Source organism: Phyllobates terribilis, unplaced genomic scaffold (genome assembly GCF_046119375.1).
Source record: "Phyllobates terribilis strain yellow unplaced genomic scaffold, ASM4611937v1 Scaffold_9__5_contigs__length_417890890, whole genome shotgun sequence".
Classification (NCBI taxonomy): Eukaryota; Metazoa; Chordata; class Amphibia; order Anura; family Dendrobatidae; genus Phyllobates; species Phyllobates terribilis.
The window spans coordinates 174,404,619-174,692,976 of NW_027362769.1; the positions used below are offsets into that span (position 1 = coordinate 174,404,619).

At 42.8% G+C, this 288,358-nt stretch overlaps 1 protein-coding gene across 1 annotated transcript; it reads right to left on the reverse strand.

Moving 5' to 3' along the window:
• Window positions 1-29,102: 29,102 nt before the first annotated feature.
• On the reverse strand, window positions 29,103-221,041 carry SLC11A1 (solute carrier family 11 member 1). Its single transcript, XM_073647412.1, has 15 exons — window positions 220,849-221,041; window positions 197,952-198,052; window positions 187,608-187,730; window positions 187,378-187,497; window positions 173,544-173,650; window positions 82,139-82,209; window positions 81,991-82,058; window positions 81,659-81,814; window positions 71,890-72,048; window positions 70,315-70,401; window positions 46,998-47,117; window positions 46,440-46,589; window positions 46,027-46,100; window positions 32,592-32,745; window positions 29,103-32,158 (listed from the first exon to the last, which is right to left on the reverse strand). The coding sequence occupies exons 1-15, from the start codon at window positions 220,868-220,870 to the stop codon at window positions 32,054-32,056; spliced, it is 1,617 nt and encodes a 538-aa protein (XP_073503513.1). The 5' UTR covers window positions 220,871-221,041; the 3' UTR covers window positions 29,103-32,053.
• Between the last annotated feature and the right edge of the window lie 67,317 nt (window positions 221,042-288,358).

The following is a 288,358-nucleotide window of genomic DNA, read 5'->3' on the forward strand; positions in this document are numbered from 1 at the left end:
TTTTGAGTTTGACGTCTGCTTTCTTCCCGCTCATCTGTTTTTTTCCTCTGTTCACCATTGTTGGGTTTTATATTCCAGATGTTTTCGTCCGATTCATTATTTGCAACTTACATTTGTTTTAATGTTGACTTTTTTTGCTCTAAATTATTCAAAATGTCGCGCTTAGGGTCTTCGAATCTTGTGCAACATCGAAGCTTCTTGTCCCCGATTCATCACGACCGGTCGCAGATTTCGGGGGTCGTTTGTATATGATTGCTGGTTGTTAAGAGATTTTACGTTTTTGTAGTTTTTGCAGAATTCCGCACCTCCTGTGTCTTTAATTTCCGAACTATTTCTGCAGCTTCCATGTTCCCCATCACCATTGCCCCATTTACAACCTCTGATGCCAACCAGTCGGTGGGCACAGCTGGCACCACAAGTTACAGGCTCGTACCCTGCACATGGGCAGCTCAGGAACGTGGGAGGGACAAGAGGGGCCCAGCACTCAGCGTCGCCCCTTTAAGACTTCTGACATTCTTCAGAAAAACAAGTTGTTTGATGGTGAAGTGCTGGATTCCTCTGGGCCTCCTGCATCAGGGGGAGTCCTGCTCTGCCTCCAGCCTCCCTGACAGGGGCCCTCTTGGGGAGACCATGACAAGACCCCGGGGCCCCTGCAGGCTGCAGAGAAGGTTTTATTTTTTTACATATATACTTTGCTCCAGGAGGAGGTTGGCTGAGGGGGAGCCTGAAAACCGACCAGGGAGCGTCTGCAAAGCTCAAACCTCAAAGAGAGGCGCAGGGCGGGAGAAGAGCAGAAGCAACAAGCAGCGAGCAGGCACCGTCTGCAAAGCACTGCTGCGCCTGCACTGACTGGGTGCAACATAGACATGCAAGCTCAGTGACTGGAGTAATGCTGCTGCCCCTGGTTATCTATAGGCTGATGCATGCTCAGTGACTGTCACTGGAGTAATGCTGCTGCCTCTGGTAATATATAGACTGATGCAAGCTCAGTGACTGGAGTAATGCTGCTGCCCCTGGTTATCTATAGGCTGATGCATGCTCAGTGACTGTCACTGGAGTAATGCTGCTGCCTCTGGTAATATATAGACTGATGCAAGCTCAGTGACTGGAGTAATGCTGCTGCCCCTGCTTATCTATAGACTGATGCAAGCTCAGTGACTGTCACTGGAGTAATGCTGCTGCCTCTGGTAATATATAGACTGATGCAAGCTCAGTGACTGGAATAATGCTGCTGCCCCTGGTAATATATAGACTGATAGACGCTCAGTGACTGGAGTAATGCTGCTGCCCCTGATAATATATACACTGATGCACGCTCAGTGACTGGAGTAATGCTGCTGCCCCTGGTTATCTATAGGCTGATTCACGCTCAGACACTGGAGTAATGCTGCTGCCCCTGGTAATATATAGACTGATGCACGCTCAGTGACTGGAGTAATGCTGCTGCCCCTAGTAATGTATAGATTGATGCAAGCTCAGTGACTGGAGTAATGCTGCTGCCCCTGGTAATATATACACTGATGAACGCTCAGTGACTGGAGTAATGCTGCTGCCCCTGGTTATCTATAGGCTGATGCAAGCTCAGTCACTGGAGTAATGCTGCTGCCCCTAGTAATATATAGACTGATGCAAGCTCAGTGACTGGAGTAATGCTGCTGCCCCTGGTTATCTGTAAGCTGATGCATGCTTAGTGACTGTCACTGGAGTAATGCTGCTGCCTCTGGTAATATATAGACTGATGCAAGCTCATTGACTGGAGTAATACTGCTGCCCCTGGTAATATATAGACTGATGCAAGCTCAGTGACTGGAGTAATGCTGCTGCCCCTGGTAATATATAAACTGATGCAAGCTCAGTGACTGGAGTAATGCTGCTGCCCCTGGTAATATATAAACTGATGCAAGCTCAGTGACTGGAGTAATGCTTCTGCCCCTGATTATATTTAGACTAATGCGCACTCAGTGACTGGAGTAATGCTGCCGCCCCTGACTGATGCACGCTCAGTGACTGGAGTAATGCTACTGCCCTCGGTAATATATACTGTAGACTGATGCATGCTCAGTGACTGGACTCAGTAATACTGCTGCCCCTGGTTATATATAGACTTATGCGTGCTCAGTGACTGGAGTAATACTTCTGCCCCTGGTTATACACTGCTCAAAAAAATAAAGGGAACACTCAAATACCCCATCCTAGATCTGAATGAATGAAATCTTCTCATTGAATACTTTGTTCTGTACAAAGTTGAATGTGCTGACAATAACATCACACAAAAATCATCAATGGAAATCACATTTATTAACCAATGGAGGCCTGGATTTGGAGTCACCCCCAAAATTAAAGTGGAAAAACGCACTACAGGCTGATCCAACTGTGATGTAATGTCCTTAAAACAAATCAAAATGAGTCTCAGTATTGTGTGTGGCCTCCACGTGCCTGTATGACCTCCCTACAACACCTGGGCATGCTCCTGATAAGGCTCAGTATTGTGTGTGACCTCCACGTGCCTGTATGACCTCCCTACAACGCCTGGGCATGCTCCTGATGAGGCTCAGTATTGTGTGTGGCCTCCACGTGCCTGTATGACCTCCCTACAACGCCTGGGCATGCTCCTGATGAGGCTCAGTATTGTGTGTGGCCTCCACGTGCCTGTATGACCTCCCTACAACGCCTGGGCATGCTCCTGATGAGGCTGAGTATTGTGTGTGGCCTCCACGTGTCTGTATGACCTCCCTACAACGCCTGGGCATGCTCCTGATGAGGCTGAGTATTGTGTGTGGCCTCCACGTGCCTGTATGACCTCCCTACAACGCCTGGGCATGCTCCTGATGAGGCTGAGTATTGTGTGTGGCCTCCACGTGCCTGTATGACCTCCCTACAACGCCTGGGCATGCTCCTGATGAGGCTGAGTATTGTGTGTGGCCTCCACGTGCCTGTATGACCTCCCTACAACGCCTGGGCGTGCTCCTGATGAGGCTGAGTATTGTGTGTGGCCTCCACGTGCCTGTATGACCTCCCTACAACGCCTGGGCATGCTCCTGATGAGGCTGAGTATTGTGTGTGGCCTCCACGTACCTGTATGACCTCCCTACAACGCCTGGGCATGCTCCTGATGAGGCTGAGTATTGTGTGTGGCCTCCACGTGCCTGTATGACCTCCCTACAACGCCTGGGCATGCTCCTGATGAGGCTGAGTATTGTGTGTGGCCTCCACGTGCCTGTATGACCTCCCTACAACGCCTGGGCATGCTCCTGATGAGGCTGAGTATTGTGTGTGACCTCCACGTGCCTGTATGACCTCCCTACAACGCCTGGGCATGCTCCTGATGAGGCTGAGTATTGTGTGTGGCCTCCACGTGCCTGTATGACCTCCCTACAACGCCTGGGCATGCTCCTGATGAGGCTGAGTATTGTGTATGGCATCCATGTGCCTGTATGACCTCCCTACAACGCCTGGGCATGCTCCTGATGAGGCTGAGTATTGTGTGTGGCCTCCACGTGCCTGTATGACCTCCCTACAACGCCTGGGCATGCTCCTGATGAGGCTGAGTATTGTGTGTGGCCTTCACGTGCCTGTATGACCTCCCTACAATGCCTGGGCATGCTCCTGATGAGGCTCAGTATTGTGTGTGGCCTCCACGTACCTGTATGACCTCCCTACAACGCCTGGGCATGCTCCTGATGAGGCTGAGTATTGTGTGTGGCCTCCACGTGCCTGTATGACCTCCCTACAACGTCTGGGCATGCTCCTGATGAGGCTGAGTATTGTGTGTGGCCTCCACGTACCTGTATGACCTCCCTACAACGCCTGGGCATGCTCCTGATGAGGCTGAGTATTGTGTGTGGCCTCCACGTGCCTGTATGACCTCCCTACAACGCCTGGGCATGCTCCTGATGAGGCTGAGTATTGTGTGTGGCCTCCACGTGCCTGTATGACCTCCCTACAACGCCTGGGCATGCTCCTGATGAGGCTGAGTATTGTGTGTGGCCTCCACGTGCCTGTATGACCTCCCTACAACGCCTGGGCATGCTCCTGATGAGGCTGAGTATTGTGTGTGACCTCCACGTGCCTGTATGACCTCCCTACAACGCCTGGGCATGCTCCTGATGAGGCTGAGTATTGTGTGTGGCCTCCACGTGCCTGTATGACCTCCCTACAACGCCTGGGCATGCTCCTGATGAGGCTGAGTATTGTGTATGACCTCCACGTGCCTGTATGACCTCCCTACAACGCCTGGGCATGCTCCTGATGAGGCTCAGTATTGTGTGTGGCCTTCACGTGCCTGTATGACCTCCCTACAATGCCTGGGCATGCTCCTGATGAGTATCAGTATTGTGTGTGGCCTCCACGTGCCTGTATGATCTCCCTACAGCGCCTGGGCATGCTCCTGATGAGGCTGAGTATTGTGTGTGGCCTCCACGTGCCTGTATGACCTCCCTACAACGCCTGGGCATGCTCCAGATGAGGCTGAGTATTGTGTGTGGCCTCCACGTGCCTGTATGACCCCCCTACAACGCCTGGGCATGCTCCTGATGAGGCTGAGTATTGTGTGTGGCCTCCACGTGCCAGTATGACCTCCCTACAACGCCTGGGCATGCTCCTGATGAGGCTGAGTATTGTGTGTTGCCTCCACGTGCCTGTATGACCTCCCTACAACGCCTGGGCATGCTCCTGATGAGGTTGCGGATGGTCTCCTGTGGGATCTCCTCCCAGACCTGGACTAAAGCATCCGCCAACTCCTGGACAGTCTGTGGTGCAACGTGACGTTGGTGGATGGAGCGAGACATGATGTCCCAGATGTGCTCAATCGGATTCAGGTCTGGGGAACGGGCGGCCAGTCCATAGCTTCAATGCCTTCATCTTGCAGGAACTGCTGACACACTCCAGCCACATGAGGTCTGGCATTGTCCTGCATTAGGAGGAACCCAGGGCCAACCGCACCAGCATATGGTCTCACAAGGGGTCTGAGGATCTCATCTCGGTACCTAATGGCAGTCAGGCTACCTCTGGCGATCACATGGAGGGCTGTGCGGCCCACCAAAGAAATGCCACCCCACACCATTACTGACCCACTGCCAAACCGGTCATGCTGAAGGATGTTGCAGGCAGCAGATTGCTCTCCACGGCGTCTCCTGACTTTGTCACGTCTGTCACATGTGCTCAGTGTGAACCTGCTTTCATCTGTGAAGAGCACAGGGCGCCAGTGGCGACTTTGCCAATCCTGGTGTTCTGTGGCAAATGCCAAGCGTCCTGCACGGTGTTGGGCTGTGAGCACAACCCCCATCTGTGGACGTCGGGCCCTCATACCACCCTCATGGAGTCAGTTTCTAACCGTTTGTGCAGACACATGCACATTTGTGGCCTGCTGGAGGTCATTTTACAGGGCTCTGGCAGTGCTCCTCCTGTTCCTCCTTGCACAAAGGCGGAGGTAGTGGTCCTGCTGCTGGGTTGTTGCCCTCCTACGGCCCCCTCCACGTCTCCTGGTGTACAGGCCTGTCTCCTGGTAGCGCCTCCAGCCTCTGGACACTACGCTGACAGACACAGCAAACCTTCTTGCCATAGCTCGCATTGATGTGCCATCCTGGAGGAGATCCCGCAGGAGACCATCCGCATCCTCATCAGGAGCATGCCCAGGCGTTGTAGGGAGGTCATACAGGCACGTGGAGGCCACACACACAATACTCAGCCTCATCAGGAGCATGCCCAGGCGTTGTAGGGAGGTCATACAGGCACGTGGAGGCCACACACACAATACTCAGCCTCATCAGGAGCATGCCCAGACGTTGTAGGGAGGTCATACAGGCACGTGGAGGCTACACACAATACTCAACCTCATCAGGAGCATGCCCAAGCGTTGTAGGGAGGTCATACAGGCACGTGGAGGCCACACACAATACTCAGCCTCATCAGGAGCATGCCCAGGCGTTGTAGGGAGGTCATACAGGCACGTGGAGGCCACACACAATACTGAGCCTCATCAGAAGCATGCCCAGGCGTTGTTGGGAGGTCATACAGGCACGTGGGGGCCACACACAATACTGAGCCTCATCAGGAGCATGCCCAGGCGTTGTAGGGAGGTCATACAGGCACGTGGAGGCCACACACAATACTCAGCCTCATCAGGAGAATGCCCAGGCATTGTAGGGAGGTCATACAGACACGTGGAGGCCACACACAATACTGAGCCTTATCAGGAGCATGCCCAGGCGTTGTAGGGAGGTCATACAGGCATGTGGAGGCCACACACAATACTCAGCCTCATCAGGAGCATGCCCAGGCGTTGTAGGGAGGTCATACAGGCACGTGGAGGCCACACAATACTGAGCCTCATCAGGAGCATGCCCAGGTGTTGTAGGGAGGTCATACAGGCACGTGGAGGCCACACACAATACTGAGCCTTATCAGGAGCATACCCAAGCGTTGTAGGGAGGTCATACAGGCACGTGGAGGCCACACACAATACTCAGCCTCATCAGGAGCATGCCCAGGCGTTGTAGGGAGGTCATACAGGCACGTGGAGGCCACACACAATACTGAGCCTCATCAGAAGCATGCCCAGGCGTTGTTGGGAGGTCATACAGGCACGTGGGGGCCACACACAATACTGAGCCTCATCAGGAGCATGCCCAGGCGTTGTAAGGAGGTCATACAGGCACGTGAAGGCCACACACAATTCTCAGCCTCATCAGGAGCATGCCCAGGCATTGTAGGGAGGTCATACAGACACGTGGAGGCCACACACAATACTGAGCCTTATCAGGAGCATGCCCAGGCGTTGTAGGGAGGTCATACAGGCACGTGGAGGCCACACACAATACTGAGCCTTATCAGGAGCATGCCCAGGTGTTGTAGGGAGGTCATACAGGCACGTGGAGGCCACACACAATACTCAGCCTCATCAGGAGCATGCCCAGGCGTTGTAGGGAGGTCATACAGGCACGTGGAGGCCACACACAATACTGAGCCTCATCAGGAGCATGCCCAGGTGTTGTAGGGAGGTCATACAGGCACGTGGAGGCCACACACAATACTCAGCCTCATTGTGACTTGTTTTAAGGACATTACATCAAAGTTGGATCAGCCTGTAGTGTGTTTTTCCACTTTAATTTTGGGGGTGACTCCAAATCCAGGCCTCCATTGGTTAATAAATGTGATTTTCATTGATGATTTTTGTGTGATTTTGTTGTCAGCACATTCAACTTTGTACAGAACAAAGTATTCAATGAGAATATTTCATTCATTCAGATCTAGGATGTGTTGTTTCAGTGTTCCCTTTATTTTTTTGAGCAGTGTATATATACTGATGCATGCTCAGTGACTGGAGTAATGCTGCTGCCCCTGGATATATATAGACTGATGCATGCTCAGTGACTGGAATAATGCTACTTCTCCTGGTAATATATAGACTGATAGACGCTCAGTGACTGGAGGAGGAATGCTGCTGCCCCTAGTAATATATAGACTGATGCACGCTGAGTGACTGGTGTAATGCTACTACCCCGGGCAGAGACGCCATCAGGACATTACTGCCCTTACTGCTGTATGAGGCCCGTTGAACAGAGGTAAAGAGCGGGGGCCTGGGCCCGATCAGGGGGCCCCCATCTTGTGATTCTGCTCACCGGGGAATCGTGTGTCAGAACGCGGCCACCGGTGACGTATATCTCGGCGCCGGGAGCCTTGGAGCTCTCACAGCCGTCCATACCGAAAGGCCATGCAGCGCCAAGGGAGTCCCTCCGCCTCGTCTGTGACGCGCTGGTGTTGGCGTGTACTCTCCGGCATCGAGCGCCAGGATGCCAGCCCGGAAGTGGAGCTTTCACCTGCGGGGAACGTATGAGATGTAAGTATGAAAAACTTTTTTTAATACAATTAATTAAATGTTTTTTGGGGGGGGGGTGGGGAGAGAACATGATGAGCTAGGAGGTGAGGCGAGCTAATGATGAACGGGGAGTGAGGGGTGGAAGAGCAAATGATGAACTGGGGGATGGGTAGAGCAAATGATGAACTGGGAGTGGGGGATGGGGAGAGTTAATGATGAACTGGGGGTGGGAAGAATGAATGATGAATGGGGGGTGGGGAGACCTAATGATGAATGGGGGGTGGGGAGAGCCAATGATGAATGGGGGGTGGGGAGAGCCAATAATGAATTGAAGGTGGAGGGGGAGAGCAAATGATGATGAATTGCGGGTGGGGGAGAGTAAATGATGATGAAGTGGGTATGGGAGAGAGAAAGGACATGACAAAATGAATTGGGGCGGAGGGGGGCATGTAAAAATAATGAATCAGGAGAGTGGGGGGCGTTGAGGGTGACGGAGTGTGGTTGGTAATGAATTGGGGTTAAGAGTACAGGTGCTAATGTGGTGGCGCATTGGTGCCACAGAACCCAGAAGGGTGCATGGATGGACTTCTCCACAAGAGGCCCTCACACATTCACACACCTCCACCCTACCACCTCAGACCACCAGAGGGAGCCCTGATAGGGATATATATAGGGAGGGTGGAGCCAGGCAGCTCAGTTTTTCAGTTTCGTGTTAAGCAGAGAGCGTGCTGACGCTCAGAGAGCAGCAAAGAGGCAGCACGCTGGCTGCTGTGCTTAGGCGAGCCAAGGCCTACAGCACGAGTGAGGGCCCTGAGTGTGGCCGAAGGCGAAAGGAGAAAGAAGAAGTAATGAGGGGGCAGAGGAGCATACCAGGCTCACCCCGAGATATATATCGGACACCGGGTCCGCGCCTACGGGGTCCCTTATACCCAGTAGGGACCACCGGAACCCCTGGAGGACTACAGGTCCCAGGTTTACCAAACGCTGACTACAGTACCAGGGCTAGGAATCACGGATGCCCCAGCAACCAGGGAGAGTGATCTCCAGGAGAAAGCCCTACCACCAGGTCAGCAGGTGCAAGAGAGAGACAGTAACCAAGCTAGGCCTAGCTCCAGGCAGGTCAGAAGCTTAGCGAGTAAAGCCACGGATCAGGAGGCCCTATACCCCCTCACTGGGGGGAGTCCAAAAGTGCGCCCTTCGTCCGGAGTACCCTGCACCGTGCCTGCATCATCACCAGTAAAGGTACTGTAGCTTACCCCCGTGTGAGTGTCCGTCTTTCCTTCGGGACCGTCCTGCCGTCTCTCACCCGCATCCACCATTCACCCCTACACTGCCCTGGAGCAAGCTCTACCTGTGGAGAGCCACACGATCCCTGCTGCCGTAACACCAGCTCCAGAGGACTGCTCTGCAGCGGCGGCACCCTTTAGCCGCAATCCACAGGTGGCGTCACAAACACTTTCCAAATCCCCTATAAATAATATTCTCCTTTTACTGACCGCCCTGGGTCATGGACCGGGCCAGCCACCGTGATATCCCCCACCGGCATCCACAGAGGCCCGGCTGACGAGTACCCCACGACCCAGGGGGCGTGTCAGCCTTGGCGTCACGAACAGGATTTCGTGCCCATTGCCACCGGGTACTGTGCGCCTTAAAAGACTGCAGTACTCACTGTGGTGAAGGTTTCCCACCATTCCCGAGATTTCCCGACATTGTCCGCCATCTTCCTGTCGCCGCGCGGGAAGAAGAGGGGTGTAACCGTGGGAATCGGAGAGGCGCAACCCCTTGGAAGTCCGCGAAGCCCAGGACACGCCCCGCCACTGACGTCGAACCAGGAAGCGTCAGGTCCTGGAAGTAGTCCAGAGGACGCTCTGACGTCACACGTGAGCGACGCAAGGTCCTGGAAGAAGACCATCGCCCGCGGGGCTGCGGCCTACCTGATAAGAAGTGAAGAAGGTAGGCTCCGGTTCACTAGGGGGGCGCAACCATGGCCGACGACCAGCAAGCCGCCGGAGCACCGGTTAACGCTCCTGATGCCCAACCTGCGCCCGGCGCTGCACAGGCCGGAGCGGCCGCTCGACCCGCAGGGGTCGTGACTCCGTTGATACCCATGGCCCTGCCGGACATCCCTGGAGCAAATGGCTTCCCCAGTATAATGGCAAACCAGACACCTTGTCCGGATTCAGGAGAAAAATATGCGGTGTGCTAGACATGTATTCTATGACTGGTAAGCAGAGAGCTGCTGTTGTGCTGGGACAATTGACTGGTGCCGCAGAGCAGGAAGTTGCAACCTGGCCAGCCGCAGACCAGGAATCAATATCCACTATCTTTAAGAGACTGCAACCGTGTTTGAAAACCGCACTGAGACAGATCTCCGGATGAGGTTCTACCACTGTGCCCAGAAACCTGAGGACAGTATCCGGGACTATGCCTGGCGCTTAGAGGGAGCCCTGCAGTCCCTGAAACATGTTAGTCCAGCCAGCATACAAAATGAAAATAAAATGCTGACGGAACAGTTCATCCGGGGGTTGAGGTCCCAGAAGGAGAGCAGAACTGTACGGTGGTGGGCCTTAGACCATCCAGATGCCACCTTTGACACCCTTAAGGACATGGCTATAAAGGGGCTGCAGCCCCTGGAAACAACAGATACTGCTATCCAGTGTTACCCCCCAGTGCCCGCAGCACCCACTACTCCTTCCTTAACGGCTGAAACAAAGATGCAAACAGTGCCCCCTAGCGAGCTGGACAGCCTATGCTCTGAAGTGCGTCAGCTAAGTAAAACCCTGGCCACTGTCCTGAGCACCCTGCAGCTACAGGAGGAGCCCGAGCCGGAAGGAAGGATACTACTCGCCGACAGCCCTGAGGATGTCTCCTGGATGAGAAGAAGAAGGAGGACAACGCCACCCCGGAGGAGGACAACGCCACCCCGGAGGAGGACAACGCCACCCCGTGGGAGGACCAACGACCAACCAGGAGAATTCATCTGCTACCGCTGCCACAAGGCAGGCCACACAGCACGGTACTGTCCTTTAAACGAGCAAACCCTGGGGCCGAGGGCCGACACCCAGGAGTAAATCAAGCAGGCCCATCAAGCTGGTACCATCAGTTCGTGGGAGGAAGACCTTTCCTGTCCATCGTGCTGGATGCGATAGCAACACCTGCGTTGCTGGACACCAGCTCACAGGTAACCATCATATCTGATGTTCTTTACAAAAGGTATTGGTCCATAGATGAACTACACCCGCCAGCCGCGAACCTCTCTGTGTATGCCACTAACGGCCTTCCTCTTAACCTAGTAGGGGTTAAGGATGTGACAGTGAAGGTGGGGAGAGCGGAACTAAAGGACCAAGGACTGATTGTTGTTAGAACCCTCCTGTTTGTTTTTGCTATCTTGTGTTTTGCGGTCACATGACCAGCTGCCTATATATTCCAGCTCCGCCCTTCTGGCTTTGCTCGACTTCAGTGGTTTTTGCCTGTCTCTCTAGCCAGGTGCTTCGGTGCCTATCTCTGTCTAGTTTGCTTGGTCCTCTGGGACCTCTAGTACTTTTTTTCAGTTTGTCTTTTTGCTCTTCAACAACTTCTGTTAGGAGGTGTCCCATTTTTGTCCCAGTCCTTAGTTCTTTTAGGGACCCCTCCCTTTATTCTATAGGTCTCCGTTCAGACTAGCCGAGGACGAAGGTGGGTCTGTTCACAAGGATCAGGCTGCCCGCTACATCATAGGGATTCAGCTTAGTCTTACTGTAGGGACAGCTTTTCCCATTCTTTCCTTAGTTTATGTTGCAGATCATAACAGTAAGTCCAGCCCAAAAAAAAAAAACTAAAAGGAAAGAAATTCGGGGATCAATATGATTTACATCCAGGAGTTGGCTCAACGCCTGCAGGAATTGTCTCTGGAGGTGGCCGAGCTTCAGCAACACGTGAGTAGCTGTCCTGGAGCGCATTTTGTGGAACCGAAGTTAGGACTGCCTGATATTTTTTATGGTTAACAGCAAGATTTTTTATCCTTTCAAATGCTTGTTTGTTATATTTTCGTTTGAGACCGAGGTCCTCTGGGAATGAATCACAGCGCATTGGTTTTATTATGTCACTTTTGCGCAAAGAACCACAGGGTTGGGCCTTTTCTCTCCAACCTAGTGATCCGTGTTTAAGTTCTGTTGAGGAATTTTTTTCTGCTATGGGGCTATTATATGACGATCCTGATCGAATCTCATCTGCTGAATCAGAACTTAGACGTTTGAATCAGGGGTCAGATGATGTTGAAATTTATAGCACACACTTCAGGAGATGGGCTTCAGAAGTGAAGTGGAATGATTCGGCGCTGAAAAGTTTATTTCTTGCTGGCCTGAGTGAAAGGGTTAAGGATTTGCTAATTGCATTCCCTGCACCTCAGACTCTACAGGAAGCTATGCAGTTAGCTGTTCATGTGGACAGGAGAATAAGGTCCAGGGTCAATGATGTAAAAACTCCTGTAACTTCAGGTCCTAGTTTCCAGAAAATCTGCTCTGACAGCGGAGAACCAATGGAGGTCGGGGCGATGTCACTCCGTTCTCAAGAAAGAGATCGGAGATTCGCCGAAGGTTTGTGTCTTTATTGTGGATGATCATTTGATTAAGTATTGTGAGCGTCGTTTAAGTAAAGGAAAAAAAAAGGTCAGATACGCCCGTATAGCTTGTTTACGCTCTGCAGGAGTGTTCCTTTCTGGGTGTACTACTCTGCAGGGAGATTTGATTGAATTTCAGGTATTTGTGGATTGTGGTTCAACACTTAATGTGATTGATAAAGGGTTTTTGGAAAAACTTAAATTGAAATCCAAACCTTAGTCATCACCTATTTCTGTGGTTGCTATTGATAACACTCCTTTGAAATGTATTACTCACAAGACTGCTGCATTTCCTCTCACTATCAATGGTGCTCACCAAGAAATTTTGGACTTCATTGTTTTGGATAATTTACCCTCTCCAGTTGTTTTAGGTTTGCCTTGGTTAAAACTGCACAATCCTTTATTGGACTGGTCTACCAATGTGATTAAGTCTTGGAGTCCGAAGTGCTATGATAAATGTTGTAATGGTCGCATTGTGGCTGTGGAAAAAGGGGAATTACCTGTACCTGTTCAAGATTTTTGGAGGTTTTTTTCGGAGGAGGAGTCGCAAGTTTTACCTCCTCATAGGGATTATGATTGCACCATTGAGTTTGTTCCGGGTGCTACTCTTCCCAAAAGTCGCTTGTTTAATCTGACTATTCCTGAAAGAAAGGCCTTGGAGGAGTACATACAGACTAGCCTGGCTGCTGGTCACATTAGACCTTCTAAGTCGCCTGTGGCAGTCGGATTCTTCTTTGTTAAAAAAAAGGATGGGGGTTTACGTCCATGTCTGGATTTTCGTGAAATTAATGAGATTACCGTACGCAATTCCTACCCATTGCCGTTAATTCCTGACTTGTTTAACCAGTTAGTGGGGGCCAAGTGGTTCTCTAAAATTGATCTCCGGGGGGCATACAATTTGTTACCAATGAAGGAGGGTGATGAATGGAAAACTGCTTTTAACACTCCGGTAGGTCATTTTGAGAATCTGGTGATGCCTTTTGGTCTTACCAATGCACCTGCATTTTTTCAGAACCTTATTAATGACATCCTGAGACCTTTGATTGGTAAGAATGTGGTTGTGTATTTGGATGACATTTTGATTTATTCACCAGATCTGGAGTCCCATTGGCAGAGTGTATGTGAAGTTTTGCAGTTATTGAGTGATAATTCACTCTTTGCTAAGCTGGAGAAATGTGAGTTCGCTGTGCAGAAAATTTGTTATTTGGGCTACATTGTCTCCAGCGAGGGCTTTGAGATGGACCCGGTGAAGGTTCAGGCGGTGCAGGAATGGCCTAGGCCTATTGGTTTGAAATCGATACAGAGATTTTTGGGTTTTGCCAATTATTACAGGAAATTCATTAAGAATTTTTCTGTAATTGTTAAACCTCTAACCGATCTCACCAGGAAAGGTGTGAATATGGTCCAGTAGACTACTGAGGCCATTGAAGCGTTTGAGTATCTCAAAGAGAGGTTCAGTTCTGCCCCTATCCTTATGCAGCCTGATGAGACCAAGCCTTTTTTGGTCGAGGTCGATGCTTCATCGGTGGGGGTCGGAGCATTTTGTCTCAGGAGAGCAGGGGTGGAGTACATCCTTGTGCCTTCTTTTTGAAAAAAATTTCGGAAACCGAACTGAATTATGATGTTGGAAATCGGGAGTTGCTGACTATTAAACTCGCGTTTGAACACTGGTGTCATTTTTTGGAAGGCGCTAGATATCCTATTCAGGTTTTCACAGATCATAAGAATCTGATCTATCTTGATGCTGCCAAGCGCTTGAATGCCCGTCAAGCTAGGTGGGCACTTTTTTTTTCTCGGTTTCATTTTTCTGTTACCTGTATCCCTGGTACTAAGAATGTTAAAGCCGATGCTTTATCTCGCAGCTTCTCTCCTACGGTCGGTGCCGAGGAGGAGGAGAGCATTTTACAGAAAGGAGTTGTGGTGGCGGCATTGACCTCCACTTTAGAGAATGGGATTCTGAATGCTCAAGATGATGCTCCATCTAACACTCCCCATGGGAGGTTGTTCGTGCCTAGAGCCTTTAGGAGAGATTTGTTTGTGGAGTGTCATGAGTCTCGGTTGGCAGGTCATCCAGGAGTTTCGGAGACTAAGAGACTTATCAGTCGCAGTTTTTGGTGGCCTGGATGGCAGAAGGAAGTCATCAAGTGGGTGCGTCAATGTACTGTGTGTGCTAGGTGAAAGGCTTCACATACCCCTGCTGCGGGGTTGCTTTGCCCTCTGGAGGTTTCTAGTGCTCCTTGGACGCATCTGGCAATGGATTTTATTACTGACCTTCCTGTGTCCGAGGGTTTTACTGTCATCTGGGTGGTCGTGGACCGTTTTAGTAAGATGTGTCATTTGGTTCCATTCATTAAGTTGCCCTGCGCTAAGACACTCGCTAAGGCGTTTGTTAAGGAGATTGTTAAGCTGCATGGCGTTCCCACGGATATTGTTTCTGATAGAGGACCTCAGTTTGTGGCTCGCTTTTGGCGTGCTTTTTGTGACAGGTTGGGAGTCCATTTGTCATTTTCGTCTGGTTATCATCCTGAGTCTAATGGACAGACTGAAAGAAAGAACCAGGATGTTGAACAGTTTTTGCGTTGTTTTGTGGCGGACAATCAAGAGGTGTGGTCGGAGTTTCCGCCTCTCGCAGAATTTGCTCTTAACAATCATACATCCTCCTCTGCTGGGTGTTCTCCTTTTTTTTGTTGTACTGGGAGACATCCGTCTTTTGGTTCGTTCTCCAAATTGGGGTCGGCGGTGCCGGAGGAGGAGAATTTTTCCGGTGATTTGGAGAGAGTTTGGACTAATGTATGTTGTAACCTGCAAGAGGCTAACAAGAAGTCCAAGAAGTATTTTGACAGGAAACGTAAAGAGGTTTTGTTTACTGTGGGTGACATGGTTTGGTTGTCCTCGAAGAACTTGCGGTTGAGGATTCCTTCTAAGCAATTGGGTCCTAAGTTTGTGGGTCCATTTAAAGTGCTTCAGGTTGTTAACCCGTCTGTTGTTAGGTTGGATGTCCCTACTTCCTGGAAGATTACTCCTGTGTTTCATGTTTCCTTGTTGAAAAAGGCTGACGTATCTAATAGGGACGCCACTGTCACAGTTCCCCCTGTGGTGGAAGACGGCGAATATGAAATTTCTCGTATCTTGAATTCTAGATGGCATAGAGGGAGATTACAGTATCTTGTCTCCTGGAAGGGTTTCGGTCCCGAAGACAACTCCTGGGTAAGGATGGATGATGTCTCTGCTCCTAGGTTTGTTAAAGCTTTCCACAGGAAGTTTCCAGATAGGCCCGGGCCTGGAGGATCCGGAGAATCCTCATAGAAGAGGGGGTTCTGTTAGAACCCTCCTGTTTGTTTTTGCTATCTTGTGTTTTGCGGTCACGTGACCATCTGCCTATATATTCCAGCTCCGCCCTTCTGGCTTTGCTGGACTTCAGTGTTTTCTAGACTGTCTCTCTAGCCAGGTGCTTCTGTGCCTATCTCTGTCAGTTCGCTTGGTCCATCTGGGACCTCTAGTACCTTTTTTGTCTGTTTGTCTTTTTGCTCTGCAACAACTTCTCTGTTTAGGAGGTGTCCCATTTTTGTCCCAGTCCTTAGTTCTTTTAGGGACTCCTCCCTTTATTCTATAGGTCTCCATTCAGACTAGCCGAGGACGAAGGTGGGTCTGTTCACAAGGAACAGGCAGCCCGCTACATCGTAGGGATTCAGCTTAGCCTTACTGTAGGGACAGCTTTTCCCATTCTTTCCTTAGTTTATGTTGCAGATCATAACAATTGTAGTGGAGTCTAAACCTGGTGATACAGACTTGTATATGATACTTGGTACAAATATTGTTGGTAACTGTTTGGGAGAAGTGTTGTTTTTGCTCCAACAGATTGTTGACACCGCCAGACCAGGGCAGAGGAGGGTGCTCCAGAAAGAGATCCGAGCCCTCCTGTACCAGCAACAGATAAAGCTATCAGGTGGTGAAATCGGTAATGTACGGGTGACAGACCCGATACCCATTGTGATTCCCCCAATGACTGAAATGTTGATTTGGTGTACGGCAGCCATAGGTCTCAAAGGACAGAACTACCAGGCGGTAGTGGAGCCCATTAGCTCAGAGCACAGACCTACACTCTTGACTGCCAGGTGTTAGAACCTTGCTGTTAGGTTTTTTTCCTTTGCTGGTCACATGACCTTGTTGGCCTATTTAATCCTGCTCCGCCCTTCTGGCTTTGCTGGACTTCATTGTATATCTACTTTCTAGCTAGCCTGTGCTCTGTATCTAGCTCTGTTAGTTTGCTTGGTCTACGGACCTCTATGTTCTATCTATTTTGTTTGTTCGTCTGTCTGCTACTATTTCTGTTAGGAGGTGTCCCATATTCCTCCCAGTCCTTAGTACTTGTAGGGATTCCCTCCCCACATCTATAGGTCTCCGTACAGACTAGATTAGGACTTTAGCAGGTCTGATCGCAGGATCAGGTTCCCTGTTACATCGTAGGGATTCAGCTGAGTCCTATAGTAGGGACAGATCTCCTCTCTTTCCTTAGCTTTGGTAGCAGAACATAACAGTAAGTCCAGCCTGCAAATTCTCTAAGGAAAGATTTTTTTTTTTTTTTGTTCCATCATGGTGTCGGTTCAGGATTTGGCTAAACACCTGCAGGGACTCTCTCTGGAAGTGGCCGAGCTCCGTCAGCACGTGAGTAACTGTCCTGGAGCATATTTCTTGGAGCCTAAGGTATGTTTGCCGGATTTATTTTTTGGTGAACATCGAGAATTTTTTTCATTTAAAAATGCTTGCTTATTGTATTTTCGTTTGAGACCCAAGTCCTCTGGGGATGAATCCCAGCGCGTAGGGTTCATAATGTCACTTTTGCGCAAAGAGCCTCAGGAGTGGGCCTTTTCTTTGCAACCTAGTGATTCATGCTTCAGATCAGTGGATAGTTTTTTTTCTGCTTTGGGACTATTATATGATGATCCTGACCATGTCGCATCAGCTGAGACTGAGTTGAGACGTTTAAAACAAGGATCAGGTAATGTGGAAAAATATTGTACACATTTTCGTCGTTGGTCCACTCAAACAGGGTGGAACGATTCTGCTCTGAAAAGTCTATTTCTTGCTGGGCTCAGTGAAAGGGTTAAAGACCTGCTAATTGCTTATCCTACACCTGAAGATTTGCAACAGGCTATGCAATTAGCTATACGGGTGGATAGAAGACTGCGTGCTAGGGTTAATGAGAGCAAATCCTCTGCTATGTCAGTTTCTGGTTATGATAATGTGTGTACTAACAGTGGTGAACCGATGGAGATTGGATCGGTGGCACCTCGCTCTCAAGAAAAAGACCGTCGTTTTTCGGAAGGCTTGTGTTTCTATTGCGGAAAATCTGGTCATTTGATTAAAGGCTGTGAGCTTCGTATGAAGAAAGAAAAAAAAATGGTCAGTCACGCCCGTATTGCCTGTTTAAATTCCAAGGGTATATTTTTAGCTGCTTCCACGATTGCTCAGGAAAAATTAATGGAATTTCGGGTGTTTGTCGATTGCGGGTCTACACTGAATGTAATTGATGGGGGATTCGTGGAAAAACTCAATTTAAAACCTGAACCTTTATCATCCCCCATTGCTGTGGTTTCTGTGGATGGTTCCCCTTTGAAGAATATTACTCTCAAGGTCAGTGAATTTCCTCTCACTATTAATGGTGTTCACCATGAGAAATTGGATTTGGTAGTGTTGAATAACTTGCCTTCTCCAGTAATATTGGGTTTGCCCTGGTTAAAATTTCACAATCCTGTACTGGATTGGTCTACCAGTGAAATTAAATCCTGGAGCCATAAATGTTATGACAAGTGTTGTAACGGGCGTATTGCAGCTTTGGATAGGGGAGAATTGCCTGTTCCTATTCAGGATTTTTGGAGAGTTTTTTCTGAGAAGGAATCGCAGGTTTTGCCTCCCCATAGAGACTATGATTGTTCTATTGAATTTGTCCCTGGAGCGACTCTTCCTAAGAGTCGTTTATTTAACCTTACTATTCCTGAGAGGAAGGCTTTGGAGGAATACATACAGACAAGCTTGGCCGCCGGTCACATTAGGCCCTCTAAGTCTCCTGTGGCGGTTGGATTTTTTTTTGTAAAAAAAAAAGGACGGCGGTTTACGTCCTTGTCTGGATTTTCGTGAGATTAACAAAATTACGGTACGCAATCCTTACCCACTGCCATTGATTCCTGATCTGTTTAACCAGTTATTGGGGGCCAAGTGGTTCTCTAAAATTGACCTTAAGGGGGCATACAATCTGTTGCGCATGAAGGAGGGTGATGAATGGAAGACTGCTTTTAACACTCCTGTGGGTCATTTTGAGAATCTGGTTATGCCTTTTGGTCTTACTAATGCTCCTGCATTTTTTCAGAATCTGATTAATGACATCCTTAGACCTTTGATCGGTAAAAATGTGGTTGTGTATTTGGATGACATTTTGATTTATTCGCCAGATCTGGAGTCTCATTGGCGGAGCGTGCGTGAGGTATTACAGTTATTAATGGACAATTCGCTTTTTGCTAAGCTGGAGAAATGTGAGTTCGCTGTACAGAGAATTAGTTTTTTGGGTTACATTATCTCCAGCGAGGGCTTTGAGATGGACCCGGTTAAAGTTCAGGCTGTACAGGAATGGCCTAGGCCTATTGGTTTGAAATCGATACAGAGGTTTTTGGGTTTCGCCAATTACTATAGAAAATTCATAAAAAATTTTTCTAGTATTGTCAAACCTCTGACTGATCTCACCAGGAAAGGTGCTGATGCGGTTCAGTGGTCTTCTGAGGCCATTGAAGCTTTTGTGTATCTCAAGGAGAGGTTCACCTCTGCTCCCATCCTTATGCAGCCTGATGTTACTAGGCCGTTTTTGGTTGAGGTTGATGCTTCCTCTGTGGGGGTTGGCGCAGTATTGTCTCAGGATAACGGGGATGGATTACATCCCTGTGCCTTTTTTTCAAAAAAATTTTCGGAGACTGAATTGAATTACGATATTGGTAATCGGGAATTATTGGCTATTAAACTCGCATTTGAACACTGGCGCCACTTCTTGGAAGGTGCGGAATTTCCCGTTCAGGTTCTTACGGATGCCCGTCAGGCTAGGTGGGCACTGTTTTTCTCGCGGTTTAATTTCTCCATTACTTACATCCCTGGTACTAAGAATGTTAAGGCGGATGCCTTGTCTCGCAGTTTTTCTCCCATAGTCGGTGCTGAGAAAGAGGAAAACATTTTACAAGAAGGTGTTGTGATAGCTGCTTTAGACTCCGTTTTGGAAGATGAGATTCTTAAAGCTCAGGAGAATGCCCCATCTAACACTCCTCATGGGAGGTTGTTTGTGCCTGGGACCTTTAGGAGAGATTTGTTTGTTGAGTGTCACGAATCTCGGTTGGCAGGTCATCCCGGAATCTCTGAGACCAAGAGACTGGTGGGTCGCAGTTTTTGGTGGCCTGGATGGCAGAAGGAAGTCATTAAGTGGGTGCGCCAATGTACTATATGTGCTAGATCTAAGTCCTCACATACTCCTGCTGCGGGGTTGCTTTGTCCTTTGGAGGTCCCAGGTGCTCCTTGGACACATTTGGCTATGGACTTTATAACTGACCTTCCCCCCTCTGAGGGTTTTACTGTCATCTGGGTGGTCGTGGACCGTTTTAGCAAGATGTGTCACTTGGTTCCCTTCGTCAAACTGCCCTGCGCTAAAACTCTCGCTAAGGCCTTTGTCAAGGAAATTGTCAGACTTCATGGCGTTCCTACTGACATTGTTTCTGATAGGGGTCCTCAGTTCGTGGCTCGTTTTTGGCGTGCCTTTTGTGACAGGTTGGGAATTCATTTGTCGTTTTCGTCCGGATATCATCCTGAATCTAATGGCCAGACAGAAAGGAAAAACCAGGATGTTGAGCAGTTCTTGCGTTGTTTTGTGGCAGACAATCAAGAGGGGTGGTCTGAGTTTCTGCCACTTGCCGAATTTGCTCTGAACAATCATACATCTTCTTCTGCTGGTTGTTCGCCTTTTTTTTGTTGTTCTGGGAGACATCCGTCGTTTGGGTCGTTCTCCAAGTTGGGATCTGCCGTGCCTGAGGAGGAGAATTTTTCCGGTGATTTGGAAAGAGTTTGGACGGATGTGCGTGGTAATCTTCAGGAGGCCAACAGAAAATCTAAAGACTACTTTGATAGGAAACGACAGGAGGTTTTGTTCGCTGTTGGTGACATGGTTTGGTTGTCCTCTAGGAATCTGCGGTTGAGGATTCCTTCTAAGAAATTGGGTCCCAAGTTTGTAGGGCCCTTTAAGGTGCTTCAGGTTGTCAACCAATCTGCTGTTAGGTTGGAGGTTCCTACCTCCTGGAGAATTAATCCGGTCTTTCATGTCTCTCTGTTAAAAAAAGCTGTTGTGTCGGATGGTGACGCCTCTGCCTCTGTTCCTCCGGTGGTGGAGGACGGGGAATATGAAATTTCTCGCATCCTTGACTCTAGACGGTATAGAGGTAGTTTGCAGTATCTTGTGGCCTGGAAAGGTTTCGGACCCGAGGATAACTCTTGGGTGAGGTCAGATGATGTTTCCGCGTCCAGACTTATCAGAGCGTTTCACAGGAGATTTCCTGATAAGCCTGGTCCTAGGGGATCCGGAGGATCCTCTTAGAAGGGGGGGTACTGTTAGAACCTTGCTGTTAGGTTTTTTTTCCTTTGCTGGTCACATGACCTTGTTGGCCTATTTAATCCTGCTCCGCCCTTCTGGCTTTGCTGGACTTCATTGTATATCTACTTTCTAGCTAGCCTGTGCTCTGTGTCTAGCTCTGTTAGTTTGCTTGGTCTACGGACCTCTATGTTCTATCTATTTTGTTTGTTCGTCTGTCTGCTACTATTTCTGTTAGGAGGTGTCCCATATTCCTCCCAGTCCTTAGTACTTGTAGGGATTCCCTCCCCACATCTATAGGTCTCCGTACAGACTAGATTAGGACTTTAGCAGGTCTGATCGCAGGATCAGGTTCCCTGTTACATCGTAGGGATTCAGCTGAGTCCTATAGTAGGGACAGATCTCCTCTCTTTCCTTAGCTTTGGTAGCAGAACATAACACCAGGGGGGTGGTTGATGTACGCAATGGCAGGGTACCCGTACGTCTCCTAAATTGTGGGGAGGATGAAGTTAAATTACTAAGATACGCCACTGTTGATAGATTGTATACCGTGAATGATGATGCCATACACACAGTGGAATCCTTGACCCCACCAGATACAGTGGAGGACAATGACTCCGAAGCTCAGCTGGAGGATTGGTGTCAACAGCTCCATGTTGGGACTGACGCCACCCCTGTCCATCAAAAACAAGGTGTATACAGGGTGGTCCAGGAATACGAACAGGTATTCAGCAAACACCCACTTGATTTTGGGAGGATTAAAGGGGTACAACACCATATACCCACAGGTGACCATCCAAGAACGTTACAGGCCCATGCCACCAGCACACTACCAGAAAGCGAAGGAAATGTTGCATGACATGAAGAAGGCAGGGGTAATAAGAGATAGCTGTAGCCCCTGGGCAGCTCCCCTGGTCCTGGTCAGGAAAAAGGATGGAAGCATGAGGATGTGTGTAGATTACAGACAGGTAAATCACATAGCACACAAAGATGCATACCCTTTGCCCATATAGAGGAATCCCTGGCTGCACTAAAGTCTGCAAATTAATTCTCCACCCTTGACCTCACTAGCGGGTACTGGCAAGTAACAGTTGCTGAGGAGGACTGGGAGAAGACGGCCTTCACTACTCCGATGGGACTCTGCGAGTTCAACAATATGTCGTTCGGACTCTGCAACGCCCCTGGAACGTTCCAGAGATTGATGGAGTGCTGTTTGGGACACCGTAACTTCGAGACCGTGCTGCTATACCTGGATGACGTGAAAGTGTACTCCAAGACATACGAGGACCATTTGAAGCACCTGGCGGAGGTATTTGAGTAGTTGTCCCGGTAATGGGATGAAATTGAAGCCCTCAAAGTGCCACCTGCTCAAGCGAAAGGTACAGTACCTAGGGCACATCGTCAGTCCAGAAGGAGTAGCACCAGACCCGGAGAAGGTCACTGCCATCCAGAAATGGCCGGAACCGAAGAATCTCAAGGAGGTACGTCAGTTCCTGGGACTGGTCGGGTATTACCGGAGATTTGTGAAGGACTACAACAAGAAGGCAGCGCCTTTGCAAGATCTCCTGGTAGGACAGTCCAACAGAGGCAAAAACACCCCCCTTCCAGTGGGGTAAAGAGCAGGCTGAGTCCTTTGCAGTGATGAAAGAGATCCTGACCGGCGAAGAAATCCTGGCCTACCCTGACTACAGCCAACCTTTCCTGCTGCACACTGATGCCAGCAACGAGGGACTAGGAGCTGTGTTGAGTCAGAAGCAGTATGGCAAAGAGAAGGTGATTGCCTATGCCAGCAGGAAGCTCCGTCCAACCGAGAGGAATCCAGAAAACTAAAGCTCCTTCAAGTTGGAGTTCCTGGCCTTGGTCTGGGCCATCACTGAACGATTCAAGCACTACCTGGCCTCCACTAAGTTCACGGCCTATACTGACAACAACCCCTTGGCACATCTAGAGACAGCCAAGTTGGGAGCCATGGAACAGCGTTGGATGGCCCAACTGTCAAACTATCAGTTCACCATCAAATACCGGGCAGGCCACAAGAACCATATAACGCCGATGTCCTATCCAGAATGCCACACCAGTCGGACACTGAAGAAGAAGTGGATGACCTGGAGGAGATTGAGTTACCTGCCTTCCATAGAAATGGGATGGTCCACGAGCAGCACACCTCCAGGAGGTATCGTGGTAAGACACTAAACCCTTTACCTCACCACAGTTGGAAGGAGACCCAGGACAGCGACCTGGTTGTCAGCCGTATCAAGGAACTGATAACCCAAAAAGGTTATCCACAAGCCAAGCAACTGTGGAATGAGGGAAGCCGGCTGTTCATCTATAGAGAGAAGCTGTGCCAAATGTTAACCCCAGGACCCATGAGATGGTATGGCAGATCGTAGTGCCCAGGACAGACATCCAGATGGTGTTGGAGGCCTACCACGATCAAGCAGGGCACTTTGGCTGGAAAAAGCTGGAAACTCTCCTGAAGAGTCGGTTTTATTGGGTTGGAATGCGGAGCTCCATAGAGAGGTGGTGCCGGGACTGTGGACCCTGTAGCCTCAGAAGAAAAGACTACAGCAGCCAGAAAGCACACTTGCAATCTATCAAGACAACCCAGCCCCTGGAGATCGTCACCCTGGACGACGTCAAGCTATCACCCAGCAGGTCAGGCTACTCGTATGTCCTGACTATGGTGGATCACTACTCCCGGTTCCTGGTGGTAGCCCCCGTCAAGGATCTGACAGCAGAAACTGCAGCAAGGACGTTTCAAGCCTATTTCTGCAGGCCCCATGGATACCCGGATAAGGTGCTGACGGATCAAGGCCCTGCCTTTGAAGCCGAGCTGTTCAAGATTTTTGCCATCTGTACGGGTGTAAGAAGATCCGGACTACACCGTACCACCCCCAAACCAATGGGTTATGTGAAAAGATGAATAACATAGTCATTGACCTGTTGAAGACCTTACCTCTAGAAGAAAGAAACCAGTGGCCAGACAAACTACCTGACCTGGTAGATCTGTACAATCACATACCTGTGAGTTCCACCAATTGTACTCCAGCGTACCTCATGAGAGCAAGACCCAGAAAGTTGCCCATGGACCTGAGCTTGGAGTGGTAGAGCCAGAAGCAGATATGTCCACTGAAGACTGGGATGCGACTCGACAGGAGCAGTACAAGAGAGTACAGGCCTGTGTCGAAGATAGTCTAAGTAGGGTGAGAGATAAGCAGGAAGCACAGTACAACAAGAGTGCACCAGCCGAACCCTTGACACCTGGAGAAGTTGTGCTGAAACGAAAGAGAAGAAGCCGCAAGCTTGACGACCAGTGGGAAAGGGAACCTTACACTGTGTTGAATTCCAGATTCGACAATAGAAAAACCTGTCTAATTAGCAAAGACGGAGGAAGAACAACTGCAACGGTATCGAGAGACCATCTGAAGTTGTGCCCAAGTCCGCTGAAGCCCCAGGAGGAAGTGCCTCTCACGGTACCGGAGGAGCCTAAAGAAGAAGTACTCCATACTGTCTTAGGAGATTTCCCGGCAGATTGGCCTCAACTGGATGGAGCGGTAATAATACCTGTGATACACTTCTACCAACAGCCAGAAGACTCTCCACTGCAAGTAAGACCTGTAAGTGCCCCGGAAGAGCCTGCTCAGGAAGAATCCCCGGAAGAAGGATCACCGGTAGAAGCAGAGCCAGTAGGCCCGGTAACCAGTGTACTTGCCAGTCCCGTAGAAAGGTTAAGGCAGTTTTGCAGTCCACCAACACATAGAGCCGATAGAGCGGAAAATAGCACAAGCACCCACACTACACGCATCCCAGTACTACGTAGGTCATCGCGTAGCACAAAAGGCCAGACCCCTGTCAGGTATAGGGAGTGAATAGAGAAACACTGACAGTGTAAATAGTTACCCCGTAGGGTATGTTCTTGTAATAAGTTCATGTGTTTATTTATTGATTTATTTTGCCTTGCTAATTGACAATTTATGTGACACTGACACTTCTCATTGCATTTAGTTACCCATAAGGGTATATATAAAGGACACGGTGGCTGAGGACTGAGAGCAGCCCAAAAAAAAAAAAAACTGTCATGTACATAGTTGCACTCCCTGGAGTGCCTTTTAAGCGACCTCAGAACAAAAAACTGTTTGGCGTGGCAGAAGTCGTGGTCCGACTCCAGATCGCCTGTGCCCTGCAGCCACGCCCAGGGCCTACGTGGAGGGTTTACGGACAGGTCCCTCAAGCTACCTTTGCACTTTAACCGGTGAGAGGGGATACCCTGTTGGGATCTCTCTGGAACTGATTTGAGAAACTTTGAAGATACTTTATATTATTGTATTATAATGTTACCTGTAACGTTCAAGAAAAGTGCCTCCCATAAAGGGAAGAAATGTTATTGTTTAACCTGTTTTGAGAAAAATCCTTCAGTCCAGGAGTACTGAGTTTTACTAGGGGGGGGGATGTGGCGCCCTGCTGCGCATTGGTGCCACAGAACCCAGAAGGGTGCATGGATGGACTTCTCCACAAGAGGCCCTCACACATTCACACACCTCCACCCTACCACCTCAGACCACCAGAGGGAGCCCTGATAGGGATATATATATATAGGGAGGGTGGAGCCAGGCAGCTCAGTTTTTCAGTTTAGTGTTAAGCAGAGAGCGTGCTGACGCTCAGAGAGCAGCGAAGAGGCAGCACGCTGGCTGCTGTGCTTAGGCGAGCCAAGGCCTACAGCACGAGTGAGGGCCCTGAGTGTGGCCGAAGGCAAGAGGAGAAGGAAGAAGTAACGAGGAGGCAGAGGAGCATACCAGGCTCACCCCAAGATATATATCGGACACCGGGTCCGCGCCTATGGGGTCCCTTATACCCAGTAGGGACCACCGGAACCCCTGGAGGACTACAGGTCCCAGGTTTACCAAACGCTGACTACAGTACCAGGGCTAGTAGTCACGGAGGCCCCAGCGACCAGGAAGAGTGATCTCCATGAGAAAGCCCTACCTCCAGGTCAGCAGGTGCAAGAGAGAGACAGTAACCAAGCTAGGCCTAGCTCCAGGCAGGTCAGAAGCTTAGCAAGTAAAGCCACGGATCAGGATGCCCTATACCCGCTCACTGGGGAGAGTCCAAAAGTGCGCCCTTCGTCCGGAGTACCCTGGACCGTGCCTGCATCATCACCAGTAAAGGTACTGAAGCTTACCCCCGTGTGAGTGTCCGTCTTTCCTCCGGGACCGTCCTGCCGTTTCTCACCCGCATCCACCATTCACCCCTACACTGCCCTGGAGCTAGCTCTACCTGTGGAGAGCCACACTATCCCTGCTGCCGTAACACCAGCTCCAGAGGACTGCTCCGCAGCGGCGGCTCCCTTTAGCTGCAATCCACAGGTGGCGTCATGAACACTTTCCAAATACCCTATAAATAATATTCCCCTTTTACAGACCACCCTGGGTCACGGACTGGGCCAGCCACCGTGATATCCCCCACCGGCATCCACAGAGGCCCGGCTGCCGAGTACCCCACGGCCCAGGGGGCGCGTCACTAATTCATTTATATATTTATTAGGTGGGGATTTATTTACAGTTAGTGGGGGCACAGTGGTGGATTACAATTTATATTTGAAATGGTCCTGTGTATAATGTCACTGGTGATCACTGTATTACCTGTATGCTGACACTATATACAGAGCTCCTTTGCATAATGTCACTGGTGATCACTGTATTACCTGTATACTATACACAGAGCTCCTGTGTATAATGTCACTGTATTACATGTACACTGACACTATATACAGAGCTCCTGTGTATAATGTCACTGTATTACCTGTACACTGACACTATATACAGTGTTCCTGTGTATAATGTCACTGGTGATCACTGTGTTACCTGTACAATGACATTATACACAGTATACTATGTATAGAGCTCCCGTGTATAATGGCACTTATGGTAATATTAGTATTGTGTTTTTTTGTTAATGATCAGTATTGTAGTATTTGGTCACTATATGGTGGCAATATGTGGTCTGGTCACGATGTGGAGGTATTTGTTCCTTGTATGTGGTATTATTTGGTTACTATGTGGTGGTAATATGTGGTCCAGCCATGGTGTGACGCTATTTTTCCCTTGTATATGATATTATTGGTCACTATGTGGTGGTAATATGTGGTCTGGTCACGGTGTGGCGGTATTTGTCCCTTGTTTGTGGCATTATTCAGTCTCTATGTGGTGGTAATATGTGGTCTAGTCATGGTATGTCGGTATTTGTTCCTTGTACGTGGTATTATTCCGTCACTATGTGGTGTTAATATGTGGTCTAGTCATAGTATGTCGGTATTTGTTCCTTGTACGTGGTATTATTGGGTCACTATGTGGTGGTAATATGTGGTCTGGTCACGGTGTGATGGTATTTGTCTCTTGTATGTGATATTATTGGTCATTTTAAAAAATGTACGTGACACATTCCCTTAAAGAAAACTAAATACAAATATACCTAAAAAGAGTACTGGAAATTTTAAGAAATTTTTAATAGGTTAGAGTAGAGTAGGGTCCGGCCAGAAGAGTCTCCTTGTCGTGGTGGCGGCTTAAAAAAATCTTTTGACCAAAACAAAAGCTGCCGGCTATGTATGTGATCTGGTGTTCGATGAGAACTGGTTATTGAGTAACCCTGGTCCGAGCGCTGTGCGTTTATTTTTACGAAAAGACTGAAAGTCCGGTCGTGCGAACGTGGCCTAGTGGTGACTTTTATGTTTGCTCATTATCTATTACTTAATTTGCTCCTTTTTAAGTTTCCTTGACTGGTTTCGTCGGTTTTTCTTTCTATTTGGTATTATGGGTGCGGTTTTACCAATCCCAATGTTTTAGCTTCATTGATTATTTGCGACTTTTTGAAATGTGGCAATTTGTTTTTTTTTGCAATTAAAAATGTGCAAGAAAGTAAAGATGAAGCGTCTCTTGATTCTGCGTAAAACTCACTAACCCTCATCAGCCATTTAGAAGAATTTGACTCAAAACGACCACGAATACCATAAGACAAATAAGAAAAGTCGCTAAGAAAAATGACCTCTTTTTTTTTTTGTGTGATGATCTTTTTAAATGCAGAAATAAAAGTCCACAGATTTTGGGCTCCTCTGGGATAGTGGAGTAGAACTGTGCAAACGTCGAGATTTTTACAAATTATAATTATTAATTATTAAAGTTCCTCCTTGATAATTAGGAATATTAATGATCCCACTAGATCATCAGGGATGATGAGGTTCATATTAAGGACTTTGAGACAATATCATGAGTGATGAGGGACAAAGATTTCTACAGATGTAAATAATGAGATCTGTCGTGGACCTTCATAACTCCCATCATATGAATTTTGTGGTAAAATTGCAAACAGTAGACCATCAGGGACAATGATGCCTTCTCTAGACCATCAGGGACAATGATGCCTACTCTAGACCATCAGGGACAATGATGCCTACTCTAGACCATCAGGGACAATGATGCCTTCTCTAGACCATCAGGGACAATGATGCCTTCTCTAGACCATCAGGGACAATGATGCCTACTCTAGACCATCAGGGACAATGATGCCTTCTCTAGACCATCAGGGACAATGATGCCTTCTCTAGACCATCAGGGACAATGATGCCTTCTCTAGACCATCAGGGACAACGATGCCTTCTATAGACCATCAGGGACAATGATGCCTTCTCTAGACCATCAGGGACAATGATGCCTTCTCTAGACCATCAGGGACAATGATGCCTTCTCTAGACCATGAGGGACAATGATGCCTTCTCTAGACCATCAGGGACAATGATGCCTTCTCTAGACCATCAGGGACAATGAAGCTCCAACCACTAAGGTTCCTTCTGGGAAAGAAGAGCTGTTGCTGGTTCATCAGGAAGAATAACATTGGTGCACAGGATATCCACTAGCCCATCAGGGATGAGGAAGCCCCCCACAAAACTATCTGGGGGAATGTACAGGCATCTACAGTATATAAGTAAAAGACACTAATATTAACTGATGTTAGTTGTACCCCTCTCCTCTGTTTTGGGGCGATGTTTTAATGTGGGTTATTTGTAGAACACAAAGACAAACACATTTTGGTTCATTAGTTGTTTTATTGATTTCATTTGACTTCATCGTATGACACCGGACTCCACAGATCTGACATCACTGTCCCTCATCCTCCTGCACACAACCAACATGCTGTACTCCACACACATCCAGAGCTGCAGTCACAGAAATGATGGCTACCGCCTGGATTCTAGCAGACGCCCCCTGGTGGACAGCACGATGGGAGATTGTTTTATATTATGCCACTTTGGATACATCATTGCTAAACCAGCAGGGGGCAGCAGTGACATCCAGCAATGAACAGGGAACCAATACATTCTACATGCAGATTGAGTGGTGACTGGAGTACAGCAGATAGTAACTAAGGGTGAAAATGGCATCAGGGATCTACACAAAAAAAAAGGTAAACGGACTGTTATATAATACTGATGTGATCACTACCATCGGCTCCTGTCCAATGGGGGAGGGGGGGTCTTTAGCGCCTTCCTAAAGTGTTTTTTTTTGTCTCATCCCCTTTGTCCATGAGCCGTATGGTAATCGTAGTTTTTAATGGCACAATACAGGAGATTATTAATTCGAAAAGGAAAGTATAATTTTTGTGGGGTGGAATTAAACAAAAAACAATGTATTTTGGAGGTGCTTTTGTTTTTAGGGCTTTCACTGTGTAGTAATCAGGACTGAATACCGTATGCTCTCGATTATGGCGATGTCACACTTTTATAGGTTGCATTTTTTACATATTCTGAGAGCAGAACTCGTTTTAATTTTTTGTAGATGATTTTTTTTTATATATATATATATATATATATATATATATATATATATATATACACATTTTTTTTTATGGGGTAAGCTGCTGTTTTTGTTTTTTATAATGGTTCTTTTTATCGTCTTTGCAGTCTTCAGCGTGCAGTATACTGTAGATGTAGCAAATGACTTACACTCTCCGGGACCACTGCCCTAGCTTAGTTGATCGTTCGCAGCGGTGACGTCACATCGACAGCGCTGCAGCCAAGCACAGCTTAGTGGCTTGTGCCATTTACATCTGCAGAACCGCTGAGCTCAGTGATCGGATGCAGCCAAACAGTCACCGAGGCAATGATGGTCACACAGTACTGGACCCAGGGAGGGTGAGTAATGCACAGATTGGTTTTTTTTTTTACATATAATTAAAGCTACGGGCAAAAGTTTATTTAAAGTCGACAACGCTTTTAATTCTCTGAATTTATACAATTATGGCAGTAAAAAAAAAATAATTTATTTTAAGTCTTGTTACATTTGCACACTAAAACCACTTCTTTTCCCTAAATAGTGATTTGTTTTTCTGTCTATAACATTTTATACTTTAAACCACGTCAGGGCTTGTTTTCAGTGGGATAAGTTCAAGCTTTCATTGTGGTAATTTTAAGATAACACAAATCTTTTCCAATTGTTTATTCTGTTTTCTAATGCTCAAAACATTTTTTTTTTTAGGATGTTGATCATGAAGGATACATGTGATGATAACTGTATTGTTTGAGTCACAACAGAACTTTTCCCTATTAGCATTTTGTAAGGGGAAAATATTTTTTTTTTATATTTTTCTAAAAACTTAAAAAAAAAAAAAAAAGTTTAGTAAAGTTTCACTATGGAACACACGATTATATGATTACTTCTATAAAATCCTGCAGTACTTATGTAATGAGTTTAAAACTGAATAATAGAACAGATGACAGATGTTGGTCTCTTCAGTTGTCAATGAAACCTATTGGCACAGCGATCACTTTAAGGAAGCATCTGAAGGGTTAAACAGCGAGACTGGTGCCACTAAACCCCCCCAAACAGCTCCTATCCCCTCCTTTCCCTCAGGCGCCTCACACCCCAGTACGGATGTAATAAAGGCGTGTGCAGCAGAATAAAGCCCCCTACTGAGCATTTTAAAAACCCACCACAAGACCACCTACTCTTTTTTTTAGGCTTTTAGTAACTTACTTACTTTTGGGGCTTTGTGACTCTTACTGTAGTTTTTTTTCTTGTTTTTATTATTATTATTTTTTTTATTTATAGACATAATTTCACTTTCTTTTTTTTTACTATGGGTAAGTTGACAGTTTATAAAAAAAAAAAAAAGTTAAAAAATAATTTCCTTTTTGAATATTAGTTGATGTTTGTGGTAATTATAACCTTTCTGTATTCAGCATTAATTTTCAGTTATTTTATGTGCGTTTGTTTATTTTTACTCCTTTTTTTGTACTTTTTTTTTTGTTTATAGTTGATCCCTTTTAAAAAAGAAAAAAAGTTTATTATTTGACACTCTACTTTTTGCAAACATATATGAGCCCAATTAGACTCTGCAGATCACTCCCGCTTCAGGCGATCCCGGAGATCATATGATCGGTCATGTGACCAATGCAGGCCGCCGCGCTGCTTTTGCCGTCAATCCATAAGTGATTATGAATACAGACAGGACAGAGCGTGAACAAGACTTCTGTCTTTAAGAAGCCGTCAGCCACTGACCATGACATTAAAACCATGAAATGTGAGGTATTTAAAAAAAAGCCGATATCTTCTTTAATTTTTCATCCATTAACTGCATTCTGTCCTGAAAAACAGACAATAAAATTCCTTTTCTCCAGAACTCAATAATCTGGATTTCCCATGGATCCTTCATTACAAAAAGCCCCGGATTCCATTATATCTGTAAACTGATTTGGATTATTTTTCAGAATTTAAAGTGCTAGAAGTGCAACAACGTTTCAATGTTTAAACTCCTCGTTGATGGCGCCCACTGTGGTCTAATTTTGTACATTTTTACTAGTAATGTCCAAATACTGGAGAAGATTGTCCAATTATTCTTATGGATTCTGTTGTGTAATAAGCAGTTTACATATCCACCACAAGATGGCGCCACTGAAGCATCGCTGCATAGACCCCGGGCGTCTTGCGCTGGATCCCCTCTGATCTCAATCCGGACAGTCCAGAGTTCCCAGATCTCCCTACTGTATCGGATTACTGGAGTCCTCTGGTAATCCATAGGAAAACTGAATGTGTCGGCCGAAGGACAGAACTTCAGCTCCGTGAGCGAGACAGCAGGTCCAGAGCTGTAAATAGGAATATACAGGGTTAACTTAGACATGTATACCATCACCACAAATAACTTTATTCCACTAGACAATCCTCTGAGCTAAACAGCCCAGACTGACACATTGTACCAGACATTCATCTGTCCAAGTCAGGAAGGATTGTACAGACTAGATACAATTGTAACAAACCATCATCAGTGAGAAGTACAGACGTCAGGCACAGTAAAGCAGCAAGAATATTCCCATTCACTGACTGCAAGCAGGGATCTTGAAATACAAACCCACCCTGCCTGTGCTCTGCCCCCCTTCAGCAGAGGGTGTCAAGACCGCCGTAAAAACGGCAAACGTCGCTCAAAAATGTTACAACTTTTACGTCAGAAATCTTCCATAAACACTTTGATGAATCGGCCCCAAAGTTTCTGTGTCTAAAGTTCTAGCACCTCTCACTCACCAGGTAAAGTGTGAAGACCCCATAAAAGAAAAGAATTATCCCGACCACCACATACAGCGCGGTGTAATACACAGACGGGATGTAGACCACCACAAAGTACAGGTTAATAACGATGATCAGTGCAGTGAGGAGAATGGCGACTACTTTACTGACTCTGCGGAGACAAAAGGCACAAAGATCAGAAAAGATAGATAGTATTAGAGTGCTGCTGTCTAACATATGTACACAGTGACTGCACCAGCAGAATAGTGAGTGCAGCTCTGTAGTATAATACAGGATGTAACTCATCATCAGTAATGTATGTACACAGTGACTGCACCAGCAGAATAGTGAGTGCAGCTCTGGGGTATAATACAGGATGTTACTCAGGATCAGTAATGTAATGTATGTACACAGTGACTGCACCAGCAGAATAGTGAGTGCAGCTCTGGAGGATAATACAGGATGTAACTCAGGATCAGTAATGTAATGTATGTACACAGTGACTGCACCAGCAGAATAGTGAGTGCAGCTCTGTAGTATAATACAGGATGTAACTCAGGATCAGTAATGTATGTACACAGTGACTGCACCAGCAGAATAGTGAGTGCAGCTCTGGGGTATAATACAGGATGTTACTCAGGATCAGTAATGTAATGTATGTACACAGTGACTGCACCAGCAGAATAGTGAGTGCAGCTCTGGAGGATAATACAGGATGTAACTCAGGATCAGTAATGTAATGTATGTACACAGTGACTGCACCAGCAGAATAGTGAGTGCAGCTCTGGAGTATAATACAGGATGTAACTCAGGATCAGTAATGTAATGTATGTACACAGTGATTGCACCAGCAGAATAGTGAGCGCAGCTCTGGAGTATAATACAGGATGTAACTCAGGATCAGTAATGTAATGTATGTACACAGTGACTCCACCAGCAGAATAGTGAGTGCAGCTCTGGAGTATAATACAGGATGTAACTCAGGATCAGTAATGTAATATATGTACACAGTGACTGCACCAGCAGAATAGTGAGTGCAGCTCTGGAGTATAATACAGGATGTAACTCAGGATCAGTAATGTAATGTATGTACACAGTGACTGCACCAGCAGAATAGTGAGTGCAGCTCTAGAGTATAATACAGGAGGTAACTCAGGATCAGTAATGTAATGTATGTACACAGTGACTGCACCAGCAGAATAGTGAGTGCAGCTCTGGAGTATAATACAGGAGGTAATTCAGGATCAGTAATGTAATGTATGTACACAGTGATTGCACCAGCAGAATAGTGAGCGCAGCTCTGGAGTATAATACAGGATGTAACTCAGGATCAGTAATGTAATGTATGTACACAGTGACTCCACCAGCAGAATAGTGAGCGCAGCTCTAGAGTATAATACAGGAGGTAACTCAGGATCAGTAATGTAATGTATGTGCACAGTGACTCCACCAGCAGCATACTGGGTGCAGCTCTGATCAGCTGCTAGTCAGTGTGGTGATTGCGGGTGTGGTGGCTGCAGATCCTGCTGTGAGCTCCTGATCTCTGAGAAACCAACACCTCTCCACCTGGGGACCTGCTCTCTCTCTTTCCCAGGGAGGGAGCGGGTTTCTGGGATGAGTGATGGAGCCAAGTCCCAGGCTTCTGCTTCCCGAACCAGGCCGGCGGGGGGCAGAAGAAACCAGCAACCGGCCTGCACATCAGAGGACTCGGGGGTGAGACGCTGCACCAGGAGTCGCAGCAATGTGGCTCCTACTCCCCCCGGAATTGTGGAGACCCCCAGAAGCCGCAAGGCTTCCAGCATGGAGGAAAAGCCTGACAGCGGCGTGCAAGATGGCGCTCCTTCCGGAGGAAAGCTGAGTGCTCACGGAGGTGAGGCCGACCTCCCTGAGGGGGAATGGGCGCTGCAGGGACCCCGGGAGTCTGTGTCCACCTATGCCTCCCGGGTCATGATCCGCCTCCGTGAGTATGAAGATGCCAGTAAGCTCATCAGGAGGCTCCGGGAGGAGCTGCGCTGCACAAGCGCCAAAGCTGCGGGGGCCTCCAAACCAAGGAAGGCAAAACTCCAAGCCGAGGTAAAAAGACTGAGCAGTGAAATTCAACGCCTGGAACTTAGGAAAGCCACCATCAGAGAGCAGAGTGGTCCTTTCAAAGAAAAACTTATAAATGAAGACCGCTTTAGAAAAATGGCTGATACCAGAGAGCAAAGGCAGATAGGGCTGCAGCCTGAGAGCCAGGTGGATGATGAGAGTGATGATGACCAGCAGCAAGCCCCACCTGGCAGCCTGCAAAGTCACCCGCAGGCCACGTGCAGCGAGCTCCCTGCAGGACAGGCGACAGTGACATCCGGTCGCAGTTCTGCCGGCTCTGGGGAGGACAGTGACAGCAGCGGCCAGGGAGGGGCGCTAATGGCGGAGATTAAGCTCCTGGAGTCCCCAGTGTGCCTCCAAAACTTCCATCTTGGTGACGATCTACCAGAAGAGGCACCTGGGGGCCACAAAAAGGCAAAGAAGACCAAGCCAAAGCTGCAGGAAGCGGTAAGATACGTATATGCCCCCCTCCCTGTACCCCCTGAGTCGGCGGCAGGCTCAGCTCACTGTATAAGCCCCGTTGCCCAGCCCAGCCCGGGTTCTGCTGTGGATCCGGTGCAAAGGTGCGGGGAGATTACAGAGCGCGGTAGTGAGGCGCAGAGCTCCGTCTCTGCTTGTAGTAGTGGGGACGTAGCAGGAGGTGCATCAGCCGAGAGGCTGGACAGTGAGGGCGGCCCGGCGGCGGGCGTTCCATCAGGCCACGATGCTGTGGTGCGCTCCTCAGTGGGAGGGGGGAGCAGCCCGGTGTCGGGGGCAGCTCCGGTAGCCTCGGCACCTCTGAATGCTGTTGCCGCTGATCACTTAGTTGAGAAGCGGCGGCAGTGTGAGGGGGCAGTTGGGGCTGAGCGTTCCGGTCCTCCCACGAAAGTGCTATTTTGTGTTGGCGTCGCTGGTCCGGAAGATCCTGATGCTAAAGATCAGCGGCGCCTAACTGCAGCTAGAGATCAGCGGCACATTATACCAAATGCCAAACAGCGGAAATTACCGACCGATGATGTGGAGGGCACACATAAGACCGGGGGTGAGGTCGCCTCCAGTTCTATGGAGGTGACTGAGCCCCTTGTGCCTGATGCGGAGGTCAAAAGGTCATCCACCATTGTTACTGGTCCAGCAGGAATGAATGTGGTGGTGGAGGTGAATGAGGATAATTCATTGTCTAGTGGTGTGGTTGCTGGTTTGGTGGAGGGTGAGATGGAGGTGGGTAATGGTGATACTGTTGGGGCTGATGTGGTCACTGGTCCGGTTGCCCCCCCGGGGGTGGCAACACCTGTCCAGAGTTATGCCAGTGTCACCTCCGGGGCAAATAGGGCATCCTCCTCGTCTCCGGGCTTTGGGGACGGCATGTTGCAACGGCGCCTTCTGGAGGCTCTAAAGAAGGGGGAGAGATCACTAATGGTAGAGGGTCGAGAGGTTGATCTATCCTTCTGGATAGAGAGGAATGGCCTCGGGGCCTTCCGAGAGCAAAAAGGGGGAGATACAGTGTGGTCCCTCCCAACAGCCGGGCCAGGCAGTGTGCGTAGGAATGTGGTCCGTCTTCGGTGGAGGGGCAGTGATGCATGTCCGCCAAGGTCTAAAGTTGTGGAGCTCCTGCTGAGGATGGGCTTCAAGGCGATTGACATCTACGCCTTGATACATCCCTATTCCACGCCTGAGTTTGATGTCAGCTTTGTTCGGTCGGAGGGGCTTGAGCTCTTCTGGGCGAATTATGAGTTGGCAAAAAATGAGCCCGGCTGGCGAGACTTTGCCGTTCAGGCAGTGTCTCGCCAAAACCAGATCAAGAAAGTGACAGTGATGACTCGTAACGAGTCGCTTTCTTGCTATGACATCATGACGTGGCTTGGTCGGTATGGAGAGGTGGTGGAGATGCCAAAGAAAAACCGCGACGAGTTTGGTATCTGGTCAGGGGCCTGGACGTTTATGGTAAAACTTAAGCGTTCAGGTGGTACGGTTGTCCACATTCCATCGTCTGCCTTCCTGGGTAGGGATCGTATCTTGGTCTTCTACCAGGGGCAACCGAAGCTCTGTCACAGGTGCGGCGACCCCACACACTTCAGTGCAAACTGCACCGTGCAGAAATGCGCGTTGTGTGGGGGTGTCGGCCATCTTGCCGCCTCTTGTGTGGAGATTAGGTGCCACCTGTGTGGTGAGTTAGGCCACCCATTCAGCCGTTGTCCTCGCTCCTTTGCTAATGCAGTCGAGACCCCGGTGGGAGTAAGCCGTGAGGCCGATTCTGCTGGGGAGGGGACTAGCAGGGGTGGGGGAGCTGAGGGGCCAGGGAAGAAAAGCAATAAAAAGACGCCTGCCCAGCTGAGGCGTCTAGACAAGCGCAGACAGGAGAGGGAGCGAGGCGAGCCCCGGGCTACTGGGGCAGCCCCTGTCCTGGATGCCAGTGTTGCTGCTGAGGCCCCGAGGGATGATGAGTTGGATGAGGAGGTCAGGAGGATCCACAGGGAGGAAACTGCCTCTGCTTCAGAATCCTCCCATTATGAAAGTATGGATGAGGATAATAAGCGGTGGCTAGAGCACAAGCGTAAGCTCGGCACCAAAAAGAAGAGAAAGAAGGGAGATAAAACATTTTCTCCCGCTCTGACCAAGGTACCTAAAGAAGGTAAAACCGACTCCCCTCTAGTTGGTCTTTCTAACCGGTTCCAAGCCCTTGATAACATCTCTTCCTCTGAGGAGGAGGCTGAGGGTGAGGTTCCGGCTTCAGCGGAGCTTACAGGGGGCGCCGAGTCTCCTTCTCCTGGGGATGCAAGGTCCTTGGGGGGAGGGACTGGCCCAGAGTCCGGAGACGAGGACGAAAAAAGAAGGAAAAATGTGGGAATGGACACCTCTGTGTCATTAAAGAGGGGGAAGGATTCCTCCTCTGAGGCAGAGGATAAGGGGAGTGGGAAGAAGAAAGCCATCTAACTCAATCACCAATGATGGCGGTACCCACTCCGTTGACGCTGGCGTCCATTAATGTCGCCAGCATTAAGTCAAACATGGCTAGATTTGCGGCCTTTGATTTTCTCAGCCGGGTTGAAGCTGACATTTTCTTTTTGCAAGAGACCAGGCTGCCAAATATGGCAGAGGTGTTTATAGCTAAGAGGGAGTGGAGACTCGGGCCCTCCTATTGGTCTCTTGCGGCCGAGCCGTATAGCGGAGTGGCGGTCCTTTTTACTGCACCGGTAGAATGCCGACGGGTTATTGAGTTAGAAATGGGGAGGTGCCTGATATTAGATGTCCTCATGAAGGGACAAGAGCTTCGGCTCATTAACATCTATGGTCCCCAATCTAAATGGGACCGGAAGTGTCTCTTTATGAGGATCAAGCCCTACCTTTTTACGAGTCGGCAGGTCGTCTTTGGAGGGGACTTCAACACTGTCACGAGGCCCCGGGATAGAGGAGGTTCCAGAGACAAGCTGACTTATGATAGCGTCGCCCTTAATAGTATAGCTAGTGAGGCTCGCCTGGTGGATGTCCACATCCGGCACACCGCAGGCCACGAGGGGTTCACCTATCATAGAGGTAACTATAGGTCCAGGATAGACAGGTTTTATTTAAAGGAGGAAGCCGTCTCTTCAGCAGTATCTGTTGTTGAGGTGGAGTTCTCCGATCACTGTTTGATTTTGTTTTCCCTGAATGTTACAGAGACCCCCCGGATGGGAAGAGGCTTTTGCAGGCTCAATTCGTCTCTCTTGGAAGAAGCGGAGATAAGACAGTCCTTTGAGGATTTTCTTCAGAGCCAGGTACCCTTACTGGATCTTTGTAGTAGTAAGTCAGAGTGGTGGGAGATGTTTAAGAAAAGGGTGGCGAGATTCTTCCGCCAGCTCTCGAGCCTCAGGAGCCTGGACAGGTACCGCCTGTATCAGGGCCTGAGGAGGAAACTCGAGCATCTTGTCTCAACTGGAGGTAGCCGCGAGGAGATCTCCAGAGTGAAATCTTTGCTAATGAGGTGTCAGTATGATAGACACGCATCTTTGGTTTTTGAGAGGGATTACGGGAAGTACCGCTCGCCCGACCCTTATAGAAACTGCAAGATGTCAGTGAATAGTAAAGTTGTTACAGGACTGGTTGACACTGCGGGATCCCTGAAAAGATCCAGATCAGGGATCCTGGAGGTCGTCAGATCCTTCTACTCGCACCTCTTGGGGAAGAGGGATCTGGATTGGGATGAGATGTCGGCTTTTCTGGCTGAAGCCGTCCCCGAACAAGGGGTAGACCCCTCTCTTGGCGTTTTGACAGAGATGATCAGGGAAGAGGAAGTTAAGTTGGCGATTGAAGGGCTTGCCCTAAAGAAATCTCCTGGTCCAGATGGCTTAACATCTGAATTCTATAAGACCTTTAAGGATGCCTTGGTTCCCCTCTTGACTGAGGTATTCAATGAGTGTCTTTCCTCGGGCACTCTGCCAAAGTCAATGAGGAGGTCTGCCCTGATCATCTTGTCAAAGGGTAAGGACCCATCTTGCATTGAGAATTGGCATCCCATAGCGCTTCTCAATGCAGACAGGAAGGTTTTGGCAAAGGTGCTGTTTAATCGGCTGGTGAAATTTGCACCCCAGCTCCTTTCGGGGGCCCAGCATTGCTCTGTTCCGGGCCGCAGTACAATTAGTGCTGTACTCTGTGTCCGAGAGGCGGTGGAGCAGGGTAGGGCTGGCCACTGGAAGGGGTACATGCTGTCATTGGACCAGGCAAAAGCGTTTGATCGGGTTAATCATGAGTACCTCTGGTCTGTCCTTCTGAGGTATGGCCTGCCGGGGGGGGTTATTGATTGGCTTAAGACCTTGTACTCTGGGGCAGAGAGTTTCCCGCTTGTGAACGGTTGGATTGGCAGCTCTTTTGAGGTTGGGTGTGGTGTTCGCCAGGGTTGTCCCTTGAGCCCGCTACTGTACGTGTTTGCGATTGACCCACTTCTTAGGAGGGTGGAGCGTGGACCGTTGGCTGGGATCGGGATGGACCGGGCAGCACCGGAAGCCACTCTGAGAGTAGTGGCGTATGCCGATGACGTCACCGTTTTTGTTTCCTCTGATGGGGAGGCAGAATGGCTGATGTCAGAGGTAAATCGCTACTCGGAGGCATCCTGGTCTAAGATCAACTGGGATAAGTGTGAGAGTCTCTGGCTGGGAGGAGGAGATCCTGGTTTTGATCTCCCGGACGCCCTTCCAGAACCCAAAGTCTCTGCAAAAGTTCTTGGCATCGAATTTGGCCAGGGGGATTACCCCAAACAAAATTGGAACAGCAGGCTAGAGATCGCCACTCAGAAGGTGAACCAATGGAAGGGTTGGTCTTTGACCCTAAGGGAAAGGGTAAACCTGATCAAAACTTACCTGCTCCCTTTGCTGATCTATCTGGGCAATGTGTGCATCTTGCCAGAGCCTCTCTGGACTCGGGTCTACAGTTTGTTCTTTCAACTGTTATGGAGGAATAGACTGAACCTGGTCAAGAGGGAGGTTACTTACCGTACGAGGAGACTAGGAGGGTTGGGTATGGTCAACCCTGTGGTATTCCTTGTGAATACCTTCATTAAGATCAATATTGCAAACCTCTGGAAAGAGAGGGCTCCTCCGTGGGTATTCTCCTGTAAGGGATGGTTTCAGCCTTTCTTCCAAGAATGGGAGACAGGAGGGCAAGTGAAGGATCTCCGCACACCGCATGGACATCTCCCGGCTTACGCTACCGTGGTTCTGAAGGTAATTCGCCGGTGGGGTCTGGGAATGTGGGAGGTCAGGACTCTGCCAAGGAAGCTCCTTGACAAAGGGTTCTGTTGACCCATTTTCAGAGGCCTCTGGCGCTCAGGGATTGCCCAAGTCGGGATCTTGGGGTGGGTCTGCATCTTTTGAATTCTATCAGGATCCCCTCGAAGGTTTGGGACTTGGCTTGGCGCTGCTTCCATGGGAAACTGTATGTGAGGGACAATCTGAAGTGTAGGAGCTCTGAGGGCAGGAACTGTCCTCGGGAGCATTGTGGTACCATGCTTGAAAGCATGGACCACTTCCTGCTTCGTTGTCCCTTTAACACAGAGGTGTACAACAGGGTGGGCGCCTCCATTGGCTGGCCACGGCTGGCCGGTCTCTCTTATGCGGAATGGGCCTATGGAGCATTCGGGGACCTGGGTGGTCGGGACCGCTGCACCTTATTTCTAGTTAGTGCAGTGGTTAGGTATCACACGTGGAACGCACGGTGCTTAGTATCGACACAGCGGAAAATCCTCCCAGTGGACGATGTGTTTAGGACCATACTCGGTGACCTGGTGAAGGTGCGTTCTCTGGAGTATGAGAGACTGGGTACACGGAGGGCCGCTCTCCTCTGGAGGGGCTTTTCTTTTAGTGTGCCCTAGTCTGGTCATCTCCTCTCCTGGTGGTGGGCTGCTGCTGACACCATAGATTTTTGTTTTATTGATCAGTACACAGTGATGTAGGGCTGCAGGCACCGAACTTGGGCTTTGTCAGTTGTGGTTATTGTATTGTTTGTTTCTGTATATATTGTATATATGGGTTTGGGTGTAGGTGTTAGGTTGGGTGGAGGGAAAAGGGGGGAGGTGGGTTCATCTTGTGGGACACTGGTTATTTGGGTGAAAAACTGGCACTGCCTGATCTGGCCTATGGACGTTGGACATGGACTGAGGCATGAGGCGCAGGACCAGCTCTCAGGTCAGTGCCGGGGAGGGACTGGTGGGCTCGAGTGTGGGGGGTTTTGTTTTGTCTTGTATATATTTGTATAGTTAGTATTTATTTTATTTTATTTATTTAAAAAAAAAAAAAAAAAAAAAAAAAAGAATGTATATATTAGTTTGTATATAATTTGTCGGTTATTGTTTATTATATTGTTATTTTTTGTTTGGTAACCGGACCAGATGTCACAGTGTAAGTAGTTATTATTGTGTATATATGTATAATATGTGTGTGTGAGGAGAGAGGGAGCGGCTGGACCAGTTCATTACATTGTTCATTTTCTGGTTATTAAATTTCTTATGTTTCTGTTATTATTATTGTTATGTTTTTCATTTTTATAATAAAAGATCTACAAGATGTAACTCAGGATCAGTAATGTAATGTATGTACACAGTGACTGCACCAGCAGAATAGTGAGTGCAGCTCTGGAGTATAATACAGGATGTAACTCGGGATCAGTAATGTAATGTATGTACACAGTGACTGCACCAGCAGAATAGTGAGTGCAGCTCTGGGGTATAATACAGGATGTAAATCAGGATCAGTAATGTAATGTATGTACACAGTGACTCCACCAGCGGAATAGTGAGTGCAGCTCTGGAGTATAATACAGGATGTAACTCAGGATCAGTAATGTAATGTATGTACACAGTGACTCCACCAGCAGAATAGTGAGTGCAGCTCTGGAGTATAATACAGGATGTAACTCAGGATCAGTAATGTAATGTATATACACAGTGACTGCACCAGCAGAATAGGGAGTGCAGCTCTGGAGTATAATACAGGATGTAACTCAGGATCAGTACAGGATCAGTAATGTAATGTATGTACACAGTGACTGCACCAGCTGAATAGTGAGTGCAGCTCTGGAGTATAATACAGGATGTAACTCAGGATCAGTAATGTAATGTATGTACACAGTGACTGTACCAGCGGAATAGTGAGTGCAGCTCTGGAGTATAATACAGGATGTAACTCAGGATCAGTAATGTAATGTATGTACACAGTGACTGCACCAGCAGAATAGGGAGTGCAGCTCTGGAGTATAATACAGGATGTAACTCAGGATCAGTACAGGATCAGTAATGTAATGTATGTACACAGTGACTGCACCAGCTGAATAGTGAGTGCAGCTCTGGAGTATAATACAGGATGTAACTCAGGATCAGTACAGGATCAGTAATGTAATGTATGTACACAGTGACTGCACCAGCTGAATAGTGAGTGCAGCTCTGGAGTATAATACAGGATGTAACTCAGGATCAGTAATGTAATGTATGTACACAGTGACTCCACCAGCAGAATAGTGAGTGCAGCTCTGGAGTATAATACAGGATGTAACTCAGGATCAGTAATGTAATGTATATACACAGTGACTGCACCAGCAGAATGGTGAGTGCAGCTCTGGAGTATAATACAGGATGTAAATCAGGATCAGTAATGTAATGTGTGTACACAGTGACTGCACCAGCGGAATAGTGAGTGCAGCTCTGGAGTATAATACAGGATGTAACTCAGGATCAGTAATGTAATGTATGTACACAGTGACTCCACCAGCAGAATAGTGAGTGCAGCTCTGGAGTATAATACAGGATGTAACTCAGGATCAGTAATGTAATGTATATACACAGTGACTGCACCAGCAGAATAGTGAGTGCAGCTCTGGAGTATAATACAGGATGTAAATCAGGATCAGTAATGTAATGTATGTACACAGTGACTGCACCAGCAGAATAGAGAGTGCAGCTGTGGAGTATAATACAGGATGTAACTCAGGATCAGTAATGTAATGTATGTACACAGTGACTGCACCAGCTGAATAGTGAGTGCAGCTCTGGAGTATAATACAGGATGTAACTCAGGATCAGTAATGTAATGTATGTACACAGTGACTCCACCAGCAGAATAGTGAGTGCAGCTCTGGAGTATAATACAGGATGTAACTCGGGATCAGTAATGTAATGTATGTACACAGTGACTGCACCAGCAGAATAGTGAGTGCAGCTCTGGGGTATAATACAGGATGTAAATCAGGATCAGTAATGTAATGTATGTACACAGTGACTGCACCAGCGGAATAGTGAGTGCAGCTCTGGAGTATAATACAGGATGTAACTCAGGATCAGTAATGTAATGTATGTACACAGTGACTCCACCAGCAGAATAGTGAGTGCAGCTCTGGAGTATAATACAGGATGTAACTCAGGATCAGTAATGTAATGTATATACACAGTGATTGCACCAGCAGAATAGGGAGTGCAGCTCTGGAGTATAATACAGGATGTAACTCAGGATCAGTACAGGATCAGTAATGTAATGTATGTACACAGTGACTGTACCAGCGGAATAGTGAGTGCAGCTCTGGAGTATAATACAGGATGTAACTCAGGATCAGTAATGTAATGTATATACACAGTGACTGCACCAGCAGAATAGGGAGTGCAGCTCTGGAGTATAATACAGGATGTAACTCAGGATCAGTACAGGATCAGTAATGTAATGTATGTACACAGTGACTGCACCAGCTGAATAGTGAGTGCAGCTCTGGAGTATAATACAGGATGTAACTCAGGATCAGTACAGGATCAGTAATGTAATGTATGTACACAGTGACTGCACCAGCTGAATAGTGAGTGCAGCTCTGGAGTATAATACAGGATGTAACTCAGGATCAGTAATGTAATGTATGTACACAGTGACTCCACCAGCAGAATAGTGAGTGCAGCTCTGGAGTATAATACAGGATGTAACTCAGGATCAGTAATGTAATGTGTGTACACAGTGACTGCACCAGCGGAATAGTGAGTGCAGCTCTGGAGTATAATACAGGATGTAACTCAGGATCAGTAATGTAATGTATGTACACAGTGACTCCACCAGCAGAATAGTGAGTGCAGCTCTGGAGTATAATACAGGATGTAACTCAGGATCAGTAATGTAATGTATATACACAGTGACTGCACCAGCAGAATAGTGAGTGCAGCTCTGGAGTATAATACAGGATGTAAATCAGGATCAGTAATGTAATGTATGTACACAGTGACTGCACCAGCAGAATAGTGAGTGCAGCTCTGGAGTATAATACAGGATGTAACTCAGGATCAGTAATGTAATGTATGTACACAGTGACTGCACCAGCAGAATAGTGAGTGCAGCTCTGGAGTATAATACAGGATGTAACTCAGGATCAGTAATGTAATGTATGTACACAGTGACTGCACCAGCAGAATAGTGAGTGCAGCTCTGGAGTATAATACAGGATGTAACTCAGGATCAGTAATGTAATGTATATACACAGTGACTGCACCAGCAGAATAGTGAGTGCAGCTCTGGAGTATAATACAGGATGTAACTCAGGATCAGTAATGTAATGTATGTACACAGAGACTGCACCTGCAGAATAGAGAGTGCAGCTCTGGAGTATAATACAGGATGTAACTCAGGATCAGTAATGTAATGTATGTACACAGTGACTGCACCAGCAGAATAGTGAGTGCAGCTCTGGAGTATAATACAGGAGGTAACTCAGGATCAGTAATGTAATGTATGTACACAGTGACTGCACCAGCAGAATAGTGAGTGCAGCTCTGGAGTATAATACAGGATGTAACTCAGGATCAGTAATGTAATGTATGTACACAGTGACTGCACCAGCAGAATAGTGAGTGCAGCTCTGGAGTATAATACAGGATGTAACTCAGGATCAGTAATGTAATGTATGTACACAGAGACTGCACCTGCAGAATAGAGAGTGCAGCTCTGGAGTATAATACAGGATGTAACTCAGGATCAGTAATGTAATGTATGTACACAGAGACTGCACCTGCAGAATAGAGAGTGCAGCTCTGGAGTATAATACAGGATGTAACTCAGGATCAGTAATGTAATGTATGTACACAGTGACTGCACCAGCAGAATAGTGAGTGCAGCTCTGGAGTATAATACAGGAGGTAACTCAGGATCAGTAATGTAATGTATGTACACAGTGACTGCACCAGCAGAATAGTGAGTGCAGCTCTGGAGTATAATACAGGATGTAACTCAGGATCAGTAATGTAATGTATGTACACAGTGACTGCACCAGCAGAATAGTGAGTGCAGCTCTGGAGTATAATACAGGATGTAACTCAGGATCAGTAATGTAATGTATGTACACAGAGACTGCACCTGCAGAATAGTGAGTGCAGCTCTGGAGTATAATACAGGATGTAACTCAGGATCAGTAATGTAATGTATGTACACAGTGACTGCACCAGCAGAATAGTGAGTGCAGCTCTGGAGTATAATACAGGAGGTAACTCAGGATCAGTAATGTAATGTATGTACACAGTGACTGCACCAGCAGAATAGTGAGTGCAGCTCTGGAGTATAATACAGGATGTAACTCAGGATCAGTAATGTAATGTATGTACACAGTGACTGCACCAGCAGAATAGTGAGTGCAGCTCTGGAGTATAATACAGGATGTAACTCAGGATCAGTAATGTAATGTATATACACAGTGACTGCACCAGCAGAATAGTGAGTGCAGCTCTGGAGTATAATACAGGATGTAACTCAGGATCAGTAATGTAATGTATATACACAGTGACTACATTTTTCATGATTTCAAATGTAAATACATTGAATATTGTGTAATCTGAGATTGTAGACTGATTTTCTTATTAGATTGTTGCACATTGATGTTTGTGTTAAATCCACATGAAACTTACATGCCATTGGTGAAATCGTGCATCAGGGGGCGCATGCTGGTGAACGTCAATATCGGGAGCAGAGCAAATGGGAGCTGGAAAACAATAAGTTAAGAAAATGACAGATGTTGTGCAGCAGCTGCGGCTCTGCGGCTCTGGTGCCTGTCTCTGCTCACGTTCCTGCAGCGATGACATCACGTACAGCCACAAAACTGCTGCAGCCAATCACTGGTCTCGAGCTTTACATGCGGGCATCACCGCTGCGGCCAGTGATTGGCTGATGTATCTGACGTCATCGCTGCAGGGAATGTCAGGGATTGCAGCAGAGGCATGATGGAGGATATCACAGGTTATATCTAGGAATGACTGATATTACAGCGGCACCGAGTGCCTCAATATCACGTGATGTCACCAGCTAGAATATTCTGATTTACCAAGATGCTTTGCAGGACGTTAAGCAAATCGTTCATTTTCGACAGGTGCGAGACATCTTGGAACGCGGCCACAAATATGGTGGGTATGATGGCGCAGGACCTGGTGAAAAGGACTCGGTAGAAACGTGACCATTTCAGGTTCAAGAATCCCTGGATGTAATAAAAGATGTAAGTGATAAGTGCGAAGATGGAGGAGGAGCAGTAATGACATCACAGCTGGACCATTATACCCCTATAATCTACTGCGTCTGTGTATATAACGTACAGGGCAAAATCTGCAAGGAGAAGCGGATATTATCGTCACCTGTCTAAGATATTTCTCATTCGGTTTCTTGTTATTGTCAAGATCTCTACTTGCTGTCAGTGAATAGGAACATTCCAGATTGCATCCAGCAAGTAGAGATCTAAACAGATGTAATACTTCACTCTGCCAATCAGTGGTGGTCCCGAGGGTGGGATTGCACTTTATTCTTGAGGATAGTCCATCAGTGTTAAACCTCTTTTAAGTCATAAATATAACATACGTAGGGGACAAGTATAGATGACCTATATATTCACCTCCATCACAAACTGCCCGGCGTACGTCCCAGTCATCGTGGAGCTCTGCCCAGCCGCCAAGATGCCCACTGCCCAGATGTAGAGGGCGGCAGGACCAAAGAAGCAGCCGAGAATAACACCCTGTGCAGAGGGAGAAGGGGCATCAGAGGGCACAATGGAACAGTGAAAATATATATATATATATATATATATATATATATATATATATATATATATATATATATATATATATACATACATAGTGCTAGATAGGTGGACAGCACTCAGAACAATAAGTGGTGCATGAGTAAAGGTTTCACCCTATACCACATGTACTAATGGATACTCGGCGCTCAATAAAAAAAGGAAGAATGTTTGTGATATGTTTCTTTATTTTATTTCATAAAGAAATCCCAAATCAGGTGACGTTTCGGCCTTCTAGATAAAGGCCTTTATCAAACACTATGACAAACAGAAAATTAACATTTACAAAGACATCAAAATATAATGAATAATAAATAAATATAACATAATATATAATTTCTGGACAAAATGTAATTATCATATCATGAAAAAATCTTGATTATTTATTTTTAATTTTTTTATTTTCATCATCTAGAAGCGCTATTTCATCATGTCACACAGATGCGAGAATCAGCTTTGATAAAAAAAAAAAAATTCTTCTTGAGCAATTAATTAAAGCTGATTCTCGCATCTATATGATATGGTGAAAAAGTGCTGTCTATATGATAAAAATGTAAAAATAAATGAAAATTAAAAATAAATAATCAGGATTTTTTCATGATATGATAAGATATCATTTCTGGACAAAATGTAAATTGTTATATTTATTTATTATTCATTATATTTTGGTGTCTTTGTAAATGTTAATTTTCTGTTTATGTCAGTGTTTGATAAAGGCCTTTATCTAGAAGGCCGAAATGTCACCTAATTTGGGATTGCTTTATGAAATAAAATAAAGAAACATATCACGAACATTCTTCCTTTTCTTTGAGTGCCGAGTATCCATTAGTATATACAGTACAGACCAAAAGTTTGGACACACCTTCTCATTTAAAGATTTTTCTGTATTTTCATGACTATGAAAATTGTATATTCACACTGAAGGCATCAAAACTATGAATTAACACATGTGGAATTATATACTTAACAAAAAAGTGTGAAACTACTGAAAATATGTCTTATATTTGTGACACCCCAGGGGTCTGGTTGCCACAGTAATAGAGATATTATGTCTGAGAGCAAGTGGGAGGTTTCTCTGGTCAGGATCCCTAAACATGCAACACGGTTCGCCCAGACCTGGGAGGGGAGCAATCTGCCTTTAAAAACTGGGTCTGGGGCGGGATTAGAGCAGTCAGAGTCTGGAGAGGAAAAGTGAGATCAGGAGCTCTGTAGGAGCAGTAGCAGAAGTCCAGGGGCTGGAGCTGAGCAGAGCTTGCCCTGGATGAAGACACTAAAACCGGACACAGGAGTCCGAGGCTGTGGGGACTGATATAAACCCAGCAGCAGAAACCAGCCGGCAGGGGATTCCAGGTCCTCTGGCCATAGAAGCCCGGAGGCTCAGTCACAAAGAAGGGACCAGCGCCGCCATCCAGGAGCGGAGGCTAACAGAAGGCCCCAAGTCACCAGCCATACGGGTGAGCACCACACGGTATACTCAGGGACGTGGGCTACTTGTAACCGCTGACAGCAAGGTAGCCAGGAAGAGTGCAGATAAACGGGGAGGCCTACAACTCCACCTGGCCAGGGGAACTCCTGCTTGCTCGCAGACTGACCAGGCCCCTTATACTAGCCAGTACTCCCGGGAGGGTCTGCCTTGTACCATCAGTAAAGACCCTGAACTGCACCTCACGTCTCTGATTCCTTGCCGCTCCTGCACCATTAGCACTGGGACCCTCACACCATCACTCCCATCATCTTCCACATTAGCTGCCCTGAGGCAATACTTCTCCCGTGGGGAGTCATCCCATACTCGGCTGCGCAAACAACATCAGCCTCAGCGGTCTGCAGCGCAGCGGCGGTCCCCACTGACCGCAATCCACGGGTGGCGTAGTCGGACACTTATTACAATACAAATAGACTGCCACTGGTTTGACCACCCTGGGCACGGACCGGGTCACCGCCACACGGAGACTACAACCCCCAGCATTCTACAACAGGCCCGGTTCCGGGTTCCCCTGCACAACACAGGCCCAGGGGGCGCGTCAACTTTGGCGTAGTCGGCAGGATTTCGTGCCCGCAACCACCGGGTACTGCGTGCCTGAAAAAGAGACTTTTATCCTTACCTGTGGTGAAGTTTCCCGCCGTCCGGAGTCGTTTCCCGCCATCCGGAGCCGATTCCCGCCATCAGACGCCATCTTGGACCGTTTCCCGCCGTCTTCTGCCTTCTTCCCGCCATCCGCAGCTGCTTCCCGCCTTCGGACGCCATCTTCGGGACGCCGCACGGGAAGAAGAGGGGCGTGGACGCCGAAAGCGCGCGAGATCCGAAGCTCCGCCCCACGCTCCGCCCCACGCTCTGACGCTGCGCAAGGTCCTGGAAGGGAGGAAGAGCGACGCTGACGTCATCGGAGCGTGACGCCAGGTCCTCAACCCCGACGATCGACTGCGGAGCCGCGGCCTACGGAAGAAGAGCATCACAAGGTAGGCCACGGTCCACTAGGGGGGAGGAGGATGCCGGATACCGAGGGGAGCTCCACTGCCACAGTCACCGCCAGCGCAACCGCTGCAACAGTCATGCCATTCACCATGCCCTATATCCCGGGGGCAGCCTGGCTACCCCAGTACTCAGGGGAGTCACATACTCTAAATGACTTTAGAGAAAGACTGGATAGCCTCTTCCAGGTGTACCCCCTCACAGAAGAGCAAAAAGTGAGCATCCTGGTGGCCCAATTAATCGGGGCAGCCCAAAGGGAGGTAAAGTCCTGGCCACCTGGGAGGAAGAGGACTGTCAGAGACATACTAACCCGGCTGAAAGACACATTTGACACCCGCACCTCAGCCGAAATAAAACTAAGATTTTATGGGTGCAAACAACGGGCACATGAGAGTATAAGAGACTATGCTCTAAACCTACAAGAGGCCCTGAGAGCCATTAAGCAGGCAGACCCTGACAGCGTGGGAAATGAAGATAAGCTGTTGACTGAACAATTTATTGAGGGTCTACTGTGCAATGCCCACCGAACCCAGTTGCGGGCAATGGCCTTACAGGACCCTGACCTGGACTTTGCACAGTTCAAGGACAGAGCCATCCGGGTGCTCCGAGAATCGGCACCAGGTGGCGCTGTGACCCACAGGCGCCCTGCTATCACTTACCACCAGGAGACGGCGCCCTTGTCTGCAGGGCCTGTGGGAGCTGATGCGCAGGCTTTAAACAGTGACCCGGCTACAGACCTGCACCATCAGGTCCAAGAGCTGATTAAGAGCGTTGCCGCGCTAACCAGAACTGTGCAGTCTTTACAGGTCTCTTCTCCAGGAAAGATCCAGCTGGCATCCGGACCGGAGGACGTCCCGTGGCGCCGACTGAGGAGGACCCCACCGGCCAGAGGAAGACCCAGCGACCGGTACAACAAGGACGGACGACCCATCTGCCGCCGCTGCAATCAACCCGGACATGTGGCAAGGTACTGTCATTTAAACGGGCACAACCTGGGGTAGAGGGCCAACCCCCAGGCATAAGACCATCAGGCCCATCAAACTGGCGTGACAAATACGTAGGGGGATGTCCGGTCTTGCCTGTGGTACTGGATGGCATTCCTATGAGTGCCCTACTAGACACCGGGTCACAGGTCACCACCATCCCGTACGTGCTCTTCAAGCAGTACTGGAATGACTCGGACATAACCCGCTACCCAGATGACGACCTGAGTATCATCGCCAGCAATGGTCAGCCAGTGCCGCAGGTGGGATTCTAAGAGGTGACCATTAAAATCGGTAAAGTCGAACTGGCGGCACAAGGACTGATTATAGTGGACATAGACCGTCATGAGAGTCACCCTAGAATAACCTTGGGAACTAATGTGATTGAAAATTGTCTTGCAGAGGTGATTCTCATTTTACAGCAGGTTGCCAAGAACGCCAGTTCCGGCCAGCAGCGTGTGCTCCAAAAAGAGATCCGGGCACTGATGAAGCGGCAACAGGTGGAACTATCTGGTGGTGAGATAGGTAGCGTGAGAATGTGTGACCCGTTCCCTATTGCCATGCCCCCAAAAAGTGAGATGATGATTTGGTGCCGGGCAGCTATTGGTCTAAGAGGTAGAGACTATCAAGCAATGGTAGAACCAGTCTACTCAGACAGTAGGCCCACCATTTTGACAGCACGGGGGGTGGTCGATGTACGCCATGGGAGGGTGCCCGTTCGCATCATAAATATCGGGGAGAGAGAAATATACCTGCCCCGGTATGCCACGCTAGCCAAATTGTTCACCATAAACCAGAATTCTGTATAGGCCGTGGAACCCTTGCCTCCATCTCAACCAGAGGAAGGTAACGGCTCTAAGAAACCAATGTAGGACTGGTGTCAGCAACTGCATTTGGGTACTGACTCCACTCCCTCACACCAGAAACAGGGAGTCTATCGGGTGGTTCGAGAGTACGAGAGAGTGTTTAGTAAACACCCGCTAGACTTCGGGCGAGTAAAGGGGGTAGAACACCACATCCCCACGGGAGACCATCCCCCCATAAAGGAGAGATACCGACCCGTACCCCCTGCACACTATCAACACGCCAAGGGGATGTTTAGAGACATGAAGGAGGCTGGGGTAATCAGGGACAGCTGTAGCCCCTGGGCAGCTCCACTGGTCTTAGTGAAAAAGAAAGACAACACTATGAGAATGTGTGTAGACTACAGGAATGTCAACCGTATCACACACAAAGATGCATACCCGTTACCAAGGATAGAAGAGTCCTTAGCTGCATTAAAATCTGCTAACTTCTTCTCTACTTTGGATCTCACTAGCGGGCACTGGCAGGTTCCTGTAGCAGAGGCGGACCGGGAGAAGACCGCATTCACCACCCCGATGGGACACAGCGAATTTAACTGTATGCCGTTCGGGCTCTGCAACGCACCAGGAACCTTCCAACGGTTGATGGAATGCTGTCTGGGACACCGGAACTTCGAGACGGTCCTCTTATACCTGGACGATGTCATCGTCTATTCCAAGACCTACGAGGACCACCTGAAACACCTGGCAAAAGTGTTTGAAGCTCTGGCAAACTACGGCCTAAAGGTGAAACCCTCCAAGTGTCACCTCCTGAAACCAAAGGTGCAGTACCTGGGACACGTGGTGAGTGCTGACGGAGTGGCTCCCGACCCTGATAAGATCACCGTAATTAAGGACTGGCCAAGACCCTCCAGCATAAAGGAAGTGCGGCAGTTCCTCGGGTTGGTAGGCTACTACCGAAGATTCATTCCCGGTTTCACCAAAATGGCAGCCCCTATGCAGGACCTCCTGATAGGTCAATCTCGGAAAGCCAAAAACCAGAAGCCGCCCTTCAGGTGGGAAAAGCTGGAAGAGGAGTCCTTTTGCCAGCTGAAGATGGCCCTCACGGGGGATGAAATCCTGGCATATCCAGACTACAGCCAGCCCTTTATCCTCCACACGGACGCAAGCAACATCGGGCTAGGAGCCGTACTGTCCCAGATCCAGCAAGGAAAGAACGGGTAATCGCTTACGCCAGCCGAAAGCTACGGCCCACGGAGAGGAACCCTGAGAATTATAGCTCATTCAAGCTGGAGTTCCTGGCAGTAGTGTGGGTAGTGACCGAACGTTTCAAGCATTACCTTGCCTCCTCCAAATTCACCGTGTACACGGATAACAACCCGTTGACGCACCTGGACACTGCAAGGCTCAGTGCCCTGGAACAGAGATGGATGGCCCGCCTGTCCAACTTTGAATTCACCATCAAATACCGGGCAGGACGATCAAATGCCAATGCGGATGCCCTGTCTAGAATGCCGAACTTACCGGACGTAGGGGAAGATCCAGAAGATCTTGAAGAAGTTGAGCTCCCTGCGTTCCACCGTCATGGGATTACCCTGTATTCCCACCGTGTGAAGGACAGGCGCTCCGTGACGTTCAATCTCTTGCCCCACTACAACTGGACGGAGACGCAAGACAGTGATCCCGCAGTCCATTTGGTGAAGGAAATGCTGACCCAGGCCGATGCCCGTCTTGACCCAGATGCTCCGGAGGAGACCAAGCAACTGTGGAAGGAGAAAAGTAAGCTGTTCCTCTACAGGGAGAAGCTGTGCCGGAGAATGGTTAACTCTCGAACGCATGAGTTGACCTGGCAGGTAGTGGTCCCAAGACGAGACGCGGCTATGGTTCTGGAGGCATACCACAACGGAGCAGGGCATTTCGGATGGAAGAAGCTGGAGTTCTTGTTGTGTGAACGGTTCTACTGGGTAGGCATGAGAGGAGCCATCGAGAGGTGGTGCAGAGACTGTGGCCCGTGCCACCTGAGAAGAAAGGACCGTGCCAGCCAGAAGACTCCCTTGCAGCCCATCATCACCAGACAGCCACTGGAACTGGTAGCCCTGGACCATGTGAAACTGGCTCCAAGCAGATCTGGGTATGTCTACGCCCTCACAATCGTAGATCATTACTCCCGGTTCCTGGTGGTGGTCCCGGTCAAGGACTTAACGGCTCAAACAGCAGCTAGAGCCTTCCAGCAGCACTTCTGCCGTCCACACGGGTACCCGGACCAAGTGTTGACAGACCAAGGACCAGCCTTCGAAGCGGAGGTCTTCCAGGAGTTCTGCAACCTGTATGGCTGCAAGAAGATAAGAATAACGCCCTATCACCCTCAAACCAATGGACTCTGCGAGAAGATGAACCAGGTGGTGATAGATCTGCTAAAAACATTGCCCCTGGAAGAACGCAGTCTGTGGCCTGAGAAACTGCACGATCTGGTGGACCTGTATAACCACATCCCTGTAGGTTCCACCAACTGTACCCCGGCTTACCTAATGAGAGCAAGACCTGGTAAGCTGCCTATTGACCTGGATATGGGAGTCCTGACGCCTGAGGACACCTCGCCAGAGGCAGACTGGGATACAGAACGGCAGCAGCAGTATCGGAAAGTACAGGAAAGCGTCGAGCGAAGTCTGTCTCAAGCTAGAGAAAGGCAAGAGAAGGCTTATAACCAGTATGCTCCCGCTGTTCCCCTGGTACCTGGAGAGCAGGTCTTGAAGAGGAAGAGGCGGCTCCACAAGTTGGACGACCAGTGGGAGAAGGACCCGTACACCGTACTGCCATCAAGCCATGAGAACCCAAAAATCTGCGTAATCAGTAAGGATGGAGGAGAAACCACAGCCATTGTCTCCAGAGACCACCTGAAGAAGTGTCCCGAGCAGCTGCAAAGCCCTGAAGAAGATCAAGAAAACCCTCAACCCGCAGAGGAAAGGGAAGAAATGATCAGTACCGTACTCGGAGACTTCCCCCGGTCTTGGACACAAGTAAACGGCGCTGTCGTGCTACCCGTCCTCACCTTTCTCCAGCCAGCCCCGCAAGTGCCTACAGAGGAACCAGTAGAGCTGGAAGAGCAGCCGGCCCAGGAGGCAGAAGAATCCACACCAGCAGTCCAGGAGGATCAACCCTCTGCTAGTAGTGAGCCTGCCGTGCCCCTAGTGAGCCAAAGAGTGCGCAGACAGCTGCCCAGCTTACCCATAACACCTCCTACACCCTGTAGTGCAGGACCAGTTAGTGAGCTCCGTAGGTCCACTAGGGTCACTAGAGGTCAGATGCCCGCTCGCTGGAGAATCTAAACCAATGCACTGCAAAATTGACTGTTTATTGAAAAATGTTTATGGTTTATGTGTGTTGCCTGTTACTAATTATGTTTCTCAGTTACCCTGCAGATTTATTTGGACTAACAGGTTATGGACACTGGATAACCGGAACAGTTTTGTAGATAGTTGCACCTTGGTGCCTCTTGCGAAGACGGTCGCAGAAGAGAAAACCTGTCTGGTGTGGCCTACTTGCGGCCCAAAGTAGCTAGCTCTAACCTTGCAGCCACGCCCAAGGACAACGCAAGGGGTTTGCTTTGGACAGGTCCCCTATTCTGTGCCAAGACTTCGCCTTGTTGGGTGACATGGACACCCCATTTGTTTCATAAACTTCACCTTGGGTGATATGGACACCCGGTCACAGAAACGCCATGACCTCTACAGACTAAAGCTTCTTGTAAATATGTTGTATTGTTATTGTTATACCTTGTATTTATGTTTCTTTAAAAATGTGTTTAGTCCCGGAGTACTAAAATTTACTAGGGGGGAATGTGACACCCCAGGGGTCTGGTTGCCACAGTAATAGAGATATTATGTCTGAGCGCAAGTGGGAGGTTTCTCTGGTCAGGATCCCTAAACATGCAACACGGTCCGCCCAGACCTGGGAGGGGAGGAATCTGCCTTTAAAAACTGGGTCTGGGGCAGGATTAGAGCAGTCAGAGTCTGGAGAGGGAAAGTGAGATCAGGAGCTCTGGAGGAGCAGTAGCTGAAGTCCAGGGGCTGGAGCTGAGCAGAGCTTGCCCTGGACGAAGACACTAAAACCGGACACAGGAGTCCGAGGCTGTGGGGACTGATATAAACCCAGCAGCAGAAACCAGCCGGCAGGGGATTCCAGGTCCTCTGGCCATAGAAGCCCGGAGGCTCAGTCACAAAGAAGGGACCAGCGCCGCCATCCAGGAGCGGAGGCTAACAGAAGGCCCCAAGTCACCAGCCATACGGGTGAGCACCACACGGTATACTCAGGGACGTGGGCTACTTGTAACCGCTGACAGCAAGGTAGCCAGGAAGAGTGCAGATAAACGGGGAGGCCTACAACTCCACCTGGCCAGGGGAACTCCTGCTTGCTCTCAGACTGACCAGGCCCCTTATACTAGCCAGTACTCCCGGGAGGGTCTGCCTTGTACCATCAGTAAAGACCCTGAACTGCACCTCACGTCTCTGTGATTCCTTGCCGCTCCTGCACCATTAGCACTGGGACCCTCACACCATCACTCCCATCATCTTCCACATTAGCTGCCCTGAGGCAATACTTCTCCCGTGGGGAGTCATCCCATACTCGGCTGCGCAAACAACATCAGCCTCAGCGGTCTGCAGCGCAGCGGCGGTCCCCACTGACCGCAATCCACGGGTGGCGTAGTCGGACACTTATTACAATACAAATAGACTGCCACTGGTTTGACCACCCTGGGCACGGACCGGGTCACCGCCACACGGAGACTACAACCCCCAGCATTCTACAACAGGCCCGGTTCCGGGTTCCCCTGCACAACACAGGCCCAGGGGGCGCGTCATATTCTAGGTTCTTCAAAGTAGCCACCTTTTGCTTTGATGACTGCTTTGCACACTCTTGGCATTCTCTTGATGAGCTTCAAGAGGTAGTCACCGGAAATGGTTTTCACTTCACAGGTGTGCCCTGTCAGGTTTAATAAGTGGCATTTCTTGCCTTATAAATGGGGCTGGGACCATCAGTTGTGTTGTGCAGAAGTCTGGTGGATACACAGCTGATAGTCCTACTGAATAGACTGTTAGAATTTGTATTATGGCAAGAAAAAAGCAGCTAAGTAAAGAAAAACGAGTGGCCATCATTACTTTAAGAAATGAAGGTCAGTCAGTGCGAAAAATTGGGAAAACTTTGAAAGTGTCCCCAAGTGCAATTGCAAAAACCATCAAGCGCTACAAAGAAACTGGCTCACATGAGGACCGCCCCAGGAAAGGAAGACCAAGAGTCATCTCTGCTTCTGAGGATAAGTTTATCTGAGTCACCAGCCTCAGAAATCACAGGTTAACAGCAGCTCAGATTAGAGACCAGGTCAATGCCACACAGAGTTCTAGCAGCAGACACATCTCTTCAACAACTGTTAAGAGGAGACTTTGTGCAGCAGGCCTTCATGGTAAAATAGCTGCTAGGAAACCACTGCTAAGGACAGGCAACAAGCAGAAGAGACTTGTTTGGGCTAAAGAACACAAGGAATGGACATTAGACCAGTGGAAATCTGTGCTTTGGTCTGATGAGTCCAAATTTGAAATCTTTGGTTCCAACCACCGTGTCTTTGTGCGACGCAGAAAAGGTGAACGGATGGACTGTACATGCCTGGTTCCCACCGTGAAGCATGGAGGAGGAGGTGTGATGGTGTGGGGGTGCTTTGCTGGTGACACTGTTGGGGATTTATTCAAAATTGAAGGCATACTGAGCCAGCATGGCTACCACAGCATCTTGCAGCGGCATGCTATTCCATCCGGTTTGCGTTTAGTTGGACCATCATTTATTTTTCAACAGGACAATGACCCCAAACACACCTCCAGGCTGTGTAAGGGCTATTTGACCAAGAAGGAGAGTGATGGGGTGCTACGCCAGATGACCTGGCCTCCACAGTCACCAGACCTGAACCCAATCGAGATGGTTTGGGGTGAGCTGGACCGCAGAGTGAAGGCAAAAGGGCCAACAAGTGCTAAGCATCTCTGGGAACTCCTTCAAGATTGTTGGAAGACCATTTCCGGTGACTACGTCTTGAAGCTCATCAAGAGAATGCCAAGAGTGTGCAAAGCAGTCATCAAAGCAAAAGGTGGCTACTTTGAAGAACCTAGAATATAAGACATATTTTCAGTTGTTTCACACTTTTTTGTTAAGTATATAATTCCACATGTGGTAATTCATAGTTTTGATACCTTCAGTGTGAATGTACAATTTTCATAGTCATGAAAATACAGAAAAATCTTTAAATGAGAAGGTGTGTCCAAACTTTTGGTCTGTACTGTATATACACAGTGATCAGCATAAATGAGTACACCCCAACTTATCTGTCAAAAAACAATATTTTCATTTCAGAGTCAACATTTTCTGTTGGAAACCAAACTATAAAATACTTCCACAAATGTCGGCCATTGATTGCAGACAAGATTTGATATTTTGCACACCCAAAAAGTAATTTTTCTAACAAATTCATTCAAGACCATTTTGCAGAAATGAGTGCACCCCAATGAAAGTCTTAGGAGCAAAGCTAAAGTTTAGACTACAAGATTATAATCAACAAGAATTCAACCACAGGTAAGTCTAATTATTCATTACACAGATGTCCAGTAGATTGGCGACTGTAAGAGGGCGATACATAAAGAAAACCCCTTCCCTCTTCATGCTGCCAGCAATAGCACCACATGGAAGAGAAATGTCACAAGACCTGAGGAATAAAATCATTTAGTTTCGCAAGAAAGGCGAAGGATACAAGAAGATCAGCAAAGCTTTCCTTACCAGTAGTGTTGAGCGATACCTTCCGATATCAGGAAATATCGTATCGGATTGGATCGGACCGATACCCAAAAAGTATCGGATATCGCCGATTCCAATACCGGAAACCAATGCAAGTCAATGGGACACAAAAATTGGAATGAAAATAAACCCTTTCTTTCCTTGTAGGTTAATTCCACATGAAGTAAAACAACTAAGAATAATGTAGAATGTATTACACAAAAAGCCGGCAATTCATAAGCGGCATACACCGGTACCCGACAATTTAGAACAGAAAGAATAGAGCTTCACACATAGATTAGATAGATAGAAACATGTCAGTCACATATATATGAAGTACAGTGACAGTGTTGCTTACTGTACTTGTGATTTAGTGTAAAGGATTTATTTAAAAATATAATAGTGTTTTCATGCACCGTCTCTTTAAGAAAGCCGGCCGGCAATTCAGCATCTGTACCCCACAATTTAGAATAGAAGGAATAGAGAATCATACATAGATTAGATAGATAGAAACATGTCAGTCACATATATAAGAAGTACAGTGACAGTGTTGGTTACTGTACTTGTCATTTAGTGTTAAAATAAAGGATTTATTTAAAAAAAAATTGGCGTGGGGTTCCCCGTAATTTTAGTCTCTAGCGGAGGTTAAGCAGACGGCTGGGGCAGATGTTTGAAGCCTGGGAAGGGGGTAATACCCACGGAGCTTCCCAGACTACTAATATCAGCCCCCAGCTGAATACCTAGCCTTTACTAGCTATTAAAATGGGGGACCCCCCCAAAAAATGACGTGGGGTCCCCCCTAATTTAATAGCTAGCAAAGGCTAGGCAGACTGCTGGGGGCTGATATTAATAGCTCAGGAAGGGTGCCATGAATATTGGCCCCCTCCCAGGCTAGAAACACCAGTCGTCAGCCGCCCCAGAAATGGCGCATCCATAGGATGCGCCAATTCTGGCACTTAGCCTCGCTCTTCCCACTGCCCTGTAGCGGTGGCAGTGGGGTAATAGGGCTGGGGTTGATGTCAGCTTATAATGCCAGCTGACATCAAGCCCAGGTTAGTAATGGAGAGGCGTCTATAAGACACCCCCATTACTAACCCCATAGTCAAAGTTAAAAGAAAACACAAACACCCAGAATAAAGTCCTTTAATTGAAATAAACACACAATTCTTTATTGTTCTAAATTAAACCATACTTACCATCACGCCCATTCCAGCTGAAGCCAACGATCTCCTGCAATAAAAGAAAAATAATAAAGCAACCTCATCCTTACCTTTCCATGGTTCCCACGACAGCTTCAGCTCTGCTACATCGAGATGACAGGCTGGACCGCAGCAGAACGCTGCCATCCAGCCTGTCATCCCGCAGACACTGAGAAGTGCTGGCATGCTTGCGCTCCTCAGTGTCTCGCTGTGACGGCATAAAGATGAGCCGAGGTCATGTCCAATGAACTCTGCTCACCTCATGCACGTCACTGACAGCGTGGGAGAATTCTCCTGCACTCAGCGCTTCAGCTTGAGAATTCTCCCACGCTGTCAGTGACGTGCATGAGGTGAGCAGAGTTCATTGGACATGACCTCGGCTCATCTTTATGCCGTCACAGCGAGACACTGAGGAGCGCAAGCATGCCAGCACTTCTCAGTGTCTGCGGGATGACAGGCTGGATGGCAGCATTCTGCAGCGGTCCAGCCTGTCATCTCGATGTAGCAGAGCTGGAGCCGTCCTGGGAACCATGGAAAGGTAAGGATGATGTTGCTTTATTATTTTTCTTTTATTGCAGGAGATCGTTGGCTTCAGCAGGAATGGGCGTGATGGTAAGTATGGTTTAATTTAGAACAATAAAGAATTGTGTGTTTATTTCAATTAAAGGACTTTTTTCTGGGTGTTGTGTTTTTTTTAAATACTTTACTAGAAATTCATGGCGGTCATGTCTAATATTGGTGTGACCCCATGAATTTCGGGCTTAGGGCCAGCTGATAATGCCAAGCTGGCCCTAACCCCTTTATTACCCAGTGAGTCACCGCACCAAGGCCCTGGATGAGTTGGGTACAGCGCCAGAAGATGGCGCTTCTATGAACGCGCCATTTTTCGGGTGGCTGCGGACTGCAATTTGCAGCGGGGGTGGCCCAGAAAGCTTGGGCCTCCCAGCGCTGCGGATTCCAGCCCCCAGCTGCCTAGTTGTACCTGGCTGGACACAAAAACAGGGAGAAGCCCCACGTCAATTTTCTTTAAATTATTTCATGAAATAATTAAGAAAAAAAGGGCTTCCCTACATTGTTGTGTCCGGCCAGGTACAAATAGGCAGCTGGGAGTTGGGGGCAGCCCGTTCCTGCCTGCTGTACCTGGCTGGCATACAAAAATATGGCAAAGCCCACGTCAACATTTTTTGGAAAAATTAATTAAAAAATAAATAATAATTTAGGGACTGCATCTTTATTAACTCCTCAAGTGTCATTTAGTGTTAAAATAAAGGATTTATTAAAAATAAAATTGGCGTGGGATCCCCCATAATTTTAGTCTCTAGCGGAGGTTAAGTAGACGGCTGGGGCAGATGTTTGAAGCCTGGGAAGGGGGTAATACCCACGGAGCTTCCCAGGCTGCTAATATCAGCCCCCAGCTGAATACCTAGCCTTTACTAGCTATTAAAATGGGAGACCCCCCCAAAAAATGACGTGGGGTCCCCCCTATTTTAATAGCTAGCAAAGGCTAGGCAGACAGCTGGGGGCTGATATTAATAGCCCAGGAAGCGAGCCATGAATATTGGCCCCCTCCCAGGCTAGAAACACCAGCCGTCAGCCGCCCCAGAAATGGCGCATCCATAGGATGCGCCAATTCTGGCACTTAGCCTCGCTCTTCCACGCTGCCCTGGTGCGGTGGCAGGGGGTAATGGGGCTGGGGTTCATGTCAGCGCCAGCTGCCATGAAGCCCAGGTTAGTAATGATGGGCGTCTATAAGACACCCCCATTACTAACCTACAAAGTGTTAAAAATAAAAAACACACTACACCCAGAAAAAAATAATTTATTTGAAATAAAACACACCATTTTATTTAATTCTTAGTTTACTAAAAAAAAATAGTTACCTGTCCACGTTCCTGCGCTGATCTCCCATGCACAGCTGTCACATCTGGAGATGGTGACAGCTGTGCATGGCTGCTGTAAGCTCACGCTGCCGGGAACACGTCCGCTCCCGGCAGCGGGAGCCACTGACTGAGGTCACCGGAGTGCATTCAGTCAGCGCAGCTCCGGAGACCTCCTTTACGGCACTGCTGTACCGTGGGAATTTCTCACGGTACAGAGGGGCCGTAAAGCAGCTCACCGGAGCAGCGCTGCCTGAACTCCGGCGAACCCGCTTATGCAGTGACGGGGCTGCTTTACGGCCCTGCCATTCTAGCGGCGGCAGCGGTTCAGAGCGGTCACATTCTATGTGGCTGCTCTAAACTGGAGATCATCGTGGGACACTCGTGGACTACTACGGAGGGGTAAGGATAAGGTTGTGGTTTATTATTTTATATTTTATTACAGGAGATCGATGGCTTCGGGGAATTAGGTGTCTAGGTGAGTATAGGTGTAGTTTTTTATTTTTTACTTTATTTTAGGTGGCGATCGGCGGGGACAGGTAATGTATGAACTAATTTATTGTAGGTAACCACTGGCCACCAATGACATGTTTTTAACATTTATTGGGGACACAGTAGGGCAATTTAAATAGCAGGAACAGGCTGATGGGAACTACTGCTCCCATCGTGCTGATCCTGCTGGCACGAGTGGACGGGGACAGACATAGGCCGATGGGAGTAGTAGTGTCACATCGGCCTATGTTTGCCTGCACGCACACACCCGCAGACATCGCACAGACACCGCGCACACCCGCACACACCCGCAGACATCGCACAGACACCGCGCACACCCGCACAGACACCGCGCATACCCGCAGACATCGCACAGACACCGCACACACCCGCAGACATCGCACAGACACCGCGCACGCCCGCACACATCGCACAGACACCCGCACACACTAATCATAACGGGCTGATGGTCTGCGAGGTGAGGCTGACCTGTGCGGCCGTGGGAAAGTTCATGTGAGTTCATGCAGTCAAGCATGAACTCACATGAACCCTCTGAGGGCACCGCGGCGACTTCAAATGAACAGCTGATCAGCATCACCTGATACTGACGCGCCCCCTGGGCCATGTTCAGGGAATACCCGGAGCCGGATCTGTTGGGGTTAGTAGTCCTCGTGGCGGTGACCCGGTCCGTGCTCAGGGTGTCAAACTAAGTGGCAGAATTTAGTAGAAGATGTTATAGTGTTCGACTACGCCACCCGTTGAATGCGGTTATGAAGCCGCCGCTGCAGGGCAGACTGCTGAGGCCGGTGGTACGGTTGTGCAGCGTGGATAGTATAACCCCCAACGGGAGGGGTATGGCCTCAGGGCAGCGGACGTGGATGATGGGGATAGCAGAATTGCACGCAGGCACCAGGAACCACTCAGAGACGGTGCGGTGTAGTTCAGGGTCTTTACTGGTGGTAAAGGTAGACCCTCCCGGGAGTACTGGCTAGCGATCGGGGCCTGGTCAGTCCGTGAGCAGATAGGATCTCCCCCGGCCAGGCGGAGTTGTAGGCCTCCCCAACTAATTGTACTCTCCCTGGCTACCTTGCTAGAAGCGGGTAAAAGTAGCCCACGTCCCTGAGTGTACCGTGTGGTGCTCACCCGTATGGCCGGTGACTCGGGGCCTTCTGGTAGCCTCCGCTCCACGACGGCGGTGCTGGTCCCTTGCGTGTGACCGTGCCTTCGGGTTTCTTGGCCAGAGGACCTGAAATCCCCTGCCGGTCGGTTTCTGCTGCTGGGTATGGATCAGTCCCCACAGCCTCGGACTCCGTGTCCGGTGGGATCTCTTCAGTCAGGACGAGCTCTACAGCTTCCAGTCCCTGACCCCTTTTTATCACTGCTCCCACAGAGCTCCTGATCTTGCTCTCCCTGTATCTGCTCCCCTCCAGACCAGACTGTGTCTCTGTCTGGGACTCCTCTTCTTCTCCTCTAACCCCACCTCAGTCCCAGTTTATATAGGGGAAATTCTTCCCCTCCCAGGACTGGGCAGGAGGTGTTGCATGCTTAGGGTTCCTGACCAGGAGACCTCCCACCTGCTCTCAGACGTAATATTGCTATTACTGTGGTAACCAGACCCCTGGGGTGCCACAATACCTCAGCTGTTCATTTGAAATAACCGGCGGGAAAGCGCAGCACAGAACGGGAAAGCCAGCGGTGAAGTCTTTTCACTGTCGGCTTCTCCGCCCGGGTCCTTCGCTCCCCGCTCCTTGGTGCTGCGCTCCCCGCCCGGTCCTAACTTGCGATCGGGATGGGAGGTGGCGAGGGGAGCAGAGGATCAGGGTGGGAGGCTGCGGGGAAGCAGTATGGGGCTGTGTGATTGTTTAAAAGCCGGCGGCTTTTAAGCAATCAGGAGAATTCTCTCACGCTGGGATGGCATTCTGATGACAGGCTGGATCGCAGCTGAGCGCTGCCATCCAGCTTGTCATCCTTCAGAGACACTGCAGAGCGCAGGCATTATGGGAACTTCCGATTACGGTATTCGATATTGTAAAAGTATCGGAATTAAGTATCGGAATTCCGATACTGCGAATATCGGCCGATACCCGATATTTCAGTATCGGAATGCTCAACACTACTTACCAGTGATACTACTGGAGCAAAAATGATACAAAATGTCACAAAGATATAAAACTGCAGCATGTGACAGAGACATCCAGGCGACCACAGATGTTACCACCTAAACATTAGCAACTACTGATAAGAAGGGTGGAAGAAAATCAGAAGCAGAAGGCCGAGCCGGCGTGTTTCCCGTGACACAATATGGCGTACACTGCAGAGAAATGGTATGTATGGGTGCTGTCGTCCATGAAGAAAGCAGATCCTAAAGCCCAGGCACAAAAAAGCTGCCTACAATCTGTCCCGGTGACAAATATGAAGATAATGTCTGAAGAGAAAAGTTGTCATCACTCTCCATCCAGCATCCAGGCTCTAAAAAAGAGCTGGAAGAAATGAAAAAGATCGATGTTGCAATATGTCACCAACTTGTTCATTCCAGGACTAGACGACTCGGTGCCGTCCTTACAAATCATGACGGTCATACAAAATACTAGATGTAGTGTTTCTTTGTGTGGTGTACTCAATTTTCCATCATCTAATTTGAGTAAAACTGAAGATTTTGTAATGAAAGTTATATTATTCACCTTACTTTCATGTCATGGGTTAAAAAATGTTCTATGGAACTTAGTTTTGTCAAAAGTTTAGAAATTGTTTAGAAAAGTTTAGGAACCTAATGTTTGCCATCAAGTTACTAGATTGGAATACTCCTTAACCCCTTAACAACATCTGACGTACTAATACGCGTCTGTGCCCTGGAACTTAAGAGCCAGACCCGTATTAGTACGTCATCGCGATCGCGCGCGCACACAGGCTGTGGGGGCGCGATCGCCGCCGGGTGTCAGCTGATTGTCACAGCTGACACCCGGTACTATGTGCAGGGAGCGGTCCTGCACCGCTCCCAGCACATTAACCCCTGCGATGCTGCGATCGAAGTCGATCGCGGCATTGCGGGGGCAAGGGGAGGTGATCGCCGATACTCACCTCCTCTTTCGGTTTCCAGCGCAGTCTGCAAAGGCTTCCTGGGTGTTGCCATGACGACCCGATGTCGTCATGACAACATCCGGGTCACCAGACAGCAGGAAGATTGTTTGGACATGCGCAGTGCATCTCCAAACAATCTTCACACTGTGCACCGCTGATAGCCTGCATGGCATAGGGATGGTGCTGCATTCCTGTGCCATGCAGGCGATCAGAGAAAAAAAAGTGAAAGTCCCAGAATGGGACAAAGTAATAAAGTGTATAAACTGTCTGAAAGTGGAAAAAAAAAAAAAAAAAATTGCAAAAATATAAAAAAAATAAATAAAAAAATAATACACCAAAAATAAAAATATAATGTACCTATCAATAAATATTATTATAAAAAAAAAAAAAAAACAATAAAAGTACACATATTTGGCATCGCCGCGTCCGGAACAACCTGACCTATAAAACTGTCCCACTAGTTAACCCCTTCAGTGAACACGGTAAAAAAAAAAAAAAAAAACGAAGCAAAAAACAATGCTTTATCACCATAACGCCAAACAAAAAGTGGAATAACACGCGATCAAAAAGACGCATATAAATAAAAATGGTACCGCTGAAAACGTCATCTCGTCCCGCAAAAAAACAAGCCGCCATACAGCTCTATCATCTGAAAAATAAAAAAGTTATAGCTCTCAGAATAAAGCGATACTAAAAAATATTTTTTTCTATAAAATAGCTTTTATTGTGTATAAGCGCCAAAACATAGAAAAATGATACAAATGTGGTACCGCTGTAAACGTACTGACCCGAAGAATAAAGCTACCTCATCAATTTTACCACACGCGGAACAGAATAAAAAAAAAAAAAAAAAAACAATTCCTGAATTGTTGGTTTTTGTTTATTCTGCCTCCCAAAAATCGGAATAGAAAGCGATCAAAAAATGTCACGTGCCTGAAAATGGCACCAAAAACAACGTCAAGTCATCCCGCAAAAAAACGAGCCGTCACATGACTGTCTGCCAAAATCTGGAAAAATTATAGCTCTCAAAATATGGCGATGCAAAAACTAGATTTTACAAGAAATGCGTCTTTTAGTGTGTGACAGCTGTCAGTCATAAAACCCCATATGATTCTGGTATTGCTGTAATCACACCGACCTGAAGAATAAAGTCGTCTAATCACTTATACCGCACAAGGAACGGCGTCAAAAATAAACTCTTGGGTTAGGATTGGGCTAGGGTTAGGGCTGGGTTTGGGGCTAGGGTTGTGCTGGGGCTAGGGTTGTGCTGGGGCTAGGGTTGTGCTGGGGCTAGGGTTGTGCTGGGGCTAGGGTTGTGCTAGGGCTAGGGTTGTGCTAGGGCTAGGGTTGTGCTAGGGTTAGGGCTGGGGTTGGGATTTTTTTCAAAAGTAAGAAAAAAAGATGACGATATGGCGACTAGTGTTGAGCGCAAGTGCTCGCTACTTGAGTTTGCATCGGGTGCTCTGGTATGCATTGAGTATCGTGGGTATTTGAGTGACATGCTCGAGTCTCTGCCCCATATGCTTCGCGGCCAAAAAAACTTTACGGGGATTGCCTGCCATGCACGAGCGATCCCCGCATGTTTTTTTTTGGGTGTCTAATAACCGTGAAACATGCGGAGCAGGGACTCGAGCATGTCACTGGAGCACACGCTGTACATGGTGCATACCTGAGTACCCGATGCAAACTCAAGTAGCGAGCACTTGCGCTCAAGAATAATGCCAACTTATTCAATATGATGACCTAATGTAAACAAATTCTGTGCCGTACCTCTGGGTTCAAAATGTTCACTATACACCTTAATAAAATCCTTGAGGGGTATAGTTTCCAAAATGGGGACACTTGTGGGGGAGCTCCACTGTTTAGGCACATCACGGGCTCTCCAAACGCGACATCGTGTCCGCTAACGAATTGAATGGAAAATCGGCTCAAATTGTTAGCGGACGCCATGTTGCGTTTGGAGAGCCCCTGTGTGCCCAAACATTGGAGCTCCCCCACAAGTGACCCCATTTTGGAAACTAGACCCTCCAAGGCACCTATCTAGATGCATAGTGAGCACTTGGAACCCACAGGTGCTTCACAAATTGATTCGTAAAAATGAAAAAGTGAAAAAAAAAACACTTTTTCATTTTTATGAATCAATTTGGGAAGCACCTGGGGTTCCAAGTGCTCACTATGAATCTAGATAGGTGCCTTGGGGGGTCTAGTTTCCAAAATGGGGTCACTTGTGGGGGAGCTCCAATGTTTGGGCACACAGGGACTCTCCAAATGCAACATGATATCCGCTAACAAATTGTCGGCTCAAATTGTTAGCGGACACCATGTTGCATTTGGAGAGCCCCTGTGTGCCCAAACTTTGGAGCTCCCCCACAAATGACCCCATTTTGGAAACTAGACCCCCCAAGGCACCTATCTAGATTCATAGTGAGCACTTGGAACCCCAGGTGCTTCACAAATTGATTCATAAAAATGAAAAAGTGTTTTTTTTTCACTTTTTCATTTTTACGAATCAATTTGTGAAGCACCTGGGGGATCCAAGTGCTCACTATGCATCTAGATAGGTGCCTTGGGGGGTCTAGTTTCCAAAATGGGGTCACTTGTGGGGGAGTTCCAAAGTTTGGGCACACAGGGGCTCTCCAAACGCAACATGGTGTCCGCTAACAATTTGAGCCGACATTTTGTTAGCGGATATCATGTTGCATTTGGAGAGTCCCTGTGTGCCCAAACATTGGAGCTCCCCCACAAGTGACCGCATTTTGGAAACTAGACCCCCCAAGGAACCTATCTAGATTCATAGTGAGCACTTGGAACCCCAGGTGCTTCACAAATTGATTCGTAAAAATGAAAAAGTGAAAAAAAAAACACTTTTTCATTTTTATGAATCAATTTGGGAAGCACCTGGGGTTCCAAGTGCTCACTATGAATCTAGATAGGTGCCTTGGGGGGTCTAGTTTCCAAAATGGGGTCACTTGTGGGGGAGCTCCAATGTTTGGGCACACAGGGACTCTCCAAATGCAACATGATATCCGCTAACAAATTGTCGGCTCAAATTGTTAGCGGACACCATGTTGCATTTGGAGAGCCCCTGTGTGCCCAAACTTTGGAGCTCCCCCACAAATGACCCCATTTTGGAAACTAGACCCCCCAAGGCACCTATCTAGATTCATAGTGAGCATTTGGAACCCCAGGTGCTTCACAAATTGATTCATAAAAATGAAAAAGTGTTTTTTTTTCACTTTTTCATTTTTACGAATCAATTTGTGAAGCACCTGGGGGATCCAAGTGCTCACTATGCATCTAGATAGGTGCCTTGGGGGGTCTAGTTTCCAAAATGGGGTCACTTGTGGGGGAGTTCCAAAGTTTGGGCACACAGGGGCTCTCCAAACGCAACATGGTGTCCGCTAACAATTTGAGCCGACATTTTGTTAGCGGATATCATGTTGCATTTGGAGAGTCCCTGTGTGCCCAAACATTGGAGTTCCCCCACAAGTGACCGCATTTTGGAAACTAGACCCCCCAAGGAACCTATCTAGATTCATAGTGAGCACTTGGAACCCCAGGTGCTTCACAAATTGATTCATAAAAATGAAAAAGTGTTTTTTTTTTCACTTTTTCATTTTTACGAATCAATTTGTGAAGCACCTGGGGGTTCCAAGTGCTCACTATGCATCTAGAAAGGTGCCTTGGGGGGTCTAGTTTCCAAAATGGGGTCACTTGTGGGGGAGCTCCAAAGTTTGGGCACAGAGGGGCTCTCCAAACGCAACGTGGTGTCCGCTAACAATTTGAGCCGATTTTCCATTCAATTTGTTAGCGGATACCATGTTGCATTTGGAGAGTCCCTGTGTGCCCAAACATTGGAGCTCCCCCACAAGTGACCCCATTTTGGAAGCTAGACCCCCCAAGGCACCTATCTAGATGCATAGTGAGCACTTGGAACCCCAGGTGCTTCCCAAATTGATTCATAAAAATGAAAAAGTGTTTTTTTTTTCACTTTTTCATTTTTACGAATCAATTTGTGAAGCACCTGGGGGTTCCAAGTGCTCACTATGCATCTAGATAGGTGCCTTGGGGGGTCTAGTTTCCAAAATGGGGTCACTTGTGGGGGAGCTCCAAAGTTTAGGCACAGAGGGGCTTTCCAAACGCAACGTGGTGTCCGCTAACAATTTGAGCCGATTTTCCATTCAATTTGTTAGCGGATACCATGTTGCATTTGGAGAGTCCCTGTGTGCCCAAACATTGGAGCTCCCCCACAAGTGACCCCATTTTGGAAACTAGACCCCCCAAGGCACCTATCTAGATGCATAGTGAGCACTTGGAACCCCCAGGTGCTTCACAAATTGATTCGTAAAAATGAAAAAGTGTTTTTTTTTTCACTTTTTCATTTTTACGAATCAATTTGTGAAGCACCTGGGGGTTCCAAGTGCTCACTATGCATCTAGAAAGGTGCCTTGGGGGGTCTAGTTTCCAAAATGGGGTCACTTGTGGGGGAGCTCCAAAGTTTGGGCACACAGGGGCTCTCCAAACACAACATGGCGTCCGCTAATTATTCAAGCAAATTTTACAATCAAAAAGTCAAATGGCGCTCCTTCCCTTCCGAGCCCTGCCGTGCGCCCAAACAGTGTTTTTTCCCCAAATATTGGGTATCTGCGTGCCCAGGAGAAATTGCACAACAAATTTTGTGGTCCATTTTTTCTTGTTACCCCTGTGAAAATAAAAAAAATTGGGTCTAAAGTAACATTTTTGTGAAAAAAGTTAAATGTTCATTTTTTTCTTCCACATTCAAAAAATTCCTGTGAAGCACCTGAAGGGTTAATAAAGTTCTTGAATGTGGTTTTGAGCACCTTGAGGGGTGCAGTTTTTAGAATGGTGTCACTTTTGGGTATTTTCTGTCATAAAGACCTCTCAAAGTGACTTCAAATGTGATGTGGTCCCTAAAAAAATGTTTTTTGTAAATTTTGTTGGAAAAATGAGAAATCGCTGGTCAACTTTTAACCCTTATAGCTCCCTAACAAAAAAAAATTTTGGTTCCAAAATTGTGCTGATGTAAAGTAGACATGTGGGAAATGTTATTTATTAACTCTTTTGTGTGACATATCTCTCTGATTTCAGGGCTTAAAAATTAAAATTTTGAAAATTGCAAAATTTTCTAAATTTTCGCCAAATTTCCGTTTTTTTCACAAATAAACGCAAGTGATATCGAAGAAATTTTTCCACAATCATGAAGTACAATATGTCACGAAAAAACAATCTCAGAATCAGGGGGATCCGTTGAAGCGTTCCAGAGTAATTACCTCATAAAGTGACAGTGGTCAGAATTGTAAAAATTGGCCTGGTCATTAACGTGCAATCCACCCTCGGGGCTTAAGGGGTTAATGTCTTTGTGCAGATCTGGATGTGAATTGTGCAGTTATTTTCCACTTACCCCTGTGTAAATGTCCACAGTTAAAGTGTCATTATCATTTGGGAACACACCGGCATGTGGGCTGCTGCTATTCAGACAGACTTCATACTGGAAAACAAAGAAGAATACCAGTCACAGACTCAAATAGAGCAAATAAAGATCACCAGTGGTAGGATAAAATTGTATTTATAGTTAATTGTACTTGTGCTCCTTGTATACAGAGATACCTAATATCTATCTGCAGCCTCCACTAGAGGGAGCTCCCTGCATACAGAGATACATGATAAGATCCTGTCTGCAGCCACCACTAGGGGGAGCTCCCTGTATACAGAGATACATGATAAGATCCTGTCTGCAGCCACCACTAGGGGGAGCTCCCTGTATACAGAGATACATGATAAGATTCTGTCTGCAGCCACCACTAGGGGAAGCTCCCTGTATACAGAGATACATGATAAGATTCTGTCTGCAGCCACCACTAGTGGAAGCTCCCTGTATACAGAGATAATGATGAGATTCTGTCTGCAGCCACCACTAGGGGGAGCTCCCTGTATACAGAGATACATGATAAGATTCTGTCTGCAGCCACCACTAGGGGGAGCTCCCTGTATACAGAGATACATGCTAAGATTCTGTCTGCAGCCACCACTAGGGGGAGCTCCCTGTATACAGAGATACATGATACGATTCTGTCTGCAGGGACCACTAGGGGGAGCTCCCTGTATACAGAGATACATGATAAGATTCTGTCTGCAGCCACCACTAGTGGGAGCTCCCTGTATACAGAGATATATGATAGGATTCTGTCTGCAGTCACCACTAGGGGGAGCTCCCTGTATACAGAGATACATGATAAGATCTTGTCTGCAGCCACCACTAGGGGGAGCTCCCTGTATACAGAGATACATGATAAGATCCTATCTGCAGCCACCACTAGGAGGAGCTCCCTGTATACAGAGATACATGATAAGATTCTGTGTGCAGCCACCACTAGGGGAGCTTCCTGTATATAGAGATACATGATAAGATTCTGTCTGCAGCCACCACTAGGGGGAGCTCCCTGTATACAGAGATACATGATAAGATTCTGTCAGCAGTCATCACTAGGGGGAGTTCTCTGATCACAGATTTGAATAATTGCATTAATCTCTATGTGAGGAGCTCCCTCTAGTGGCGGCTGCAGACAGAGTTTTTAATCCAAGCCTATAGCCATGTATCAGCTATGATCTAGTGAACACATATTTAAGATGAAGTAGATGCCGCCAAAACTCTGCCCACTCGCAATCAGCCAGTTAAATTGAAGAGTATATTTTCTCAGGAGTGGGAGATAAATGCAGAATTGGTGACTTGTTTCTATTCTACCTTTCCTCTGATTGTTCCTCACCTGGTTTTGGCTCCAACTCCTGAGAAAAAATACTGACCGAATACTGATAGTGGGGCCGTGGCCTTTTAGTTGCTATTTCTCTGGTTACTGACGGACAATTATAAACATTTCATACGTTTTTACACTTTTATTGACAAAAACATGAAGTTTCTGTGACGCCTTAATATTTCCGCTCTATATTGTGGACCGGTCTGATCACAGAATGGACTCACCGCGTCATGGTTGGTTTTCTTATAAAAAGCTTCTGCAAACACGGACATGACGAAGAGGTTGATGATGAAGGAGATGAGCAGCGCGATGGTGGACTCTATCAGGAAGTACATGTTGGCCTCTCTCACCTCCTGCTTTTTCTTGCGGTCAATGTCCCTCGACTGAGGAAGTGAAAGAGCATCAGTAACAGACCTGACATGGAGGACGGCGCTGTGTGTGTATATACTGTATATATATATATACTGTATACACACACACATATACAGTATGCTTTATGTATATGTAGCAGGTGTGGAACAAATGCTGCAATGGAAGGAGTTTTCACAAACAGTCTTTACATTTTCATAGCTGATAAAAATAAAGTTATCAAAACGATTAACACTTCTATTTTTTTAAAGCGTCGATACATTGCAGCCACAGATACATATATATCTACACAGACCAGACACACTGTATACAGAATAAATATATACAGTTACCATGCCATGATGGAAAATGTAGTGGGTTTATTACACCATAAGAGAGGATTAGATACACAGCTCAGCAGAGTATCACACATGATAGGATTAGATACATGGCTCAGATAGTATCACATAGGATAGGATTAGATACACTGCTCAGCAGACAATATCACACATGATAGGATTAGATACACAGCTGAGCAGAGTATCACACAGGATAGGATTAGATACACGGCTCTGATAGTATCACACAGGAGAGGATTAGATACACGGTGTGATGAACCTGTAGCCGCCATCTTGGTAATGATAAATCATATCCAGGGATGGCCACACTTCAGCAGCCCCCACCCTTGGGACCTTCTGTTAAAACGTCAACTAGATAGTTTCCCCCCATCCAGGCTCCTGTAAGATAAGAAGCCTACTTAACACTTGAATGCTAGGAGCTTCAAAGACTTCGAGAGGAAACACAGCCAGCAGGGGGGGGGGTGCTTCGTCTATCTGTACCTGACCATTTGTCCCATAGGACTAGTTTCTTTGTCTGTCACAAGCATGGAGGCATAAGATATAGAAACATGAATAGTACACGCATGTTGCGTGGGATGGGCCAATAAAAAAATATCACGGCGTCCCGGAGCCATTGCGCACACAAGCCTCCGCGGTAGACGTTTGTACGTGCTCTGGAAGCCAAGATATAGCGCGGAGCCATTCCTGAGGACCGTATGGTATCATAATTGATATCAAAAGGTCGGTTACGGCGGCCCGAATCCATGGGAACCCCTGGGGGTATCATGAGACCATCCCAGAAGAAGTTATTGGGTTCCATAGAATTTGGGCTTCTGATCGAAGTTAGACCTGAGGGTGGAGACTGAGCCAGCTGACCTCACCAGCAGTGGGCGGGACGGGGCAGGTAAGATAGCAGGACAGACAAGAGACAAGTCAGTCTTGACCCAAGAGTGGTGTGCTGAACATCTGAGCACCAGCTGAGGCCACCAAGGGGAGGAGCAGTTTGACCATGCGGTGGTAGGCCTCAGCCTGTAACAAAGAACCGTGCCTGCGACCGCAGAATCCTCTCCCTGCGTCACAAGAAAATCAAGAAACCGGTAACTGATATGCTGTGGTGATTCTGTGTGTTGTATTCCATTGTTGTATAGTTTAGCCTGACCTTATACCTGTGTATATTTAGTTGTATATCGTGTATCTAGTGTATTATTATAATCAATTACCTCAAGTAATTGTGGGCCTGCCTTTTATTCTGCATAACGAACGCACGTCCGTGTGAGCTCGGCTCAAGCCAAAACGCTACCCAGGGTTGGTTCCTGACCCGATATAGGCCCATTCACGGACTGGGCGTATATCTAAAATAGGGACTGGTGGCAGCATACCAACTGGGGATTGGGGAAGGCTGGTAGTGACGGTCGGAGGTTCAGATATATATATTCCTGGCGCGGCCAAGGAAGATATATATACCGCCCTCACTACAGAGGGCCCCGATACCCAGTAGGTTACAGGACAGTCTCCCTGGCGACCGCTTATCCTAGGTGCAGTTCCTTGACTGACCTGAGGCTAAGAGGGCGCTAGCGAGTTGTGCTGTGTAGTGACGTTACGGTTTAGTGACGTTGAAGGGATAACCCACTACCGTGTTCCCTGCGCTGGTTGCAGCTACCTGGCACTACTTTCTCTAGGTGCAGTACCTTGACTGACCTGAGAGGTAAGGGGGCGCCAGAGAGCTGCACCCACCGGCCGGCTTTCATCACATTGGTGGCAGAGCGGTGGGATTGCAGAATAATAGTGTTGTGGGACCCCTACTCCCAGGCACTAAAGACTGCCAGTGGTAACTTCCACTGCTGGAGTCTTAAGGTCAGCCCAACGTTAGACGGTCAGGCTAAAAGTATAACAAGGTGTGTGCAAACTCAGGGTTGCAGCGGTGTCGGTTACCAAGATGGCAGACGGCACCAGGAGCAAGACCCTGCAGGAGGCTAATGCTACGGTCCGTGTGGCAGGAGGGGAGGACATTGTTACTCATGGCGAGGAGGAGTCCAGCCCGGGCACCTCAGGGAGCCAGTCCCCAGTATACGGTCCCGCAGTGGGCTGCCCACCACCTACCCAGCCCAGCCTGTCCAGATCACAAGCCCTTTTACAAGCGGCTATGGCAAGTCTCCAGTCTCATGGCGATGCCGTCTACAAAACCCTCCTGGCAGCATCAGAGAAGGCAGCGGAGGAGGAGCGCGAAGCTGCGGAGCGCCGGGAGGCTGCGGAGCGTGAAGCTGCAGAGCGCCGGGAGGCTGCGGAGCGTGCAGAGCGAGCTGCGGAGCGCCAGCACCAACTGGACCTGGCCCAGCGGGGGCTTCCGCTAGAGCAACCAACCCATCAGGAGACCAAGTCGTCCAAAGTCTGAGCTGAGGACTTCCCTCTACTGGAGAAGGATGGGGACCTGGACTCCTTTCTGGTGGCATTTGAACGGACCTGTCTTCAGCACCATCTGGCCCGGGATCAGTGGGCCAGATACCTGACCCCCCGTTTGAGGGGTAAGTCCCTGGATGCCTTGGGGGACTTACCTGCCAGGGAGGTACAGAACTACGACTGCATCAAGCGGGCCCTGATCCGGCAGTACAACCTCACTCCCGAGTCGTACCGCCAGAAGTTCCGGAGCCTGCTGCGTGGCCCCAAGGACACCTGGACCGATCATATGCGGGCGCTGTTGAGAGCCGCAGAGCACTGGACCTCGGGTCTAGCGCTTACTACCCGCCAGGAGGTCCAGGAACTGTTCGTCACGGAGCAGTTCTTGTGGAACTGCCCAGAGGACCTCCGACAGTTCCTCCGTGACCGAAAACCAACAGGGGCTTCTGCTACAGCCGCCCTGGCAGACGAGTATGCCAATAACAGGGCGCCTGAGCTGAAGAAGTCTGCCAGCAGCACCTGGAGAGGGGGTAAGCCCAGTCATGCCCCTGTTTCCCCGGCCCCTAGAACACAAGGGGTGTATCCCCCTGTTGCCCTCTCCAGGCAAGGACCAGACGTAAGACGTTGTCATCTATGCAACAAACCAGGACACTTTAGGGCTGAGTGTCCCCAGCGCCAAAAGACCCCATCCCATTCCCAGAGAGCGCCCAATGTTTTGTGTGTGGGAGGGGGTGGTGGTAGGTCCCTGGACAACATCCAACCCGTCACCATAGGCCGTTCTGCGGTCATGGGACTGCGGGACACGGGCGCTGAACGAACACTGGTACGGCCTGAGGTGGTGTCCCCCCAGGACTTGGTACCAGGAAAGACTCTTTCCGTCTCCGGGGTTGGAGGCGTGGAGCCGGCACTTCCCGTTGCCATGGTGTATTTGGACTGGGGTGCCGGAAGGGGGATGCGGGAGGTGGGAGTAACGCCAAATATTCCCGCAAATGTTTTATTAGGGACCGACTTGGGGCGTCTAGTATCGCAGTATGTACCCTCTGAACCCCCAAGTTCGGCCCCCCAAGAGTGTATTGATTTGTCTGCTGCTAATGCCAACCATGTTGTATGTAGTGTGTGTCCTGCTGAGGAGGAGGGAGTGAAACCTGAGGGTAACACCTGCACAGACACAACACAAACAGGGTTAGTGAAAGCAGGTGGGGAGTGTGGGGATGCCCGCAGAGGTGCTCAGCCGGCGTGCCGTGACCTCTTGTCCTCCGGTGAGGGAGGGGGCGGGCAGGATTCTGTAGAGGGAAGCTCAGGGATGGAGAGGGGGGCAGCTACCGGCAGTGTAGGGCTCCCAGGGGTATCCAGGCTGCTGAGTATAGGCCCACTGCAGGGGGAGGAACAGGCCATGGGAGGTGGGGGTGTCCCAAGAGAGGAGCCGCCAGGTAAGACCCCAGGGCAGGAGTTCCCCACATCCGAGATGTCCAAAGGCCTAGGAAGCCTGCCTGATCGGGCGGCTTGGTCAGAAACAGAGGGGAAGCAGGCACTACCCACGGTCACAGCGGTCATAGCCGCTGTCACCAGGAGTGGGAGCGCCGGAGCCCAAGGAGCCTTGCAGAGGTCCGACGGCTTCCCCACTTCTGACCAAGTGTCTGCCGGGTCAGACAGCGGCCAGGTGACATGCCCGGAGGGGCTGACGGAGGATGTGGCAGTTTCGTCGATTCTGGCCACATCAAGTCAGGAATTTCAGGCTGCGTTGGAAGCAGACGACAGCCTGAAAGCTCTCAAGGAACAGGCGGCACAGCCTCCCATGGAGTCAGACTGCGAGCGTGTGGTCTGGGACCAGGGACGGCTGTACCGGGTAACGGTCCAGCAGGGTTCACCGGAGGCGTGGCCCAGGGACCGACAGTTAGTGGTACCCTATCCGTTCAGGGCGGAATTGTTGCGGATCGCACACGAGATTCCGATGGCCGGACACCTAGGGATCGCTAAAACCAAGGCCAGGATAGCTCAGCATTTCTACTGGCCTGGGATGGGAGCCGCGGTGGGTGCCTACTGCCGTTCGTGTGACACCTGTCAGAGGGTGGGGAAGGCGGGGCCGCGCCCCAAAGCCCCACTGGTAACTCTGCCAATCATCGAAGAGCCTTTCTCGAGGGTCGCTGTGGATCTTATTGGACCTCTGTCCACTCCCAGCCACTCCGGGAAATGCTTCATACTCACGGTAGTGGACTATGCCACCCGGTACCCGGAAGCGGTAGCTTTGTCGTCCATTCGGGCCGACAAGGTGGCTACCGCCTTACTGGAGATCTTCTCCAGAGTGGGTTTCCCCCAAGAAATGCTCACCGACCGAGGGACCCAGTTCATGTCGCGGCTGATGGAGTCCCTCTGTAAGCAAATGCAGGTGCAACATCTGGTGGCCAGCCCGTATCACCCACAGACTAATGGCCTGTGTGAGCGGTTCAATGGCACCTTAAAGCAGATGCTTAAGATGTTGGTCGACTCCCACGGGAGAGACTGGGAGCGTTACCTCCCACACCTCCTATTTGCTTACCGGGAGGTTCCGCAGGCCTCAACGGGGTTCTCCCCCTTTGAGCTCCTGTACGGGCGACGGGTACGGGGCCCCCTGGCTCTGGTGAAGGAAGCATGGGAAGGGGATTTGGCCACCCCCGAGGTGTCGGTCATCGAGTATGTCGTGCGCCACCGGGACAGGATGATGGCCTTGGCAAAGCTGGTGCAGGACAATATGGCCCAGGCCCAGGCCGACCAGAAGCGGTGGTACGACCAGAATGCTTGTGAGAGGACCTACCAGGTGGGTCAAAAGGTGTGGGTACTGGTCCCCGTACCACAGAACAAGCTTCAGGCAGCCTGGGAAGGTCCCTACTTCGTGCACCAGAAACTCAACGCCGTCACCTATCTGGTCACCCTGGATCACGCCCGTGGAAGGAGGAAGGCCTTCCACGTGAACATGATGAAGGCTCATCATGAGCGGGAAGCGACTGCCCACCCAGTGTGCAACCTTCCCGAGGAAGGAGAGGTAGAAACCCTCCTGGATCTGCTCACCCAAGCCAAGGCGGGTGGGTCCATCGAGGATGTGGGGGTTGGCCACCAGCTCACGGAGGACCAACGGTCCCAGCTGGGGACCACCCTGCACCCCTTCCGGGGGCTGTTCAGCAGCCTGCCCGGAAGGACTGAGATGGCTGTCCACGACGTGGACACTGGCGATCACCCGCCGATCCGGCGTTCAGCATATCGGGTCTCTTTCGAGGTGCAGGGAAACATGCGCCAAGAGATAGACGAGATGCTGAAGCTGGGGGTGATCCAGGCATCCAGCAGCGCGTGGGCCTCGCCTGTAGTCCTCGTACCAAAGAAGGACCGAACTACACGGTTCTGCGTGGACTACCGGGGGCTCAACGCTGTAACGGCCACCGATGCGTTCCCCATACCACGCATCGATGACCTGCTCGATCGGATGGCCGGGGCTAAGTACCTGACCATCATGGATCTGAGCCGGGGGTACTGGCAGATTCCTCTGACCCCCGCGGCAAGGGAACGCTCTGCCTTTATCACCCCTTTTGGACTGTACGAGTCCACAGTGATGCCATTCGGCATGAAGAATGCCCCTGCCACTTTTCAGCGGATGGTCAATACGCTGCTTGAGGGACTTGAAGGGTACGCGGCTGCGTACTTGGACGATATTGCAGTCTTCAGTCCCACTTGGGAGGATCACCTAGAGCACCTGCGGCAGGTGCTCGGTCGGATCCACCGGGCAGGCTTGACCATCAAACCGGAAAAGTGCCAGCTGGGCATGAGTGAGGTCCTCTACCTGGGTCACCGGGTAGGCGGGGGGGTTCTGAAGCCAGAACCGGGGAAAGTGGATGCCATCGCATCCTGGCCCACTCCTAGGACCAAAAAGCAGGTGATGTCCTTCTTGGGGACCGCCGGGTACTATAGGAGGTTCGTCCCACACTATAGCACCCTGGCCAAGCCCCTGACGGACCTCACCAAGAAGAAGCTGCCCGTCGCAGTCGACTGGACAGTCGCCTGCGAGACAGCTTTCGGGGCACTCAAGGCCGCCCTAAGTAGCTCCCCTGTACTGCAAGCTGCCGACTTCGACCGGCCGTTTGTGGTACAGACCGACGCCAGTGACTTTGGCCTCGGTGCTGTGCTAAGTCAGGTCAACACGACAGGCCAGGAACATCCTGTCTTGTACCTGAGCAGGAAGCTACTGCCCCGGGAGGTGGCTTACTCCACGGTGGAAAAAGAATGCCTGGCAATTGTATGGGCCCTGCAGCGTCTGCAGCCCTACTTGTACGGGAGCCATTTCACCGTGGAGACGGACCAAAACCCCCTCAGCTGGTTACACACGGTCTCTGGGTCGAATGGCAGGTTGCTACGCTGGAGCCTCGCTCTCCAGCAGTACCACTTCTCCATTCGCCACAGAAGAGGCCGTGACCACGGTAACGCTGACGGGTTATCCCGGCAAGGGGAGGGTGCAGAAGGACGCACGGGGGAACACAGGAATGTGCTACCCCCTCGCGCCCTCGTATAGGGGGAGGTGTGATGAACCTGTAGCCGCCATCTTGGTAATGATAAATCATATCCAGGGATGGCCACACTTCAGCAGCCCCCACCCTTGGGACCTTCTGTTAAAACGTCAACTAGATAGTTTCCCCCCATCCAGGCTCCTGTAAGATAAGAAGCCTACTTAACACTTGAATGCTAGGAGCTTCAAAGACTTCGAGAGGAAACACAGCCAGCAGGGGGGGGTGCTTCGTCTATCTGTACCTGACCATTTGTCCCATAGGACTAGTTTCTTTGTCTGTCACAAGCATGGAGGCATAAGATATAGAAACATGAATAGTACACGCATGTTGCGTGGGATGGGCCAATAAAAAAATATCACGGCGTCCCGGAGCCATTGCGCACACAAGCCTCCGCGGTAGACGTTTGTACGTGCTCTGGAAGCCAAGATATAGCGCGGAGCCATTCCTGAGGACCGTATGGTATCATAATTGATATCAAAAGGTCGGTTACGGCGGCCCGAATCCATGGGAACCCCTGGGGGTATCATGAGACCATCCCAGAAGAAGTTATTGGGTTCCATAGAATTTGGGCTTCTGATCGAAGTTAGACCTGAGGGTGGAGACTGAGCCAGCTGACCTCACCAGCAGTGGGCGGGACGGGGCAGGTAAGATAGCAGGACAGACAAGAGACAAGTCAGTCTTGACCCAAGAGTGGTGTGCTGAACATCTGAGCACCAGCTGAGGCCACCAAGGGGAGGAGCAGTTTGACCATGCGGTGGTAGGCCTCAGCCTGTAACAAAGAACCGTGCCTGCGACCGCAGAATCCTCTCCCTGCGTCACAAGAAAATCAAGAAACCGGTAACTGATATGCTGTGGTGATTCTGTGTGTTGTATTCCATTGTTGTATAGTTTAGCCTGACCTTATACCTGTGTATATTTAGTTGTATATCGTGTATCTAGTGTATTATTATAATCAATTACCTCAAGTAATTGTGGGCCTGCCTTTTATTCTGCATAACGAACGCACGTCCGTGTGAGCTCGGCTCAAGCCAAAACGCTACCCAGGGTTGGTTCCTGACCCGATATAGGCCCATTCACGGACTGGGCGTATATCTAAAATAGGGACTGGTGGCAGCATACCAACTGGGGATTGGGGAAGGCTGGTAGTGACAGTCGGAGGTTCAGATATATATATTCCTGGCGCGGCCAAGGAAGATATATATACCGCCCTCACTACAGAGGGCCCCGATACCCAGTAGGTTACAGGACAGTCTCCCTGGCGACCGCTTATCCTAGGTGCAGTTCCTTGACTGACCTGAGGCTAAGAGGGCGCTAGCGAGTTGTGCTGTGTAGTGACGTTACGGTTTAGTGACGTTGAAGGGATAACCCACTACCGTGTTCCCTGCGCTGGTTGCAGCTACCTGGCACTACTTTCTCTAGGTGCAGTACCTTGACTGACCTGAGAGGTAAGGGGGCGCCAGAGAGCTGCACCCACCGGCCGGCTTTCATCACACACGGCTCAGCAGATGGTACCACACATTGTAGGATTAGATACACAGCTCAGCAGACAATATCACACATGATAGGATTAGATACACAGCTGAGCAGAGTATCACACATGATAGGATTAGATATACGGCTCAGATAGTATCACATAGGATAGGATTTAGATACACTGCTCAGCAGACAGTATCGCACATGATAGGATTAGATACACGGCTCAGCAGACAGTATCACACAGGATAGGATTAGATACATAGCTCAGCAGACAGTATCACATAGGAGAGGATTAGATACACAGCTGAGCAGACAGTATCACATAGGAGAGGATTAGATACACGGCTCAGCAGACAGTATCACACAGGATAGGATTAGATACACGGCTCAGCAGATGGAACCACACATTGTAGGATTAGATACACAGCTCAGCAGACAGTATCACACATGGTAGGATTAGATACACAACTCAGACAGTATGACATAGGATAGGATTAGATACACTGCTGAGAAGACAGTATCACACATGGTCTAGATAATAATTCCTATAATCCGTCATTTAATAGCCCAATAATTCTGATTGTCCTGCAGACGATGTACAGAACTGTGCTATAATCAGGATTATCACACATAGAGTCGCCTGTGACTGTCTGATAATGCAGAACATTTGATAATCTGGATTTTATCAAACCTCGGTGAAGCCGGATTAAAGGACTTTTAATGTGCACATTTTATTTGCGATACATAACTTCTGTTTTTTGAAAAGAGTCATGAACCTGTAATGTCATGTAATTGTGCCCCCTATTTATAGAATATGAAGCCCCCCAAACGTAAGGTGCCAACTCAGGACCCCAGTGCCGCAGACAGCAGTGCCATCCACCCTGCCACCCAGCATGACATGGCATTACCTTGACAAGTGAGGAGTGCAGGAAGATGTTGTGTGGCATGATGATGGCGCCAATGATGCCAACAGCTTGGAGTAACTCGTCAGATCCACAGCCAGAACAGTAGGGGTAGAACATGCCCTTTATCACCTCTCTCTGGTCCGGACGCACCACCACGTACTGCAGCACAAGGGGGAAAAGTCACTGTGCATGTAGGAGAGCAGGGACCGTGCAGATCTATGGAGCCTGGTGACTGCGTGACAAGGTGACAGCTGCAAACTGTGGCTGCAACATCCTAGGCTGACACAGAACAAAAGGGGGCGACGCGCGTCAGTCCCTGTGATCCCCGTCCTCACCTCATAGCCGAACGTCACCGCCATTATAGTAATGAGTAAGGCGAAGAAAGCTTCCAGCTTCCTGAGACCTGGAGGAAACACAGGACAATGATAGGACGGAAATTATACGGGCGGTCACATAATCCGGATTATATTCCCGTCATCTCACCGTATTTATCCAGGAAGAGGAAGAAGAGCGTGTCAATGATGGTGATAAGAACACCGCCCCAGAGGGGAATCCTGCAAAACAGCAAGAGATACTGAGCTGGGCCTTCAAATATCACAGACCCCCCCATAACATTACCAGTCACAGTGCCCCCATAATAGTACCGGCCATAAGATCCCCCCTAACATTAAACGGCTCCAGCCCCCAACTGAACCAATCCATCTATGTGGCAGTGATGCAGTATATAAGTATAGTCTATATGGCAGTAATGCGGTATATAAGTATAGTCTATATGGCAGTAATGCGGTATATAAGTATAGTCTATATGGCAGTAATGCAGTATATAAGTACAGTCTATATGGCAGTAATGTGGTATATAAGTATAGTCTATATGGCAGTAATGTGGTATATAAGTATAGTCTATATGGCAGTAATGCAGTATATAAGTACAGTCTATATGGCAGTAATGCAGTATATAAGTATAGTCTATATGGCAGTAATGCAGTATATAAGTATAGTCTATATGGCAGTAATGCGGTATATAAGTATAGTCTATATGGCAGTAATGCAGTATATAAGTATAGTCTATATGGCAGTAATGCAGTATATAAGTACAGTCTATATGGCAGTAATGCAGTATATAAGTATAGTCTATATGGCAGTAATGCAGTATATAAGTATAGTCTATATGGCAGTAATGCGGTATATAAGTATAGTCTATATGGCAGTAATGCAGTATATAAGTACAGTCTATATGGCAGTAATGCGGTATATAAGTATAATCTATATGGCAGTAATGCGGTATATAAGTATAGTCTATATGGCAGTAATGCAGTATATAAGTACAGTCTATATGGCAGTAATGCGGTATATAAGTATAGTCTATATGGCAGTAATGTGGTATATAAGTATAGTCTATATGGCAGTAATGCGGTATATAAGTATAGTCTATATGGAAGTAATGCGGTATATAAGTATAGTCTATATGGAAGTAATGTGGTATATAAGTACAGTCTATATGGCAGTAATGCGGTATATAAGTACAGTCTATATGGCAGTAATGCAGTATATGAGTACAGTCTATATGGCAGTAATGCGGTATATAAGTATAGTCTATATGGAAGTAATGCGGTATATAAGTACAGTCTATATGGCAGTAATGCGGTATATAAGTATAGTCTATATGGCAGTAATGCGGTATATAAGTACAGTCTATATGGCAGTAATGCGGTATATAAGTATAGTCTATATGGCAGTAATGCAGTATATAAGTACAGTCTATATGGCAGTAATGCAGTATATAAGTATAGTCTATATGGCAGTAATGCAGTATATAAGTACAGTCTATATGGCAGTAATGCGGTATATAAGTATAGTGTATATGGCAGTAAAGTAGTATATAAGTATAGTCTATATGGCAGTAATGCAGTATATAAGTATAGTCTATATGGCAGTAATGCGGTATATAAGTATAGTGTATATGGCAGTAATGTGGTATATAAGTACAGTCTATATGGCAGTAATGCGGTATATAAGTACAGTCTATATGGCAGTAATGTGGTATATAAGTACAGTCTATATGGCAGTAATGCGGTATATAAGTACAGTCTATATGGCAGTAATGCGGTATATAAGTATAGTCTATATGGCAGTAATGCAGTATATAAGTATAGGCTATATGGCAGTAATGTGGTATATAAGTACAGTCTATATGGCAGTAATGTGGTATATAAGTATAGTCTATATGGCAGTAATGTGGTATATAAGTACAGTCTATATGGCAGTAATGCGGTATATAAGTATAGTCTATATGGCAGTAATGCGGTATATAAGTACAGTCTATATGGCAGTAATGTGGTATATAAGTACAGTCTATATGGCAGTAATGCGGTATATAAGTACAGTCTATATGGCAGTAATGCGGTATATAAGTACAGTCTATATGGCAGTAATGCGGTATATAAGTATAGTCTATATGGCAGTAATGCGGTATATAAGTACAGTCTATATGGCAGTAATGTGGTATATAAGTACAGTCTATATGGCAGTAATGCGGTATATAAGTACAGTCTATATGGCAGTAATGCGGTATATAAGTATAGTCTATATGGCAGTAATGCAGTATATAAGTATAGGCTATATGGCAGTAATGCGGTATATAAGTATAGTCTATATAGCAGTAATGCAGTATATAAGTACAGTCTATATGGCAGTAATGCAGTATATAAGTATAGTCTATATGGCAGTAATGCGGTATATAAGTATAGTCTATATGGCAGTAATGCGGTATATAAGTACAGTCTATATGGCTGTAATGCGGTATATAAGTATAGTCTATATGGCAGTAATGCGGTATATAAGTATAGTCTATATGGGAGTAATGCAGTATATAAGTACAGTCTATATGGCAGTAATGCAGTATATAAGTACAGTCTATATGGCAGTAATGCGGTATATAAGTACAGTCTATATGGCTGTAATGCGGTATATAAGTATAGTCTATATGGCAGTAATGCGGTATATAAGTACAGTCTATATGGCAGTAATGTGGTATATAAGTACAGTCTATATGGCAGTAATGTGGTATATAAGTATAGTCTATATGGCAGTAATGTAGTATATAAGTACAGTCTATATGGCAGTAATGTAGTATATAAGTACAGTCTATATGGCAGTAATGCAGTATATAAGTACAGTCTATATGGCAGTAATGCGGTATATAAGTACAGTCTATATGGCAGTAATGCAGTATATAAGTATAGTCTATATGGCAGTAATGTAGTATATAAGTACAGTCTATATGGCAGTAATACGGTATATAAGTATAGTCTATATGGCAGTAATGCGGTATATAAGTACAGTCTATATGGCAGTAATGCAGTATATAAGTATAGTCTATATGGCAGTAATGCGGTATATAAGTATAGTCTATATGGCAGTAATGTAGTATATAAGTACGGTCTATATGGCAGTAATGCAGTATATAAGTATAGTCTATATGGCAGTAATGCGGTATATAAGTATAGTCTATATGGCAATAATGCGGTATATAAGTACAGTCTATATGGCAGTAATGCGGTATATACGTACAGTCTATATGGCAGTAATGCGGTATATAAGTACAGTCTATATGGCAATAATGCGGTATATAAGTACAGTCTATATGGCAGTAATGCGGTATATAATTACAGTCTATATGGCAGTAATGCGGTATATAATTACAGTCTATATGGCAGTAATGCAGTATATAAGTACAGTCTATATGGCAGTAATGCAGTATATAAGTACAGTCTATATGGCAGTAATGCGGTATAAAAGTACAGTCTATATGGCAGTAATGCAGTATATAAGTATAGTCTATATGGCAGTAATGCAGTATATAAGTATAGTCTATATGGCAGTAATGTGGTATATAAGTACAGTCTATATGGCAGTAATGCGGTATATAAGTACAGTCTATATGGCAGTAATGCAGTATATAAGTATAGTCTATATGGCAGTAATGCAGTATATAAGTACAGTCTATATGGCAGTAATGCAGTATATAAGTACAGTCTATATGGCAGTAATGCGGTATATAAGTACAGTCTATATGGCAGTAATGCAGTATATAAGTACAGTCTATATGGCAGTAATGCGGTATATAAGTATAGTCTATATGGCAGTAATGCAGTATATAAGTACAGTCTATATGGCAGTAATGCAGTATATAAGTACAGTCTATATGGCAGTAATGTGGTATATAAGTACAGTCTATATGGCAGTAATGTGGTATATAAGTACAGTCTATATGGCAGTAATGCAGTATATAAGTACAGTCTATATGGCAGTAATGCAGTATATAAGTATAGTCTATATGGCAGTAATGCAGAATATAAGTACAGTCTATATGGCAGTAATGCAGTATATAAGTACAGTCTATATGGCAGTAATGCGGTATATAAGTACAGTCTATATGGCAGTAATGCAGTATAAAAGTACAGTCTATATGGCAGTAATGCGGTATATAAGTATAGTCTATATGGCAGTAATGCAGTATATAAGTACAGTCTATATGGCAGTAATGCAGTATATAAGTACAGTCTATATGGCAGTAATGCGGTATATAAGTACAGTCTATATGGCAGTAATGCAGTATATAAGTACAGTCTATATGGCAGTAATGCGGTATATAAGTATAGTCTATATGGCAGTAATGCGGTATATAAGTACAGTCTATATGGCAGTAATGCAGTATATAAGTACAGTCTATATGGCAGTAATGCGGTATATAAGTACAGTCGATATGGCAGTAATGCGGTATATAAGTACAGTCTATATGGCAGTAATGCGGTATATAAGTACAGTCTATATGGTAGTAATGCGGTATATAAGTACAGTCTATATGGCAGTAATGTAGTATATAAGTACAGTCTATATGGCAGTAATGCGGTATATAAGTACAGTCTATATGGCAGTAATGCGGTATATAAGTATAGTCTGTATGGCAGTAATGTGGTATCTAAGTACAGTCTATATGGCAGTAATGCAGTATATAAGTACAGTCTATATGGCAGTAATGCGGTATATAAGTATAGTCTATATGGCAGTAATGCGGTATATAAGTACAGTCTATATGGCAGTAATGCAGTATATAAGTATAGTCTATATGGCAGTAATGCGGTATATAAGTACAGTCAATATGGCAGTAATGCAGTATATAAGTATAGTCTATATGGCAGTAATGCAGTATATAAGTATAGTCTATATGGCAGTAATGCAGTATATAAGTACAGTCTATATGGTAGTAATGCGGTATATAAGTACAGTCGATATGGCAGTAATGCGGTATATAAGTACAGTCTATATGGCAGTAATGTGGTATATAAGTAAAGTCTATATGGCAGTAATGTGGTATATAAGTACAGTCTATATGGCAGTAATGCGGTATATAAGTATAGTCTGTATGGCAGTAATGTGGTATATAAGTACAGTCTATATGGCAGTAATGCGGTATATAAGTACAGTCTATATGGCAGTAGTGCAGTATATAAGTATAGTCTATATGGCAGTAATGCAGTATATAAGTATAGTCTATATGGCAGTAATGCAGTATATAATTACAGTCGATATGGCAGTAATGCGGTATATAAGTATAGTCTATATGGTAGTAATGCGGTATATAAGTACAGTCTATATGGCAGTAATGCGGTTTATAAGTACAGTCTATATGGCAGTAATGCAGTATATAAGTACAGTCTATATGGTAGTAATGCGGTATATAAGTACAGTCGATATGGCAGTAATGTGGTATATAAGTACAGTCTATATGGTAGTAATGCGGTATATAAGTATAGTCTGTATGGCAGTAATGTGGTATATAAGTACAGTCTATATGGTAGTAATGTGGTATATAAGTACAGTCTATATGGCAGTAATGCGGTATATAAGTACAGTCGATATGGCAGTAATGCGGTATATAAGTATAGTCTATATGGTAGTAATGCGGTATATAAGTACAGTCGATATGGCAGTAATGTGGTATATAAGTACAGTCTATATGGCAGTAATGCAGTATATAAATATAGTCTGTATGGCAGTAATGCGGTATATAAGTATAGTCTATATGGCAGTAATGCGGTATATAAGTACAGTCTATATGGCAGTAATGCGGTATATAAGTACAGTCTATATGGCAGTAATGCAGTATATAAGTACAGTCTATATGGTAGTAATGCAGTATATAAGTACAGTCGATATGGCAGTAATGTGGTATATAAGTACAGTCTATATGGTAGTAATGCGGTATATAAGTATAGTCTGTATGGCAGTAATGTGGTATATAAGTACAGTCTATATGGTAGTAATGTGGTATATAAGTACAGTCTATATGGTAGTAATGCGGTATATAAGTACAGTCGATATGGCAGTAATGCGGTATATAAGTACAGTCTATATGGTAGTAATGCGGTATATAAGTACAGTCTATATGGCAGTAATGCGGTTTATAAGTACAGTCTATATGGCAGTAATGCAGTATATAAGTACAGTCTATATGGTAGTAATGCGGTATATAAGTATAGTCTGTATGGCAGTAATGTGGTATATAAGTACAGTCTATATGGTAGTAATGCGGTATATAAGTATAGTCTGTATGGCAGTAATGTGGTATATAAGTACAGTCTATATGGTAGTAATGTGGTATATAAGTACAGTCGATATGGCAGTAATGTAGTATATAAGTACAGTCTATATGGTAGTAATGCGGTATATAAGTATAGTCTGTATGGCAGTAATGTGGTATATAAGTACAGTCTATATGGTAGTAATGTGGTATATAAGTACAGTCTATATGGCAGTAATGCGGTATATAAGTATAGTCTGTATGGCAGTAATGCGGTATATAAGTATAGTCTATATGGCAGTAATGCGGTATATAAGTACAGTCTATATGGCAGTAATGCGGTATATAAGTACAGTCTATATGGCAGTAATGCAGTATATAAGTACAGTCTATATGGTAGTAATGCGGTATATAAGTACAGTCGATATGGCAGTAATGTGGTATATAAGTATAGTCTGTATGGCAGTAATGTGGTATATAAGTACAGTCTATATGGTAGTAATGCGGTATATAAGTATAGTCTGTATGGCAGTAATGCGGTATATAAGTATAGTCTATATGGCAGTAATGCGGTATATAAGTACAGTCTATATGGCAGTAATGCGGTATATAAGTACAGTCTATATGGCAGTAATGCAGTATATAAGTACAGTCTATATGGTAGTAATGCGGTATATAAGTACAGTCGATATGGCAGTAATGTGGTATATAAGTACAGTCTATATGGTAGTAATGCGGTATATAAGTATAGTCTGTATGGCAGTAATGCGGTATATAAGTATAGTCTATATGGCAGTAATGCGGTATATAAGTACAGTCTATATGGCAGTAATGCGGTATATAAGTACAGTCTATATGGCAGTAATGCGGTATATAAGTACAGTCTATATGGCAGTAATGCAGTATATAAGTACAGTCTATATGGTAGTAATGCGGTATATAAGTACAGTCTATATGGTAGTAATGCGGTATATAAGTATAGTCTGTATGGCAGTAATGTGGTATATAAGTACAGTCTATATGGCAGTAATGCGGTATATAAGTACAGTCTATATGGTAGTAATGCGGTATATAAGTACAGTCGATATGGCAGTAATGCGGTATATAAGTACAGTCTATATGGTAGTAATGCGGTATATAAGTACAGTCTATATGGCAGTAATGCGGTTTATAAGTACAGTCTATATGGCAGTAATGCAGTATATAAGTACAGTCTATATGGTAGTAATGCGGTATATAAGTATAGTCTGTATGGCAGTAATGTGGTATATAAGTACAGTCTATATGGTAGTAATGCAGTATATAAGTACAGTCTATATGGCAGTAATGTGGTATATAAGTATAGTCTATATGGCAGTAATGCGGTTTATAAGTACAGTCTATATGGCAGTAATGCAGTATATAAGTATAGTCTATATGGCAGTAATGCGGTTTATAAGTACAGTCTATATGGCAGTAATGCAGTATATAAGTACAGTCTATATGGTAGTAATGCGGTATATAAGTATAGTCTGTATGGCAGTAATGTGGTATATAAGTACAGTCTATATGGCAGTAATGCGGTATATAAGTACAGTCTATATGGCAGTAATGCGGTATATAAGTACAGTCGATATGGCAGCAATGCGGTATATAAGTACAGTCGATATGGCAGTAATGCGGTATATAAGTATAGTCTGTACGGCAGTAATGTGGTATATAAGTACAGTCTATATGGTAGTAATGCGGTATATAAGTACAGTCTATATGGTAGTAATGCGGTATATAAGTACAGTCTATATGGCAGTAATGTAGTATATAAGTACAGTCTATATGGCAGTAATGCGGTATATAAGTACACTCGATATGGCAGTAATGCGGTATATAAGTATAGTCTATATGGCAGTAATGTGGTATATAAGTACAGTCTATATGGCAGTAATGCAGTATATAAGTATAGTCTATATGGCAGTAATGTGGTATATAAGTACAGTCTATATGGCAGTAATGTGGTATATAAGTACAGTCTATATGGTAGTAATGCGGTATATAAGTACAGTCTATATGGCAGTAATGTAGTATATAAGTACAGTCTATATGGCAGTAATGCGGTATATAAGTACACTCGATATGGCAGTAATGCGGTATATAAGTATAGTCTATATGGCAGTAATGTGGTATATAAGTACAGTCTATATGGCAGTAATGCGGTATATAAGTACAGTCTATATGGCAGTAATGCGGTATATAAGTACAGTCTATATGGCAGTAATGCGGTATATAAGTACAGTCTATATGGCAGTAATGTGGTATATAAGTACAGTCTATATGGTAGTAATGCGGTATATGAGTATAGTCTATATGGCAGTAATGTGGTATATAAGTACAGTCTATATGGCAGTAATGCGGTATATAAGTACAGTCTATATGGCAGTAATGCGGTATATAAGTACAGTCGATATGGCAGTAATGCGGTATATAAGTATAGTCTATATGGCAGTAATGTGGTATATAAGTACAGTCTATATGGCAGTAATGCGGTATATAAGTACAGTCTATATGGCAGTAATGTGGTATATAAGTACAGTCTATATGGCAGTAATGCAGTATATAAGTATAGTCTATAAGGCAGTAATGCGGTATATAAGTATAGTCTATATGGCAGTAATGCGGTATATAAGTATATTCTATATGGCAGTAATGCAGTATATAAGTACAGTCTATATTGTAGTAATGCGGTATATAAGTACAGTCTATATGGCAGTAATGCAGTATAAAAGTATATTCTATATGGCAGTAATGCGGTATATAAGTATAGTCTATATGACAGTAATGCGGTATATAAGTACAGTCTATATTGCAGTAATGCGGTATATAAGTACAGTCTATATGGCAGTAATGCAGTATATAAATATAGTCTATATGGCAGTAATGCAGTATATAAATATAGTCTATATGGCAGTAATGCAGTATATAAGTACAGTCTATATTGCAGTAATGCGGTATATAAGTATAGTCTATATGGCAGTAATGCAGTATATAAGTACAGTCTATATTGTAGTAATGCAGTATATAAGTATAGTCTATATGGCAGTAATGCAGTATATAAATATAGTCTATATGGCAGTAATGCAGTATATAAATATAGTCTATATGGCAGTAATGCAGTATATAAGTACAGTCTATATTGCAGTAATGCGGTATATAAGTACAGTCTATATGGCAGTAATGCAGTATATAAGTACAGTCTATATGGCAGTAATGCGGTATATAAGTACAGTCTATATTGTAGTAATGCAGTATATAAGTACAGTCTATATGGCAGTAATGCAGTATATAAGTACAGTCTATATGGCAGTAATGCGGTATATAAGTACAGTCTATATGGCAGTAATGCAGTATATAAGCACAGTCTATATGGCAGTAATGCAGTATATAAGTACAGTCTATATGGTAGTAATGTGGTATATAAGTACAATCTATATGGCAGTAATGCGGTATATAAGTATAGTCTATATGGCAGTAATGCGGTATATAAGTACAGTCTATATGGCAGTAATGTGGTATATAAGTACAGTCTATATGGTAGTAATGTGGTATATAAGTATAGTCTATATGGCAGTAATGCAGTATATAAGCACAGTCTATATGGCAGTAATGCAGTATATAAGCACAGTCTATATGGTAGTAATGTGGTATATAAGTATAGTCTATATGGCAGTAATGCAGTATATAAGCACAGTCTATATGGTAGTAATGCAGTATATAAGCACAGTCTATATGGCAGTAATGCAGTATATAAGTACAGTCTATATGGCAGTAATGCGGTATATAAGTATAGTCTATATGGCAGTAATGCAGTATATAAGTACAGTCTATATGGCAGTAATGCGGTATATAAGTACAGTCTATATGGCAGTAATGCGGTATATAAGTATAGTCTATATGGCAGTAATGCAGTATATAAGTACAGTCTATATGGCAGTAATGCAGTATATAAGTACAGTCTATATGGTAGTAATGCAGTATATAAGTATAGTCTATATGGCAGTAATGCAGTATATAAGTACAGTCTATATGGCAGTAATGCAGTATATAAGTACAGTCTATATGGCAGTAATGCAGTATATAAGTACAGTCTATATGGTAGTAATGCGTTATATAAGTATAGTCTATATGGCAGTAATGCGGTATATAAGTATAGTCTATATTGCAGTAATGTGGTATATAAGTACAGTCAATATGGCAGTAATGCGGTATATAAGTATAGTCTATATGGCAGTAATGCGGTATATAAGTATAGTCTATATGGCAGTAATGTGGTATATAAGTACAGTCTATATGGCAGTAATGCAGTATATAAGTACAGTCTATATGGCAGTAATGTAGTATATAAGTACAGTCTATATGGCAGTAATGCGGTATATAAGTACAGTCTATATGGCAGTAATGTAGTATATAAGTATAGTCTATATGGCAGTAATGTGGTATATAAGTACAGTCTATATGGCAGTAATGCAGTATATAAGTACAGTCTATATGGCAGTAATGCAGTATATAAGTATAGTCTATATGGCAGTAATGTAGTATATAAGTACAGTCTATATGGCAGTAATGTGGTATATAAGTATAGTCTATATGGCAGTAATGTAGTATATAAGTACAGTCTATATGGCAGTAATGTGGTATATAAGTATAGTCTATATGGCAGTAATGCGGTATATAAGTACAGTCTATATGGCAGTAATGCAGTATATAAGTACAGTCTATATGGCAGTAATGCAGTATATAAGTACAGTCTATATGGTAGTAATGCAGTATATAAGTATAGTCTATATGGCAGTAATGCAGTATATAAGTACAGTCTATATGGCAGTAATGCAGTATATAAGTACAGTCTATATGGTAGTAATGCAGTATATAAGTATAGTCTATATGGCAGTAATGCAGTATATAAGTACAGTCTATATGGCAGTAATGCAGTATATAAGAACAGTCTATATGGCAGTAATGCAGTATATAAGTACAGTCTATATGGTAGTAATGCGTTATATAAGTATAGTCTATATGGCAGTAATGCGGTATATAAGTATAGTCTATATTGCAGTAATGTGGTATATAAGTACAGTCAATATGGCAGTAATGCGGTATATAAGTACAGTCAATATGGCAGTAATGCGGTATATAAGTATAGTCTATATGGCAGTAATGTGGTATATAAGTACAGTCTATATGGCAGTAATGCAGTATATAAGTACAGTCTATATGGCAGTAATGTAGTATATAAGTACAGTCTATATGGCAGTAATGCGGTATATAAGTACAGTCTATATGGCAGTAATGTAGTATATAAGTATAGTCTATATGGCAGTAATGTGGTATATAAGTACAGTCTATATGGCAGTAATGCAGTATATAAGTACAGTCTATATGGCAGTAATGCAGTATATAAGTATAGTCTATATGGCAGTAATGTGGTATATAAGTATAGTCTATATGGCAGTAATGCAGTATATAAGTACAGTCAATATGGCAGTAATGTGGTATATAAGTATAGTCTATATGGCAGTAATGCGGTATATAAGTACAGTCTATATGGCAATAATGCGGTATATAAGTATAGTCTATATGGCAGTAATGCGGTATATAAGCACAGTCTATATGACAGTAATGCGGTATATAAGTATAGTCTATATGGCAGTAATGCAGTATATAAGTACAGTCTATATGGTAGTAATGCGTTATATAAGTATAGTCTATATGGCAGTAATGCGGTATATAAGTATAGTCTATATGGCAGTAATGCAGTATATAAGTATAGTCTATATGGCAGTAATGTGGTATATAAGTATAGTCTATATGGCAGTAATGCGGTATATAAGTATAGTCTATATGGCAGTAATGCAGTATATAAGTATAGTCTATATGGCAGTAATGTGGTATATAAGTATAGTCTATATGGCAGTAATGCAGTATATAAGTATAGTCTATATGGCAGTAATGCAGTATATAAGTACAGTCTATATGGTAGTAATGCGTTATATAAGTATAGTCTATATGGCAGTAATGCGGTATATAAGTATAGTCTATATGGCAGTAATGCAGTATATAAGTACAGTCTATATGGCAGTAATGCAGTATATAAGTATAGTCTATATGGCAGTAATGTGGTATATAAGTATAGTCTATATGGCAGTAATGTAGTATATAAGTACAGTCTATATGGCAGTAATGTGGTATATAAGTATAGTCTATATGGCAGTAATGTGGTATATAAGTACAGTCTATATGGCAGTAATGCAGTATATAAGTACAGTCTATATGGCAGTAATGCAGTATATAAGTACAGTCTATATGGTAGTAATGCAGTATATAAGTATAGTCTATATGGCAGTAATGCAGTATATAAGTACAGTCTATATGGCAGTAATGCAGTATATAAGTACAGTCTATATGGCAGTAATGTGGTATATAAGTATAGTCTATATGGCAGTAATGTGGTATATAAGTACAGTCTATATGGCAGTAATGCAGTATATAAGTACAGTCTATATGGCAGTAATGCAGTATATAAGTACAGTCTATATGGTAGTAATGCAGTATATAAGTATAGTCTATATGGCAGTAATGCAGTATATAAGTACAGTCTATATGGCAGTAATGCAGTATATAAGTATAGTCTATATGGCAGTAATGTGGTATATAAGTATAGTCTATATGGCAGTAATGTAGTATATAAGTACAGTCTATATGGCAGTAATGTGGTATATAAGTATAGTCTATATGGCAGTAATGTGGTATATAAGTACAGTCTATATGGCAGTAATGCAGTATATAAGTACAGTCTATATGGCAGTAATGCAGTATATAAGTACAGTCTATATGGCAGTAATGTGGTATATAAGTATAGTCTATATGGCAGTAATGCGGTATATAAGTACAGTCTATATGGCAGTAATGCAGTATATAAGTACAGTCTATATGGCAGTAATGCAGTATATAAGTACAGTCTATATGGTAGTAATGCAGTATATAAGTATAGTCTATATGGCAGTAATGCAGTATATAAGTACAGTCTATATGGCAGTAATGCAGTATATAAGTACAGTCTATATGGTAGTAATGCAGTATATAAGTATAGTCTATATGGCAGTAATGCAGTATATAAGTACAGTCTATATGGCAGTAATGCAGTATATAAGTACAGTCTATATGGCAGTAATGCAGTATATAAGTACAGTCTATATGGTAGTAATGCGTTATATAAGTATAGTCTATATGGCAGTAATGCGGTATATAAGTATAGTCTATATTGCAGTAATGTGGTATATAAGTACAGTCAATATGGCAGTAATGCGGTATATAAGTATAGTCTATATGGCAGTAATGCGGTATATAAGTATAGTCTATATGGCAGTAATGTGGTATATAAGTACAGTCTATATGGCAGTAATGCGGTATATAAGTACAGTCTATATGGCAGTAATGTAGTATATAAGTACAGTCTATATGGCAGTAATGCGGTATATAAGTACAGTCTATATGGCAGTAATGTAGTATATAAGTATAGTCTATATGGCAGTAATGTGGTATATAAGTACAGTCTATATGGCAGTAATGCAGTATATAAGTATAGTCTATATGGCAGTAATGCGGTATATAAGTACAGTCTATATGGCAGTAATGCAGTATATAAGTACAGTCTATATGGCAGTAATGCGGTATATAAGTACAGTCTATATGGCAGTAATGCAGTATATAAGTATAGTCTATATGGCAGTAATGTGGTATATAAGTATAGTCTATATGGCAGTAATGCAGTATATAAGTACAGTCAATATGGCAGTAATGTGGTATATAAGTATAGTCTATATGGCAGTAATGCGGTATATAAGTACAGTCTATATGGCAATAATGCAGTATATAAGTATAGTCTATATGGCAGTAATGCAGTATATAAGTATAGTCTATATGGCAGTAATGCAGTATATAAGTATAGTCTATATGGCAGTAATGTAGTATATAAGTACAGTCTATATGGTAGTAATGCAGTATATAAGTACAGTCTATATGGCAGTAATGCAGTATATAAGTATAGTCTATATGGCAGTAATGCAGTATATAAGTACAGTCTATATGGCAGTAATGTAGTATATAAGTACAGTCTATATGGTAGTAATGCAGTATATAAGTACAGTCTATATGGCAGTAATGCAGTATATAAGTATAGTCTATATGGCAGTAATGCAGTATATAAGTATAGTCTATATGGCAGTAATGCGGTATATAAGTACAGTCTATATGGCAGTAATGCAGTATGTAAGTATAGTCTATATGGCAGTAATGCGGTATATAAGTAGAGTCTATATGGCAGTAAGGCGGTATATAAGTACAGTCGATATGGCAGTAATGCGGTATATAAGTACAGTCGATATGGCAGTAATGAGGTATATAAGCACAGTCTATATGGCAGTAATGCAGTATATAAGTACAGTCTATATGGTAGTAATGCAGTATATAAGTACAGTCTATATGGTAGTAATGCAGTATATAAGTACAGTCTATATGGCAGTAATGCGGTATATAAGTACAGTCTATATGGTAGTAATGCAGTATATAAGTACAGTCTATATGGCAGTAATGCAGTATATAAGTACAGTCTATATGGCAGTAATGCGGTATATAAGTACAGTCTATATGGTAGTAATGCAGTATATAAGTACAGTCTATATGGCAGTAATGCGGTATATAAGTGCAGTCTATATGGTAGTAATGCAGTATATAAGTACAGTCTATATGGTAGTAATGCAGTATATAAGTACAGTCTATATGGCAGTAATGCGGTATATAAGTACAGTCTATATGGTAGTAATGCAGTATATAAGTACAGTCTATATGGCAGTAATGCAGTATATAAGTACAGTCTATATGGCAGTAATGCGGTATATAAGTACAGTCTATATGGTAGTAATGCAGTATATAAGTACAGTCTATATGGCAGTAATGCAGTATATAAGTACAGTCTATATGGTAGTAATGCAGTATATAAGTACAGTCTATATGGCAGTAATGCAGTATATAAGTACAGTCTATATGGCAGTAATGCGGTATATAAGCACAGTCTATATGGCAGTAATGCGGTATATAAGTACAGTCTATATGGTAGTAATGCAGTATATAAGTACAGTCTATATGGCAGTAATGCAGTATATAAGTACAGTCTATATGGCAGTAATGCGGTATATAAGTACAGTCTATATGGTAGTAATGCAGTATATAAGTACAGTCTATATGGCAGTAATGCGGTATATAAGTGCAGTCTATATGGTAGTAATGCAGTATATAAGTACAGTCTATATGGTAGTAATGCAGTATATAAGTACAGTCTATATGGCAGTAATGCAGTATATAAGTATAGTCTATATGGCAGTAATGCAGTATATAAGTACAGTCTATATGGCAGTAATGCAGTATATAAGTATAGTCTATATGGCAGTAATGTGGTATATAAGTACAGTCTATATGGCAGTAATGCAGTATATAAGTATAGTCTGTATGGCAGTAATGCAGTATATAAGTACAGTCTATATGGCAGTAATGCAGTATATAAGTATAGTCTATATGGCAGTAATGCAGTATATAAGTATAGTCTATATGGCAGTAATGTGGTATATAAGTATAGTCTATATGGCAGTAATGTAGTATATAAGTACAGTCTATATGGCAGTAATGTGGTATATAAGTACAGTCTATATGGCAGTAATGTGGTATATAAGTATAGTCTATATGGCAGTAATGCAGTATATAAGTATAGTCAATATGGCAGTAATGCAGTATATAAGTATAGTCTATATGGCAGTAATGCAGTATATAAGTGCAGTCTATATGGCAGTAATGCAGTATATAAGTACAGTCTATATGGCAGTAATGCAGTATATAAGTATAGTCTATATGGCAGTAATGCAGTATATAAGTACAGGCTATATGTCAGTAATGCAGTATATAAGTACAGTCTATATAGCAGTAATGTGGTATATAAGTATAGTCTATATGGCAGTAATGCGGTATATAAGTATAGTCTATATGGCAGTAATGCGGTATATAAGTACAGTCTATGTGGCAGTAATGCAGTATATAAGTACAGTCTATATGGCAGTAATGCAGTATATAAGTACAGTCTATATGGCAGTAATGCAGTATATAAGTACAGTCTATATGGCAGTAATGCAGTATATAAGTATAGTGCAATATATAAGTACAGTCTATATGGCAGTAATGTGGTATATAAGTACAGTCTATATGGCAGTAATGCAGTATATAAGTATAGTCTATATGGCAGTAATGCGGTATATAAGTACAGTCTATATGGCAGTAATGCGGTATATAAGTATAGTCTATATGGCAGCAATGCAGTATATAAGTATAGTCTATATGGCAGTAATGCAGTATATAAGTACAGTCTATATGGCAGTAATGCAGTATATAAGTATAGTCTATATGGCAGTAATGCGGTATATAAGTACAGTCTATATGGCAGTAATGCGGTATATAAGTATAGTCTATATGGCAGTAATGCGGTATATAAGTATAGTCTATATGGCAGTAATGCAGTATATAAGTACAGTCTATATGGCAGTAATGCAGTATATAAGTACAGTCTATATGGCAGTAATGCAGTATATAAGTACAGTCTATATGGCAGTAATGCAGTATATAAGTATAGTCTATATGGCAGTAATGCAGTATATAAGTACAGTCTATATGGCAGTAATGCGGTATATAAGTATAGTCTATATGGCAGTAATGCAGTATATAAGTACAGTCTATATGGCAGTAATGCAGTATATAAGTACAGTCTATATGGCAGTAATGCGGTATATAAGTACAGTCTATATGGCAGTAATGCAGTATATAAGTACAGTCTATATGGCAGTAATGCAGTATATAAGTACAGTCTATATGGCAGTAATGCAGTATATAAGTACAGTCTATATGGCAGTAATGCAGTATATAAGCACAGTCTATATGGCAGTAATGCAGTATATAAGTACAGTCTATATGGTAGTAATGTGGTATATAAGTACAATCTATATGGCAGTAATGCGGTATATAAGTATAGTCTATATGGCAGTAATGCGGTATATAAGTACAGTCTATATGGCAGTAATGTGGTATATAAGTACAGTCTATATGGTAGTAATGTGGTATATAAGTATAGTCTATATGGCAGTAATGCAGTATATAAGCACAGTCTATATGGCAGTAATGCAGTATATAAGCACAGTCTATATGGTAGTAATGTGGTATATAAGTATAGTCTATATGGCAGTAATGCAGTATATAAGCACAGTCTATATGGTAGTAATGCAGTATATAAGCACAGTCTATATGGCAGTAATGCAGTATATAAGTACAGTCTATATGGCAGTAATGCGGTATATAAGTATAGTCTATATGGCAGTAATGCAGTATATAAGTACAGTCTATATGGCAGTAATGCGGTATATAAGTACAGTCTATATGGCAGTAATGCGGTATATAAGTATAGTCTATATGGCAGTAATGCAGTATATAAGTACAGTCTATATGGCAGTAATGCAGTATATAAGTACAGTCTATATGGTAGTAATGCAGTATATAAGTATAGTCTATATGGCAGTAATGCAGTATATAAGTACAGTCTATATGGCAGTAATGCAGTATATAAGTACAGTCTATATGGCAGTAATGCAGTATATAAGTACAGTCTATATGGTAGTAATGCGTTATATAAGTATAGTCTATATGGCAGTAATGCGGTATATAAGTATAGTCTATATTGCAGTAATGTGGTATATAAGTACAGTCAATATGGCAGTAATGCGGTATATAAGTATAGTCTATATGGCAGTAATGCGGTATATAAGTATAGTCTATATGGCAGTAATGTGGTATATAAGTACAGTCTATATGGCAGTAATGCAGTATATAAGTACAGTCTATATGGCAGTAATGTAGTATATAAGTACAGTCTATATGGCAGTAATGCGGTATATAAGTACAGTCTATATGGCAGTAATGTAGTATATAAGTATAGTCTATATGGCAGTAATGTGGTATATAAGTACAGTCTATATGGCAGTAATGCAGTATATAAGTACAGTCTATATGGCAGTAATGCAGTATATAAGTATAGTCTATATGGCAGTAATGTAGTATATAAGTACAGTCTATATGGCAGTAATGTGGTATATAAGTATAGTCTATATGGCAGTAATGTAGTATATAAGTACAGTCTATATGGCAGTAATGTGGTATATAAGTATAGTCTATATGGCAGTAATGCGGTATATAAGTACAGTCTATATGGCAGTAATGCAGTATATAAGTACAGTCTATATGGCAGTAATGCAGTATATAAGTACAGTCTATATGGTAGTAATGCAGTATATAAGTATAGTCTATATGGCAGTAATGCAGTATATAAGTACAGTCTATATGGCAGTAATGCAGTATATAAGTACAGTCTATATGGTAGTAATGCAGTATATAAGTATAGTCTATATGGCAGTAATGCAGTATATAAGTACAGTCTATATGGCAGTAATGCAGTATATAAGAACAGTCTATATGGCAGTAATGCAGTATATAAGTACAGTCTATATGGTAGTAATGCGTTATATAAGTATAGTCTATATGGCAGTAATGCGGTATATAAGTATAGTCTATATTGCAGTAATGTGGTATATAAGTACAGTCAATATGGCAGTAATGCGGTATATAAGTACAGTCAATATGGCAGTAATGCGGTATATAAGTATAGTCTATATGGCAGTAATGTGGTATATAAGTACAGTCTATATGGCAGTAATGCAGTATATAAGTACAGTCTATATGGCAGTAATGTAGTATATAAGTACAGTCTATATGGCAGTAATGCGGTATATAAGTACAGTCTATATGGCAGTAATGTAGTATATAAGTATAGTCTATATGGCAGTAATGTGGTATATAAGTACAGTCTATATGGCAGTAATGCAGTATATAAGTACAGTCTATATGGCAGTAATGCAGTATATAAGTATAGTCTATATGGCAGTAATGTGGTATATAAGTATAGTCTATATGGCAGTAATGCAGTATATAAGTACAGTCAATATGGCAGTAATGTGGTATATAAGTATAGTCTATATGGCAGTAATGCGGTATATAAGTACAGTCTATATGGCAATAATGCGGTATATAAGTATAGTCTATATGGCAGTAATGCGGTATATAAGCACAGTCTATATGACAGTAATGCGGTATATAAGTATAGTCTATATGGCAGTAATGCAGTATATAAGTACAGTCTATATGGTAGTAATGCGTTATATAAGTATAGTCTATATGGCAGTAATGCGGTATATAAGTATAGTCTATATGGCAGTAATGCAGTATATAAGTATAGTCTATATGGCAGTAATGTGGTATATAAGTATAGTCTATATGGCAGTAATGCGGTATATAAGTATAGTCTATATGGCAGTAATGCAGTATATAAGTATAGTCTATATGGCAGTAATGTGGTATATAAGTATAGTCTATATGGCAGTAATGCAGTATATAAGTATAGTCTATATGGCAGTAATGCAGTATATAAGTACAGTCTATATGGTAGTAATGCGTTATATAAGTATAGTCTATATGGCAGTAATGCGGTATATAAGTATAGTCTATATGGCAGTAATGCAGTATATAAGTACAGTCTATATGGCAGTAATGCAGTATATAAGTATAGTCTATATGGCAGTAATGTGGTATATAAGTATAGTCTATATGGCAGTAATGTAGTATATAAGTACAGTCTATATGGCAGTAATGTGGTATATAAGTATAGTCTATATGGCAGTAATGTGGTATATAAGTACAGTCTATATGGCAGTAATGCAGTATATAAGTACAGTCTATATGGCAGTAATGCAGTATATAAGTACAGTCTATATGGTAGTAATGCAGTATATAAGTATAGTCTATATGGCAGTAATGCAGTATATAAGTACAGTCTATATGGCAGTAATGCAGTATATAAGTACAGTCTATATGGCAGTAATGTGGTATATAAGTATAGTCTATATGGCAGTAATGTGGTATATAAGTACAGTCTATATGGCAGTAATGCAGTATATAAGTACAGTCTATATGGCAGTAATGCAGTATATAAGTACAGTCTATATGGTAGTAATGCAGTATATAAGTATAGTCTATATGGCAGTAATGCAGTATATAAGTACAGTCTATATGGCAGTAATGCAGTATATAAGTATAGTCTATATGGCAGTAATGTGGTATATAAGTATAGTCTATATGGCAGTAATGTAGTATATAAGTACAGTCTATATGGCAGTAATGTGGTATATAAGTATAGTCTATATGGCAGTAATGTGGTATATAAGTACAGTCTATATGGCAGTAATGCAGTATATAAGTACAGTCTATATGGCAGTAATGCAGTATATAAGTACAGTCTATATGGCAGTAATGTGGTATATAAGTATAGTCTATATGGCAGTAATGCGGTATATAAGTACAGTCTATATGGCAGTAATGCAGTATATAAGTACAGTCTATATGGCAGTAATGCAGTATATAAGTACAGTCTATATGGTAGTAATGCAGTATATAAGTATAGTCTATATGGCAGTAATGCAGTATATAAGTACAGTCTATATGGCAGTAATGCAGTATATAAGTACAGTCTATATGGTAGTAATGCAGTATATAAGTATAGTCTATATGGCAGTAATGCAGTATATAAGTACAGTCTATATGGCAGTAATGCAGTATATAAGTACAGTCTATATGGCAGTAATGCAGTATATAAGTACAGTCTATATGGTAGTAATGCGTTATATAAGTATAGTCTATATGGCAGTAATGCGGTATATAAGTATAGTCTATATTGCAGTAATGTGGTATATAAGTACAGTCAATATGGCAGTAATGCGGTATATAAGTATAGTCTATATGGCAGTAATGCGGTATATAAGTATAGTCTATATGGCAGTAATGTGGTATATAAGTACAGTCTATATGGCAGTAATGCGGTATATAAGTACAGTCTATATGGCAGTAATGTAGTATATAAGTACAGTCTATATGGCAGTAATGCGGTATATAAGTACAGTCTATATGGCAGTAATGTAGTATATAAGTATAGTCTATATGGCAGTAATGTGGTATATAAGTACAGTCTATATGGCAGTAATGCAGTATATAAGTATAGTCTATATGGCAGTAATGCGGTATATAAGTACAGTCTATATGGCAGTAATGCAGTATATAAGTACAGTCTATATGGCAGTAATGCGGTATATAAGTACAGTCTATATGGCAGTAATGCAGTATATAAGTATAGTCTATATGGCAGTAATGTGGTATATAAGTATAGTCTATATGGCAGTAATGCAGTATATAAGTACAGTCAATATGGCAGTAATGTGGTATATAAGTATAGTCTATATGGCAGTAATGCGGTATATAAGTACAGTCTATATGGCAATAATGCAGTATATAAGTATAGTCTATATGGCAGTAATGCAGTATATAAGTATAGTCTATATGGCAGTAATGCAGTATATAAGTATAGTCTATATGGCAGTAATGTAGTATATAAGTACAGTCTATATGGTAGTAATGCAGTATATAAGTACAGTCTATATGGCAGTAATGCAGTATATAAGTATAGTCTATATGGCAGTAATGCAGTATATAAGTACAGTCTATATGGCAGTAATGTAGTATATAAGTACAGTCTATATGGTAGTAATGCAGTATATAAGTACAGTCTATATGGCAGTAATGCAGTATATAAGTATAGTCTATATGGCAGTAATGCAGTATATAAGTATAGTCTATATGGCAGTAATGCGGTATATAAGTACAGTCTATATGGCAGTAATGCAGTATGTAAGTATAGTCTATATGGCAGTAATGCGGTATATAAGTAGAGTCTATATGGCAGTAAGGCGGTATATAAGTACAGTCGATATGGCAGTAATGCGGTATATAAGTACAGTCGATATGGCAGTAATGAGGTATATAAGCACAGTCTATATGGCAGTAATGCAGTATATAAGTACAGTCTATATGGTAGTAATGCAGTATATAAGTACAGTCTATATGGTAGTAATGCAGTATATAAGTACAGTCTATATGGCAGTAATGCGGTATATAAGTACAGTCTATATGGTAGTAATGCAGTATATAAGTACAGTCTATATGGCAGTAATGCAGTATATAAGTACAGTCTATATGGCAGTAATGCGGTATATAAGTACAGTCTATATGGTAGTAATGCAGTATATAAGTACAGTCTATATGGCAGTAATGCGGTATATAAGTGCAGTCTATATGGTAGTAATGCAGTATATAAGTACAGTCTATATGGTAGTAATGCAGTATATAAGTACAGTCTATATGGCAGTAATGCGGTATATAAGTACAGTCTATATGGTAGTAATGCAGTATATAAGTACAGTCTATATGGCAGTAATGCAGTATATAAGTACAGTCTATATGGCAGTAATGCGGTATATAAGTACAGTCTATATGGTAGTAATGCAGTATATAAGTACAGTCTATATGGCAGTAATGCAGTATATAAGTACAGTCTATATGGTAGTAATGCAGTATATAAGTACAGTCTATATGGCAGTAATGCAGTATATAAGTACAGTCTATATGGCAGTAATGCGGTATATAAGCACAGTCTATATGGCAGTAATGCGGTATATAAGTACAGTCTATATGGTAGTAATGCAGTATATAAGTACAGTCTATATGGCAGTAATGCAGTATATAAGTACAGTCTATATGGCAGTAATGCGGTATATAAGTACAGTCTATATGGTAGTAATGCAGTATATAAGTACAGTCTATATGGCAGTAATGCGGTATATAAGTGCAGTCTATATGGTAGTAATGCAGTATATAAGTACAGTCTATATGGTAGTAATGCAGTATATAAGTACAGTCTATATGGCAGTAATGCAGTATATAAGTATAGTCTATATGGCAGTAATGCAGTATATAAGTACAGTCTATATGGCAGTAATGCAGTATATAAGTATAGTCTATATGGCAGTAATGTGGTATATAAGTACAGTCTATATGGCAGTAATGCAGTATATAAGTATAGTCTGTATGGCAGTAATGCAGTATATAAGTACAGTCTATATGGCAGTAATGCAGTATATAAGTATAGTCTATATGGCAGTAATGCAGTATATAAGTATAGTCTATATGGCAGTAATGTGGTATATAAGTATAGTCTATATGGCAGTAATGTAGTATATAAGTACAGTCTATATGGCAGTAATGTGGTATATAAGTACAGTCTATATGGCAGTAATGTGGTATATAAGTATAGTCTATATGGCAGTAATGCAGTATATAAGTATAGTCAATATGGCAGTAATGCAGTATATAAGTATAGTCTATATGGCAGTAATGCAGTATATAAGTGCAGTCTATATGGCAGTAATGCAGTATATAAGTACAGTCTATATGGCAGTAATGCAGTATATAAGTATAGTCTATATGGCAGTAATGCAGTATATAAGTACAGGCTATATGTCAGTAATGCAGTATATAAGTACAGTCTATATAGCAGTAATGTGGTATATAAGTATAGTCTATATGGCAGTAATGCGGTATATAAGTATAGTCTATATGGCAGTAATGCGGTATATAAGTACAGTCTATGTGGCAGTAATGCAGTATATAAGTACAGTCTATATGGCAGTAATGCAGTATATAAGTACAGTCTATATGGCAGTAATGCAGTATATAAGTACAGTCTATATGGCAGTAATGCAGTATATAAGTATAGTGCAATATATAAGTACAGTCTATATGGCAGTAATGTGGTATATAAGTACAGTCTATATGGCAGTAATGCAGTATATAAGTATAGTCTATATGGCAGTAATGCGGTATATAAGTACAGTCTATATGGCAGTAATGCGGTATATAAGTATAGTCTATATGGCAGCAATGCAGTATATAAGTATAGTCTATATGGCAGTAATGCAGTATATAAGTACAGTCTATATGGCAGTAATGCAGTATATAAGTATAGTCTATATGGCAGTAATGCGGTATATAAGTACAGTCTATATGGCAGTAATGCGGTATATAAGTATAGTCTATATGGCAGTAATGCGGTATATAAGTATAGTCTATATGGCAGTAATGCAGTATATAAGTACAGTCTATATGGCAGTAATGCAGTATATAAGTACAGTCTATATGGCAGTAATGCAGTATATAAGTACAGTCTATATGGCAGTAATGCAGTATATAAGTATAGTCTATATGGCAGTAATGCAGTATATAAGTACAGTCTATATGGCAGTAATGCGGTATATAAGTATAGTCTATATGGCAGTAATGCAGTATATAAGTACAGTCTATATGGCAGTAATGCAGTATATAAGTACAGTCTATATGGCAGTAATGCGGTATATAAGTACAGTCTATATGGCAGTAATGCAGTATATAAGTACAGTCTATATGGCAGTAATGCAGTATATAAGTACAGTCTATATGGCAGTAATGCAGTATATAAGTATAGTCTATATGGCAGTAATGCAGTATATAAGTACAGTCTATATGGCAGTAATGCAGTATATAAGTACAGTCTATATGGCAGTAATGCAGTATATAAGTACAGTCTATATGGCAGTAATGCAGTATATAAGTATAGTCTATATGGCAGTAATGCAGTATATAAGTACAGTCTATATGGCAGTAATGCGGTATATAAGTATAGTCTATATGGCAGTAATGCAGTATATAAGTACAGTCTATATGGCAGTAATGCAGTATATAAGTACAGTCTATATGGCAGTAATGCGGTATATAAGTATAGTCTATATGGCAGTAATGCAGTATATAAGTACAGTCTATATGGCAGTAATGCAGTATATAAGTACAGTCTATATGGCAGTAATGTAGTATATAAGTACAGTCTATATGGCAGTAATGCGGTATATAAGTATAGTCTATATGGCAGTAATGCAGTATATAAGTACAGTCTATATGGCAGTAATGCAGTATATAAGTACAGTCTATATGGCAGTAATGCAGTATATAAGTACAGTCTATATGGCAGTAATGCGGTATATAAGTACAGTCTATATGGCAGTAATGCGGTATATAAGTATAGTCTATATGGCAGTAATGCGGTATATAAGTATAGTCTATATGGCAGTAATGCAGTATATAAGTACAGTCTATATGGCAGTAATGCAGTATATAAGTATAGTGCAATATATAAGTACAGTCTATATGGCAGTAATGCGGTATATAAGTACAGTCTATATGGCAGTAATGCAGTATATAAGTACAGTCTATATGGCAGTAATGCAGTATATAAGTATAGTTTATATGGCAGTAATGCAGTATATAAGTACAGTCTATATGGCAGTAATGCGGTATATAAGTACAGTCTATATGGCAGTAATGCGGTATATAAGTACAGTCTATATGACAGTAATGCGGTATATAAGTACAGTCTATATGGCAGTAATGCGGTATATAAGTACAGTCTATATGACAGTAATGCGGTATATAAGTACAGTCTATATGGCAGTAATGTGGTATATAAGTACAGTCTATATGGCAGTAATGCGGTATATAAGTACAGTCTATATGGCAGTAATGTGGTATATAAGTACAGTCTATATGGCAGTAATGCAGTATATAAGTACAGTCTATATGGCAGTAATGCAGTATATAAGTATAGTCTATATGGCAGTAATGCGGTATATAAGTACAGTCTATATGGCAGTAATGCGGTATATAAGTATAGTCTATATGGCAGTAATGCAGTATATAAGTACAGTCTATATGGCAGTAATGCGGTATATAAGTATAGTCTATATGGCAGTAATGCAGTATATAAGTACAGTCTATATGGCAGTAATGCAGTATATAAGTACAGTCTATATGGCAGTAATGCAGTATATAAGTATAGTCTATATGGCAGTAATGCAGTATATAAGTATAGTCTATATGGCAGTAATGCGGTATATAAGTACAGTCTATATGGCAGTAATGCGGTATATAAGTACAGTCTATATGGCAGTAATGCGGTATATAAGTATATTCTATATGGCAGTAATGCAGTATATAAGTATAGTCTATATGACAGTAATGTAGTATATAAGTATAGTCTATATGGCAGTAATGCGGTATATAAGTACAGTCTATATGGCAGTAATGCAGTATATGAGTATAGTCTATATGGCAGTAATGCAGTATATAAGTACAGTCTATATGGCAGTAATGCAGTATATAAGTATAGTCTATATGGCAGTAATGTGGTATATAAGTACAGTCTATATGGCAGTAATGTAGTATATAAGTACAGTCTATATGGCAGTAATGCGGTATATAAGTACAGTCTATATGGCAGTAATGTAGTATATAAGTACAGTCTATATGGCAGTAATGCAGTATATAAGTATAGTCTATATGGCAGTAATGTGGTATATAAGTACAGTCTATATGGCAGTAATGCGGTATATAAGTACAGTCTATATGGCAGTAATGTAGTATATAAGTACAGTCTATATGGCAGTAATGCAGTATATAAGTATAGTCTATATGGCAGTAATGTGGTATATAAGTACAGTCTATATGGCAGTAATGTAGTATATAAGTACAGTCTATATGGCAGTAATGCAGTATATAAGTATAGTCTATATGGCAGTAATGCGGTATATAAGTACAGTCTATATGGCAGTAATGCAGTATATAAGTATAGTCTATATGGCAGTAATGCAGTATATAAGTACAGTCTATATGGCAGTAATGCAGTATATAAGTACAGTCTATATGGCAGTAATGTAGTATATAAGTACAGTCTATATGGCAGTAATGTGGTATATAAGTACAGTCTATATGGTAGTAATGCGGTTTATAAGTATAGTCTATATGGCAGTAATGCAGTATATAAGTATAGTCTATATGGCAGTAATGCGGTATATAAGTACAGTCTATATGGCAGTAATGTGGTATATAAGTACAGTCTATATGGCAGTAATGCGGTTTATAAGTATAGTCTATATGGCAGTAATGCAGTATATAAGTATAGTCTATATGGCAGTAATGCGGTATATAAGTACAGTCTATATGGCAGTAATGCGGTATATAAGTATAGTCTATATGGCAGTAATGCGGTATATAAGTACAGTCTATATGGCAGTAATGCGGTATATAAGTATAGTCTATATGGCAGTAATGCAGTATATAAGTACAGTCTATATGGCAGTAATGCGGTATATAAGTACAGTCTATATGGCAGTAATGCAGTATATAAGTACAGTCTATATGGCAGTAATGCGGTATATAAGTACAGTCTATATGGCAGTAATGCGATATATAAGTACAGTCTATATGGCAGTAATGCAGTATATAAGTACAGTCTATATGGCAGTAATGCGGTATATAAGTACAGTCTATATGGCAGTAATGCGGTATATAAGTACAGTCTATATGGCAGTAATGCGGTATATCAGTACAGTCTATATGGCAGTAATGCAGTATATAAGTATAGTCTATATGGCAGTAGTGCAGTATATAAGTACAGTCTATATAGCAGTAATGCGGTATATAAGTATAGTCTATATGGCAGTAATGCGGTATATAAGTACAGTATATATGGCAGTTAAGCAGTATATAAGTACAGTCTATATGGCAGTAATGCAGTATATAAGTATAGTGCAGTATATAAGTACAGTCTATATGGCAGTAATGCGGTATATAAGTATAGTTTATATGGCAGTAATGCAGTATATAAGTACAGTCTATATGGCAGTAATGCAGTATATAAGTACAGTCTATATGGCAGTAATGCAGTATATAAGTATAGTTTATATGGCAGTAATGCAGTATATAAGTACAGTCTATATGGCAGTAATGCAGTATATAAGTACAGTCTATATGGCAGTAATGCGGTATATAAGTACAGTCTATATGGCAGTAATGCGGTATATAAGTACAGTCTATATGGCAGTAATGCAGTATATAAGTATAGTCTATATGGCAGTAATGTAGTATATAAGTACAGTCTATATGGCAGTAATGCGGTATATAAGTACAGTCTATATGGCAGTAATGCGGTATATAAGTACAGTCTATATGGCAGTAATGCGGTATATAAGTATATTCTATATGGCAGTAATGCAGTATATAAGTATAGTCTATATGACAGTAATGCGGTATATAAGTATAGTCTATATGGCAGTAATGTAGTATATAAGTATAGTCTATATGACAGTAATGCGGTATATAAGTATAGTCTATATGGCAGTAATGCGGTATATAAGTACAGTCTATATGGCAGTAATGCAGTATATAAGTATAGTCTATATGGCAGTAATGCAGTATATCAGTACAGTCTATATGGCAGTAATGCAGTATATAAGTATAGTCTATATATCAGTAATGTAGTATATAAGTATAGTCTATATGGCAGTAATGCGGTATATAAGTACAGTCTATATGGCAGTAATGTAGTATATAAGTATAGTCTATATGGCAGTAATGCGGTATATAAGTACAGTCTATATGGCAGTAATGCGGTATATAAGTACAGTCTATATTGTAGTAATGCGGTATATAAGTACAGTCTATATGGCAGTAATGCGGTATATAAGTATATTCTATATGGCAGTAATGCAGTATATCAGTACAGTCTATATGGCAGTAATGCAGTATATAAGTATAGTCTATATGGCAGTAATGTAGTATATAAGTACAGTCTATATGGAAGTAATGCAGTATATAAGTACAGTCTATATGGCAGTAATGCAGTATATAAGTACAGTCTATATGGCAGTAATGCAGTATATAAGTATAGTCTATATGGCAGTAATGCAGTATATAAGTACAGGCTATATGGCAGTAATGCGGTATATAAGTATAGTCTATATGGCAGTAATGCGGTATATAAGTATAGTCTATATGGCAGTAATGCAGTATATAAGTACAGTCTATGTGGCAGTAATGCAGTATATAAGTACAGTCTATATGGCAGTAATGCAGTATATAAGTACAGTCTATATGGCAGTAATGCAGTATATAAGTATAGTCTATATGGCAGTAATGCGGTATATAAGTATAGTCTATATGGCAGTAATGCAGTATATAAGTACAGTCTATGTGGCAGTAATGCAGTATATAAGTACAGTCTATATGGCAGTAATGCAGTATATAAGTACAGTCTATATGGCAGTAATGCAGTATATAAGTACAGTCTATATGGCAGTAATGTGGTATATAAGTACAGTCTATATGGCAGTAATGCAGTATATAAGTATAGTCTATATGGCAGTAATGCGGTATATAAGTACAGTCTATATGGCAGTAATGCGGTATATAAGTATAGTCTATATGGCAGTAATGCAGTATATAAGTATAGTCTATATGGCAGTAATGCAGTATATAAGTACAGTCTATATGGCAGTAATGCAGTATATAAGTACAGTCTATATGGAAGTAATGCAGTATATAAGTATAGTCTATATGGCAGTAATGCGGTATATAAGTACAGTCTATATGGCAGTAATGCGGTATATAAGTACAGTCTATATTGTAGTAATGCGGTATATAAGTACAGTCTATATGGCAGTAATGCGGTATATAAGTATAGTCTATATGGCAGTAATGCAGTATATCAGTACAGTCTATATGGCAGTAATGCAGTATATAAGTATAGTCTATATGGCAGTAATGTAGTATATAAGTACAGTCTATATGGAAGTAATGCAGTATATAAGTACAGTCTATATGGCAGTAATGCAGTATATAAGTACAGTCTATATGGCAGTAATGCAGTATATAAGTATAGTCTATATGGCAGTAATGCAGTATATAAGTACAGGCTATATGTCAGTAATGCAGTATATAAGTACAGTCTATATAGCAGTAATGCGGTATATAAGTATAGTCTATATGGCAGTAATGCGGTATATAAGTATAGTCTATATGGCAGTAATGCAGTATATAAGTACAGTCTATGTGGCAGTAATGCAGTATATAAGTACAGTCTATATGGCAGTAATGCAGTATATAAGTACAGTCTATATGGCAGTAATGCAGTATATAAGTACAGTCTATATGGCAGTAATGTGGTATATAAGTACAGTCTATATGGCAGTAATGCAGTATATAAGTATAGTCTATATGGCAGTAATGCGGTATATAAGTACAGTCTATATGGCAGTAATGCGGTATATAAGTATAGTCTATATGGCAGTAATGCAGTATATAAGTATAGTCTATATGGCAGTAATGCAGTATATAAGTACAGTCTATATGGCAGTAATGCAGTATATAAGTACAGTCTATATGGCAGTAATGCGGTATATAAGTACAGTCTATATGGCAGTAATGCGGTATATAAGTACAGTCTATATGGCAGTAATGCGGTATATAAGTATAGTCTATATGGCAGTAATGCGGTATATAAGTATAGTCTATATGGCAGTAATGCAGTATATAAGTACAGTCTATATGGCAGTAATGCAGTATATAAGTATAGTGCAATATATAAGTACAGTCTATATGGCAGTAATGCGGTATATAAGTACAGTCTATATGGCAGTAATGCAGTATATAAGTACAGTCTATATGGCAGTAATGCAGTATATAAGTATAGTTTATATGGCAGTAATGCAGTATATAAGTACAGTCTATATGGCAGTAATGCGGTATATAAGTACAGTCTATATGGCAGTAATGCGGTATATAAGTACAGTCTATATGGCAGTAATGCGGTATATAAGTACAGTCTATATGACAGTAATGCGGTATATAAGTACAGTCTATATGGCAGTAATGTGGTATATAAGTACAGTCTATATGGCAGTAATGCGGTATATAAGTACAGTCTATATGGCAGTAATGTGGTATATAAGTACAGTCTATATGGCAGTAATGCAGTATATAAGTACAGTCTATATGGCAGTAATGCAGTATATAAGTATAGTCTATATGGCAGTAATGCGGTATATAAGTACAGTCTATATGGCAGTAATGCGGTATATAAGTACAGTCTATATGGCAGTAATGCAGTATATAAGTATAGTCTATATGGCAGTAATGCAGTATATAAGTATAGTGTACATGGCAGTAATGCGGTATATAAGTACAGTCTATATGGCAGTAATGCAGTATATAAGTATAGTCTATATGGCAGTAATGCAGTATATAAGTATAGTCTATATGGCAGTAATGCAGTATATAAGTACAGTCTATATGGCAGTAATGCAGTATATAAGTACAGTCTATATGGCAGTAATGCAGTATATAAGTACAGTCTATATGGCAGTAATGCAGTATATAAGTATAGTCTATATGGCAGTAATGCAGTATATAAGTATAGTCTATATGGCAGTAATGCGGTATATAAGTACAGTCTATATGGCAGTAATGCGGTATATAAGTACAGTCTATATGGCAGTAATGCGGTATATAAGTATATTCTATATGGCAGTAATGCAGTATATAAGTATAGTCTATATGACAGTAATGCGGTATATAAGTATAGTCTATATGGCAGTAATGCGGTATATAAGTACAGTCTATATGGCAGTAATGCAGTATATAAGTATAGTCTATATGGCAGTAATGCAGTATATAAGTATAGTCTATATGGCAGTAATGCGGTATATAAGTACAGTCTATATGGCAGTAATGCAGTATATAAGTATAGTCTATATGGCAGTAATGCAGTATATAAGTACAGTCTATATGGCAGTAATGCAGTATATAAGTATAGTCTATATGGCAGTAATGTGGTATATAAGTACAGTCTATATGGCAGTAATGTAGTATATAAGTACAGTCTATATGGCAGTAATGCGGTATATAAGTATATTCTATATGGCAGTAATGCAGTATATAAGTATAGTCTATATGACAGTAATGCGGTATATAAGTATAGTCTATATGGCAGTAATGCGGTATATAAGTATAGTCTATATGGCAGTAATGCGGTATATAAGTACAGTCTATATGGCAGTAATGCGGTATATAAGTATAGTCTATATGGCAGTAATGCGGTATATAAGTACAGTCTATATGGCAGTAATGCGGTATATAAGTACAGTCTATATGGCAGTAATGCGGTATATAAGTATATTCTATATGGCAGTAATGCAGTATATAAGTATAGTCTATATGACAGTAATGCGGTATATAAGTATAGTCTATATGGCAGTAATGCGGTATATAAGTACAGTCTATATGGCAGTAATGCAGTATATAAGTATAGTCTATATGGCAGTAATGCAGTATATAAGTATAGTCTATATGGCAGTAATGCAGTATATAAGTATAGTCTATATGACAGTAATGCGGTATATAAGTATAGTCTATATGGCAGTAATGCGGTATATAAGTACAGTCTATATGGCAGTAATGCAGTATATAAGTATAGTCTATATGGCAGTAATGCGGTATATAAGTACAGTCTATATGGCAGTAATGCAGTATATAAGTATAGTCTATATGGCAGTAATGCAGTATATAAGTACAGTCTATATGACAGTAATGCAGTATATAAGTATAGTCTATATGGCAGTAATGCGGTATATAAGTACAGTCTATATGGCAGTAATGCAGTATATAAGTATAGTCTATATGGCAGTAATGTGGTATATAAGTACAGTCTATATGGCAGTAATGCAGTATATAAGTACAGTCTATATGGCAGTAATGTGGTATATAAGTACAGTCTATATGGCAGTAATGCAGTATATAAGTACAGTCTATATGGCAGTAATGCGGTATATAAGTATAGTCTATATGGCAGTAATGCAGTATATAAGTACAGTCTATATTGCAGTAATGCAGTATATAAGTACAGTCTATATGGCAGTAATGCAGTATATAAGTACAGTCTATATGGCAGTAATGTAGTATATAAGTACAGTCTATATGGCAGTAATGTGGTATATAAGTACAGTCTATATGGCAGTAATGCGGTTTATAAGTATAGTCTATATGGCAGTAATGCAGTATATAAGTATAGTCTATATGGCAGTAATGAGGTATATAAGTACAGTCTATATGGCAGTAATGTGGTATATAAGTACAGTCTATATGGCAGTAATGCGGTTTATAAGTATAGTCTATATGGCAGTAATGCAGTATATAAGTATAGTCTATATGGCAGTAATGCGGTATATAAGTACAGTGTATATGGCAGTAATGCAGTATATAAGTATAGTCTATATGGCAGTAATGCAGTATATAAGTATAGTCTATATGGCAGTAATGCGGTATATAAGTACAGTCTATATGGCAGTAATGCGGTATATAAGTATAGTCTATATGGCAGTAATGCAGTATATAAGTACAGTCTATATGGCAGTAATGCGGTATATAAGTACAGTCTATATGGCAGTAATGCAGTATATAAGTACAGTCTATATGGCAGTAATGCAGTATATAAGTACAGTCTATATGGCAGTAATGCGATATATAAGTACAGTCTATATGGCAGTAATGCGGTATATAAGTACAGTCTATATGGCAGTAATGCGGTATATAAGTATAGTCTATATGGCAGTAATGCGGTATATAAGTATAGTCTATATGGCAGTAATGCAGTATATAAGTACAGTCTATATGGCAGTAATGCGGTATATAAGTACAGTATATATGGCAGTAATGCAGTATATAAGTACAGTCTATATGGCAGTAATGCAGTATATAAGTATAGTTTATATGGCAGTAATGCAGTTTATAAGTACAGTCTATATGGCAGTAATGCGGTATATAAGTACAGTCTATATGGCAGTAATGCGGTATATAAGTACAGTCTATATGGCAGTAATGCGGTATATAAGTACAGTCTATATGGCAGTAATGCGGTATATAAGTACAGTCTATATGGCAGTAATGCGGTATATAAGTACAGTCTATATGGCAGTAATACGGTATATAAGTACAGTCTATATGGCAGTAATGCGGTATATAAGTACACTCTATATGGCAGTAATGCAGTATATAAGTACAGTCTATATGGCAGTAATGTAGTATATAAGTACACTCTATATGGCAGTAATGCGGTATATAAGTATAGTCTATATGGCAGTAATGCGGTATATAAGTACAGTCTATATGGCAGTAATGCAGTATATAAGTATAGTCTATATGGCAGTAATGCGGTATATAAGTACAGTATATATGGCAGTAATGCAGTATATAAGTACAGTCTATATGGCAGTAATGCAGTATATAAGTATAGTGCAGTATATAAGTACAGTCTATATGGCAGTAATGCGGTATATAATTACAGTATATATGGCAGTAATGCAGTATATAAGTACAGTCTATATGGCAGTAATGCAGTATATAAGTATAGTTTATATGGCAGTAATGCAGTATATAAGTACAGTCTATATGGCAGTAATGCGGTATATAAGTACAGTCTATATGGCAGTAATGCGGTATATAAGTACAGTCTATATGGCAGTAATGCGGTATATAAGTACAGTCTATATGGCAGTAATGCAGTATATAAGTATAGTCTATATGGCAGTAATGTAGTATATAAGTACAGTCTATATGGCAGTAATGCGGTATATAAGTACAGTCTATATGGCAGTAATGCGGTATATAAGTACAGTCTATATGGCAGTAATGCGGTATATAAGTATATTCTATATGGCAGTAATGCAGTATATAAGTATAGTCTATATGACAGTAATGCGGTATATAAGTATAGTCTATATGGCAGTAATGCGGTATATAAGTACAGTCTATATGGCAGTAATGCAGTATATAAGTATAGTCTATATGGCAGTAATGCAGTATATAAGTATAGTCTATATGGCAGTAATGCGGTATATAAGTACAGTCTATATGGCAGTAATGCGGTATATAAGTACAGTCTATATTGTAGTAATGCGGTATATAAGTACAGTCTATATGGCAGTAATGCAGTATAAAAGTATATTCTATATGGCAGTAATGCGGTATATAAGCACAGTCTATATGGCAGTAATGCGGTATATAAGTACAGTCTATATGGCAGTAATGCAGTATATAAGTACAGTCTATATGGTAGTAATGCAGTATATAAGTATATTCTATATGGCAGTAATGCAGTATAAAAGTATATTCTATATGGCAGTAATGCTGTATATAAGTACAGTCTATATGGCAGTAATGCAGTATAAAAGTATATTCTATATGGCAGTAATGCTGTATATAAGTACAGTCTATATGGCAGTAATGCGGTATATAAGTACAGTCTATATGGCAGTAATGCGGTATATAAGTACAGTCTATATGGCAGTAATGCAGTATATAAGTATAGTCTATATGGCAGTAATGCGGTATATAAGCACAGTCTATATGGCAGTAATGTAGTATAAAAGTATAGTCTATATGGCAGTAATGCGGTATATAAATACAGTCTATATGGCAGTAATGTAGTATATAAGTATAGTCTATATGGCAGTAATGCGGTATATAAGCACAGTCTATATGGCAGTAATGCAGTATATAAGTATAGGCTATATGGCAGTAATGCAGTATATAAGTATAGTCTATATGGCAGTAATGCGGTATATAAGTATAGTCTATATGGCAGTAATGCGGTATATAAGCACAGTCTATATGGCAGTAATGTAGTATATAAGTATAGTCTATATGGCAGTAATGCGGTATATAAATACAGTCTATATGGCAGTAATGCAGTATATAAGTATAGTCTATATGGCAGTAATGCGGTATATAAGTATAGTCTATATGGAAGTAATGCAGTATATAAGTATAGTCTATATGGCAGTAATGCGGTATATAAGTACAGTCTATATGGCAGTAATGCGGTATATAAGTGCAGTCTATATGGCAGTAATGCAGTATATAAGTACAGTCTATATGGCAGCAATGCGGTATATAAGTATAGTCTATATGGCAGTAATGCGGTATATAAGTACAGTCCATATGGCAGTAATGAGGTATATAAGTACAGTCTATATGGAAGTAATGCAGTATATAAGTATAGTCTATATGGCAGTAATGCAGTATATAAGTATAGTCTATATGGCAGTAATGCGGTATATAAGCTCGGTCTATATGGCAGTAATGTGGTATATAAGTACAGTCTATATGGCAGTAATGCAGTATATAAGTATAGTCTATATGGCAGTAATGCGGTATATAAGTACAGTCTATATGGCAGTAATGTGGTATATAAGTACAGTCTATATGGCAGTAATGCAGTATATAAGTATAGTCTATATGGCAGTAATGCGGTATATAAGTACACTCTATATGGCAGTAATGTGGTATATAAGTACAGTCTATATGGCAGTAATGTAGTATATAAGTACAGTCTATATGGCAGTAATGCGGTATATAAGTACAGTATATATGGCAGTAATGCAGTATATAAGTACAGTCTATATGGCAGTAATGCAGTATATAAGTATAGTTTATATGGCAGTAATGCAGTATATAAGTACAGTCTATATGGCAGTAATGCGGTATATAAGTACAGTCTATATGGCAGTAATGCGGTATATAAGTACAGTCTATATGGCAGTAATGCGGTATATAAGTACAGTCTATATGGCAGTAATGCAGTATATAAGTATAGTCTATATGGCAGTAATGCAGTATATAAGTATAGTGCAGTATATAAGTACAGTCTATATGGCAGTAATGCAGTATATAAGTATAGTGCAGTATATAAGTACAGTCTATATGGCAGTAATGCGGTATATAATTACAGTATATATGGCAGTAATGCAGTATATAAGTACAGTCTATATGGCAGTAATGCAGTATATAAGTATAGTTTATATGGCAGTAATGCAGTATATAAGTACAGTCTATATGGCAGTAATGCGGTATATAAGTACAGTCTATATGGCAGTAATGCGGTATATAAGTACAGTCTATATGGCAGTAATGCGGTATATAAGTACAGTCTATATGGCAGTAATGCAGTATATAAGTATAGTCTATATGGCAGTAATGTAGTATATAAGTACAGTCTATATGGCAGTAATGCGGTATATAAGTACAGTCTATATGGCAGTAATGCGGTATATAAGTACAGTCTATATGGCAGTAATGCGGTATATAAGTATATTCTATATGGCAGTAATGCAGTATATAAGTATAGTCTATATGACAGTAATGCGGTATATAAGTATAGTCTATATGGCAGTAATGCAGTATATAAGTACAGTCTATATGGCAGTAATGCAGTATATAAGTATAGTCTATATGGCAGTAATGCGGTATATAAGTACAGTCTATATGGCAGTAATGCGGTATATAAGTACAGTCTATATTGTAGTAATGCGGTATATAAGTACAGTCTATATGGCAGTAATGCAGTATAAAAGTATATTCTATATGGCAGTAATGCGGTATATAAGCACAGTCTATATGGCAGTAATGCGGTATATAAGTACAGTCTATATGGCAGTAATGCAGTATATAAGTACAGTCTATATGGTAGTAATGCAGTATATAAGTACAGTCTATATGGCAGTAATGCAGTATAAAAGTATATTCTATATGGCAGTAATGCTGTATATAAGTACAGTCTATATGGCAGTAATGCGGTATATAAGTACAGTCTATATGGCAGTAATGCGGTATATAAGTACAGTCTATATGGCAGTAATGCAGTATATAAGTATAGTCTATATGGCAGTAATGCGGTATATAAGCACAGTCTATATGGCAGTAATGTAGTATAAAAGTATAGTCTATATGGCAGTAATGCGGTATATAAATACAGTCTATATGGCAGTAATGTAGTATATAAGTATAGTCTATATGGCAGTAATGCGGTATATAAGTACAGTCTATATGGCAGTAATGTAGTATATAAGTACAGTCTATATGGCAGTAATGTAGTATATAAGTACAGTCTATATGGCAGTAATGCGGTATATAAGTACAGTCTATATGGCAGTAATGTAGTATATAAGTACAGTCTATATGGTAGTAATGCAGTATATAAGTACAGTCTATATGGCAGTAATGCAGTATATAAGTATAGTCTATATGGCAGTAATGTAGTATATAAGTACAGTCTATATGGTAGTAATGCAGTATATAAGTATAGTCTATATGGCAGTAATGCGGTATATAAGTACAGTCTATATGGCAGTAATGCGGTATATAAGTACAGTCTATATGGCAGTAATGCGGTATATAAGTACAGTCTATATGGCAGTAATGCAGTATATAAGTACAGTCTATATGGCAGTAATGTGGTATATAAGTACAGTCTATATGGCAGTAATGCAGTATATAAGTATAGTCTATATGGCAGTAATGCGGTATATAAGTACAGTCTATATGGCAGTAATGCGGTATATAAGTACAGTCTATATGACAGTAATGTAGTATATAAGTACAGTCTATATGGTAGTAATGCAGTATATAAGTACAGTCTATATGGCAGTAATGTGGTATATAAGTACAGTCTATATGGCAGTAATGCGGTATATAAGTACAGTCTATATGGCAGTAATGTAGTATATAAGTACAGTGTATATGGCAGTAATGCGGTATATAAGTACAGTCTATATGGCACTAATGCGGTATATAAGTACAGTCTATATGACAGTAATGTAGTATATAAGTACAGTCTATATGGTAGTAATGCAGTATATAAGTACAGTCTATATGGCAGTAATGCAGTATGTAAGTATAATCTATATGGCAGTAATGCGGTATATAAGTAGAGTCTATATGGCAGTAATGCGGTATATAAGTACAGTCGATATGGCAGTAATGCGGTATATAACTACAGTCGATATGGCAGTAATGCGGTATATAAGTACAGTCGATATGGCAGTAATGCGGTATATAAGCACAGTCTATATGGCAGTAATGCGGTATATAAGTACAGTCTATATGGTAGTAATGCAGTATATAAGTACAGTCTATATGGCAGTAATGCGGTATATAAGTACAGTCTATATGGCAGTAATGTGGTATATAAGTACAGTCTATATGGTAGTAATGCAGTATATAAGTACAGTCTATATGGTAGTAATGCAGTATATAAGTACAGTCTATATGGCAGTAATGCAGTATATAAGTACAGTCTATATGGTAGTAATGCAGTATATAAGTACAGTCTATATGGCAGTAATGCAGTATATAAGTACAGTCTATATGGCAGTAATGCGGTATATAAGTACAGTCTATATGGTAGTAATGCAGTATATAAGTACAGTCTATATGGTAGTAATGCAGTATATAAGTACAGTCTATATGGCAGTAATGCGGTATATAAGTACAGTCTATATGGTAGTAATGCAGTATATAAGTACAGTCTATATGGTAGTAATGCAGTATATAAGTACAGTCTATATGGCAGTAATGCAGTATATAAGTACAGTCTATATGGTAGTAATGCAGTATATAAGTACAGTCTATATGGTAGTAATGCAGTATATAAGTACAGTCTATATGGTAGTAATGCAGTATATAAGTACAGTCTATATGGTAGTAATGCAGTATATAAGTACAGTCTATATGGTAGTAATGCAGTATATAAGTACAGTCTATATGGCAGTAATGCAGTATATAAGTACAGTCTATATGGTAGTAATGCAGTATATAAGTACAGTCTATATGGTAGTAATGCAGTATATAAGTACAGTCTATATGGTAGTAATGCAGTATATAAGTACAGTCTATATGGCAGTAATGCAGTATATAAGTACAGTCTATATGGTAGTAATGCAGTATATAAGTACAGTCTATATGGTAGTAATGCAGTATATATGTACAGTCTATATGGTAGTAATGCAGTATATAAGTACAGTCTATATGGTAGTAATGCAGTATATAAGTACAGTCTATATGGCAGTAATGCGGTATATAAGTACAGTCTATATGGTAGTAATGCAGTATATAAGTACAGTCTATATGGTAGTAATGCAGTATATAAGTACAGTCTATATGGCAGTAATGCAGTATATAAGTACAGTCTATATGGCAGTAATGTGGTATATAAGTACAGTCTATATGGCAGTAATGCAGTATATAAGTACAGTCTATATGGCAGTAATGTGGTATATAAGTACAGTCTATATGGCAGTAATGCGGTATATAAGTATAGTCTATATGGCAGTAATGTGGTATATAAGTACAGTCTATATGGCAGTAATGCAGTATATAAGTATAGTCTATATGGCAGTAATGTGGTATATAAGTATAGTCTATATGGCAGTAATGTAGTATATAAGTACAGTCTATATGGCAGTAATGTAGTATATAAGTACAGTCTATATGGCAGTAATGTGGTATATAAGTACAGTCTATATGGCAGTAATGTGGTATATAAGTACAGTCTATATGGCAGTAATGCAGTATATAAGTATAGTCTATATGGCAGTAATGTGGTATATAAGTATAGTCTATATGGCAGTAATGTAGTATATAAGTACAGTCTATATGGCAGTAATGTAGTATATAAGTACAGTCTATATGGCAGTAATGTGGTATATAAGTACAGTCTATATGGCAGTAATGTGGTATATAAGTACAGTCTATATGGCAGTAATGTGGTATATAAGTACAGTCTATATGGCAGTAATGTGGTATATAAGTACAGTCTATATGGCAGTAATGTGGTATATAAGTATAGTCTATATGGCAGTAATGCGGTATATAAGTATAGTCAATATGGCAGTAATGTGGTATATAAGTATAGTCTATATGGCAGTAATGTAGTATATAAGTACAGTCTATATGGCAGTAATGTAGTATATAAGTACAGTCTATATGGCAGTAATGTAGTATATAAGTACAGTCTATATGGCAGTAATGTAGTATACAAGTACAGTCTATATGGCAGTAATGTGGTATATAAGTACAGTCTATATGGCAGTAATGTGGTATATAAGTACAGTCTATATGGCAGTAATGTGGTATATAAGTACATTCTATATGGCAGTAATGTGGTATATAAGTATAGTCTATATGGCAGTAATGTAGTATATAAGTACAGTCTATATGGCAGTAATGTAGTATATAAGTACAGTCTATATGGCAGTAATGTGGTATATAAGTACAGTCTATATGGCAGTAATGTGGTATATAAGTATAGTCTATATGGCAGTAATGCAGTATATAAGTATAGTCAATATGGCAGTAATGCAGTATATAAGTATAGTCTATATGGCAGTAATGTGGTATATAAGTACAGTCTATATGGCAGTAATGCAGTATATAAGTATAGTCTATATGGCAGTAATGCGGTATATAAGTACAGTCTATATGGCAGTAATGCAGTATATAAGTATAGTCAATATGGCAGTAATGCGGTATATAAGTATAGTCTATATGGCAGTAATGCAGTATATAAGTACAGTCTATATGGCAGTAATGTGGTATATAAGTATAGTCTATATGGCAGTAATGCAGTATATAAGTACAGTCTATATGGCAGTAATGCAGTATATAAGTACAGTCTATATGGCAGTAATGCAGTATATAAGTACAGTCTATATGGCAGTAATGTGGTATATAAGTATAGTCTATATGGCAGTAATGTAGTATATAAGTACAGTCTATATGGCAGTAATGTAGTATATAAGTACAGTCTATATGGCAGTAATGTGGTATATAAGTACAGTCTATATGGCAGTAATGTGGTATATAAGTACAGTCTATATGGCAGTAATGTGGTATATAAGTATAGTCTATATGGCAGTAATGTAGTATATAAGTACAGTCTATATGGCAGTAATGTAGTATATCAGTCTATATGGCAGTAATGTGGTATATAAGTACAGTCTATATGGCAGTAATGTGGTATATAAGTATAGTCTATATGGCAGTAATGCAGTATATAAGTATAGTCAATATGGCAGTAATGCGGTATATAAGTATAGTCTATATGGCAGTAATGCGGTATATAAGTACAGTCTATATGGCAGTAATGCAGTATATAAGTATAGTCAATATGGCAGTAATGCGGTATATAAGTATAGTCTATATGGCAGTAATGCAGTATATAAGTACAGTCTATATGGCAGTAATGTGGTATATAAGTATAGTCTATATGGCAGTAATGCAGTATATAAGTACAGTCTATATGGCAGTAATGCAGTATATAAGTACAGTCTATATGGCAGTAATGCAGTATATAAGTACAGTCTATATGGCAGTAATGCAGTATATAAGTATAGTATATATGGCAGTAATGCAGTATATAAGTACAGTCTATATGGCAGTAATGCGGTATATAAGTACAGTCTATATGGCAGTAATGCAGTATATAAGTATAGTCTATATGGCAGTAATGTGGTATATAAGTACAGTCTATATGGCAGTAATGCAGTATATAAGTATAGTCTATATGGCAGTAATGTGGTATATAAGTACAGTCTATATGGCAGTAATGCAGTATATAAGTATAGTCTATATGGCAGTAATGTGGTATATAAGTATAGTCTATATGGCAGTAATGCGGTATATAAGTACAGTATATATGGCAGTAATGCAGTATATAAGTATAGTCTATATGGCAGTAATGTGGTATATAAGTACAGTCTATATGGCAGTAATGTGGTATATAAGTATAGTCTATATGGCAGTAATGTAGTATATAAGTACAGTCTATATGGCAGTAATGTAGTATATAAGTACAGTCTATATGGCAGTAATGTGGTATATAAGTACAGTCTATATGGCAGTAATGTGGTATATAAGTACAGTCTATATGGCAGTAATGCAGTATATAACTATAGTCTATATGGCAGTAATGCAGTATATAAGTACAGTCTATATGGCAGTAATGCGGTATATAAGTATAGTATATATGGCAGTAATGTGGTATATAAGTATAGTCTATATGGCAGTAATGCAGTATATAAGTACAGTCTATATGGCAGTAATGCGGTATATAAGTACAGTCTATATGGCAGTAATGCAGTATATAAGTATAGTCTATATGGCAGTAATGCGGTATATAAGTACAGTCTATATGGCAGTAATGCAGTATATAAGTATAGTCTATATGGCAGTAATGTGGTATATAAGTATAGTCTATATGGCAGTAATGCGGTATATAAGTACAGTCTATATGGCAGTAATGCGGTATATAAGTACAGTCTATATGGCAGTAATGTGGTATATAAGTACAGTCTATATGGCAGTAATGTGGTATATAAGTATAGTCTATATGGCAGTAATGCAGTATATAAGTACAGTCTATATGGCAGTAATGCGGTATATAAGTACAGTCTATATGGCAGTAATGCAGTATATAAGTATAGTCTATATGGCAGTAATGCGGTATATAAGTATAGTCTATATGGCAGTAAGGTGGTATATAAGTACAGTCTATATGGCAGTAATGCAGTATATAAGTATAGTCTATATGGCAGTAATGTAGTATATAAGTACAGTCTATATGGCAGTAATGTAGTATATAAGTACAGTCTATATGGCAGTAATGCGGTATATAAGTACAGTCTATATGGCAGTAATGCGGTATATAAGTACAGTCTATATGGCAGTAATGCAGTATATAAGTATAGTCTATATGGCAGTAATGTGGTATATAAGTATAGTCTATATGGCAGTAATGTGGTATATAAGTACAGTCTATATGGCAGTAATGCAGTATATAAGTGTAGTCTATATGGCAGTAATGTAGTATATAAGTACAGTCTATATGACAGTAATGTAGTATATAAGTATAGTCTATATGGCAGTAATGTGGTATATAAGTATAGTCTATATGGCAGTAATGCAGTATATCAGTACAGTCTATATGGCAGTAATGCAGTATATAAGTATAGTCTATATGGCAGTAAAGTAGTATATAAGTACAGTCTATATGGCAGTAATGCAGTATATAAGTACAGTCTATATGGCAGTAATGCAGTATATAAGTATAGTCTATATGGCAGTAATGCAGTATATAAGTACAGTCTATATGGCAGTAATGCAGTATATAAGTATAGTCTATATGGCAGTAATGCAGTATATAAGTACAGTCTATATGGCAGTAATGCAGTATATAAGTACAGTCTATATGGCAGTAATGCGGTATATAAGTACAGTCTATATGGCAGTAATGCGGTATATAAGTATAGTCTATATGGCAGTAATGCAGTATATAAGTACAGTCTATATGGCAGTAATGCGGTATATAAGTATAGTCTATATGGCAGTAATGTGGTATATAATTACAGTCTATATGGCAGTAATGCAGTATATAATTACAGTCTATATGGCAGTAATGCGGTATATAAGTACAGTCTATATGGCAGTAATGCAGTATATAATTACAGTCTATATGGCAGTAATGCAGTATATAAGTACAGTCTATATGGCAGTAATGCGGTATATAAGTACAGTCTATATGGCAGTAATGTAGTATATAAGTACAGTCTATATGGCAGTAATGTAGTATATAAGTATAGTCTATATGGCAGTAATGCAGTATATAAGTACAGTCTATATGGCAGTAATGCGGTATATAAGTACAGTCTATATGGCAGTAATGTAGTATATAAGTACAGTCTATATGGCAGTAATGTAGTATATAAGTACAGTCTATATGGCAGTAATGCGGTATATAAGTACAGTCTATATGGCAGTAATGTGGTATATAAGTACAGTCTATATGGCAGTAATGTGGTATATAAGTACAGTCTATATGGCAGTAATGCAGTATATAAGTATAGTCTATATGGCAGTAATGTGGTATATAATTACAGTCTATATGGCAGTAATGCAGTATATAAGTACAGTCTATATGGCAGTAATGCGGTATATAAGTACAGTCTATATGGCAGTAATGTAGTATATAAGTACAGTCTATATGGCAGTAATGTAGTATATAAGTATAGTCTATATGGCAGTAATGCAGTATATAAGTACAGTCTATATGGCAGTAATGCGGTATATAAGTACAGTCTATATGGCAGTAATGTAGTATATAAGTACAGTCTATATGGCAGTAATGTAGTATATAAGTACAGTCTATATGACAGTAATGCGGTATATAAGTACAGTCTATATGGCAGTAATGCGGTATATAAGTACAGTCTATATGACAGTAATGCGGTATATAAGTACAGTCTATATGGCAGTAATGTGGTATATAAGTACAGTCTATATGGCAGTAATGCGGTATATAAGTACAGTCTATATGGCAGTAATGTGGTATATAAGTACAGTCTATATGGCAGTAATGCAGTATATAAGTACAGTCTATATGGCAGTAATGCAGTATATAAGTATAGTCTATATGGCAGTAATGCGGTATATAAGTACAGTCTATATGGCAGTAATGCGGTATATAAGTATAGTCTATATGGCAGTAATGCAGTATATAAGTACAGTCTATATGGCAGTAATGCGGTATATAAGTATAGTCTATATGGCAGTAATGCAGTATATAAGTACAGTCTATATGGCAGTAATGCAGTATATAAGTACAGTCTATATGGCAGTAATGCAGTATATAAGTATAGTCTATATGGCAGTAATGCAGTATATAAGTATAGTCTATATGGCAGTAATGCGGTATATAAGTACAGTCTATATGGCAGTAATGCGGTATATAAGTATATTCTATATGGCAGTAATGCAGTATATAAGTATAGTCTATATGACAGTAATGCGGTATATAAGTATAGTCTATATGGCAGTAATGCGGTATATAAGTACAGTCTATATGGCAGTAATGCAGTATATAAGTATAGTCTATATGGCAGTAATGCAGTATATAAGTATAGTCTATATGGCAGTAATGCGGTATATAAGTACAGTCTATATGGCAGTAATGCAGTATATAAGTATAGTCTATATGGCAGTAATGCAGTATATAAGTACAGTCTATATGGCAGTAATGCAGTATATAAGTATAGTCTATATGGCAGTAATGTGGTATATAAGTACAGTCTATATGGCAGTAATGTAGTATATAAGTACAGTCTATATGGCAGTAATGCGGTATATAAGTACAGTCTATATGGCAGTAATGTAGTATATAAGTACAGTCTATATGGCAGTAATGCAGTATATAAGTATAGTCTATATGGCAGTAATGTGGTATATAAGTACAGTCTATATGGCAGTAATGCGGTATATAAGTACAGTCTATATGGCAGTAATGTAGTATATAAGTACAGTCTATATGGCAGTAATGCAGTATATAAGTATAGTCTATATGGCAGTAATGTGGTATATAAGTACAGTCTATATGGCAGTAATGTAGTATATAAGTACAGTCTATATGGCAGTAATGCAGTATATAAGTATAGTCTATATGGCAGTAATGCGGTATATAAGTACAGTCTATATGGCAGTAATGCAGTATATAAGTATAGTCTATATGGCAGTAATGCAGTATATAAGTACAGTCTATATGGCAGTAATGCAGTATATAAGTACAGTCTATATGGCAGTAATGTAGTATATAAGTACAGTCTATATGGCAGTAATGTGGTATATAAGTACAGTCTATATGGTAGTAATGCGGTTTATAAGTATAGTCTATATGGCAGTAATGCAGTATATAAGTATAGTCTATATGGCAGTAATGCGGTATATAAGTACAGTCTATATGGCAGTAATGTGGTATATAAGTACAGTCTATATGGCAGTAATGCGGTTTATAAGTATAGTCTATATGGCAGTAATGCAGTATATAAGTATAGTCTATATGGCAGTAATGCGGTATATAAGTACAGTCTATATGGCAGTAATGCGGTATATAAGTATAGTCTATATGGCAGTAATGCGGTATATAAGTACAGTCTATATGGCAGTAATGCGGTATATAAGTATAGTCTATATGGCAGTAATGCAGTATATAAGTACAGTCTATATGGCAGTAATGCGGTATATAAGTACAGTCTATATGGCAGTAATGCAGTATATAAGTACAGTCTATATGGCAGTAATGCGGTATATAAGTACAGTCTATATGGCAGTAATGCGATATATAAGTACAGTCTATATGGCAGTAATGCGGTATATAAGTACAGTCTATATGGCAGTAATGCGGTATATAAGTATAGTCTATATGGCAGTAATGCGGTATATAAGTATAGTCTATATGGCAGTAATGCAGTATATAAGTACAGTCTATATGGCAGTAATGCGGTATATAAGTACAGTATATATGGCAGTAATGCGGTATATAAGTACAGTCTATATGGCAGTAATGCAGTATATAAGTATAGTTTATATGGCAGTAATGCAGTATATAAGTACAGTCTATATGGCAGTAATGCGGTATATAAGTACAGTCTATATGGCAGTAATGCGGTATATAAGTACAGTCTATATGGCAGTAATGCGGTATATCAGTACAGTCTATATGGCAGTAATGCAGTATATAAGTATAGTCTATATGGCAGTAGTGCAGTATATAAGTACAGTCTATATAGCAGTAATGCGGTATATAAGTATAGTCTATATGGCAGTAATGCGGTATATAAGTACAGTATATATGGCAGTTAAGCAGTATATAAGTACAGTCTATATGGCAGTAATGCAGTATATAAGTATAGTGCAGTATATAAGTACAGTCTATATGGCAGTAATGCGGTATATAAGTATAGTTTATATGGCAGTAATGCAGTATATAAGTACAGTCTATATGGCAGTAATGCAGTATATAAGTACAGTCTATATGGCAGTAATGCAGTATATAAGTATAGTTTATATGGCAGTAATGCAGTATATAAGTACAGTCTATATGGCAGTAATGCAGTATATAAGTACAGTCTATATGGCAGTAATGCGGTATATAAGTACAGTCTATATGGCAGTAATGCGGTATATAAGTACAGTCTATATGGCAGTAATGCAGTATATAAGTATAGTCTATATGGCAGTAATGTAGTATATAAGTACAGTCTATATGGCAGTAATGCGGTATATAAGTACAGTCTATATGGCAGTAATGCGGTATATAAGTACAGTCTATATGGCAGTAATGCGGTATATAAGTATATTCTATATGGCAGTAATGCAGTATATAAGTATAGTCTATATGACAGTAATGCGGTATATAAGTATAGTCTATATGGCAGTAATGTAGTATATAAGTATAGTCTATATGACAGTAATGCGGTATATAAGTATAGTCTATATGGCAGTAATGCGGTATATAAGTACAGTCTATATGGCAGTAATGCAGTATATAAGTATAGTCTATATGGCAGTAATGCAGTATATCAGTACAGTCTATATGGCAGTAATGCAGTATATAAGTATAGTCTATATATCAGTAATGTAGTATATAAGTACAGTCTATATGGAAGTAATGCAGTATATAAGTATAGTCTATATGGCAGTAATGCAGTATATAAGTATAGTCTATATGGCAGTAATGCGGTATATAAGTACAGTCTATATGGCAGTAATGCGGTATATAAGTACAGTCTATATTGTAGTAATGCGGTATATAAGTACAGTCTATATGGCAGTAATGCGGTATATAAGTATATTCTATATGGCAGTAATGCAGTATATCAGTACAGTCTATATGGCAGTAATGCAGTATATAAGTATAGTCTATATGGCAGTAATGTAGTATATAAGTACAGTCTATATGGAAGTAATGCAGTATATAAGTACAGTCTATATGGCAGTAATGCAGTATATAAGTACAGTCTATATGGCAGTAATGCAGTATATAAGTATAGTCTATATGGCAGTAATGCAGTATATAAGTACAGGCTATATGGCAGTAATGCAGTATATAAGTATAGTCTATATGGCAGTAATGCAGTATATAAGTACAGTCTATATAGCAGTAATGCGGTATATAAGTATAGTCTATATGGCAGTAATGCGGTATATAAGTATAGTCTATATGGCAGTAATGCAGTATATAAGTACAGTCTATGTGGCAGTAATGCAGTATATAAGTACAGTCTATATGGCAGTAATGCAGTATATAAGTACAGTCTATATGGCAGTAATGCAGTATATAAGTACAGTCTATATGGCAGTAATGTGGTATATAAGTACAGTCTATATGGCAGTAATGCAGTATATAAGTATAGTCTATATGGCAGTAATGCGGTATATAAGTACAGTCTATATGGCAGTAATGCGGTATATAAGTATAGTCTATATGGCAGTAATGCAGTATATAAGTATAGTCTATATGGCAGTAATGCAGTATATAAGTACAGTCTATATGGCAGTAATGCAGTATATAAGTACAGTCTATATGGAAGTAATGCAGTATATAAGTATAGTCTATATGGCAGTAATGCGGTATATAAGTACAGTCTATATGGCAGTAATGCGGTATATAAGTACAGTCTATATTGTAGTAATGCGGTATATAAGTACAGTCTATATGGCAGTAATGCGGTATATAAGTATAGTCTATATGGCAGTAATGCAGTATATCAGTACAGTCTATATGGCAGTAATGCAGTATATAAGTATAGTCTATATGGCAGTAATGTAGTATATAAGTACAGTCTATATGGAAGTAATGCAGTATATAAGTACAGTCTATATGGCAGTAATGCAGTATATAAGTACAGTCTATATGGCAGTAATGCAGTATATAAGTATAGTCTATATGGCAGTAATGCAGTATATAAGTACAGGCTATATGTCAGTAATGCAGTATATAAGTACAGTCTATATAGCAGTAATGCGGTATATAAGTATAGTCTATATGGCAGTAATGCGGTATATAAGTATAGTCTATATGGCAGTAATGCAGTATATAAGTACAGTCTATGTGGCAGTAATGCAGTATATAAGTACAGTCTATATGGCAGTAATGCAGTATATAAGTACAGTCTATATGGCAGTAATGCAGTATATAAGTACAGTCTATATGGCAGTAATGCAGTATATAAGTACAGTCTATATGGCAGTAATGCAGTATATAAGTATAGTCTATATGGCAGTAATGCGGTATATAAGTACAGTCTATATGGCAGTAATGCGGTATATAAGTATAGTCTATATGGCAGTAATGCAGTATATAAGTATAGTCTATATGGCAGTAATGCAGTATATAAGTACAGTCTATATGGCAGTAATGCAGTATATAAGTACAGTCTATATGGCAGTAATGCGGTATATAAGTACAGTCTATATGGCAGTAATGCGGTATATAAGTACAGTCTATATGGCAGTAATGCGGTATATAAGTATAGTCTATATGGCAGTAATGCGGTATATAAGTATAGTCTATATGGCAGTAATGCAGTATATAAGTACAGTCTATATGGCAGTAATGCAGTATATAAGTATAGTGCAATATATAAGTACAGTCTATATGGCAGTAATGCGGTATATAAGTACAGTCTATATGGCAGTAATGCAGTATATAAGTACAGTCTATATGGCAGTAATGCAGTATATAAGTATAGTTTATATGGCAGTAATGCAGTATATAAGTACAGTCTATATGGCAGTAATGCGGTATATAAGTACAGTCTATATGGCAGTAATGCGGTATATAAGTACAGTCTATATGGCAGTAATGCGGTATATAAGTACAGTCTATATGACAGTAATGCGGTATATAAGTACAGTCTATATGGCAGTAATGTGGTATATAAGTACAGTCTATATGGCAGTAATGCGGTATATAAGTACAGTCTATATGGCAGTAATGCAGTATATAAGTACAGTCTATATGGCAGTAATGCAGTATATAAGTATAGTCTATATGGCAGTAATGCGGTATATAAGTACAGTCTATATGGCAGTAATGTGGTATATAAGTACAGTCTATATGGCAGTAATGCAGTATATAAGTACAGTCTATATGGCAGTAATGCAGTATATAAGTATAGTCTATATGGCAGTAATGCGGTATATAAGTACAGTCTATATGGCAGTAATGCGGTATATAAGTACAGTCTATATGGCAGTAATGCAGTATATAAGTATAGTCTATATGGCAGTAATGCAGTATATAAGTATAGTGTATATGGCAGTAATGCGGTATATAAGTACAGTCTATATGGCAGTAATGCAGTATATAAGTACAGTCTATATGGCAGTAATGCAGTATATAAGTATAGTCTATATGGCAGTAATGCAGTATATAAGTATAGTCTATATGGCAGTAATGCAGTATATAAGTACAGTCTATATGGCAGTAATGCAGTATATAAGTACAGTCTATATGGCAGTAATGCAGTATATAAGTACAGTCTATATGGCAGTAATGCAGTATATAAGTATAGTCTATATGGCAGTAATGCAGTATATAAGTATAGTCTATATGGCAGTAATGCGGTATATAAGTACAGTCTATATGGCAGTAATGCGGTATATAAGTACAGTCTATATGGCAGTAATGCGGTATATAAGTATATTCTATATGGCAGTAATGCAGTATATAAGTATAGTCTATATGACAGTAATGCGGTATATAAGTATAGTCTATATGGCAGTAATGCGGTATATAAGTACAGTCTATATGGCAGTAATGCAGTATATAAGTATAGTCTATATGGCAGTAATGCAGTATATAAGTATAGTCTATATGGCAGTAATGCGGTATATAAGTACAGTCTATATGGCAGTAATGCAGTATATAAGTATAGTCTATATGGCAGTAATGCAGTATATAAGTACAGTCTATATGGCAGTAATGCAGTATATAAGTATAGTCTATATGGCAGTAATGTGGTATATAAGTACAGTCTATATGGCAGTAATGTAGTATATAAGTACAGTCTATATGGCAGTAATGCGGTATATAAGTATATTCTATATGGCAGTAATGCAGTATATAAGTATAGTCTATATGACAGTAATGCGGTATATAAGTATAGTCTATATGGCAGTAATGCAGTATATAAGTATAGTCTATATGGCAGTAATGCGGTATATAAGTACAGTCTATATGGCAGTAATGCAGTATATAAGTATAGTCTATATGGCAGTAATGCGGTATATAAGTACAGTCTATATGGCAGTAATGCGGTATATAAGTACAGTCTATATGGCAGTAATGCAGTATATAAGTATAGTCTATATGACAGTAATGCGGTATATAAGTATAGTCTATATGGCAGTAATGCGGTATATAAGTACAGTCTATATGGCAGTAATGCAGTATATAAGTATAGTCTATATGGCAGTAATGCAGTATATAAGTATAGTCTATATGGCAGTAATGCAGTATATAAGTATAGTCTATATGACAGTAATGCGGTATATAAGTATAGTCTATATGGCAGTAATGCGGTATATAAGTACAGTCTATATGGCAGTAATGCAGTATATAAGTATAGTCTATATGGCAGTAATGCGGTATATAAGTACAGTCTATATGGCAGTAATGCAGTATATAAGTATAGTCTATATGGCAGTAATGCAGTATATAAGTACAGTCTATATGACAGTAATGCAGTATATAAGTATAGTCTATATGGCAGTAATGCGGTATATAAGTACAGTCTATATGGCAGTAATGCAGTATATAAGTATAGTCTATATGGCAGTAATGTGGTATATAAGTACAGTCTATATGGCAGTAATGCAGTATATAAGTACAGTCTATATGGCAGTAATGTGGTATATAAGTACAGTCTATATGGCAGTAATGCAGTATATAAGTACAGTCTATATGGCAGTAATGCGGTATATAAGTATAGTCTATATGGCAGTAATGCAGTATATAAGTACAGTCTATATTGCAGTAATGCAGTATATAAGTACAGTCTATATGGCAGTAATGCAGTATATAAGTACAGTCTATATGGCAGTAATGTAGTATATAAGTACAGTCTATATGGCAGTAATGTGGTATATAAGTACAGTCTATATGGCAGTAATGCGGTTTATAAGTATAGTCTATATGGCAGTAATGCAGTATATAAGTATAGTCTATATGGCAGTAATGCGGTATATAAGTACAGTCTATATGGCAGTAATGTGGTATATAAGTACAGTCTATATGGCAGTAATGCGGTTTATAAGTATAGTCTATATGGCAGTAATGCAGTATATAAGTATAGTCTATATGGCAGTAATGCGGTATATAAGTACAGTGTATATGGCAGTAATGCAGTATATAAGTATAGTCTATATGGCAGTAATGCAGTATATAAGTATAGTCTATATGGCAGTAATGCGGTATATAAGTACAGTCTATATGGCAGTAATGCGGTATATAAGTATAGTCTATATGGCAGTAATGCAGTATATAAGTACAGTCTATATGGCAGTAATGCGGTATATAAGTACAGTCTATATGGCAGTAATGCAGTATATAAGTACAGTCTATATGGCAGTAATGCAGTATATAAGTACAGTCTATATGGCAGTAATGCGATATATAAGTACAGTCTATATGGCAGTAATGCGGTATATAAGTACAGTCTATATGGCAGTAATGCGGTATATAAGTATAGTCTATATGGCAGTAATGCGGTATATAAGTATAGTCTATATGGCAGTAATGCAGTATATAAGTACAGTCTATATGGCAGTAATGCGGTATATAAGTACAGTATATATGGCAGTAATGCAGTATATAAGTATAGTCTATATGGCAGTAATGCAGTATATAAGTATAGTTTATATGGCAGTAATGCAGTTTATAAGTACAGTCTATATGGCAGTAATGCGGTATATAAGTACAGTCTATATGGCAGTAATGCGGTATATAAGTACAGTCTATATGGCAGTAATGCGGTATATAAGTACAGTCTATATGGCAGTAATGCGGTATATAAGTACAGTCTATATGGCAGTAATGCGGTATATAAGTACAGTCTATATGGCAGTAATACGGTATATAAGTACAGTCTATATGGCAGTAATGCGGTATATAAGTACACTCTATATGGCAGTAATGCAGTATATAAGTACAGTCTATATGGCAGTAATGTAGTATATAAGTACACTCTATATGGCAGTAATGCGGTATATAAGTATAGTCTATATGGCAGTAATGCGGTATATAAGTACAGTCTATATGGCAGTAATGCAGTATATAAGTATAGTCTATATGGCAGTAATGCGGTATATAAGTACAGTATATATGGCAGTAATGCAGTATATAAGTACAGTCTATATGGCAGTAATGCAGTATATAAGTATAGTGCAGTATATAAGTACAGTCTATATGGCAGTAATGCGGTATATAATTACAGTATATATGGCAGTAATGCAGTATATAAGTACAGTCTATATGGCAGTAATGCAGTATATAAGTATAGTTTATATGGCAGTAATGCAGTATATAAGTACAGTCTATATGGCAGTAATGCGGTATATAAGTACAGTCTATATGGCAGTAATGCGGTATATAAGTACAGTCTATATGGCAGTAATGCGGTATATAAGTACAGTCTATATGGCAGTAATGCAGTATATAAGTATAGTCTATATGGCAGTAATGTAGTATATAAGTACAGTCTATATGGCAGTAATGCGGTATATAAGTACAGTCTATATGGCAGTAATGCGGTATATAAGTACAGTCTATATGGCAGTAATGCGGTATATAAGTATATTCTATATGGCAGTAATGCAGTATATAAGTATAGTCTATATGACAGTAATGCGGTATATAAGTATAGTCTATATGGCAGTAATGCGGTATATAAGTACAGTCTATATGGCAGTAATGCAGTATATAAGTATAGTCTATATGGCAGTAATGCAGTATATAAGTATAGTCTATATGGCAGTAATGCGGTATATAAGTACAGTCTATATGGCAGTAATGCGGTATATAAGTACAGTCTATATTGTAGTAATGCGGTATATAAGTACAGTCTATATGGCAGTAATGCAGTATAAAAGTATATTCTATATGGCAGTAATGCGGTATATAAGCACAGTCTATATGGCAGTAATGCGGTATATAAGTACAGTCTATATGGCAGTAATGCAGTATATAAGTACAGTCTATATGGCAGTAATGTAGTATATAAGTATAGTCTATATGGCAGTAATGTGGTATATAAGTACAGTCTATATGGCAGTAATGCGGTATATAAGTACAGTCTATATGGCAGTAATGCAGTATATAAGTATAGTCTATATGGCAGTAATGCAGTATATAAGTATAGTCTATATGGCAGTAATGCGGTATATAAGTACAGTCTATATGGCAGTAATGCGGTATATAAGTACAGTCTATATTGTAGTAATGCGGTATATAAGTACAGTCTATATGGCAGTAATGCAGTATAAAAGTATATTCTATATGGCAGTAATGCGGTATATAAGCACAGTCTATATGGCAGTAATGCGGTATATAAGTACAGTCTATATGGTAGTAATGCAGTATATAAGTACAGTCTATATGGCAGTAATGCAGTATAAAAGTATATTCTATATGGCAGTAATGCTGTATATAAGTACAGTCTATATGGCAGTAATGCGGTATATAAGTACAGTCTATATGGCAGTAATGCGGTATATAAGTACAGTCTATATGGCAGTAATGCAGTATATAAGTATAGTCTATATGGCAGTAATGCGGTATATAAGCACAGTCTATATGGCAGTAATGTAGTATAAAAGTATAGTCTATATGGCAGTAATGCGGTATATAAATACAGTCTATATGGCAGTAATGTAGTATATAAGTATAGTCTATATGGCAGTAATGCGGTATATAAGCACAGTCTATATGGCAGTAATGCAGTATATAAGTATAGGCTATATGGCAGTAATGCAGTATATAAGTACAGTCTATATGGCAGTAATGCGGTATATAAGTATAGTCTATATGGCAGTAATGCGGTATATAAGCACAGTCTATATGGCAGTAATGTAGTATATAAGTATAGTCTATATGGCAGTAATGCGGTATATAAATACAGTCTATATGGCAGTAATGCAGTATATAAGTATAGTCTATATGGCAGTAATGCGGTATATAAGTATAGTCTATATGGAAGTAATGCAGTATATAAGTATAGTCTATATGGCAGTAATGCGGTATATAAGTACAGTCTATATGGCAGTAATGCGGTATATAAGTGCAGTCTATATGGCAGTAATGCAGTATATAAGTACAGTCTATATGGCAGCAATGCGGTATATAAGTATAGTCTATATGGCAGTAATGCGGTATATAAGTACAGTCCATATGGCAGTAATGAGGTATATAAGTACAGTCTATATGGAAGTAATCAAGTATATAAGTATAGTCTATATGGCAGTAATGCAGTATATAAGTATAGTCTATATGGCAGTAATGCGGTATATAAGCTCGGTCTATATGGCAGTAATGTGGTATATAAGTACAGTCTATATGGCAGTAATGCAGTATATAAGTATAGTCTATATGGCAGTAATGCGGTATATAAGTACAGTCTATATGGCAGTAATGTGGTATATAAGTACAGTCTATATGGCAGTAATGCAGTATATAAGTATAGTCTATATGGCAGTAATGCGGTATATAAGTACACTCTATATGGCAGTAATGTGGTATATAAGTACAGTCTATATGGCAGTAATGTAGTATATAAGTACAGTCTATATGGCAGTAATGCGGTATATAAGTACAGTATATATGGCAGTAATGCAGTATATAAGTACAGTCTATATGGCAGTAATGCAGTATATAAGTATAGTTTATATGGCAGTAATGCAGTATATAAGTACAGTCTATATGGCAGTAATGCGGTATATAAGTACAGTCTATATGGCAGTAATGCGGTATATAAGTACAGTCTATATGGCAGTAATGCGGTATATAAGTACAGTCTATATGGCAGTAATGCAGTATATAAGTATAGTCTATATGGCAGTAATGTAGTATATAAGTACAGTCTATATGGCAGTAATGCGGTATATAAGTACAGTCTATATGGCAGTAATGCGGTATATAAGTACAGTCTATATGGCAGTAATGCGGTATATAAGTATATTCTATATGGCAGTAATGCAGTATATAAGTATAGTCTATATGACAGTAATGCGGTATATAAGTATAGTCTATATGGCAGTAATGCGGTATATAAGTACAGTCTATATGGCAGTAATGCAGTATATAAGTATAGTCTATATGGCAGTAATGCGGTATATAAGTACAGTCTATATGGCAGTAATGCGGTATATAAGTACAGTCTATATTGTAGTAATGCGGTATATAAGTACAGTCTATATGGCAGTAATGCAGTATAAAAGTATATTCTATATGGCAGTAATGCGGTATATAAGCACAGTCTATATGGCAGTAATGCGGTATATAAGTACAGTCTATATGGCAGTAATGCAGTATATAAGTACAGTCTATATGGTAGTAATGCAGTATATAAGTACAGTCTATATGGCAGTAATGCAGTATAAAAGTATATTCTATATGGCAGTAATGCTGTATATAAGTACAGTCTATATGGCAGTAATGCGGTATATAAGTACAGTCTATATGGCAGTAATGCGGTATATAAGTACAGTCTATATGGCAGTAATGCAGTATATAAGTATAGTCTATATGGCAGTAATGCGGTATATAAGCACAGTCTATATGGCAGTAATGTAGTATAAAAGTATAGTCTATATGGCAGTAATGCGGTATATAAATACAGTCTATATGGCAGTAATGTAGTATATAAGTATAGTCTATATGGCAGTAATGCGGTATATAAGCACAGTCTATATGGCAGTAATGCAGTATATAAGTATAGGCTATATGGCAGTAATGCAGTATATAAGTACAGTCTATATGGCAGTAATGCGGTATATAAGTATAGTCTATATGGCAGTAATGCGGTATATAAGTACAGTCTATATGGCAGTAATGCAGTATATAAGCACAGTCTATATGGCAGTAATGTAGTATATAAGTATAGTCTATATGGCAGTAATGCAGTATATAAGTACAGTCTATATGGCAGTAATGCAGTATATAAGCACAGTCTATATGGCAGTAATGTAGTATATAAGTATAGTCTATATGGCAGTAATGCGGTATATAAATACAGTCTATATGGCAGTAATGCAGTATATAAGTATAGTCTATATGGCAGTAATGCGGTATATAAGTATAGTCTATATGGAAGTAATGCAGTATATAAGTATAGTCTATATGGCAGTAATGCGGTATATAAGTACAGTCTATATGGCAGTAATGCGGTATATAAGTGCAGTCTATATGGCAGTAATGCAGTATATAAGTACAGTCTATATGGCAGCAATGCGGTATATAAGTATAGTCTATATGGCAGTAATGCGGTATATAAGTACAGTCCATATGGCAGTAATGAGGTATATAAGTACAGTCTATATGGAAGTAATGCAGTATATAAGTATAGTCTATATGGCAGTAATGCAGTATATAAGTATAGTCTATATGGCAGTAATGCGGTATATAAGCTCGGTCTATATGGCAGTAATGTGGTATATAAGTACAGTCTATATGGCAGTAATGCAGTATATAAGTATAGTCTATATGGCAGTAATGCGGTATATAAGTACAGTCTATATGGCAGTAATGTAGTATATAAGTACAGTCTATATGGCAGTAATGCGGTATATAAGTACAGTCTATATGGCAGTAATGTAGTATATAAGTACAGTCTATATGGTAGTAATGCAGTATATAAGTACAGTCTATATGGCAGTAATGCAGTATATAAGTATAGTCTATATGGCAGTAATGTAGTATATAAGTACAGTCTATATGGTAGTAATGCAGTATATAAGTATAGTCTATATGGCAGTAATGCGGTATATAAGTACAGTCTATATGGCAGTAATGCGGTATATAAGTACAGTCTATATGGCAGTAATGCGGTATATAAGTACAGTCTATATGGCAGTAATGCAGTATATAAGTACAGTCTATATGGCAGTAATGTGGTATATAAGTACAGTCTATATGGCAGTAATGCAGTATATAAGTATAGTCTATATGGCAGTAATGCGGTATATAAGTACAGTCTATATGGCAGTAATGCGGTATATAAGTACAGTCTATATGACAGTAATGTAGTATATAAGTACAGTCTATATGGTAGTAATGCAGTATATAAGTACAGTCTATATGGCAGTAATGTGGTATATAAGTACAGTCTATATGGCAGTAATGCGGTATATAAGTACAGTCTATATGGCAGTAATGTAGTATATAAGTACAGTGTATATGGCAGTAATGCGGTATATAAGTACAGTCTATATGGCACTAATGCGGTATATAAGTACAGTCTATATGACAGTAATGTAGTATATAAGTACAGTCTATATGGTAGTAATGCAGTATATAAGTACAGTCTATATGGCAGTAATGCAGTATGTAAGTATAATCTATATGGCAGTAATGCGGTATATAAGTAGAGTCTATATGGCAGTAATGCGGTATATAAGTACAGTCGATATGGCAGTAATGCGGTATATAACTACAGTCGATATGGCAGTAATGCGGTATATAAGTACAGTCGATATGGCAGTAATGCGGTATATAAGCACAGTCTATATGGCAGTAATGCGGTATATAAGTACAGTCTATATGGTAGTAATGCAGTATATAAGTACAGTCTATATGGCAGTAATGCGGTATATAAGTACAGTCTATATGGCAGTAATGTGGTATATAAGTACAGTCTATATGGTAGTAATGCAGTATATAAGTACAGTCTATATGGTAGTAATGCAGTATATAAGTACAGTCTATATGGCAGTAATGCAGTATATAAGTACAGTCTATATGGTAGTAATGCAGTATATAAGTACAGTCTATATGGCAGTAATGCAGTATATAAGTACAGTCTATATGGCAGTAATGCGGTATATAAGTACAGTCTATATGGTAGTAATGCGGTATATAAGTACAGTCTATATGGTAGTAATGCAGTATATAAGTACAGTCTATATGGCAGTAATGCGGTATATAAGTACAGTCTATATGGTAGTAATGCAGTATATAAGTACAGTCTATATGGTAGTAATGCAGTATATAAGTACAGTCTATATGGTAGTAATGCAGTATATAAGTACAGTCTATATGGTAGTAATGCAGTATATAAGTACAGTCTATATGGTAGTAATGCAGTATATAAGTACAGTCTATATGGTAGTAATGCAGTATATAAGTACAGTCTATATGGCAGTAATGCAGTATATAAGTACAGTCTATATGGTAGTAATGCAGTATATAAGTACAGTCTATATGGTAGTAATGCAGTATATAAGTACAGTCTATATGGTAGTAATGCAGTATATAAGTACAGTCTATATGGTAGTAATGCAGTATATAAGTACAGTCTATATGGTAGTAATGCAGTATATATGTACAGTCTATATGGTAGTAATGCAGTATATAAGTACAGTCTATATGGTAGTAATGCAGTATATAAGTACAGTCTATATGGTAGTAATGCAGTATATAAGTACAGTCTATATGGCAGTAATGCAGTATATAAGTACAGTCTATATGGCAGTAATGTGGTATATAAGTACAGTCTATATGGCAGTAATGCAGTATATAAGTACAGTCTATATGGCAGTAATGTGGTATATAAGTATAGTCTATATGGCAGTAATGCGGTATATAAGTATAGTCTATATGGCAGTAATGTGGTATATAAGTACAGTCTATATGGCAGTAATGCAGTATATAAGTATAGTCTATATGGCAGTAATGTGGTATATAAGTATAGTCTATATGGCAGTAATGTAGTATATAAGTACAGTCTATATGGCAGTAATGTAGTATATAAGTACAGTCTATATGGCAGTAATGTGGTATATAAGTACAGTCTATATGGCAGTAATGTGGTATATAAGTACAGTCTATATGGCAGTAATGCAGTATATAAGTATAGTCTATATGGCAGTAATGTGGTATATAAGTATAGTCTATATGGCAGTAATGTAGTATATAAGTACAGTCTATATGGCAGTAATGTAGTATATAAGTACAGTCTATATGGCAGTAATGTAGTATATAAGCACAGTCTATATGGCAGTAATGTAGTATATAAGTACAGTCTATATGGCAGTAATGTAGTATATAAGTACAGTCTATATGGCAGTAATGCAGTATATAAGTACAGTCTATATGGCAGTAATGCGGTATATAAGTACAGTCTATATGGCAGTAATGTGGTATATAAGTACAGTCTATATGGCAGTAATGTGGTATATAAGTACAGTCTATATGGCAGTAATGTGGTATATAAGTACAGTCTATATGGCAGTAATGTGGTATATAAGTACAGTCTATATGGCAGTAATGTGGTATATAAGTATAGTCTATATGGCAGTAATGCAGTATATAAGTATAGTCTATATGGCAGTAATGTAGTATATAAGTACAGTCTATATGGCAGTAATGTAGTATATAAGTACAGTCTATATGGCAGTAATGTAGTATATAAGTACAGTCTATATGGCAGTAATGTAGTATATAAGTACAGTCTATATGGCAGTAATGTGGTATATAAGTACAGTCTATATGGCAGTAATGTGGTATATAAGTACAGTCTATATGGCAGTAATGTGGTATATAAGTATAGTCTATATGGCAGTAATGTAGTATATAAGTACAGTCTATATGGCAGTAATGTAGTATATAAGTACAGTCTATATGGCAGTAATGTAGTATATAAGTACAGTCTATATGGCAGTAATGTGGTATATAAGTACAGTCTATATGGCAGTAATGTGGTATATAAGTACAGTCTATATGGCAGTAATGTGGTATATAAGTATAGTCTATATGGCAGTAATGCAGTATATAAGTATAGTCAATATGGCAGTAATGCAGTATATAAGTATAGTCTATATGGCAGTAATGTGGTATATAAGTACAGTCTATATGGCAGTAATGCAGTATATAAGTATAGTCTATATGGCAGTAATGCGGTATATAAGTACAGTCTATATGGCAGTAATGCAGTATATAAGTATAGTCAATATGGCAGTAATGCGGTATATAAGTATAGTCTATATGGCAGTAATGCAGTATATAAGTACAGTCTATATGGCAGTAATGTGGTATATAAGTATAGTCTATATGGCAGTAATGCAGTATATAAGTACAGTCTATATGGCAGTAATGCAGTATATAAGTACAGTCTATATGGCAGTAATGCAGTATATAAGTACAGTCTATATGGCAGTAATGTGGTATATAAGTATAGTCTATATGGCAGTAATGTAGTATATAAGTACAGTCTATATGGCAGTAATGTAGTATATAAGTACAGTCTATATGACAGTAATGTGGTATATAAGTACAGTCTATATGGCAGTAATGTGGTATATAAGTACAGTCTATATGGCAGTAATGTGGTATATAAGTACAGTCTATATGGCAGTAATGCAGTATATAAGTATAGTCTATATGGCAGTAATGTAGTATATAAGTACAGTCTATATGGCAGTAATGTGGTATATAAGTACAGTCTATATGGCAGTAATGTGGTATATAAGTACAGTCTATATGGCAGTAATGTAGTATATAAGTATAGTCTATATGGCAGTAATGTGGTATATAAGTACAGTCTATATGGCAGTAATGTGGTATATAAGTACAGTCTATATGGCAGTAATGTGGTATATAAGTATAGTCTATATGGCAGTAATGTAGTATATAAGTACAGTCTATATGGCAGTAATGTAGTATATCAGTCTATATGGCAGTAATGCAGTATATAAGTACAGTCTATATGGCAGTAATGTGGTATATAAGTATAGTCTATATGGCAGTAATGCAGTATATAAGTATAGTCAATATGGCAGTAATGCGGTATATAAGTATAGTCTATATGGCAGTAATGCGGTATATAAGTACAGTCTATATGGCAGTAATGCAGTATATAAGTATAGTCAATATGGCAGTAATGCGGTATATAAGTATAGTCTATATGGCAGTAATGCAGTATATAAGTACAGTCTATATGGCAGTAATGTGGTATATAAGTATAGTCTATATGGCAGTAATGCAGTATATAAGTACAGTCTATATGGCAGTAATGCAGTATATAAGTACAGTCTATATGGCAGTAATGCAGTATATAAGTACAGTCTATATGGCAGTAATGCAGTATATAAGTATAGTATATATGGCAGTAATGCAGTATATAAGTACAGTCTATATGGCAGTAATGCGGTATATAAGTACAGTCTATATGGCAGTAATGCAGTATATAAGTATAGTCTATATGGCAGTAATGTGGTATATAAGTACAGTCTATATGGCAGTAATGCAGTATATAAGTATAGTCTATATGGCAGTAATGTGGTATATAAGTACAGTCTATATGGCAGTAATGCAGTATATAAGTATAGTCTATATGGCAGTAATGCGGTATATAAGTATAGTCTATATGGCAGTAATGCGGTATATAAGTACAGTATATATGGCAGTAATGCAGTATATAAGTATAGTCTATATGGCAGTAATGTGGTATATAAGTACAGTCTATATGGCAGTAATGCGGTATATAAGTACAGTATATATGGCAGTAATGCAGTATATAAGTATAGTCTATATGGCAGTAATGTGGTATATAAGTACAGTCTATATGGCAGTAATGTGGTATATAAGTATAGTCTATATGGCAGTAATGTAGTATATAAGTACAGTCTATATGGCAGTAATGTGGTATATAAGTACAGTCTATATGGCAGTAATGTGGTATATAAGTACAGTCTATATGGCAGTAATGCAGTATATAAGTATAGTCTATATGGCAGTAATGCAGTATATAAGTACAGTCTATATGGCAGTAATGCGGTATATAAGTATAGTATATATGGCAGTAATGTGGTATATAAGTATAGTCTATATGGCAGTAATGCAGTATATAAGTACAGTCTATATGGCAGTAATGCGGTATATAAGTACAGTCTATATGGCAGTAATGCAGTATATAAGTATAGTCTATATGGCAGTAATGCGGTATATAAGTACAGTCTATATGGCAGTAATGCAGTATATAAGTACAGTCTATATGGCAGTAATGTGGTATATAAGTATAGTCTATATGGCAGTAATGCGGTATATAAGTACAGTATATATGGCAGTAATGCAGTATATAAGTATAGTCTATATGGCAGTAATGTGGTATATAAGTACAGTCTATATGGCAGTAATGTGGTATATAAGTATAGTCTATATGGCAGTAATGTAGTATATAAGTACAGTCTATATGGCAGTAATGTGGTATATAAGTACAGTCTATATGGCAGTAATGTGGTATATAAGTACAGTCTATATGGCAGTAATGCAGTATATAAGTATAGTCTATATGGCAGTAATGCAGTATATAAGTACAGTCTATATGGCAGTAATGCGGTATATAAGTATAGTATATATGGCAGTAATGTGGTATATAAGTATAGTCTATATGGCAGTAATGCAGTATATAAGTACAGTCTATATGGCAGTAATGCGGTATATAAGTACAGTCTATATGGCAGTAATGCAGTATATAAGTATAGTCTATATGGCAGTAATGCGGTATATAAGTACAGTCTATATGGCAGTAATGCAGTATATAAGTATAGTCTATATGGCAGTAATGTGGTATATAAGTATAGTCTATATGGCAGTAATGCGGTATATAAGTACAGTCTATATGGCAGTAATGCGGTATATAAGTACAGTCTATATGGCAGTAATGTGGTATATAAGTACAGTCTATATGGCAGTAATGTGGTATATAAGTATAGTCTATATGGCAGTAATGCAGTATATAAGTACAGTCTATATGGCAGTAATGCGGTATATAAGTACAGTCTATATGGCAGTAATGCAGTATATAAGTATAGTCTATATGGCAGTAATGCGGTATATAAGTATAGTCTATATGGCAGTAAGGTGGTATATAAGTACAGTCTATATGGCAGTAATGCAGTATATAAGTATAGTCTATATGGCAGTAATGTAGTATATAAGTACAGTCTATATGGCAGTAATGTAGTATATAAGTACAGTCTATATGGCAGTAATGCGGTATATAAGTACAGTCTATATGGCAGTAATGCGGTATATAAGTACAGTCTATATGGCAGTAATGCAGTATATAAGTATAGTCTATATGGCAGTAATGTGGTATATAAGTATAGTCTATATGGCAGTAATGTGGTATATAAGTACAGTCTATATGGCAGTAATGCAGTATATCAGTACAGTCTATATGGCAGTAATGCAGTATATAAGTATAGTCTATATGGCAGTAATGTAGTATATAAGTACAGTCTATATGGCAGTAATGCAGTATATAAGAACAGTCTATATGGCAGTAATGCAGTATATAAGTACAGTCTATATGGCAGTAATGCAGTATATAAGTATAGTCTATATGGCAGTAATGCAGTATATAAGTACAGTCTATATGGCAGTAATGCAGTATATAAGTACAGTCTATATGGCAGTAATGCGGTATATAAGTATAGTCTATATGGCAGTAATGCAGTATATAAGTGTAGTCTATATGGCAGTAATGTAGTATATAAGTACAGTCTATATGACAGTAATGTAGTATATAAGTATAGTCTATATGGCAGTAATGTGGTATATAAGTATAGTCTATATGGCAGTAATGCAGTATATCAGTACAGTCTATATGGCAGTAATGCAGTATATAAGTATAGTCTATATGGCAGTAATGTAGTATATAAGTACAGTCTATATGGCAGTAATGCAGTATATAAGTACAGTCTATATGGCAGTAATGCAGTATATAAGTACAGTCTATATGGCAGTAATGCAGTATATAAGTATAGTCTATATGGCAGTAATGCAGTATATAAGTACAGTCTATATGGCAGTAATGCAGTATATAAGTACAGTCTATATGGCAGTAATGCGGTATATAAGTATAGTCTATATGGCAGTAATGCAGTATATAAGTACAGTCTATATGGCAGTAATGCGGTATATAAGTATAGTCTATATGGCAGTAATGTGGTATATAATTACAGTCTATATGGCAGTAATGCAGTATATAATTACAGTCTATATGGCAGTAATGCGGTATATAAGTACAGTCTATATGGCAGTAATGCAGTATATAATTACAGTCTATATGGCAGTAATGCAGTATATAAGTACAGTCTATATGGCAGTAATGCGGTATATAAGTACAGTCTATATGGCAGTAATGTAGTATATAAGTACAGTCTATATGGCAGTAATGTAGTATATAAGTATAGTCTATATGGCAGTAATGCAGTATATAAGTACAGTCTATATGGCAGTAATGCGGTATATAAGTACAGTCTATATGGCAGTAATGTAGTATATAAGTACAGTCTATATGGCAGTAATGTAGTATATAAGTACAGTCTATATGGCAGTAATGCGGTATATAAGTACAGTCTATATGGCAGTAATGTGGTATATAAGTACAGTCTATATGGCAGTAATGTGGTATATAAGTACAGTCTATATGGCAGTAATGCAGTATATAAGTATAGTCTATATGGCAGTAATGTGGTATATAATTACAGTCTATATGGCAGTAATGCAGTATATAAGTACAGTCTATATGGCAGTAATGCGGTATATAAGTACAGTCTATATGGCAGTAATGTAGTATATAAGTACAGTCTATATGGCAGTAATGTAGTATATAAGTATAGTCTATATGGCAGTAATGTAGTATATAAGTACAGTCTATATGGCAGTAATGTAGTATATAAGTACAGTCTATATGGCAGTAATGCGGTATATAAGTACAGTCTATATGGCAGTAATGTGGTATATAAGTACAGTCTATATGGCAGTAATGTGGTATATAAGTACAGTCTATATGGCAGTAATGCAGTATATAAGTATAGTCTATATGGCAGTAATGCAGTATATAATTACAGTCTATATGGCAGTAATGCAGTATATAAGTACAGTCTATATGGCAGTAATGCAGTATATAATTACAGTCTATATGGCAGTAATGCAGTATATAAGTACAGTCTATATGGCAGTAATGTAGTATATAAGTATAGTCTATATGGCAGTAATGCAGTATATAAGTACAGTCTATATGGCAGTAATGCGGTATATAAGTACAGTCTATATGGCAGTAATGCAGTATATAAGTACAGTCTATATGGCAGTAATGTAGTATATAAGTATAGTCTATATGGCAGTAATGCAGTATATAAGTACAGTCTATATGGCAGTAATGCGGTATATAAGTACAGTCTATATGGCAGTAATGTAGTATATAAGTACAGTCTATATGGCAGTAATGCGGTATATAAGTACAGTCTATATGGCAGTAATGCAGTATATAATTACAGTCTATATGGCAGTAATGCAGTATATAAGTACAGTCTATATGGCAGTAATGCAGTATATAATTACAGTCTATATGGCAGTAATGCAGTATATAAGTACAGTCTATATGGCAGTAATGTAGTATATAAGTATAGTCTATATGGCAGTAATGCAGTATATAAGTACAGTCTATATGGCAGTAATGCGGTATATAAGTACAGTCTATATGGCAGTAATGTAGTATATAAGTACAGTCTATATGGCAGTAATGCGGTATATAAGTACAGTCTATATGGCAGTAATGCGGTATATAAGTACAGTCTATATGGCAGTAATGCAGTATATAAGTACAGTCTATATGGCAGTAATGTGGTATATAAGTACAGTCTATATGGCAGTAATGCGGTATATAAGTACAGTCTATATGGCAGTAATGTGGTATATAAGTACAGTCTATATGGCAGTAATGCGGTATATAAGTACAGTCTATATGGCAGTAATGCGGTATATAAGTATAGTCTATATGGCAGTAATGTGGTATATAAGTACAGTCTATATGGCAGTAATGTGGTATATAAGTACAGTCTATATGGCAGTAATGCGGTATATAAGTACAGTCTATATGGCAGTAATGTGGTATATAAGTACAGTCTATATGGCAGTAATGTGGTATATAAGTACAGTCTATATGGCAGTAATGCAGTATATAAGTATAGTCTATATGGCAGTAATGCGGTATATAAGTACAGTCTATATGGCAGTAATGTGGTATATAAGTACAGTCTATATGGCAGTAATGTGGTATATAAGTACAGTCTATATGGCAGTAATGCAGTATATAAGTATAGTCTATATGGCAGTAATGCAGTATATAAGTACAGTCTATATGGCAGTAATGCGGTATATAAGTATAGTCTATATGGCAGTAATGCAGTATATAAGTATAGTCTATATGGCAGTAATGTGGTATATAAGTACAGTCTATATGGCAGTAATGCGGTATATAAGTACAGTCTATATGGCAGTAATGTGGTATATAAGTACAGTCTATATGGCAGTAATGCAGTATATAAATATAGTCTATATGGCAGTAATGCAGTATATAAGTACAGTCTATATGGCAGTAATGCGGTATATAAGTACAGTCTATATGGCAGTAATGTAGTATATAAGTACAGTCTATATGGCAGTAATGTAGTATATAAGTACAGTCTATATGGCAGTAATGCGGTATATAAGTACAGTCTATATGGCAGTAATGCGGTATATAAGTACAGTCTATATGGCAGTAATGCAGTATATAAGTATAGTCTATATGGCAGTAATGTGGTATATAAGTATAGTCTATATGGCAGTAATGTGGTATATAAGTACAGTCTATATGGCAGTAATGCAGTATATAAGTGTAGTCTATATGGCAGTAATGTAGTATATAAGTACAGTCTATATGACAGTAATGTAGTATATAAGTATAGTCTATATGGCAGTAATGTGGTATATAAGTATAGTCTATATGGCAGTAATGCAGTATATCAGTACAGTCTATATGGCAGTAATGCAGTATATAAGTATAGTCTATATGGCAGTAATGTAGTATATAAGTACAGTCTATATGGCAGTAATGCAGTATATAAGTACAGTCTATATGGCAGTAATGCAGTATATAAGTACAGTCTATATGGCAGTAATGTAGTATATAAGTATAGTCTATATGGCAGTAATGCAGTATATAAGTACAGTCTATATGGCAGTAATGCGGTATATAAGTACAGTCTATATGGCAGTAATGTAGTATATAAGTACAGTCTATATGGCAGTAATGTAGTATATAAGTACAGTCTATATGGCAGTAATGTGGTATATAAGTACAGTCTATATGGCAGTAATGCAGTATATAAGTATAGTCTATATGGCAGTAATGTGGTATATAATTACAGTCTATATGGCAGTAATGCAGTATATAAGTACAGTCTATATGGCAGTAATGTGGTATATAATTACAGTCTATATGGCAGTAATGCAGTATATAAGTATAGTCTATATGACAGTAATGCAGTATATAAGTACAGTCTATATGGCAGTAATGCAGTATATAAGTACAGTCTATATGGCAGTAATGCGGTATATAAGTACAGTCTATATGGCAGTAATGCAGTATATAAGTACAGTCTATATGGCAGTAATGTGGTATATAAGTACAGTCTATATGGCAGTAATGCGGTATATAAGTACAGTCTATATGGCAGTAATGTGGTATATAAGTACAGTCTATATGGCAGTAATGCAGTATGTAAGTATAGTCTATATGGCAGTAATGCGGTATATAAGTACAGTCTATATGGCAGTAATGCAGTATATAAGTACAGTCTATATGGCAGTAATGTGGTATATAAGTACAGTCTATATGGCAGTAATGCAGTATATAATTACAGTCTATATGGCAGTAATGCAGTATATAAGTACAGTCTATATGGCAGTAATGCGGTATATAAGTACAGTCTATATGGCAGTAATGTAGTATATAAGTACAGTCTATATGGCAGTAATGTAGTATATAAGTATAGTCTATATGGCAGTAATGCAGTATATAAGTACAGTCTATATGGCAGTAATGCGGTATATAAGTACAGTCTATATGGCAGTAATGTAGTATATAAGTACAGTCTATATGGCAGTAATGTAGTATATAAGTACAGTCTATATGGCAGTAATGCGGTATATAAGTACAGTCTATATGGCAGTAATGCGGTATATAAGTACAGTCTATATGGCAGTAATGCAGTATATAAGTACAGTCTATATGGCAGTAATGTGGTATATAAGTACAGTCTATATGGCAGTAATGCGGTATATAAGTACAGTCTATATGGCAGTAATGTGGTATATAAGTACAGTCTATATGGCAGTAATGCAGTATATAAGTATAGTCTATATGGCAGTAATGTGGTATATAAGTACAGTCTATATGGCAGTAATGTGGTATATAAGTACAGTCTATATGGCAGTAATGCAGTATATAAGTATAGTCTATATGGCAGTAATGCAGTATATAAGTACAGTCTATATGGCAGTAATGTGGTATATAAGTACAGTCTATATGGCAGTAATGCAGTATATAAGTATAGTCTATATGGCAGTAATGCAGTATATAAGTACAGTCTATATGGCAGTAATGCGGTATATAAGTACAGTCTATATGGCAGTAATGCAGTATATAAGTACAGTCTATATGGCAGTAATGCGGTATATAAGTACAGTCTATATGGCAGTAATGTGGTATATAAGTATAGTCTATATGGCAGTAATGCAGTATATAAGTACAGTCTATATGGCAGTAATGCGGTATATAAGTATAGTCTATATGGCAGTAATGCAGTATATAAGTACAGTCTATATGGCAGTAATGCGGTATATAAGTACAGTCTATATGGCAGTAATGCAGTATATAAGTACAGTCTATATGGCAGTAATGCGGTATATAAGTACAGTCTATATGGCAGTAATGTGGTATATAAGTATAGTCTATATGGCAGTAATGCAGTATATAAGTACAGTCTATATGGCAGTAATGTGGTATATAAGTATAGTCTATATGGCAGTAATGCAGTATATAAGTACAGTCTATATGGCAGTAATGCAGTATATAAGTACAGTCTATATGGCAGTAATGTGGTATATAAGTACAGTCTATATGGCAGTAATGTGGTATATAAGTATAGTCTATATGGCAGTAATGCAGTATATAAGTACAGTCTATATGGCAGTAATGCAGTATATAAGTACAGTCTATATGGCAGTAATGTGGTATATAAGTACAGTCTATATGGCAGTAATGTGGTATATAAGTACAGTCTATATGGCAGTAATGCAGTATATAAGTACAGTCTATATGGCAGTAATGCAGTATATAAGTACAGTATATATGGCAGTAATGCAGTATATAAGTACAGTCTATATGGCAGTAATGCAGTATATAAGTACAGTCTATATGGCAGTAATGTGGTATATAAGTATAGTCTATATGGCAGTAATGCAGTATATAAGTACAGTCTATATGGCAGTAATGCAGTATATAAGTACAGTCTATATGGCAGTAATGTGGTATATAAGTATAGTCTATATGGCAGTAATGCAGTATATAAGTATAGTCTATATGGCAGTAATGCGGTATATAAGTACAGTCTATATGGCAGTAATGCGGTATAAAAGTATAGTCTATATGGCAGTAATGCGGTATATAAGCTCGGTCTATATGGCAGTAATGTAGTATATAAGTACAGTCTATATGGCAGTAATGTAGTATATAAGTATAGTCTATATGGCAGTAATGTGGTATATAAGTACAGTCTATATGGCAGTAATGTGGTATATAAGTACAGTCTATATGGCAGTAATGCGGTATATAAGTACAGTCTATATGGCAGTAATGTGGTATATAAGTACAGTCTATATGGCAGTAATGTGGTATATAAGTACAGTCTATATGGCAGTAATGCAGTATATAAGTATAGTCTATATGGCAGTAATGCAGTATATAAGTACAGTCTATATGGCAGTAATGCGGTATATAAGTATAGTCTATATGGCAGTAATGCAGTATATAAGTATAGTCTATATGGCAGTAATGTGGTATATAAGTACAGTCTATATGGCAGTAATGCGGTATATAAGTACAGTCTATATGGCAGTAATGTGGTATATAAGTACAGTCTATATGGCAGTAATGCAGTATATAAATATAGTCTATATGGCAGTAATGCAGTATATAAGTACAGTCTATATGGCAGTAATGCGGTATATAAGTACAGTCTATATGGCAGTAATGTAGTATATAAGTACAGTCTATATGGCAGTAATGCAGTATATAAGTACAGTCTATATGGCAGTAATGTAGTATATAAGTACAGTCTATATGGCAGTAATGCGGTATATAAGTACAGTCTATATGGCAGTAATGTAGTATAAGTACAGTCTATATGGCAGTAATGTAGTATATAAGTACAGTCTATATGGCAGTAATGCGGTATATAAGTACAGTCTATATGGCAGTAATGCGGTATATAAGTACAGTCTATATGGCAGTAATGCGGTATATAAGTACAGTCTATATGGCAGTAATGCGGTATATAAGTACAGTCTATATGGCAGTAATGTAGTATATAAGTACAGTCTATATGGCAGTAATGTAGTATATAAGTATAGTCTATATGGCAGTAATGCAGTATATAAGTACAGTCTATATGGCAGTAATGCGGTATATAAGTACAGTCTATATGGCAGTAATGTAGTATATAAGTACAGTCTATATGGCAGTAATGTAGTATATAAGTACAGTCTATATGGCAGTAATGCGGTATATAAGTACAGTCTATATGGCAGTAATGCGGTATATAAGTACAGTCTATATGGCAGTAATGCGGTATATAAGTACAGTCTATATGGCAGTAATGTGGTATATAAGTACAGTCTATATGGCAGTAATGCGGTATATAAGTACAGTCTATATGGCAGTAATGTGGTATATAAGTACAGTCTATATGGCAGTAATGCGGTATATAAGTATAGTCTATATGGCAGTAATGCGGTATATAAGTACAGTCTATATGGCAGTAATGTGGTATATAAGTACAGTCTATATGGCAGTAATGTGGTATATAAGTACAGTCTATATGGCAGTAATGCGGTATATAAGTATAGTCTATATGGCAGTAATGCAGTATATAAGTACAGTCTATATGGCAGTAATGTGGTATATAAGTACAGTCTATATGGCAGTAATGCAGTATATAAGTATAGTCTATATGGCAGTAATGCAGTATATAAGTACAGTCTATATGGCAGTAATGCGGTATATAAGTACAGTCTATATGGCAGTAATGCAGTATATAAGTACAGTCTATATGGCAGTAATGCGGTATATAAGTACAGTCTATATGGCAGTAATGTGGTATATAAGTATAGTCTATATGGCAGTAATGCGGTATATAAGTACAGTCTATATGGCAGTAATGCGGTATATAAGTATAGTCTATATGGCAGTAATGCAGTATATAAGTACAGTCTATATGGCAGTAATGCGGTATATAAGTACAGTCTATATGGCAGTAATGCAGTATATAAGTACAGTCTATATGGCAGTAATGCGGTATATAAGTACAGTCTATATGGCAGTAATGTGGTATATAAGTATAGTCTATATGGCAGTAATGCAGTATATAAGTACAGTCTATATGGCAGTAATGTGGTATATAAGTATAGTCTATATGGCAGTAATGCAGTATATAAGTACAGTCTATATGGCAGTAATGCAGTATATAAGTACAGTCTATATGGCAGTAATGTGGTATATAAGTACAGTCTATATGGCAGTAATGCAGTATATAAGTACAGTCTATATGGCAGTAATGCAGTATATAAGTACAGTATATATGGCAGTAATGCAGTATATAAGTACAGTCTATATGGCAGTAATGCAGTATATAAGTACAGTCTATATGGCAGTAATGTGGTATATAAGTATAGTCTATATGGCAGTAATGCAGTATATAAGTACAGTCTATATGGCAGTAATGCAGTATATAAGTACAGTCTATATGGCAGTAATGTGGTATATAAGTATAGTCTATATGGCAGTAATGCAGTATATAAGTATAGTCTATATGGCAGTAATGCGGTATATAAGTACAGTCTATATGGCAGTAATGCGGTATAAAAGTATAGTCTATATGGCAGTAATGCGGTATATAAGCTCGGTCTATATGGCAGTAATGTAGTATATAAGTACAGTCTATATGGCAGTAATGTAGTATATAAGTATAGTCTATATGGCAGTAATGTGGTATATAAGTACAGTCTATATGGCAGTAATGTGGTATATAAGTACAGTCTATATGGCAGTAATGCGGTATATAAGTACAGTCTATATGGCAGTAATGTGGTATATAAGTACAGTCTATATGGCAGTAATGTGGTATATAAGTACAGTCTATATGGCAGTAATGCAGTATATAAGTATAGTCTATATGGCAGTAATGCAGTATATAAGTACAGTCTATATGGCAGTAATGCGGTATATAAGTATAGTCTATATGGCAGTAATGCAGTATATAAGTATAGTCTATATGGCAGTAATGCGGTATATAAGTACAGTCTATATGGCAGTAATGCGGTATATAAGTAGAGTCTATATGGCAGTAATGTGGTATATAAGTACAGTCTATATGGCAGTAATGCAGTATATAAATATAGTCTATATGGCAGTAATGCAGTATATAAGTACAGTCTATATGGCAGTAATGCGGTATATAAGTACAGTCTATATGGCAGTAATGTAGTATATAAGTACAGTCTATATGGCAGTAATGTAGTATATAAGTACAGTCTATATGGCAGTAATGCGGTATATAAGTACAGTCTATATGGCAGTAATGCGGTATATAAGTACAGTCTATATGGCAGTAATGCAGTATATAAGTATAGTCTATATGGCAGTAATGTGGTATATAAGTATAGTCTATATGGCAGTAATGTGGTATATAAGTATAGTCTATATGGCAGTAATGTGGTATATAAGTATAGTCTATATGGCAGTAATGTGGTATATAAGTATAGTCTATATGGCAGTAATGTGGTATATAAGTATAGTCTATATGGCAGTAATGTGGTATATAAGTACAGTCTATATGGCAGTACTGCAGTATATAAGTACAGTCTATATGGCAGTAATGCAGTATATAAGTGTAGTCTATATGGCAGTAATGTAGTATATAAGTACAGTCTATATGACAGTAATGTAGTATATAAGTATAGTCTATATGGCAGTAATGTGGTATATAAGTATAGTCTATATGGCAGTAATGCAGTATATCAGTACAGTCTATATGGCAGTAATGCAGTATATAAGTATAGTCTATATGGCAGTAATGTAGTATATAAGTACAGTCTATATGGCAGTAATGTAGTATATAAGTACAGTCTATATGGCAGTAATGCGGTATATAAGTACAGTCTATATGGCAGTAATGTGGTATATAAGTACAGTCTATATGGCAGTAATGCGGTATATAAGTATAGTCTATATGGCAGTAATGTGGTATATAATTACAGTCTATATGGCAGTAATGCAGTATATAAGTACAGTCTATATGGCAGTAATGCGGTATATAATTACAGTCTATATGGCAGTAATGCAGTATATAAGTACAGTCTATATGGCAGTAATGCAGTATATAATTACAGTCTATATGGCAGTAATGCAGTATATAAGTACAGTCTATATGGCAGTAATGCGGTATATAAGTACAGTCTATATGGCAGTAATGTAGTATATAAGTACAGTCTATATGGCAGTAATGTAGTATATAAGTATAGTCTATATGGCAGTAATGCAGTATATAAGTACAGTCTATATGGCAGTAATGCGGTATATAAGTACAGTCTATATGGCAGTAATGTGGTATATAAGTACAGTCTATATGGCAGTAATGTAGTATATAAGTACAGTCTATATGGCAGTAATGCGGTATATAAGTACAGTCTATATGGCAGTAATGCGGTATATAAGTACAGTCTATATGGCAGTAATGCGGTATATAAGTACAGTCTATATGGCAGTAATGTGGTATATAAGTACAGTCTATATGGCAGTAATGCGGTATATAAGTACAGTCTATATGGCAGTAATGTGGTATATAAGTACAGTCTATATGGCAGTAATGCAGTATATAAGTATAGTCTATATGGCAGTAATGCGGTATATAAGTACAGTCTATATGGCAGTAATGCAGTATATAAGTACAGTCTATATGGCAGTAATGTGGTATATAAGTACAGTCTATATGGCAGTAATGTGGTATATAAGTACAGTCTATATGGCAGTAATGCAGTATATAAGTATAGTCTATATGGCAGTAATGCAGTATATAAGTACAGTCTATATGGCAGTAATGTGGTATATAAGTACAGTCTATATGGCAGTAATGCAGTATATAAGTATAGTCTATATGGCAGTAATGCAGTATATAAGTACAGTCTATATGGCAGTAATGCGGTATATAAGTACAGTCTATATGGCAGTAATGCAGTATATAAGTACAGTCTATATGGCAGTAATGCGGTATATAAGTACAGTCTATATGGCAGTAATGTGGTATATAAGTATAGTCTATATGGCAGTAATGCAGTATATAAGTACAGTCTATATGGCAGTAATGCGGTATATAAGTATAGTCTATATGGCAGTAATGCAGTATATAAGTACAGTCTATATGGCAGTAATGCGGTATATAAAGTACAGTCTATATGGCAGTAATGCAGTATATAAGTACAGTCTATATGGCAGTAATGCGGTATATAAGTACAGTCTATATGGCAGTAATGTGGTATATAAGTATAGTCTATATGGCAGTAATGCAGTATATAAGTACAGTCTATATGGCAGTAATGTGGTATATAAGTATAGTCTATATGGCAGTAATGCAGTATATAAGTACAGTCTATATGGCAGTAATGCAGTATATAAGTACAGTCTATATGGCAGTAATGTGGTATATAAGTACAGTCTATATGGCAGTAATGTGGTATATAAGTATAGTCTATATGGCAGTAATGCAGTATATAAGTACAGTCTATATGGCAGTAATGTGGTATATAAGTACAGTCTATATGGCAGTAATGTGGTATATAAGTACAGTCTATATGGCAGTAATGCAGTATATAAGTACAGTCTATATGGCAGTAATGTGGTATATAAGTATAGTCTATATGGCAGTAATGCAGTATATAAGTATAGTCTATATGGCAGTAATGCGGTATATAAGTACAGTCTATATGGCAGTAATGCGGTATAAAAGTATAGTCTATATGGCAGTAATGCGGTATATAAGCTCGGTCTATATGGCAGTAATGTAGTATATAAGTACAGTCTATATGGCAGTAATGTAGTATATAAGTACAGTCTATATGGCAGTAATGTGGTATATAAGTACAGTCTATATGGCAGTAATGTGGTATATAAGTACAGTCTATATGGCAGTAATGTGGTATATAAGTACAGTCTATATGGCAGTAATGCAGTATATAAGTACAGTCTATATGGCAGTAATGCAGTATATAAGTATAGTCTATATGGCAGTAATGCGGTATATAAGTACAGTCTATATGGCAGTAATGTGGTATATAAGTACAGTCTATATGGCAGTAATGCAGTATATAAGTACAGTCTATATGGCAGTAATGCAGTATATAAGTACAGTCTATATGGCAGTAATGCAGTATATAAGTATAGTCTATATGGCAGTAATGCAGTATATAAGCACAGTCTATATGGCAGTAATGCAGTATATAAGTACAGTCTATATGGCAGTAATGCAGTATATAAGTACAGTCTATATGGCAGTAATGCGGTATATAAGTATAGTCTATATGGCAGTAATGCGGTATATAAGCTCGGTCTATATGGCAGTAATGTGGTATATAAGTACAGTCTATATGGCAGTAATGCGGTATATAAGTACAGTCTATATGGCAGTAATGCGGTATATAAGTATAGTCTATATGGCAGTAATGCGGTATATAAGCTCGGTCTATATGGCAGTAATGCGGTATATAAGTACAGTCTATATGGCAGTAATGCAGTATATAAGTACAGTCTATATGGCAGTAATGCAGTATATAAGTACAGTCTATATGGCAGTAATGTAGTATATAAGTACAGTCTATATGGCAGTAATGTGGTATATAAGTACAGTCTATATGGCAGTAATGCAGTATATAAGTACAGTCTATATGGCAGTAATGCAGTATATAAGTATAGTCTATATGGCAGTAATGCGGTATATAAGTACAGTCTATATGGCAGTAATGTGGTATATAAGTATAGTCTATATGGCAGTAATGCAGTATATAAGTACAGTCTATATGGCAGTAATGCAGTATATAAGTATAGTCTATATGGCAGTAATGCGGTATATAAGCTCGGTCTATATGGCAGTAATGTAGTATATAAGTACAGTCTATATGGCAGTAATGTAGTATATAAGTATAGTCTATATGGCAGTAATGCAGTATATAAGTACAGTCTATATGGCAGTAATGCGGTATATAAGTATAGTCTATATGGCAGTAATGCAGTATATAATTACAGTCTATATGGCAGTAATGCAGTATATAAGTACAGTCTATATGGCAGTAATGCAGTATATAATTACAGTCTATATGGCAGTAATGCAGTATATAAGTACAGTCTATATGGCAGTAATGCAGTATATAATTACAGTCTATATGGCAGTAATGCAGTATATAAGTACAGTCTATATGGCAGTAATGCAGTATATAAGTACAGTCTATATGGCAGTAATGTGGTATATAATTACAGTCTATATGGCAGTAATGCAGTATATAAGTACAGTCTATATGGCAGTAATGCAGTATATAATTACAGTCTATATGGCAGTAATGCGGTATATAATTACAGTCTATATGGCAGTAATGCAGTATATAAGTACAGTCTATATGGCAGTAATGCAGTATATAATTACAGTCTATATGGCAGTAATGCAGTATATAAGTACAGTCTATATGGCAGTAATGTGGTATATAAGTACAGTCTATATGGCAGTAATGCATTATATAAGTATAGTCTATATGGCAGTAATGCGGTATATAAGTACAGTCTATATGGCAGTAATGTGGTATATAATTACAGTCTATATGGCAGTAATGCAGTATATAAGTACAGTCTATATGGCAGTAATGCGGTATATAAGTACAGTCTATATGGCAGTAATGTAGTATATAAGTATAGTCTATATGGCAGTAATGCAGTATATAATTACAGTCTATATGGCAGTAATGCAGTATATAAGTACAGTCTATATGGCAGTAATGCAGTATATAATTACAGTCTATATGGCAGTAATGCAGTATATAAGTACAGTCTATATGGCAGTAATGCAGTATATAATTACAGTCTATATGGCAGTAATGCAGTATATAAGTACAGTCTATATGGCAGTAATGCAGTATATAAGTACAGTCTATATGGCAGTAATGTGGTATATAAGTACAGTCTATATGGCAGTAATGCGGTATATAATTACAGTCTATATGGCAGTAATGCAGTATATAAGTACAGTCTATATGGCAGTAATGCAGTATATAATTACAGTCTATATGGCAGTAATGCGGTATATAATAACAGTCTATATGGCAGTAATGCAGTATATAAGTACAGTCTATATGGCAGTAATGTGGTATATAAGTACAGTCTATATGGCAGTAATGCAGTATATAAGTATAGTCTATATGGCAGTAATGCGGTATATAAGTACAGTCTATATGGCAGTAATGTGGTATATAATTACAGTCTATATGGCAGTAATGCAGTATATAAGTACAGTCTATATGGCAGTAATGCGGTATATAAGTACAGTCTATATGGCAGTAATGCGGTATATAAGTACAGTCTATATGGCAGTAATGTAGTATATAAGTATAGTCTATATGGCAGTAATGCAGTATATAAGTACAGTCTATATGGCAGTAATGCAGTATATAAGTATAGTCTATATGGCAGTAATGTAGTATATAAGTACAGTCTATATGGCAGTAATGCGGTATATAAGTACAGTCTATATGGCAGTAATGCAGTATTTAAGTATAGTCTATATGGCAGTAATGCAGTATATAAGTATAGTCTATATGGCAGTAATCCAGTATATAAGTATAGTCTATATGGCAGTAATGTAGTATATAAGTACAGTCTATATGGCAGTAATGCAGTATATAAGTATAGTCTATATGGCAGTAATGCAGTATATAAGTACAGTCTATATGGCAGTAATGCAGTATATAAGTATAGTCTATATGGCAGTAATGTAGTATATAAGTACAGTCTATATGGCAGTAATGTGGTATATAAGTACAGTCTATATGGCAGTAATGTAGTATATAAGTACAGTCTATATGGCAGTAATGCAGTATATAAGTATAGTCTATATGGCAGTAATGCAGTATATAAGTATAGTCTATATGGCAGTAATGCAGTATATAAGTATAGTCTATATGGCAGTAATGTAGTATATAAGTACAGTCTATATGGCAGTAATGCAGTATATAAGTATAGTCTATATGGCAGTAATGCAGTATATAAGTACAGTCTATATGGCAGTAATGCAGTATATAAGTATAGTCTATATGGCAGTAATGCAGTATATAAGTATAGTCTATATGGCAGTAATGTAGTATATAAGTACAGTCTATATGGCAGTAATGCAGTATATAAGTATAGTCTATATGGCAGTAATGCAGTATATAAGTATAGTCTATATGGCAGTAATGCAGTATATAAGTACAGTCTATATGGCAGTAATGCGGTATATAAGTACAGTCTATATGGCAGTAATGTAGTATATAAGTACAGTCTATATGGCAGTAATGCAGTATATAAGTATAGTCTATATAGCAGTAATGTGGTATATAATTACAGTCTATATGGCAGTAATGCGGTATATAAGTACAGTCTATATGGCAGTAATGCAGTATATAAGTACAGTCTATATGGCAGTAATGCGGTATAAAAGTACAGTCTATATGGCAGTAATGCGGTATATAAGTACAGTCTATATGGCAGAAATGTAGTATATAAGTACAGTCTATATGGCAGTAATGCAGTATATAAGTACAGTCTATATGGCAGTAATGTGGTATATAAGTATAGTCTATATGGCAGTAATGCAGTATATCAGTACAGTCTATATGGCAGTAATGTGGTATATAAGCATAGTCTATATGGCAGTAATGCAGTATAACAGTACAGTCTATATGGCAGTAATGCGGTATATAAGTACAGTCTATATGGCAGTAATGTGGTATATAAGTACAGTCTATATGGCAGTAATGTGGTATATAAGTATAGTCTATATGGCAGTAATGCAGTATATCAGTACAGTCTATATGGCAGTAATGCAGTATATAAGTACAGTCTATATGGCAGTAATGTGGTATATAAGTATAGTCTATATGGCAGTAATGCAGTATAACAGTACAGTCTATATGGCAGTAATGCGGTATATCAGTATAGTCTATATGGCAGTAATGCGGTATATAAGTACAGTCTATATGGCAGTAATGCGGTATATAAGTACAGTCTATATGGCAGTAATGCGGTATATAAGTACAGTCTATATGGCAGTAATGCGGTATATAAGTATAGTCTATATGGCAGTAATGCAGTATAACAGTACAGTCTATATGGCAGTAATGCGGTATATAAGTATAGTCTATATGGCAGTAATGCAGTATATCAGTACAGTCTATATGGCAGTAATGCGGTATATAAGTATAGTCTATATGGCAGTAATGCAGTATATAAGTACAGTCTATATGGCAGTAATGCAGTATATAAGTACAGTCTATATGGCAGTAATGCGGTATATAAGTACAGTCTATATGGCAGTAATGCGGTATATAAGTATAGTCTATATGGCAGTAATGTGGTATATAAGTACAGTCTATATGGCAGTAATGTGGTATATAAGTACAGTCTATATGGCAGTAATGCGGTATATAAGTACAGTCTATATGGCAGTAATGCAGTATATAAGTTCAGTCTATATGGCAGTAATGTGGTATATAAGTACAGTCTATATGGCAGTAATGCGGTATATAAGTATAGTCTATATGGCAGTAATGCAGTATATAAGTATAGTCTATATGGCAGTAATGCAGTATATAAGTATAGTCTATATGGCAGTAATGCAGTATATAAGTATAGTCTATATAGCAGTAATGCAGTATATAAGTACAGTCTATATGGCAGTAATGTGGTATATAAGTACAGTCTATAAGGCAGTAATGCAGTATATAAGTACAGTCTATATGGCAGTAATGCGGTATAAAAGTACAGTCTATATGGCAGTAATGCGGTATATAAGTACAGTCTATATGGCAGTAATGTGGTATATAAGTACAGTCTATATGGCAGTAATGTGGTATATAAGTATAGTCTATATGGCAGTAATGCAGTATATAAGTACAGTCTATATGGCAGTAATGTGGTATATAAGTATAGTCTATATGGCAGTAATGCAGTATAACAGTACAGTCTATATGGCAGTAATGCGGTATATCAGTATAGTCTATATGGCAGTAATGCAGTATATCAGTACAGTCTATATGGCAGTAATGCGGTATATAAGTACAGTCTATATGGCAGTAATGTGGTATATAAGTATAGTCTATATGGCAGTAATGCAGTATAACAGTACAGTCTATATGGCAGTAATGCGGTATATCAGTATAGTCTATATGGCAGTAATGCAGTATATCAGTACAGTCTATATGGCAGTAATGCGGTATATAAGTACAGTCTATATGGCAGTAATGTGGTATATAAGTATAGTCTATATGGCAGTAATGCAGTATATCAGTACAGTCTATATGGCAGTAATGCAGTATATAAGTACAGTCTATATGGCAGTAATGTGGTATATAAGTATAGTCTATATGGCAGTAATGCAGTATAACAGTACAGTCTATATGGCAGTAATGCGGTATATCAGTATAGTCTATATGGCAGTAATGCGGTATATAAGTACAGTCTATATGGCAGTAATGCGGTATATAAGTACAGTCTATATGGCAGTAATGCGGTATAACAGTACAGTCTATATGGCAGTAATGCGGTATATAAGTATAGTCTATATGGCAGTAATGCAGTATAACAGTACAGTCTATATGGCAGTAATGCGGTATATAAGTATAGTCTATATGGCAGTAATGCAGTATATCAGTACAGTCTATATGGCAGTAATGCGGTATATAAGTATAGTCTATATGGCAGTAATGCAGTATATAAGTACAGTCTATATGGCAGTAATGCACTATATAAGTACAGTCTATATGGCAGTAATGCGGTATATAAGTACAGTCTATATGGCAGTAATGCGGTATATAAGTATAGTCTATATGGCAGTAATGTGGTATATAAGTACAGTCTATATGGCAGTAATGTAGTATATAAGTACAGTCTATATGGCAGTAATGTAGTATATAAGTACAGTCTATATGGCAGTAATGTAGTATATAAGTATAGTCTATATGGCAGTAATGCAGTATATAAGTACAGTCTATATGGCAGTAATGCAGTATATAAGTACAGTCTATATGGCAGTAATGTGGTATATAAGTACAGTCTATATGGCAGTAATGTAGTATATAAGTATAGTCTATATGGCAGTAATGCAGTATATAAGTATAGTCTATATGGCAGTAATGCGGTATATAAGTATAGTCTATATGGCAGTAATGCGGTATATAAGTATAGTCTATATGGCAGTAATGTAGTATATAAGTACAGTCTATATGGCAGTAATGCAGTATATAAGTATAGTCTATATGGCAGTAATGCAGTATATAAGTATAGTCTATATGGCAGTAATGCAGTATATAAGTACAGTCTATATGGCAGTAATGCGGTATATAAGTACAGTCTATATGGCAGTAATGTAGTATATAAGTACAGTCTATATGGCAGTAATGCAGTATATAAGTATAGTCTATATAGCAGTAATGTGGTATATAAGTACAGTCTATATGGCAGTAATGCAGTATATAAGTACAGTCTATATGGCAGTAATGCGGTATAAAAGTACAGTCTATATGGCAGTAATGCGGTATAAAAGTACAGTCTATATGGCAGTAATGCGGTATATAAGTACAGTCTATATGGCAGTAATGCAGTATATAAGTACAGTCTATATGGCAGTAATGCGGTATAAAAGTACAGTCTATATGGCAGTAATGCGGTATATAAGTACAGTCTATATGGCAGAAATGTAGTATATAAGTACAGTCTATATGGCAGTAATGCAGTATATAAGTACAGTCTATATGGCAGTAATGTGGTATATAAGTATAGTCTATATGGCAGTAATGTGGTATATAAGCACAGTCTATATGGCAGTAATGCAGTATATCAGTACAGTCTATATGGCAGTAATGCGGTATATAAGTACAGTCTATATGGCAGTAATGTGGTATATAAGCATAGTCTATATGGCAGTAATGCAGTATAACAGTACAGTCTATATGGCAGTAATGCGGTATATCAGTATAGTCTATATGGCAGTAATGCAGTATATCAGTACAGTCTATATGGCAGTAATGCGGTATATAAGTACAGTCTATATGGCAGTAATGTGGTATATAAGTATAGTCTATATGGCAGTAATGCGGTATAACAGTACAGTCTATATGGCAGTAATGCGGTATATCAGTATAGTCTATATGGTAGTAATGCAGTATATCAGTACAGTCTATATGGCAGTAATGCGGTATATAAGTACAGTCTATATGGCAGTAATGTGGTATATAAGTATAGTCTATATGGCAGTAATGCGGTATAACAGTACAGTCTATATGGCAGTAATGCGGTATATCAGTATAGTCTATATGGCAGTAATGCGGTATATAAGTACAGTCTATATGGCAGTAATGCGGTATATAAGTACAGTCTATATGGCAGTAATGCGGTATATAAGTACAGTCTATATGGCAGTAATGCGGTATATAAGTATAGTCTATATGACAGTAATGCGGTATATAAGTATAGTCTATATGGCAGTAATGCGGTATATAAGTACAGTCTATATGGCAGTAATGCGGTATATAAGTATAGTCTATATGGCAGTAATGCAGTATATAAGTTCAGTCTATATGGCAGTAATGTGGTATATAAGTATAGTCTATATGGCAGTAATGCGGTATATAAGTATAGTCTATATGGCAGTAATGCAGTATATAAGTATAGTCTATATGGCAGTAATGCAGTATATAAGTATAGTCTATATGGCAATAATGCGGTATATAAGTACAGTCTATATGGCAGTAATGTGGTATATAAGTATAGTCTATATGGCAGTAATGTGGTATATAAGTATAGTCTATATGGCAGTAATGCAGTATATCAGTACAGTCTATATGGCAGTAATGCGGTATATAAGCATAGTCTATATGGCAGTAATGCAGTATATAAGTACAGTCTATATGGCAGTAATGCAGTATATAAGTACAGTCTATATGGCAGTAATGTGGTATATAAGTATAGTCTATATGGCAGTAATGCGGTATATAAGTACAGTCTATATGGCAGTAATGTGGTATATAAGTACAGTCTATATGGCAGTAATGCAGTATATAAGTACAGTCTATATGGCAGTAATGCGGTATATAAGTATAGTCTATATGGCAGTAATGCGGTATAGAAGTATAGTCTATATGGCAGTAATGCAGTATATAAGTATAGTCTATATGGCAGTAATGCAGTATATAAGTATAGTCTATATGGCAGTAATGCGGTATATAAGTACAGTCTATATGGCAGTAATGTGGTATATAAGTATAGTCTATATGGCAGTAATGCGGTATATAAGTATAGTCTATATGGCAGTAATGCAGTATATAAGTATAGTCTATATGGCAGTAATGCGGTATATAAGTACAGTCTATATGGCAGTAATGTGGTATATAAGTATAGTCTATATGGCAGTAATGTGGTATATAAGTATAGTCTATATGGCAGTAATGCGGTATATCAGTACAGTCTATATGGCAGTAATGTGGTATATAAGTACAGTCTATATGGCAGTAATGCGGTATATAAGTACAGTCTATATGGCAGTAATGTGGTATATAAGTATAGTCTATATGGCAGTAATGCGGTATATAAGTATAGTCTATATGGCAGTAATGCGGTATAGAAGTATAGTCTATATGGCAGTAATGCAGTATATAAGTATAGTCTATATGGCAGTAATGCAGTATATAAGTATAGTCTATATGGCAGTAATGCGGTATATAAGTACAGTCTATATGGCAGTAATGTGGTATATAAGTATAGTCTATATGGCAGTAATGCGGTATAGAAGTATAGTCTATATGGCAGTAATGCAGTATATAAGTATAGTCTATATGGCAGTAATGCAGTATATAAGTATAGTCTATATGGCAGTAATGCGGTATATAAGTACAGTCTATATGGCAGTAATGTGGTATATAAGTATAGTCTATATGGCAGTAATGCGGTATATAAGTATAGTCTATATGGCAGTAATGTAGTATATAAGTTTAGTCTATATGGCAGTAATGCAGTATATAAGTACAGTCTATATGGCAGTAATGCGGTATATAAGTATAGTCTATATGGCAGTAATGCAGTACATAAGTACAGTCTATATGGCAGTAATGCAGTATATAAGTATAGTCTATATGGCAGTAATGCGGTATATAAGTACAGTCTATATGGCAGTAATGCGGTATATAAGTATAGTCTATATGGCAGTAATGCAGTATATAAGTATAGTCTATATGGCAGTAATGCGGTATATAAGTACAGTCTATATGGCAGTAATGTGGTATATAAGTATAGTCTATATGGCAGTAATGCGGTATATAAGTATAGTCTATATGGCAGTAATGTGGTGTATAAGTATAGTCTATATGGCAGTAATGCGGTATATAAGTATAGTCTATATGGCAGTAATGCAGTATATAAGTATAGTCTATATGGCAGTAATGCGGTATATAAGTACAGTCTATATGGCAGTAATGCGGTATATAAGTACAGTCTATATGGCAGTAATGCAGTATATAAGTACAGTCTATATGGCAGTAATGTGGTATATAAGTATAGTCTATATGGCAGTAATGTGGTATATAAGTATAGTCTATATGGCAGTAATGCGGTATATAAGTACAGTCTATATGGCAGTAATGCGGTATATAAGTACAGTCTATATGGCAGTAATGCAGTATATAAGTACAGTCTATATGGCAGTAATGTGGTATATAAGTATAGTCTATATGGCAGTAATGCGGTATATAAGTATAGTCTATATGGCAGTAATGCGGTATAGAAGTATAGTCTATATGGCAGTAATGCAGTATATAAGTATAGTCTATATGGCAGTAATGCAGTATATAAGTACAGTCTATATGGCAGTAATGTGGTATATAAGTATAGTATATATGGCAGTAATGCGGTATATAAGTACAGTCTATATGGCAGTAATGTAGTATATAAGTATAGTCTATATGGCAGTAATGCGGTATATAAGTATAGTATATATGGCAGTAATGCGGTATATAAGTATAGTCTATATGGCAGTAATGTAGTATATAAGTATAGTCTATATGGCAGTAATGCGGTATATAAGTATAGTCTATATGGCAGTAATGCGGTATATAAGTACAGTCTATATGGCAGTAATGTAGTATATAAGTATAGTCTATATGGCAGTAATGCAGTATATAAGTATAGTCTATATGGCAGTAATGCGGTATATAAGTATAGTCTATATGGCAGTAATGCGGCATATAAGTACAGTCTATATGGCAGTAATGCGGTATATATGTATAGTCTATATTGCAGTAATGCAGTATATAAGTACAGTCTATATGGCAGTAATGCAGTATATAAGTACAGTCTATATGGCAGTAATGCAGTATATAAGTACAGTCTATATGGCAGTAATGCAGTATATAAGTACAGTCTATATGGCAGTAATGCAGTATATAAGTACAGTCTATATGGCAGTAATGCAGTATATAAGTACAGTCTATATGGCAGTAATGTGGTATATAAGTACAGTCTATATGGCAGTAATGTGGTATATAAGTACAGTCTATATGGCAGTAATGTAGTATATAAGTACAGTCTATATGGCAGTAATGAAGTATATCAGTACAGTCTATATGGCAGTAATGTGGTATATAAGTACAGTCTATATGGCAGTAATGCGGTATGTAAGTATAGTCTATATGGCAGTAATGCGGTATATAAGTACAGTCTATATGGCAGTAATGTGGTATATAAGTACAGTCTATATGGCAGTAATGCAGTATATAAGTACAGTCTATATGGCAGTAATGCAGTATATAAGTACAGTCTATATGGCAGTAATGTGGTATATAAGTACAGTCTATATGGTAGTAATGCAGTATATAAGTACAGTCTATATGGCAGTAATGCAGTATATAAGTACAGTCTATATGGCAGTAATGTGGTATATAAGTACAGTCTGTATGGCAGTAATGCGGTATATAAGTACAGTCTATATGGCAGTAATGCGGTATATAAGTACAGTCTATATGGCAGTAATGCGGTATATAAGTACAGTCTATATGGCAGTAATGTGGTATATAAGTACAGTCTATATGGCAGTAATGTGGTATATAAGTACAGTCTATATGGCAGTAATGTAGTATATAAGTACAGTCTATATGGCAGTAATGAAGTATATCAGTACAGTCTATATGGCAGTAATGTGGTATATAAGTACAGTCTATATGGCAGTAATGCAGTATATAAGTATAGTCTATATGGCAGTAATGTGGTATATAAGTACAGTCTATATGGCAGTAATGCGGTATATAAGTACAGTCTATATGGCAGTAATGTGGTATATAAGTACAGTCTATATGGCAGTAATGTAGTATATAAGTACAGTCTATATGGCAGTAATGAAGTATATCAGTACAGTCTATATGGCAGTAATGTGGTATATAAGTACAGTCTATATGGCAGTAATGCGGTATATAAGTATAGTCTATATGGCAGTAATGAAGTATATCAGTACAGTCTATATGGCAGTAATGCAGTATATAAGTACAGTCTATATGGCAGTAATGCAGTATATAAGTATAGTCTATATGGCAGTAATGTGGTATATAAGTACAGTCTATATGGCAGTAATGTGGTATATAAGTACAGTCTATATGGCAGTAATGTAGTATATAAGTACAGTCTATATGGCAGTAATGCAGTATATAAGTACAGTCTATATGGCAGTAATGCAGTATATAAGTACAGTCTATATGGCAGTAATGTGGTATATAAGTACAGTCTATATGGCAGTAATGCAGTATATAAGTATAGTCTATATGACAGTAATGCAGTATATAAGTATAGTCTATATGGCAGTAATGTAGTATATAAGTACAGTCTATATGGCAGTAATGCAGTATATAAGTATAGTCTATATGGCAGTAATGTGGTATATAAGTACAGTCTATATGGCAGTAATGTGGTATATAAGTACAGTCTATATGGCAGTAATGTAGTATATAAGTACAGTCTATATGGCAGTAATGCAGTATATAAGTACAGTCTATATGGCAGTAATGCAGTATATAAGTACAGTCTATATGGCAGTAATGCGGTATATAAGTACAGTCTATATGGCAGTAATGTAGTATATAAGTACAGTCTATATGGCAGTAATGCAGTATATAAGTATAGTCTATATGACAGTAATGCAGTATATAAGTACAGTCTATATGGCAGTAATGCGGTATATAAGTACAGTCTATATGGCAGTAATGCAGTATATAAGTACAGTCTATATGGCAGTAATGCGGTATATAAGTACAGTCTATATGGCAGTAATGTAGTATATAAGTATAGTCTATATGGCAGTAATGCGGTGTATAAGTACAGTCTATATGGCAGTAATGTAGTATATAAGTATAGTCTATATGGCAGTAATGTAGTATATAAGTATAGTCTATATGGCAGTAATGTAGTATATAAGTATAGTCTATATGGCAGTAATGCGGTATATAAGTACAGTCTATATGGCAGTAATGCAGTATATAAGTACAGTCTATATGGCAGTAATGCAGTATATAAGTACAGTCTATATGGCAGTAATGCAGTATATAAGTACAGTCTATATGGCAGTAATGCAGTATATAAGTACAGTCTATATGGCAGTAATGCGGTATATAAGTACAGTCTATATGGCAGTAATGCGGTATATAAGTGCAGTCTATATGGCAGTAATGCAGTATATAAGTACAGTCTATATGGCAGTAATGCAGTATATAAGTACAGTCTATATGGCAGTAATGCGGTATATAAGTACAGTCTATATGGCAGTAATGCAGTATATAAGTACAGTCTATATGGCAGTAATGCAGTATATAAGTACAGTCTATATGGCAGTAATGCAGTATATAAGTACAGTCTATATGGCAGTAATGCAGTATATAAGTACAGTCTATATGGCAGTAATGCAGTATATAAGTACAGTCTATATGGCAGTAATGCGGTATATAAGTACAGTCTATATGGCAGTAATGCGGTATATAAGTATAGTCTATATGGCAGTAATGCAGTATATAAGTACAGTCTATATGGCAGTAATGCGGTATATAAGTGCAGTCTATATGGCAGTAATGCGGTATATAAGTATAGTCTATATGGCAGTAATGCAGTATATAAGTACAGTCTATATGGCAGTAATGTAGTATATAAGTATAGTCTATATGGCAGTAATGCGGTATATAAGTATAGTCTATATGGCAGTAATGCAGTATATAAGTACAGTCTATATGGCAGTAATGTAGTATATAAGTATAGTCTATATGGCAGTAATGCAGTATATAAGTATAGTCTATATGACAGTAATGCAGTATATAAGTACAGTCTATATGGCAGTAATGCAGTATATAAGTACAGTCTATATGGCAGTAATGCAGTATATAAGTACAGTCTATATGGCAGTAATGCGGTATATAAGTATAGTCTATATGGCAGTAATGCAGTATATAAGTACAGTCTATATGGCAGTAATGTAGTATATAAGTATAGTCTATATGGCAGTAATGCAGTATATAAGTATAGTCTATATGACAGTAATGCAGTATATAAGTACAGTCTATATGGCAGTAATGCAGTATATAAGTACAGTCTATATGGCAGTAATGCAGTATATAAGTACAGTCTATATGGCAGTAATGCGGTATATAAGTACAGTCTATATGGCAGTAATGCGGTATATAAGTGCAGTCTATATGGCAGTAATGCAGTATATAAGTACAGTCTATATGGCAGTAATGCGGTATATAAGTATAGTCTATATGGCAGTAATGTAGTATATAAGTACAGTCTATATGGCAGTAATGCAGTATATAAGTACAGTCTATATGGCAGTAATGCGGTATATAAGTATAGTCTATATGGCAGTAATGCGGTTTACATTTCTTATAGGTAATGTTTGCACACAGAGGCTGCTGCACCCTCTGGTTCGTTTCTATATGTATAGACAGATATAAGTATATGAGGATCTTACCGTCCGGCTGACAGTAGGCTAAATGCAATGGCGGTACCAATGACTTCCTGCATATCTGATCCAATAATGGCTATTTCTATTAAGATCCACAGTAACCAGCGAGGAGCCTGAGGCACGAAGAATATGGATTATATATCAGAAAAAGAAAGTCTTCTGAAATTAAAGCAATAAAAAAGACTGAGGGGTAACACAAGATCTCCGTCCAAAATCTCAGGAAAGAACTCTGCAGACACTTTTCTTTTTACAGGTGCATCTCATTAAATTAGAATATCATCAAAAAGTTAATTTATTTCAGTTCTTCAATACAAAAAGTGAAACTCCTATATTATATAGAGTCATTACACACAGAGGGATCTATTATATAGAATCATTACACACAGAGGGATCTATTATATAGAGTCATTACACACAGAGGGATCTATTATATAGAGTCATTACACGCAGAGGAATCTATTATATAGAGTCATTACACACAGAGGGATCTATTATATAGAGTCATTACACACAGAGGGATCTATTATATAGAGTCATTACACACAGAGGGATCTATTATATAGAGTCATTACACACTGAGGGATCTATTATATAGAGCCATTACACACAGAGTGATCTATTATATACAGTCATTACACACAGAGGGTTCTATTATATAGAGTCATTACACACAGAGGGATCTATTATATAGAGTCATTACACACAGAGGGATCTATTATATAGAGTCATTACACACAGAGGGTTCTATTATATAGAGTCATTACACACAGAGGGATCTATTATATAGTCATTACACACAGAGGGATCTATTATATACAGTCATTACACACAGAGGGATCTATTATATAGAGTCATTACACACAGAGGGATCTATTATATACAGTCATTACACACAGAGGGTTCTATTATATAGAGTCATTACACACAGAGGGATCTATTATATAGAGTCATTACACACAGAGGGATCTATTATATAGAGTCATTACACACAGAGTGATCTATTATATAGAGTCATTACACACTGAGGGATCTATTATATAGAGCCATTACACACAGAGTGATCTATTATATAGAGTCATTACACACAGAGGGATCTATTATATAGAGTCATTACGCACAGAGGGATCTATTATATGGAGTCATTACAGACAGAGGGATCTATTATATGGAGTCATTACACACAGAGGGATCTATTATATAGAGTCATTACACACAGAGGGATCTATTATATAGAGTCACTACACGCAGAGCGATCTATTATATAGAGTCATTACACGCAGAGGGATCTATTATATAGAGTCATTACACACAGAGGGATCTATTATATAGAGTCATTACACACAGAGGGATCTATTATATAGAGTCATTACACACAGAGGGATCTATTATATAGAGTCATTACACACAGAGGGATCTATTATATGGAGTCATTACACACATAGTGATCTATTATATAGAGTCATTACACACAGAGGGATCTATTATATAGAGTCATTACAGACAGAGGGATCTATTATATGGAGTCATTACACACAGAGGGATCTATTATATAGAGTCATTACACACAGAGTGATCTATTATATAGAGTCATTACACACAGAGGGATCTATTATATAGAGTCATTACACACAGAGAGATCTATTATATAGAGTCATTACACACAGAGCGATCTATTATATAGAGTCATTACACACAGAGCGATCTATTATATAGAGTCACTACACGCAGAGCAATCTATTATATAGAGTCATTACACGCAGAGGGATCTATTATATAGTGTCATTACACACAGAGGGATCTATTATATAGAGTCATTACACACAGAGGGATCTATTATATAGAGTCATTACACACAGAGGGATCTATTATATAGAGTCATTACACACAGAGTGGTCTATTATATAGAGTCATTACACACAGAGGGATCTATTATATAGAGCCATTACACACAGATCGATCTATTATATAGAGTCATTACACACAGAGGGATCTATTATATAGAGTCATTACACATAGAGTGATCTATTTCACGTGTTTATTTCTGTTAATGTTGATGATTATGGCTTACAGCCGATGAAAACAGAAAAGTCATTATCTCAGTAAATTAAAATAATTAACAAAAAACACCTGCAAAGGCTTCCTAAGCATTTAACAAGGTCACTTAGTCTGTTTCAGTAGGCTCCACAATCATGGGGAAGACTGCTGACTTGACAGATGTCCAGAAGGCAGTCATTGACACACTCCACAAAGTCCCAGAGTCTGGAGGAAGAGTGGAGAGGCCACAATCCAAGCTGCTGGAGGTCTAGTGTGAAGTCTCCACAATCAGTGATGGTTTGGGGGGCCATGTCATCTGCTGGTGGAGGTCCACTGTGTTTTATCAAGACCAAAGTCAGCGCCGCCGTCTACCAGGACATTTTACAGCACTTCATGCTTCCCTCTGCCGACAAGCTTTTTGGGGATGGAAATATCATTCTCCAGCAGGACTTGGCCCCTGTCCACACGGCCAAAAGTACCAATACCTGGTTTACACACAACAGTATCACTGTGCTTGATTGGCAGCAAACTCGCCTGACCTTAACCCCATAGAGAATCTATTATAGAGAATCTATGGGGTATTGTCAAGAGGAAGGTGAGAGACCCTAGACCCAACAATTAGTAAATTTACTGGCGCCATAGAAGTAAGGATTAATTAAGGGAAACTCCTATGGAGACCTTACAAATGCAGAAAAAAGAGTAGCAGGAGCCGAACATCCCATGATGTAAAGAAACATAATCAAAATAATTCAATTAAAAAAACATTCTTATTGATACATAAACATTAAAAATCTTCATCAAAAATAGAAAAAGTGCATGAAAAAAGTTGTGCGGTGGTGACACAAGAAAAAAGCGTGACAATTACAGGTAAATCATATAGATCACAGTAATACGAATTTTGAATAGAAAAATTAATTAAGTTAGAGTAGAAAAATTGATAGGTAGCATGTCGAGAAATGTAATTATCACTGCTGGAAATATTTATTTCCCATAAAGTATTAAAGGGAGTGTCCTGCGTCCATTATACACCCTGTTCCATAATATAAGGTACAAAATGAAGTTAAAATCTTGTTGTCTCTTAAGTTAGGCTATGTGCCCACGATGCAGAAATGAAGCAGAAAATTTCTGCAGCATTTCTGCATCTCCCTGGAAGAAAAAGCGCATGCAGATTGTGCATGCGTTTTTCCTGCAGAATACATGCGGATTCACATGCGTATCCACATGCGTTAATGCATGTGTTTCCGCATGCGGACTGACAAGCACTTTCCAGGCGATAGCATCACTTGGAAAGTGCTTGACAACTAGGTCACACTATATAAATCCATGCAAACAGCATATATAGTGTGACCGTAAAAATAAAAAAAATAAAGCTATACTTACCCCTGATCCCTGCCGCGTGTGCTGTTGCGCTCGTCCTGGCTTCTTCCGGGTTGCCGGCACATCGCGAGACAGCCTGCGGTCACATGACCGCGACGTCATCTCAGGTCCTGGAAGGAGAAGCGTTGCCGGCAAGCAGAGAGAAGCCGCCGGACAGGTGAATATAAACTTTATTTATTATTTTATTCTTTTTTTTACAGGTACAATGGTACCCAGGTCTGGATGAGAGTCTTCTCTCCTCCAGAACTGGGTACCATCCGCACATTGAATCGCATATTATCCGCTTGTACAAATGTACAGACACGGATTATATGCGTCTCAATGTAAGTCAATGGCGGCGCTTCCGCTGCGCTTCTGCAAAATTAATGAACATGCTGCGGATTTATGAGCGCTGCAGAAACGCTGCGGAAAAATCCGCAGCATGTGCATTGACATTGCGGAATGCCATTGGGGACCATGGGGTGCGGATTACCATGCGTTTTTGATGCGTTTCCGCTGTGGAAATTCTGCAGCGGAAACGCATGAAAAACGCATCGTGCGCACGCAGCCTTAAACTGGCAAGTGCACATATATATACATGAAAAACGACTGAAACAGTAATAGGCCGTGAATGGAACAGTGAAAACAGGACCAAACCTATAGTCTAGACATGCTTACCGAAAGAGTGATGAATATATCCTGAATGTCACGCAGCCCCGATGCGCATTTCACGTACCTTGCTTTCTCAGGTCCCTTGAGAAAGCAAGGTACGCAAAATGCGCATCGGGGCTGCGTGACATTCGCGTGACTGTGATCTATATGATTTACCTGTAATTGTCACGCTTTTTTCTTGTGTCACCACCACACAACTTTTTTCATGCATTTTTTCTATTTTTGATGAAGATTTTTAATGTTTATGTATCAATAAGAATGTTTTTTTAATTGAATTATTTTGATTATGTTTCTTTACATCATGGGATGTTCGGCTCCTGCTTCTCTTTTTTCTGCATTACCTGACCCAACAATGCAGACGAGCTGAAGGCGGCTATCAAAGCCACCTGGGCTTCCATAACCCCTCAGCAGGGCCACAGGCTGATCCCTCCATGTCACAGGCTGATCCCTCCATGCCACAGACTGATCGCCTCCATGCCACAGGCTGATCCCTCCATGTCACAGGCTGATCCCTCCATGCCACAGACTGATCGCCTCCATGCCACATTGCCGCATTGATGCAGTAATTGATGCAGAAAGAGCCGACCAAGTATTGAGGGCATTTACTGAACAGACATTTGGGATTTTAAAAACATTTTTCAAGCTGTTGTTATAAAGTATTCTAATTTACTGAGATAATGACTTTTGTGTTTTCATTGGCTGTAAGCCATAATCATCAACATTAACAGAAATAAACACGTGAAATAGATCCCTCTGTGTGTAATGACTCTATATAATAGATCCCTCTGCGTGTAATGACTCTATATAATAGATCCCTCTGCGTGTAATGACTCTATATAATAGATCGCTCTGTGTGTAATGACTCTATATAATAGATCCCTCTGGGTGTAATGACTCTATATAATAGATCCCTCTGGGTGTAATGACTCTATATAATAGATCCCTCCGGGTGTAATGACTCTATATAATAGATCCCTCCGTGTGTAATGACTCTATATAATAGATCCCTCTGTGTGTAACGACTCTATATAATAGATCCCTCCGGGTGTAATGACTCTATATAATAGATCCCTCTGTGTGTAATGACTCTATATAATAGATCCCTCTGTGTGTAATAACTCTATATAATAGATCCCTCTGTGTGTAATGACTCTATATAATAGATCCCTCCATGTGTAATGACTCTATATAATAGATCCCTCCGGGTGTAATGACTCTATATAATAGATCCCTCTGTGTGTAATGACTCTATATAATAGATCCCTCTGTGTGTAATGACTCTATATAATAGATCCCTCTGTGTGTAATGACTCTATATAATAGATCCCTCTGTGTGTAATGACTCTATATAATAGATCCCTCTGTGCGTAATGACTCTATATAATAGATCCCTCTGCGTGTAATGACTCTATATAATAGATCCCTCTGTGTGTAATGACTCTATATAATAGATCCCTCTGCGTGTAATCACTCCATATAATAGATCCCTGTGTGTAATGACTCTATATAATAGATCCCTCTGCGTGTAATGACTCTATATAATAGATCCCTCTGTGTGTAATGACTCTATATAATAGATCCCTCTGTGTGTAATGACTCTATATAATAGATCCCTCTGTGTGTAATGACTCTATATAATAGATCCCTCCGTGTGTAATGACTCTATATAATAGATCCCTCCGTGTGTAATGACTCTATATAATAGATCCCTCCGTGTGTAATGACTCTATATAATAGATCCCTCCGGGTGTAATAACTCTATATAATAGATCCCTCCGTGTGTAATGACTCTATATAATAGATCACTCTGTGCGTAATGACTATATAAGAGATCCCTCTGTGTGTAATGACTCTATATAATAGATCCCTCTGTGTGTAATGACTCTATATAATAGATCCCTCTGTGTGTAATGACTCTATATAATAGACCCCTCTGTGTGTAATGACTCTATATAATAGATCGCTCTGTGTGTAATGACTCTATATAATAGATCCCCCTGTGTGTAATGACTCTATATAATAGATTACTCTGTGTGTAATGACTCTATATAATAGATCCCTCTGTGTGTAATGACTTTATATAATAGATCACTCTGTGTGTAATGACTCTATATAATAGATCACTCTGTGTATAATGACTCTATATAATAGATCCCTCTGTGTAATGACTCTATATAATAGATCCCTCTGCGTGTAATGACTCTATATAATAGATCCCTCTGTGTGTAATGACTCTATATAATAGATCCCTCTGCGTGTAATGACTCTATATAATAGATCCCTCTGTGTGTAATGACTCTATATAATAGATCCCTGTGTGTAATGACTCTATATAATAGATCCCTCTGTGTATAATGACTCTATATAATAGATCCCCCTGTGTGTAATGACTCTATATAATAGATCCCTCTGTGTGTAATGACTCTATATAATAGATCCCTCTGTGTGTAATGACTCTATATAATAGATCACTCTGTGCGTAATGATGACTCTATATAATAGATCTCTCTGTGTGTAATGACTCTATATAATAGATCGTTCTGTGCATAATGACTCTATATAATAGATCCCTCTGTGTGTAATGACTCTATATAATAGATCCCTCTGTGCGTAATGACTCTATATAATAGATCCCTCTGTGTGTAACAATTCTATATAATAGATCCCTCTGTGCGTAATGACTCTATATAATAGATCCCTCTGTGTGTAATGACTCTATATAATAGATCCCTCTGTGTATAATGACTCTATAATAGATCCCTCTGTGTGCAATGACTCTATATAATAGATCCCTCTGTGTGTAGTGACTCTATATAATAGATCCCTCTGTGTATAATGACTCTATAATAGATCCCTCTGTGTGCAATGACTCTATATAATAGATCCCTCTGTGTATAATGACTCTATATAATAGATCCCTCTGTGTGCAATAACTCTATATAATAGATCCCTCTGTGTGTAATGACTCTATATAATAGATCCCTCTGTGTGTAATGACTCTATATAATAGATCCCTCTGTGTGTAATGACTCTATATAATAGATCCCTCTGTGTGTAATGACTCTATATAATAGATCCCTCTGTGTGTAATGACTCTATATAATAGATCCCTCTGTGCGTAATGACTCTATATAATAGATCCCTCTGTGCGTAATGACTCTATATAATAGATCCCTCTGTGCGTAATGACTCTATATAATAGATCCCTCTGTGTGTAATGACTCTATATAATAGATCCCTCTGTGCGTAATGACTCTATATAATAGATCCCTCTGCGTGTAATGACTCTATATAATAGATCCTTCTGTGCGTAATGACTCCATATAATAGATCCCTCTGTGTGTAATGACTCTATATAATAGATCCCTCTGCGTGTAATGACTCTATATAATAAATCCCTCTGCGTGTAATGACTCTATATAATAGATCGCTCTGCGTGTAATGACTCTATATAATAGATCGTTCTGTGCATAATGACTCTATATAATAGATCCCTCTGTGTGTAATGACTCTATATAATAGATCCCTCTGTGCGTAATGACTCTATATAATAGATCGCTCTGTGTGTAATGACTCTATATAATAGATCCCTCTGTGTGTAATGACTCTATATAATAGATCCCTCTGTGTGTAATGACTCTATATAATAGATCCCTCTGTGTGTAATGACTCTACATAATAGATCCCTCTGTGCGTAATGACTCTATATAATAGATCCCTCTGTGCGTAACGACTCTATATAATAGATCCGTCTGTGCATAATGACTCTATATAATAGATCCCTCTGTGCTTAACGACTCTATATAATAGATCCCTCTGTGCGTAATGACTCTATATAATAGATCCCTCTGTGTGTAACGACTCTATATAATAGATCCCTCTGTGCGTAATGACTCTATATAATAGATCCCTCTGTGTGTAATGACTCTATATAATAGATCCCTCTGTGTATAATGACTCTATAATTGATCCCTCTGTGTGCAATGACTCTATATAATAGATCCCTCTGTGTGTAATGACTCTATATAATAGATCCCTCTGTGTATAATGACTCTATAATAGATCCCTCTGTGTGCAATGACTCTATATAATAGATCCCTCTGTGTATAATGACTCTATATAATAGATCCCTCTGTGTGCAATAACTCTATATAATAGATCCTTCTGTGTGTAATGACTCTATATAATAGATCCCTCTGTGTGTAATGACTATATAATAGATCCCTCTGTGTGTAATGACTCTATATAATAGATCCCTCTGTGTGTAATGACTCTATATAATAGATCCCTCTGTGTGTAATGACTCTATATAATAGATCCCTCTGTGCGTAATGACTCTATATAATAGATCCCTCTGTGTGTAATGACTCTATATAATAGATCCCTCTGTGCGTATTGACTCTATATAATAGATCCCTCTGCGTGTAATGACTCTATATAATAGATCCTTCTGTGCGTAATGACTCCATATAATAGATCCCTCTGTGTGTAATTACTCTATATAATAGATCCCTCTGCGTGTAATGACTCTATATAATAAATCCCTCTGCGTGTAATGACTCTATATAATAGATCGCTCTGCGTGTAATGACTCTATATAATAGATCCCTCTGTGTGTAATGACTCTATATAATAGATCCCTCTGTGTGTAATGACTCTATATAATAGATCCCTCTGTGTGTAATGACTCTATATAATAGATCCCTCTGTGCGTAATGACTCTATATAATAGATCCGTCTGTGCGTAATGACTCTATATAATAGATCCCTCTGTGCGTAATGACTCTATATAATAGATCCCTCTGTGTGTAATGACTCTATATAATAGATCCTTCTGTGCGTAATGACTCCATATAATAGATCGCTCTGTGTGTAATGACTCTACATAATAGATCCCTCTGCGTGTAATGACTCTATATAATAGATCCCTCTGCGTATAATGACTCTATATAATAGATCGCTCTGCGTGTAATGACTCTATATAATAGATCCCTCTGTGTGTAATGACTCTATACAATAGATCACTCTGCGTGTAATGACTCTATATAATAGATCCCTCTGCGTATAATGACTCTATATAATAGATCCCTCTGCGTGTAATGACTCTATATAATAGACCCCTCTGTGTGTAATGACTCTATATAATAGATCCCTCTGCGTGTAATGACTCTATATAATAGATCGCTCTGTGTGTAATGACTCTATATAATAGATCCCTCTGTGTGTAATGACTCTATACAATAGATCCCTCTGTCTGTAATGCCTCTATATAATAGATCTCTCTGTGTGTAATGACTCTATATAATAGATCCCTCTGTGTGTAATGATTCTATATAATAGATCCCTCTGTGTGTAATGACTCTATATAATAGATCCCTCTGTGTGTAATGACTCTATATAATAGATCGCTCTGTGTGTAATGACTCTATATAATAGATTCCTCTGTGTGTAATGACTCTATATAATAGATCGCTCTGCGTGTAATGACTCTATATAATAGGTCCCTCTGCGTGTAATGACTCTATATAATAGATCCCTCTGCGTGTAATGGCTCTATATAATAGATCACTCTGCGTGTTATGGCTCTATATAATAGATCACTCTACGTGTAATGACTCTATATAATAGATCGCTCTGCGTGTAATGACTCTATATAATAGATCCCTCTGTGTGTAATGACTCTATATAATAGATCTCTCTGTGTGTAATGACTCTATATAATAGATCCCTCTGTGTGTAATGACTCTATATAATAGATCCCTCTGTGTGTAATGACTCTATATAATAGATCCCTCTGTGTGTAATGACTCTATGTAATAGATTGCTCTGCGTGTAATGACTCTATATAATAGATCGCTCTGTGTGTAATGACTCTATATAATAGATCGCTCTGTGTGTAATGACTCTATATCAGTGGTCCCCAACCTTTTTTACACCAGGGACCGGCTTGAAGCAAGATCATTTTTCCATGGCCCAGCAAGGAGGGGGTGGGGTGGGCGGGGCTTTGGTCATATGGGGGCGGGGTAATGGAGGGATTTGGAGTTTAGCGCATACTTATCATATAGTGTAGACCAGGTCCCCGCCAGGAGCTATGCCAGGAGCCCCACATAATGTGCTGTGCCAGGAGCCGCATCACTGAGGCCCCATCACGCCCTGCAGCAGGACAGGGCAGCTGTCCTGACAGCTGCTTTTCAGCTGCATTTACTTCATCCCAGGGGCGGACACAGACTGTAGTGGGCCCCTGTGCAAGAAATTTTTGGGGGCCCCCCCCGCCCTTCATAAGGCAACAAAGTTATGTAAACATAACCCCCCCATGTGCATCTCTCACCCCCCCATGTGCAGCTCACCCCCGTGCATCTCTCATCCCCCTCCGTGCATCTCTCATCCCCCCCCGTGCATCTCTCATCCACCCCCCGTGCATCTCTCATCCCCTCCGTGCATCTCTCATCCCCCCCGTGCATCTCTCACCCCCCCCCGTGCATCTCTCATCCACCCCCCGTGCATCTCTCATCCCCCCCGTGCATCTCTCACCCCCCCGTGCATCTCTCACCCCCCCGTGCATCTCTCATCTCTCCCCTCCCTCCCATGTGCATCTCTCATCTCTCCCCTCCCCCATGTGCATCTCTCATCTCTCCCCTCCCCCCATGTGCATCTCTCATCTCTCCCCTCCCCCCATGTGGATCTCTCATCTCTCCCCTCCCCCATGTGCATCTCTCATCTCTCCCCTCCCCCCCATGTGGATCTCTCATCTCTCCCCTCCCCCATGTGCATCTCTCATCTCTCCCCTCCCCCCCATGTGGATCTCTCATCTCTCCCCTCCCCCATGTGCATCTCTCATCTCTCCCCTCCCCCCATGTGCATCTCCCATTCCCCCCACTCCTAGTTAATTGTATTTAAAAAAAAATAAAACTTGTTATACTTACCCCCATGCGATCCCTGCAGAATCCTGGCGCTCGTCCAAATCGCTGACACCAGGTTCTCCTGACTTCCGGCCATGTGACGGCGCCGTCACATGACCGGAAGTCAGGGGAATCATGAAGGTGCTGCCGCAGCAGCGCAGCGCTAAGATGTCCCGGACCCGGCGCTTAGCATGCGGCCGGGGGCCCCATGAGGAGAGAGACGCACAAGAGGGGGGCTCCGAGGGGGCTCCTACCGGCCGGGCCCCATACTGGAGTCAGGGCAGTCATGCCCTGATGGCGGCCCTGCTGGAGGCTGGAGGGGCCCCCTCTCCCCGCGGACCGGCTGAAAAACCCCAACGGCCCGGTCCTGGTCCGCGGACCGGCGGTTGGGGACCTCTGCTCTATATAATAGATCCCTCTGTGTGTAATGACTCTATGTAATAGATCCCTCTGTGTGTAATGACTCTATATAATAGATCCCTCTGTGTGTAATTATTCTATATAATAGATCCCTCTGTGTGTAATGACTCCATATAATAGATCACTCTGTGTGCAATGACTCTATATAATAGATCGCTCTGTGTGTAATGACTCTATATAATAGATCCCTCTGTGTGTAATGACTCTATATAATAGATCCCTTTGTGTGTAATGACTCTATATAATAGATCCCTCTGTGTGTAATGACTCTATATAATAGATCACTCTGTGTGTAATGACTCTATATAATAGATTCCTCTGTGTGTAATGACTATATAATAGATCCCTCTGTGTGTAATGACTCTATATAATAGATCCCTCTGTGTGTAATGACTCTATATAATAGATCCCTCTGTGTGTAATGACTCTATATAATAGATCCCTCTGTCTGTAATGACTCTATATAATAGATTCCTCTGTGTGTAATGACTCTATATAATAGATCCCTCTGTGTGTAATGACTCCATATAATAGATCCCTCTGTGTGCAATGACTCTATATAATAGATCCCTCTGTGTGTAATGACTGTATATAATAGATCCCTCTGTGTGTAATGACTCTATATAATAGATCCCTCTGTGTGTAATGACTCTATATAATAGATCACTCTGTGTGTAATGACTCTATATAATAGATCCCTCTGTGTGTAATGACTCTATATAATAGATCCCACTGTGTGTAATGACTCTATATAATAGATCCCTCTGTGTGTAATGACTCTATATAATAGATCGCTCTGTGTGTAATGACTCTATATAATAGATCCCTCTGTGTGTAATGACTCTATGTAATAGATCCCTCTGTGTGTAATGACTCTATATAATAGATCCCTCTGTGTGTAATGATTCTATATAATAGATCCCTCTGTGTGTAATGACTCCATATAATAGATCACTCTGTGTGCAATGACTCTATATAATAGATCGCTCTGTGTGTAATGACTCTATATAATAGATCCCTCTGTGTGTAATGACTCTATATAATAGATCCCTCCGGGTGTAATGACTCTATATAATAGATCCCTCTGTGTGTAATGACTCTATATAATAGATCACTCTGTGTGTAATGACTCTATATAATAGATTCCTCTGTGTGTAATGACTATATAATAGATCCCTCTGTGTGTAATGACTCTATATAATAGATCCCTCTGTGTGTAATGACTCTATATAATAGATCCCTCTGTGTGTAATGACTCTATATAATAGATCCCTCTGTCTGTAATGACTCTATATAATAGATTCCTCTGTGTGTAATGACTCTATATAATAGATCCCTCTGTGTGTAATGACTCCATATAATAGATCCCTCTGTGTGCAATGACTCTATATAATAGATCCCTCTGTGTGTAATGACTGTATATAATAGATCCCTCTGTGTGTAATGACTCTATATAATAGATCCCTCTGTGTGTAATGACTCTATATAATAGATCACTCTGTGTGTAATGACTCTATATAATAGATCCCTCTGTGTGTAATGACTCTATATAATAGATCCCACTGTGTGTAATGACTCTATATAATAGATCCCTCTGTGTGTAATGACTCTATATAATAGATCGCTCTGTGTGTAATGACTCTATATAATAGATCCCTCTGTGTGTAATGACTCTATATAATAGATCCCTCTGTGTGTAATGACTCTATATAATAGATCCCTCTGCGTGTAATGACTCTATATAATAGATCCCTCTGTGTGTAATGACTCTATATAATAGATCCCTCTGTGTGTAATGACTCTATATAATAGATCGCTCTGTGTGTAATGACTCTATATAATAGATCCCTCTGTGTGTAATGACTCTATATAATAGATCCCTCTGTGTGTAATGACTCTATATAATAGATCCCTCTGTGTGTAATGACTCTATATAATAGATCACTCTGTGTGTAATGACTCTATATAATAGATTCCTCCGTGTGTAATGACTCTATATAATAGATCCCTCTGTGTGTCATGACTCTATATAATAGATCCCTCTGTGTGTAATGACTCTATATAATAGATCCCTCTGTGTGTAATGACTCTATATAATATAGGAGTTTCACTTTTTTTTATTGAAGAACTGAAATAAATTCATTTTTTGATGATATTCTAATTCAGTGAGATGCGCCTGTATTTCAATTCTCATTCATATTCAAAGCCCATTTCATAATCCTCCTGGTCGTCCTCGGAAACAGACAACCTTTTAGATCCTCCCTGTTGTCAGACATGTGCCCTATTAGATTAAAGGTTCCCATACACAGTAGAGCACAGTCAGATGCACCGGACCATTTCAGTAGTACCGGTCGATCTCATCCCAACAGATAAGAGTCCCGGGGAGGAGGATCGGGAATGTAGAATCTCTCTGCGGATCCTTCTTATCTCAGTGATGTGACTGGTGAGTATGACCTTACCTTTGGGTAGTAAGAACGGCAAATCTGAGCCAAATCTCTACCGGTGACTACACCGAGCCGTATGGCCAGCCGCTGGCATATAAGACCAAGGAAGGTAGCGCCAAGAAGAACCCACAAGAGCTGGAAAGATACAGAGATAACGGCATTAACATGGCCCCAATAGCAGAATGCTCGGCCGGTGATGAGGATCTCACTATACAATGAGTGGGACGAAACCTTTGGGCTCCCACCTTAAATCCAGCAATTGCTCCGCACTGGAGGTCAGACTCAATGTTCCCAGGGTCCAGGTAGGCGATGCTCATGAGGAACCCGGGTCCGGTAAACGCCCAGAGCTTGCGGAAGCTGAATCCAGCCTGTGGGGGGGTCAGAAATACAGGACGGAAAGCGGGTCAGATGCAGGGTGAGGGGTAAATCAATTCAACCATGGGGGTCACATAAAGCAGAGGGGGAGGATTAGCAAGAATCAAGCTGGAACCATGGCATAACCACAACATCAATGGGATTCAGCTACAGACAGGCAGCTCCCCCTAGTGGTGGCTGCAGACAGATTCTTATCATGTATTTCTGTATACAGGGAGCTCCCCCTAGTGGTGGCTGCAGACAGGATCTTATTGTGTATCTCTGTATACAGAGAGCTCCCCCTAGTGGTTGCTGCAGACAGGATTATATTGTATATCTCTGTATACAGGGAGCTCCCCTTAGTGGTGGCTGCAGACAGGATCTTATCATGTATCTCTGTATACAGGGAGCTCCCCCTAGTGGTGGCTGCAGACAGGATCTTATCATGTATCTCTGCATACAGGGAGCTCCCCCTAGTGGTGGCTGCAGACAGAACCTTATCATGTATCTCTGTATACAGGGAGCTTCCCCTAGTGGTGGCTGCAGACAGAATCTTATCATGTATCTCTGTATACGGGGAGCTCCCCCTAGTGGTGGCTGCAGACAGGACCTTATCATATATCTCTGTATACAGGGAGCTCCCCCTAGTGGTGGCTGCAGACAGAATCTTATCATGCATCTCTGTATACAGGGAGCTCCCCCTAGTGGTGGCTGCAGACAGGACCTTATCATGTATCTCTGTATACAGAGAGCTCCCCCTAGTGGTGGCTGCAGACAGAATCTTATCATGTATCTCTGTATACGGGGAGCTCCCCCTAGTGGTGGCTGCAGACAGAATCTTATCATGTATATCTGTATACAGGGAGCTCCCCCTAGTGGTGTCTGCAGACAGAATCTTATCATGAATCTCTGTATACAGGGAGTTCCCTCTAGTGGTGGCTGCAGACAGAATCTTATCATGTATCTCTGTATACAGGGAGCTTCCCCTAGTGGTGACTGCAGACAGAATCTTATCATGTATCTCTGTGTACGGGGAGCTCTCCCTAGTGGTGGCTGCAGACAGAATCTTATTATGTATCTCTGTATACAGGGAGCTCCCCCTAGTGGTGACTGCTGACAGAATCTTATCATGCATCTCTGTATACAGGGAGCTTCCCCTAGTGGTGGCTGCAGGCAGAATCTTATCATGTATCTCTGTATACAGGGAGCTCCCTGTAGTGGTGGCTGCAGACAGAATCTTATCATGTATCTCTGTATACGGGGAGCTCCCTCTAGTGGTGGCTGCAGACAGAATCTTATAATGTATCTCTGTATACAGGTAGCTTCCCCTAGTGGTGACTGCAGACTGAATCTTATCATGTATCTCTGTATACAGGGAGCTCCCCCTAGTGGTGGCTTCAGACAGAATCTTATCATGTATCTCTGTATACAGGGAGCTCCCCCTAGTGGTGGCTGCAGACAGAATCTTATCATGTATCTCTGTATAAAGGGAGCTTCCCCTAGTGGTGGCTGCAGACAGAATCTTATCATGTATCTCTGTATGCAGGGAGCTCCCCCTAGTGGTGGCTGCAGACAGAATCTTATCATGTATTTCTGTGTACGGGGAGCTCCCCCTAGTGGTGGCTGCAGACAGAATATTATTTATTTCTGTATAATGTGAGCTCCCCCTAGTGGTGGTTGCAGGTAGCTAGAATATTATAATTGATCTTTAGGAGGAAAAATGCAGGATTTGAAGCTCTGAACAGGAAAAAAACAACAACTCAAACAAAAGAAAGTGATAAGCCTTTTACTACTCTTGAGCATACATAAGAGCACTAACCAATTCACCCTTCTAAACCACCAGACATATTAGTTGTGCATCGGGACCATTTTGTATTTGCCTATAACAAAATCAGAACACTAAGGTAATTTGGTATCCACTTATAAGGCATCCTAGACCACCACCAATAACAATAATAACCCCTTTACTGCCATAATCAATATTATACCCTAAACTTCTCTAGACCACCAGGAATATAACCAGACTCAGTATTAGTAACCACTAGTGTTGAGCGAGCATGCTCGACACTGCTCGGTACTCGCCCGAGCATCACGCTACTCGGGATGTTCGGCGAGCGCCGAGCATTTCCGGGTTACTCGGGCGGGAGCTCGGGTCTCCGCCCTGCATGTTTGGCGCTCTTTACAGAGCCAATGAACATGCAGGGATTGCCAGCCAGTCACTGTAATGCCGCAGCCATGTTGGTTGTGGGCATTACAGTGATTGGCTGGCCGCACAGCGTCACCTCGAGTATTTAAAACCGGGCGCCGCCATCTTGGACACAGTCGCTCCGGATCAGACAGTGTAGGGAGAGCTGCTGATTTAGGGAGAGATATATACTGCGAAATAGTTAGTGTAGGGTCTGTAAAGGCTGCCAGATCAAACGAACAGTCCTTCTCAGGACTAATATCCATCCCAGATATCAGGCAGGCAGGCTGTATAGGAGACGCAGTGGTTATACCAGCAAACGCTGCATTACAGTCCTGTGTGCTCCTGTTTCTGAAATTGCTGGACTTAGCTCCAGGTCTCGGGGGCCAGAAAAAATCCTTTTTTTTCATCTAAATCCTCTTTTTTTTTCCTCCTTCACACTGTACAAATACCCGTCTTATTAACCTTTTGGTGTCGGCCCCCCCCCCCCCCCCCACAAAAAAAAAAAAAAAGTGTGTCTGTGACAGTTCAGACACAAATATATTTTTTTAAAAGAGTCTGGTGTAGGCCAGAGAAATAGAAGTGTGCTTTTGCAGTTCCACGGTTCAAATCTCTGTATTATCCACTTTTGGGCCATTTTTACCTAAAAAAAAACAGTTTGAGTGTGTCGCTCACTGTTCAGCCGCAAATATATCTATTTAAAATTGTCTTCTATACCACAGTAAAAAATAACTGTGGTTTTGCCATTCCACGGTAAAAAATCTCTATTATTCAGCTTTTGGTATTTTTTCCGTAAAGAAAAACAGTAATAGTTTCTCCCCGATTGTTCAGATTGTTTAAAAGAGTCAGGTGTAGGCCAAAGAAATAGAACTGTGGTTTTCCTCTTCCACGGTACTAATCTACTTTTTATTACCCTTTTTCCATTGATAGTGCGAGTGTAAGCTATTTTACTTCCTTTACAATGGGAAAGGCGCGTGGCAAGGGACGTGGAACTGGACGTTCTGGTGATGGTGCATGCAGAGGACGGCGCCGTGGCCAAGGTGAAAATGTGCCACAACCAACAGCCACATCTTCTTGCTCCCACTTCTTGACCGAATTACTAGGGAAGCACACTACAACACCAGTATTGCGAACTGATCAGTGTGAACAGGTTATTAATTGGATAGCAGATAATACTTCGAGTCACCTGGGCACCACCACCTCTGGTCTGTCTTCCACACGGTCAAGTTATAGTAGCCGTGAGTCTCGACCGCATACTCCTCCTCACCCTGATGCTCCTTCCTCCCACCATGCCGAGTGTCGTCAGACAGCAACTGGTCCCACACTTGGACACTCTGAAGAGCTGTTCACTGATACATTTCCATATTTGGGCCCCTCGCCTGATATGCTTGAAGTGGTGGAAGAGGAGATCCCATGTAGCGATAGCCAAATATTTGAACAGCCACGGCCACAGGAAGTCGACGCTGGCAATTTGTCACAAGAGGTGGACGATGACGAGACACAAATGCCAGGAAGTGAGGAGGAGGATCGTGGTGCGCAAGTGGAAGAGGAGGAAGTGGTTGATGATCTAGTAACTGACCCAACCTGGCAGGAGGACATGCAGAGTGAGGCCAGCAGCACACAGGGGAGGGAGGCAGAGCACCCCAACAGGTAGGAAGAAGCAGTGTGGTGGACGCAGACAGAAGGCAGGCAATCGTCCCCGTAACACCAACATGAGGGACGTTGCCAGTACAACCTGTAGGTCTTCCAGAGTCTGGAATTTTTTTAAAGACTCTGCTGATAACCCCAAAAAGGCCATTTGTACCACCTGCCATGCCAGCATCAGCAGGGGTGACAAAACTACCAGCCTGACCACCACCAGCATGATCAGGCACATGGCAGCAAAGCACCCGACTTTGTGGTGTGAACCCCAGGGTCCACGACCAGTGTCAGCGGGTGTCACCACTGCTTCTTCCGCTGTTGTGCATGCAATAGAACCCCCTGTTGTGCGTGCAAGGCAATCCCCTGCCCATACTGCATGCGAAGATGCCCCCTCCTCTCAGTCTTCACTTGTTATGGCAGTTTCTCAAGAAACAGCATCAACGTCCACGTCCCACCGCAGCGTTCGATTGTCCATATCCCAGACCTTTGAACGAAAGCGAAAATTCGCAGCCAACTCCCCACAGGCCACAGTCCTAAGTTCGCACATTTCACGACTGCTTGCGTTGGAAATGCTGCCTTTTAGGCTGGTGGAGACGGAATCCTTCCGCAACCTTATGGCGGTGGCTGTCCCTCGGTACTCGGTCCCCAGCCGACACTATTTTGCCCGGTGTGCCAACCCCGCACTACACAAGCATGTGTCCCAAAACATCTGCCGTGCCCTCAACAACGCAGTTACTGGGAGAGTCCACCTGACAATGGACACGTGGACAAGTGCTTGTGGCCAGGGACGGTACATCTCTCTGACGGCACACTGGGTAAACATAGTGGAAGCCGGGATCCAGTCGGACCTTGGGACGGAACATAACCTCCCCACACCGAGGATTGCGGGCCCTATGTCAGTCAGAGTTGCCCCCACAGTGTACAGCTCCTGCGCATCATCCTCCTCCTCCTCATGTTGAGCCTCCATCTCAGATATCACCACATCAGTTACAAGCTGGAAGCACTGCAGTACTGCCTCCGCCAAGCGGCAACAGGCTGTGCTGAAACTCATAAGCTTAGGTGATAAACCTCAAACTGCTTGTGAGTTGTGGACATCTGTGAAAGAGCAGGCAGATCTGCGGCTGAGCGCGCTGAACCTACATCCAGGCATGGTCGTGTGTGACAATGGCCGTAACCTGGTGGCGGCTCTGAGGCGAGGTAAGATCACACACCTACCATGCTTGGCTCATGTGCTTAACCTCGTGGTTCAGCGGTTTCTTAAATCGTACCCCGAGTTACCAGATCTGCTCGTCAAAGTACGCCGCCTGTCAGCTCATTTTCGCAAGTCCGCTACCGCTTCCGCCGCCCTTGCTGTGTTTCAGCAGCGTTTGCAGCTTCCCGCACACCGACTGGTGTGTGATGTCCCCACACGTTGGAACTCTATCCTCCACATGTTGCAAAGGATTTGTGAGCAGAAGAGAGCAGTTGTGGAGTACCAGCTGCAACAAGGCCGTCGATATTCAGGTCAGACTCCACACATAAGACCTCAGGAGTGGACCTGGATGTCTGACATATGTACCATCCTGACAAACTTTGAGGAGTCCACCAAGATGGTGAGTGGCGATGACGCCATCATTAGCGTCAGCATTCCACTTGTCTGTCTTTTGCAACGCTCTCTGCAGAGAATTAAAGAGGAGGCATTGCAGCCAGAGTATGATGAGATGGATCAAGAAGCCATAGCGGGTGATTACACACAGCCCAGCCTCATCTCATCCCAACGTGCATTGGGGGACAATGAGGGAGAGGAGGAGGAGGAGGAAGAACAGGAGCTTGTATCATGCGCTCTACACGGTAGTACCTGTACAACTGTCATACCGTCGGTTCAGTGGGTGGCCAGAGGACAGGGGGGAGGAGGAGGAGGAGAGCATGGTCAGTCGTCATCTTGGTGAGGACACGGAAGTCTTGCCCGTTACCAGTCTGGCACGCATGGCTGACTTTATGTTACGCTGCCTTAATCGTGACCCTCGTGTTGTCAAAATGTTGGGTGATAGTCGTTACTGGTTGGTGACACTTGCAGACCCCCGCTACAAGGAGAACTTTCACTCTCTTATTCCTGAGGTGGAGAGGTCTACAAAAATGGGGCTGTACCAGAAGGCCCTTGCTGCAGAACTGTTAAAAAAATTCCCATCTGAAAACGCTAGCGGCAGAGGTCACAGTTCGTTGCCCAACCAAGGCGTACAGGCGAGAGAGACGCAACTCCAATCCAGCAGAGGCAGGGGAACACTGTCAACATTCTGGGACAGTTTTCTCAGACCCTCCCTTCGGACAGACCCTGAGGCGTGGGGTACTCTCACAAGGAGTGGAAAGTTTCAAAAGATGGTGAGGGAGTACCTTGCTGACCGTACCAGCATCCTCCGTGATTCCTCTGTGCCTTTTAATTATTGGGTATCCAAGCTGGACACTTGCTCTGTACGCCTTGGAGGTCCTGGCCTGCCCTGCCGCTAGCGTGTTATCAGAGCGTGTTTTTAGCACCGCTGGGGGAATTATAACTGATAAACGCACTCGCCTGTCAACTGACAATGCTGACAAGCTGACCTTTATCAAAATGAACAAGGGCTGGATTGGGCCAGACTTCTCATCACCACCAAATGGCAGCAGAGTAACATAACGTCAAATCCACTGTGTTATTTCGGTAGGTGTATTCACATGCACCGCTTCACACCCACACATGGGTATACTCTTCCTCATTTCGGATGTTTTATGTTCTTCTCCTTATCCTCAGCCTCCACCACTACTATACCACCAGGGTGACCGTGGTCCGTGTTGCCATTATTGAAATTTCCTCCGTCCTTATTTTTGTCAGCTTTTGCTTGGAAGGTATAAGCAAAGACTATGGGAGACCCACTCCCCAATAATGGGAATAATGTTTGGAATATGCTGTACTGCATGGCTCTTGTAAGGGGTATAGCAAGTTTCTCCGTCCTTATTTTTGTCAGCTTTTGCTTGGAAGGTATAAGCAAAGACTATGGGACACCCACTCCCCAATAATGGGAATAATGTTTGTAATATGCTGTACTGCATGGCTCTTGCAAGATGCATTCCAAGTTTCTCCTTCCTCATTTTTGGCAGCTTTTGCTTGGAAGGCATAAGCAAAGACTATGGGAGACCCACTCCCCAATAATGGGAATAATGTTTGTAATATGCTGTACTGCATGGCTCTTGAAAGGGGCATTGCAAGTTCCTCCTTCCTAATTTTTGGCAGCTTTTGCTTGGAAGGCATAAGCAAAGACTATGGGAGACCCACTCCCCAATAATGGGGATAATGTTTTTAAGATGCTGTACTGTATGGCTCTTGTAAGGGGCCTTGTTAAGCTACTGCGACCTCCACCACTTTTCCAAGGGGCATTCAAACCGTCTTGTTAAGCTACTGTGACCTCCACCATTTTCCCAAGGGGCATTAAAACCGTCTTGTTAAGCTACTGCGACCTCCACGACTCTTCCAACGGGCCTTGCATTTCCTCCTAATTTTAGTCAGCTTTTGCTTTTCAATGCATAGGCGAACACTAAGGGAGACCCACTCCCCAATAATGGGTAGAAGGTTTTTAGTACGCTGTAATCCACGTCTGTTTCAAGGGGCATTGCAGTTCCTCATAATTTTTGGAAAGCCTTCCATTCACTGCTTAGGCCAACAGTGCACAGGAGACCCAGTTGCTATAAATGGAAAAAATGGTTTAGTTAAGGCCCTCTGACCTCCATGTCACTTCCAAGGGGCATTGGAGTGCCTCGAAATTTTTGGTAGGCATTGCACTCACTGTATGCCCTATAACTGTGTAGCCGAACCGCTCCTTTTGGTTCAGAAACATATCCTACAAGACATGTGTGGTTGACTGGCCTGATATTGATGTGAATGGTCCCTGTTCCTCCTGCTCTTTCTCCTTTGCCACTACCTCATCCATCATTTATCACCTGAAGCTTTGTTTTAACGGGAGTCATAGAACTGGGATAGTAGCAGGAAAACATCCAGCAATCCTCGGAGGAGGTAGGATATGCGCCAAAACGCTGACCACCTCAGGCCTAGCTGCTACTACATACATGCGCTTGCATTCCAAGAAAACAAAGCAGATGCTAACTTCTATCATCATCATCATTCTCCTCACCTTGGCACTCTCAACTCCCCTGATAGAGAAGCCAGGGCCCACAAGAGGAGTCTGGTTCTCTGGTGGGCTCGTCCAATGCTGCCCTAAAGCAGGCCAGGCTAAGAAAAGCGTGTGGAAAGTTGACAGGAGAAATAGGGGCGGCTGGGGACCGTGTGTGGACACCTGGCCACGGGGCGGCTGGGGACCGAGTATGGACACCCGGCCGCCCCTTGGCAGCTGGGGACCGAGTGTGGACACCCGGCCGCTGGGCGGCTGGGGACTGAGTATGGATACCTCGCTGCCGAAGCAGCCATGAGGTAGTGGCCAGCTTCGGCCTCCTCCAAACTAAAAGGCCCCATTTCAAGTGAAAGCTAGCAGTATGGTATTGCAGCCTGCGGGTGGTTGGGTGGTTGGCTGCATATTTGCGCTTGCATTGCAAGGAATGGGGGAGGTACAATTGAACACTGCCCTGGGACAAGGACTTGCACGGGGATAGTTGCAAGTCTGCATCTTCTGATGCGGCAAGGATCACTTCTGATGGGCACACTTTTAGGCAGTGACCTGGGAGTCAGAGATGCTTCCAGGGGTCTTCCCCATGCTGTTCCCATGTCTTTTCAGCACTGTATGCATGTGTCTGATGATGTGTCACACATCACATGGCCAGATAAGGTTGTAAAATGTTAAAATGACATTTCCCGGTGAATGCATTTGTCACGGTTGAAAGCAATACAAAAGTGCAAAAACGCATGAAAAATCCTACTTCTGAACATAGCCCAAGATGTGGAGGAGTATTTTTGTTTTTGGTTATTTATTTTACCTTATACCCAAGTCTTTACCCTGGAAAGGAAGTTCCTTAACATATTTCACAGGAAAACCGTTTCAGTTTAGTTTTTGAACGTCTTATTGTGAGCCCTTAAAAGTGGCTTAATACCTCTGACCACGTTGTTGACAGCAGTGACTTGGGGGTCAGAAATGCTTCCAGGGGCGATCCCCATGCTGCCCCCATGTCTTTTGAGCACTGTCACTATCGTTTTGGGCACTTTTTAGGCTTTCTACAGACTGCCGGGGGGGCGCAAAAATGCTCGGGTCTCCCATAGATTAACATTGGGCTCGTTGCTCGGGTCGAGCATCGGAGTATCACGGTGAGCTCGGCCCGAGCTTCGAGCACCCGAGCATTTTAGTGCTCGCTCAACACTACTAACCACTAAATCATCATATGGAAAAATGTGTGTTATTGTTACATTTTTTACAAAAAAATCTTGACTTTTCTACATCTCATTTACATGTCGAAGTTAATAACTTTGGTTTACGTCCTATCCATTAGGTTTAGATCAGAGATTAGGAGCCGACACCTTTATTACCTTTGTGAACCCCAGTAGGATATAACATAGTTAAAGAGCATTTCCAGAGAGTACATTTAGGACAAAAATTAGAAAGTGTAAAGCACCACTCCAGTGGGTTTTTTTTTTATTGCCCCAGTAGAATAGTGCTTTAAATGTATATCCCCTGCCCCCTGTCTCCTACTCCGCAGCGCGGAGGTCACTTTTCAATACAAGTCTATGAGACCCTCGATCTAGCTCTCATAGACTTGCATTGCGCTCTTGTGACGTAGCTTCTGACTTCCGGCCAATCAGAAGTTGCGCTCACAAGATGGTGCAGGGGGACCAGAGCAGCACCGAAAAAACTGTGAAGATGCCGGAGGGTGAGTATATGACTGAGGGCAGGGAGCTTAGATTTAAAGCGCCACTCCAGCGCTGAAAAAAACCCAAACTGCTGGAGTGGTGCTTTAAAGGAAATTGTTGTTTCTTTTCCAAAATCCACCACAAGAAATAATGGGAAATGGCTAAAAAGATACATTTGTGCTCCCGCCTGCCCTTTGTATTTAAATGATCCCTAATTTGTGTCTTCAGACAGTCGCCAGCAAAAATAATTACTTTTTGGTATGGAAATGAATCTTTTGAATGTGAAATGTTTTTCTGGGATTTCGGGAACAAGGCTGGCCTGTGTTATAATGATTCTTTATAGGCAGCAGAGTCACATGGAGAGGTTAATAGTTTTATTCAGAGTTTCATAAACATAATATCCTTTTGTTAGTTCACATTGGAGGGAGGCCGCCCCAGAATTACTTACCATACCCCTAGTTATCATTTTTTTTATTATGATAAATAAATACATTTTAATTCAATTTCTAAATAAAATCTGTAAAATTCCTTTAACCCGACATCAGTGCAGGACTATCAGATACTTGATTTTAGGACGGTGATTAGACGGCCATGATCAGATTCATAACTCACCCTCCCTGTGGATGGTATAGATATCTTCTCATCCAGATAAGTGGATCCTTCTTCATTACTGTATCTTTCGATGGCTCCATATCCTCGATTCCTTGGTGAATCTGAAGAAACAGATCAGAAATCTCAGTTTATAATACTGTATCATTGTGTATTTGGGAATATCAGGTGAGAAGGATCAAGTAGGTTTTCCTCTGTTATCAGGTGCCCCAACTTTGTCCCAAATGTTAAAGAAGAACTGTGCTTATAGCTAACTGTGTAGCTTCATTCTTTAGATAACATAAGGAAACAGCTAAAGTATCAACTCCCCAAAATACTATTCAAATTGCCCCCTTTAGCTTAATAGGTTCCCCACCAGAATATACTATTCCCCACTGTCCAATATGTCAGGTCATGCCTGCAGCTGAAGGGAACGACACAAATGGTCACAATGTGTCCAGGGATTGTTATTTCATCAATTGTCTAATATCTGAAAGAGTTGGGAAGGAAAAATGTAACATGTCTACTACTGTCTCAATTCTGACCCCTCTAGAGAGGTCTGAGCATAGTCTATTATACCTACTGTGCATGACCACAAGCAGGCAGCAGTGTAAAGAATGGAGGTTTCCACGACTGCATCCAAGAACATATATGCATTTGCAATACAATGTTGCTAGTGGAGACTCTCTGTAATATAGGAGCTGGTGATTTTTGTATTCGGTACGGCACACTTGCCAACTCTCTCGAAATGTCTATGAGGCTCACAAAAAAAAAAAAAATAGAAGACCAGCTTGAGACCCAGAAGATTTAGAAAAACTTCAGGAAACCTGTACTTCCACAATCTTTCTTGTATGCAATGCCGGAATTTAAGGGTAAGGAAAAAAGGGCGTGCAGGGGTCAGGAATTGGTGTTGAGGGTGGCGTGACCTTCCAAAAAAAAAAGGGGGCATGCCTCTGGGTGAACATTTTTGATTGCATAAAGAATTAAACTTCTTGGAAAGTGCCTGTAAAAGTTATCAAGTATGAGTATATAATGAATAAACGTGTGAGAAGTACATGGCCGTATGCACAAAGGTTTGTTTCTATTTTGCACGATTTTCCAGTTGTCTGAATGCAGCCAGCAGTGTAAAGAATGGAGGATTCTGCGGCTATTGTAATTACGTTTCTTTTTAATTAGATGTACAGTACAGACCAAAAGTTTGGACACACCTTCTCATTTAAAGATTTTTCTGTATTTTCATGACTATGAAAATTGTACATTCACACTGAAGGCATCAAAACTATGAATTAACACATGTGGAATTATATACTTAACAAAAAAGTGTGAAACTACTGAAAATATGTCTTATATTCTAGGTTCTTCAAAGTAGCCACCTTTTGCTTTGATGACTGCTTTGCACACTCTTGGCATTCTCTTGATTTCCTAAACACATATCAAATATTTGACACAGGCTGGAGGTGAAAGTGTATTTCTATGTAACAATATGATTCTGAACACAAAATTACATCCAGAATGAGGAACTCCATTCTTTGCACTGCTGGCTGCATTCACAGAACTGGAAACTGCTGACAAATTGTAACATAAACTTTGCTTCTAAGTAACTCAAATCATGAAGTGAAATTCACAATGGACTTGTTTTACCAGTTCTGCAGGATAAAGGGACAGATTCAGCCTTCAAGCCCAAATCCTTCCCACTCTTTGACCAGTCCCACAAGTCACAATGTAACTGCTTGACCACACAGCACGGGCTCCACTATGGTGCAATCTTCTATATATCACCACATTTCATAACTCCTGATCACAACAGATGACTTAGTTCTGTGGAAAGTTCTCATGTACTTGGTGTTAATTATTACAGGCGTCTTGGAACGAGAAAATTTGAGCATTTTTCTATTCCTGTTTTTCCTATTTAATGTGAGGAGTTGCTAGTAGACCATAAACCAGCGACTAAATCTAATATAAGATGTCTGAAAAAAATAAATGTATGCAAGAAACTGCCAGTCCCGCATAGATGACATAAAGTAATGATCTAGAAAGGCCGGCAACTTCCAATATTTCCTGTCATATATCCCACAGAAATATTCTACAGCAGTACTTCAATCTGACCTGGCAGATAACAGAGAGCAAAATATTATATCTAAATGTACAGAAACGAGAGAAAACACAAGGTTTAGAGACTGTTCCTTTACCTTCATCATTTTACAGTGGTTAGTGAAGCGCCGCAGTGTTCACATAGGTGAATATAAACTCCAGAGACAAAATGCAAATTAAGCAGCATTTTTATTTTGTTATGACCTTAGAACGGGACAACCAAAAAAATATAAAAGATAAAACATTGATTCATTGTGTGCTCTGTAAGAGATCAGCTCTGTGGTAGACGCTGGTTCACACACAGCATTCAGTTTGTTGGTTCAAAACAAACAGGCGATTAAAAATGCATAAACCATCAGGGTTAACAAATCAAATAGCCTCTTCCAGGTGCAAAAAGGTAGAACAGCACAAAAATGGAACAAAACAACTGTGGAGCCCTGCTGCGCTTTGGTGCCACAGATCCCAGAGGGGTGCATGGACGGACTTCTCCACAAGAGGCCCTCATAGCATTCACACACCTCCACCTTCCACCTCAGACCAGCAGAGGGAGCCCATTATGGATATATAAAGGGAAGGTGGAGCCAGGCAGCTCAGTGAAGTCTGAGTCTTAGTGAAGTCTGAGTCTTAGTTTCAGGCAGTCTGTTGAGAGGAGCTCCTGCAGAAGCTAGCCTGCAGTGGAGCTCAGTCAGTTCAGTCCAGACTCAGAGAGCTCGAGTTAGTGAGCCTAGGGCGTGCCGACGCCAAAAGAGCGGTGAAGAGTTGCGAGGCCTACTGCCCGTGTGAAGCCTAGTGAGGGCCCTGAGCGTGGCCAAAGGCGAGTGGAGTAAGCAAGCAACATAGGGGGCAGAGGAGCTTAACCAGCTCACCCCAAAACCATTTACCGGACACCAGGTCCGCGTCTGCAGGGATTCCTTATATCCAGCAGAAACAACCGGAACCCCTGGCGAACTATATGTCCCAGGAACACCAAAAGCTGATTACGTATCAGGGTCAGGAGTCACGGAGGCCCAAGAGACCAGGGAGTGTGATCTCCAACAGAAGGCCCTACCACCAGGTCAGCAGGTGCAAGACAGAGACCAAGTTAGGCCTAGCTCCAGGCAGGTCATAAACTTATCAAGGAAAGGCAAGGAACAGGAGGCCCCACACCCGCTCACTGGGGAGAGTCCTGATATGCACCGTTCACCCTGAAGTACCCTGGACCATGCCAGAAACACCACCAGTAAAGGTACTGAAGTGAACTGTTGTGTGTGTGCCTATTCTTCCTCTGACCTGGCTGGGTCCCCTCTGTCCTGCATCCCTTCACCTACACTGCCCTGAGGCCCCGCTCCACCTGTGGGGAGTCGTACCAACTAAGCTGCCTAAACACCGGCCTCAGAGGACTGTCGCAGCGATGGTCATCCTCACCAGGGTACGGGCCCGGGAGCCGACCACCGTGACATCCCCCAAGATCAGGCAACAACAAGGCCCGGGCGCCGAGTTGTCCCCATCCCCTGGGCACATCACAACCAGTCCATATAATGCACTATTCTGCAGGTGGAATCCCTGGGTACATACATTACATTACTGATCCTGAGTTACATCCTGTATTATACTCCAGAGCTGCACTCACTATTCTGGGATAAATAAAACATTGGAATGATTCCAAATATGATAAATATCGCAGTCCCAGAATGCCCAGTTCCGCACAGTGTTCTGATAAATATTGGAATGTAGCACCCAGATAAATAATACAGTGCTTCTTTGCGATCCCACTTAGTATCAGTGCCGTCATACATCGTCCATATGAACTCGCTGTACCGGGCTGTACTATTTTAAACATCGGTCGTCTTATCTGAATTTAAGGGAGTTATCTTGATTACAAAACTCAGTTTTGAATTTTTTTTTTAGGAAATTCTGAGGTAATGGATCATCTATTAGTCAGAATGTAGTGTGGTTACAAAGAGCGCCTTTTACTCCGGAGGACTCAGCCTATGGAGGTAATGCAGAGAAACTGAACACTTGCTGGCAGATTCCTAGCTGATTACAGGTAATGGCTGGAAGGTGTGGGAAGGTCCTAGCACTGGGATCATATTAAAAAAAGAAAGAAGACGACTCTCTTGTTAGTAGTAGTAATTCCCTGCTCGGTGTCCATATGATACATATAGTGGTAGAAGACTGAGCCTTCCAAGAGCTGAGCTAAGCTGGAAACATGTAAGCGATGCCTGGCCAACATCTCCTGTTTTGTGCACCTCTGGATGTTTAAATACACTGAACGTTTTATATACAACTATATCTAGCACTGGGATACCCTGTGATCAGCTTGTCACAACCCAGGACTCCTTTAAATATAAAGCTGCATCTGTTGTTGTATCAAAAATGACAGCAGCGTTCATTGTAATCATCTAAAAACAAAAAAAAACTCTTCTTTTTTTATATATGATTTTTACAATCTCCATGATGTGTAATTGTTGCAAAACAGTATCAAATTGCAAAGTAGCTGTATCAGCTGTTACATGTGATGAGCATTGCACCACTGAGTCCAGAGTGTCAGGATCATCGCTGTACAGGCTGAGTCACAGTGCAACCACATTCTACTGTATAGGCTGTGTCATGGCTCAACCAGACTCTACTGTATAGGCGGTGTCATGGCTCAACCAGACTCTACTGTATAGGCTGTGTCATGGCTCAACCAGACTCTACTGTACAGGCTGTGTCATGGCTCAACCAGACTCTACTGAATAGGCTGTGTCATGGCTCAACCAGACTCTACTGTATAGGCTGTGTCATGTCTCAACCAGACTCTACTGTATAGGCTGTGTCATGGCTCAACCAGACTCTATTGTATAGGTTGTATAATGGCTCAACCAGACTCTACTGTATAGGCTGTGTCATGGCTCAACCAGACTCTACTGTACAGGCTGTGTCATGGCTCAACCAGACTCTACTGAATAGGCTGTGTCATGGCTCAACCAGACTCTATTGTATAGGTTGTATAATGGCTCAACCAGACTCTACTGTATAGGCTGTGTCATGGCTCAACCAGACTCTACTGTACAGGCTGTGTCATGGCTCAACCAGACTCTACTGAATAGGCTGTGTCATGGCTCAATCAGACTCTACTGTATAGGCTGTGTCATGGCTCAACCAGACTCTATTGTATAGGTTGTATAATGGCTCAACCAGACTCTACTGTATAGGCTGGGTCTTGGCTCAACCACATTCTACTGTATAGGCTGTGTCATGGCTCAACCAGACTCTACTGTATAGGCTGTGTCATGGCTCAACCAGACTCTACTGTATAGGCTGTGTCATGGCTCAACCAGACTCTACTGTACAGGCTGCGTCATGGCTCAACCAGACTCTACTGAATAGGCTGTGTCATGGCTCAACCAGACTCTACTGTATAGGCTGTGTCATGGCTCAACCAGACTCTACTGTATAGGCTGTGTCATGGCTCAACCAGACTCTACTGTATAGGCTGTGTCATGGCTCAACCAGACTCTACTGTACAGGCTGCGTCATGGCTCAACCAGACTCTACTGAATAGGCTGTGTCATGGCTCAACCAGACTCTACTGTATAGGCTGTGTCATGTCTCAACCAGACTCTACTGTATAGGCTGTGTCATGGCTCAACCAGACTCTATTGTATAGGTTGTATAATGGCTCAACCAGACTCTACTGTATAGGCTGTGTCATGGCTCAACCAGACTCTACTGTACAGGCTGTGTCATGGCTCAACCAGACTCTACTGAATAGGCTGTGTCATGGCTCAACCAGACTCTATTGTATAGGTTGTATAATGGCTCAACCAGACTCTACTGTATAGGCTGTGTCATGGCTCAACCAGACTCTACTGTACAGGCTGTGTCATGGCTCAACCAGACTCTACTGAATAGGCTGTGTCATGGCTCAATCAGACTCTACTGTATAGGCTGTGTCATGGCTCAACCAGACTCTATTGTATAGGTTGTATAATGGCTCAACCAGACTCTACTGTATAGGCTGGGTCTTGGCTCAACCACATTCTACTGTATAGGCTGTGTCATGGCTCAACCAGACTCTACTGTATAGGCTGTGTCATGGCTCAACCAGACTCTACTGTATAGGCTGTGTCATGGCTCAACCAGATTCTACTGTATAGGCTGTGTCATAGTGCAATTCCCCCAGCTATGTAAAATCTTTATACAGCAGATTTTAGTTATAAAACTATATTTATAAAAATCTTAAATATGTTGTTTCCTTTTGTACGTAATAGTCTGGTGACACTTTGAACCTCCCAACTCTGTGTCCTCTATGTTGATAGAGAAGAGGCCATGCTGCGCATTCTGTTTGCCATTGAAATATTAGGCTGAACGTATTGTCTTGTACGGGTGGCGTTAGCTCTGGGCGAATCTGCTGTGCAGATGATCTCAGCCTGGCGGGAGCCAGGAAGGGTTAGGTGGTGCTGATCTAAAACCTGAAGGAGGGTCGTAACACATGACAGTTCCAGAGAAGTGCTAGAGTGGAGACCTGGTACTTTTAGGTTTGGCTTAGTAGGTTCTATTATTTTGTGTGACCCCTGTGAACAGGACATACTGATAAGGGATTTACTGTAGATTGTGAGCCCCAATGTATGTAAAGTAAATACCGTAAATGAATTAATAAACAGGGCCAGGGTACAGAGAAGCTAGGACCAGAGAGAAACAGGGCCAGAGAGAAGCTAGTGTAGCACCCCGAGGGCTCGGCCGCTACAGGGGTATTGCACCTCAAACCAGAGGTGTGATATTCCACTCCCGGGTAAGGATGGAGGGTGGACCAGGACTCAGTAAGCTGCATGCACCACACACACCCCATTTCCGAGGGACAGCTCAACGGTGCTCCCATTAGACAGAAGTGCAGGCACGACAGCATCTGTCCCTGGCTGGAGTGGGGCGGGGGAGGAAAACCCAGTGGTCTAGGAGCAGGTAGGGGTAGGTCTCTGGGCATAGGTAGGAGCCCATTGGTTGCTAGTCACCTGGGCTCGGGTGTTAGAAGGAGGTATATAAGGTGGGCACCATCTTAGAGTTCAGTCAGTCAGGAGAAAGAAGAAGAAGTTGAGTCTGAGAGAAGTGACAGGGAGCAGAGCTGCTGCATGGGCTCTGCTCCACGGGCAGGCCTTGTCAGGAGGCCGCGGCCCGAGAGAGAGAGAGAGAAGGAACAGCAAAGGAAGTAAGAAAGGAAACAAGGAACTGGAACACAGAGGAAGGCCCAGAGACACGAAGGCAGAAGGAACCCCAAAGGCCCAGGAGATTGCGGGTGAAGGGTTGGCAGAGCAGGGTATCGGGACCCAAATTGGTGGAGGCAACAGATTCCTCAGCCAAAGACCAGAGGTTGTGACCACATCTTGGTGCGACCCCTCACTACATCCACCAGGAAAGCATACCACATAGGGTCAGGGAAACCGGAGATAGGTTTCCCCAAGAGAAGGCCCGAGGAAGCTGGACAAAGGTGGGTCACTGGTGAGGACGGCCAGAGAAGGGAAGAGAAGGGAGCCCTGTGCCACGCTCTGGAATTGCCTGGGAATTGGTCGAGCCCCTTGCCTGGTGAACGCAGCACGGCTCAGGCGGTCCTTCATGTGCACAAGTGACCTGGATGAGAACTGTGAGTAAAGCATTGGAAACTGCACCACACGTCTCTGTGTTTCATCGCCGCACCAGCACCATTAGTACTGGGACGCTCACACCATCACTCCCATCATCCACACTAGCTGCCCTGAGGCAATACTTCTCCCGTGGGGAGTTATCCCATACTTGGCTGCGCTTACAACATCAGCCTCAGCGGTCTGCAGCGCAGCGGCGGTCCCCACTGACCGCAATCCACGGGTGGCGTAGTCGGACATTTATTATCACAGTACTAAAACTGCTTCTGATTTGACCACCCTGGGCACAGACCGGGTCATCGCCACGAGGACTACAAACCCCCAGCGATCCGGCTCTGGGTATCCCCTGCACAACACAGGCCCAGGGGGCGCGTCACTAGGACCAGAGAGAAACAGGGCCAGAGAGAAGCTAAGACCAGAGAGAAACAGGGCCAGAGAGAAGCTAGGACCAGAGAGAAACAGGGTCAGAGAGAAGCTAGGACCAGAGAGAAACAGGGCCAGAGAGAAGCTAGGACCAGAGAGAAACAGGACCACAGAGAAGCTAGGACCAGAGAGAAACAGGACCAGAGAGAAGCTAGGACCAGAGAGAAACAGGGCCAGAGAGAAGCTAGGACCAGAGAGAAACAGGGCCAGAGAGAAGCTAGGACCAGAGAGAAACAGGGCCAGAGAGAAGCTAGGACCAGAGAGAAACAGGGCCAGAGAGAAGCTAGGACCAGAGAGAAACAGGGCCAGAGAGAAGCTAGGACCAGAGAGAAACAGGGCCAGAGAGAAGCTAGGACCATTGAAAACGGGGTGTAGTGTGAAAGCAACGAGGAACAGAGCACTAGGGAGGTTGGCTGAGATAGAAGTCATACGGTTGTAAGAATTGGGCCTGGGCTCTATGACATATAATCCACCCTATTCTCAGTGGAAAGCAATAGGACCGTTGGGGCTGTGTGAAGTGACACACTTTTGGGGTGAGGTTCCTGTGGAGTGAATGAGAACCTGAGAGAGAGGGATAATACACCATTGTTCATTGTTACCATAAAGTGCATTTACATCAGTCTCTGATTAGTGACTGACTGCCTGAGAGATGGACAAGGACTCTCTGAATGACCAACGGCTAATGGCTAACAACGATCAGTGTCAGACAGCTACTTCCTTTTCCATATAATAAAGGCACCAGACAGCTACTTCCTGTCCCATATAATGAAGGCGCAAGACAGCTACTTCCTGTCCCATATAATAAAGGCGCAAGACAGCTACTTCCTGTCCCATATAATAAAGGCGCCAGACAGCTACTTCCTGTCCCTTATAATAAAGGCATCAGACAGCTACTTCCTGTCCCATATAATAAAGGCATCAGACAGCTAATTCCTTTTCCATATAATAAAGGCACCAGACAGCTACTTCCTGTCCCATATAATAAAGGCACCAGACAGCTACTTCCTGTCCCATATAATAAAGGCGCAAGACAGCTACTTCCTGTCCCATATAATAAAGGCGCCAGACAGCTACTTCCTGTCCCATATAATAAAGGCACCAGACAGCTACTTCCTGTCCCATATAATAAAGGTGCAAGACAGCTACTTCCTGTCCCATATAATAAAGGCGCCAGACAGCTACTTCCTGTCCCATATAATAAAGGCACCAGACAGCTACTTCCTGTCCCATATAATAAAGGCACCAGACAGCTACTTCCTGTCCCATATAATAAAGGCACCAGACAGCTGCTTCCTGTCCCATATAATAAAGGCACCAGACAGCTACTTTCTGTCCCATATAATAAAGGCATTAGACAGCTACTTCCTGTCCCATATAATAAAGGCATCAGACAGCTAATTCCTTTTCCATATAATAAAGGCACCAGACAGCTACTTCCTGTCCCATATAATAAAGGCGCAAGACAGCTACTTCCTGTCCCATATAATAAAGGCACCAGACAGCTACTTCCTGTCCCATATAATAAAGGCACCAGACAGCTACTTCCTGTCCCATATAATAAAGGTAGCAAAAGATAGGAAAGACAGCGCACATAGGGCTTTATCCGTATAAAAGTAAATACCAGATCCCACAATCAGTCTGACTCACCTTCTGAGGTTGTGTGAGTCGCAACCAACTGTGAAGCACCTGTCAGATGGCCGCTGCAGGAGACCCCGCTGATCAGTAAACAAATGAGAGGAGATAAGAAGCTGGGTTGATCCACCGCGCTGGTCCAGAGACACACAAGGATTAATGATGAATCAAAACTTTCTTTATTCCTTGGCCTCAGGGCCCTGAGGAAGTGGCAGTGTAGCCACGAAACGCGTAGGCCAAGGAATAAAGAAAGTTTTGGTTCATCATTAATCCTTGTGTGTCTCTGGACCAGCGCAGAGGATCAACCCAGCTTCTTATCTCCACTCATTTATATAATAAAGGTATCAGACAGCTACTTCCTGTCCCATATAATAAAGGCGCAAGACAGCTACTTCCTGTCCCATATAATAAAGGTATCAGACAGCTACTTCCTGTCCCATATAATAAAGGCAGGAAGTAGTTATGGAGTCAGGATCACCGAGACGTTTCCATTTTAGCAGGAGGTGCACTTTAAGTTATAAAGATGCAGATTCCTATATCAGTAAGGAAATAAGTGTGACATGTGCATGTGTGACACCCCAGGGGTCTGGTTGCCACAGTAATAGAGATATTACGTCTGAGAGCAGGTGGGAGGTCTCCTGGTCAGGAATCCTTTGCATGCCACACCTCCTGCCCAGTCCTGGGAGGGGAAGAACTTCCCCTATATAAAACTGGGGCTGAGGCAGGGTTAGAGAGAAAGAGTAGAGTTAAGAAGAGAAGAAGCAGCTATAGGAAAGAAAGATCAGGAGCTCAGTGGGAGCAGTGCTACAAGGAATCAGGGGCTGGCAGCTGAAGAGCTCGCCCTGATTGAAGAGTTACCACCGGACCCGGAGTCCGAGGCTGTGGGGACTAATCCTTACCCAGCAGCAGAAACCGACCGGCAGGGGATTTCAGGTCCTCTGGCCAAGAAACCCGAAGGCACGGTCACACGCGTGGGACCAGCACCGCCGTCGTGGAGCGGAAGCCACTAGAAGGCCCCGAGTCACCGGCCATACGGGTGAGCACCACACGGTACACTCAGGGACGTGGGCTACTTTTACCCGCCTCTAGCAAGGTAGCCAGAAGAGTACAATTAGTTGGGGAGGCCTACAACTCCGCCTGGCCAGGGGAGATCCCATCTGCTCAAGGACTGACCAGGCCCCAGTCGCTAGCCAGTACTCCGGGAGGGTCTATCTTTGTCACCAGTAAAGACCCTGAACTACACCGCATCGTCTCTGAGTGGTTCCTGCTACCCCCATCATCCACGTCGGCTGCCCTGAGGCCATACCCCTCCCGTTGGGGGTTATACCATCCACGCTGCACAATCCTTCCACCGGCCTCAGCGGTCTGCCCTGCAGCGGCAGCTCCATAGCTGCATTCAATGGGTGGCGTAGTCGTCCAACATCTACTGCTAATACTAAGCCACACAGTTTGACTCCCTGGGCACGGACCGGGTCACAGCCACGAGACTACTACCCCCAACAGGCCCGGCTCCGGGTAGTCCCCGCGTGCGCAACGCTACACCAAGTAGGCCCAGGGGCGCGTCAACTTTTGGCGTAGTCGGCAGGATTTCGTGCCCGCAACCACCGGGTACTGCGTGCCTGAAAAAGACTGTTCAAACTTACCAGTGGTGAAGATTCCCGCCATCCGGCGCCATCTTCTGCCTTCTTCCCGCCATCCGCGAAGTTTTCCCGCCATCCAGCGCCATCTTCTGCCTTCTTCCCGCCATCCGCGAAGTTTTCCCGCCATCCGGCGCCATCTTCCCGCCATCCGTGGAGTTTTCCCGCCGTTGGACGCCATCTTGAAGACGCCGCGCGGGAAGAAGAGGGGCGTGGACTCCGAAAGCGCGCGAGAACTGAAGCCCCGCCTCACGTCAGGACGTTGCGTAAGGTCCTGGAAAGAGCCCAGCAGACGCCGACGTCACAGGAGCGCGACGGAAGGTCCTCAACCCTGACGATCCACTGCGGAGCCGCGGCCTACGGAAGAGGATCATCGCAAGGTAGGCCACGGTCCACTAGGGGGGGAGAAAGATGTCGGATACGGAGGAGAGCTTCACTGCCTCAACCCCCGCCAGCGCCACCGCTGCTGCAGTCATGCCTTTCACCATGCCCAATATCCCGGGAGCAGCCTGGCTACCCCAGTACTCAGGGGAGTCACATACCCTGAATGACTTTAAAGAAAAGCTGGATAGCCTCTTCCAGGTGTACCCCCTCACAGAAGAGCAAAAAGTGAGCATCCTGGTGGCCCAACTAACCGGGGCAGCCCAAAGGGAGGTAAAGTCCTGGCCACCTGGGAGGAGGACTGTCGCAGGGATACTAACCCGGCTGAGGGACACCTTTGATACCCGCACCTCAGCCGAGATTAAGCTTAGATTCTATGGGTGCAAGCAGCGAGCACATGAGAGTATAAGGGACTATGCACTAAACCTACAAGAGGCCCTGAGAGCCATTAAGCAGACCGACCCTGACAGCGTGGGAAACGAGGACAGGCTGTTGACCGAGCAATTTATAGAGGGACTATATTGCAATGTCCACCGAACCCAGTTGCGGGCCATAGCCTTACAGGATCCTCATCTGGACTTTGCACAGTTCAAGGACAGAGCCATCCGGGTGCTCCGAGAACCGGCACCGGGTGGCGTTGTGACCCACAGGCGCCCAGCTATCACTTACCACCAGGAGGCGGCGCCCTTGTCGGCAGGGCCTGTGGGGGCTGATGCGCAGGCTTTGAACAATGACCCGGCTCCAGACCTGCACCATCAGGTCCAAGAGCTAGCTAAAAGCGTTGCTGCGCTAACCCGAACTGTGCAGTCTTTACAGGTTTCCACTCCAGGGAAGATCCAGCTGGCATCCGGACCGGAGGACATCCCGTGGCGTCGACCAAGGAGGACCCCACCGGCCAGAGGAAGACCCAGCGACCGGTACAACGAGGACGGACAACCCATCTGCCGCCGCTGCAATCAACCCGGACATATGGCAAGGTACTGTCCTTTAAACTGGCACAACCTGGGGTAGAGCGCCAACCCCCAGGAAAAAGATCACCAGGCCCATCGAACTGGCGCGACAAATATGTGGGAGGACGTCCAGTCTTGCCTGTGGTACTGAATGGCATCCCTATGAGTGCCCTACTGGACACCGGGTCACAGGTCACCACCATCCCGTACGTGCTCTTCAAGCAGTACTGGAATGACTCGGATATAACCCGCTATCCAGATGACGACTTGAGTATCATCGCCAGTAATGGTCAGCCCGTGCCACAGATCGGATTTAAAGAAATGACCATTAAAATCGGTAGAGTCGAACTGGCAGCACAGGGACTGATCATTGTAGACATTGACAAGCGCGAGAGTCACCCAAAGATAACTCTAGGAACTAATGTGATTGAAAATTGTCTTGCAGAGGTGATTTTCATTTTACAGCAGGTTGCCAAGAACGCCAGCTCCGGCCAGCAGCGAGTGCTCCAGAAAGAGATCCGGGCACTGATGCGACGGCAACAGGTGGAACTCTCCGGTGGTGAGATTGGTAGCGTAAGAATGTCTGACCCTTTCCCTATTGCCATGCCCCCGAAAAGTGAACTGATGATTTGGTGCCGGGCAGCTATTGGTCTGAGAGGTAGAGATTACCAGGCCATGGTAGAACCAGTCTACTCAGACAGTAGGCCCACCATTTTGACAGCACGGGGGGTAGTTGATGTACGCCATGGGAGGGTGCCCGTTCGTATAATAAATATCGGGAAAAGGGAAGTATACCTGCCCCGGTATGCTACGCTAGCCAAATTATATACTATCAACCAAAATTCTATACAGTCTGTGGAACCCTTGCCTCCATCTCACCCGGAGGAAGGTAACGGCTCTATGAAAATAATGGAGGATTGGTGTCAGCAACTACATTTGGGTACTGACTCCACTCCCTCCCACCAGAAACAGGGAGTCTACCGGGTGGTTCGAGAGTACGAGAGAGTGTTTAGTAAACACCCGTTAGACTTCGGGCGAGTCAAGGGGGTAGAACACCACATCCCCACGGGAGACCATCCTCCCATAAAAGAGAGGCATCGACCCGTACCCCCTGCACACTACCAACACGCCAAGGGGATGCTTAGAGACATGAAGGAGGCTGGGGTAATCAGGGATAGCTGTAGCCCCTGGGCAGCTCCACTAGTCTTGGTCAAAAAGAAAGACAACACCATGAGAATGTGTGTAGATTACCGGAAAATTAACCGTATCACACACAAAGATGCGTACCCCTTACCAAGAATAGAGGAGTCTTTGGCTGCTTTAAAATCTGCTAACTTCTTCTCCACCTTGGATCTCACTAGCGGGTACTGGCAGGTTCCTGTAGCAGAGGCGGACCGGGAGAAGACCGCATTCACCACCCCGATGGGACTTAGCGAGTTTACCTGCATGCCGTTTGGACTCTGCAACGCACCAGGAACCTTCCAGCGATTGATGGAATGCTGTCTGGGACACCGAAACTTTGAGACGGTCCTGTTATACCTGGACGATGTCATCGTCTATTCCAAGACCTACGAGGACCACCTGAAACACCTGGCGGAAGTGTTCGAAGCTCTGGCAAGTTACGGCCTAAAGGTGAAACCCTCCAAGTGTCACCTCCTGAAGCCAAAGGTGCAGTACCTGGGACACGTGGTGAGTGCTGACGGAGTGGCTCCCGACCCTGATAAGATCACCGCAATTAAGGAATGGCCAAGCCCCTCCAGCGTAAAGGAAGTGAGGCAGTTCCTCGGGTTGGTAGGCTACTACCGAAGGTTCATTCCCGGTTTCACCAAAAAGGCAGCTCCTATGCAGGACCTCCTGATAGGCCAGTCCAGGAAGGCCAAGAACCAGAAGCCACCCTTCAGATGGGAGAAGCTGGAAGAAGAGTCCTTCCGCCAGCTGAAGATGGCCCTCACGGGGGATGAAATCCTGGCGTACCCTGATTATAGCCAGCCCTTTATCCTCTACACCGACGCCAGTAACATCGGGCTAGGAGCCGTACTGTCCCAGATCCAGCAGGGGAAGGAACGGGTAATTGCTTACGCCAGCCGAAAACTGCGACCCACCGAAAGAAACCCTGAGAATTACAGCTCATTTAAGCTAGAGTTCCTGGCAGTGGTGTGGGCAGTCACCGAACGCTTTAAGCACTACCTCGCTGCTTCCCGGTTCACCGTGTACACGGATAACAACCCGTTGACACACCTGGACACTGCAAGACTCGGTGCCCTAGAGCAGAGATGGATGGCCCGCTTGTCCAACTATGAGTTTACAATCAAATACCGGGCAGGACGCTCCAATACCAACGCGGACGCCCTGTCCAGGATGCCGAACCTACCGGACGTAGGGGAAGATTCAGAGGAACTGGAAGAAGTTGAACTCCCCGCGTTCCACCGTCATGGGACTATCCAGTATTCCCACCGTGTAAGGAGTAAGCAATCCGCTACGTTCAACCCATTACCTCATTACAACTGGGCGGAGACGCAAGACAGTGACCCTGCCGTCCGACTGGTAAAGGAGATGCTGACTCGGCCAGATGCACGCGTTGACCCAGACGCTCCGGAGGAAGCCAAGCAACTGTGGGCTGAGAAGAGTCGACTGTTCCTTTACAAGGGGAAGTTGTGCCGCAGAATGGTTAACTCCCGGACGCATGAACTAATCTGGCAAGTAGTGGTGCCAAGAAGAGACGCAGCTATGGTGATGGAGGCATACCACGACGGAGCTGGACACTTCGGATGGAAGAAGCTGGAGTTTCTGCTGCGCGGGCGGTTCCATTGGGTAGGCATGAGAGGAACCATCGAGAGGTGGTGCAGAGACTGTGGCCCATGCAACCTAAGAAGGAGGGACCGTGCCAGCCAGAAGACTCCCCTGCAGTCCATCATCACCAGACAGCCGTTGGAACTGGTAGCCTTGGATCATGTAAAACTGACCTCAAGCAGAAGTGGCTACGTCTACGCGTTAACCATCGTGGATCACTACTCCCGGTTCTTGGTTGTCGTCCCCGTCAAGGACTTAACGGCTCAAACAGCAGCTAGAGCCTTCCAGCAGCACTTCTGCCATCCGCACGGATACCCGGAGCAGGTGCTGACGGACCAGGGGCCTGCCTTTGAAGCGGAAGTCTTCCAGGAGTTCTGCACCCTGTATGGCTGCCGGAAGATAAGAACAACACCCTATCACCCGCAAACTAATGGACTTTGTGAGAAAATGAACCAGGTGGTGATAGATCTTCTGAAAACATTGCCCCTGGAAGAACGTAGTCTGTGGCCTGAAAAGCTGCCCGACCTGGTGGACCTATACAACCACATCCCTGTAGGTTCCACCAACTGTACCCCGGCTTACCTAATGAGGGCAAGACCTGGTAAGCTTCCTGTTGATCTGGAGATGGGAGTCCTGACACCCGAGGACACTTCACCAGAAGCAGACTGGGACACAGAGGGGCAGCAGCAGTACCGGAAAGTACAGGAGAGCGTGGAGCGAAGTCTCTGTCAAGCTAGGGAAAGACAAGAGAAAACTTACAACCAGTATGCTCCCGCTGTTCCCCTGGTGCCCGGAGAGCAGGTCTTGAAGAGGAAAAGACGGCTCCACAAGTTGGACGACCAGTGGGAGAAGGACCCGTACACCGTACTGCCCTCAAGCCACGACAACCCGAAGATCTGTACAATCAGTAAAGACGGAGGGGAAACCACAGCCATTGTATCCCGGGATCACCTGAAGAAGTGTCCCGAACAGCTACGGAACCCTGAAGAGGAACAAGAAGACCCTCGACCCGTAGAGGAAAGGGAAGATATGATTAGTACTGTGCTTGGAGACTTCCCTCGGTCTTGGACTCAAGTCAATGGTGCTGTTGTGGTACCCGTCCTCACGTTCCTCCAACCAGCATCCCAAGTGCCTACGGAGATGGAAGAACAGCCGGTCCAGGAGGCAGAAGACCCCACACAAGCAGACCAGGAGAATCAACCCTCTGCTTATAGTGAGCCTGCCATACCCCTAGTGAGCCAAAGAGTCCGTAGACGGCTGCCCAGTTTACCCTTGACAGCTCCTATACCCTGTAGCACAGGACCAGTCAGCCAGCTTCGTAGGTCCACTAGGGTCACTAGAGGCCAGTTGCCCGTACGGTGGAGGATCTAAATGTTTAAACTGTTTATTTGTATTTACCTGTTTTCTGTTACTTGTAAATAATTATGTGTTTCTAGTTATTTCATAGGAGTCTTTGGTGGATTTACCGGGAATCCTTTGTACATATGTTGGAGCGTAACCCAGGAATGGACTAAAGACTGATAAGGACTCGGGGCAGGACAGACCCCTACCTGGTTACGTCTCCCTGTTTTTGGTGAAATGGACACCTTTGTTTTCTTCAGAGACTGCACCCGGTTGCGGACATGCCGTAACCATCCTAATGTGTTTTTCTTTATTGCGTTGTTTCTGTTTGTAATTTGTTATGTTACAAAAATATGTTTAGTCCCGGAGTACTAAATTTCACTAGGGGGGAATGTGACACCCCAGGGGTCTGGTTGCCACAGTAATAGAGATATTACGTCTAAGAGCAGGTGGGAGGTCTCCTGGTCAGGAATCCTTTGCATGCCACACCTCCTGCCCAGTCCTGGGAGGGGAAGAACTTCCCCTATATAAAACTGGGGCTGAGGCAGGGTTAGAGAGAAAGAGTAGAGTTAAGAAGAGAAGAAGCAGCTATAGGAAAGAAAGATCAGGAGCTCAGTGGGAGCAGTGCTACAAGGAATCAGGGGCTGGCAGCTGAAGAGCTCGCCCTGATTGAAGAGTTACCACCGGACCCGGAGTCCGAGGCTGTGGGGACTAATCCTTACCCAGCAGCAGAAACCGACCGGCAGGGGATTTCAGGTCCTCTGGCCAAGAAACCCGAAGGCACGGTCACACGCGTGGGACCAGCACCGCCGTCGTGGAGCGGAAGCCACTAGAAGGCCCCGAGTCACCGGCCATACGGGTGAGCACCACACGGTACACTCAGGGACGTGGGCTACTTTTACCCGCCTCTAGCAAGGTAGCCAGAAGAGTACAATTAGTTGGGGAGGCCTACAACTCCGCCTGGCCAGGGGAGATCCCATCTGCTCAAGGACTGACCAGGCCCCAGTCGCTAGCCAGTACTCCGGGAGGGTCTATCTTTGTCACCAGTAAAGACCCTGAACTACACCGCATCGTCTCTGAGTGGTTCCTGCTACCCCCATCATCCACGTCGGCTGCCCTGAGGCCATACCCCTCCCGTTGGGGGTTATACCATCCACGCTGCACAATCCTTCCACCGGCCTCAGCGGTCTGCCCTACAGCGGCAGCTCCATAGCTGCATTCAACGGGTGGCGTAGTCGTCCAACATCTACTGCTAATACTAAGCCACACAGTTTGACTCCCTGGGCACGGACCGGGTCACAGCCACGAGACTACTACCCCCAACAGGCCCGGCTCCGGGTAGTCCCCGCGTGCGCAACGCTACACCAAGTAGGCCCAGGGGCGCGTCACATGAATATGAGGTAAATTATCAGATGACAATGTGGCCAAGGTATAGAATTCCTTGGACACATAGAGTTCCGGGAATAGAGAAGATCACGCTACTTAATCCTAAAAAAAGATGAAACATTAGACGCGTCCCAGCTCCATTCATCTGAGTTATCAGGTTTATCATACGGGAAGGGTTTTTTATTATTTATGGGAGGAGTTTTATTATCGGAGGAGTTAAAATATTTATGGGAGGTGTTTTGTTTATGGGTGGAGTTCTTCTATTTTTCAGAAGAGCTTGGATAAGTCAGAAGATACAATGTTGTTACAAATATTAGTTCACACATATTCCAGTAATGGACACAAACTAATAGGTTTATGTTTTTGTGGTGTTTTTTTTAAAGATGTGATATATTTTGTCTTTCTGTGGACACAAAAAGGAGCTGCCCTTCAAAATCAGACCCCTTTATTCCTGCAGTAAAGGACAAGTCTACAAAGTTCATTGAACCTCAGGAGATAACACTGACCTTCATTACTTATATTACTTATGGTACACAGGAGTCTGCAGCCTCTGGGAATTTCCCAGCTGCAAGAAACAAACTCCTATCTGTGGAAACATTGGTGTGCATATCCTATCTATACTGTATGAGCCATGCTTATGTCAGGAGTCACACGGCCATTTTCTCCGCATCCGAGAAAATCTGTCTGATTATGCTAAACACACTCGAATCAGATCAGAGTTTGATCAGAGTGTGATCCAATTTTCTCAGAGGTGGAGAGAAAAAAAAGTTTCTCCACCTCCTCTATAATGTCATTCCCTGAAAATCGGACCTCACTGGGATGTCATCCGTCTCGGTCCGAAAAAAATCAGACACATGTACAGGCCCATAAAATAACATAGGTACGCGTGCTATCAAAAGCACAGCTAGCACTCATCCGAGGTATACGGGCGTCTGCACGAGAACTTAATTGGAGAGGTCTAGAAGAGATGCAAACGTCTACTTCATCTTGATGGGGGCATAGTGCTATGTGCTTCTTTGAGACAGTATCACACGATGCTGAAGTTGGTTTCTTATTTATCCAGTTTCTTATTTGGGACAGAAGTTGGTTTCTTATTTATCCAGTTTCTTATTTGGGACAGAAGTTGGTTTCTCTATTCTGCAATTTTTTTCTTTTTTTTTTTTTTTACAGGTTTACCAACAAAAATAAAATATCACAATAATAAAATACTTTATTCAACTAGGTGCCATAATGTGATTATACTTAAAGGCAGCTACAAAAATTATAAAACTGACGCAAAAATGGGCATCAAAGTGGGCACCGATCTCACACTGCAGACACATAGATCAGGGTGCCCGACATCAAATTCAGGTCACTCCAGTCTGGCCAAAATGGGTTTTGGGCATCAAAACTGGCATCAAATTTGGCAGACAGTTGATTTTGATGATTTGAATAAGTAACTGGTGTTTTTCATTTAACCCTTTAAAAACACCAGTTACTCATTCGTATCTGTGAAAATTGGCTATTTGACCACTCTGATGCCCGTTCTCATGACCAGAGCCCATTTAGGCCAGGCTGGAGTGACCTGAATTTGATGCGTGCCATCACTATGTAAGTAATAGCTGTGTGAGACCAGTGGCCCAAAGTCATTTAAAGGGGTTGTCCGGTACTTTTAAAAAAATGTCAGTGTGTTTTAATGATAAATACAACCTTCTTTCTAATTGCGCTGCTGATACTGCCTGTAGGCGGCGCTATCGGTGGCCGCTCACAGGCATCACGTGACCCCATACTGACGTCACGACAAGTGAGGCATGACTCAGCGCTGGGGTCCCCACGGTGGCTGCTGGGTTGTGGGCGGGGTTATTCCCCTGCGTCACACCCTTCATCCACCGCGCGCTTTCCCAGTGAATGAGGACAGGGAGAGCACGCTGTGGATGCCGGGTGTGACGCGCCCACAACCCAGCAGCCACCAGTGGAGGGCGGAAGACAAAGACCCCAGCCGCAACTTGTCGTGACGTCAGCGAATGTCAGAGCTGGGGGTCACATGCTGCCTGTGAGCGGCCAGTGATAGCGCCACCTACAGGCAGTATCAGCAGCGCAAGGTAATTAGAAAGAAGGTTGTATTTATCATTTAAACACACTGGCATTTTTTTATAAGTACCGGACAACCCCTTTAACCCCTGTAAAGCACCAGTTACTTATTCTAATCATCAGAATCGACTGTCTGCCCACTTTGATGTCAGTTCTAATGGCCAGAACCCACTTGGGCCAGGCTGGAGTGACCTGAATTTGAAGTGAGGCATCATTATCTATGTGTCTGCAGTGTGAGATCAGTGGCCCAAATTAATTTAACCCTTTCAAAAACGCCCTTCTGTGCCCACTTTGATGCCCATTTTTGTGCCAGTTTTATCATTTTTGTAGCTGTTTTTAAGTATATTCACATCAGGGCACCTTGCTGCATTGTATTTTATTATTGTGATTTTCTACTTTTGTTGTCAAACCTGTAAAAAACAGAAAACAAATGTTGCTGAATAAGAAACCAACTTCAGCATCGTCATGATGATAGGCTTAGATCCATTATCGTGTATTAGGATAAGATACACTGAATCAGCAGACAGAATCACACAGAATAGGTTTATTTATAGTAGCTTATTAGAATGTATCACACATGATAAGCTTACACTGTGTTCCAAATTATTATGCAAATAATATTTTCTCAGATTTTCCCAAATGACCTATATGAATTGCAGTCATTGTAATTTTCCAGTCAAATAACTATTAGAGACAATTGAAAGGTTTTTGTACAAACTGCCTATGATAACAGGATATTTTTTAAAAAATAAAACACTCAAACTGCACTCAAAATGCATGTTCCAAATTATTATGCACAGCAGAGTTTTCAACCTTTTCATTTTAATAAAGAACAAAAAAATGGTCATTTTTGAAATTATAAGCATTAGCAGGTTATTACAGACTGAAATCAAACAGTTTTCAACTCAAAACTTTATTCTAGGTGATGTTACATTTGCACATAGGACCCCTTGTTCGAAAGGAGCTTCTGAACTCTCTCGTCCATTGAATTTGTCAGGTTTTGGATGGTTTCTTCTTCAATTGTTTTGCATGAGGACAGAATACCCTCCCAGAGCTGTTGCTTAGATGTGAACTGCCTCCCGCCATCATAGACACTCCTTTTGATGATGCTCCAGAGGTTCTCAATGGGGTTGAGGTCAGGGGAGCATGGGGGCCACACCATAAGTTTGTCCCCTTTTATGCCCACAGCAGCCAGAGATGCAGATGTGTTATGTGCAGCATGAGACGGGGCATTATCATGCATGAAATGATCTCGATGGTCCAGATGGATGGAGTGGAGGATGGCTGGTTGATGGACACCCCATGCAAACACAGCTATGGTGCTAACAAGGAGGAGGTGGAGTAATGTTTTGGGCTGGAATCATGGGGAGAGAGATTGTCGGCCCTTTTAGGATCCCTGAAGGGGTAAAGATGAACTCCATAATGTATGTTGAGTTTCTCAAACAGCACTTCCTTCCATGGTTCAAGAAGAAGAACCGTGCATTCCGCAGCAAGATCATTTTCATGAATGATAATGCCCCGTCTCATGCTGCACATAACACATCTGCATCTCTGGCAGCTATGGGCATAAAATGGGACAAACTTATGGTGTGGCCCCCATGCTCCCCTGACCTCAACCCCATTGAGAACCTCTGGAGCATCATCAAAAGGAGTGTCTATGATGGCGGGAGGCAGTTCACATCTAAGCAACAGAACAAGGGGTCCTATGTGCAAATGTAACATCACCTAGAATAAAGTTTTGAGTTGAAAACTGTTTGATTTCAGTGTGTAATAACCTGCTAATGCTTATAATTTCAAAAATGAACATTTTTTTGTTCTTTATTAAAATGAAAAGGTTGAAAACTCTGCTGTGCATAATAATTTGGAACATGCATTTTGAGTGCAGTTTGAGTGTTTTATTTTTTAAAAAATATCCTGTTATCATCGGCAGTTTGTACAAAAACCTTTCAATTGTCTCTAATAGTTATTTGACTGGAAAATTACAATGACTGCAATTCATATAGGTAATTTGGGAAAATCTGAGAAAATATTATTTGCATAATAATTTGGAACACAGTGTAGATACAGTCTTAGCAGACAGTATCACATATAATAGGAATAGATATACAGCCCAACCATTAGTATCATGTAAATTAGGATTAGATACAATAACTCAGCAAACAGTATCACACATGATACAATTATATACATAGCTCCCCAGACATGATCACATGTGGTAGGCTTAGATACAGTGACTTAGCAGATGGCATCACACAAGATATCCTTAGATGCAATAGCTCAGCAGATAGTATCACACATCATAGGCTTAGATACACTGGCTCAACAGACAGCATCCAGCCTGATGGACCCACCTATGTTTATATAAGAAGCCATGGGGGGCACAGTCCTGACAGACCTCTTTGACTTATGGAGTCTGATAAGTTTGTTACTGTGTTTGACATTTTACTGAAATAAGACTTGATGGACATTAGTCTTTTTTTTACAACTGTACTAATTATATAACTATGTAATTATTTACACCAGGAAATAACACTTAAGCAATTACCATATAAAAGTCTAAAATATCTCCAAAGTGAACTAGCACCGGCCAAAGTAAGAATTAAATCGCTGTATGAGAACCCACCTTTCTCAGCAAAATCCCCCATCGTCACGTCCTGCGGCTATCCGCCCTATACTGAAGCCTGGGGAGGTCAGGATGGTAAAACGAGGGGACTGAACGCTGCACAAATCACCAAGGACTGAACTGTGCTGATCTGCGCCTCTTTACTGAATGAGGAATTTCCAGCCTTCCAGTACACATTTATATCACAGTTTCACTTCTACAAACTTCCTCTTTCACTTTATTAAAAGGCTGACAGCAGAAGAAACAAGGCACATAGACTTCACCAAGGAAAGTTCCCTGATTGTGACATACCACTACTATTCAGAGCAGAGAGAAGCTTCCCCTGAGAACTGTCAGCAGAGGTGTACTGATACTAACAGAAATGATACAATACAAACAGAATATAGATACTACTGTATAATACTGCCCCAATGTACAAGAATATAGCTACTATAATACTGCCCCAATGTACAAGAATATAACTACTATAATACTGCCCCCTATGTACAAGAATATAACTACTATAATACTGCTCCTATGTACAAGAATATAACTACTATAATACTGCTCCTATGTACAAGAATATAACTACTATAATACTGCCCCTATGTACAAGAATATAGCTACTATAATACTGCTCCTATATACAAGAATATAACTCCTATAATACTGCTCCTATGTACAAGAATATAACTACTATAATACTGCTCCTATGTACAAGAATATAACTACTATAATACTACCCCTATGTACAAGAATATAACTATTATAATACTGCTCCATATGTACAAGAATATAACTACTATAATACTGCTCCTATGTACAAGAATATAACTACTATAATACTACCCCTATGTACAAGAATATAACTACTATAATACTGCTCCATATGTACAAGAATATAACTACTATAATACTGCTCCTATGTACAAGAATATAACTACTATAATACTGCCCCTATGTACAAGAATATAACTACTATAATACTGCCCCTATGTACAAGAATATAACTACTATAATACTGCCCCCATGTACAGGAATATAACTACTATAATACTGCCCCTATGTACAAGAATATAACTACTACAATACTGCTTCTATGTACAAGAATATAACTACTATAATACTGCCCCCTATGTACAAGAATATAACTACTATAATACTGCCCCTATGTACAAGAATATAACTACTATAATACTGCCCCTATGTACAAGAATATAACTACTATAATTCTGCTCCTATGTACAAGAATATAACTACTATAATACTGCCCCTATGTACAAGAATATAACTACTATAATACTGCTTCTATGTACAAGAATATAACTACTATAATACTGCCCCCTATGTACAAGAATATAACTACTATAATACTGCCCCTATGTACAAGAATATAACTACTATAATACTGCTCCTATGTACAAGAATATAACTACTATAATACTGCCCCCTATGTACAAGAATATAACTACTATAATACTGCCCCTATATACAAGAATATAACTACTATAATACGGCTCCATATGTACAAGAATATAACTACTATAATACTGCCCTCTATGTACAAGAATATAACTACTATAATACTGCCCCCTATGTACAAGAATATAACTACTATAATACTGCTCCTATGTACAACAATATAACTACTATAATACTGCTCCTATGTACAAGAATATAACTACTATAATACTGCCCCTATGTACAAGAATATAACTACTATAATACTGCCCCTATGTACAAGAATATAACTACTATAATACTGCCCCTATGTACAAGAATATAACTACTATAATACTGCCCCCTATGTACAAGAATATAACTACTATAATACTGCTCCTATGTACAAGAATATAACTACTATAATACTGCCCCTATGTACAAGAATATAACTACTATAATACTGCCCCCTATGTACAAGAATATAACTACTATAATACTGCTCATATATACAAGAATATAACTACTATAATACTGCTCCTATGTACAAGAATATAACTACCATAATACTGCTCCTATGTGCAAGAATATAACTACTATAATACTGCTCCTATGTACAAGAATATAACTACTATAATACTGCTCCTATGTGCAAGAATATAACTACTATAATACTGCCCCCTATGTACAAGAATATAACTACTATAATACTGCTCATATATACAAGAATATAACTACTATAATACTGCTCCTATGTACAAGAATATAACTACCATAATACTGCTCCTATGTGCAAGAATATAACTACTATAATACTGCCCCTATGTACAAGAATATAACTACTATAATACTGTCCCCTATGTACAAGAATATAACTACTATAATACTGCCCCTATGTGCAAGAATATAACTACTATAATACTGCCCCCTATGTACAAGAATATAACTACTATAATACTGCCCCTATATACAAGAATATAACTACTATAATACGGCTCCATATGTACAAGAATATAACTACTATAATACTGCCCTCTATGTACAAGAATATAACTACTATAATACTGTCCCCTATGTACAAGAATATAACTACTATAATACTGCCCCCTATGTACAAGAATATAACTACTATAATACTGTTACCTATGTACAATAATATAACTACTATAATACTGCCCCTATGTACAAGAATATAACTACTATAATACTGCCCCTATGTACAAGAATATAACTACTATAATACTGCCCCTATGTACAAGAATATAACTACTATAATACTGCTCCTATATACAAGAATATAACTACTATAATACTGCTGTTATGTACAAGAATATAACTACTATAATACTGCTCCTATATACAAGAATATAACTACTATAATACTGCTCCTATATACAAGAATATAACTACTATAATACTGCCCCTATGTACAAGAATATAACTACTATAATACTGCTCCTATGTACAAGAATATAACTACTATAATACTGCCCCCTATGTACAAGAATATAACTACTATAATACTGCCCCCTATGTACAAGAATATAACTACTATAATACTGCCCCCTATGTACAAGAATAGAACTACTATAATACTGTCCCCTATGTACAAGAATATAACTACTATCATACTGTCCCCTATGTACAAGAATATAACTACTATAATACTGCCCCCTATGTACAAGAATATAACTACTATAATACTGTCCCCTATGTACAAGAATATAACTACTATAATACTGTCCCCTGTGTACAAGAATATAACTACTATAATACTGCCCCTATATACAAGAATATAACTACTATAATACTGCCCTATGTACAAGAATATAACTACTATAATACTGCCTCCTATGTACAAGAATATAACTACTATAATACTGCCCCTATGTACAAGAATATAACTACTATAATACTGCCCCTATGTACAAGAATATAACTACTATAATACTGCTCCTATATACAAGAATATAACTACTATAATACTGCTCCTATGTACAAGAATATAACTACTATAATACTGCCCCCTATGTACAAGAATATAACTACTATAATACTGCTCCTATGTACAACAATATAACTACTATAATACTGTTCCTATGTACAAGAATATAACTACTATAATACTGCCCCTATGTACAAGAATATAACTACTATAATACTGCCCCCTATGTACAAGAATATAACTACTATAATACTGCTCCTATGTACAAGAATATAACTACCATAATACTGCTCCTATGTGCAAGAATATAACTACTATAATACTGCTCCTATGTACAAGAATATAACTACTATAATACTGCTCCTATGTGCAAGAATATAACTACTATAATACTGCCCCCTATGTACAAGAATATAACTACTATAATACTGCTCATATATACAAGAATATAACTACTATAATACTGCTCCTATGTACAAGAATATAACTACCATAATACTGCTCCTATGTGCAAGAATATAACTACTATAATACTGTCCCCTATGTACAAGAATATAACTACTATAATACTGCTCCTATGTAGAATATACAGTAACTCTTAGGCTGAATCAAGTTGAGAGTATGGAAAATTTGTTTGTTTTTCATCCATATTGTCACCAATATACAATCCGTATATGCATCTACATCATCCATGTGGCATTCGTTTTATGCATCAACAATTTAACAAACAATAAAAGGTAAAGAAAAGATAAAAATGGGTAACTAATAACCCATATGTGATCCAGTTTTATACACCCATTGACTCACAATGGCAAGTCTAATCTGAAAATGGAACAGTAGTGCATGTTGCGGTTTCTAAACGTCGACTATAGGTTATTATGATAGCACACGGATGGTTAATATGATCGTCTGATCAAGCCCTTACTATATGTGTGCCATTTATCAAAGTCTTTATGCCAGAAATCTGGCTTAAAACACTTTGTCATACATTTTTGTACAATGTGGAGTTGCGCAAAAATTTTGCAACTTTTCGTGTTTTCATAACAGTTTCGGGCAACTTTGCCAAAACAGGCAGACCTAAAAGTGGTGGTGCTCCTTACTCCAGAAATGTGACTCCAATCCATGACTGAAGTGACATTTTCTGGTGAGGCTTCACGCCACTGATAAGATGGTTGAATTCATTAAGTGGGTTGCATTGAGGAAATTGGCACATCTTATCTCTGTACGCCCCTCATGAAGACTGGCGTATGAAACCCCAGAGGTTTCTTGAGGAGTCGTTTGAAGCTGGTAGGCTTCAACAAAAAACATTTCTCAAAAACTCCTTGGAAGACTTTTCCGATTAATTTCCATTGTAAAACCACTTTGTTGTTCTTATGTTCAAATAATGTAGCAATCCGGCACTCAATCAAGTGTTAATTTATTGAAAAAATGAGTGATGTATAAATATTTGACGTTTCGGTCTTCATGACCTTCTTCAGAATATACACTAGAGATTTATAATGTCACTGAAACACATGTATGAAATACAGAATCCGGCTGATCAAGAGATCAGATAGCCGCCCTAATGAACCTGGTATACGGAATAAGCGTCCAAAAGAGAAGAGGTACCCCTTTCAGTATGGTGATGTGTGTCCCCGTGGTTCCTGGGCTTCACGTGGCGTAATTACAGCTTAGGCGAGTGGCGTCCATGACAGATTGAGCGCCAGATTACTCCATTTTTTTTTACTATAAGGGTTAGGACCCTATCCGAGCACCAACTGTACGAAGAGTGCCGTTCTTCATTCTTGGAAGGGTTTCTCTGTAAGGAGAAAAAGGAGACCAGCGTCGCCGATCTAAGAGTAGCTGTTAAGGATAACAGAATCAATTTACCAAGTGTTTTGCTCACCTGGTATCCAGTATATTGAGGTTTCAATTGAAATACTTATGTCATAGGAAAATTTGGGGGGATCCAGTAATAGATTTTTATATTTCACGGGTATGCAGCACACGGTGGATAATTAGGAGAGATTTGAACGGCTCTCCAAAGGCAACATCAAGGATCACAGGTATCCATCTCAAAAATCAATGTGGCCCTTCCCAAAAAAAAATCTTTCATATGTTATCAACATATATATGTAAAGAATTTTTTTATTCTAGGCGATCAATAGTTTTTCTTTCTTGAATTGATCTGTTCTTATGTTCAGTCTTTTCAGTGTTTTTATTTTTACTTCACTGGGAGAAAAGAAAGTGCATTTCAATCATTTGAAGCAGCTCCCGATGGAAAATGCTCCAAACTGGGCTGGGTTCAATCAGAAGTCTGCAAATAAAAAGGCTTCAGGAAAAAAAAAAAGTCTTCAGATACACTTGAAAAAACTGTGCAGGAAGCAAAAAAAACTTCCCAAAAAAACCTCTCAAAAGAAGGAGAATTTCCTGAAGGGATTTCCAGTAGAAAACTCTCAGTTTTTAGTCTTTAGGCCATGGTTACACTATCAGTATTTGGTCAGTATTTTACATCAGTATTTGTAAGCCGAAAGTAGAACAATCAGAGGAAAAGTATAATAGAAAAACGTCACCACGTCTGCATTTATCACCCACTCCTGGTTTTGTCTTACAAATACTGATGTAAAATACTGACCAAATACTGACCTTGTGACCCTGCCCTTAAGGCTACATTCACACATCCATGTGATAAGTCCTTATGCAGTCTGTCTTTTTGTCATCATTGCTGCTGTTTTTTTGGGCTTTGTTTGTTTCACACCTTTTAGTTTTGTTTGCACCTAATTCATTATTCTATTTGCACATTTTTTAAGGCTCTTTTATATGTGCTCACCTTTTTTTTTCCCACTTTGTGGGCAGAGTTTTGCATTTCCAGTTGTTTTCAACTGATTCTTTATTTGCTACTTTTATTGAAAAGTCACAAAATTTGGTTGCAAATCCACTCCAGTACCCCCTGGAGTAATTCTAAGCAAATCAAGCAAAGATTGAAATTTTTTGCAACAATTTAAAATAAGATGTGCCTTTTCTTTGCTCTAATATTTGCTCAGGCGCCATTCTGATGAATTTGGCACAATAAATGTCAGCGGATACCAAATGACAAAAAAATGAATAGTAACTTAAAAAAAAACAAAACAAACACAAATGATAAATTAGGGCCATAGAGCCGTATGGATCTATACACACATCTGTGAAAAATTGCGGGTTGAAATTTTCCAGGCAGATGAAAAAACGCTGCAAAAGTGCCCCATCACAAGTGAAAAAATAACCGATGAGAAAAAAAAACCCAGATGTATCTAGGATGACGGCCAAGAAAAGAATGGTCAGTTTCTCACGGTTAGTAAAATACACACGGATATATGAATGTAGATAAAGATTTGATGTTAGTTTTTAATTGCGCCTCAACCGCTACATGTGAATACACCCTTAATGCGCCCCATACAGGTAAATATGTCTACAACAATCAGAAATTGTGGCATATACCCTGGGAGAAATTGAGCAGCCGATCTCTTCATATAGGATTTATGGTCTGTAGGCATGTATCACTTATTATATTCTTAATGATTTATTATGGTCATCTAATGTGTCCGTAAAAAAAAGTTGGCTGTCTGTGATTTTTTGAGAAGCTGTCCAGAAAAGGTACAAAATAAAGTTGACAACCCTGGGTAATGGAGCCCCAGTACTAGGTCGCAATCAGACGGCCGTATAACACGGGCGAGGATCGCATCGCAGTGCATGGACTGGCCGGCGGCTCTCCTGACCCGAGCGTGGCAGTATGTATTTCTATGCAGCGGTCATGCTCGGGTCAGGAGAGCCGCCGGCCAGTCCGTGCACTGCGATGCGATCCTCGCCCGTGTTATACGGCCGTCTGACTGCGCCCATAGGCTCCATACAGACATCTGTGTTTCACGTCCATGTTTTATCCGTATTTTTCATGGATAGAATATGCATCCATTATAGTCTATGGTGCTGTTTACATGTCAGTGCTTTCTGTGGGCTGACTGCAAAAAGAACTCTACAATAGATGGGCTGCATATCTTCTGCCAATATATTCATTGTTGATGATTGTGGACAGAAGCAGGTGAAAGTGATTGAGTAAATGTCTGCAGCGACCCAATGATGGGTCTATGGGACGCACATGAGACGCTATATAAACCCCGGCAGGAAGGGCCTGGCAGTATCACTACTGGGAAGCCTGTGTGCAAGGTACAGGAGGGGGAAAGGGGTTATTTTTGGTGCTGTTAATCTGCTTCATGGTTTCTCATGGTTAATGTTGATTATTTCGATGGCTGTCTGCCCCTATGGCAAAGTGTAGATCTGGTTAGTTTTAGTATGAATGAGGGTCTTTAAGTCCTTGTTCGCTGCATGTTAAAGTGGTGATTCTGATCTCCTAGTTTCCTTAAGATGTGTTCATATTTCTTGAAGTAGACATGCTCCAGGTCCTCCAAAAAAAACTAACACACCTACTTTAAAAAAAACAAAAACATACCTGTGCCCACCTGCAGCAGTCATATGCTGGGCTTATATAGCATCTTGTGCATCCCATAGACCCATCCCTGGGTGCTGCGCTCTGCAGACATTTACTCCCTTTCACTTGGCTCCGTCTACGATGAAGACCAGCAAACCTTGTGCCTCCATCTCTGCACAATCCCTTAATCTTGCAGTGAAACTGATTATAACTGGCATCCCCATGTTCACTGTATTCTTATAGGAAGAGTATGTGACCTAGCTTTTGGAGCAGAATTAAACTGTGGTCATGCCATACTACTCTAGCTAAAAAAAATCTGAAAAGTTCAGATGCAGAAAAAAAAATACACATTAAAAACCCCCATGCGAACATATCCCTAGTAAAGCAGACTCTGCCCACCTGACCAGTCCTCCCCAGTATAAACGCTCTTTCTTGGTGTCTGGTGACCAGTATGTCTTTGGCATCTTCAGTCTCCCTTAATAATCCAAGATGAAGTTCTCCACTGCAGCTGTCGGCAAAATGGAAGCTGGAAACCAAAGGTCTGCAGAGAAGAAAGGCCGAGGGAAATCAGAGAAGCACTCCAGGTTCATCTATAGGGTCTTAAAACAGGTTAGTAATGGTCAAAGAGCAGATAATTAAATGGAATATATTGGGTTATTTTTTTACCATTAGACTTCCAATAAAGCCATATTTGTTGTTTGCCCAGCTTTCCTAGACCCCCGGCATGGCAGCACTACCTGTTTATGAAACTACTAGATGGTGGCCCGATTCTAACGCATCGGGTATTCTAGAATAGGTATGCGGCTGACCGGGAGCAATCAGCAGAATGTTGTTTAAATTTGGCACCAAAATCGCTGATTGGTCGAGGCCGGCAACCGCGACCAATTAGCAAAGCGGTGTTTAAATTTGGCGCCTATATCGCAGGTTGGTCACGGCTGGCGGTTGCGACTAATCAGCAGAGCGTTATTTAAATTTGGCGCCAATAATGGTGATTAGTTGTGCCCGTGACCAATCACCATTATTGGTGCCAAATTTAAACACCGCTCTGCTGATTAGTCGTGCCCGTGACCAATCAGCAGAGCGGTGTTTAAATTTGCCGCCCATCTCGCTGATTGGTCACGGCTGGCCACCGTGACCAATCAGCGTTGTATTAGTGTGGGCCCAGGAGCGGCGCTGCTTGTGCGGCTCCGTATTAGCGAGGACCGGGGAGCGGCGCTGCCTGTGCGGCTCCTTCTGCTGCGAGAAGCCGGGAGATGAGCGGCTGCTCGCAGCAGAAGCATCCTGACCGGCGGCGCTGCTCCCCGGTCCTCCGTTCACACTTGCTGTTGGGAGATCAGCGGGCCAAGTCGCTGATCTTCTGACGTTGGCTGCATGGAGGTCAGCGGCGCCGGTCAGGGTAGTTGTGCTGCTAGCGCCGCTCATCTCCCCGCTGCATCGCCGCTGCCCTCCGTCCGCCAGATGAGCCACTAACGGCTGCCATCTTTTTTTCAGAAATCCCGCGGCGCCGATTGGCCGCTGCCAGACCAATGAGCGACGCGGGATTTCCAAGGCAGACAGACGACTTGCCAGTATTTCACTTTTCTTTAGCAAACAAACCACTTGTGATTTCTCATAACTGTTATGAAGACCACCCAGGTTCATCAAACCTGGGACAGCTTTAGTATAAACTTCCCCCTTCTGAGAGGGAAGTCTTTTATTAAATTTGTATATAAGAAAAAAATAAATTTATATGTATATGGGACCTTAAACCCCCTCCCCCAATCTGCACAGAATTAAAAGGCCTATGAAATAACTCTCAAAGTTTACTTTTTTTAAGGAATGTTAAGTGTCTTTAACCAGCTGATCCAAATGGAAAGGGATGAGTTCACTGTTCAACCTATTGGCTCCTGCTGATTTCCTCTACAAAATAAAAATGTGTATTGCACGGTCTGTCTGACTATAAGGCCCTATATTGTACAGATAACATGTTGTTCATCAATACTGTGGCCACTACTTTGTTTCTTGCCACAAATCCACTGTCCGTGTGGAGCTGACTCTTCGAGTTTCGCTTCCCTTCTTACACACGGTATAGGGTGACATATAGCCTCCATGTACTCCGGACCTTGTACTAGGTCTGACGTAGTGACATGGGACTTGCTGTATGAAACTGCCTAATACTAATGTTTCTTTAGCTTCACACAACCATGCAATCTTGTGGCCCACGACGGTCACGTGACGTTATGTGGTACAGAACTGACTCTCGGGTTTCTGACATAACTTGGTGGCTTTCATGCAGAAGTAATCTGTAGATGACAGATCTGCTGTGACTTGTAAATTGCTGGTAACGACCCTAATCCCCCCCCCTTATCTCGTTGTTATAAGCCATTCTCACGGTTTAAAAGCAAATTCTTGTTCACGCCTCAGGCTGGCAGAAAATGTTTGGCAAGAGGTGACCTGAGGTTCTGTTCTGACATGTGCCCATCGCTACAGATCATTTTTCAACAGGTTTGGTGATGGATGATTGTAAAAGCCCCCCAAGAATAAGGGTCCCCAGTGGTCACATGTGGTGGTCGCTGCTTTTGGGACTTAATGGAGATGGCCCAAGTACAATCCCACCATAAACAGTGAATTGGAAAGGGTGAGTCAGAGGGATCCACTTTTTTTTTTTATCAACTGGGATTGAGCATTTGGACCCCATCATACAAATCTCACGTCCTGACTATGTGACCATTTTAGTAGGGCTAACTCCTACAGATATGATGCAGATTTGGCCACAGTTGTATGGCCAGTAGTGGGCAAACTGAAATGGTATGTGGCACAAAAGATTCTTTGCAGCAACTTGCCTTTCTCTAAAGGTGCCATTCGGAAGGGCAAGGCACCAGGTCCTCCATTCTTGGCTGATAAATCTCTTCTCTTTTCAGGGATATCAGGAGCAGAGTGTCTACCTGTCTAAGGAATCTGACCTGATCTTGTCCATTGCTTCTGAGGCTGCCAGACTGTCCCTATACAACAAGAGAAGAACTATCACCAGACGGGAAGTAGACTCTGCAGTGAAGAACATCATGAGGGCAGGAAGTTCTGACCGTCCCCTTCTTGGATCTGCTGCCACACAATGAAAACTTTGATATTTCTTTTGTAATTTGTTAATTTTATTCTGCAAATAAAGTTTATTTTAGTTAAAGATTTGGTTAATTTAGTCAGTGAAACCAGAGCAAACTAGCAGTAAGTTGGTGGAAAAAAGACTCCATTCAGAATTTGCATATCTTGGTGCAATGGTCCACACCATCCTGATTAAACTATCCTAATTTTATTTCTCACTTGGGAAAAGTTAAAGGGTTATTCCCATCTCAAAGATCCTATCCTAATATATAGTAGGTGTACTAATATTAGCAAATGCCTCCAATTAGAAATATAGTAGTTTTTCTGACTCGCTATGTCTTTCCTCATGTGCAGGGCCTTAAGTATCCAACCACTAGCAACTAACTTTCACTATCAGTGGTCATAACCATGGATACCTAAAGTCCTGCCCATGAGGGAAGAGACATGGCAAATCAGAAGAACTATACAACATTTCTAACTGGAGGTATTTGCTAATATTATACCTACTACATATGGGGATAGGATTTTGGAGATGAGAATACCCCTTTAATTTTTAATACTAGGGTTACACATCAACATCGAGATTGGGATTGTATTGGAATCCACAATGACTAAGAATGCATTTCTTTTTCAGCAAGATTGCTCGTCTAAAACAGTTGCATAAGACAAGTTGCATGAATGGCTCTGGTCGTGTGACTTGTCAGAACACATGCAGTTATGCAATAGGTCACTGTAAATCCCTACCCTGATGGCTGCATGGTATTTAAAGGGAGTCTCGGCACAGAATGATTAAGGTACAGCTGCTCGATGCCCCATGGTGTTGACTAACATCTAGTGAATCTTCCCCACTTTTCTCTACCCACACCCCCCCCCCCCCCCCACTGCTTTCTATGACAGACTTAGCTTTATCGAGGCAGAGATGGAAGGGGATAACAAGATTCACTTAAAGGTGTTTATCCCACAAACGAAAGTTGACTTTAAGCAATAGATCTTGGAATAATGTCCACAATTGGATGTGTTTTTAAATAGATCTTAGTTCCTTACCAGTAATGGGATTTTACAGTGCCCATGATAGCACCACCTGAGAGAGGGTATCCACCCATCAAGGACAAGAACCTACTGAATAAAAAGGCGGTACCTCTTCCGCATCAGTTTTTGTTTCAGAGCATGAGAGGGCCTCTGAAAAATAGGTTAGTACACAACTACCACAAACATTTCTATATATAAAACACCTTTTAGAAATGCACACCATAAGTGATAGAGGGGAGGGAATTAATAGGGTGCTGTCATGGGCTCTATAAAATCCCATTACGTAACTAGGATCTCTTACCCCTTCTCCCATGACTGTACCACTAGAGAGATCAGACACCAGCGGAAGGGATCACCGCTTGTGTGGCACCCTGCTGCGCATTGATGCCACAATACCCAGAAGGGTGCATGGATGGACTTCTCCACAAGAGGACCTCACACATTCACACACCTCCACCCTACCACCTCAGACCAGCAGAGGGAGGAGCCTGTTAGGGATATATAGGGAGGGTGGAGCCAGGCAGCTCAGTTAGTTGTTAGCTCAGACAAAAGGGAGTCTGGGAGTCTGAGAGCGGTGAAGACGCAGCACGCCAGCTGCCGAGTAGTGAGGGCCCCGAGTGTGGTCGACGGCAAGGAGAGTGGAGCTAAGGGGGCAGAGGAGCATAGTAAGCTCACCCCGTTATACAAACCTGACACCGGGTCTGAGCCTACAGGGACCCTTTACACCCAGTAGGGATAACCGGAATTCCAGGAGGACTAAAAGTCCCTGGCAAACCTGAAGCTAGACACCTACAGGACCAGGAACCACGAAGGCCCCGACGTCCAGGGAAAGTGGTTACCAACCAGAGGTCCTACTTCTGAGCAACAGGTGAAGTAAAAGCAGGACACATAGCCTAGGCTCAGTTGCAGGCTGGCCAGGCACATACACAGAGACAGACACGGATCAGGAGGTCCTATACCTGCTCACTGGGGCGAAGTCCAAAAGTGCGCCCTTCACCTGGAGTACCCTGGACTGTACCTAACAGCACCAGTAAAGGTAATGAAGCTAATCCCCTGTCTCTGTCCGTTACTTCTGCTGCGCCATCGCTCCCCCTGCACCACAACGCCCAGCTCAACCTGCATCGTTATCACTGCCCTGAGGCCCGCTCCACCTGTGGGGAGCCGTTCCATCTCAAGCTGCCCTAACACCTGCCTCAGAGGACTGTTGCAGCGCTGGTGATCCTCACCAGACACCACAGGTGGCGTCACGACAAATCCCCTATAAATATCCCCTTTTTGCGCTGACCGCCCTGGGTCATGGACCGGGCCAGCCACTGTGATCTCCCCCCAAAAGCAGCCATAAGGCCTGGCTGCCAAGTACCCCAAGGCCCTGCGGGCGAGTCACTTGCAACACCTTCCTCCCAAAGGACAGATCAGTAGAAGAGAAAAGGTCAAGACGGTAATGCTTGTAGAATGTAGAGGGGGGATGACCAAGTTTCCGCCTTACATATTATGTCGATGGGCACATCCGCCTTCTCAGCCCAGGAAGCAGCTACAGCCCTGGTGGAGTGGGCCTTCAGGTTCTCTGGAACTGGCAGATTGCTAGAAGAGTACGCTAAACCAATGGTGTCCCTGACCCACCTAGCTATGGTCCTCCTTGTAACCTTAAGCCCTTTCCTAGCCCCCTGAAATGAGATAAATAAGACGTCACTTTTCCTCCAGGCCTTCGTTACCTCCAAATCCTGGACTAATACCGTCTTTACATCTAAAGTGTGAAGCCTTTGTTCCTCAGAATCTCTAGGATCAGGATAGAAGGAAGGAAGAGTAATTACTTGTGTCCTATGGAATTTGGAGGCTACTTTTGGAAGATAGGCCGGGTCTGGTCTTAAGGTTACTCTATCCATACACGCTTGAGTGAACGGATGGTTTACTGACAGTGTGTGCAGATCACTAACCCTACGAGCTGATGTTGGAGCTACCAGCATGACTGTTTTTAAGGTGAGAACTTTCTCCGAAACCTTCTCTAAGGGGCCAAAGGGAGGCTTGGTTAGCGTCTCTAGAACCAGATTAAGGTCCTAAGGAGGCATCCTTGGAGTAGGAATGGGTCTAGATCTACTGCAAACTTTAATGAATCTGATCATCCACCTATTTGCTGCCAAGTCGCAATTATATAGTGCCGCCAGAGCTGATACTTGTACCTTAAGGGTACTGGTGGCTAACCCCATGCTTAAGCCCCTCTGAAGGAACTCCAGGATGGCCCCAATAGGAACCCTCTCTTTGGCGGACTGACCCGAGGTAGACAGAAATTTAGCCCAGGTTCTGCCATAGATCCTAGTAGTCACCAGCTTCCTACTCACCAGTAGAGTAGCAACTAGACCTGGAGAAAACCCCTCCTGTGTTAGTAGTGACCTTTCAAAATCCAGGCCGTCAAATGCAGGTTCGATCTCTGGGGATGGAAAACTGGGCCCTGCCTGAGGAGATCTGGAGTGTCGGAAAGGACCCATGGTTCTGCATGGGACATTCTCTTCATCCAAGTGAACCATGGTCTCTTGGGCCAAAACAGGGCGATCAATATAACCCCCGCCTGTTCTTCTCGGATCTTCCGCAGGATAGTAGGAATCAGTATCAGAGGGGGAAAAGCATAGGCCAGAGTAAAGTTCCCGGGAATTTGCAGCGCGTCCACCGCAAAAGGCTTCTCCTTTGGATTCAGGGAGCAAAAGATTTTGCTTTTCCGATTGCGTTTGTTTGCAAACAGATCTATTTGAGGTTGTCCCCATCGGCCGACAATCTGCTGGAATATCGCTGGATTCAATTCCCATTCTCCTTGTTTCAAGATGTGCTGACTTAAAAAATCGGCTCTTATGTTCTCTACTCCTCTTATATGCAGCGCCGAGAGCGTAAACCGATGACTCTCCGCAAAATGAAGGATCTGATCTGTCACTAACGTCAGAGGAAGGGATCTTGTTCCCCCCTGACGATTGATATAGGCGACTGTTGTTCGGCTGTCCGACATTATCTGGATGTGTTGACCCCGAAGTAGAGAACTGAACTCTACTACCGCGTTTCTGACTGCCAACAGCTTCCTCATGTTGGAGGAGAGACCCGTCTCGCTGTCTGACCAGAGGCCCTGTATTGAATGATCTCTCAGGTGAGCTCCCCAGCCTTCTGCGTTTGCGTCTGTCGTAATCGTATCTGACACCTGGAAAGACCAAGGAACCCCCAGAGATTTACCGGATTCATCCATCAATCCAGCGAGTTGATTACCGAACTTGAAAGGGATATTCTTCCATCCAAGGTGACCTCTGAGCCGTCTGTCTGCTGTCAGGATCTCCTGCTGTAGACGTCTGGAATGAAACTTAGCCCACTGTACTGCTGGGATACAAGATGTCATCGTACCCAACAGAGACATTGCATTTCTTAGGGTCATGGATGGATTGCTGATTACACGTGAGATGAGGGAACTTATCTTCAATTTCTTGTCCTCTGGCAGAAGACAAGTCTGGTTTTCTGAGTCTAAAATGAGACCCAAAAAGGACTGAACCTTTTCTGGTTCTAGTCTCGATTTTTCTAAATTTAAAATCCATCCCAGGCCATTTAGACTGGCCATGACTTCCGCCAGAGCCAGTGCACAGAGTTGTTTTGATCTGCCCACCACTAAAAAATCATCCATGGGCATTGAAATTGCGGATTTACATTGGGGACCATGGGAGAAGGTTTACCAAGCGTTTCCCAAGCGTTTACGCTGCAAAAATTCCGCAGCAAAAACGCTTGAAAAATGCATCGTGGGCACGGACCCTTAGATGTGCTGTGACTTCTAGGATAATTTTTGAGAAAACCCTTGGAGCCATGGAGATGCCAAAGGGAAGAGCTGCAAACTGAAAATGCTTTATGTGCTTGTCGAACTGTATAGCTACCCTCAGAAACTGTTGGTGTGCAGGAAAGATTGGGACGTGGTAGTAAGCGTCCTTCAAATCGAGGACGCACATGTAACACTCTGGAAACAACATCTTTATGGCCGATTTTTTTTACTCCATCTTGAACGGCCTGTAAATTAAATGGTCGTTCAGCTTCTTCAAGTTGACAATGATTCTGAAGAAGCCATCCGGTTTCTTTATTAGGAAAAGAGTTGAGTAAAACCCTCTCCCTTGCTCGGGTACTGGTGTTTCTACTAGAACTCCCTTCACAACCAGAGTGAGTACTTCCTGCCTCAGGGCCATCTGTTCTCTTAGGCCTCTGGGGGCTGAAATCCTGACCCGTGTCTCTGGGAATGGTTTTGAACTCCAACTTCAGCCCCTTCCCGATTATCCCTAAAATCCAGGCGCTGGGCAAGATCTTTTCCCAGGCGGGAAGGAAGTGGGACAACCTACCTCCTACCTGGGGAGGCCCATCACTTAGGGGCTTTTTTATTCTCGGAGGATGGACCCCCGAACATGAAGCCTCTGTTATTCGGCTTCCTGTCTCTCCAACTACTTTGGTCTCTGGAAAATTTGCTCCGATTATATTTCCTCTTCCGAAAGGAGCTCTTATACCGGGGAACAGATACAGTAGGAAACCCGTGTTTCTTGTCCGCGGCCTTATCCAGGATGTCATCTAAGGCCTTTCTGAAAAGAAAGTCTCTTTCACATGGGATTGAGGAGAGTTTTAATTTTGACTGCACATGCCCTGGCCAGCTCTTGAGCCATAATGCCCTACGGGTTGCATTGGAAAGGTTTGCTGACCTGGCAGCCAGCCTAACTGAATCTGCCGATGCATCTGCAAGGAATGCAGCCGCCCCCCTGCATAAGAGGAAGACCCGATAGAATTTTATCTCTAGGGACATTCCCTTTGATCTGGTCCTCTAACTGCTGTAGCCAGATCATCATAGACCTGGCGGTGCAGGTGGCCGCCACTGCCGGTTTCAGAGCCCCTGCGGAGCACTCCCAGGCCTGTTTTAGAAAAGACTCTGCCTTTTTATCGAGCTGATCTTTGAGGACCCCCAAATCCTCAAAAGGCAGTGTGGATCTATTTGAGGACTTCGAGATGGCCACATCAATTTTATGGGTTTTGTCCCACTTAGCTGCGTCCTCCTCTTCAAAAGGGTGCCTCCGCTTAGAAGAAGAAGGCAACTGGCCCCTCCTATCTGTTTTTATTCCCCTCCCTATCTATAAGAGTCTTGATCCTCTCGTTAACTGGGAATGTGCTTCTCTTCTTCTGATCTAAGCCCCCGAACATGACATCCTGAACTGTTCTGGAAACCTTGGCATCGGCAATGCCCATGGTTACTCTAATAGCCTTGACTAATCTTTCAATATTGTCAACTGAAAAACTTGGCCTGCCCCCACCATCATCATCCGAAGACTCTGATGAAGATGATGACGAGAGGTCAGAGGGGGAAGGAGATTCCCTCACGATACGGGATTCTACTGATTCTTCTGAGTCCAAGGTAACCCGTTTCTGCTTCCTCCACTTACGTGAGGTCATGTTCTTTAAGGAATCCCTGACCTCCGTCTGGATTAAGGTTTTTAAATCCATAGAAAAGCTAGTGGACTCCTCTGCTATAGTTTTCTGGATACATCCAGAGGACAAGTTCTTAGCGTAGGAGTTGGGAAGGCTAACTTTACATAAAGCACACTCTTTATTCTTATTCTTAGAACTACTCTTTTTAGGTTCCTACCAACCAGAAAGAAACGAAAAGAGAAAAAACAGAGAAAAGCACATTACTAAGGTGAACTTCCACGAAGATCACTCACCACACCACTCACCACGAAGATCACTCACCACACCGCCGTTCAGACTAGGGTACCGGAGGCGGTGGTTGCCGTTCACATGAACACTCCCATCTGGCGGAGGTGGACTGTCGAGATTTCTTTTGACCGGTTCTGCCGGCACTCGTACGACCCCCACTGCTGTGGCTCTGATGATGGGAAGACTCCCGTTGCTCCGGTTGTCTCACATTTTGCTTGAGCTGGTTACACTGTTTAGGCACCGGTAGCTGTTGCTGTTCCTCCTGCTGCGGCGATGACAGCTGCTGCCCAGGTGACTGTGGCTCCTCACTCATGATGACAGGGATGCAGACACCGCCATCTTGATTGCTTCCCATCCTTTTAAAGCATATGGGGGCTCCACCTCCTTTGGGCCCCTCCCCTTCCGGCGGCAGCGTGCTCTCTCCCTCTCCTTTTTTTTTTTTTTACTTTACTTCTTTTTTTTTTTCCTTTCCTTTTTATTATTATTATTTTATTTATTATCTTTTAGCCAGCTGGCGCGCTAAACCGCAGGATCCGTGTAACGGGTCTGGGAGGCGGAACCTCTGGGCTACTATACAAGGGAGCGGTCCTTGTAAGGGAGCGGGTGGCGACCAGGCAGGCAGTCACAGCAGGTGACCGGGACAGTCTCTGGGTGTACGGGCAGGAGGTCACGGCAAGTGATCAGGGCAGTCTCTGGAAGAACGGGCTGGAGGTCACGGCAAGTGACCGGGGCAGTCTCTGGAAGAACGGGCTGGAGGTCACGGCAAGTGACCGGGGCAGTCTCTAGGTAAAGGGTAGGTACGACCTGTGATGGCTGAACCTCCAGGTAGGCTAGCAAGGCAGATGGAGGATGTGTGCTCCCAGGTGAGCAAGCGAGAGTCTCTGGAATAGCAGGTGGTCACAGCACGTGACGGCGGAGCCTCCAGGTAGGCAAGCAGGCAGGTAGCGGAGAAGCGCTCCCAGGTGAGCGGGCAAGAGTCTCTGGAATAGCTGGTGGTCACAGCACGTGACAGCGGAGCCTCCGGGCAGGCAAGCAGGCAGGTAGCGGAGAAGCGCTCCCAGGTGAGCGGGCAAGCAGGTCCATAGACAGACTGACCGGAGTTGTAAGGCAGACCGTCGGACCTCAGGCAAGCAGGCAGGTAGCTGATGTGCGCTCCCAGGTGAGCGGGCAAGTTGGTCCTTAGACAGACTGACCGGAGTTGTAAGGCAGACCGTCGGACCTCAGGCAGGCAGGCAGGTAACAGGAAATCAGGCAGGATTAGGACACAAGCTGGCAGGAATCTGGCAGGTAACTGGCAGGTAACTGGCAACGGGACCTGAGGGCTGAAGCAGAGTAGAACGGTGCAACAACATTGCTCGGGCACCTCCATTTTGGAGGAGGTGCCTTATATATGGTAAAGTCCTCCGGCCATTGGCCGGGGACTCCTTAGGACGGCGCGCGCGGCCCCTTTAAGAGGGAGGGAGGGCGCGCCCTAAGCACAGTGGCCGGGAAGGAGCGTGCGCTGCCAGCAGAGCGGGAGAGGGACGCCGGGCACGGAGCAGAGCGGTGAGGGGAACAGCGTCCCTGCCTAGCAGAGGGCAGGGACGCCGGCACTACAGTACCCCCCCCTTTAGGCCCCCCCTTTTTTAGGCCAGATAGAAATTTAGCTAGGATGAGAGGGGCATGGATGTTCTCCCGGGGCTCCCACGTTCTCTCCTCAGGACCAAACCCCTTCCAATCTACCAGAAAAAAGGTCTTTCCTCTTACCCTTTTGGTGGCAAGAATGTTCTCTACCTCAAACTCGTCCTCAGCAGAAACCGGAGCAGGAGGCGTACCTGTAGACTTGGAAAAAGAGTTAAGCACCACGGGTTTGAGGAGAGATACATGGAAGGAGTTAGGGATCCGTAAGTTGGCCGGGAGTTTCAATTTATAGGCCACCGGGTTGATCTGACTGATGACCTCCAGAGGACCGATGAACCGAGGCCCTAACTTGTAAGAAGGTATCTTGAGTCGAACATATTTAGATGAGAGCCAGACTTTATCTCCTGGACGAAATTGTGGAGGATCCAGGCGTTTTTTGTCAGCGTGTCTTTTCATACGCTCGGATGACAGAAGGAGTGCGGACCGGGTACTCTCCCATATGGAGGAAAATTTGCTAACGAGAGATTCCGCAGCCGGGTTGTCCACAGAGGTGGAGACAGGAAAAGGAATCCGAGGATGCTGACCAAAGACTACAAAAAACGGGGATTTGGAGGAGGATTCGCTCTCGTGATTATTATAAGAGAACTCAGCCCATGGTAGGAGATCCACCCAGTCAGAATGGTGGGCATTAACGAAGTGCTGGAGGTAACTGGTCAGGTTCTGATTGATCCGCTTCACTTGACCATTGGACTGTGGGTGGTAAGCGGAAGAGAAGTCCAGGGTGACGTCTAGTAGTTTACAAGTGGCTCTCCAGAAACGTGAGGTGAACTGTACCCCACGATCCGACACGATGTGGAGGGGCAGGCCATGAAGACGGAAGATGTGGCGGATAAAGTCTTTAGCCAGCTCGGGTGCAGACGGAAGGCCTGGCAAGGGAATAAAGTGAGCCATCTTGGAAAAGCGGTCAGCGACCACCCAAATGACCGTACAACCGGCAGAGACGGGGAGATCAGTTATAAAGTCCATTGCTATATGCTGCCAGGGGGCAGCAGGTACAGGAAGCGAAAGGAGGCGTCCGGCTGGCAGATGTCTCGGGACTTTGTTGCGGGCGCAGGACACACAGGCAGAAACAAAGTCTATTATGTCCTTGTGCAGGGTAGGCCACCAATAGTGCCGGGCAATAAGCTGGAGGGTCTTTTTCTGACCGGCGTGGCCAGCTAGTTTAGACGAATGGCCCCAGTGTAGGATCTTCTCCCGATCAGGTACTGAAACAAACGTCTTACCGGGAGGGAGACGATTTAGACTCACGGGAGCCACCTGCATTACTCTGGCGGGATCGATGATATGTTTAGGTTCTTCCTCGAGATCGGACACCAGAAAGGATCGGGACAAGGCGTCTGCTTTGACGTTTTTGTCAGCCGGGCGAAAATGAAGAACAAAATCAAAGCGAGCAAAAAACAAGGACCACCGGGCTTGGCGCGGGTTAAGTCTCTGGGCATGCTGGAGGTAAGCCAAGTTCTTGTGGTCAGTGTAAATTATTACCGGATGAAGAGCCCCCTCGAGTAGGTAACGCCACTCCTCCAACGCCAGCTTGATGGCCAATAACTCTCGGTCTCCTATGGAATAGTTGCGCTCAGAAGAGGAGAAGAGTTTGGAGAAGAAGCCACAAGTTACCATTCTCCCGGAAGATGATTTTTGAGTAAGTACCGCTCCGGCTCCAGAGGAGGAGGCGTCAACTTCCAGGAAGAACTGCTTGTTGCCGTCCGGGCGATGCAGCACCGGGGCGGAAGAGAAGGCCTGTTTTAGGGAAAGAAAGGCCTCCTCTGCTTCGGGCGGCCACTCTTTGGGATTAGTACCCTTACGGGTGAGTGCGGAAATTGGGGCAGTCCGGGAAGAGAAGTGCGGGATGAAGAGGCGGTAATAGTTGGCGAAGCCCAGGAACCGTTGAATAGCCTTCAACCCCTCTGGTCGGGGCCATTTCTCGATGGCAGACAGTTTCTCAGGATCCATTTGTAGGCCGGTCTGAGAGATAATGTAGCCCAGAAACGGAAGCGAGGTCTGCTCAAAGAGGCACTTCTCATATTTAGCGTAGAGATGGTTCTGCCTGAGCCTGAGCAGGACCTGACGAACATCCCTCCGGTGAGTCTGGAGATCCGGAGAGAAGACCAAGATGTCGTCCAGGTACACCACTACGCAGGAGTAGAGAAGGTCCCGGAAGATGTCATTGACCAACTCTTGAAAGACGGCAGGAGCGTTACAGAGGCCAAAGGGCATTACCAGATATTCATAGTGGCCGTCCCGGGTGTTGAATGCCGTCTTCCATTCATCCCCCTGACGGATACGAACCAGGTTGTACGCCCCACGGAGGTCCAGTTTGGTGAAGATTCTAGCCCCCCTCAGACGATCAAATAACTCCGGAATGAGCGGAAGGGGGTACTTATTCTTCACCGTGATCTGGTTAAGGCCTCTATAGTCTATACAGGGACGGAGAGAGCCGTCCTTCTTTTTGACGAAAAAGAAGCCTGCTCCCGCCGGGGAGGTAGATTTCCGGATGAATCCCCTGGCCAGATTCTCCTCAATATATTCGGACATCGACCGGGTCTCAGCAGCGGATAATGGATAAATACGCCCACGGGGAGGAGAAGTACCAGGTAACAGGTCGATAGGGCAGTTGTATGGTCTATGAGGGGGTAGTGTCTCTGCCTCCTTTTTATTAAAGACATCAGCATAAGACCAATAAGGAATCGGAAGTCCAGGTAGATTAGCTGGGGTAGGAGAAGGACGGACGGGATGAACGGGAACCAGACAGGTCTTATGGCAGCCCTGTCCCCAGCGAAGGACTTCTCCGGTCTGCCAGTCAAGAACGGGTGCATGTTTCTGGAGCCAAGGTAGGCCTAGCAAGAGGGCGTGAGAGAGTCCAGGCAGAACATGGAAGGAGATACTTTCAGAATGCAGCATTCCCACCTGCAGAGTAATGGATTCGGTGATGAGTTGGATGGGGCGTGGTAAGAGCCCCCCATCCACGGCAGCAACAGACAAGGGTATAGCCAGAGGTTTGGTGGGGATGCGGTATTTCTCTACCAGGGACTGTGAAATAAGATTCCCGGCTGCTCCAGAGTCCAGTTGGGCTAGTTCGAAATAACGGTTCCCGTAGACGATTGAAACTGACAACAGCAGGGATGGAGAGGATTTATTCTTGTCTAGGTGGACCTCTCTGAGCGAACCTAGACACAGGCGTTTCCCGACCTCTCCGGGCAGGCACGGATCCGGTGCTCCTTACTGCCACAGTAGAAGCAGGTCCCCTCGGCACGGCGTAAGTCCTGACGGGTCTTGACCATCTTGGTCTGGTCGACCTGCATAGGCTCAGTAGGGTGTACCTGGTTAGAGACAGAAGGAGTGACAGGTTTCTGAAAAGTAGGAGCTAGACGTGGTAACCTCCTCTCACGGGTGACCTCTCTGGCACGCTCCTGGAACCGTAGGTCAATCCGGGTGGCAAGAGTTATTAAGTCATCGAGAGTGGTAGGAATGTCCCGACCGGCAAGTTCATCTTTAATACGGCCGGACAGACCCTCCCAGAAGACGGAAACCAGAGCGTCGTTATCCCAGGCCAGCTCCGAGGCAAGGGTACGGAACCGTATGGCATATTGGCCCACGGTGAGACTTTCCTGACGGAGGCGTAGCAACGATGATGCGGATGAGGTCTTCCGTCCGGGTTCGTCGAAGACTTTCCGGAAAGCCGTGAGAAAAGCAGGCAAGTTGGACACCAGGGGGTCTCCTCTCTCCCATAGAGGATTTAGCCAGGCCAGGGCCTCCCCGGTGAGATGGGACATGATGAATGCAATTTTGGCTCGGTCGGAGTTAAACTGGTGGGACAATAGTTCAAAGTGCAGGGTGCACTGATTTATGAAGCCCCGAGCCTGGGCTGAGTCGCCTCCGAAGCGAGGAGGTGCAGAAAGCCGAGGTCTGGGGTAGGATATCATGGTGTTAGTGGACAGCGGAGCTGCCGGATTGCGAGACATGGCACTGGCGGAGGTTGTTGGTGGAGCAGTCAGAGTGTCCAGGCGAGTATTGACATTCCGCAGGTGACCCAGGATGGACTCCTGTTGGGACCTTTGACGGGACAGTTCATGACACAGGTCCGAGAGCGAGGGAGCTTGGGTGCCACCGGGTTCCATGGCCCGAGCAAACTGTAACGGGTCTGGGAGGCGGAACCTCTGGGCTACTATACAAGGGAGCGGTCCTTGTAAGGGAGCGGGTGGCGACCAGGCAGGCAGTCACAGCAGGTGACCGGGACAGTCTCTGGGTGTACGGGCAGGAGGTCACGGCAAGTGATCAGGGCAGTCTCTGGAAGAACGGGCTGGAGGTCACGGCAAGTGACCGGGGCAGTCTCTGGAAGAACGGGCTGGAGGTCACGGCAAGTGACCGGGGCAGTCTCTAGGTAAAGGGTAGGTACGACCTGTGATGGCTGAACCTCCAGGTAGGCTAGCAAGGCAGATGGAGGATGTGTGCTCCCAGGTGAGCAAGCGAGAGTCTCTGGAATAGCAGGTGGTCACAGCACGTGACGGCGGAGCCTCCAGGTAGGCAAGCAGGCAGGTAGCGGAGAAGCGCTCCCAGGTGAGCGGGCAAGAGTCTCTGGAATAGCTGGTGGTCACAGCACGTGACAGCGGAGCCTCCGGCAGGCAAGCAGGCAGGTAGCGGAGAAGCGCTCCCAGGTGAGCGGGCAAGCTGGTCCATAGACAGACTGACCGGAGTTGTAAGGCAGACCGTCGGACCTCAGGCAAGCAGGCAGGTAGCTGATGTGCGCTCCCAGGTGAGCGGGCAAGTTGGTCCTTAGACAGACTGACCGGAGTTGTAAGGCAGACCGTCGGACCTCAGGCAGGTAACAGGAAATCAGGCAGGATTAGGACAGCAAGCTGGCAGGAATCTGGCAGGTAACTGGCAGGTAACTGGCAACGGGACCTGAGGGCTGAAGCAGAGTAGAACGGTGCAACAACATTGCTCGGGCACCTCCATTTTGGAGGAGGTGCCTTATATATGGTAAAGTCCTCCGGCCATTGGCCGGGGACTCCTTAGGACGGCGCGCGCGGCCCCTTTAAGAGGGAGGGAGGGCGCGCGCGCGCGCCCTAAGCACAGTGGCCGGGAAGGAGCGCGCGCTGCCAGCAGAGCGGGAGAGGGACGCCGGGCACGGAGCAGAGCGGTGAGGGGAACAGCGTCCCTGCCTAGCAGAGGGCAGGGACGCCGGCACTACAATCCGTACTGCACGTGTGCATACCCAGCGGCTCCCAGCGTGCTTGCGAATGGGGATGCGTCATGGTGATCGCACCCTGCGCATGCGCAGGCCCGGGCTTCCGGCGCACTCGTGCCAGGTGCGCTACGTCACAGGGCGCGACGCGACCTGCACGTGCGCAGACCCAGAAATCCCGCATGCCGGCGCGCCCAGCCACGGACCTCTGTGTGTGCGCAGCCCCGGCCGCAGGACCCGGCGCACGCAGGAGAGGACCCCGGAAGGCGCCCCCCCGCATGCAGACCCAGGCACCAGCAAGATGGGGCTGAGAACAGAGGTCCCATCTGCTGCGTCTAGAGAGACTCCCATCAAGGACAGGAACCAAAACTGATGCAGAAGAGAGGTACCGTCTTTTTATTCAGTAGGTTCCTGTCCTTGGTGGGCGGATACCCTCTCTCAGGTGGTGCTGTCATGGGAGAAGGGGAAAAAAATGTTCCTGTGCTGAGAATCTTATAAATGTTTCCCTGTGTAATGGATGTGTCTGACCAGGAACGGAACACTGTCTGATCATACCACTTCTCCTGGGCAGGGGAGGAAGCAAGAGTATACAGATATTACAGCATGGGATCACAGCTGATTCTTCTTGTGAGAACAATTCACTGCCTGTTTTTTTTTTAAACCATGTTTTGCTTTGAAAGAATCAGTTGCGATCCCATGCTGTAATTGTCGCAGAGTGCATCTTCTTACAGTCACCACTGTACTTACAAGAGCTTCAATCAGCAAGATATCTTGAGTAAACAGTATTTACTTCATACTGGTTCAGCAAGATATCTTGAGTAAACAGTATTTACTTCATACTGGTTAAACATGAGATACAATTCAGTGTCACACAGTCCGTGTGCTGCTGACATAACACATTCAGGAAAAAGAAAAACACAGGAAGTAAAAACAACCAACAATTGATAGCTTTTCTGCCACCATTACAGCAAGCATATAACTTTACACACTATCGCCATCTGCTGTCTGGTTAGTATAAAGTCCTCCTTTCACTTATAATAAGTCCTAATCTGTTGCATATGTCAACAGTAATGTCTGTATACTCCTTTGCATCCTCACCTCCCCAGGAGATGTGGTATGATCCATACACGGTCAGGCACATTTATAAGAGTAAATAAAAGGTTCCTGTGCTGAGAGAAACACATCCAATTGTGGAAATTATCACAATCTATTGATTAAAGTGAAGTTTTGTTTAAATGTCTGGCCACACAAAGGGTTCATAGTGTCTGTACTTGGTTTGAAATTTAAATACTGTGGAATATATTGGTGCTATAGTTTTATTTCTATCAAGTCAATCTGTGCTAGTAATCACAATAGGAGTGTCTGCGGCATAGCTAGCAAATGGGGATGAGTATTAGCCAGAGGGTCATGTAAAGAACCACTGCCTGTGTGAGAGCAGGATTTATACTTTATCTATCCTGACTCCATTTTGATTTTTGTACGTGTATCTTCTGCTTACACATACTGGTGCAAACTCCATTCTGAAGTTTTGTCCATGTACTTTGCTTGCAAAGAGAAGCCTAAAATGCAAAAGATGGGTATAGACAAAATTACCTTTAGTCAATGAGATGTATGTATGCAAATACCAGCACATATGTAGAGAGAAACTGAGAAACTGAGCCAATTATATTGCTACAACAAATGTCCAAGAAATGTGTGTATGTGTATACATCTATCTATCTATCTATCTATCTATCTATCTATCTATCTATATATATATATATATATATATATATATATATATATATATATATATATATATAGATCTGATGATGTAATAGTCAGACCTCCCTTGATGCTCAATGTATCAGTCATGGCTCTTCCGTGCACGCATTTGAATTTTACTATTTAATTTGGAACAGGCACAACATCTCAGAATGTCCCACATTATGTTGCGACGACAAACTGGCGCAACGAACAAGGACCTGCTAACTTAAAGGACAGCTTTATTCAAACCTTTTGCTGATGCCTAGACAGACTGACAAATCAGGACAGCTGCAGCAAGGTAAGAAGTTTTATTCTTACTAATTGAATTTGTCACTCTTGGTTCTGGTCTGAGTTGGGTAATTATGTCCGCAGATCATTCTAACTGGGTCCATTATTGTTAAAGAACCCTGATGATACCTTGTGTACAGTGTTGAATTTCTGTGTTGTATGTTGTGTAACATCCCTGGCGGCGTGCTAGCATGGCTTACCATCTCCCACCATGCAAGACCGCCAACTACTTATCAGTCCAGGCTGCACACTTTGCTCCAGTACTTGCTGGGTGCATGTCTCTTGTCTGATTGCTTAGGGCGGCGGCATGGTTACTGCCTGATTCTTAAAGTTTCAGTGTGCGCACTCCTAATGCGTCCCCAGCCTATTGCTGTGAGTCACTGGATACTTAAACCCCCTCCATTCAGTAGGAGGGGCCTGAGCAACACTTTCTTTCAGTGTGTTCTGTGCAACTGAGTTGCCAGGTCCTGTCCTGTATTTTGTCTGTTTCCGCCACCCTGGGGGCTGAGTACCCAGGCCTGTTACCTGTATCTGTGTTTTGCTCTGCTCTGCTTGTCTACCGCACCTGCGGGTTTTGCTCTGCTCTGCTTGTCTACCGCATCTGCGGGTTTTGGTCTGCTCTGCTTGTCTACCGCACCTGCGGGTTTTGCTCTGCTCTGCTTGTCTACCGCACCTGCGGGTTTTGCTCTGCTCTGCTTGTCTAATCTCATGCGGGTTTTGCTCTGCTCTGCTTGTCTACCGCATCTGCGGGTTTTGCTCTGCTCTGCTTGTCTACCAGCACCTGCTGGTTTTGCTCTGCTCTGTTTGTCTACCACACCTGCGGGTTTTGCTCTGCTTTGCTTGTCTACCGCACCTTCGGGTTTTGCTCTGCTCTGCTTGTCTAATCTCATGCGGGTTTTGCTCTGCTCTGCTTGTCTACCGTATCTGCGGGTTTTGCTCTGCTCTGCTTGTCTACCGCACCTGCGGGTTTTGCTCTGCTCTGCTTCTCTACCGCACCTGCGGGTTTTGCTCTGCTCTGCTTGTCTACCGCACCTGCCGGTTTTGCTCTGCTCTGTTTGTCTACCGCACCTGCGGGTTTTGCTCTGCTCTGCTTGTCTGCCGCACCTGCGGCTCTGTTCCTGTATCCCAGTCTGTACTGGTTCCTATCCTGCCTGTGTTCCTATCTGCCAGTACCCACCTGTCTGTATACTAGCCGTGCCTGCCAGTACCCACCTGTCAGTATGCCAGCCTAACCTGCCTGTTTCTGCATTCCCCGGTGTGGGTCAACAGCTGTGACCAGGGTCTGACCTGGAGTGGCACCTGGTCCCTCTGCTCGGTTCCTCCCTGGTTCACGGAGTCGACTGAGCGGCCGTGCGACCTTGGTCGGACCGAGTTGATACTTAGTCACTCCCTGCCAGGCACTTCTCGGTTCATTGTCCAGTGGGATCACTAATCACGCTCACGTCAGTCAATCCGAGAGATCTAGTGCCCGCTCTGGTCTGGAGATCCTGCATGGTGTTTTCTGGGGGACTGCTGAGGTACAAGGGGTGTCCAGTCCCCATATCTTCAGGACAGTCAGCAATGTCTTCTTCTTCACCAGATCGGCTAGTCGCTGACTCGCTGTGCGCTGAAGTCTCCGAAGGAAGGGAAGCGGAGGCAATGTCTCCACACAGTCTCGACGATTGTACCAATGATCTGGCTTCTGCTACCATCCCGCCTCGCACACGTGTCATCTCAGAAACCAAACTGAAGATGGTCCCAAAGCAAGGATCCTCCATCTCTAATAAATCTGGCAATAAGTCCATCAAGGTGGTGGCTACCTCCAAGTCTCTGCACCCCTCCAACCAGGCGGAGGACCTCAGTTGTCTCCTGAATCCTCCGGGGTGCTACCTGATAACAAACGGAGAGAGACTTTCCTACACCCTGTACCTGGTATTTCACCTGTTACGGATCCGGGTGGTGGAACCTCTGTGCTGCGGTGCAAGGAGGGACCAGAGGGGCGTAACTAGGTATCAACTCGGACCGACCAAGGTCGTACGGCAGCTCAATCGACTCCATGACCAGGGAAGGACCGAGCAGAGGGACCAGGTGCTACTCTGGGGACCGACCTTGTATGAGAGCAGGTGACTCCCACGGGTCAGATGGCAGGGACTGGCCGGTACAGCAGATGAGCACGGCAGGCAGGCAGACTGGTGATCCGGGCAGATGGGATGGCAGGCACGGCAGGTAACAGGCAGGAGCGTCCAGGTAGGCTGGCTGGTAGGCACGGCAGGTAACAGGCAGGTGCTTTTAGGTAAGCGGGCTGGCAGGCACGGCAGGTAACAGGCAGGAGCCTCCAGGTAGGCTGGCTGGCAGGCACGTCAGGTAACAGGCAGGAACCTCCAGGTAGGCTGGCTGGTAGGCACGGCAGGTAACAGGCTGGTGCTTCTAGGTAAGCGAGCTGGCATGCACGGCAGGTAACAGGCAGGAGCCTCCAGGTAGGCTGGCTGGTAGGCACGGCAGGTAACAGGCAGGTGCTTCTAGGTAAGCGGGCTGGCAGGTACGGCAGATAACAGGCAGGAGCCTCCGGGTAGGCTGGCTGGCAGGCACGTCCGGTAACAGGCAGGAACCTCCAGGTAGGCTGGCTGGTAGGCACGGCAGGTAACAGGCTGGTGCTTCTAGGTAAGCGAGCTGGCATGCACGGCAGGTAACAGGCAGGAGCCTCCAGGTAGGTTGGCTGGCATGCACGACAGGTAACGGGCAGGTGCTTCCAGGTAAGCAGGCGGACAGAGCCCCTAGACAGACTGGCGGACTGGACTGAAGACAGACTGTTGCGCTGGAGAGTAGACAAGCAGGCGGACTGGACTTGTAGTCAGGCTGGCGGGCTGGACTTGTAGTCTAGCTGGCGGGCTGGACTGTTAGTCAGGCTAGCAGCAGGACCTGAGGGCTGAAGCAGAGTATAACACACAAAGCTACAACCTTGCACGGGCACCTCCATATTGGAGGAGGTGCCTTTTATAGGGGAAGTCCTCCGGCCATTGGCCGGGGACTTTTTAAGACAGCGCGCGCGGCCCCTTTAAGAGGGAGGGAGCGCGCGTGCTCCCTAAGCACAGGGCCAGGGAAGTTGCGTGCACCAGTAGCAGCTGCAGGGAGACCAGAAGATGCCAGAGCAAGACCGCGGCGGCAAGGGGGATGGCGTCTCTGCCGGGCAGGAGGCAGAGACGCCAATGCTACAGTAACACCCCCTTTACGCCCCCTCTTTTTCAGGCCAGCAAGAAATTTTTTAAGGAGAAGCGGGGCGTGGATGTTCTCCCTGGGTTCCCATGTTCTCTCCTCTGGGCCAAACCCCTTCCATTCTACCAGAAAAAAGGTTTTTCCTCTTACCCTCTTGGTGGCCAAAATGTTCCCTACCTCATAGACGTCCTCAGCGGAGACCGGAGCTGGGGAGGTACCTGGATTGTCGGAAAAAGAATTAAGCACAACTGGTTTGAGGAGAGATACGTGGAAGGAGTTGGGAATCCGTAAAGTGGCCGGGAGTTTTAACTTGTAGGCTACTGGGTTGATTTGCTTGATGACTTCAAATGGGCTGATGAACTGTGGACCCAACTTATAGGAGGCTATTTTGAGACGAACATGTTTTGAGGAGAGCCAAACCTTGTCTCCCGGATGGAATTGAGGTGGATCCAGACGTCTCTTATCAGCATGCTTCTTCATCCGCTCGGAGGTTTGAAGAAGTGCGGATCTAGTGTCCTCCCAAATAGTGGAAAATTCGCTGACCAGAGACTCTGCGGCACGGTTGTCCACAGAAGCTGAAACGGGAAACGGAATCCGGGGATGTTGACCGTAGACCACAAAGAACGGGGACTTGGAAGAAGATTCGCTCTCATGGTTGTTGTAGGAGAACTCGGCCCAAGGTAGGAGCTCCACCCAATCGGTATGGTGAGCGTTGACGAAGTGCCGAAGGTAGCTGGTAAGGATCTGGTTGATACTCTCCACTTGGCCATTGGACTGCGGATGGTAAGTGGAGGAGAAGTCCAGGGTGACATCCAGAAGCTTACACGTAGCTCTCCAGAAGCGCGAAGTGAACTGGACCCCTCGATCAGACACAATGTGGAGGGGTAGGCCGTGGAGACGAAAGATGTGATGGATGAAGTCCTTAGCCAGCACAGATGCAGACGGGAGACCAGGCAGAGGGATGAAGTGGGCCATTTTAGAAAAGCGGTCAGCGACCACCCAAATGATCGTACAACCGGCAGAAACAGGGAGATCCGTAATAAAGTCCATAGCAATGTGTTGCCACGGGGCAGCAGGTACGAGAAGAGGCAGGAGAAGGCTGGCAGGAAGATGTCTGGGAACCTTGTTGCGGGCACAGGACGAACAGGCCGTGACGAAGTCTACCACATCTTGGCGCAGGGTAGGCCACCAGTAATGCCGGGTAATGAGCAGAAAGGTCTTCTTCTGGCCAGCATGGCCGGCTAGTTTAGATGAATGACCCCAGAGAAGAACCTTCTTACGATCCGGAACCGCTACAAACGTCTTACCCGTTGGGAGACGAGACAGATCCAAGGAGGCCACATTCATCACTTTGGAGTGATCGATGATATGCATAGGCTCCTCCTCTTGATCGGAAGACAGGAAGGATCGGGATAAGGCGTCTGCTTTAACGTTCTTGTCCGCCGGGCGGTAATGTAGGGTAAAGTTAAAGCGGGCGAAGAACAAAGACCACCGGGCCTGACGCGGATTGAGTCTTTGGGCGTTCTGAAGATAAGCCAAGTTTTTGTGGTCAGTATAGATGACCACCGGGTGCAGAGTCCCCTCGAGCAGGTAACGCCACTCCTCCAGCGCCAATTTGATGGCTAGCAGTTCTCGGTCTCCTATGGAGTAGTTGCGCTCAGGCGAGAAGAGCTTGGAGAAGAAGCCGCAGGTTACCATTCTCCCAGATGGAGATTTCTGGGTGAGCACCGCTCCGGCTCCGGAAGAGGAAGCATCAACCTCCAGAAAGAATTGTTTGTTGTTATCCGGATGGTGCAGCACAGGGGCAGAAGAGAAGTCATGTTTTAAAGAGAGGAAGGCCTCCTCCGCTTCGGACGGCCATTCCTTAGGATTTGCTCCCTTTTGGGTGAGCACAGAGATGAGAGCAGTCTGGGAAGAGAAATGTGGGATGAAGAGACGGTAATAGTTGGCGAAGCCCAGGAATTGCTGAATCGCCTTCAACCCCTCCGGACGGGGCCACTTTAAGACGACAGAGACCTTCTCGGGGTCCATCCGTAGACCTGTCTTTGAGATAAAATAGCCCAGGAACGGAAGAGAGAACTGTTCGAAGAGGCATTTCTCAAATTGTGCATATAGGTGATTCTGCCTGAGCCTAAGCAGGATCTGACGAACATCCCTCCGATGTGAGGGAAGATCCGGAGAGAAGACCAAGATGTCGTCCAGGTACACCACCACGCAACAATATAAGAGGTCATGGAAGATGTCATTAACTAATTCTTGGAAGACGGCGGGAGCATTACAGAGACCGAAGGGCATCACACGGTATTCATAGTGACCGTCCCGAGTATTGCATGCCATCTTCCACTCGTCTCCTTGGCGGATCCGGACCAGGTTATACGCCCCACGAAGATCGAGCTTGGTGAAGATCTTCGCGCCTTTAAGGCGGTCGAACAGCTCAGAGATGAGCGGCAGGGGGTATTTGTTTTTGACAGTGATTTGGTTGAGTCCTTTATAGTCAATACATGGACGTAGTGAGCCTTCTTTCTTTTTAACGAAGATGAATCCGGCTCCAGCCGGGGAGGAAGATTTCCGGATGAATCCCCTAGCCAGATTTTCTTCGATGTATTCCGACATGGCCCGAGTTTCAGCCAACGACAACGGGTAGATACGCCCACGGGGTGGAGTAGCACTGGGTATCAGGTCGATAGGGCAATCATATGGCCTATGGGGTGGCAGAGTCTCCGCCTCCTTCTTGTCGAAGACATCAGCATAGGGCCAGTAGGGTGCCGGTAGACCGGGTAAATTAGTCGGAGTAGATGGGGGTCGAGCTGGGTGAATCGGAACCAGGCAGGTCACATGGCAATCTTGCCCCCAACGGAGCACCTCACCGGATTGCCAGTTCAGAACGGGTTCATGTTTCCGTAGCCAGGGTAGACCTAGCAAAAGGGGGTGAGAGAGTCTGGAAAGCACATGAAAGGAAATCCTCTCTGAGTGCAGCATTCCCACCTGCAGGGTTACTGGCTCTGTGACGAGCAAGATGGTCACCGGAAGGAGTCTTCCATCCATGGAAGCGACTGCCAATGGTTCGGCCAGAGGTTTGGTAGAAATCTGATACTTCTCTACAAGGGACTGGGATATGAGATTCCCAGCGGCTCCGGAATCCAGATGTACGGTTTCAAAGAAGTGGTTCTCTTCACAGGAAATAGAGACGGATAAAGTCAAGAATGGAGAGGATTTGCTTTTGCCTAGGACGACCTCTCCGAGCGGTCCTAGACACTGGAGTTTCCCGGCTTCACCGGGCAGGAACAAATCAAGTGCTCCTTACTGCCACAGTAGAAACAGCTCCCCTCGGCTCGGCGTGTCTCTTGGCAAGATTTGACCATCTTGGTCTGGTCGATCTGCATAGGTTCGGGTGAGCGTGCCTGGGGAGTTGCAGGTTGGGAAGCAGGTCTCTAGAAAGCGGGAGCAAGACGAGAAAATCTTTTCTCCCTGGTAGTCTCCTTAGCACGTTCTAGGAAACGGATGTCAATCTGGGTTGCTAGTGACACCAGGTCATCCAGGGTGGTAGGAATGTCCCGGCCGGCTAACTCGTCCTTAATCCGACAGGAAAGGCCCTCCCAGAAGGTGGACACCAGAGCCTCATTGTCCCAGGCAAGCTCAGAAGCGAGGGTACGGAACCGTATGGCATACTTGGCCACGGTGAGACTCCCTTGGCGGAGACGGAGCAATGAGGAGGCAGTAGAGGTCCTTCGTCCGGGTTCATCGAAGACCTTCCGGAAGGCAGTGAGGAAAGCCGGAAGATCGGACACCAGGGAGTCCCCTCTCTCCCATAGAGGGTTAAGCCATGCCAATGCTTCCCCGGTGAGGTGAGACATGATGAACGCCACCTTGGCCCGGTCGGAGGGAAACTGATGTGGCAGAAGTTCAAAGTGCAGCGTGCACTGGTTCAGAAAGCCCCGACAAAGGACGGGGTCACCTCCAAAATGAGGAGGCGCAGAAAGCCGGGGTCCTAGGCTGGATGCCGTGGTATTGGTAGGTAGCGGTGCTGCCGGAGCGGGTGTCACTCGACTTGGGGTGGACACCGGTGGAACAGACAGCATGTCCAGGCGAGTGTTGACGGACCGCAGGTAGGTCAGGATGGTTTCCTGTTGGGATCTCTGATGAGAAACCTCCTGGTACAGGTCAGCAAGCGAAGGGGCCTGGGGACCACCCGGTTCCATGGCCCGTGCAAATTGTTACGGATCCGGGTGATGGAACCTCTGTGCTGCGGGGCAAGGAGGGACCAGAGGAGCGTAACTAGGTATCAACTTGGACCGACCAAGGTCGTACGGCTGCTCAATAGACTCCGTGACCAGGGAAGGACCTAGCAGAGGGACCAGGTGCTACTCTGGGGACCGACCTTGTATGAGAGCAAGTGACTCCCACGGGTCAGAAGGCAGGGACTGACCGGTACAGCAGATGAGCACGGCAGGCAGACGGGTGATCCGGGCAGACGGGCTGGCAGGCACGGCAGGTAACAGGCAGGAGCCTCCAGGTAGGCTGGCTGGTAGGCACGGCAGGTAACATGCAGGTGCTTCTAGGTAAGCGGGCTGGCAGGCACGGCAGGTAACAGGCAGGAGCCTCCAGGTAGGCTGGCTGGCAGGCATATCAGGTAACAGGCAGGAACCTCCAGGTAGACTGGCTGGTAGGCACGGCAGGTAACAGGCAGGTGCTTCTAGGTAAGCGAGCTGGCATGCACGGCAGGTAACAGGCAGGAGCCTCCAGGTAGGCTGGCTGGCAGGCACGGCAGGTAACGGGCAGGTGCTTCCAGGTAAGCAGGCGGACAGAGCCCCTAGACAGACTGGCGGACTGGACTGAAGACAGACTGTCGGGCTGGAGAGTAGACAAGCAGGCGGACTGGACTTGTAGTCAGGCTGGCGGACTGGACTTGTAGTCAGGCTGGCGGGCTGGACTTGTAGTCTGGCTGGCGGGCTGGACTTGTAGTCTGGCTGGCGGGCTGGACTTGTAGTCTGGCTGGCGGGCTGGACTTGTAGTCTGGCTGACAGGCTGGACTGTTAGTCAGGCTAGCAGCTGGACCGGAGGGCTGAAGCAGAGTATAACACACAAAGCTACAACCTTGCATGGGCACCTCCATATTGGAGGAGGTGCCTTTTATAGGGGAAGTCCTCCGGCCATTGGCCGGGGACTTTTTAGGACGGCGCGCGCGGCCCCTTGAAGAGGGAGGGAGCACGCGTGCGCCCTAAGCACACAGCCAGGGAAGCTGCGTGCACCAGCAGCAGCTGCAGGGAGTCCGGAAGACGCCGGAGCAGGACCGCGGCGGTAAGGGGGACGGCGTCTCTGCCGGGTAGGAGGCAGAGACGCCGATGCTACATCACCCACTTCATCTAGTAAGCTTGGCAAAGTGTACGTCAAGGCGGTGGTTACCCCCGAGTCTCTGCACCCCTCCAACCCGGTGGAGGATTTCCAGTTGTCCTGTGAATTCTTTGGGGTTCTACCCGATAATAACAAATAGAGAGAGACTTTCCTGTGTCCTGTTCCTGGTACTTCGCCTACTTCATATGATGCTGAGGATGGCTCGATGGGAGGAAGCATCCTAGTCACCAAGATGGTGAGACCAGTCTCGTTCCCTCTAGTGGACAGAAGAGGTAATCTTCTTGAAGAGAAGGATCGGCCTCCAAATTCTCTGCAGAAAATCCTTGCAGGCTTGAAGAAGAGGGGGCGTAAAGGGGGGGGTACTGTAACATCCCTGGCGGCATGCTGGCATGGCTTACCATCTCCCACCATGCAAGACCGCCAACTTACTTATCAGTCCACGCTGCACACTTTGCTCCAGTGGTTGCTGGGTGCATGTCTCTATTCTGATTGCTTAGGGCGGCAGCGTGGTTACTGCCTGATTCTTAAAGTTTCAGTGTGCCTACTCCTAATGCATCCCCAGCCTATTGCTGTGAGTCACTGGATACTTAAGCCCCCTCCACCCAGTAGGAGGGGCCTGAGCAACACTTTCTTTCAGTGTGTTCTGTGCAACTGAGTTGCCAGGTCCTGTCCTGTATTTTGTCTGTTTCCGCCACCCTGGGGGCTGTATACCCAGGCCTGTTACCTGTATCTGTGACTTCTAGTCTGTTCCGCCACCCTGGGGGCTGAGTTCCCAGGCTCATTCCTGTATCTTGTTCCTGGTTCAGTTCCTGTCTGAACAGTGTCCTAGCCCGTTACTTGTTTGTCTCTATGTTCGTATCTTCCCTTTTCCTGCAGTGTCTGAACCTGCACCTAACTCCAACTCGTTGTCTCTGTATTTCTGTTTGTGAGTTTAGTGTCCACTCGCTACTTCATTGTAAGTACCTTGTGGGTATCTGCTCTGCGTTTTTGCTCTGCTATGCTTGTCTACCGCATCTGCGGGTTCTGCTCTGCTCTGCTTGTCTACCGCACCTGCGGGTTTTGCTCTGCTCTGCTTGTCTACCGCACCTGCGTTTTTGCTCTGCTCTGCTTGTCTACCGCATCTGTGGGTTTTGCTCTGCTCTGCTTGTCTACTGCACCTGCGGGCTTTGCTCTGCTCTGCTTGTCTACCACACCTGCGGGTTTTGCTCTGCCCTGCTTGTCTACCGCACCTGCGGGTTTTGCTCTGCCCTGCTTGTCTACCGCACCTGCGGGTTTTGCTCTGCTGTACTTGTCTACCGCACCTGCGGGTTTTGCTCTGCTCTGCTTGTCTACCGCACCTGCGGGTTTTGCTCTGCTCTGCTTGTCTACCGCACCTGCGGGGTTTGCTCTGCTCTGCTTCTCTACCGCACCTGCGAGGTTTGCTCTGGTCCGCTTGTCTACCGCACCTGCAGGTTTTGCTCTGCTCCGCTTGTCTACCACACCTGCAGGTTTTGCTCTGCTTTGCTTGTCTACCGCACCTGCGGCTCTATTCCTGCATCCCAGTCTGTACTGGTCCCTATCCTGCCTTTGTTCCTACCTGCCAGTACCCACCTGTCTGCATACCAGGCGTGCCTGCCAGTACCCACCTGTCTGCATATCAGCCGTGCCTGCCAGTACCCACCTCTCTGCATACCAGCCGTGCCTGCCAGTACCCACCTGTCAGTATGCCAGCCTAACCTGCCTTTTCCTGCATTCCCCGGTGTGGGTCAACAGCTGTGACCGGGGTCTGACCTGGAGTGGCACCTGGTCCCTCTGCTCGGTTCCTCCCTGGTTCACGGAGTCGACTGAGCCGCCGTGCAACCCGGACCGAGTTGATACTTAGTCACGCCCCTCCAGGCACTCCTCGGTTCATGGTCCACTGGGATCACTAACCACGCTCACGTCAGTCAGTCCGGGCATGTGCGTAACATGTTGTATGTTGTATGAGGAGTGTGGATTTGGTATTTCACTGGTCATCTGTACGTGGGGTTGGATTGTGTTGATTGTACCCAGTGGAGCAGACATTGATGATTGTTGGCAGCAGCCTCTTGTATTGCTAAGGAAACCCATATGGTTTCGGCTCCTAAACGTGGTTGGTTGACGTAGTTGATGGTTTTCGTCTGATAAGTCAGGCATGGAGTGACAGTAGAAAGCCATAGCGTGGTAAGAGTCCCCGCTGGTTTATTTCTCCTAGTCCTGTATTCCTTTTTTTTTTTTAAAGAAATAGAAGATGGGTAGTAATCTGTTCAATAAGGGGCAGATTGAGCATGGTTGAGGTGCTGTATAGAGTAGAAAAACCATAGTGTGTGTGGTATGAGTCCCCACTGGTTTGTCTCTCTAGTCCCGTATTCCTGTTTTTAAAGAAACAGAAAATAAATTTGTGCAGGAAATGCATAGGGTTTGTTCAGTGTCTGGTTGTCCACCGGGTGGCAGATTTGATGAAGGTTTCTGGAAGTGTATTGGAGGAATAGAAAGGTTGTTTAAATGATGTTGCTTTACTAGACCAGGCTGAGATATGGTGGAAAAACTCTAAATCTGTAACTACAGGTGAGTTGGAGGAAGAAAAGCATGGTCAGTTTTTGTATGTTAAAGTAAAGATGGCGTTCATTCCCCTGCCGTTCCCAGTTTGTCTCCACCCCCGTACATTGTCCCTGAAGGATGGACATGTTGTGTATGTAGGAATCCGAATCCAGTTTGGGTGGGGACCTGTTGTGTATGTGGTGCCCCTTGTTGGCACATAGAAACCATTAAACCTCCTACTCCTAAGTAAGGATTGTATCTTTTAACGCCCCACAATCCATTTATATAGTGAGCCCCCTCCTTGACTAGTGCCGCAAGTGCTGTGACCCCATAAGTCTCGGCCTGGCCCCCAATGAACATTAAGCATGCACTGGATGGGAATAATGCCCCTTCAGACCCTGCCCTGCAGCACCTCCCCTGACACAACCCAAATGGATGCAGCAGTTATACGTCAGCCATTTGCTGCCATTCAAGGCTCACTAGGACAATTACTCAGACAGGGTGGTCAGCTCACTTTAACTCCTCCTGCTGCTCCCCCGCAGCTCTCGCCCAGACTGCTACCACAAGACCCTACATCCCAGTCTAGGGAACCCAATACTATAGAGCCCCAGAAGGGTGTGTGGCATCCCTGGAATCCTAGTGAAATTCTGGCCATGATTAGTAGAATGCCAGACCCTGAAATGTTTCCCATGCCATTTGTTAGAGAAAGCAGAAAAAACTAGAAAGGCTTGTTAGTAGAAAAATAGTATACCTGGCTCTGGTAAAGATGGCAGGACTTAGTATATGAGAACATGTCTAAAGTTCACACTCGTTTACTGTCTTGTCTCTTTTGAAGTTTTAAAAGCCCGTGATTAAAGAGCCACTAATAGTGTCCCACCTAGAGTACCTGGTTGTTATACAAAGTAGCCATGGGTGTGGAAGCAACAAAAGCCCTGAATACAGTGGCGTACAGCCAATGGCGGCAGGCCACGTGACAGCTATGGGGCCCGATGGGTGAGTGGACCCGGTGTGGTCCAGCGGCTGCGTGGTGTGTGTGCCTTTAATAGGTCAGTCCCATCGTGTACCTCCTCCCTCTGGCTGGATTTGCATAAGCACGCCATGCCTCCTGGCTGACATAGCTTTCCAGCCAGAGAGCAGCTGTACTCATGGCCCGGAAGCCAATTGCAACACATGTGTGGAACGTAAGCACTGCCTGTGTGGATAGGAGATGCAAGACTGTGAGCCGGGCCCGGCGGTGGTAATAAATGTAACTTAATTTTTTTAAAGTGTCCCCTTGCCCTTGCCATTTCTATGTTGTTTGTGGTCCAAAAAAAGGCTGATCCAGCTACGAGGAAGAGGGAGAAGGGGGTGGGGAATATTATTTCTGTCTGGCTGCAGTTTGCACATTAGAGGGGGGAAGGGGATGAATATTGTGGCTGCAGTTTGCACATTACATAGGTGGGAGGGGTATATATTGTGGCTGAATAGTTTGAACATTACAGGGGAGAGGGGTAAATATTGTGGCTCCACAGTTTGAACATTACAGGGGGAGGGGTAAATATTGTGGCTGCACAGTTTGCATATTACAGGAGGGAGGGAGTAAATATTATTTCTGTCTGCCTGCAGTTTGCATATTACAGGGGAGGTAAGGGGGTAAATATTATTTCTGGCTGCACAGTTTGCACATTACCAAAGGGAGGGGGTAAATATTGTGGCTGCACAGTTTTAGGTGGTGGGGGGGCCCCATTCAGACTTTTGCTATAGGGCCCAATGATTTCTATGTACGCCCCTGCCTGAATAACAAGGCAAAAACCCGGTCCAGAGCCCCTCATATGTATGGGCAGTCCGGTCAAGGACAAAAATTTCACATGTTATAATTGTGAAAATCATGGAGACACAAACTGCAGCCCTGCTAGACTAATGATAACTCCCACTTCTCCAGCAGGGGGGGACTCAGTGTGTCACTAAGCCATAAATGTTGTGCAGCTCCTGCTGTATAAGTCTGCTGGAATTTCTTTAACTTTCTCTCTCACTGTTTGTCTCTCATGATGTTACGGCCATTCTTTCTCAATACTGCTGGACATCTCAGACTTTAATGTGCCCTCATCATGCCCAATAACATCACCATTCACTGTTACACTACTCTGTCTCCAGCCACCTTGTTGCCTCTGGAGGTGGGAGAGGGGTGGTAGTGATAATGTGGGTGATCTGCTAGTTAAGCCACAAGAGGAACATGACTATATATAAATAATGTCCCACGAGGGGTTTCAGTCATGTTACCGATGTCCCACTAGATAACCCAGACCATGAGCTCTTTGTGGATGGATCGCGGTATAGCATGGATGGCCAGTTCTTCACTGGATATGCTGTTTCCCTCCATGAAACCATAAAATCAGAGAAGCTTCCCTCACACATGCCCACCCAGGAAGCTTAATTCTGTGTCCTTGAAGAAGACTGCAGACATGCTAAAGACCAGACTGCCACGATTTATACAGACAGCTGCTATGCTTTCATCACTATGGACCTCTATGGAGAGCTTGATCTTTCCTCACATCGGCAAGTAAGCCTATCAAGAATATTAAATCCGTCCAACGCCTGAGGGAGGACCTATCTTTGCCCAAGAAAGTTGCCATAGTGAAAGTCAAAGGCCATGCAAAGGACAACTCAACTACAGATAAAGGTAACTACCTACACGACCAGACTGCAAAATCTGCAGCTTGCCAACCAAGAGACAACCCTGTTGGGGTGGCAGCTGCACAGGTGGTCTCTGCGGCAGACCTACTGGTCACTTATGACCTTCTCCAAAAGCTACAATAGGCTGGTGTTGAAGAATTCGTTCGATGACAAGAGAAGGGAGCCGTGCAGTCACCAGAAAGACTGTGGCACGTCGGAGACAGATTGCCTTCCTCGAGTTCTGTATCCAATGATGGCTCAAGCCACCCATGGCAATACCCACCAGTCAAAGACTGCCATGACAGACCTTGTCCACAGCCATTGGTATGCTCCTGGGTTCAGAGTCACTGTAGCCAAATACGTTCAAGCCTGTCTGATCTGTGCACTTCACAATGTGAGACACACCACCAAGACGCCTATGAGACACACACCAAGGCCCCTGTACCCGTTTCAGCGTCTTCAGAAGGACTACATTCAACTTCCCAATATGCAAACCTACAAGTATGTACTTGTGTGTGTTGACCTTTTCTCAGGATGTACAGAAGCATACCCAGTGTGTAAAGCTACAGCAAAGAGACTAATTTCAGAAGTCGTCTGCAAATATGGGGTACCTGAAACCATGAAGAGTGACAAAGGCATCCACTTTACCAGAGAAGTAATGCAAGAAATAATGTCCGTGCTGGGAGTGGAAAAGGCCTTGCATACAGTGTACCATCCACAGAGTAGCGGTAGAGTAGAAAGATTGAATGGGAGCCTGAAACTGAAACTCCAGAAAGCCATGGCTGAAACGGGCAGACCATGGACAGAATGCTTGCCCCTTGCACTCTTCTCAATCTGGTATACCCCCAACAAAAAGACAGGCCTCAGCCCATAAGAGGCGTTATTTGGGTCAGCACACAGGCTAGGGTTGTATTTTCCACAGCAGCTCCAGATGCAACACGATAGGTTGTCTTCTTATGTTATTGAACTTACAAAACGCTTGTCTAACATATACTCTTGAGTTTACTCTTCTTTTCTAGATCCAGATTCGGTGGAAGGGAGCCACCCCCTGCAGCTCGGAGACTGGGTGGTGGTCAATAGACACGTCAGGAGAGCCATTAAGCCTCGATTTTATGGACCCTTCCAAGTCCTGATGACAACTGAGATGGCTATAAAAGCTCGAGAGAAGCCCAACTGAATCCACGCCTTACACTGCAGGAGGACAGCTGAGCCCAAGAAAGCCACGGAGTGATGTGGATGCACACCCTGTGCCTTATCCTTGATAAATGGGGGCTCATCGTGGACTATGTCCCGAGTGAGAGAGAATGGGGAAGCCTCCTTACTAGAATGACTGTTACAACCAGAATACGTGTCCAAACGTTGTACAGTGGTGTCCTGCCTTACTAGTAAGTCTGCTAACTGTATACTTGACAATACAGAACCCCTCTGTTACAGATGCAGGACTATAGATGTGATGTGCATAAATATCATGGGGAGGCACTGACCAATTAGGACACGTTCATGTTAAGGATATCAGGGATCAACCTATTCTAAATAAGGCTGAGAGTCCGCAACTTAATACTTCCAAAGACTTATTCCTGGTGCCCTTCCCTATAAGCGACTAGACAAACCTCATTTCTTTCCCCTGCCTAATTCAGCTATTTTCTGCTACAGAAAAAAAAAAAAACTTCAGCGCCTAATCTGCTCCAGTTGTTGTATCCCCTTATTAACCCTAAAAACATAAAAGGCCAGTGGGCCTGGGAATTATACTTGTTTCCAGAATTTAACATGTACCATTGACCTAAAGCATTTAGGTTCCTCCTACTGCAGTTCCACCACCACCACTCACTTGGTACGAGGCCATGCCCTCCTGAATCAGACAGTAGCTAGGGCTTACTTGTGGTGGGTGTGTGGAAATGGTGACTTTATCCAGTACTGCCAGTGGGATGGGAGAGCTCTTGTGCTATTGTTAAATTCCTGATACCACTCCAAATTGTGACACCAGCATTCCTACTTCTTTCGACCCTTACGTGTATATCGATGCTATTGGAGTCCCAAGGGGAGTACCAGATGAGTTCAAAGCCAGAGATCAAGTCGTAGCAGGACTCGAATCGGAATAAAATGTGGACTGGATAAATGATATCTACAATGACAAACTGTTGGATGCCAACTCATGAATGTAGCACCTGTATAGTGTCCTTGATTGTTGTGACTTGCTTGTGTGTGTGTCCATCCGATGGTGTGACAGACAGACCAATCTGGAGAATCCGGTGAAGCAGTGTAGGAAGACCTGCTTCTTCTATTAGGGGAGGAGAATGCATCTGGGGGAGTCTGTAGCCAGGCACTTTGGCTGGAACAGCCACCCACTGCCACAAGAGAAGGGAATTGTGAGAGCAGGATTTATACTTTATATATTCTGACTCCATTTTGATTTTTGTACATGTATCTTCTCCTTACCAGAATGGAGTTTGCACCAGTATGTGTGTTTTGTCCATGTACTTTGCTCGCAAAGAGAAGCCTGTGATAAGATAACAGGATTTTAGGAATGTCTTTGTCTAGAGACTTGGAGAGGAGGAAGAAACAAAACTAGAAGGTAGAGAAATTCCTAAAATCCAAAAGATGGGTGTAGACAGAATTACCTTTAGTCAATGAGATGTACAGTGCCTACAAGTAGTATTCAACCCCCTGCAGATTTAGCTGGTTGACACATGCGGAATTAACTTGGCATTGTGACATTTGTACTGTAGATCAGCCTGGAAGTAGGAAATGCACTGCAGCAAATTTTGTTTTGTTTTTTTTTTTGTTTGCTTTTTTTAACAACGTTAAAAGTTAATTCAGAGTGTCATTTATTATTCAACCCCTCAAACCACAAGAATTCTGTTTGGTCCCCCAAAAGTATTAAGAAGTAGTTCAGGCACCAAGAATAATGAGCTTCACATGTGTGGATTAAAGATCTCTTTTGCCAGCCTTTTCTGACTATTTAAGACCCTCCCCAAACTTGTGAACAGCACTCAGACATGGTCAACATGGGAAAGACAAAGGAGCATTCCAAGGCCATCAGAGACAAGATCGTGGAGGGTCACAAGGCTGGCAAGGGGTACAAAACCCTTTCCAAGGAGTTGGGCCTACCTGTCTCCACTGTTGGGAGCATCGTCCATAAGTGGAAGGCTTATGGAACTACTGTTAGCCTTCCACGGCCAGGACAGCCTTTGAAAGTGTCCTTCCGTGCTGAGGCCAGGCTTGTCCGAAGAGTCAAGGCTAACCCAAGGACAACAAGGAAGGAGCTCCGGGAAGATCTCATGGCAGTGGGGACATTGGTTTCAGTCAATACCATAAGTAACATACTCCACCGCAATGGTCTCCGTTCCAGACGAGCCCGTAAGGTACCTTTACTTTCAAAGCGTCATGTCAAGGCTCGTCTACAGTTTGCTCATGATCACTTGGAGGACTCTGAGACAGACTGGTTCAAGGTTCTATGGTCTGATGAGACCAAGATCGAGATCTTTGGTGCCAACCACACACGTGACGTTTGGAGACTGGATGGCACTGCATACGACCCCAAGAATACCATCCCTACAGTCAAGCATGGTGATGGCAGCATCATGCTGTGGGGCTGTTTCTCTGCCAAGGGGCTTGGCCATCTGGTCCGCATCCATGGGAAGATGGATAGCACAGCCTACCTGGAGATTTTGGCCAAGAACCTCCGCTCCTCCATCAAGGATCTTAAGATGGGTCGTAATTTCATCTTCCAACAAGACAACGACCCAAAGCACACAGCCAAGAAAACCAAGGCCTGGTTCAAGAGGGCAAAAGTCAAGGTGTTGGAGTGGCCTAGTCAGTCTCCTGACCTTAACCCAATTGAAAACTTGTGGAAGGAGCTCAAGAATAAAGTCCACATGAGACACCCAAAGAACCTAGATAACTTGGAGAAGATCTGCATGGAGGAGTGGGCCAAGATAACTCCACAGACCTGTGCCGGCCTGATCAGGTCTTATAAAAGACGATTATTAGCTGTAATTGCAAACAAGGGTTATTCCACAAAATATTAAACATAGGGGTTGTATAATAATTGACCCACACTTTTATGTTTAAAATTTAATAAAATTCAACTGAGCAACATAACTTTTTGGTTTGCAAGATTTATGCTTCTGTTCATAAAACCTACTCTCGTTTGCAGTTTGAAGGCTCTAACTTATTTGCATCTTATCAAACCAGCTAAATCTGCACGGGGTTGAATACTACTTGTAGGCACTGTATGTATGCTAATGCCAGCACATATGTAGAGATAAGCTGAGCCAATTATATTGCTGCAACGAATTTCCAAGAAATGTCTATATATATGTGACCGATGTAATAGTCAGACCTGCCCTGATGCTCAATGTATCAGTCATGACTCTTCCGTGCACATATTTGAATTTTACTATTTAATTTGGAACAGACACAATGTCTCAGAACATCTGACATTGTGGTGACGACACCTGCACTATTGTAAATGTATTTTGGTGAAAATCAGTCCACCTGCTGAGGACTACCATTGCTACAGTCTGATTCTTGCATTCTTCCAGCAGAGAGGCTTATTCCTGTGAGTGAAGAATGCGTCCACTAGTAGGGTGAAGATTAGCCATATAAGCAGTGAGATGTTGCTAAACTAAAGGGAGTCTGTGGCAATAGAGATGGCAAGGATACCAGTGCCTGCTGTACTGATGCGTGACTATGATTAGACTTCTAAAAGGGCATTAGTGACCAAGAGCTGCTCTGCATTGAGTGACCCAAAAAGATTGCCAATGCAAATAACAAGCTGATGCCCAGATTACAGTAAAGTGTTGCTAATTCATGTGTACACCAACTATCTCCCTTTACTAAACCATTGCTGCTTATAAGACTGTTAAAGCTATCTAGTTTGTTGCATCCTGTGAGAATCAGTAACCACCGAGTGGTGAATATCTGCATTTCCTGAGTGGGTTGCCACTTCATTCTATATTGCTTAAAGGGGCACTCTGTCACCCGGCTGCACATGTCTAACAAGTATCTGCTCTAGAGTGGGGATGAACGAACAACTAAAAATGTAATAAAAAAGTGTTCTGTGTAGGCAGGGTAGACACCTGCCTAGGGCACTACCTCCTGCTTCCCTGAGGAGGGCGCACTTTTGGAAAAAAAAAACCTAGCAGAGATGAATGCCTGCGGCCACCCAGCACTTTCCTCCGGCTGCAGGCATTCAGCACACTGACGGCCGGGTCGCAGGTCGCAGGTGAGCAGTGTCAGTCACTGATTCTGTATCTAACTTTGAAAATACACTCCCTATTGTGCCTCACCCCTAAAATACACCACTTTTTTATTTTTTTTTTACATTTGCTGGTATTTTGGGGTGAAAAAAAGTAATAATACTAGGGGAAATGGTTGCCAGTGGGACGAGGTGGCGTTAGGGGACCTGTTTTCTTAATCTTTGACCCATTCCTTTTACTTTGGGGGCTGCGGGTTCATTGAGGTAGGAGGGGGGCACCATTGACGTCATCTGCCTAGGACATCAAAATACCTTGTCCCGGCTCTGGTGTAGACACTGAACAATAAAGAACTGCTGGGAGAATTTGAGCCTGACTTCTATGAATGCAGCTCTGTAATATAACAAAGACTAATGTGGGATCAGTACCACTACAACTTACTCATGAAATTGTTTAAAGGGGGTTGTCCGAGCTTAGAAAAACATGGCTGCTTAATTCCAAAAACAGTTACAGCACCAGCTACAGCATACGTGTCAAACTCCGGCTCGTGGGCCAAATCTGGCCAGCAGGGTGGTTATATTTGGCCCTCGCTACCACAACCGCCACCCCTAAATGGGGCCATTATTCTGTATGGAGGACTATGTGGGGCCCATTATACTGTATGGAGGACTATGTGGGGCCATTATACTGTATGGAGAACTATGTGGGGCCCATTATTCTGTATGGAGGACTATGTGAGGCCATTATACTGTATGGAGGACTATGTGGGGCCCATTATTCTGTATGGAGGATTATGTGGGGCCATTATACTGTATGGAGGACTATGTGGGACCCATTATACTGTATGGAGACTATGTGGGGAACATTATACTGTATGGAGGACTATGTGGGGCCCATTATTCTGTATGGAGGACTATGTGGGGCCATTATACTGTATGGAGGACTATGCGGGGCCCATTATTCTGTATGGAGACTATGTGGGGCCATTATACTGTATGGAGGACTATGGGGGACCCATTATTCTGTATGGAGGACTATGTGGGGCCATTATACTGTATGGAGGACTATGTGGGGCTCATTATTCTGTATGGAGGGCTATGTGGGGCCATTATACTGTATGGAGGACTATGTGGGGCCCATTATACTGTATGGAGGACTATGTGGGGTCATTATACTGTATGGAGGACTATGTGGGGCCCATTATACTGTATGGAGGCCTATGTGGGGCCCATTATTCTGTATGGAGGACTATGTGGGGCCCATTATTCTGTATGGAGGACTATGTGGGGCCATTATTCTGTATGGAGGACTATGTGGGGCCATTATACTGTATGGAGGACTATGTGGGCCCATTATTCTGTATGGAGGACTATGTGGGGCCCATTATTCTGTATGGAGGACTATGTGGGGCCATTATACTGTATGGAGGACTATGTGGGGTCATTATACTGTATGGAGGACTATGTGGGGCCCATTATACTGTATGGAGGCCTATGTGGGGCCCATTATTCTGTATGGAGGACTATGTGGGGCCCATTATTCTGTATGGAGGACTATGTGGGGCCATTATTCTGTATGGAGGACTATGTGGGGCCATTATACTGTATGGAGGGCTATGTGGGCCCATTATTCTGTATGGAGGACTATGTGGGGCCCATTATTCTGTATGGAGGACTATGTGGGGACCATTATACTGTATGGAGGACTATGTGGGGCCATTATACTGTATGGAGGACTATGTGGGGCCCATTATTCTGTATGGAGGACTATGTGGGCCCATTATTCTGTATGTAGGACTATGTGGGGCCCATTATACTGTACAGTCATGGCCAAAAGTATTGAGAATGAGACAAATAGTAATTTTTCCAAAGTTTACTGCTTCATTTTTTGTAATGGCAATTTGTATATACTCCTGAATGTCAAAGAGTGATCAGCTTAACAGCAATTACTGTACTTGCAAAGTCAATATTTGCCCAGAAAATGAACTTTAACCCCCAAAACACATTTCAACATCATTGCAGTCCTGCCTTAAAAGGAGCAGCTAACATCGTTTTAGTGATTGATCCATTAACACAGGTGTGGGTGTTGATGAGGACAGGGCTGGCGATCAATCAGTCATTATTAAGTAAGAATGACATCACTGGACACTTTAAAAGGAGGCTGGTTCTTGGTATCATTGTTTCTCTTCAGTTAACCATGGTTATCTCTAAAGAAACACGTGCAGTCATCATTGCACTGCACAAAAATGGCCTAACAGCAGGGAAGAGTATCGCAGCTACAAAGATTGCACCTCAGTCAACAATCTATCGCATCATCAAGAACTTCAAGGAGAGAGCTTCCATTGTTGTCAAAAAGGCTCCAGGGCGCCTAAGAAAGACCAGCAAGCGCCAGGACCGTATGTTAAAACTGTTTCAGCTGCGGGATGGGACTACCAGCAGTGCCGAGCTTGCTCAGGAATGGCAGCAGGCTGGTGTGAGTGCTTCTGCACGCACTGTGAGGCGGAGACTCTTTGAGCAAGGGCTGGTTTCAAGGAGGGCAGCAAAGAAGCCACTTCTCTCCAGAAAAAACATCAGGGACCGACTGATATTCTGCAAAAGGTACAGGGAGTGGACTGCTGAGGACTGGGGCAAAGTGATTTTCTCTGATGAATCCCCTTTTCGATTGTTTGGGACATCTGGAAAACAGCTTATTCGGAGAAGAAGAGGTGAGCGCTATCACCAGTCTTGTCTCATGCCAACTGTAAAGCATCCTGAAACCATTCATGTGTGGGGTTGCTTCTCAGCCAAGGGAATCGGCTCACTCACAGTCTTGCCTAAAAACACAGCCATGAATAAAGAATGGTACCAGAATGTCCTCCAAGAGCAACTTCTCCCAACCGTCCAAGAGCAGTTTGGCGCCCAACAATGCCTTTTCCAGCATGATGGAGCACCTTGCCATAAAGCAAAGGTGATAACTAAATGGCTCATGGAACAAAACATAGAGATTTTGGGTCCATGGCCTGGAAACTCCCCAGATCTTAATCCCAATGAGAACTTGTGGTCAATCATCAAGAGACGGGTGGACAAACAAAAACCAACAAATTCTGGCAAAATGCAAGCATTGATTATGCAAGAATGGACTGCTATCAGTCAGGATTTGGTCCAAAAGTTGATTGAGAGCATGCCAGGGAGAATTACAGAGGTCTTGAAGAAGAAGGGGCAACACTGCAAATATTGACTTGCTGCATTAACTCATTTTAACTGTCAATATAACCTATTGGTACTCATAATATGATTGCAATTATATTTCTGTATGTGATAGAAACATCAGACAAACACTAATAAAAACCAGAGGCCAGCAGATCATGTGAAAATATAATTTTGGTGTCATTCTCAAAACTTTTGGCCATGACTGTATACTGGTTGGCCTGCAACTTTGTCCAAGCTTTTCATTTTGGTACTCTATGTGTTTAAGTTTGACATCCCTGATCTACAGGTTGTGTGAGCCTCTATAGAGCAGCACCATTCACTTTATTAGACTGTACCTGCGTTGCCAGACCCAAACCCACAGACATGGTGGCACGGTTTTGGAAAAAATAGAGCATCCAGGTTTCTCTAATCCGGAATAATCTCTTAGTTTGTGTGTAGACAGGGGCATAGCTACGTGGGGGGTGCACAGACTGCAACTGCTTCGGACTCTGGAGTCTGAAAAGTTCCAGCAACTCTGAGTTATGTCTCTATTTAAAGAGTTTATTAGGTTAGGAAGCCACTCCATTTAACACAGAGAGGTATGATTGCAGCAGTGATTTTTCCATGTCGTGGCCTGAGGTGGTGAGTAAATTGCAGCAGATGGAAGCAGCTAGATCTTTTTCAGTCTTTATATCTTGTGTTATAAAAATGTCTATCTACCCAATCAAAATGCTGCTCTCCGGCCGCCTTGATTCCCAGTCCAAGTTCTCATGAGGGAGATAGATGGTTATATGGCAGCAGTCATGGGTCACGTGCGGGGACTGGATGAGGCCTGCGGGTTCTGTAGCAACAGCAGATCACATAGGATATCTGCAGTAGTCACCCATTCATCACATGGAATGTTGCTAGGCAACAGTCAAAGCAAATTATTGTGCAGAGACATGGTATTAACATAATGACTAGTTTTATTTTGAGATGGAAGTTGTGTATAGAATAAAAACGCCATCAAAAATGCATTAAAACATCTACAAGGCAAAGAAAAAAAAACATGAAAAGAGTTGTTAAGGCCATGGTATGTTTTTGGCTGTGGTGTCAAAAATTGTAGATTATCTTGTTGTTTTGTCCCTGCAGCCAAATATATAAAAAATACTCTTTGGAAAACATTCAGGCTGTCATTAGGTTTCTGTCAGGATAAAAATTTAGGTTTTTCCATGTTTTATGTTTTTTACACCCACAGAGAGAAAGTTGTGAGTTGGGTATAAATGAGGAAAGAAGTGACGTCCGCACATCGTATCAATATGGCGGTTGTGTGAACGTCATTTTCTGCCTAGACCAGGAACACAACGGCGGGGTGATAGTCTCTATAATTATCCGTATTATAAGACAACAGTCCTGAATTTGCTGGGACCGGCCCTATTTTTCAAATCCTGGCAAATTCCCTGGTTATCTAGGCTGAAGGGATGGGGTTTATGTTAATCCTGCCTAATAATGGGCTGGCGGCATGACATAAACTTCCCAATATTGCCATTGGCTACGGGTTACACGATGACTGAAATTGATATATACTGTAAATTAGGGCAAATGTAGTATTCCTCTACGGCTAACAAACATTGTAGGTGGCCTTGTTGTAAAATGTTCTGAAAAACTGAACACAAATGGATGCAAAGTGGACACGCACGTCTGAACAAGGTGATCTACTGTGATGATGATGACTTATTGTGATTATCACGGCATGTTCAACTACTATGGGGTCTAGTGATGAGCAAGCACTAAAATGCTCAGGTCGAGCAAATTGGAATACTCGGGGGTGCTCGACCCAAGCAACGAGTCCAATGTAAGTCTATGGGAAACTCGAGCATTTTTCAGGTGGCTCCCCCTGGCGGTCTGCAGAGGCTTAAAAATTGCCCAAATCGAAGGGAACAGTGCTCAAATGACATGGGAACAGCATGGGGAAGACCTCTGGAAGCATCTCTGACTCCCTGGTCACTGCTGTCAACAACGTTGTCAGAGTATTACGCCACTTTTACGGACTCACAATAAAACATACAAAAACGAAACCAAAATGGATTTTCCTGGGAAATATGTTAAGGAACATCCTTTTCAGGGTAATGACTTGTATATAAGGCAAAATAAATAACCAAAAACAAAAATACTCCTCCACACCTTGGGCTATGTTGACACGCAGCATTTTTGATGCGTTTTTGCACTTTTGCATTGCTTTCAACCGTGACAAATGCATTCACCGGGAAATGTCATTTTAACATTTTACAACCTTATCTGGCCATGTGGTGTGTGACACATCATCGGACATATCCTGTTTCATTTATGAAGGAGGGACTCTGAAAGTCACAAAGCCTATTTTTATAGGGCCATCAGGCGGCCTTTACTATTCTTAGAGAGCCATCACCCAGCTATACTTTGTTGTTCCCATTACTAAAGAGTGGGTCTCCTATACTGTTATTGCGTATGCAGTGAGTGGCAGGGCTGCCCAAAATTTGGACGCACCCCAATACCCCTTTGAAAATTTGGATGCACCCCAATACCCCTTTGAAGAGACTTAGAGGAGGGCCTCCTGAAAACAATGTTCTCATTATTAGGAAGTGGGTCTCCCATACTGTTTGCCTTTGCTGTGAATGCAAGGGCTGCCAAAAATTTGGACTTACTCCAATTCCCCTTGGAAGAGACGTAGAGGAGGGCCTCCTGAAAAAAAATGTTCCCATTATTAGGAAGCGGGTCTTCCATAGTGTTGGCCTTTGCTGTGAATGCAAGGGCTGCCAAAAATTTGGAGGCACTACAATGCACCTTGGAAGAGACGTAGAGGGCCTCATGAAAAAATATTCCCATTATTATAAAGTGGGTCTCCCATAGTGTTGGCCTATGCAGTGAATGCAATTGCTGCCAAAAATTGGGAGGCACTACAATGCACCTTGGAAAAGATGTGGAGGAGGGCCTCATAAAAAAATGTTCCCATTAGAAAGAAGCAGGTCTCCTAAACTTGTAATGCCCATGCACTAAGTGTATGGGCTGACAAACATTTACCCCTGGGGGGTATACATGAACATACTATATAAAAAATTTTTTCACTGGCATCATAAACTTATGTGAGTGTTGCATCACGGACCACGGTCACCCTGGTGATATGGTGGTGGAGGATGAGGAGAAAGAGGAGGACAAGAGCAAATAGCCAAAATCAGGAAGCGTATACCCATGTGTGGGTGTGAAAAGGTGCATGGGAATATACTCCCCAAAAAAGACACTGGATTTGAGTTTATGTTACGCTGCTATCATTCGGTGGTGTTGAGAAGTCTGGCCCAATCCAGCCCTTGTTCATTTTTATAAGAGTCAGCCTGTCAGCATTTTCAGTTGACATGCGGATGCGCTTATCAGTTATAATTCCACCAGCGGCACTAAAAACCTGCTCTAATAAAACGCTAGCGGCAGGGCAGGCCAGGACCTCCAAGGCGTAGAGAGCCAGTTCATTCCACATATCCAGCTCGGATACCAAATAATTATAAGGCACAGAGGAATGATGGAGGACGTTGGTACGGTTGGCAAGGTACTCCCTCAGCATCTTCCCAAACTTTGCACTCTTTGGGAGAGTACCCCGCGCCTCAGGGCCTCTGCGATGGGAGGGGCTGAGAAAACTCTCCCAGAACTTTTGACAGTGTTCCCCTGCTTCTGCTGGATTGGAGTTGTGTCTCTCTCGCCTGTACTCTTGGTTGTCCAACGAATCGTGACCTCTGCTGCCAGCGTTTTCAGATGGGAATTTTTTTAATAGTTCCGCAACAAGGGCCTTCTGGTACTGCCCCATTTTTGTACACCTGTCCGCCTCAGGAATAAGAGATATAAAGTTCTCCTTGTAGCGTGGGTCTAGAAGTGTTACCAACCAGTAATGACTGTCACCCAAAATTTTGAGAACGCGAGGGTCGCGGGAAAGGCAGTGTAACATAAACTCAGCCATACGTGCCAGACTGCTAACAGGAAAGACTTCCGTGTCCTCACCAAGAGGACGACTGACCATGCTCTCCTCCTCCTCCTCCCTGTCCTCAAGCCATCCACGCTGAACAGACGGTATGACAGTTGTGCAGGTAGTAACTCATGTTCTTCCTCCTCCTCCTCCTCTTCCTCATTGTCACCCAATCCACGTTGGGATGAGATGAGGCTGGGCTGTGTGTAATCACCCTGTATGGTTTCTTGCTCCATCTCATTGTGCTCCGCCTGCAATGCATCCTCTTTGATTGTAAGCAGAGAGCATTTCAGAAGACAGAGAAGCGGGATGGTGATGCTAATTGTGGCGTCATCACTGTTCACCATCTTGGTGGAGTTCTCAAAGTTTTGGAGGATGGTACAGATGTCTGACATCCATGTCTACTCCTGAGGTCTTATGTGTGGAGTCTGAATTGAATACCGACGGCCTTGTTGATGCTTGTAGTCAACAACTGCCCTCTTCTGCACACAAATCCTTCCCAACATCTGCAGTGTAGAGTTCCAATGCGTGGGGACATCACACACCGGTCGGTGTGCTGGAAGCTGCAAATGCTGCTGAAGCACGGCAAGGCCAGCGGAAGCTGTAGCTGACGTTCTAAAATGGGCACACACAGGCGTACTTTGACAAGCAGATCCGGCAGCTCCGGGTAGCTTTTGAGAAACCGCTGAATCACAAGGTTAAGCACATGGGCCAGGCATGGTACGTAAGTGAGCTCGCCTCACCTCAGAGCCGCCACCAGGTTCCGGCTATTGTCACACAAGACCATGCCTGGCTGTAGGTTCAGCGGTGTGAGCCACATATCTGCCTGCTCTTTCAGAGCTGTCCACAACTCTTCAGCATTGTGCTGTTTGTCACCTAAGCATATTAGCCTCAGCACGGCCTGTTGCCGCTTGGCCGAGGCAGTGCTGCAGTGCTTCCAGCTTGTGACTGATGTGGTCATTTCAGAGATAGAGGCTGAAGAGGAGGAGGAGGCGGATGAGGTGCAGGAGCTGTAGACTGTGGGGGCAACCCCGATTGACATAGGGCCTGCAATTCTCGGCGTCGGGAAGATGTGTTCCATCCCAAGGTCCGACTGGGTCCCGGCTTCCACAATGTTAACCCAGTGTGCCGGCAGCGAGATGTACCGTCCCTGCCTACAAGCACTTGTCCACGTGTCCATGGTTAAGTGGACTTTCCTTTTAACTGCATTTGTTGAGAGCACAGCTAATGTTGTGGGACACGTGCTTGTGTAATGCGGGGACGGCACACCGGGAGAAATAGTGTCGGCTGGGGACCAAGTACCGAGGGACGGCCGCCGCCATCAGGTTGCAGAAAACTTCCATCTACACGAGCCAAAAAGGCAACATTTCAAGCGCAAGCAGTCGCGAAATGTGGGAACTTAGTAGTGTGTCCTGTGGGGCGTTGGCTGCGTATTTGCGCTTGCGTTCTAAGGACTGGGGTATGGACAACTGAAAGCTGCGCTGGGACAAGGACGTGCTTGCTGATAGTGCTAGTTGAGAGTGTGCAACAACAGGTGCAGGGCAGGAGGCATCTTCACATGCACAATGGACAGGGGATTGGCTTGCACACCCAACAGCGGAAGAAGCAGTAGTGTCACCCGTAGACACTGTTCCTAGACCCTGGAGTTCGGCCCACAAGGTCGGGTGCTTTGCTGCCATGTGCCTGATCATGCTGGTGGTGGTCAGGCTGGTAGTTTTGCTACCCCTGCTGATGCTGGCCTGGCAGGTGGTGCAAATGGCCTTTTTGGGGTTATCAGCAGAGTCTTTAAAAAACAACCAGACTCGGGAAGACCTAACAGTTCTACTGACAACTTCCATCGTGTTGGTGTCACGGGGAACGGTTGCCCGCCTTCTGTCTGCGGCCACCACCCTGCTTCTTCCTGCCTGCTGGGGTGCTCTGCCTCCCTCCCCCTTTGTGCTGCTGTCCTTGCTCTGCATGTCCTCCTGCCAGGTTGGGTCAGTTACTATATCATCCACCACCTCGTCTTCCACTTCCGCACCCTTGTCCTCCTCCTGACTTTCTGGCAATTGTGTCTCATAATCATCCACCTCTTGTGACACTTTCCCACCGTCGCCTTTGTATGACTGTGGCTGCTCACATATTTGGGCATCGCTACATGCGATCTCTTCTTGCTCCGCTTCAAGTGGACCAGGCGAGAGGCCCAAATCTATAAATGGAAAAGTGAACAGCTCTTCGGAGTGTCCAAGTGTGGGATCAGTTGTCTCTGGGCACTCGGCATGGTGGGAGGAAGGAGGATCAGGGTGAGGAATATGCAGTCCAGACTCACGGCTACTGAGACTTGACCGTGTGGAAGACAGGGTGATGGTGGTGGCTAAGTGACTGGAAGCATTATCTGCTATCCAACCAATAACCTTTTCACATGGCTCTGTAGTGGTGTTCTGCAGTCCCCTATTAATTAACCCCTATTAAGGTTGAGCGAGAAGATGTTGGTGTTTGTTGTGGCACAATTTCAGCTTGCCCACGGCCTCGGCCTCTGCATGCACCATCATCATCACGTCCAGTTTCCTGTTCCTTGCCACGTGCCTTGCCCATTTTAAATAGAGGACAATATCTTCCACGCTCACTACAAATGGCTGTGATCCGTGTGACGGACAAACCACAGTTTTAAATAGCTGGCCTGTAGGTAACTATTTTTAACAGCGCCGACATTGTGTCAATAAGTTCGCTGACACACTGCAACAAAATTTTAATGGAGGCCAGAAATGTCAATATTTTCAGAGCAATTATATATGATCCATGTGACGGACAAACCATGGTTTTAAATAGCTGGCCTGTAGGTAACTATTTTTAACAGCGCCGACCTCGTGTCAATAAGTTCGCTGACACACTGCAACAAAATTTTAATGGAGGCCAGAAATGGCAATATTTTCAGTGCAATTATATGTGATCCGTGTGACAGACAAACCACAGTTTTAAATAGCTGGATTTTTAGCATTGTAATATGGAAAGGACCTGGCTGTATTCTGCAGTGCCAACAAGCAAATGATGCAGATAAACGGTGTTCTCTGGATTGCTTTTTAAGCAAATAATCAGGATTAAGTTAAAAAAATATATATATTCCTGGCCCCTGATACAGGTGCATCTCACTAAGTTAGAATATCATCAAAAAGTTAATTTATTTAAATTCTTCAATACAAAAAGTGAAACTCCTATATTATATAGAGTCATTACAAATGGAGTGATCTATTTCAAGTGTTTATTTCTGTTAATGTTGATGATTATGGATTACAGCCAATGAAAACGCAAAATTCATTATCTCAGTAAATTAATTAACAAAAACACCTGCAAAGGCTTCCAAAGTGTTTGAAAGGGTCCCTTAGTCTGTTTCAGTAGGCTCCACAATCATGGGGAAAACTACTGACTTGACAGATGTCCAGAAGGCAGTCATTGACACACTCCACAAGGTCCCAGAGTCTGGAGGAAGATTGGAGAGGTCACAATCCAAGCTGCTGGAGGTCTAGTGTGAAGTTTCCACAGTCAGTGATGGTTTGGGGAGCCATGTCATCTGCTGGTGTAGGTCCATGATGTTTTACCAAGACCAAAGTCAGCGCAGCCGTCTACCAGGTAATTTTACAGCCCTTCATGCTTCCTTCTACCGACAAACTTTTTAGAGATGGAAATGTCATTCTCCAGCAGGACTTGGCCCCTGTCCACACGGCCAAAAGAACCAATGCTTGGTTTAAAAACAACAGTATCACTGTGCTTGATTGGCCAGAAAACTCGCCTGACCTTAACCCCATGGAGAATCTGTGGGGTATTGTCAAGAGGAAGATGAGAGACCCCAGACCCCACAATGCAGACGAGCTGAAGGCTGCTATCAAAGCTTCCAAAGGGCTTCCATAACACCTCAGCAGTGCCACAGGCTGATCGCCTCCATGCCACGCCGCAATGATGCAGTAAATGATGCAAAAGGAGCCTCAAGTATTGAGGGCATTTACTGAACATACATTTCAGTAAGCCAACATTTCGGATTTTATAAACATTTTTAAAGTTGTTATAAAGTATTCTAATTTACTGAGATAATGACTTTTGCGTTTTTTAATTGGCTGTAAGCCATAATCATCAACATTAACAGAAATAAACACGTGAAATAGATCCCTCTGTGTGTAATGACTCTATATAATAGATCCCTCTGTGTGTAATGACTCTATATAATAGATCCCTCTGTGTGTAATGATTCTATATAATAGATCCCTCTGTGGGTAATGACTCTATATAATATAGGAGCTTCACTTTTTGTATTGAAGAACTGAAATAAATTAACTTTTTGATGATATTCTAATTAATTTAGTGAGATGCACCTGTACCTGGGCCTATTTCTACAAATATCTGTAAAAGCACCAGCAGAAGGCAGAACTGGAATGGACCATCTTGCTATATGCACTGCAGTCTGCTATATACCCTGACTTCCTGCCTATATACACTGCCTGCCTGATATCTCTGCAGATGGATTAGTCCTCAGAAGGACTGTTTGTTAAGATGGATATGTGTAATGTACGGTTTTTCCCCCCACACTACCTAATACACGATCAAATCTCTCCCTGACACAGCAGCAGCTCTCCCTACACTGTCTGATCCGGAGTGACTGTGACGAGCATGGCGGCGCCAGGTCTGATATAGACCTGATGACGCTGTGCGGCCAGCCAATCACTGTAATGCCACAACCAACATGGCTGCGGCATTACAGTGTGTGGCAGGCAATCCCTGTATGTTCATTGGCTCTGTAAAGAGCGTCAAACATGCAGGGAGGGGACCCGAGCTCCCACCAATCAACCCCCGAAATGCTCGGCGCTCGCGCAGTGAGATGCTCGGGTGAGCACTGAGCAGTAGCTAGCATGCTGGCTCATCACTATAAACCCAAAAGCAAAACCACTCTAGGCCTCATCTATCAAAACTGTCTACAGTTTCTGTTGCCCTTAGCAACCAGAGTGTAGTTTTAATTTCTTAAACAGCTCTAATAAAATGAAAGTTGCGCAGTCATTGTTCGCCAGGGGCAACAGAGACCTGTTTTCTTTTGGAGGGTTTTGATGAATCTGCCCTTGTGCACGAAAACTTTGTAATTATTTGCTGCAGTGCTTTTATCCAAATAAATAAAAATCCTGTTAGTTAATCCATGAAAACAAAGAAGGAAGCAGATTGCATGATAAAGCCACATTCAGACGTCTGTTTTTCACACATAGGACATGTACCATTAAATGTCTATGGGGCTGTTCACATGTGTAAAAAAAGTACTTCTTTCCGTATATTTTTTTCTTTCAAGGACTTCTTATCAGATGCGATCGGTCACAGACTATATCACGATATTCTTATAAAAAAAATGTATCAATTTATTCTTGGATTGTCCATTAAAAAGAATGATTGCATTAGTTACATAAAATAATGAAATAGTTACAAAGTGATTGTCCATTTGTCCATAATTAGCTTAATTGTTGAGATTCACCCATCTTTTCCAGGGATCCTGAATGGTAGATTGCGTCTGTCTGTGTCCAGCACATGTGTCAGGATGACACCATGTGTCCGGGTAAAGGACGTGTCTCCTTGGGCCTACATCAGCAGCTGTTTCCTTCACACACAAATTCTCGTCCAGTGTCCTGTGAAATGGCAAGAGCGCGCCCCCTGTCTCTAACATGGGGTTATATAGGCTGATCATACCAGCTGTTCTTCTATTTATGGCACTGAACTAAAAATACACAAATAGCGCATGTCATCTAGAAACCCTAGCACGATGGCTGATGCAATCTTATGCAATGTATGGTACAGAATTCAGAATAAAATTAATATCTGTAATTAATATTTAACAATTCCCCCTTTTGAGGATGACAGACATCAACTGAAATCCTCAAAATAGATCGGTTCATCATTAGGATAACAGGATCATTTTTCTTTTTCTTCTTCCTTGGCAATATAATTTAATGTCCATAATAATATTAATAATAAAAATAGTAATAATATCAATATCAGATTATTGTTATATGTATTCAATAGCATAATGATATAAATTCATGTTATGGTAAGCCATGACTAATATTCATTTAACATGTATAATTATACTTCCCTAAATCTAAATCGAAGTAATCACGGGTCCAATCGTCATCATCTGATGTCACTGGGTCTTCGTCTCGTCTTCTTCTTGGTTCTTTTAAAACACAGTTTTTAGATGAAAACTCCTTTGAAATAAATGATAGCTTGTAGATATTGTACAGTCCATAATTGTATTCGTTATTGTTCAGTTCATAAACTGTACTCTTTATTAGAAAGATCATGTGTGTCAATTGATAAGAAAACAAAGTCCATGGATGAAATGTAGCTTTAATATCTGTGCAGTGTCACCTGGACTTACGTTGGATCGTCTTTGGATAATTCTGGAATCCTCTGTGTCGTCCGCACTGGTCTCGTGTCACTTTTGGAACAGATGTGACATCTTTGGTCAGCAAAGCAAGGGTTAACTTGATACTTCCCTGCTTTATATAGCACCATAACCAGTATTTAGTCCTTAATGTACAGGACACATATGTCAGGCTGTCAGAATCCTGACACTCCTTTATTATTCACCAGTCAGGTGATAGGAAACCACTGGAACGTGATGAAACTTGAACACAACCCAGTTCATATAGGATCATCGTCCTCTGCAGTCCTGGTTATCAGTGGTGTGAATATATTGTATTTGACACAGTTTATTATAACACTCAACATTCACAACATCTTTACCTTCTGAATTTTCCAGATATCGGTTGCTTCTTCTTGTAACTTTTGAGAATCTCTTTGATTTATAAATATAAAAAGTCTTTATTAAGATAGAATTCATAATTGCGATGTCTTGATTGAAGTCTTCATTCCCTAATCGGATACCAAATCTGGCAATTTTCCTAACCTATAATATCACAGCGTACCATAGCAATCAATAATATCCATCTGATTATTATCAAAATATTAAAATAAATTATGTTTGGAATAATAAAACAATAATAGATAGTAATTCAGTATTAATCAAGTTCTTCATGTGATAGAATATTTTTATGTCATAGGTGTAATTATCTTTTCCAACCTATAGGTGTCAGTGTGTTTTGAAACAAGTGTTTATATCTTTATTAAACCAATAATACCAAACAATGTATACTCATTAGTGATGAGTGAGCACTAAAATGCTCGGGTGCTCGTTGCTCGGGTCGAGCAAATTGGAATACTCGGGTGCTCGACCCGAGCAACGAGTCCAATGTAAGTCTATGGGAAACTCAAGCATTTTTCAGGTGGCTCCCCCCCCGGTGGTCTGCAGAGGGCCTAAAAATTGCCCAAATCGATGGGAACAGTGCTCAAATGACATGGGAACAGCATGGGGAAGACCCCTGGAAGCATTTCTGACTCCCAGGTCACTGCTATTAACAACGTTGTCAGAGTATTACGCCACTTTTACGAACTCACAATAAAACATACAAAAACGAAACCAAAATGGATTTTCCTGGGAAATATGTTAAGGAACATCCTTTCCAGGGTAATGACTTGAATATAAGGCAAAATAAGTAACCAAAAACAAAAATACTCCTCCACACCTTGGGCTATGTTCACACGTAGCGTTTTTGATGCGTTTTTGCACTTTTGAATTGCTTTGAGCCAAGACAAATGCATTCACCAGGAAATGTCATTTTAACATTTTACAACCTTATCTGGCCATGTGGTGTGTGACACATCATCAGACACATGCATACAGTGCTGAAAAGACATGGGAACAGCATGGGGAAGACCTCTGGAAGCATCTCTGACACCCAGGTCACTGCCTAAAAGTGTGCCCATCATAAGTGATCCTTGGCGCATGCGAAGATGCCTCCCGCCATGCACCTGTTGTTGCAGACTTGCAACAATCACCGTCCACGTCCTTGTCCCACTGCAGCGTTCAGTTGTCCCTACCCCATTCCTTGGAATGCAAGCGCAAGTATGCAGCCAGCCACCCACCAACCCACAGGCTGCAATACTATACTGCCAAATTTTTGACAGCTGCTTGCACTTGAAATGTGGCCTTTTAGGCTCGTGGAGGCGGAAGCTTTTCACAACCTCATGCCGGCGGCGGCCGGGTGTCCATACTCGGTCCCTAGCCGCCACTATATTTCCCGGTATCGCCTCCGCCTTCCACAAGCACGGGTCCCACAACATTACCCGTGCCCTCCCCAGTGCACTTACTGCTAAGGACCGCCTAACCACAAACACGTGGACAGGTGAATGTGGCCAGGGACGGTACGGAGCCAGTCCACAATTTTTTTTGCTAAGAGTTGTATTTAGCTCGGTGAAAGGACTGGCATAGATTGAAAAAGTATCTACCCTGCGTGTCATTTCTCCCAGGAAGTCCTCTAAAGCTGCTTGCACTTGAAATGTGGCATGAACATTACTGCTAGTACTTTTCTGTGGGAATCTGCTCGCCTCCTACCTGCCTGGAATATTTCCAGCAAACTATGGTACGACGCCATGGGATTAGCACTGCCCCCAGTACCAGTAGCGAAGCCAACCCCAATTTCCTTCTCAGGAATTTTATTTGGTAGACTGAGTGGCAGCCCAAATACATTTTCTCACAAAGGAGCTGAAGATAGAGTGGCAGTAGGTGCAAGTTTCTCCAGCCTGTTAGATATTAGAGGGTGAACGGCAGCACATTGGATCAGTGATTAGCACTGAAGACTTGCAGCGCTGGGATCCTGGGTTCAAATCCCAGCAAGAACAACATCTGCAAGGACTTTGTATGTTCTCCCCCTGTTTGCGTGTGTTTCCTCCTCAGTAAAAAAGCAGCCATAGAGTGTCCGAGAACATTCCCACGCACTTTTCTTAGCCAGGACTGCTTCTCGGCATTAAGCATGTTATCTTCAGCACAGCCTGTTGCCGCTTGGCCAAGGTAGTGCTGCAGTGCTGTCAGCTTGTGACTGATGTGGTCATTTCGGAGATGGAGGAGGAGGTGCATGAGCTGAACAATGTGATTACATTGAGGTTAAATTGGTGACGCTGTTTTTTATACTAAAGAAAGATCCTATTGTTTTGTTTTTTTTACGTTATTTTTTAAGACAAATGCATTCACCGGGAAATGTCATTTTAACATTTTACAACCTTATCTTGCAATGTGGTGTGTGACACATCATCAGACACATCCTGTTTTATTTATGATGGAGGGACTCTGAAAGTCATAAAGCCTATTTTTATAGGGACATCAGGCGGCCTTTACTATTCTTAAAAGGCCAGCAGTCGGCCCTCGCTATTGTTAGAGAGCCATCAGCCGGCTATGCTTTGTTGTTCCCATTATTAACAAGTGGGTCTCCTATACTGTTATTGTGTATCCAGTGACTGCAAGGGCTGCCAAAAATTTGGACGCAACCCAATACCCCTTTGAAGAGACATAGAAGAGGGTCTCAGTAAAAAAAATGTTCCCGTTATAAAGGAGCGGCTCTCCTATAGTGGTAATGCCCATGCTGTGACTGGAAAAACCCCACTAAGAATTTAAAGACACATAGAGCAGGGCCACAGTAAAAAGGTACGACATGTTCCCATTAGAAAGGAGATGGTCTGCTATACAGTTATAGGGTATGCAGTGAGTCCAACGGCTGACCAATTTTAGGAAAAACCCCACTAAGAATTTAAAGACACAGGGATCAGGGCCACAGTAACAAGGTACAACATGTTCCCATTGGAAAGGAGAGGATCTGCTATACAGTTATAGGGTATGCAGTGAGTCCAACGGCTGCCCAATTTTAGGAAAAACCCCACTAAAAATTTAAAGACACAGGGATCAGGGCCACAGTAACAAGGTACAACATGTTCCCATTAGAAAGGAGAGGATCTGCTATACAGTTATAGGGTATGCAGTGAGTCCAACGGCTGACCAATTTTAGGAAAATCCCCACTAAGATTTTATAGACACACAGAGCAGGGACACAGTAATGACAAATTCCCATTAGAAAGGAGAGAGTCTCCCATTCTGTTTGCCTATGCAGTGAATGCAAGGGCTGCCAAAAATTTGGAGGCACTTCAATGCCCCTTGGAAAAGACGTGGAGGAGGGCCTTATAAAAAAATGTTCCCATTAGAAAGGAGCGGGCCTCCTATACTTGTAATGCCCATGCACTAAGTGTATGGGCTGACAAACATTTACCCCTGGTGGGTATACATGAACATACTGTATAAAAAATTTTTTTACGGCCCTTTAAAAAAATTATGTGGGTGTTGCATCACGGACCACGGTCACCCTGGTGATATGGTGGTGGAGAAGGAGGAGGACAAGAGCAAATAGCCAAAATCAGGAAGCGTATACCCATGTGTGGGTGTGAAAAGGTGCAAGGGAATACACCTCCCAAGAAAAGACACTGGATTTGAGTTTATGTTACGCTGCTATCATTCGGTGGTGTTGAGAAGTCTGGCCCGATCCAGCCCTTGTTCATTTTTATAAGAGTCAGCCTGTCAGCATTTTCAGTTGACAGGCGGATGCGCTTATCAGTTATAATTCCACCAGCTGCACTAAAAACCCACTCTGATAAAACGCTGGCGGCAGGGCAGGCCAGGACCTCCAAGGAGTAGAGAGCCAGTTCATTCCACGTATCCAGCTTGGATACCCAATAATTATAAGGCACAGCGGAATCACGGAGGACGTTGGTACGGTCAGCAAGGTACTCCCTCAGCATCTTCCAAAACCTTGCACTCATTGTGAGAGTACCCCGCGCCTCAGGGCCTGTGCGATGGGAGGGGCTGAGAAAACTCTCCCAGAACGTTGACAGTGTTCCCCTGCTTCTGCTGGATTGGAGTTGTCTCTCTCTGCCTGTACTCTTTGGTTGTCCAACGAAGTGTGCCCTCTGCCGCCAGCGTTTTCAGATGGGAATTTTTTTAATAGTTCCGCAACAAGGGCCTTCTGGTACAGCCCCATTTTTGTAGACCTGTCCGCCTCAGGAATAAGAGATATAAAGTTCTCCTTGTAGTGTGGGTCTAGAAGTGTCACCAACCAGTAATGACTGCCGCCAAAAATTTTGAGAACGCGAGGGTCATGGGAAAGGCAGCGTAACATAAACTCAGCCATGCGTGCCAGACTACTAACAGGCAAGACTTCCGTGTCCTCACCAAGAGGATGACTGACCATGCTCTCCTCCTACTCCTCCTCCTCCTCTCTGTCCTCTGGTCATCCATGCTGAACAGACGGTATGACAGCTGTGCAGGTAGTACCGTCTATAGTGCATGAAACTAGCTCCTGTCCTTCCTCCTCCTCCTCCTCTTCCTCATTGTCACCCAATCCACGTTGGGATGAGGCTTGGCTGTGTGTAATCACTCTGTATGGTTCCTTGCTCCATCTCATCGTGCTCCACCTGCAATGAATCCTCTTTGATTGTGAGCAGAGAGCGTTTCAGAAGACAGAGAAGAGGGATGGTGATGCTAATTATGGTGTCATCGCCGCTCACCATCTTGGTGGAGTCCTCAAAGTTTTGGAGGATGGTATATATGTCTGACATCCATGTCCACTCCTGAGGTATTATGCGTGGAGTCTGAACTGAATACCGACGGCCTTGTTGATGCTGGTACTCAACAACTGCCCTCTTCTGCTCACAAATCCTTCCCAACATCTGCAGTGTAGAGTTCCAATGTGTGGGGACATCACACACCAGTCTGTGAGCCAGAAGCTGCAAACGCTGCTGAAACACTGCAAGGGAGGCGGAAGCTGTAGCTGACTTTCTAAAATGGGCACACAGGCGGCGTACTTTAACAAGCAGATCCGGCAGCTCCGTGTAGGATTTGAGAAACCGCTGAACCACGAGGTTAGGCACATGGGCCAGGCATGGTACGTGTGTGAGCTCGCCTCAGAGCCGCCACCAGGTTCCGGCTATTGTCACACACGACCATGCCTGGCTGTAGGTTCAGCGGTGTGAGCCACAGATCTGCCTGCTCTTTCAGAGCTGTCCACAACTCTTCAGCATTGTGCGTTTTTTCACCTAAGCATATTAGCTTCAGCACAGCCTGTTGCCGCTTGGCCGAGGCAGTGCTGCAGTGTTTCCAGCTTGTGACTGATGTGGTCATTTCGGAGATGGAGGCTGAAGAGGAGGAGGAGGCTGAGGAGGATGAGGTGCAGGACCTGTAGACCGTGGGGGCACCCCTGTTTGACCTAGGGGCCGCAATCCTTGGCATCGGGAGGATGTGTTCCGTCCCAAGGTCCGACTGGGTCCCGGCTTCCACCATGTTAACCCATTGTGCCGTCAGCGAGATGTACCGTCCCTGCCCACAAGCACTTGTCCACGTGTCCGTGGTTAGGTGGACTTTACCGGTAACTGCGTTGTTGAGAGCACGGCTAATGTTTTGGGACACGTGCTTGTGTAATGCGGGGACGACACACCAGGAGAAATAGTGGCGGCTGGGGATCGAGTACTGAGGGACGGCCGCCGCAATCAGGTTCACGAGCCTAAAAGGCAACATTTTGAGAGCAAGCAGTCGTGAAATGTGAGAATTTAGTAGGGTGGCCTGTGGGGCGTTGGCTGCATATTTGCGCTTGTGTTCCAAGGACTGGGGTATGGACAACTGAACGCTGCGCTGGGACAAGGACGTGGACGTGCTTCCTGATGCTGCTACTTGAGAGTGTGCAATGACAGGTGCAGGGCAGGAGGCGTCTTCGCATGCACCATTGGCAGGGGATTGGCTTGCATGTACAACACCGGAAGAAGCAATGGTGCCACCCGCAGACACTGTTCCTGGACCCTGGGGTTCGGCCCACAAAGTCGGGTGCTGCCATGTGCCTGATCATGCTGGTGGTGGTCAGGCTGGTCGTTTTGCCACCCCTGCTGATGCTGGCCTGGCAGGTGGTGCAAATTGCCTTTTTGGGGTTATCGGCAGAGTCTTTAAAAAACAACCAGACTCGGGAAGACCTAACAGTTGAACTGGCAACTTCCTCCGTGTTGGTGTTACGGGAAACGGTTGCTGCCTTCTGTCTGCGGCCACCACACTGCTTCTTCCGGCCTGTTGGGGTGCTCTGCCTCCCTCCCCCTGTGTGCTGCTATCCTTGTTCTGCATGTCCTCCTGCCAGGTTGGGTCAGTTACTATATCATCCACCACCTCATCTTCCACTTCCGCACCATGGTCCTCCTCCTGACTTTTTGACAATTGTGTCTCATCATCGTCCACCTCTTGTGACACTTTCCCACCGTCGCCTTCATGTGACCGTGGATGCTCAAATATTTGGGCATCGCTACACGCGATCTCCTCTTGCCCCGCTTCAAATAGACCTGGCGAGAGGCCCGAATCTATAAATGGAAAAGTGAAAAGCTCTTTGGAGTGTCCAAGTGTGGGATCAGTTGTCTCTGGGTACTTGGCATGGTGGGAGGAAGGAGGATCAGTGTGAAGAATATGCGGTCCAGACTCACGGCTACTAAGACTTGACCGTGTGGAAAGCAGGGTGGTGGTGGTGGCTAAGTGACTGGAAGCATTATCCGCTATCCAAACAATAACCTATTGACACTGCTCTGGGTTCAATAGTGGTGTGCTGCGGTCCCCTAGAAATTGGGACAGGAAGGTCAGGGAGAAGATGTGGGTGTTTGTTGTGGCACAATTTCGGCTTGCCCACGGCCTTGTCCTCAGCCTCTGCATGCACCATTACCATCACGTCCAGTTCCCCGTCCCTTGCCACGTGCCTTGCCCATTTTAAATGGAGGACAGTATCTTCCACGCTCACTACAAATGACTGAGTTTGGAGCGAACTTATATGTGATTCGTGTGATAGAGAAAACAGAGTTTTAAATACCTGGCCTGTAGGTAAGTAGTTTGAACAGCAAACTGCTGTGAATTGCTTCAATGACACACTAAAGGAAATTTTTAATGGAAGCCAGAAATGGCAGTATTTTCTGACAACGTATATGTGATCCGTGTGACGGAGAAAACACAGTTTTAAATAGCTGGATTTTTAGCGCTCTAATATGGAAAGGACCTGTCTGTATTCTGCAGTGCCAACAAGCAAATGGTGCAGAAAAAATGGTGTTCTCTGGATTGCTTTTTAAGCAAATAATGATGATTAAGATCCAAAGAAAAGTATTCCTGGCCCCTGAGACCTGGGCCTTTATATTGAAATATCTAACAGCAGCAGAAGGCAGAACTGGAATGGAGCCTCTTGTGCTATATGCACTGCAGTCTGCTATATACAATGCCTGCCTATATACACTGCCTGCCTGATATCTCTGCAGATGGATTAGTCCTCAGGACTGTTTGTTAAGATGGATATGTGTAATGTACGGTTTTCTCCCTACACTACCTAATACACGATCAAATCTCTCCCTGACACAGCAGCAGCTCTCCCTACACTGTCTGATCCAGAGTGACTGTGACGAGCATGGCGGCGCCAGGTCTGATATAGACCTGATGACGCTGTGCGGCCAGCCAATCACTGTAATGCCACAACCAACATGGCTACGGCATTACAGTGCATGGCCGGCAATCCCTGCATGTTCATTGGCTCTGTAAAGAGCGCCAAACATGCAGGGAGGGGACCCGAGTTCCCGCCCGAGCAACCCAGTGAGCACCGAGCAGTAGCGAGCATGCTCGCTCATTACTAATACTCATGAACCAAAATGAATAAACATATGAATGAATGCAAGAATGACTTGTGCTTACTCAGAAAATTGAAACATTTTTCTTCTTGTATTACAACCATATCATTATATTTAATGAAGCAATATTCTTGTAATACTTTATTAAATATTAATGCTTTCTCAATTGAGATATTGAACTGAAATAAAATAAAATAAGAATTAAAAATTAAAAATTGAAAAATAATAAGAAAGTAAGAATAAAATTGAAAAATGAAGAATAAAATTAAGACTAAAAATAATAATAATGATAAAAATAAGGCCTTTATATGCTAATGACAAATGCAGAGTAATTATATTCTCCATAAAAATACCCTTAT

Bases quoted from the DNA above. Each gene is read 5' to 3' on its own strand.
- SLC11A1 (XM_073647412.1), bottom strand. From the start codon at position 220,870: ATGGGGGATTTTGCTGAGAAAG. The intron at 187,498-187,607 runs GTGGGAGCCCAA...GTATCTTTCCAG, and splicing joins GAGCAATTGCTGGATTTAAG to CTCTTGTGGGTTCTTCTTGG. The intron at 82,210-173,543 runs GTAAGATCCTCA...GCTGTTTTGCAG, and splicing joins AGCCTACTGTCAGCCGGACG to GATTCCCCTCTGGGGCGGTG.